Source organism: Thamnophis sirtalis, unplaced genomic scaffold (genome assembly GCF_051295495.1).
Source record: "Thamnophis sirtalis isolate CommonGarterSnake01/CBP01778 unplaced genomic scaffold, rThaSir2_p1.2 scaffold_2, whole genome shotgun sequence".
Taxonomy (NCBI): Eukaryota; Metazoa; Chordata; class Lepidosauria; order Squamata; family Natricidae; genus Thamnophis; species Thamnophis sirtalis.
In genome coordinates this window covers 24,903,247-25,184,448 of record NW_028261382.1, presented here as the reverse complement: position 1 = coordinate 25,184,448, position 281,202 = coordinate 24,903,247, and the positions used below count along the sequence as shown (strand labels likewise).

Sequence of the window (281,202 nt, the reverse complement as noted above, 5' to 3'; positions counted from 1 at the left end):
CATTCCACATGCTTGTCCCAAAGGTGCTTTTTTCTATGGAGACTGAGAATCTCCATAGACGTTTCACACCCTCCGTTAGTGCAGCTTATGGTTGCATGGCTTCTTTGGCACCTGCTGGCTCCTATTGCAGTGGCTGACGACTAGTAATGCTAGGTCCCTCTCGCAGATGCTGCTGTTGAGCCAGGTACTACCTATTCCATAACTCTGGATTTGGTTTTTCCTGCCTAGGCGCAGGGCCTTCCTTTTCTCACCACAGAGCTGTGCTTGGGTGAATGCTTGAAGACCCCCCCACCTTGGAGATCAGGAAGAATGGACTGCTTGGGAGGGGGTGGGGGGAGGAAAGGAGTGGTAAGAACCCAGCCAAGGCCATTCCTCAGGGGAGCCAGCTGGACAATCAACCACTTCAAGTTTGGAGAAGTTTTGTGGAGACTAATGTCTTCAGATGTGCCAAGTTCCTGCAACTGCTCTCTAGACAATAGATAGAAGAAATGCACAATACTCAAAACTATAAGGCCAGTTGCTTCTTTCTAGAGTGGGTTCCGACCAGACCATCCATCCCAGCCTCCCTTTCAGGGCCACCATTTGCCATGTTAGGGAAGTCTCTTCCTCCTCCACCTCACTATAAGAACAACTTGGACAAAAAACACCCATAATTCAGTAATACAGTGCAAAAGTTTCCCCAAAACCGTACAGAAGGTCCCCATGATGCTGGTGAATGGATCCCTCTGGGCAGCACGTTCTGCAAGAGACCCTCACAGTGGTCTCATTCTGATGGGGCAAAGGTGGCATGGATTTCTGGCTGCCAGGCAGTTGGAGTTCCAGAAAGCTTCTCCCCCTTGCTGAAACTTGACCTGGTTTTTCACTCCAGTTTGAAAGGACCAGAAGCATCTCCTCCCCCCCATAAGGATTACGGCCAAGACTGGTCTCTGCCACCTGGTCTCTGCCACAGGGAGTCTCCGGGGTCTGTGAGGGGAAATGCCAGTCTTGCAGCCCCCAGAAGGAGACGTTGCAGGACTGGCTGGGGGCTTCGGTGGGGCTGGTCTTCTTGGGCACAGACAACGGGAGCCTGGGGTGGCGCAAAAAAGGAGCCCCTGTCCAGGACCCTCCGGCCACTCGCCAGAGAGACTTTCCCCGCCAAGTTTCTTCTGGGAGGCGGCGGTAGCCCGGGACGACCAGGAGGAAGATTGCTCGATTCGATTATCTCGGGCCGGCTGAGGGAGGCTGCTGGCTTTCCCCGGGTCAGCCGACCTCTCCCGGTCCGAGATCTTAGCGCGGCCGCGGGAAGCTGCAGAGTCGAGGCAGGAGGGGGGCGTGGGTGGGAAAAGGCCACGGGGAAAAAGTGAGCCCCACTCCAAGAAAAGACCCAACTTGTGGAGGGAGGGAAGACTCTGGAGCGTGAGGAGAGGGGGGCTCGAAAGAGGGAGCCCCAGAAAAGGCTCTGCGGGGTCGCCGCAGGTGGGAGGGAGCTTCGCCTTATGTAATTCCAGATCAGGTGATTCTCCGCAGATGCCTCCGAAGGTGGCGAGGACCGGGCCGGGCAGCGGAGCCCACCCGCCCGACTTGATGGAAGGGACCAACCCACACAGCACTTACTGGTAGCCAGCAAGAAAGATCCGGCCAGGAGGCGGAGGGTCCTGCCGGCAGCCAAGCCAGCCACGCCGAACCCAGCCATTGGGGGTCCCACCGTCCGAGGTGAACTCAAAACCCGCGAAGACGCATCTCAAGGGAAGAGCGGCCGGGCTGGATTCCCACGCGAGGCGCTGCTCTGTCACTCCACCCAGGATCAGAGCCTCCCTCCCCCCATTCCAGACGCTGGGAAGCCCACGCGGGGAAAACAGGGAGAGGTTTCTGTTGGCTCTTTGATCCCGGCCGTGTGTGTGTGTGTGTGTGTCTGCGTGCGTGTGTGTGTCAGGCGGCGCTTCAGCCCCCCTTTCCCCCCAACCCAGCATTTCCTGCCCCCTTTCGCCTTCCCGCGATCAGTCTCGGCTAATACAGCTGCAGAGCAGCTGATGGAAAGAAATTCTCTTTAATCAAGGTTTAATTCTAAATCCACTTCGAAATGCCCTAGTTGGATTAGGAGGGAGGAAGCCGCTTCTCTCATTAAGCTCTCCGCTCGCCTTTCACGCACGGGAGAAATTCCCCCCAAGCTGTGGAAGGCCCGACTGAAAGAAGGCGCGTTTTAAGCCTGAAACGGTGACATTGAAAGAAGGAAGGGGGCAGGAAAGGGAGAGGCAACCAGAAGGTCAGATTCGTTTAAATAGGAGGCAGGGATGTTGTTGAAAAGCTCAACAATGTTGGAAAATGATTTATTACCGGAATGAAACAAGGGTTACAAGGGTTTTCTAAGCTGCCATTTTTTGAACTAAACCCAGATTAGGACCAAAATATTGCACCGTGGATAGGTCTAAATCTATCCATCTATCCATCCATCAATCATCAATCATCTATCAATCATCTATTTTTCAATCATCCATCCATCAATTCATCTATCATCTATCTATCTATCTATCTATCTATCTATCTATCTATCTATCTATCTATCTATCTATCTATCATCTATCTATCTATCTATCTATCTATCTATCTATCTATCTATCTATCTATCTATCCATCCATCCATCCATCCATCCATCCATCCATCCATCCATCCATCCATCCATCCATCCATCCACTATTTGTCATCCATCCATCCATCCTCCATCCACCTGCCTGCCTGCCTGCCTGCGTGGTTTAGAATGCCAGCAGTTCGATCCTGACCGGCTCAAGGTTGACTCAGCCTTCCCTCCTTCCCAGATTGTTGGCGGCCGCTTGCTGACTCTGTAAACAGCTTAGAGGGGGCTGTAAAAAGCACCATGAAGCGGTATATAAGTCAAAGAGTGCTATTGCTAAATGTTCCTCAGCGGCCGCAAGGTCCTTCAATGGATGGGCAGGGGGCAGGAAAGCAGCCCCAGTCCAGCTACGGCCAGGAGGCCTCGGGTGACCTTGGGCCCTCAGGCCTGGCCTGGGGCTGAAACGAAGCGGAGCCCAGAAGGAGAAGGAGCCGCGGCAGCTGAAGGGTCCCACTGGGGAGGCAAGGCCGTCTCGGTTTCTTATGGGTGGAAAACGGGCGGAGCTTTGCTCTCCCCATAGTGAGCCCCGTCTTGATCTCTTGGGGGAGAGGGGCGTGGACGCCCCTGAACATCCCGGGCGGGAGCTCCGGAGGGGACGGGAGCCAGGAGCGGGGTGCGGAGCTGCTAAAAAGGCAAGCCCCATCTCGGGGTGCATTTTCCGGAGTCCAGCCGACGGGAGGACTCCCTTGCCCCCTGCTCGCACCTTGGCCGAGGTTGGGTCCGCTTGGATCAAATTGGGTGGGTGAGTGGGGGGTTTGAGGGGCTCTGCCCAGCCCCCTCCGGCACACAAAGCCGAAGCCAACCCGAAAGAGCTGGGGAGGTTGGGGGTCGGTAAGCAGGACCCCCCCGTCCTTTGGCGAGGTGTAACCGGGCCCCTCCAGTGGGGCAGTGCCGTTCCGAGAGCTGCCGCACCCGCCCGATAGACCCTGGGGATCGCTTCGCCCTCGCCCGCCTGGCATCCTCCCCGAGGCAGTCAGCGACCCCAGACCCCCTTCAGGAACCACGTCGGACTGGATGTAGGCCCATCTCCCACCCCCTTGCCTGGACCCCCCCCCGCAGGGCCCCCGACCCTTTCCAGAGAAGCCCCCCGGGGTCGAAGCGACCGAGGGCGCAGGGGTCAGAAAAAGGAAGGAGCGCGACAGGGATTCGAACTCGGAATTCCTGGCGCTTTAGCTTCTCCTCGGCCGCCATCTTGGAGGCGGGCAGGTGAAGCCGACGCCCCGGGCCCGAAGACTCTTCTCACGTCTTTTCTCTCGGCGGTGATTTCTCTTATCGCGAGGCTTCCTCCCTGAGTCAATAAACATCTTGCTCGTTTTGCAAAGAGACAAAGCGGAGACGCGCTTTGCATCCCGATTGGATAGACTCGTGCATATATTATCGCGGGCTTCATGGGAAATTGGCCACTGATGGGAACATAATCCAATTACCTTAGAATTATTAGCCATATTACACAGAAGATATGCTCTAGATTAACCACATAGTATTAGGAAATGTCTGAAAAAGTCTGAATCTTCTTGCCTGCATCCCATTTTTATAACCATAACCTGAAGACTTAGCTATCTCGGAGCTTTAAGTGGCCCTGGCGTGTTCCTTCTATTCGTGTTGTATGAAAGGAGAGAAGGTTAGCACTCCCCTTGATAAGGATGGAAGAGGCCCTTGTGGTCTTTGCAACACGCATATGGTTAAGGCGCTGCCACTTACGTCGTGGCATCTAACCAGTTTTGGGGCGGAGGCCTGCAAGAGTTTTCCTGGCTGCTTCCAACAACGCGCCCTCGCTCCCTTTTGCCACATCAGCACCGGCAGCCCTGCGGCTCTTTTTAAGCAGCACCCGCACCAGGCTCCCTCCTGCTCTCATGCAGCGAAGCCATACCAGCCACGGAGGACTCCAAAAGGAAATCGGGGTGACCCACTATAGTGGCATCTGTGAATCTCTGGCAGCTGAAGTCTTCACTCTTTCTCTCCATCCCCATTTCCTTCATCAGAAGCAGCTCTGGAGTAGTTTTAAAAAGATCTACAAAAGTTGGCTTGGTTAGAGATGGGCAGGGAGCATGGTGGATTGGCATCCTGCCAATTCCTTCACCTTCCTTTTCTCCCTCAGGCCCCTAGGCTCAGCCTGGCCGAAGCCATCCCCCCAGCTTTTGGTCACCCTTCTGCCTTCCCCAAATGCAAGGGGCAGCTCGCCTCTTCTTGTGGCGTTAAAAAGCCCAATGCTCTTCCCACAGGAGGAAACAAAGCCCCTGCCTCAGCACTTGGGCTCAATTGGGGGTGGGGGCAGGCCAGGCTACTGGTACTCCAAGCAGGGCAGCTGCTTTGAGTTGTCACCCACCACAGCCTTCTTGGCCAAAATTCTCAGGGTGAGGGGCTTTCTGTAGGGGGGTGGGAGCACGGAGATTAATCCCCTGGGTGCCCCCCACTGGGCCCTGAGCCCTCCTTGGGTGCCTTAGAATAGAATACAGCTGAAAGGAACCTTGGAGGTCTTCTAGTCCAGCCACCTGCTCAAGCAGGAGCACCTATACAAAGACTGTCAAACCCTGGGCCACAGGCTGGAGGACAATGTGCCAGCCATACCCATGTCCGATTTAGCAAAAAAAAGGGGGGGGGGTGTCCTGAAGTTTGACACCCATCTGATACTATCTCAGACAAGCGACTGTCCTGTCTCTTCTTAAAATCTTCCAGCGATGGAGCACCCATGATTTCTGGAGACCAACTGTTCCACTGGTTCATTGTCCTCACTGTTAGGAAGTTTCTCCTGAATTCCAAGTTGCTTCTCTCTTTGGTTGGTTTCCATCCATGGTTTCCAGTCCTGCCTTCTACTGCTTTGGAGAATGGCTTCATCCCTCCCCTTCTTTGTGGCAGCCCCTCAAATACTGGGAGGCTGCTATCACGTCACCCCCTAGTCCTTCTTTTCTCTAGGCCAGCCGGACCCAAAACCTGCAGCCGTTCTTCATACGGTTTAGCTTCCAGCCTTATTCACCCGAGCCAGGTTACGGGCGTCCCAGGGAAAGCTGCTTGGATGCCCCCCTGAAAGCATTCACGCCAGGCAGCCGATCCTGCCGTCAACCACTTGAAATCCCACTTTTTATTCTGCCGAACGTACGATGACTGTCCGGGATGCGCAGGACACCAAGAGTACCACCGAGAGAGAGGAAGAAGAGGAAGAAGGGTCGACGCCAGAAAAGATACAGTCATACTATTAAGCAATACAAGTCCATACAGACATTTTTCCAGATAAAAAAATTCTTTACACTTAGGTAACTGTACACATATTGTGAAATTTGCCAGAATGGTTTTAAAAAGTAAAAAGAAAACAAAAAAGGGGTCACAAGAGTTGGTTCTTTTGGGTTTTTTTTGGCGGGAGGGGGCAAGGGGGGGGAAGCCTTGGAAGATTTTCACCGCAATAGCATCCACCAGAGCCCACAGCAGGAGGGGAGACTCTGGGAAACCAGGCAGGGAAAGGGCCACATGGGGCACATTGATTTGGTCGCACTGAAAATATTCTTCCGTCTTCACTGAGGAGGCCTATCGGGGCCCCTGAGCTCCTTCGCTGAAGGGGGCCTGAGGTGGTCTTAAATCAGAACTTTAAAAAGATTCTTTCTGGGGGGAGACAGGACTGAACAGCCCCCACTCCGTGGGGGGGGGCTCCCCACACAAGGGTCAGGCCAAGGAAAAGGGCGCTTCGGTTCTCCGTAGGCCAAGCCTTAACATCGCTCCGGATTTCCTGCTAATGCGGCTGAAATGTGGGTTGGTTTTTTTTCCTTTCTTTTTTAAAAAACACAAACACAAAATACCCTTCGATTTTATGGACACCACCCCAACAGTCTCTGTGTGATGCCGGTGCCCAGGGCACTTAACAGTCACTCTTCCAAAGTTTAATCGTTTTGTCGTTCTCTAGGGCTGCGGAGGCAATGATGTTCTCGGTTGGATGGCAAGCCGTGGAGATCACAACGTCTGTTGGGAAAGAGGGACCAAGATGCCTGTCGTTACCAGCCAGCACCACCTGCCTCCTTGTGGGAAGCCAGAGCTGCCCCCCCCCGGGGGGGGGAAAGAACCACAGCATGTGGACACCACATGGCAGCTTTGCATGCATCCTGCAGGCACTTCTCCCCAGTCTCCCCCAGGCCAGGAAAGGGGAGGGGGGCTGGACAGCCACCAAGGAGCAGATCTGGCTAAGACCAGCAGTTGCAACTGGAGAGTCGCAGGTGGGTTGTTTTGTGGCCAGAGGGCTTGTGTTCCTATGTTCCTAGTCAAGAAACCCCAATGGCACCATCTCATTCTTTAGTAGCAATGACTCTAAACTCCACCATGTGCCAACAGTCCTGGATCCGGGGGCGGGAGGAGGCACAACTACTTCAAGCAGAAGTCCCCAACATTCCCACCCAGCGCCAGGATCAATACCCCCCCCCCTTGGTTGTTTGCAGCTCTATGGCAGGGAGAAGCCAAGTCCATTGAGGCCCTGCATCCTCTCCCTCTAGGGTTAAAGGCAGATCCCTGCTGGTGGGAGGGAATCAGGGGTGGGGAGATAGTGGGAGCGGCCGGATTGCAGGGTTGGGCTCCCAAAGTTCCAGGTCCAAAGGGAAGGAAGTTTGTGCTTGACACAAAGCTGAACCGTCCCCCCACCCCAAAGCCGTAGCTGTTTCAGGCCAGGTGCTGACAGCCGGGGGCGGGGGGGGCTTGGGCAGCCCCATCGCATCAGGAGGAAGCCGGCTTCTCAGCCACTTTGCAGGCAGCCCGAGGGTTCCTACCTGTGTGCCCTTGCAGCTTCTGTACAATCTCCTTCGTTTGGAGATTCCAAATGTACACCAAGTTGTCCTCCGAACCGGACACGATCCACTGGAGGGAGGAAAGGCGTTCAGAAGGACTGAGCCCGGCTGGGCCCAGGTGAGGATCCCGACAGGTGGGCCGCTTCTCGCTCTCTTCCCTCCTCCCAGCTACAGGGGCCCCTGACACAAGGGACGAGCTGGCCACGCCCACCCGGCCCCTCTGAGGTCAAACAGAACCCTGATGCAGCCCTGAGTGAAATCGAGTTTGATACCCCTGCCTTGGATCCCGTTCCCAGGACAGGCGCCGCTGCTGCCGCCTTACCTGACCTTGTCCCCTCACCCAGGCCCTGCCCCTGAATTCGAATGCTGCCGGTTCAGTTTCAATTCAGATGGCATTTGCACCGAGGTGGGAGACACGGGTCCCCCCCCCACCTGTATCTCAGAAAAGAGATGCTCACCTTTCCACCAGTAACTGAAAAGTTGGCAAAGATGCAATACTTCTCATTCTTGTGGCCTGTGTAGGTCTTGAGGCACTGGAAAACAGAAAGGTCATAGAGCCACCTATCACACCTCAGCAGGAGGGTCCAGGCAGGGGAGACCCCTGCCGTCCGTCCATCCTCCCTCTTACCTGCAAAGCCAGACTTTCCCTCTGGACAAAGAGGAAACTTCTCCCCAGATATCATGTCTGCACCCTCCTCAACTCTGCACCCTCCTGAATTTTAGTGGTCTGGGAATATTCAGAAACTGGAGGCTATTTGCCAAACTGCAAATTTCAAATTACTGTTTGAATGAAGCTTCTGCTGCAGGAGGACAGCAAGGAATGAAGCCAGCAGCCGGTTTGGTTAGTCTGAGACTGCTTAATGAATCCCTCAGGCTGAAGGGAGAGCCGCTCTCCTCTGCCTAAACCTTCCAGGGATTAATGGGAGCATCTTCGGGGTTAAACACAGGCACTCACCTTTCCTTTGCTGTAGTCCCAAAGTTTGAGAGTGCTGGAGGGATGGAAACACTCTGGTTAGAAAGACCCACAGAATGACCCCCGCCCCAACTGCCCCTCCCCCCTGACCTCCAGCTCTCTTGGGGCCTGTCTTCCTTTGCTCCCCACCAGCCCGGAAGGGAATATTTCTCTTGCTTTCTTCCCTCTATCTACCTGTTTGTTCACATCACCTGTTTTTCCCCTTCTTGAAAGATTTTTAAAACCACACCCAAATATTTAATTTTGGGGGGAGTTTATTTTTTACCTAACCCCTTTCACACTTTGGAGGCTCCTAGGCTGCTACTCTTGAATGGAAGTGGAAGCTAAATAAAGAGCCATTGTAAAAATAAACGGGGAAATGAAGCCGGAGGTCTCGCCAAATTGCCTGAGGCCTCTTTGTGGCCTGCGGGGCAGTTTGGGCAAGGGGCTGCTCCTCAAGGAGGACCAGGCAGCACCAGGGGAAAAAGCTGAAGCTATTTTTAAAAAGATTATTCTCCAGTCATGCATTTAAAATGGTTTCCTTTCTGACACCTTTACAATTAGAGTTTGGCAAAAGATTTTGGAGGTTTCAGGGGCAACTGGGCTTCCTGGTTTTTCACACCCAGCCGAGGAAATCGAAGAGCCTGGCTGGTCCAGAACTCTCCAGGGCTAGAAGCCCAGTGGGACCTTCCTCCCATCGCCTCGGTCAGCCTTTCCCTCCTCTGGCCGTTTTCTTCGGAAAATCAGAATTCTTTGGCTCTTACTTATCCAGAGTGGCTGCTAGAATATATTTGCCGTTGGGAGAGAATTTCACAAATGACACGGGGGGATTGTCGTCATCTGAAAAAGAGAATGAAAGAAAGGCCTATGTCTCAGCCCCACATGGGGAAGTGAGGATTTGCCTGAGCCAATTCCTCTTGGAGGGGAGCCAACTCACCAATCAACGTTTTCAAGCACTGGCCAGAAGCCGTGTCCCAGATCCGGCTGCAATGCCAAGGGAGTCATGTTAGTCAGGCAGAAAGTTGGGGGGGGGGGGGAGGGAGATGGATGGACCACACACACAAACACACAGCACAGCCAGGGCACTCTGAACAGAAATGGAATAGACTCTGGTGGCATCATTTCATTTGGTTCAGCAGGAAATGCAGGCCTCTCCTGCAAGCAACATCTGGATCAGGGGCTGCTCCACAAACTGCTCCTCAGGACTGGCACATTTTAGAGCAAAGGGCTCAGGAATGTCTTTTTTTTTTTAAGAGTAAGCTTTCAGAATTTCCCTCCATAAAAACTTTTATTTTGAAATGGAAACCAGGAGCCATGCAGGTCATAAGGTAGCTAAGCAGAGGGTGGGGAAGTGAAGGGCTGGGGCAATTAGGGTGGGCTGAGCTCAAAGAGAGGGAGGGGAGAGGGCCAGGAACAGGCAGTGCTCCCCTAAGGTTTTTCTCTGATGAAACCAGGAGGCAGTCAAACATTCCAGGCTTCAGTGGGGTCTGACCGCCACTCATCCCACTAGGCATGGAGGAGGAGGAAGAGGAGGCATGGAGTCCATCAGGATGCTCAGTGGCTACAATGATTTCTGGTCATGCCGAGATTCTGATTTTTCAAACTTCCAGCCCAGGATTGGGAATTGGGGGGGGGGGGAGGGACAACAGACACATCATTCGCCAGGGTCCCCTCTTCCCTCCATTTTCCCTTCTCTCCACAGCCCTCAGCCCCACGAGACAGACCAGGCCAGGAAAGGCAGGCCATAGGAAGGCCAGGGCTGCTCGTCTTGGAGCTGGCCCTGAGGAGAGACCCCGGGGGACCTGTCCACATTGCTCGCTGGCTCAAGGGAGACACCTGCCGGAGCCCCTCCTGGATGCTGCCTCGGAACTTTGAAATGTTTTGGCCCCCTGGACCTCGGGAAGGGCCCTTGCCCGCCTCCCCCAAGGTCGTCTCCTTCCTTCCACCACAGACCACTGGCCGTCCACAAGAAAACGGGTGGCCCACTGAACAAGCCATCATACAACCCAGGCTGCTCACCAGCTGCTCCGAGGATGCCCCGACTCTCACCCAGGAAGCTGTGAGAAACAATCCCTCCCACGGCTCTCTATTCCCAGGGCAGGAGGCCCAGCCGCTGCCAGCTTCCCTGGCTTCACAGGGTGCTCCAAGGAACAGGACGGCTCCCCCAATCCATTGGCTTTCATGGAGCAAGGCTGCTCCTTCCATGCTCCTATTAGTTGCAGGGCTTTTGGCTATCACAACATATCCATCTCTGCACCACTCGTCTCTCTTCAGCCTCAGGTGAAGAGACCTTCTCAAATTAAAGTTTTCTCTACAATAATGAATCCCTGGTGCTGTATTTTCCTTTGATGGTCCCCTCCCCACAGGATCTCAGAAAGGAATGAGAAAGGGGGGAAGGAAGGGAAGCCTTGGGGTGCTGAGAGATGCTGGCAAGAGGGTCAGGGCAAGAATAGGCCCCATCCTGTGGGGCCCTAAACATCCTCCCTCCTGCCTGGCCAGCTGCTCTTCAGGGTTTGGGAGGACATACAGCCCCTCTCCCACATCGCCAAGGCTTTGTTTTCCACCAAGGAAACAGCCCAGAGTAGGAGAGCCAAGTGGGAGAAGCCGAGGCTGCATGTGGGGTTCGGGGAAGGCCGGAGCTCTTCAGGTTCCAGTTATCCAAAAGAGCAAAACAGCCTAGTTTGGGTAAGGAAGGATGGGAAAGCTTTTGGATGCACAAATGCACGGCTTGAGTCTTGGCCAAGGCTGGGGGACTCTTGGGCCAAGCCAGGCCCCAAACTTTCTCCTGGCAAGCCATCCTTTTCTACAGGGCCCCAGGCAGGCTCACGTGACCCACTGGGGTGTGGGGCGGGGAGGAGGAAGACAACCCAAAAGCCGAAAGGACTTCCCCTCCCAATAGAAGCTCCCTCCCCAGGTCAGGTCCATGTTAATTCAGGGATCATGCTCCCTCCCTCCCTCCTCCAGCTCTGCCATGCACCGTCCCAGGGAAAGAATGGCTTGCAGGAGCTGCTTTGCCCAGCTAGGCAGCCTTGACTCAGTGCCACGGGCCTTTCTTTGCCCTCTACTCACCACAGACCATCGTAGCTGCTGGACACGATCAGGGAGCCATCGCGGTTAAAATGCACCTGAAGGCAAGACGACTCCCTGTTATTTGGGGGCCAAGGGAAGGGAGGGAACAGGCTCTGGGGCCCTCCCTCTTCCGTCCCACGGAGGAAGGCCCTCCCTTCTTCCCAGCCAAGACTCCCTGGGAAACCTTGGCCCCCTTCCCCTCAAGAGAACTTACAGCAGAAACGGGGTCCGAGTGGGCTGGCAGTGTTTTCAGGCACTTCCCCGTTTTGACATCCCAGATCCTGACGCTTTCGTCAAACTGGAAAAAAAGCAGAGAAGAGAGTCAGAAACATCCCAAGGGCTTCTGCTTCGGCAGGGGAGCATTTCCTGCTCTGAGGGGAAGCCTGTCTCTCCCCCCCCCCCTCCACCACAGAAACAGGCTCCAAATCATCCCTCTTGAGCAGCCACAGAAAAGAACCAGAAACATTCTCCCCTGTGGTGGAGCCCAGCTTCCAGGGGGTCCTTTCCAGTGCCCTGCTTTCATCCTCATTTAACGACCCCATAATCCCTTGAGGGCTGGAGTCTGGGCAACTGAATGGAGCTAGCAGAGTGTTTACTGGCCGGATGCCCTTCCTGTCACCAACGTGGAGTTTTGTTCAGCAAATATATTCTCATTGTTCCCATGCCCTGCTATGGACCCCCCAAAAGCAACTATTTCTGACTCGGGGCGCCCAGGGTGCCTCCATTTCGCACAGACCTTCCCCATGGCTCAAGGGACTGATGGGGCTTCTGAAGCCCTTCCTCATGCCCCCAGGTCACCCTCTGGATCCCTTCCAGTAGCATTCGGGGGGGGGGGAGAGAAACTAATTGAAAATGCCAAAAAAAAACACACACCCTCTGTGGAGGAAGACACTCGCATGGAAACACTTAATTTTTCTGCATGAAATGGCTGCCAGATAAATGGGAGAGGTGGGGCTATAACTAGTGAATATTTGAGCTATAATTTTCAGGAAAATAAAAATCAATCAAAATTCTAGCAGAATAAGACAGAAAATAATGGGAGTATTTAGAAAAAGGTTATTTTGCTGTAAAAATAGCTCATCTAATATCTCCTGCTCTATTTGTTTACATATGATACATCTAATTAATAAGATTTTATCCCCTATGGAGAAAAAAAAGGGAGGAAGAAAGAGAGAAGATGCTAGAACTCCTAGGAGACCCTCATCCTGCAACAGAAGGCCCCCCTGGAGGCTGGAAACCAGGGGTTTTTCGTTGGCCCAGGGGAATCCAGGGGCATGGGGTGGGCAGGGCTACACTTTGGGGCCTCCGAAGGCAGAGCTGCAGCTCTAGAAAGGCAAGGAAGCCCATCTGGCCACAGGTCCCGAGAGCCCCTGGGGCATTTCTGCCTTGCCCAGCCAGATGCTTACCGATCCTGAGACGATGAGGTTTGACTGAGGGTTGAAATTGCAGCAGAAGACATAGTTGCTGTGCCCCTTCAGAGTCTTTAAGCATTTTCCCTACAGTGAGAGAGAGAGAGAGATGCATTTTTAAAAACGTCTCCCACCCACACTTTGCAGAAAGAACCAAAATGGACTCAGATATAATGTGATGCTGAAAGGAGGCTGGCGAAACACTTCACTCTTTTGTCAGAGCTCCGGCGGGGGGGGTGTCCTGCCCAAACTTCACTCCTGAAAAATGGGAGACGGGAAAGGCCTCCATCCATCCGGCCCCCTCTCTACTTTGCAACTGGCACATAAACCTTGACCTTGGCTTTGGACAGGCATCTTTTCTTCACAGAAGTTGGCATTTCTTCTACCCTCAAAACCACGTTCTGCACACCAGAACAACTAGACACAAGGAGAGTTTCCCCCCACATGCCATCACTCTGCTAAACAACTAATACCCACAACACTGTCAAACTATTTAGTAAGGCTGTATTAATATTCTTCTCATCTTTCCTATCGCCCATCTCCTTTTCTACTTATGACTATAACTATATTGTTTCTTTATGATTTATATTGTTTTATTTAGTTTCCTAGTATGATTTATGTTGATTGCTTATTTAGTATCCTATAACTGTCACTAAGTGTTATATCCTATGATTTATGATGTATTTTTATGACGACTATGGTCATGTTTTATCACTTATAGCTTTTATGTACACTGAGAGCTTATGCACCGAAGACGAAGTCCTTGTGTGTCCAATCAGCCTTGGCCAATAAAGAATTCTCTTCTCTTCCTGGAAGGAGGCTGCCCTTCCGGACAAGCCACACAAGGCTGTGCCTGCTCAGAGGTAGCCAGACAGGCTGTTCTAACCAGGCAGCATCAGGACTACAGGCTGGCTGGGCAAGCAAGTAAGCAAGATGTCTACCTCCTGAACACCACCCTGGCATCACCAGTCCACCCCTTTCTTTTCCGCTACCTCTGTCTTGTTTTTCTGTTCACAGGACAAGCATTAGTGCCACATTATGGGAACCCTACCTGGTGTAAGAAACAGAATCACATTCAAAATTTTCAGACAGGGAAGTGATCAAACATCAGCCATGACAATTAAATATCTGCACTAGCTCTGTCCTTTTTACCCAGTAAAAATAAATTCCAAAGGCTTTGTATGTTTCATTTTTGCCAAAATACAGAAAAATAACCGAACAACAGGGTCTTCTAGTCCAAACTGCTGCCAAAGCAGGAGACCTTATCCCATGCCGGACAAATGGTTGCTCAGTCTCCTCTTCAAAGCTTCCAGTGATGGAGCACCCACAACTTCTGAGGATGAGTTGTCCCCCTGATTTTAACCATCACTCCCTCTGCCTCTGCTCATCCAGAGTGATGTCAAAACAAGACATTTTCTCCTTGCTGCATAACTCTGGTCAAGTGCTGAAAAACAATTCAAGTGATGTGAACCGAGCTGGACTGCCCTGAGGTGACTGCACAGCTGGCAGCACCATCACATCCCACAAAAGCCTTTCAAAAGCTGCTTCTGGTGGGAGGAATGGGGCACGCTCAGGAGGGAGTGGGGAAGGGCAGGACGTCCCTCCAGGGCCTGCGTGTCCAACCGACTTACAAATTACTTCCTTGAGAGTTCACCAAATATCCTTGGACGGTAGCACTCTTCCAGAAGAACGGGACAAGTGGTAATAAGTGACGGAGACGTCATAAGTTTGGGGGGGGGGGGGGAGAAATCAAAGGCCCAGAGACAGAGAACCATTCTGGGCCACTGAATGGACAAAAAGGATCTGGGTTTCTTGGTGGGTGACAACCTGAGCCAAAAGCCAATGCAATCAGAGGCCACATTAACAGAAGCCAAGCTAAGCCTCAAGATCAAGGGGAGTCACCATTCCTCTCTGCTCTCTGCTCCGGTGGGCAGCCCATGCCAAGAATACTGCATCCAGCTCAGAGGATTTTAAGATGGACACTGACAGAAGGGAAGGTGTCCAGAGGTGACGAAGTAAGGCAGCAAGGAAAAACTTATGAGGGGTAATTGGAATTCTTAAAGAGGTTTAATTGGAAAAGAGAAACTCTACAGGAAAACATAACAGCTGTGCCAAAGTACAGCCAAAGGGTCATCATTTCGAACATAAATAAAAATGGCTGGAGGCTGCCCCAGAAGGCAGGAGCAAAAAACAACCCGTTTAAATGGTAAGGAAATTGATTTGGAAACATCAGCAAAAAACTCCAGAATTACGGGCTGCTCCTCAATGGAAGAGGCCATAGCTGTTTAAGCAGAGGCTGAAGGGCCTCCTAGGAGAAGGCTGCAGTAGGAGATTCCTCCACTGGTGAAGGGTCAGACTGGTTTCTTTCCAATCTTTACATTCCAGAAGAATGGGACGGAATCCCTTTTCTATTGGACAGATGCTACTTTAGAACTGCCAAAAGGACAGGATCCATTTGCATCTCTAAACTCTTCTGCCAGCATCCAAATCTTCTCCAGCTGACATACAATCTGAACTGCCTGTCTCTCCCTCCATGGGAATAAAAGCTGTCCTGGACAACATAGAATCATAAGGCTGGAAGGGACCTCAACAAAATGCCCTGCCCAAGGCAAGAAACCTTGTTTTTCTTTTTCTCTTTCTTTGTTTTCCTTCTTTCTCTTTTCCTTCTCTTTCCTTTCTTTTCCTTTTCTTTCTCTTTTCCTTCTTTCCTTTCTTTCCCTTCTTTTTCTCTTTCTCTCTTCCTTCCTTCCATCTTTTCCTTCTCCTTTTACAACTTCAGGTGTCAGGGGAGATACAAAGTTCTAGCTCTTGTTCTTCTGGTGGCTCCAACCTTGGTTAACTGCTGCTGTTGTGGTGTGTCTTGGATGTTGTCTCCCCAACTTCTTTGGGGTCTGCCTTTGACCTTCTCCCATTTTATATAGGCTTTGTATGGTGTGGAATCCCAAGACATCCTCTCCAGGTCAGCAAATCACTTTATTTGCTGTTTTGTATAGACTGTATTTTTCAGAGTATAAGAAACACCTTTTTCCCTCAAAAGAGGCTGAAAATCTGGGTGCGTCTTATACACTGAATATAGCATTTTTTGCCTCCTGAAACCCCCCTTCACCAAAATGGCTGTTCAGAGCCTGTAGAAGGCTTTTAGAGAGCTCCTGAGGGCTGGGGAGGGCAGAAATGAATGAAAAATGGGCCGTTTTTTGCTCAATTCCCCCACCCCCAGGAGTACTCTATAAGCCTCCTAAAGGTTATACATGCAAATCTTTTGACAAAAATGGGCCTGTTTTTGCGAAAAACGGGCTGTTTTTGCTTTGGGGGGAGGGCACTCCCAGGCGCACTCTGCAAGCCCCCTAAAGCCTATTTGGGAAAAAACAGGCCTGTTTTGGGGAGGTTTGCAGAGTACAAAAACTTTTTTTTTAAAAAATTGCCTCTTCAAAACCTTGGTGCGTCTTACACTCCGAAAATTATGGTAATTTAAGATTTGGCCCTCTGCCAATTCTTATTGTCTCATTTCTGATTTTCTCTCTTCTGGTCACTCCAGCAGTTTTCTTCAAACATCCCAGACAAATGGTTCATAAAAGCCTCCAGCAATGAAGCACCTACAACTCCAGAAGTTGTTCCATGGATTAATTATCCTGTTAGGACATTTCTCCTTAGTTCCAGGTTTGTCTCTAGCTTCTTGCTCTGCCCTCAGGTGCTTTGCAGAATAAGTCAATCCCCTCTTCTCTGTGAAAGCCCTTCAAATATTGGAAGGCATCTATCATGTCGCCCTAATCCTTCTCAACAGGCTAGATATACCTAGTTCCTTTCACCATTCATCGTATGGTTTAGCCTCCAGAACCCTAATGCTCTTTATTGCTCTTCTCTGCACTTTCTAGGGTCCCAACACCTTTTTTTTAATTGTGACGACCAGAATTGGATCAGTGCAGTATAAAGCGGTGCTAATCGTGTCCTGTGATCTTGATTGTCCCCCTCTGTTGATACAATCTAGGACTGCACTGGCTTTTTTGGCAGCTGCTGCACACTAATTCATACTTAAGGTTTACTAGATCCTTCTCACAGTTAATTGAGCCAGGTACCTACTATTGTGTATCTGTGCACCTGATCATTCCTAAGTCCTTATTTTTCTTGCCAGTGAAGAACTGAATCTTTTGAATCAGGCGCAACCCTTAATTCTGTCAAAATCATTCTGAACCTTGACTTCCAAAGTGTTAGCAAATCCCCTCAACTTGCTATCGCCTGCAAATCGGATGAGCCACCCCATCTATCCCTTCATCTAGAAGTTGAAGAGTCCTGGGCACAGGACAGAATCTTGAGGTAACCCACTGCCCACTTCCATCCATGTAGATGTAGTCTCATTAAGGACTATGCACCGAGTGTGGTTAGTCAGCCAGTTATGAATTTAGCTTGTGGTCATGTTTTCTATCCCACATTTTCCTATCTTGCCAAGGAATAGGTTGTGATCTCCTTTGTCAAAGGCTTCACTGAAATCCAAATGTACTATGTTTACAGCATTTCTTGGGTTCTCTAATTTAGTCACTTTGTCAAAGAAGAATGTAAGGTTTGTTGAGCACGATCTGTTTTTAACAAATCCATGCTGACTTCATTACTGATTTCTAGGTGCTCACAAATTCGCTAATTGATTATCTTTTTTAGGATTTTCCCAGGTATTGATGTTGTTTCATAACTCTCTTTCTCTTAGTAAAGTTTAACTGATCCTGGAACTGCCACAAAAAACTCCCTTCAGGAGTTTCAACTCCCTTAAGGCAGAGAAGAGAAAATTAGGGACTGCAATTAAGCCCGATTGGAAAAAAAGAGGGACTTTTTGGCTCAGGGCATATGTCAGACTTGATATGAAGTGTCTCTCGAAAGGTAAAGTTTTGGGGCATTGAAATCACACAATCAGTAACCTTACCGAGCTGACGTCCCAAATTTTGAGAGTCTTGTCATCGGAGGCAGAGACAAGAAGATTAGAATCAGATGACCAAGCAACATCAGAGATCCCCTGCAAAACAGAAAAAAATGCCTCTGCAATGATTTCTTCTTCACCCAAAGTTTGGGAAACCTCATCCCTCCCCAGCAACTGGCATTGCCAACTGCCTTGGGTGATCAGGAGACGCTCATGAAAAGTCAGACTGCTAGGAAGTCTCAGGGCTGCAAATGACATTTGAAAGCTTAAAACAAAATTGCAGAAAGAGCAATAATCATCTCTTTTATAACACCTACATGGACATCACAAAGAATTGGCCTGGAAAAGCCCTCGTTTAGGATGCACAGGTGTCTCTTGAATGAATGAGCCGAGGTGGCGCAGTGGTTAAATGCAGCACTGCAGGCTACTCCAGCTGACTGCAGTCCTGCAGTTCGGCTGTTCAAATCTCACCGGCTCAAGGTTGACTCAGCCTTCCATCCCTCCGAGGTGGGTAAAATGAGGACCCGGATTGTTGGGGGCAATATGCTGACTCTGTAAACCGCTTAGAGAGGGCTGAAAGTCCTATGAAGCGGTAGATAAGTCTAACTGCTATTGCTATTGCTATACCCAGAAGGATGACAGCAGACTCCTCCAGCAAATGCTTCACTTGATACAACTCCTGATGTGCCCAACTACTCCTCAGTAGTGGTTTAGGAAGTGCTTTCAAAATCTGTCTCCCCATTTGTGGTCAAACATTGTTTAGTCTAGAAATCTCTCTTCCCTTTATGCTTTTTGTCCCCAAAGTATGATCTGTCATACTTACGACTGAGAGGCCACCTCAGTGACGCCAGACCGTAACTTCCTTCTCATGGCTTATTACAAGGCCTCCTTGGGAAGGATTCTGCTAAGGAAGGGGATCCTGTCTCTTGGGACCATCTCAGTTAAATTTGCAAGGAGCATCAAACTCCCATTCTGTGTATCATACTTACCAGTTTATGTCCAGACATGGTTTTTTCAAACTTGCCATCGTAAGCACCCCAAATTTTAATCAGCTTATCAGCCGCTGAAAAAAAAAGAAAGGATAAAAAGTGAAAATGATTATAAAAGTCAGTTTGCCACCCATAATTTTGTTTGCTGCAAAAGCAAGTAGATCTCATTTAATGCTGTTTAATCATCTGAAGTTAAGATGGTGCTGAAAAGAGCAGTGGCCCTCAGAGTGTTCCGTGCAGTCGCGTGATTGACATGTGGGTTCTTGGCAACTGGCAGACAATTAACCCAGTGAGAGTTGGAGAAGGCCGGGCAACAGCAGGAGCTGCTTTCCCCTGGGATGACGAGGGAGGCTGTGCCCTGCAAGGGAGTCCAACCAGCAGGGCCAGCCATAAAGTATTGTGAACACAAACACTTCCATCTTTACAAATGTCCAGCCAACAAATCCATTCAGAGTGAGCTGTGATAAAAAATTCCAAAGCTCCGGGGCTTCCACTCGCCTCTGCCTAGTCTAGAGGATGGAAAACCAGAGTATATTGTGCAAAATTATAAATGTTTACACCAATCATAAACATAGCTTTCCCTGATACAACCCCGAGCATATAGACAGCCTTAAGAAATCCTAATTCTGCCAGTTTTACAGATGTTCAGAAATGATGTGATCGCCCCCTGTATCAAGAACAATTTTTCTTAAGTTACAGTGGCAAGTATAGGTCAAAAGAAAGCACAGATGACAAATGAGGTTACCAGCTGCTTCAATGGCAGTGAAAATCACAAACGGTCTGATGAGGACACAACAGGAACCGATAGTCTGTAGAGATTCTCAGTCCTCCAGGTCATGGTTGTCCCAGAGGTGCTTTTCTAGGCAACTGGACTTTGTTGTTTTTTCTTTTGAAGACATTTCGCTTCTCATCCAAGAAGCTTCTTCATCTCTGACAGGTGCTTCATTCCCCCCTATCCTATCAGAGCTGAAGAAGCTTCTTGAGTGAGAAGTGAAACGTCTTCAAAAGAAAAAAACAACTGCCTCCTGAAAAAGCACCTTTGGGACAACCAGGAACAAAGGCAAACGGCCTTCTCTGGAGCCATCCCAGTCAAAAGTCCTGTCCTTCCAAGCCCATCTCAAGGACACTGGGGGGCTTCTGAATAACAACCTGCTCAGAAGGAAGCCTCCACTCTGTGACACAAATATCCATACATGTAAAAAAACCAAACCCCACCCATTTGGCTTCCACTTTAAAATAACCATTTTAATTTTAGTTCCTTTAACTGGGATTACATGCTGTAGAAAGAAAAGAAGAGAACCACAGGATACTTACAAGAACTAGCCAGCCACTCCCCATTGGGACTGAATTTTACGGAGGAGACGGCTTTGGTGTGTCCTGCCAATGTGAACTTCAGGGCATAGTTGGGTTTCACAGGTGCAGGCTGGCAAAATAAAGTCATGTTAGATCATGAAACAACTTGTCCACATGGCCAAGCAGGGGCTACGCAGTTCTTTAGCCACCACTTGCCAGGATTCTCCCAAGCCCTTTGTACCTCCCTCCAGGCAGCAGAGGAACTGGGGCTTGGCAGAGAGCTCTGCAGGAAGGCTGCCTTGGCTTCATGGAGGCCAAACAATCCCAATAAAACAATAATTGGGAGATCTATTATTTCATGGCCCATCGCATCAGCCTTGTGACCACAAAGACAAGTCCCTGAAGTTTTACTGCAATGCTTTCAAATGGCTTGCCAGTGCTTTTTTCCCCCCGAGGGTTGAGAGAAAACAACTGGCCTCAAGTCATCCAGGCAGGTCCCACACCCAAGGGGAGATTAGAACTCGGTCTGGCTTCTAATTCAGCCCTTTAAATGCTACGACAAACTGGTTTTCAGGATCCTTTTATTAGGATTGACCAAATTAACAGAGAAGCATGTGAAAACAAGATGGTGCAAATGCAGGTACCGAGTCACTTTTGAAATCTGCTCCTTCACCAATTAGAAGACAGTTTTAATAAATATCTAAAAATTCATTTTTCGAAGAGAGTTCTCCATTTGGAGAACTAAATGGAGATTTTTGGGCAGAAGCCATGTATCTGCAAATGCCAATGGCTGCCTAGCAGGGAGGCAGTGACATTTGTACCCTCCCAGCACAGCAATTGGAAGGCACAGCTGGACTAACCGGAACTAAGTCCGAGCCGAGACAGAAGTTCTTTTGCAACAGTATGTTCTGATCAACTGGCAAAGCTGTTGACTGTCACAAATCCAAAACTGTGTGGTTTCCTCTTTAACATCTTACTGTCCTGATGAAGATAAATTTATTAGGCTATTCAGATATAGTTTGCATTTTTCCAAGAACTTTTTAAGAAAAATACTAGAGTCAGTCACACTTGAGAATGTTGGAGGTGGAGATCGGGGCTCAGTTCTGGAGCACAGACTTAATGCAGAGAATTGAAGAATTCCGAATAAAAGAATTGCAGGCTGAATTGCTAGAAAACATCCATTTGTATCTGGCTCTATTCTCGGTTGTTGACATGTGTTGTTTTATTTAAGTTGTGCTTTGTTCTAATGATTGCAGATACAGATAGTCCTTGGCTTACAACAATTGGGACCAGGACGGCAGTCATTAAGTGACACGGTCATAAAATGTGACATCATGTGACCATATCACTTAGCACTGCCAATTCCAGAAGTCCCAGTTGCACTTGCTAAGTTGCGATTCTGACTTCCTGCCAGTTTCCTTATCGACTTTGCTTGTGGGAAGCCACCAGGGACCCTATAGGAATTGGAACTACAAGGGCCCTTCATAGTTTAAGTACCATTTGCTAAGCAAATGATCATAACTTCAGAACTACCTGTATTTCAAAAGTTTGATCAGTAGTTAAGATAGAAATAAAGGTATATATTTTTTAATATATGGCACATTTTCAGATGCTCAGCATCCATCTCTTTATTTACATTGTAGTAAAACATTTTTTGCATTCCCCATATTTTTATTTGTATCTTGGATTTATTTAACATAAGTTATTTGATGTTGCTCAAATCAATACAGTTCTGGCAAAAAGTTACTAGAATATAAATATGCGAATTCAATGATTGCAAACCTATCCTGTGCTGGAACAGATGGCACAATAGCCTGCTTCTCCTGTCACAAATTTAGTTTATGCTTCGATGTGATGGTTCTGTGAGCAACTAAATTCTACAAGCAAGAAGAGAGGTAAGATATTCTCTCAGCAAAATGCAGATTTTGATGCTCCTCGGGCTCTCCCGAGGAATTCTCCTTGGACTTCCAGCCAGAAGGATGGGCCAGAAGCTTTCCACTCACCTTGCTCTGATTGGTTGAGGAGGAAGGAGCCGACTGCGGTTTGGCTGACTCCGCATCAGGTTTCTTCTCTTCCGTAGCCATGATGGTGGGAAGCACAAGCCAGGATTAGTCTCAAAGGAAGGTTCACCTCTTTCTGGAGACAGGGAGAGAGAGAAAGAAAGAGCATTTTACTGACACATTGCACCTGAGAGCAGCAACAAGGCCGTGACTGCGCAGTGGGGCATTTCACCCACCTGTGAAATAAAGTGGGAGAGAGGACACATCCCAGGACATTGTGAAGAAGCTGCCCAACAGTAGCTGAGCTTCTGCCAGCCAACCAGAGACCTACAAAGCCCTGGAAGGCAAGTCCCGTCCGGACAAGGCAACCAAGTGCAGGGCCGGGCTTTTCCCCCCCTGCGTGGCCATTGACTCCCCCACCACTGCAACGATAGGAAGGGGAGACGTGGCAGACTTCTGTGGGTCGCTCAGGAGGGACCCAAAGTGAAGCAGGCTGACCAGCTCAGTGTAAACCCCCACCTCCCTCCAACATGGCGCTTGAAGAGGGTGGGCTCCGATTCCCACAATTCCCCAGCCAGAGAGTTGGGAGATTATGGGGGTTGAAGTCCACCCTCTTGGAGTGCCATGGGGGGGGGGAGGACCCTCCCAGGGAAGGGAGCAGCAGCAGCAGAAGGGAGGATCCTGAGGACAGAACCGGGGGGAGGGGTCTCTCTTGGGGGGGGATTCCCCTCCACGGTCACCGGAACAGGAAAGCCTTGCAGGGTCCTGCCGGCGGGGCCCCGCAGCGTCATCGGGGGTGGGGCGGAGGGCCAAAGAGGCCTCCTGGGGAGGAGCAGAGGCCGCAGCGGCGCGAGGAGAGGCCTCCCCAGGCCCCAAACGGACCGCCCGCCCAGTGCCGCCGCGTGGGATTGAGGGCCCGGAGGCTGCGGCCGGCCCACCACGCCCGTCCGCTCGCTCGCCAGCACGGCTCACTCACCGTGCCACCTTCTTCGCGGCGGGTCTCGCGGGCTCCTCGGGCTCCGCCGCCGCCGCCTCCCTGCGGGCCGCCCGGCGGGAGGGAGGGAGGAGGGAAGAGGGAGGGGAAGCCGCGCGAGGCCTCGCGCAGGCGCACTGCGGGCGGTCAGGCGAGGCAGGCGCGACGCCGCTCTTTGCGTTTGCCTTGCTCGCGCAAGCGCAGAGGCTCCCGGCAAGACGTGCCAGGACACGCCGGGCGGAAGCGTCTCTCGCGGCTACGGCGGGCCTAAAGGGTCAAGAGACGCAGGCGCGTAGCGAAGGAGGGGAGGGGTTCCTGCTGCTGCTCGGTTTCTTTCGCAGGCGGAGGAAGGGGCGGGGGGCGGCGGCTTCAGGCCTCCTTCGCTCCCGGAATCGTTACGGCCGGAGCTTGCAGGCCGGGATTTTTGCAAAGGGATTCTTGCCCCACGCACGGCAGGAGCAGTTCCCGCTGAAACTGAATCGCGCGCAAGTAGCCCTGAGGATCGCGGGCAGAGACCGGCAGCGTTCAGAAGAAGCGGGTTCACAGGAGTGCAGACTGGCAAGCTTCTCTTCACACACACGCGCGCGTTTATTAATGCGCCTCGCTCCATTGTGGATCCTGCTGAAGTGTCGCTTGACTCCAGAGCGACTCCGCACCGTTTCAGCTCACGGTCTGAAACAGTGGATCTCATACTCACAGGGGACCCCAAACGTGGCAACTTTAAGACTTATGGACTTCAACTCCCAGAATTCCTCAGGCTGGAGAATTCTGTGAGTTGAAGTCCACAAGTCTTAAAGTTGCCAAGTTTGGGGATCTGTCATAGAGCAACAGGAGAATCCATCCAACAGTGCGGAAGACGCTGCCTGGATCTTCAGGGAATCCTCTTCCAGGCGCTGCAGCGGAGATGGCGCCTTAGTGCTTAGTGGGTCCCTAGAGATGAAGGTGCTTAATCCAAAGTACCTGGAGTCTGCAAACTCTGCCCAAACAGATCAGCAGGTGGTCTCTCAAGTAACCAGGCACTGTGTGAAGTAAGGCTGTAGAGGTCACAACCAACACTTGAAACACACTCAGAAGAAAACTGGCCACCGGTGTAGTTCACAAAGCAGAAGTGCCCACAGCTGCCTGCTCTGCTGAATTCTAGGTCGGAGGAAGCTTCTCATTCATTGGGCTCCAAGGGCAGCTTGAAGCGCAGGTAGTCCTTGACTTACAAACGCTTTGAAAGTACAGTGGTGTTGAATGAAGGGACTGCCAGGGAAGGTCACAAGCCATTTCCTTTCTCCTGCCCACTCTGCCTCTTCCCCTCCCTGGGCCAGAAAGTTAAAAAGACTTTCCGGCCCAGGGAGGGCAGGCGTGATTGTGCCCCCTCCCCAGGGGCACAAGTTGAAGAAAGGAAGAAGCTGTATGCCACCACTACCAGGGCCTGGAAAATTAGGCCCCTGTGGTGGTGGGGAGGGGACCTGGTGCACTGGGCAGGAGAAGGAAGCATGGATCCTCAGGATCCGAGCTTCCTTTCTCTGGCCCAAATGCTGGTTCTGCACAGGGAGAGGAGCTGCCAGCCTTTTACTCATTTTGCTTAGCATCTGGGAATGCTGTGACAGTGTCGTTGAGTGAGGCTACCAGGCAGGCAATTCACTTAACAACCACAGCAACTTACGATTGTAGTGGGGAGGTTTCCTTACAGTCCTAAGTGAAGGATGATCTATATAGCATTCTGCAATCATGGGTTGTCTAGGGCAGGAGCAATCAGGCTACTAGGGGCCGATTCTATCTCAGATCCTGTTCAGCTGGTGCTGTGGGGCTTCCTTGGGTTTCCCTGACTCATCAAGAGTATTCAAGTATTCAAAAGTATTCAATTTTAAGCCACTTGTCAACCTCAAATGATTACACTTAATGTAATAATTCTGCATGTACTCAATCATTTTCTCCTCTTATGAATAATCCTACACTGAATGAGTAAACAATATTTTGATTTTATTGCTTTACAGTGACTGAGTGTTCCCAAGAAGAAATTGCCATTATGGAAATAAATCAGTGCTGGGTAGACCCGAATGGTTGAACAGCAATAATATGTACCATGTACAATAATGATAATTTATTAAAATTGTAAGCCACTTAATAACGCAGGGCAATTCATAGCAAAGTAATTACTATTACAATAAAAGATAAAAACGAAAATGTAATGAAGCCAAGGGTGTGAAAGGCGTGTGAAAGTAACTATGGGTGACTGGAAGAGCCACAGCCTAGACAAAGATCTGATGAATGAAATACAAGTCCAAAGGAGGGGAGGGTGTCAGAAGGGACCCTCCCTACTTCAGTGAAAAGTGGGGTGGAGGGGAACAGTCCTTTCAGACTTGCAAGGTTATTTTAACCTTATAGCTAAGGTATTACAGTCATTGAAGAAGTCCTTGGTTAACAATAACGATTCTGAGGAATTTGTCCTTAAGCGGTACATTCGTAAAGTGTGATGTCACATCACTTACCAAAGCAAGCCAGACACCCGTTACCATTGTTAAGCAAGGACGGTGAGTTCCAGGTATTTCACAAGTAGGCTGGCAGGTAGGTAAGTGGCTGCTACCCTATGGGAAGGGCATGCGGGTGGCCAGCATGGCATGAGCACAATGAGTGTGAGGGAGGGGGGGGAGAGTAACTACCATGACTTTCCACCTTCCCCATTGACTTTGCTTGTGGGAAGCTGGCAGGAAAGATGCCAAATATCTATCACCTGACTTCAAGATGCTGCCAACTGTTGTTTGTCTAAGTCAGCTGCCAGGTGCCCAGATTGCAGCCATGTGGCATTTAAGGGCTGTTGGGACAGCCAGAACTTTCAGGACCCATCCTAAGTACCACCCAGGACCCCTGTAACTTTGAATGGTCACAGGACAAGTGGTCAATATATGAGAACTACCTGAATTTACGGTTCTGGAGCCAGGTTTTCACAGTTCTAAACAACAGCACATCCAGATCTCTGGGGGAACCACAGAGCAGGGGCTGCTGCAGAGAAGGCTCGCTTCCGAGGCCCGTGGGAACATGGAGCTGCCAGTCTTGCAGGGACAATTTGGCTGAGCAGATGCGGTGGGAGGCAGCGGGTCCCTCAAGGAACCCTGCGCTACGGCGTGTAGAGTTTGGAGGCACACAATGAAACCAGCGACTGTAGCCCTCAGAAGGCAGGAGCGTTGAAAGGGTAAACGGAGGCAGGCCCCTCCAGGGCTGTGGGAGACGCCGCGTTCTGCACCAGTCCTCCTAACGGGGAGCCCCACGTGGAGCAGGTTACAGTAGTCAAGCCGGGGACCACCTGAAGGGCCCCAGGGACCCGTGCAGAGTGCCTCCCACCGAGGCTGCGGACGGGAGGGGCCATGACAAAGAGGGGCCCGAGGAGAGGCGCTTCGGGTGGCTCCGCCAGGCCTTTCTCGGCCTGCACCGCGGAGGCTCCCATGGCACCAACGGAGCCGGCGTGTGCCTGGGCGGGCTTGCGCGACGGGGACGCCTCGGTCGCTGGGACGGAGCCTACACGGAGGTTCTCCCGATGGGTCCCACCGAGAGGAGGCCGACCTGGCCGGGCCGCCGCCGCCGCCGAGCGCTTTGTTGGCGGCGCGGCGAAGAAAGGGGGCGCACGCAGGCTGGGGCTTGTAGTCCCCGCCGGGCGGAGCGCCGCGCCAGGCCGCTCCAGTGAACTACGCTTCCCGGCGGCCCCCGCGGCCGGCGCATGAGCGCAGCGCTGCGCCCCGTCCGAGCATCAGCCCGACTGGCCTCGGCGGGCGGCAGCGGACCGGAGCGGCGGCGGCGGCGGCAGGAGCGGCTCGGTACGCAGCGCCAGCCAGCAGCCGGCCAGCCTGCCCGCCCGCCGGCCTGGCCAGGCGGCGGCGGGGGCGGCGGCGGGCCCAAGTAAGCGGGCGGGCGGGCGGGCGGGAGGGCCCAGGCCGGGAGGGGAGGGAGGGGCGCTGGGGGGGGCGCCAACCGCCGCGCGGGGGGAGGGGCGCCGCAGCGACAAAGGCGGGGGGGAGGCGGGGGGCGGGTGCGACTCCCCCTCCGCGCCATCTTCGCCGGCGGCAGCGGTGGCCACACAAAGGCCGTCGGCGCCATTCGGTGGGCCCGACGAAGTGGCTTCTCCGGGGACGGCCGAAGCCTGCCCGGGCCCCCGCGGATCCTTTCCTCCCCCGGGGCCGGCGAGTGTCGGTGCCCGGTGTGTCCGAAGGGGCCTCGTCCTTCCCGCCAAACGGGCCCCTTTGGAGTCGGGAACGGGGCGCCCTCGCGGTCTTCGCGCCGCGCTTCCCCCGAAGTTGAGGCGGCCTCCCCGGTGGGCTCCCACGCGGCCCCGGAGGGCGGTTGCCGGCTCTTCCCTGCAGCGGAGGGAGAAGCGGGGCGCCGGGCCTTGGGGCTCCCGGCCTCCTCCGTCCCCTGGGGCTGCGGAGTCGGGGCGCCCCCGGTCCAAGCTGAGCTCTGCCGGGCCGGTGGCAGCCGGCGGCCGCCACAGTTCCCCACCGGACTGGGCGAGACAGGCAGCCATTCATCGCTGGTGCTTGCCCGGCTCGCTCCCTTCTCGTGCTCGGAAACTCCCAACTGCCGAAGTCCTGGGTCCCTTCTTAGCCCGGATGAAAGGAGAGCGGCCTTGGCAGCCTGGAAGAGCCGGCGAAGAAAGTTAATGACACCTGTCAAAACTTCGGAGTCGGTGGAGGAAGAAGCTTTGAAGGACTGGCAGGGATCCCATTGGGCTGCTGCGGAGCCAGCTCTCCAGCTGGACTGGGAAGGCTGGGTGCAAACGGGAGAGGCCTGAGTGAAAGTTATGCTAAGTCAAACATGGCTAAAGATGCTGTAATTGATTGGGGGGGGGGGACCATGAAACCAGCTTTGGGCCCAATTGCCCAGATTGGAGGTGTCCTTTGCCCCGTCCTTTAAGAAAACTGTCAAATGTATTTCTTTCATCAGGATTTGAACTTTTGGTTGGTTTTAGTTTTTTTGTGTTTTTTTAAATGTTGCAAGCCAACTTGAGTGCTTTATATTAGTAGAAGGGCAGGTGCAAATTTCATCATAAATGCCACGTTTGTAAATTCTGGCATATTTAGTGAGCAGTAACAAAGCTATTCTATGGCTGAATGCAGAGTGTGGTTGCAGCCACTGTTTCTCCTGGTATTGCTTGGTGCTGGTGGACTTTGACCCAGGGCAGAAAAGCACATACACAGCCAGTGCAGTGTTGAAGTCCCCCCCCCCCTTTCAGCCTCTTAAAGAGCAGGTGGGAACTTCCTTTCTCTCTCTTCCCCACCAGACCTAAGGAACCCACTTCTCAGGAGGTGACATGAGGCTTTTCGGTTGCATAGAAGAGGTAAAATGCTTCAAGTCACTTTGCTCAATTCTGGGTCTGAAGTTTGGTTTATAACCTGTAACTCTCTGGAAAGTCCTACTTTCTAATATTTATTTTAAACTCCTGGAGAATAAATAGCCTTTGGATTGCAATAGCAATTGATTGGAGCTCAGGAAAAGCAGAAATTCAATAACTAACTGGGGGGAGGTGCATATCAATACCAGAGGTGGGTTCCTACCAGTTCGCACCTATTCGGTAGAACTGGTTCGTCAAATCTACCGAACCAGTTAGAAGAGGTTCCACCACTGGACCCGGAAAGCAGGCCACACCTACAGAAGAGGTTCCAAAAAAATTTGAAACCCAGCACTGATCAGGACACACACTTAGGAATATTTTGCCTATAATCGGCCCTACATTGGCCCTACAATCGCACATGTTTTGGTTGCCTTTCCTGTTCCTGCCCAGAGGATACTATCCTGCTAAGCCCATCCGGCACAGACCTTGTTGAAGTTAGGGAGATGCTTGTGCTCCCTCTCCCAGCCCTGCCTGGGGAAGATAGGGGAAAGAAAGAAGGCCTCTCGTAAGTTGAGGATGAACTTTGGAAACTGAATGTGTGCTTTGTTAGCCTAGTTCGGCACTTGAGTTGTGTGCCCCCGTCCTGAGTGGATTTACTCAGCAGTGAGTCTGACAGAATAGCCTCATTTCAGAGTGCGAGCTTCATCAGTAACCTTTGAGACGTTCATACACTACCTAACACATTGTTTTCTTAAGCATGGCCCATTGAATGAGCCCTGATTGGTTAAAGTTTGCACATCAAGCTCTCTGAGCTTTACCAACTGGAATACAGTAGCCGTTTCATAGAAAGCAGCTGAAATTGCTTTGCGTGCAGTGAGGCAGTCAGTCCGACTTCAGCCATCTCTTCTTCGTGGGCTTTTGAGTGTAATAGAAACAGTGTTGCCTAGGAATTGAGGTTTCTGGCATCCTTGGCGCTGTGTGAGCTGGATTTTTTTCTTTCAGACATTTTATTACCCAACTAGGTAACATCATCTGTGTGTAGGGCAGGTGCGTTCAAACTTTATGGCTTGCATTGAGTGAAGAGGACTACATATAAAATAAGGGGGGTCCTTGGTGCTCTCTGAGCTTGCTTGTTTTCTTGCAGATGTTTCATTACCCAACTAGGCAACATCATCAGTGCTAGTAAGGAGTGCTGTTTGCTGTCAGTTTATATTCTGGTGTCTTGCCTGTCTGTGTGGGTGTGGGTGGTCTTAGGGATTCTTTGGTTGGGCTGTTTACTGATGGCTCTTTGCCAATTTCTTGCTTGGGGTATTGTTTACTTGATTGTTAGTCTGAAGTTAACCTTGGAGTTAATCTATGTTGTTTCCTGGTGGAGAAGTGCTGGAATCTTTTTCTCTTTTGGGCTGGTTGATGGCCTCTTTTGCATAGTCTATAGGTGTTGTTAATGTCTATGTGTCTATTGACGGCTGATTTGTCAGAGTGCCAGGCTTCTAGAAGTTCCCTGGCATTTTTGGACTTGGTCTGGTCTAGGATGGTCACATTTTCCCAATTGAAACTATGGTTAAATCTGTCTCTATGTTGAGTAATTAAAGAATTTTGGTCATGTCTTCTGACTGCCAGTTGGTGTTCATGGATGCCTTCTGCCAGTCTTTTGCCTGTTGTAACTGTATATAATATAGTTAATTTGTATGCAGGTATAAATGTTAAAAGTTTACGATCTTGTGGGACTGCTGCATCACTAGCTTTCCAGGGCTGCGGCTTGGGCATGCCTGGTGAGAGGAGACGGGTTGGCTCTCATTTTATAAACCCGTGGCTGCCCTCTCAGTCTTGACGGTTCTTTGTTGTTAGCTTGTTTGTCCGAGTGGGGGTTCCCTTGCAGGGTATTGAATTTAATGCTTCCCTCCTATGAATAAGCCGGAGGTGCAGTGGAGGCTTTGTGTCTCTGGAGGTCTCTGCTACGCTGTTTTGTAGAAGAGAGTTTTGGTTTTTGAACAGCCCGCTCGGCCTAAATCACAGGAAAACAGAAGAGCTACGCTGGGACTTGTGCTTCTTCATGAGGCTGTCTAAGCTTATTCAGTGGAAGGGTGAAAAAAATTCCCACTACGAAGAAAACCACCACTTTGGCTTCAAAACAAAACAAAACCAAAAACAGCTCAGCCGGCTGAATGGCTTTCTAAAATCACAGTCTTTGTAATTACTTGCCTTTCCCAGCAACAGGTTGTGGAAGGCATTCAGGATAAATCACCTGATTCCCTACGGTTGTTTTCAACTACAGCTCCCATAAACCCTAGTCACAAGGGTCAGAGATGATGAAAACTCAGCTGATAAGCAGCGTGCCAGAGAGTGGCAGAGGGAAGTGGTCGGATTGGCCAACTGCCAAGGTAGAAGGAACCCCTGGATCAGTGTTTCTCTACGTTGGAGACTTTAAGTCCCCTAGCAGGCTGGAGAATTCTGGGAGTTGAAGTCCACAGGACTTAAAGTCGCCAAGGTTGAGAAACACTGCCCTAGATGGAGGAGAGCCATGGGGGGGCGGGGTGGACGTGGGCACAGCAGTGCCGCCCGCAGGATTAAAGTGCTGCCTTATAATAGAGAAGCTTCTGGAATCCAGGACTCAGCCGCCTCTGAAAGTTTCATTGAGGAGTCGGAATAAAATGGTGCTTTGTGCCTGCTAGACCCCTCCCCCTCATTATTTGGAGGCTGCTTGACCTTTATGCTTTATCTCTTGCTTGATTTATTTACAGCAGTAAAAAAATTCTGGGGAGCATTGCAGCAATTTTTCTGTCATTCAGGCTTATTGTTTCTGACAAATACGAAAACTGGATGCCCAAAAACTTGTGTGTGTGTGTGTGTGTGTGCATGCCATTCTTGGAAAAAGTTAGCTTTTTCTTTCTTTCTGTGTATGGGACTCCAAAGTTCCCCTCCCCTTTTTTTTTCTTGGCAAAGTAATTGGTGAGAGCCAATTTGATGTAGCAGTTAAAAGAAACCAGAGGAATGCAAATTGTCGCCTTCCCTTAGGGATGAAAGCCAGATGGGTGACTTTGGGGCAGGTGTTGTCTCTCCCTCTTCCTCTATCTTCCCTCTCCCCAACCCACCTCACAGGAGTGTTGTGGAGAAAACAGGAGGCATTAAGCTACGTATGCTGCCTTCAATTAAAAGAAATCAAAGTGGGATAAAAAACTAGGCAACACAATTGCCAGGACCTGAGAAAGGTTTGCAGTGGCCCCCCAGGTGTTTGCTGCCTTCCAGGGCCTCTTTTGTGACCTGCCACAGATGTCCCTCCTCTGCAGGGGGAGCTGGGCAGGCTGGAGGACTGGAGTTCCTCTGCTCCTCTGCCTCCTAGGCTCAATGCAGGGGCTTCTCCTGGTACTTTTCAGCCCTGGTTGGCAGCCAGCCAGCCCCCTGGGACTTCAGCAGGGCTGTTGGAATCCCCAGGGCAGAGAGAGGGCCTGGGGGAGGAGCAGCCGCGCATGGAGCATGGAGCATGGAGCATGGACCGCCTGCCCTTTATGAGGGTCTTAGCACTCCAGCTTCGATCCGAGGACAGCCTTAGCATCTGGGCCCCACCTGATGACTGAAGGAAGCCAGTGCCTGGCTTTGCTTTGAAGCAGAGGCCTGGATAATGAGAGGTGGTGGTGCCCAGAAGGCACCCTGGGAAAGGTAGGAAGTGGCTCCATGAGTTCTGCATTACTCATGTCATTATTGAGCTTGCATATAACATTTGCAGGGAGGCCGCTGGAAAGAGCTTTCCAGAGCCCTTTCTCCCCCCCCCCCCATTATCTTGCATCTGTTCAGGAGGGGAGGAACAAGAAAAAACAACATACTTTTTGGTTGTTAACACACAGGTAGTTGTAGTTGTGTGCAATCTGGAGAACTTACTGGATAGTTTCCCATCATTTATAGCCAGAAGTAACTTTGTAAATTCTAGCCTGTGGAAACTATTGTTTTAATCTATACCAAAGTTTTGGGGATTGATACGAAAGTATAAACTGCTATTAAGGTGATGAAAAACTGCTTCAGAATATCAGAAAAAGATGGAATTGGTAAGTGCCTATGAGGGGAAAGGGGGCAGTTTTGTAAACTGTCCCCATTCAGGGGGATCCAAAGTGGTGGGGCTCCCTGAAGACTAGAAGGCCAGTTACAGAGAGCCACTGCCTGGGCCCTCCCTGCTCTTTGCCTTCTCTTCTGGCCCCATGGATTGGCCCATGACAGGCAGAAATGTTTGAGGAAGCCCTTGGTTCTTTGTTTGGAAGTTTTTATTTTACTGAAACTCCACCCTGAAGAAAAGCTTTACTCTTAGGTGATTCATCTCTTCAGATGGGGAGTTCTGTGACTATTCCACCCTTTTCTCCAGTGATGGGAGGCATTTGGTGGAGCTTGCAGTTTTCACTGGGGAAAAAAGAGAGTCACTCCTGGAATAGACTAATCTGTTGCCTTCTTTGGGACATCTCCCATTTTGAAACAAATTACACTTTTGTTTATTTTGTGAATCCTTGAAAAGATCAAATCTTTATTCACTTGAAATGACTTGATGGAATAGAAATTGAATTTTGCTCTTTGTGTGTCATTTTATTTTATTGTCAGAATGAAAATGCCTCATGGTTAATAGTTTTAAATTAATATAGTCCCTTTGCTAGTATTTTGCCTAATGTAAAAAAATAATGTTTAGCTATTTTGAACAAACTTTTTGTTGCTTAGTTTCCTTATGCGTGTTAAATGAGAACCAAGTGGTCGTATGGCTTGCCACATGTATGGATCGAGCCACTGTCTTTGAACCCCATTGCGTGCGCCAGGGGCAAAGAGGGGAACAAAAGCAGTTATGAACCTTGGCATCCATAAAGTAACTACCAGCAAAGACTTTTTAGGACCAGAAAAAAATATGGGATCCTATTTGCCATTTTGTACTTGGGGAAGGCAAATGCTGACCGGCTTCAATTTCCCAAAGAAGAAAAGTCCCTTGTAGGTAGGGAGGTCCTTGGTGCTTTCTGAGCTTAGCTGTTTCCTTGCAGACATTCCTTTATCTGCCTTGATGATTGTAGGATTATCACTCTTCCTTGAAGAGGCATCGGCAGGGCTCCAGTTCATATTTCGCCCTAGGTTTTGTGTAACACACTAGATGCAGCCAACACAAAATGCTTCAGTAGATTGTGGGAATCCAACCCTCGTTAAACCATAAAGGCACCTCTTCTTTGGGGTTGTTATTTAGGCATAGTTGTTGATATATTGAGTTTGAGACTTCAGAGTGTGTACTATGTCTCCCTCTGCCCGATGGGAAGAACTAGCCCTGGCCTAAGAAAGAAGGGATGCGATGGAAGACTCCCCCCCTTTTCCCTGATGTTTGTAGTTCTCACTGTGGCACTACTGAGCTTGTCGGTTGTTCCCAAAAGCCCTCTCTCTCTGCAAGTCACCAGTGGTGGATAGGTGGCAGTTTACCGTACTTAATAAGCATATGACCGATGGGGCCTCTCAAGAGCTCTGGGAATGTTCTGTTCTGCATGTGGTTTCTTCTTTGATGTCAGACTCTTCATTTGAGCCATACACCTGGATGGCCTCTGACCCCAGAGTTGGTTGCCTCTTCCACTGCTCTGGGGTGAGTGATGGGGATGACAGTTAGGAGACTAAAACTCTTCACATGGATTCCTTTCTATGGGGGGTGCCAAGTAACCATGGGATCTGGGAAAAGAGGATGGCTGCTTTGTCCACCAAACGTTTTGCTTTCCATAATGCCACCTTTTTCCCACTGAAGAAACCGACATGCTTTTTCTCCTTGCCTTTTCCAGGCTGCATAGCTGGTCCCTGGAAATGGGATGCCCATCCCACGCGGGGAGCATAACAGGCGGCTCTCCTCCTCCTCCTCCTCCCTTTTGCTCCTGCTGCTGCTGCCGCCGCCCTCAGTGAAACCAGGAGGCAGGGAATTATGTCTGCCCTTACATCAGCCATCCAGGCCCCCCAGGGGCCAGTCAACCCTCCTCCCCCAGAGGTCACCAACCCCACCAAGCCTGGGAGGAAGACGAACCAACTGCAGTACATGCAGAATGTGGTGGTGAAGACCCTGTGGAAGCACCAATTTGCCTGGCCCTTCTATCAGCCAGTTGACGCCATTAAATTAAACTTACCGGTGAGTGATAATTTCTCTCTTTTTTTAATGTCTCTGTCAAGACATTTTATTTATTTATTTATTTATCTATTTATTTATCATTAAATGTATGTTGCCGCCTATTCGTTCATGGCAACTCAAGGCGGCTTATGGAATATAAAAAACCACATCTAAAAACAGTAAAACTAATAAAAAATCAAATCATGTAATAAAATTATCTCCCACTTCCCGCCCCAGCGACAGCCGATCACACAAGCCATTTAATGGGCTCCATCCCTCTCTGGGTTCCCCGAGCTCACTGGCAGAACCAGGTCTTCAGCGCCTTCCAGAAGAGTATTAGAGTGGGAGCCATTCTAATCTCTGGGGAAATGATGTTCCAGAGAAAGGGAGGCACCACAGAGAAGGCTCTTCTTCTGGGTCCCACCAGGTGTATCTCCCTCAGGGATGGGACCCAAAACATTCCCTGCCTCTCTGCTCTGATGGAGTTAAACTTAACATTTAACTTCTGCTCTATGGTTAAATTAAAAATCAGAACATGCTGTAGACCAGGGGTGTCAAACTCAAGTCCTGTGGGTTGCTTAAATTCGCCCGTGGGGCCGGCCTGGAAATATGAAAGGACCAGCCCATGGTGGCTCTGCTGGCCCGTTTTTGGCCGGCAAAGTGCTGCAAGAGGTTTCTGTCCTATCTCCTCCCACTGCCCCCACTTCTCCCCCCCCCCCCCCGAGAACTACAATGCTGATCCGACCCTCGAAGAAATCCTGTTTGACACCCCTGCTATAGATGATATTGTGTGAAGGTGTCTTTTTAAGCTGTCTGCAAACAGAGTTTAAATTGTCACTTGGGGTGAAAAGTGAGATTCGGGAGGTTTTCTTGGCTCTTTGGTTCCAACTGAAGACCATGTTTGATAGACAGGTGCTGCTGAAGATGGAACAATCGGCCCATAGGACAGCCACGGTTTCCCTATGCGTGTGGAGTTTGGGTTTTGAGGGGGCAGTCAGAATCTTGCCTCCTAGGAGAATTCTCTAGCCACTCTCTCTGTGCTTGTGTTGCTAAATGGTGAGATTCCCACTCCATCCTTGGAGAGTAAACATTGCATCACCTTCACCATAACAGCAAAAATAACAGCTTTCTGATGTCTTGCAGTAAGCTTATTGGCTCTGTTAAGTCACTCAGATTCTGCAGGATTTTGCCTTAACTTTCCAGATTCCCAAAGCAAAATATCTGGTCAGCCTAATTTCTCTCTCTTTCCACTTAATTATCTTATTTATTTATTTGAAAATGAGAAGAAAATAATCCCCCCCCAAAAAATGTTGAATTTTAGCTGAGGCTCACGTGGAATGATGGCACTTTGACACTCCATCTGAAATGAAACAAAGCCAAGGAGAACAAAAGTAACTACCAGAAAACACAAAATGGCTGCAGCACTTATATCCCACTTCACAGTGCTTTCCAGCCCCCTCTAAGCAGTTTACAGATTCAGCCTCTTGCCCCCAACAATCTGGGTCCTCATTTTACCCACCTCGGAAGGATGGAAGGCTGAATCTCCCATTACTTCTGCTGTGTGTTTCCTACATACATTTGTTAATTGTTTAGCAAAGTCCATCTATTTCTTCTGCTATAGCAATGTCATTCTTTTCTCCTTTTATATTGACCCATATGGATTCTAGGAGGTCTTCATCCTTGCTTGTTACCATATAATATGGTATGGTAATAGTGGTTACCATATTTTGTACAAGAATATTCAGTATATTTATGCATTATGCAAAGACAAATATATAATATTTATGAGAGGAAACGAATACCCAGATATTTTGTGTTTATTGTCAAGTTTGGAAATTTATTGACATTTGTATGCCGCCCACTCCCTAGGGACTCAGGGCATCAAAACTGCCCATCAGATTTATCTGGGGTTAATGATGCTTTTGATTGATTATTAAGAGTGTCTTTCTGTCTTGATGGTTTTCACTGTGTTGTGAATGTTATTGTTTTCCTTGCACTACACTTAAGAATAAGATTCGTTGATGCACTTAATTACATGCTACCAGCCCTGCTATCATTACTGCAGGAATTGGGTACGGATAGTCCAGCGCTAGAGAAAGGAGGACTAGGGGAGACATTATAGTCTTCCAGTATTGCAGGGGCTGCCACAAAGAAGAGGGGGGTGGGTTTCAACCTATTCTCCAAAGCACCAGAAGGCAGGACAAGAAACAACAGGTGGAAACTGATCACAGAGAGAAGCAATCTGGAATTAAGGAGAAACCTCCTAACAGCAAGGACAATTAACCAGTGCAACCGCTTGTCACCAGACGTCGTGGGAGCTTCATCACTGGAGGTTTTTAAAGAAAGACTGGCAGCCACCCATCTGAAATGGGAGAGGGCAGTGGTGGCTAACCTTTTTGGCACCAAGTGCTGAAGCAGGAGTGCGCATGCGCACTGGAGCACCAAAACACGGAAGAGAGCAGCTGCACCTCCAGGTTCGTCGCACGCATGCATGCCGGCCAGCCAGCCACTCTCTTCTGGGTTCCGTAATGTACATGCGCGCCAGCCAGCTGGTCTTCATGCATGTGCACTACAGAACCTAGAAGAGAGCAGGTGGTCTTCATGTGTGTTCTCGACGGAAACCGGAAGTGCAGCTGGAAATGGCATGTGTGCCCATAGAGAGGGCTCTCCGTGCCACCTCTATCACGCATGCCATAGGTTGGCCATCACGGGTCTAGGGTCTCCTGCTTGAGCCGGGGGTTGAAGGCCTTCAAGGTCCCTTCCAGCTCTATTCTGATTGCTTGCTTGCTTGCTCCCTCTATCCCCCTCCACTGTCAGGATTTAGGGCTTCCCTTGACATGGCCTCTCTTGCCAGCCCTCTTCTCAGGTCATCTAAGGTGCTAGTGAAAGATTGAGTGCTTCCTCTCCCCAACAGGACTACCACAAAATCATCAAGAACCCGATGGACATGGGCACCATCAAGAAGCGCCTGGAGCACAACTACTACTGGAGCGCCAGTGAATGCATGCAGGATTTCAATACCATGTTTACCAATTGTTACATTTACAACAAGGTAAAGGATCTAGCCCACTCTTTTCTGGGGAAGCCTCGTGGCATTTATAGGCTATGTTTGGCTACTACCAAGAGGGGGTGTTGGCTCTGAATTTTCTCCCTTGGGCCCAGACCCTTTGAGGGCAAATGGCCTCGGTCCCCCAAGAGTTAGCAATGAACGTGTGGGCCTTTGGATTTCAGTTTGCCCTCTGTGCTACTCTGTGTTTCCTTCTCTTTCCGTGCCTCTCTGCCAGCCAACGGATGATATCGTCCTCATGGCACAAGCCTTGGAAAAGATCTTCCTGCAGAAAGTGGCCCAGATGCCTCAGGAGGAAGTGGAGCTGCTGCCCCCTGTGCCTAAAGGCAAAGCTCGGAAGATAGCAGCTGGGACCCCCAACCCAGGTCAGAGATGAAGGCTGCGCTTCCCTTGCACTGGAAGACGCATGCGGGCCTGATTGCCATAACAGATATACATGGAAAGGGACGAGGTGGTGAAGTGGAGAAACATTCTGGGAGTTTTATTTTATTTATTATTACATTTATTTGCTGCCCATTGTTCAACATGATTTTAAGTGGCTTACAGTATAATAAAATACATAGATTTTGTGCTGATGCCAGGAGCCAGTCTCAGAAGTAGGATCTCATATTTGGAAACTCGGGGACATGGCCCCCAAAAGCCAAGAGACATTCTCAGATGCCCTCTGCCATCTCACCTTCCCTGCCTTGGGGTCTCAGCTGGTGCCCAACTCAGAGGACACGCGCGCGCACACACACACACACACATACACACACGCTGTTAGCCAGGTCTCAGTAATGCGTGCCACATTGGAATCTTGCTCGTCCCCTTCAGAGACATGGTATAGCTTGATTTATCAGAAAAAAAGTACGACGATACCCCAAGCTAGTAAGAAATGGGTTGGATAGCACAGGGGTGAAATGGAGACATTGTGGGCTGTTTGTGCATGGCTGCTCCTCAAATGGGAGAGGAGAGCACCAGATTCAGTCTAGAGGGTGAAATCCGTTGTGTCCCCCTGGCCCCCCTCCTTATTTTCATTCTGGTCTGGATGGAGAGGTGGAAGGAAAGCCCATCTTTTACAGGCCATACAGAATTGGGCCACACAACTTGCTTACTTGCTCATTTGTTGATTTGTTTGCTTGTTTAATACACTTGATGACAGAAATAAAATGCAAAATAGTCTCGACCAATTACACAGCTGTAATTGAGCGAGTAACAAAATGAGTTGTAACAGGGAAAGGTGGAAAGTTCCTCACTTGAGAAACAAAAATCAAATTCTCTGGGCCTGGATGGGAAAAGCCTGTTTAAGGGAAACTGTCTTGGGGGACTGGTGGTTTTCCCCCCCAGTTGCCAAGGCCTCATTCCTGGGTCTCTAAATGGCTCCATCATCTCTCTTATACTGTCCTCTTTTGCTCCCTCCCTCATCTGCTCATTCCTCTAGTGCAGGGTGTCAAACTCGCGGCGTCACATTCTCACATGACGTATTGCGACTTTTTGACGCAGTGGTTAGAATGGTGATGCAGTGGTTAGAGTGCAGTACTGCAGGCTCCTTCTGCTGACTGCCAGCTGACTGCAATTTGGCAGTTCGAATTTCTCCAGGCTCAAGGTTGACTCAGCCTTCTGTCCTTTTGAGGTGGGTAAAATGACGACCCAGATTGTTTTTTTTTTAACAAAGTTTTTTAATTTTTTGTTTGGATCCAGATTGTTGGGGCAAGAGGCCGACTCTGAAAAATGCTTAGAGAAGGCCAGAAAGCACCGTGATGCGGCATAGAAGTCTAAGTGCTATTGCTATTTTCCCCCTTTGCTAAACCAGGGGTGGGGGTGGTTGGCGCATGACACATCTGGCCTGTGGGCTGTGAGTTTGAGACCCCGGATCTAGTGGAGTAGGGTCTTTCCTGTGATGGCATTCATTCAGTGGCTCCAGCAGCTTTTTTTCTAGAATTGATTGCAGCTTCTTTTGCTGTGGCCATTCAGCATAGTGTAACCCACCACTGGTGCATCACCAACTGCTTTTGTCTGCAGTCAGAACAACTTTGATGACGCCAATTCCTACTTCGGAGGTTCATTGTGGCTCCGTTGTTCATGATTAAACCTTAATTTCACCTGTGCACTTTCCTTATCTCCACAAGATCAAACCGTCTTAATTCATGTCTGTTATCCTTCCCTTCCTCTTTGTTTGAAAGGCACATGTAATAGCTAGATTCCCCCCCCCCCAATTAATCTTCTTTATAGTTTTTTCATTTATTCTTCATGTTTGTCATAGTGGTGCAGTGGCCTCTCACAATCAGGAGACTGTGAGTTAGATCCTAGGTAGTGGCAGATATTTCTCCCTCAGGGCACACTGAGTAAATATCTGTTGCAAACTCTGCATTGGAGACAGGAAGGGCATCTGGCCAGTAAAAACAGCTCCATTCCATGCAGTGGTGGTGGTGGGAGTGGCATGGAGATGGTATTGTGCTTGCCTGCTGCTTGCATTGCCCAGTTCCCACCGGTTACAGACCAATACCGGTCCACAGCCCAAGGGCTGGGGAGCTGTGACTTTAAGGCGACATCGCATTGTTCTGTGTAAATTGGGATCTCTTAATAGCAACCCAAGAGGTGCAGCATAATGACATACACTCAGATTTTGGCAATACAGTAAGATTATTGTTGCTGACCAATTACATTTGAATTAAACAGTGTGTAAGTATATTACATTTCAAATACTGATGCTAAAGATTGTTACAGCCATATTACCTAGAGGGAAATATTTTCTGCCCATTAAAATGCATTTGATTCTGTAGAATAAAAATTTATATTCAGTACAATTTAATTACTTTGTAATATACACAAAATCTGTGTAGCTCTGTTAACTTTATCCATTTATTAAAATATTTACAAAAAGCAATCATAAAATTATCAGAATATATATGTGTGTGTGTGTGTGTGTGTGTGTGTGTGTGTGTGTGTACCCTGTTTCCCTGACAATAAAACCTCCCTGGATAATAAGCCCAATCAGGCTTTTGAGTGCATGCGCTAAAATAAGCCCTCCCCCCAAAAAATAAGCCCTCCCAAAAAAGCCCTCCCCCCAAAATAAGGCCTCCCCCCAGAAAAAAACGATTGCAACACAGCAGCAGCCGTGTGTGTGTGTGTGTGTGTGTGTGTGTGTGTGTGTGTGTGTGTGTATGTATGTATGTTGTATTTGTGCTGATAAATAAAGGGAGACTAGTATAGATCTATTTCAAGCTATTTAGCTCTCATCAGCTAGCCATACCCTTACTGGGATTCGAACCTGTGTTGTATTGCATCTTAGGCAGATGTCTTAACCATTAAGCCACAGGTCCTCCTCCTTATCAGCTGAAGCCAGGAAGGTAGGTATATATTTAGTGTCATTTGATAGTAGAGTACAAACCGAAAAAAACTTAATGTATGCATGTATGTATGTATTATGTACGTATATATGTATACATGCCAGCCATACATAATACATACATACATAAAGTTTTTTTCGGTTTGTACTCTACTATCAACAGCAATAGCGCTTAGACTTATATACCACATCACATTGCTTCACAGTCCTGCCTAAGCGGTTTTCAGGGTCAGCCCTTTTCCCCCAATCATCTGCATCCTTGTTTTACCCACCCCGGAAGGATGGAAGTCTGAGTCAACCTTGAGCTGGTCAAAATCGAGTGGCTGGCAGTCAGCAGAATTAGCCTGCAATACTTCATTCTAACCACTCCACCAGACAGCTCCTAGTAGAGCCCATTAATCTTAAGATTGTGGTATATGTTCATTATTGCATTATGAAAAGGAAATAGAACGTACTGCCTGCTATATAGTCATTAATTTTGAAAGAAATATGTAGAAGGAGAGCAGGTAGAGCTGGGAGGCAAAGTTAAGCGGATTGATGTCCTGTTCAAAGAATCAGGACCATTCAGTAAGGTTGCAGCATAGAAGATTTATTCAGGCCCATAGACAAGATCAGCTAAAATTCAACACTAAATTGGCACTAGATAAGAGTCAGTGGAATCCAGGAGGAGTACTTGTGGGAACACAGCGACTCTAAGCTGATGATGTACTTAATTCCACCTGCCTGAACTTTTACAAAATACTTGGAAAATAAAGTACAATAATTAAGACAAAGTTTGATCATTACTAGTTAATAGCATGGTTATAAAAGCAGACTTTATCTACAAAATGCTGTAGTCATATGCATAACTCCAAGTTACCCATCACATTTCTTAAAAAAATTAGATGTAGTAATCTACTTTTCATAAAGATATTAAAAGAATCCTAAAAATTTAGAACATTTTCTCTGATGAATATAAATAGTTTTGGGTGTTAGTGATAAGTTGTATTAATGTAAAATGAGGAACTATCTACTTATCAAGAATGTGAGTAATGTAGAGACAGATTAATTAAAAAGAGATGAAATTAGTTAACTATAATAAAAAAAATTATGATGTTTAATATTAAATAGTACAAGTAAAATTTTCTAATGCTTGGTATTAAATATTAAAACTAGAGCATAAATGTTAGTTCTGTATATGCTCACAGATAAACTCCCAAATTTTTAACGAAAATACTGTAAAAAATGTGCTACCTCCAGATAAACCGTTCCTTAGAATTTGTTGTTTTCAATGCATTCTGAAGAACTTCAATTGTTTTCATATTTTGTATCAGTAAATGTTGTTTTACAGAACAGATTCCATTTTAAATTTTTACCCGGGGGCATATCCATGGGGTGGCACATTGCTTATGGCATTTTGGTTCAACTTATCCATATGTGTGGCTATTTTTAAAAGAGTATCCCAATTTTGGGAGTGTATTTTTGAGCCTAAACTTGTTGGCTTCCGCATCAGCTGGTGAGTCATTGAATTCTTCATGGCGTTTTTACCATTGCTTTACTTTTCATTCCACTTTTTGTATTGGTATTTTTCTGTTTTTAATTTTTTTAAGCATACAGAATATAACACAATTTTACAGAATTTGGGTGGGGGGGATTCCCATGCTATGATTTCTTCAGCAAAGGAAAAGCTGGAACTGCTCAGCCTTCCTCTCGACGTCCTTGCTTTCCTTCCGGCAGGAACCCAGCACCCAGCAGCCACGGCCGTCTCCTCCGCATCCTCCCCGGCGCCTTTCCAGAGCGTCCCTCCGTCGGTATCTCAGACGCCTGTAATTGCCGTCACCCCTGTGCCAACCATCACTGCGAATGTCACCCCCATCACTGCCCCCCCTGCGACACCCGTGCTTCCTCCCCCGCCTCCTGCCGCCCCAATCATGGCAGTCGTTCCCCCAACACCGCCCATCGTCAAGGTAATGGGGGCCTCCCCTCTCTGCACATGCGCTTCTCCCCCAGGGAAGGGGCGGGGCTGGGGGCCCGCTCCCGGTACCCCTGCCTTGCAGAGGTTGGCCTGTTTCTGGTCTCAGGCCAGAGAAACGCTGCCATCTTTCTGCCCCCCCCCCAAGTTCCTCCTCACCCACCTTCTGGGGGGGGGGGGCTCCTCTCCACCTGCCCCTTCCTTATGGGCTGTGCTTTAATTTCAGAAAAAGGGGGTGAAGCGGAAAGCAGACACCACCACGCCCACCACGTCAGCCATCACAGCCAGCCGGAGTGAATCCCCTCCGCAGCTGTTGGACTCCAAGCAGGCCAAAGTGGTGGCTCGGCGGGAGAGCGGTGGCCGGCCCATCAAACCGCCAAAGAAGGACCTGGAAGACGGGGAGGTGCCCCAGCACGCGGGCAAGAAGGGCAAGCTCTCGGAGCACCTCAAGTACTGCGACAGCATCCTGAAGGAGATGCTGTCCAAGAAGCACGCGGCCTACGCCTGGCCCTTCTACAAGCCGGTGGACGCCGAAGCCCTGGAGTTGCACGACTACCACGACATCATCAAGCACCCCATGGACCTCAGCACCGTCAAAGTAGGTCCCCTCTTGGCTTCCCCCCTGCTTGACCCACAGGTGGAGCCTGGCCCAGCAGGGGATCCCCCTTCCTACCTGTGGTAGGTGCTGCTGCTGGAGCCCTGGTCCCTGCCCACAGGACTAGCCGGATACAGTAGTCCTCTACTTACGATCGCAGTTGGGACTGGAAATTCTGTCACTAAGTGAGACAGTCTTCAAGTATGTCCAATTTTACAACCTTTTTGCCTTGGCCATTAAGCAAATGATTGTTAGGTAAACCATGCGACCATTAAGCCATTCTGGCTTCCCCCGTTGACATTTCTGCTTGGAAGTCAGTCACATGATCCCAGGAGTCTTACAACCACTTATAAGTCCTTGTTAGTGGCCAAGAGGCTGAATTGGGACACGTGACTCCAAGGAAGGTTGGGAGTGTGAGGAGCTGGTGAGTGGCTCTTTTCAGACTTTGAAGAGCCATGAGAGAAATGGTTACAAGGGGAGAATCTCCTGGCCTAGTTGCCTTCTCCCACTCTTTCCTTCCCCGGAGCTGAGAACCTGCACAAGCCCTCCTCAATCCCTGCTTCTTCCAGTCTCAGACCAACCAGGAGGAAGACCAATAAGTTCCCTCTTGAGTCCTCTGGGTTGACTGGCCCCTACCTCCCTGCAGGGGGCGGGGGGGGGGACAGCCCCAGAGGCCTCCAGGGCTACCAGGACATGATCCGTCCGTGGCACTGGAGGGATGGTAACGTCCCCCAGCTCCAGGTGACCGCCCGAGAGAAAAAACAGAAGCAATGTGGGACCCCAGCTAGTTGGATCAGCCCATCTGGCCAGGGAGCCGTAGCGGCTTCCAAGCAGCCTCCGCTCTGTCCCTCTGCGGAGGAGACCCCAAAACCCTGGAGGCAACAGCGGCTGGGTAAAGGCCCAGAAGAGGGAAGGAGCCCTGCTCTGACCTGCCAGCCCTGAGACCAGGGCTGCCCTCGCAGCCCCTCGGCAGCTCCTCTCTGCCCCCCCCTTCCTCCAGGGCCAGGAGAGCGTGGAAGTGGGGCTGCCTTACCTACCCTGGCAGCTTGGGAGGAAACCCCCCAGTTGGGCTATCTGCTGTGGCTTTCTTTATTGATCTGAATTTATACGCCCAACTCACCCATAGGACAAAAGGAAACCACAGGAAACAAGGTTGCGTAAGCAAAGTGGAAAACAATTGAAGACAAAGTCGTAGTGAGGGAGAGCACCAGCAGCAGCAGCTCCTGGGGCTCCGCGCCTCCCCAAAAGGCCAGTGGGGATGGGCCCAGCCTCACTTCCTGGGGGTCTCTGCTGTAGCAGACAAAGCTCTTCTCCGGGGTCCTGCCTGATGGGGCCCCTCTTGGGCTGACGGGGTGGGGAGGCCTCAGCCGCCCCTCAGATCGCCTGGCCCAGCACAGGGGGCGCTTCGGAGGTCATGCCCAGCGCCCTGCATTGAACCCAGAAGCCAACTGGCAACCAAGGTAGTTTGAGGAACAGAAGGGCAGCATGTGCTGATCTTGGGGTGCACGTAACTGCGCTCACCCCCCATTTTGCACCAGCTGCATCCCGGATGCTTCTCAGTGGCAGCCCTGCCAGGTGTGACAGTAATCCATCCTGAGGAGGCGACCAGGGTGCAGGTGGCAGAGTTGAGCCCTTTGTGGCTCTTGTCTCACAGGACTTCCCAAGGCAGTCCCCGCTTGCTCCCGCCCGAGTGGAAAATGCCAGCGGGGTCTTCTGCCTGCAGGGAAGGCGGAACATCCCCCCCCCCTACGACCTGCCCTCTTTCAGGATGAGTCTCTTCTCTCCAAAGGGACACCTTCCCCCCCAACCCCCCACTGGCTGAGTTCAGTCATTAATCACTTTGCACCCCCAAATCCAGCTGCTCTGCCTGTGGCTTCTGAAGGGGCTTTAAGGGTAGGAAGGGGGGCAGGTGACCAGCAGGGCTTCAGGGGCATTTTTCTGCTCACTGCGGGAGGGGTTTCCCCCTCTAATCCTGTCCCCTTTCTGGGCTCCCCTGCAGAAAAAAATGGACAGTCGGGAATATCAAGACGCCCAAGGCTTTGCAGCGGACATCCGGTTAATGTTCTCCAATTGTTACAAGTACAATCCGCCTGACCATGAGGTGGTGGCCATGGCTAGGAAGCTGCAGGTAAGGGGGGGGGGGGCCTGCCAGGATGAAAAAAAGAGGGGGGGGCTAGATTGAAGCAGAACATCCTCCGTCAGCTGCAGTGGGTCTGTGGGCTCAGTGAAGGGCTTGTGTGGTCCGATTTGGACGGTTGTGGTGCCGTTTGCAAGGAGGCTGGTCCAGAGCCGGTGGGACTTCAGCAGAGATGCAGCAGGCCACCTCCTTCTTGGCTTTAAGTCTCCAGGCCTCTCCTGCCGCCTTAGGGTTGCCCCTGGTTGCCCCTGCTTGAGTCTGGGATGGGTGCTCGGCCTCTGACGGCTATGGCCACCTCTTGCTCCTTGCATCCCAGAGGCTCATAACAAGGCTTGTTGTTGTGTTGCACAACATCACAGAACATTCACAATGCCCGACAGGCAGTTCTCACAAGGGAGACTAGCTGCTCTTTCCCTCCACCCTGGAGTAAATCATCACCGGGGCTGGTCTTCAGTGTGAGGAGACGTGGGTGGGGGCTGCATCTCCCAGGGGTTCCTGCCCACCTCTCATTTCCGAGGCTAGATGGCAGTTCTGATGGGGGTTATGGCATCTGAAGAGCCCCCATCTGCCCTTCGGCCTCTTCCTCCTCCAGTCAGCCCCACTGTGGGGCGGGGCGGGGGTGCCTCTTTTGGGGCAGCTGCCTGCTCTGGGGGCATCTTTGCCCTCCTCTCCAAAGTGGCTCTTCCCGCAGGACGTCTTTGAGATGCGATTTGCCAAGATGCCGGACGAGCCCGCCGACCCCCCACCTCCCCCTCTGCCCACCGCCCCCGTGGTCAGCAAGAGCACGGAGAGCAGCCACAGCAGCGGGGGGAGCTCCTCAGACAGCTCGGATAGCTCGGACTCGGAGGAGGAGCGGGCCACACGGCTGGCAGAGCTGCAGGAGCAGGTGAGTGGCAGTTTGGGGAGCGGTTCGGGGCTCGGCCGCTCGCGAAGGGGCCTCGTCTGGTCCCGGAAGCCACCGGAGGTGCGGGGAGCCTCGACGGGAGCCCTGCAGAGACTCGAGGGTTCTCTGGGCTGCTCAGAAAGACCCGCTTCCTTTATCAAACCCCCGGTCGCTAAGAAGGACGTTGAGGCAGTCGGAAAAGGCAGGGCCCAAAATGTGAGCATAGAGAAATAGAGGCCACAGCGCCTCCCAGAGGTCCACCGGGCGCCTTGGTGGTGGTGCACAAGAACTCCGTGCCTGCTCTGTGACCGGTGGTAGAAAAGGAACCGCCCTCCTTTTTCATACATCGGTCACAGCAGTGAGGTCTAGAAACTTGGCCCTTGAGACCAAGGGCCCAAAGTGACCCAGGCCTCCGCAAGAACCAGAGTGTGGTTCTGGGGCTCTCCTCCCCCCTCCCCCCGACTCAGGGTGCGGTGTGGACACCCGATTTGCTTCCCTGCCTGTCTTCTTGTTCACACAGGACTGTTCCCGATCATTGAGGCAGTGCTACAAGGTCATTGACTCCCGAGACTGGAATGGATGGAATGTATTTGTTTATTTTTTTCCCCCTTTCCCCCCCCCCCCACTTTTATAAAGTGCTTCCCCCTTTCCTGTATTGTGTGTGGATACGTACAGTCCTCGAGGCCTGTTCAGAAACGCTTCCTCCCAGCAGGCAGTCGCTGCCTTGAGGGGGCTGCCCAGGAGGGCTTGGGGGGCAGATGGAAGGCAAGCGGGGGGGGGAGGGGCGGTCCCATGCCTATTCACTTCCTGCCCTGCCAGCTGCTCCTTGTGGAATCCCGCCGGGATGCCCCTGCAGGGCTGTGCCTTGGAAGTGCCCCCACGGGATGGGCCAGCTGTGGGGTCTGTAAAAACTGCCAGACCAGGGAAGTCTCTCGTGGGCTGCTCAGGGCAGCTGGGGTTCTTCTTTGCCCCGCAGGAGAGCAAACAATCCCTGGACCTTCCGGGAAGGGGTCACGAAGACAGACCCTCCATAGTTGCAGCCTTCCTTTGGGTGGTGGTGGCTGGGATTGGCCCCACCAGTCGCGCCCCCCTTCCCCATGGGTGAATGCTGCTTTTGCCCTTCAGGTTGCACCAGATTTTCTGAGAATTTGCTTTAGTTTTCAGTGAACAAGTGTCTAGTCCTCATGAATATGGGGAATAAACTTAGTGACACTTTTCTCCCTGGTGCCTCAGAACTGCCTTGTCTTTGTTTGAACCATTCATATGCAGCAGGCGTGTCAAACTCTATTTCATTCAGGGCTGCATCAGGGTTGCGTTTGACCTCGAAGGGGGGCGGGCTGGGTGTGTGTGTGTGGCCAAAGTGGGGATGGTCAGCTCAATGTGACTTGTGTCAGGGGCACATGTGGTGGCCCATGTGACCTTCACTCCCTTCCTTCCCTCTTCATCCTCCTTCCTTCTTCCTTCCCCTCTTTCTCATCTTCCTTTCTTCGTCTTCCCTCTTTCCCTTTCTCCTTTCCTGTCCCTTCTTGCCTGCTCAAATGCAAAAGGGAAACATTTCTCCTTTTGTTTTATTTTCAGTTTGTTTTGATAGCCCCCCAGACTCCACTTTTGGCTCCTCTGCCAGAGAAAAGGAGCTCTGGGGATGCTGCAGCCCTCCCCCCCCCCTCCAGCTACTTTTGTGCTGGCAGAGGGCCATCGGAGGCTGTCGCTGTCAAAAACGGTCCAGGAGGACCACAGGCTTTCACTGGCAGGGGCACCACAGGCCCATCTTCCGCAGTTGACAGGCAGCCCTGTGGACCAGATTTAAGCACACACACACACACACACACACACACACACACACACACACACACACCGCCTTGAGTTTGACACCCCTGATATACGGTTTGTAGCAGCCCGTTTCATTCCTCGGCTTCTCTTCCATCCTGACTTTAGAGTTGGGCTGAATTCGAAGCAAAGCAAAGGAATAGAGGACTCTAACAGAGACGGTGCCTGCCAATTTTGAGGCTGGATTTTTATTGAGGTTTTGGGGTGTGTGTGCTGAAGAGCTGTTGCTGGGGGTGGGGGGGAAGGGCAGAAGCCCCAAGAGGGTTTGCAAGTACTGTGGCATCTGCATGTAGCCCAGTCAGGTAGAGCAAAGCTGCTGGGGAGAATCCCTGCTAAACAAGGATCTGAACCTGGGTCCCTTTAATCACAGATGCCGAGCACAGGGGCCCACGCTGGATCCTCTGCCCCAGATGGTGGGGTCGGTGGCCCTGCGCTCCCTTGGAAGGCCAGGTCCCTCCTCCCAGACGGAGGCCTCTCCCTCCCCATGGCCTCTGCCTTTCCCCTTCCTCTCTGGGTGAAGGAGGAGGAGGAGGCTCCAGGGAGCAAAGGCCTTCTGCTCTCTGCCAGCTGTGAAGTGGGCATCTCCTGGGGGGAGGGGTTGCCTCTGTGTGCTGCAGGCATCCTGGGCCAGCCATGGCCGGAGGATCCTTTTCAGATAGATTGGATTTTAATTTGCTTAAATTTATTGATTTAAGATTTGATTTTGTATGGCCGCCTATATCGCCTAAGTGACTCTGGGCGTCTCACAACAGCTCAAAAACAGCAAATCTAGGTACAAGCTGTCAAGAACCTCTTGAAAATAAAGGAAAGGAAACCAACTTTTCTGGGCCTCCCGCTTGCCTCTTGGCTCACATCCTGTGGGGTTAGTCCAACTCAGGTTTACAAAAGGTGCCACTGTAGCGTCCGCCTCCCATGCGATGCTCCAGCAAGTGGGCCACGCTGTGACCCAGCAGGAAAGCCTTATGCACGCAGCGTGTTAAGGGAGCTGCTTGTGCCTGCCCCTGGCAGCCTGGTCTGGGGATGAGGTGAGGCACCAGGCCTGGAAGGCTGGGAGCTGCTGCTCCCACGAACCTTCCAGGGCCCTGAGTGGGCTGGCCTGCTTTCCCCATCCTCTTGCCAGGTTCCAGACTTTGGCCCGGGTTGAGAGGGTCGGAGGGCGCCAGTGGTCGGCTGAGCTTTTCTCCTTGGCTTCTCTCTCAGCTGAAGGCCGTCCACGAGCAGCTGGCTGCCCTCTCGCAAGCACCAGTCAACAAGCCAAAGAAGAAGAAGGAGAAAAAAGAGAAGGAGAAGAAAAAAAAGGAGAAGGAGAAAGAGAAGCACAAGGCAAAAGCCGAGGAGGAGAAGAAAGCCAAGGTGCCCCCCCCAGCAAAAGCCCCCCAGCAGAAGAAAGCCCCCGCCAAGAAGGCCAACAGCACAGTTCCCGTTAACAGGTGGGGACGTCCTCTGGGACGGGGGGAGGCTGGTGGGGGCTCGAGTGGTAGGCGGGCGAGGGGGGAGGGCCCAGCCAAAGAAGTTACGTGACTGGCCAACCCAAAGCAGGGGGGAGCAAAAGGAGAGGGGCACTTTGGGCAAGGCTGCCCGGGGGCCATCAGGGAGAAGAACGCCGATGGGGCCCGTGGGTGCCTGGAGCCCATTTGCCCACTTCTCTCTTTGGACCCCACCAGAGGGGGCTTGCAGGCCCTGACCGCTCCTCTCCCACCCACAGGCAGCCCAAGAAGGCCGGGAAGCAGGCCTCGGCCACCTTCGACTCAGAGGAGGAGGAGGAGGGCATCCCCATGACCTACGATGAGAAGCGCCAGCTCAGCCTGGACATCAACCGCCTGCCAGGGGAGAAGCTGGGCCGGGTGGTGCACATCATCCAGTCGCGAGAGCCCTCCCTCAGGGACTCCAATCCCGACGAGATCGAGATCGACTTTGAAACTTTGAAGCCCACCACGCTGCGAGAACTCGAGAGATACGTCAAGTCCTGCTTGCAGAAAAAGCAGCGGAAACCATTTTGTAAGTGGGATTCCCCTAGGCCCTGGAATCAATGGGTGGAGTGGGGGGGGGGCTGCAGGAGCTTGGAGGGGGGCTGTCTAATCCATGCTGAGCTCTCCCCCCCCCCTCCATTCCACCTGTATCCCCCCCTCCCCGTCTGCTTGGAAATGTGAAAACCCCTCTGCTCTCCGCCTTCAGATGACTCTCCTGCCTCCACAGGCAGCCCCAGGCAGCCCCAACCTTTGGAGCCCTCCTGTGGTCTCCCCTCTGCTGAGGGGGCTTTGGTCCCTTCCCTGGCCCAGGGGGAGGGTCCTTTGTGAAAGCATAGGGGGTGGAGGGAATGATGTACTTTTGACCCCCATTTCCCTCTCCCCCGTGTTCCTTGCTGCTGCCCCACTGAAGGGAAGGGTCTTGCGAAGAAGGCAAAGACAGCCTTCCTGATCTCAGCCGCCCTGGAGCCCCCCCCCCCCCATTTCCTTTCGGTGCTGGGTGTCTTCTCAGGTAGACGAGATGGGGAACGTCAGCAGCTGAGCAGATTCTGCTTCAGTGTAAGGCTGCCTTAAGGGAGCCTTGGGAGTCTGAAAGTGCAAGTTACCCGCTGTCTCCTTTTACATCCTGATAATTAGGCAGAATCCTTTCTAAGCTTCATTCTCTGTCCGCTGTGTAGCTGTGGGCTCCCCCCACCTCCTTCTCTGGTTGTTTCCTAGTCACCGTCTCCCCCCTCCCCACCCAGGTCTCTCCCTCACACCAGATTGCTCCTCCTCCTCCCACGATTAAACTAGAGATAAAGGCCTCTTTTTCTGAAGACCAGGAAGGTCCTGGCCTTTGCCTGGGATTCAGCAGGAGCCCTTAAAGAAACATTCCCTGTAGCAGAACCCTGTAGGTTTGGCAGGAGGCTTCAGCGCCTGAAATGTCAGCCGCAGGAGATGCAACCGTTTCTCTTGGAGCATGAAGACGGCCGTGGTGCTCTGTGTCCGTGGCCTGCAGGGCTTGTGGGCTGGAGCTGTCCCTGTTTGCAGCAAGGCGAGGGCCAGCTGAGGCCGTCGCTTGGGAAGGAAGCCGAGGAGCCCAGAGGACCCTCATAGGGAACCGGCCCGGGAAGAAAGTGCAAAGGTTTCTGGATGAAAGAAGGAAAGGGCTGCAGCAGGAACTTGAGGCCACTCCAGTCTTTCTCCAGGAGGAAAACCTTAAGCAAACCAGCCCAGCCCCGGAGCCAGAAAAGAGATTCGGCAGTGCCAGAGCTCAGGAGCCGCTTCCAGGGGGCCACGGAAGAGGAAGAGGGCAGGATGAGTTCTCCTCGAAGGGCGGAAGGGAGGCTGAGCAGACGGGAGGCAGACGGCCTCCCCCTTTGCAAAGCCGGTCTGACCGGAGTCGTCTGTAGGAGAGAGCTGGCGCCAGGGATGGGGCCGGACATCCCTCCAGCCTTTGCCAGCTGTCGTGGCCGCCCCCAAAGGCCCAGGAAGCAGCCAAGAGCCAAGTGGGATTCTGGCCCACTATTTTCCTTCCGCCCTGAAAGAGGACTCCAAAGAGAAAGGGGGAATGAAGGGCTATTCTGGGACAACACCCCCCCCCCCATGGGGCAAGGTCCAGAAGAAGAGTATGCCAGGGCAGCTGACGTCCACACCTAAGACTGAAATGACCACAAGCATCCCTGGTCAGTTAGCAGCAAATTGGTTTGTAACCGTGAAGGAGACCCCCTGGGGCTGTGGCCTTTCTCTCTGCTGGCTAAGCATGTGCAGGAAGTTTTGAAGTGTGTACAACAATAGGAATACTGGTTGTCGTACACACTTTGTTGCCTTCACACATCACTGTTCTGTTATCATGCTCAGCAACCAGCCATCCATTCTGGGTTTGTACAACCTATATTGTAATTCAGCCCTGGCTGCCTTTGCATTCCCTTTCCCTGCATCCGGGATCCCCCTGGGCATGGAGGCTGAAGGGGTGCTGAGGCTGGGGGGCCAGGACCCTTTTGAGGAGAAGGAAGGAGCCTCTCCATGGTGGGCGTGGAAGAAGAGAGGAGGGAGCAGCTGCCGCATCAGATGTTAGGAACATTGTTTTCCAGGAGGGGCAAATCATAAAGGAAAGGGGGGGGGCTTCCCTTTTTTACTGGATGGGTTATGTGTGTGTGTGTGTGTGTCCGTGTCCGTCTGTCTGTCTTGTCATTTGTATTCCTTCGTGGAGGGGAGGGTACTGCAGGCCTCTTCCCTCCCATGAGCTCCCGTGGGAGGAGAGGGGATCTGGCCCCAGCCATTCCTCATTTCCTTCTGGCTGCTCAGGCTGGGCCCCCTGCAAGGCCCCATCCCCTCTGCTGCAGAGCCTGAGGGAGCCCCTGTGGCTTGGTGAGCCTCACCTTGCCCTGCTCAATACAATCCTGGGGCCCAGAGCTGCCCCCCTGCCCTTTGTGGTCCCCCACTTACGAGCCTGCCTGTCCCCCTCGTCGCCCTGGCCTGGTCTCAGAGGGCAGCTGCCCCGCCCTGGACATCTGGACCACTGTCCAGAATCGCCTTCCGTCCAAGGCCTGCAATGGGCACTGGCCTTTCGTTTCTGCTGGTTCTTGCCTCCTGGGAAGGTGGGGGCCCTGACCCCCCCCCCTTGAGCCCTTCCGCTTCCTCCCCACAGCCGCAAGTGGGAAGAAGCAGGCGGCCAAGTCAAAGGAGGAGATGGCCCAGGAGAAGAAGAAGGAGCTGGAGAAGCGCCTGCAGGATGTCAGTGGGCAGCTGAGCAACAACAAGAAGCCGGCCAGGAAAGGTGAGCAGAGGCCGCCTCTCTCCCCACCTCTGCCTCAGCAGGCTGCGGCCCCCAGGCCCCTTCCCGGGAGGGCCCGTGCTGTGCAATCTGCAGCAGGGCTTTCCAACCGGCTCCCTCTAGAGGCAGAAGGGCCCCAGGTGGCTCCTGCTGCTTCACGATGGAGGTTTTATTCATTCTTTTAGGCTTCCATTCCACCCATCCCTTGCAGGGGAGGACTCAGCAGTGCCCACCAAGGCCAAAGTCCCTTGGCTCGACCTACCTGGGGTCTCGGGGGGGTGTGTGTCTCCAAAGAGGGCAAAGCAGCCCTTCCGTGTCCAGCCACACTAGGCAATCTTGGCTGCCTGGCGGTGCCCTAAAGAGCCACATGGCCCGGGTATTGACAGCCGGAGCACCAGGATGCTTCCCTTGGCATGGGGACAGAGAGGTCAAAGAGGGCCACAAGCAGAGCCCCCAGCCCTTCCGTCTGCCCTTCACAGTGGAGGTGGGGGTGGGGAGACAGGGGGTCCCACCTGAGGGGTCCCCAGGGAGAGGCTCAGGGCCAGTAAAGGGAGGGGGAGATGCAAGGATCCTCATCTAGGGAGGGGCTGTCCCTCAGACGCTCTGAATGGACATTTTGGGCCAAAACCTCCCCCCCCCCTCCCGGCTCCATTGGGAAATTGGCTGCCTTCTTCCTGTGGCTGCTCCCCCGTGGTCCACCTCCCAATTCCCTCTCAGCCTCACACTCCCCCCCCCCCCCCCGTCTCTTCCCCGCCTCCCACATGGCAGCTGCATCCTGGCTGTTCCACTTGGACTCTCTCTGGACCTATGAGCTACACTGTGGAAACAACCTCCCCACCTCAATCCCAGCCTATTGTGTTCGCCATGGGGCAGGGCTGGTTTTACCTGCCATTTAGGCCCAACTATAAGTCTAAGGGCTGTTGCTATCAAGCAGGACCCCCTCCTCCCCCCACCCAAGGCCAGACTCCTGGGCTGCTTCCTGCAGGGGCTGAGAGCCGAAGCAGGGGGATGCTGCCCAAAGGAAGGCAGGGAGACCCGCGAGGGGAGGTAGGGAGGCTGGGGAGGGAGCTGCCCTGCCAAAGCTGAGCTCAGCTGACCACTCGTTTCTGCTCCTTTTCTGGCTAGACAAATCGGGCTCCTCGGCGCCATCCGGCGGTCCGTCTCACCTGAGCAGCAGCAGCAGCTCCGAGTCAGGGAGCTCCAGCTCCAGCGGCTCCAGCTCGGACAGCAGCGACTCCGAATGAGCAGGGGGGACCGAGCGCCTGTCCGGACTGGCATCTCATTCCCCGGCTGTGTCTTTTCAGCGGTTCCTCTCTTCCATCGTGACCAAGTCTGCGTCCTCCAGTCTTTTGCAGCCATTTTGAAGGACTCCTCTGAAGTGTTTCCTCCTCCTGCTTTTATTAGGTCAAACGCCTGACTAGACTCAGAGGCAAAAGAATTTGCCTCTCTTAACGTCTCTAAACCCCCCCTTTTTAAACCCGAGATGCCGAAATGCTGAAGGAGGACTCAACAGAGACACTGTGGCCCCCTCCCGCTGTGGCCGAAGCCCGGTGGGGGAGCAACTCTGCCCTTCCTGGGGGCTCCCTTGGCCAGGCCAGAGGGACGGTCCTCTCTGAAGGCAGGGGGGGGGAGGAGATGTGGGGGTTGCACCTCGGTGAATGGTACTGCAGTGGGAGGGGCCAGAGCTCCCAAGGCCGGCCGGCCGGCGTGAATGTTCTAATCTTCTGCTGGTCTGCCGCCCCCCCCTCCAGCCTGGCAGCAGCTTCCCCCCCCCCTCCATTGAGATGAAGATCCTAATCTTTTTTTATAGATAAGAGGGAAAAAGCTCATGTACTGTGGATTGTTTTTTAAAGCGTACCTTTTTAGATATTTCTTTTACCTTTTTTTAATCAATATATAGATTCATGTTCCGGTTGCAAAAACTTCTCCAGAGGTGGCCGCCTGTTGAGGGCAGTGGGTGCAGCCTGGGCCCAGCAAGGGGTTGCCCAACCCCCCTTGGCAAGGTTGCGTGTCTGCCTGTGCAGGATGGCGTCGCCCCTTGGGGGGGTGGGCAGGCCTGGGCCTTTGGGCAGAGGGAGCCTGTTAAGCCCCGTTGCTCGGGGTCTCCCAATACCCAGTGGGACCTGGGCTTCCATTCTGATCCTGGCATCGGGCAGCTTCTCTGAGAGCGAAGGGGTTGCCAGATCCATGGCGAGGCGACCCCAGAGAGCAGGCACCCCGAGGCAGTGGCCCCAGCCAAACTGCAGTATGGGCTTCCCCCTTGCCAGAAGGTGTGTGTCGTGCGAGTGCAGGTTTCCAAATAATCAAAACTTTTACCTCAAGGCATGGTGGGAGAATATGCTTTGGGGAAGGGGAGGGGTGGGCAAGCGATGTTTTTGTAAGGTTCATCCCTTTTTTAGAAGCTTTTTTTTCCCTCCAGCCTGCCCTGGAGACCTGCACTCTGCCCACGACGCACCCGGAATCGAGTTACCCTTTTTCATGTACATAGAAATACTTTATTTATTAACTCCAGTGGTCACTTAAAAAAAATGTATCCTGCGTTTTGAAGAGCAGCAGCAGACAAAATGTAGGTTTGTGTTGTTTTTAAAACTAAGCTCTGACAAAGAAAATTGGGAATCCTTTTAATTTAAATGTATTTTGACTTTTTAACCAACAGGTGCTATGGACCTTTGATAGTTTCCTGTTCTGGTGCTTATTCCTTGTATGTGGATTCAGTTTGGGGGAATGGGATTGTTTGGGATTCTTTGGGTTTCTTTTTGTATAGACTTTGGACTTACAGGTATTGGTAACTTCCAGATAAAGCATGTTTTATTTGTATATTCCTAGTCTTCTCCCATGTCCGTCTTTTTCTCTGTATCTTGTTTTAAAGTAGAACAGTTTGGAAAAAAAAATAAAGCAACAAAGACCCATTTCAGAGCAGATGCCACTTCTGTACTTGACACCATAACAGCCCTGGGAGCAGAAGTGTTTGCCGAGTTAGACTTTATTGATTGATGCAATTTAAAAGGAAACATACTTAATGTTGTCTGGTGCACTTTTAAAATTCGCTCCTTCGGGGTCTTCGCTGGCATCACACAAGGAAGGGGAAAGGGCGGACCACTGTGTACCAACGGTAAAATACGCATGAAGAGCAGTGGCTGAGGTTGGCCAAAGAAGCCCGGCTGCCCATATTTGCAAGGGCTGCTTCCCAGAACTGGAGGGATTCAAACTTGATTCTCCCATCAGATGCAGGGAGCTGTACAGTGACGGCACAGAGCAGAGGCTGAGGATCCCTGAGCATCATAATGGTGTCTGCGCCAGTGCCAAGGAAATGCGCCCAGAACATGGAAATGGTGCTTAAAGGGGCTCCTGGACAGCCCAGCCAATTACGTCACCCGGAAAATAGTTTGGCCTCCCGGTGCCACCTGCCTCAATTCATGGGACCGAGAGCTCCCCGTCAAGCGTCTCCTTTTCTCTGTGGCTTCTCCCAGCTGGTCAATACGAACACGGCATCGAAGGCCCGCTGGCTTCTTTGCCACAGTCCTGAGCTAGGCAAAAGTCTGCTTGAGATTTGGACCAGCAACCCGGGGCTTGGTCAATGGGGCACACTGTGGCCAAAGCCAAGAATGTGGAGGAGATGTTGCTACTGAAACCCTTGGAGGGATCCTGGCAGGCCTTGGGGTGAACAACCCTCCCTCCCCAGGCTCCAGGCCAGATTTCAGCAAGCGGGTTTTGCCCACCCCCAGCAGAGAAGCCAGCCCAGTGTTCAAGAAGCACAAGGGGGAGGAGGGCTTCCATCAGAGCCTCCCAGAATCAACACCATGCTGGACCCCAGAAGGAAGCTGGGGAGGGGGCTCTGGAGTAGCTCCATCCTGCCCAGTGGAGGAAGCCAGGGGAGCCTCCTCCCCCAAGTCGTGTAGAATCTGCTTGTCACCCCCCCTCCCCCCAGAAGCAACACCACCCAGCTTGTCCTGGGTTCAAAAAAAACTTCAGAGCAAGGCTTTGGGCAGAGGATTGGGCCCAAATTGATTGGCCTAGTGGTCCAAGAGGAAACTTTCAGCCTCAGGTCCGCAGGAAAGTGGGTTAAGTTTCTATCTCTGCTTCACCCAATCTGGGTGGACTACAGCTCCCATCAGTCTCAGCCATCCCATTAGGGAGGTCAGGAAGGGCCTCTGGGGAATGGGGAAGGGTGGCTTCTTTCTTCCAATTTTCTGGAAAGATCCAGGCACAAAGGGGGGGGCTGGGAGTCACTTCAGGGGGCTCTTTGTAAAATAGAGGAGGAACCTGAGCTGCCCAATGGGCTCCCTCTTTCCTTCAGCAGCCGACCTCCCCTCAGCTCACCCATAGCCTTGACTCCATCAGGACAGCAGAACCGGCCCCCTCCAAAGGCTTCAAGTGATAGGTCAGGAGGAGCTTCTGCTACCGCACGCCGTCAGCCGGTGGAACAGCCGGCCACTTGAAGCCGAGGCCAAAGGCATGAAGAGTCGTCCAAATGACCTCCAGGTGTTTCCTTGGCTCCAGAGGCCGCGTTCCGGGCCGAGGGTCATCCGGAGAGACGCCGGGTCACATCAGGGCGCAGAAGCGGGACTGGCCGGTGTCGCGGGCGCCCTCCAGCTTGCTCCGGTCGCGTACCAGGATGGCCTGGTTGCCGTACTGGGCGTACCAGGCGCTGCGACTGCGGCTCAGATAGGTGGCGGGCGGGCGGCTCTCCAGTTGCCGCTGCTGCTGCTGCCAGATGAGCAACGAGGCGTCCCGGTAGCGCAGGCGGCCGTAACCCTCGGACAGCGCCTTCTCGGCCAGCGGCGGCCGCGCCGACATAGCCCTCCGCCCGCGCGGCTCGCTGGCTCCCCTGGGCGGCGGGAAGAAGCCCCTTGACGGCCGCCTGGAAGGAAGGAAAGGGTGGCGGAGGTCCCGGAGCAGACCCGCAGCCCAGCCAGCATCGGGCTCCCGGAGCAGCCAAGCCGCGGCCAGCTGCAGCTCTCCTCCCCCGGACCCGCCCGCGACCCTGCCCGCCCTACCTGGCCTCCGGCAAGCAGCGGCCGGCGGGCGATCGGCGCGGCTCCCGCAGAGGCTGCCCCCCCGGCCTCCTTCGGCGTCGGCGCGTCTCCTCGCTACGCAGGGCGGAGAAGGGCGGGAAGGGCGGCGCTCCGGCCGTTGCCGCCCCCGCCTCGCCGCCGGGCAGCGCGCGGGAGAGGAGGCGGCTCTGCCCAGGGTTCCGCGGGCGGAGAGGGAAGACGGCGCTGCAGTCCAGAAAGCCCAAAGCTTCCTCCAAATGGGGCAATCGTATCAATGGGACACCAGGAATTCTGCAACCAAGGAGGATCCGAGGGGGGAGGGGGAGGAGGCATCGCGTTAGGAGCTGCAGGCATTGGCTTTTCGGAATGTTGGGCATCAATGCGGAGTTTTCAATGCCTAAGTTGGAATAGAAATGGAAAATGCTCTTCAAGAAAAGAAGACAATCTTTTCGCTGTTTGAAGAAAAAAAATGATGAGTTTATTTCAATAGGAACCAAAAAGAGAAATGGAGTTCTTTCATTGGGAGCATCTGAGAAGATGGAACTTTTCAGTGCACCATCATATATCCTGCCAGAAAAGTCTACACCAAATGAGTATTAAATTCGGTGGCTTTCCTTTATAATTGCTTGAACTGTTTCCTTTCCTTAAAATAATGTTTTGGTCAAGATATAGAATCTAGATACAGAAAAATGCAGATAACAGCTACATAAAACACCGTGATATGTTTGAAAACGAACACAGCTCATTTTGTTAATTGCCTATGAAACCTTTGGTTAGATGGGATCCTGTTGTTTGCTCCTTCCCTTGGTTGATAAGTGGCCAATTTGGGGGCCGTTTTCAGGCAGCTGGCTTGTTTTGGCCTTTTTCTGTTCCCAAGAATGCATTTTTTGCGGGAATCCAAGCATGGGAGATCCAGAGTTCTTCATAAATAGATACATTGTAAATTCTAGGAATATCATTTCACAACATATAGTACTAACCTCTTTAAATCATAACTTCCTTACTGAAACCATATTAACAGTATTAAGAATATTCAAGCAGTATAGAACAGAGAGTATAATATCAAATGGTATACCGTATATTAAGGTACCTTCAGATTTCTTGATCTCCGGCATAAAAAGGTAGATAGGGCAGCCTTTTAAAGAAAATGCATCTTTCACGAATTAGTTTCATCTTAAGCATATATATATCTATCCCATTGTGTAAAGGGAGACTAGTATAGATCTATTTCAAGCTATTTAGCTTTATTTATCAGCACAAATACAACACATATGTAACAAAAAGGCAACAGTAAAAATATTGGGTTTCTGTCTGGATGGTCTCTTGTGACGAGCCGATGGACAGAGAATAGAAGTAGTGAACTTCCTCCCATATACCCAAATATGGGAGGAAGTTCACTACTTCCATTCTCTGTCCATCGGCTCGTCACAAGAGACCATCCAGACAGAAACCCAATATTTTTACTGTTGCCTTTTTGTTACATATGTGTTGTATACACATACATATATATACATATACATATACATATACATATACATATACATATACATATACATATACATATACATATACATATATATATATATATATATATATATATACACACATATATATATACATATATATATATACATATATATATATATACATATATATATATATATATATATATATATATATATATATATATATATATATATATACATATATATACATACATACATACATACATACATACATACATACAGTTGCAAGAAAAAGTATGTGAACCCCTTGGGATTACATGGAGTTTTGCATGAATTGGTCATAAAATGTGCTCTGAACTTCATCTAAGTCACAACAATAGACCAACACAGTCTGCTGAAAATAATACTACACAAACATTAGATCTTGCCATGGTTTAATTGCACATAACATGTAAACATTCACATATACATATACATATACATATAATCCCAATTTACTGCCGTTGGTGATTTATAACAATGATAAAATACAACAGTAAAGTGTTACAGTAAATTAAAGTTACATTAAGAGAAGAAACAAGCTTTCCGTAAGATGCTTCATTGCTAGGCCCTCCAAGAATAACTAGGTGGAGGCTGCCTCAGGAGAATCAGTCCCACCCTTGGGGAGGGGAGATTCCAGAGGAGAAATACCTATATTTTGGGCCCCTTCATTTCCCCCAAACAAACTCTTGAATCTGGCTGGGAGAGGCAGAGCTGAAAGTGCCAAAGTGCCAAGCCATTTGGGCTTTATAGGTTTAAGCCAAGAGCTCAGAGTCACCTCCCATCAGCTGGTGCAGAGCTGAATATCGTCTGAAGATTGATGGCTCTTCATCAAATGGCATGATGGATCCACAATTGGCTGACCAACCACACTCAGCATATCCCCAATAGGACTACATCTACTGGGTGGGTGAAGCCTTCAGTGGGGCAGACCAAGGTTCTGTCTTAGGTCCAGTCCAGTACACTTCAAAATTTCCATCAGTGATTTGGGCAAGGGAAATAGATGGGGAACTCAACAAATTTGCAATGACATAGACTGGGGAGAATAGCCAATGCAGAGTTTAGCATTGGGCCCGGTCCAACAAGATGCAGGTCAATGGTGTCAAGATAAGACTGGCTGGACATGGGTGCCTGTGAGGAGGATCTGCATGTCCCGATAGACCATCACTTAAGTATGCAGCTGCTCAAAAAGCCAGTGCAGGCTGGGGCGCATCCACAGAGGGAGGGCATCACGATCACAAGAAGTGATAATACGGCTCTACACGGCCCAGTGTGTTGTTCTTCTCACCAAGATACAAGAGAAGATGCTGAGGCCCTAGAAAGAGAGCAGAGAAGAGCCACAAAAGTGATTAGGAGTCTGGAGGATGAAAGGTACGATGGACAGTTCAGGGAACTTGGGATGCCTATCCTATAAAAGAGAAGGATGGTGGGGGGGACATGATAACTCTCTGCCAATACTTGAGGGCCTGTCGGATAGTTGAGTGAGCTTTGCCCCATTTTACAGCCTTTCTTACCACATTTGTTAACTGAATTGCTGCTATTTTGAAGTTATAAATACGGTTGTTAAGTGAACCTGGCTTTCCCACTAACTTTGCTTGTCAAGTCTCAAAAAGTGACCCCACACCTGCAACCATCATCAATAGGAAGCAAGTGCCAAGCGCCTGAATTTTGATCCTGTGACTGCAACAGTCATGTGAAAAACAGTCATGAGTCACTTTCTTCAGTGCCCCTGTCACTCTGAGCAGTTACTAGATGAACTGTTGTAAGTCAAGGAATACCTGTATTTCCTTCTCATGTTCTCTCGTGTCCAATGTTTAAAGATCTTTAGTCAGTTTCCAGATATAAACATATAAGATACATTTATCACGGAAAGGATCAATTTGATTTCAACGTTAATTCCTTATAGCCAATTTCAGAGTTGTAATTCATGTCTATTTGAATGCTTAATTTTTTTAAAATTAAATTTATATGCTGCCCAATTCTGGGCAGCTTAATCCATTTAAAACTTTATAAAAATCAGCACTATAATTAAGTCAACGCAATCCTAAATTGCATTAACAGAGGGATAGAATCAAAATCAAGGGAGGTGCTACTACCACTCTACAAAGCCTTAATAAGGTTACACCTAGAGTACTGCATCCAGTTTTGGTCACCAGACTGTAAAAAAGATGTTGAGACTCTAGAAAAAGTGCAGAGAAGAGCAACCAAGAGGATTAGGGGACTGGAGGCTAAAACATACGATGAACGGTTGCAGGAACTGGGCATGGCTAGTCTAACGAAGAGAAGGATCATATTTGAGCAACTGCACAGAGTATGTGGGGGGGGGGAAACAAGCTATTTTCCAAAATGCCTTAAGGCCAAACAAGGAATAATGGATGGAAACTGACCCAGGAGAGATTCAACCTTTCCAGGAGGAAGTGGAACTTTCTGACAGTGAGAACAATTTGCAATTAAAAAAAACAACTCACCCAATAAATATGACCTGATTTAAAGTTCTTAATCTTTAAAAAGCAATAGGAAAAAGTAAGCTTCAAATAATTTAATAGCGAGGTACGGCCAAACCGTTAGGCCCATAAAGAGACTACATTAGTGGCACTGAGCTTGATGGAATCTCACAACTCTCAGCTGTTTGTAAAGGACCACAAAAGCACAGTTTCTGCTGTCTGTTCACACAAAAACAACTGTCTGGAGTATGTATGGCTGAACCAATATCTCTCTTTTCTCCAGAGATTTTGGTAGTCCAGATCAAGCATCCAGTTGTTATTTTCAGCTGAAATGTCTCCGACTGTCTGTCCCAAAGGTGCTTTTTTCAGGAGGCAACAGGATTTCTTCATGCTTTACAGGAATTCAACCAGATCCTTAATGTGTTATGTGAACCAGACTAATTGGTTGTTAATAAGGTTTTATCTGGGTATTTTTTGTCAAACTACCAATTTATTTTTGTGAATTGGGATTGAAGTTTCACTCAGTGTTGAGTGTCCTATCACTGTTGATCCAAGTGGCACAGGAAATACACAGTGCCTAAAAGAGATGGCTAGGTAGATGACAGCCCCCCTCAAAGTGCAGCCCCAGCATTTCCCCTCCCAGGAGGTTAGCTGCAGAGGAAGCTCTAATGCACCAGAATGCTGAAAGTTGCAAAAAAAAGTCATTAATGGGCACCAAGAGATGAGGTACAATGACTAGATGTCCCCAGCAGGGGGAGGCAGATTTGAGACAGTACAATATTGAAAAATATCTGCACAGATGAATATATAAAAATGAAGCTAAATGTGTTAGACCCAGGGTGGATAAAAATTGAAGATTTTTTTTAAATAAAAAAATCAAATTTGTAAAATTTAAATTGATTTTTTTTATTTTTATCAAATTTATTTTAATAAAATGCTTTTGGAGTAAAAATCTATCTAAAGATAGTTTTTTAAAATTTAAGATACATTAATAATTTACAGTAGTTTATTCAGCATGAAATGGAATGAACTTAGTGATGTAGCATGAGGCCGTATATTCTGCAATATTTACATTTTTTGTAAACATTCAATGAATTCAAGCTCTGCAAGCTAAAGAGGAAACCTTCATTTTGTTGGCAAATAATAATATTTAAAATTCTACCAGCAAGAATGAATCCTTACATTTAAAGAGCACTTGACATTTCAGATCCATCATGGCAGTGCCTGATAATGGGCATCCACTTACCTGCTGCTCACCGCGTCCCTCACCCTGTTGTGTTCCTGCCGCATTACCAGCCGTCCTGTTAAAGTGAATGGGACGGTCGGTGAGTCAACAGCAGGTCAGGAGGAGCTGCTGCGGGACAGAGATGGCAGTTGCTCTTTAAAAAACGAGTTGATTTAAATCAAGTCTTGTTACTAGTGATTTAAATCAACTTGATTTAAATCAAATCCAGTCTGGTTAGATCCTTAAACAAATAAGATATGAACTTTCACAAACCAATTGTGTCTTTATTAGGACCAGCCTGTGCCCCAAGGTAGGAATCTAGAATTTGAGATTGCAGACAAAGATCGTATGGCATCAAGCCATGGCATTTGACAGTTGAAGCCACAACTTATTCAGAAGGGGTGCCACTCTGCCTGGAGCTGCCCTTGCCCTGCTGCAGGATGGGTGACACGCGCAGAGAGCGGTCCTTGGCCCCCGCCATGTCGCACCTGGTGGGAAGGACTGCCAAGCCCAGCGTTGGCCTGGAGCACGACAGATGCCAAGGTCCCAAGGCACCGCTGGTGTGGTTGCATATCAGAGGTGGGTTCCTGCCAGTTCGCACCTCTTCGGGCGTACTGGTTCCAGAAATTTGTCATACTTTTGTGTACCCATTCCCCAGAGGCATGGCCATGCCCCCATACCAGTACGCTCCCTTGCCCTGCAGCCCATTTGCAAGACATTTCTCAAAGAGAAGGAAGCGAGGATGGGGCTTCTTCAGAGGACCAGAGGCAAGAGCAGCGTTGAAGCCCTTTCTGAAGCAGCTGGAAAAGGTACGTGCGGTCGGAGGGAGGGGGAGGAATTCAAACTTCATCCTCCTGGTGCTGTACGGGGCTTTGGGCAAAGGCTGGAGGGAAGGACCCTGGCTCGCTTGTGCTCTCCCTCCCCAAGTGGCGGAGCCACGTTGCCTTTTCAAACCTGCAATCAGTGAAGCTGGGCTGGATTTTTACATAGTGGATCCGAGCCTTCCGGGGCTGGGGGAAAGTGTGTGTGCTACAGCATGGCTCTTTGCCTGGCTTCCTGCGTCCTCCTCAGTGCTCGCTCGTGCTCTCCCTCCCCAAATGTAGTGACTTCCTCCCCAGGCCCCCATCCATTTCTCTCTCTCACACACACAGCTGGATAAAACTATATAAAAATCTAGCCCAGCTTCACTGATTACAACTTTGAAAAGGCAACGTGGCTCCGCCTGCAATCAAACTACACTTGAAGAGGGAAAGCACAAGCAAGCACTAAGGAGACCACAGTGGGAGGCAGGAAGCCAGGCAAAGAGCCATGCTGTAGCACACACACTTTCCCCCAGCCTCTTACTTTTGGAAGGCTCGGGATCGCCTCCCCTCTGGCTTCTCTGCCTCTCCTCTCACCCCAGCCTGCCAGCAGAAGATGAATGAGTGGACTTTATTGCATTTCCCACCCAGACAGCAGGCTGCATTTGCAATGGGGGAGGTGTTTGAGGAAGGCAGCGTGGGAATTGGGGTGGGATGGCAGAGGAGGTGCTTTCAAGCCATTAGAAAAGATATCCAATCCAACTTTTTTTTGTGTGTGTGTGTTTGTTTGAGAGAGTGAGAGAGGAAAGGGGGTAGGAGAGATAGTCCAATCCAACTTATCTCTCTCTGTGTGTGTGTGTGTGTGTGTGTGTGTGTGTGTGTGTTGAGAGAGGGGGAGAGGGAGGGAGAGAGGGAGGAAAGAGGGGAAGGGAGAAGAAAAAGAAAGAAAAAGCTGTTGCTTTAAATTGGAACTGAGCATGCCGGGCTGTGGAATTCTGGGAGTTGAAGTCCACAAGTCTTAATAATTTTAAATTGAAAAGGTGCAGGATAGAACAAATTGGTTATATGGTTATATGTTATATGGTTTTATATTTTTGAAGTTTTGGGGTTTGTGCAATATGAGCATTGTGTTTCTAAAAGGCTTGAGAATGGAGCCAAACTTTCTCTAGGGTCATTATTTCATTATCTTTATCTGGTGGCAGGCATGTGGAATGACCCTCGGGCAGGTTTCTTTGTTAGCAGAAAGAAAAACAGCACAGCAATTTAGGGCTAGAAGGCTACTAGGAGGTCATCTAGTCCAACCCCCTGCTGCAGCAGGAAACCTTACATTGTATGGATTATTTTGGTGCCTGTAACAGAGAGGAAAATTGCCAGAAAGGAGAAATAGTTTACTAGGACAAGGTTGCCATGCAGAGGAAGGCAGAGATAGTCCTTGACTTATGACTACAATTGAGACAAAAATTTTGGTTGCTAAACAAGAGCGTTGTTAAGTGAGCTTCACCACATTTTACCCAATCCATGACATCTCCTGGTGAGTGACATCAAGTTGACTACTCCCACCCAGTCACATGACTGCCAAGCCACTCCCACAAAACAGGCCACACCTACAGAATAGATTCTAAAAAAAATTAAAACCCACCACTGTTGCACATAGATCTGTGAAGTTCTGGACAGAGACCGTGGTGCCCTGGGCACCTCTTGATTTCTGGCATCCACATTGAAAGGGGGATTCCCTTACACAGACCTCTGTTCATGATTAGATTATTTTAATGGCTAAAAGCAGATGATTAAAGGTTCAGTTCCCATTTTAGCCAAGAAAGCCAGCTGGGAGGCTTTGGGCCAGTCCTCCTCTCTCTTCACCCCTCTCCTAGCCCCACTGGTGTATTATGGGGGAAATGTGAGAAGAAAAGTGTTGGATACATTTGCCGATTATTTGTAAAAATAACAAAAGTGGGATACAAATAGATTTTAAAAAAGCTTTTATGCACTTCGGTGCTGTCTCGCATTATAATTCTGAATTGGCGTCTGAGGAAAACTTGCAGCTACTGAAGATGATGCTCATAAAGGTCAGGATTTGCAGGCAGTGGGCGGGGCATCACAATCCAGGCCCGCCCACCTCGCGCCTGCATGAGACCGACGGACGGCCTCCTTCGCCCAAAGTTTGGGAAACTTTTCTAGGCGACTCTGAAGGCCCTTAAGAGACGTCGAATGCCCGCTTCCCTTTTCCTCCCGTCGTCACGTCTCTTCCTGCGCTGCTTTCTTCATAAACACCTAACCATCTCTCCCCCCGCCCCAACTGCCCCTCTCCAAGTCCCAAGAAACTCGGGGCTGCTTTGCACAAAAAGCGGCCGAAGCGCCGCTTGAACGCACGGCAGGCAGAGCAGCGCCATCACGCGCGGCCTCCCCTTCCAGGCGGACCCCGAGGCTGACCCTCGTCTTCGGGCTCCAGAGCCCCGGGGGGGGGGGCGAATGGGGCAGCGGGTGGTCTCGGCGAGACGGGGCTACCGCTATTCCCGGGGCTTCTTGGGCAGCCGGAGGCTTCCCCTGCCGGCCCCGCCGCTTCCTCTCGCCAGGCCGGACCCCGCGGCGTCGCCGGACCCTGCACGGCTTGCAGCTCGCCACCTCCGCTGGAAAGGCGGCGCTCCGGAGCCTGGGAGGAACCGGCGCCGCCCCTCGCTCGCCCCGCCGCTCTTCTCCAGCCGGCCAGCCAGGAGCCGCCGCGGCCGCGCCCTCCACGCCGACGGCCGGCTCGCGGGGGCGGAGAGAAGGGGCGGGGAGGGAGGGGAGGGGACCCCGCCGCGCCGCCTCTTCACAAAAGAGCCCAGGCCCGGCCCGGCGGCTTGGAGCGCTGGCGGCCCGGCAGGGGCTCTTTGTTCGCCGGTGGGGCGGCCCGGGAGCAGCAGGCGGAGGGACAGGCGGGCTGGAGTGCGGCGGAGCCGTGGGCGGCGCAGAGCAGGAGAGCGCCGCGGCCGGCGGGCATGAAGGGGCGGCGGGGCGCCGTGCCCCGCTCCGCCGTCCTCCTCCAGCAGCGCCCTCCGCAGTGAGGCTGGGCGTGGGCCGGCGGCGCCTCTTCCTCCTGCTACCGCCGCTGCTGCGGTCTATGGCGGAGGCCCCTGGGCGAGGATGGCGGGGCCGGCGGGCGTAGGGAGCCCCCCGGGCGCCATGGCGGAGTGGCGGCAGTGCGGGCGCTGGCTGATCGACTGCAAGGTGCTGCCCGCCAACCACCGCGTGGTCTGGCCATCGGCCGTGGTCTTCGAGCTGGCGCAGGCGCTGCGGGACGGCGTGCTCCTCTGCCAGCTGCTGCACAACCTCTCGCCCGGCTCCGTCGACCTCAAGGACATCAACTTCCGTCCGCAGATGTCGCAGGTAGGGCGCGCTCCGGGGCGTCGCCCCCCCCCCAGGCACGGGCGAGGGGCTCGGGCCGCCGTCGCCCTCCCCGCCCCTGCCCGCCGCTGCCGTCCCTCCCGCGCGGGTCGAGCGAGGGGAGCGCCGGGGACGCCGACCTCTGCCCCGCAGGCGCCTCCGCGCGGGCTCCGGGAAGCGGGTCCCGAGGGCGAGTGGCACCTGCCGGGGCTGCAGATCGGGGAGGCGCGGATGGAGGGCGCCGGCGGCTCCTGCCTTGGCGGCTGCTTCGAAATCGGGCCTCGAGTGAGCCGGCTTCGTCGCCAGTCGTCCGTTGCTCTCCCCGCAGGGCCCGGGTCCGCCGGCCGAAAGCGGCTGGGCGGCTCGCTGGCTCTGCTGCCCAGCCAGGCCGGCCCTTTGGCTTGGCGGCGGGGGAGTCTCCCGTAGGGGAAGGAGGGCCCGTTGCTGAAGGCTCCCATCGCCCCTGGCCTCCTGCTCGGGGTTTGGAGAGGGTCGCCTCTCCGCTAGAGACGCAGAGTCCGGGTGCCTTTAAACGGGAGGGGGCTGCCTTCCGGCCCGAGAGGAGTTGCAGCCCCTGGGCTTTTCCACCCCGGATACTTTCACCGGACTCCAGGGAGGTGCTGGGCGGATGGGCTGTGTAGTCCTGGTTGGGAGGAGGATTCCGCTTGAATGTTGAGGAGGAAGGGGCGCTGCTCCCAAGACTAATCTGAACCTTCTCAAGGTTTAATGAAGTGGATTTTGCCAGGATTTCTTGCAGGACTGGCAGCGATGGGGAAGGCCCTTGTGAGCCTGGGGGGGGGGGGGGCTCTGAGGGAGGGAGCTCTGCTGTGGATCTAGGAGCAGCTGCAGAGCTTCACTGCCTGCATTTGTGTCCTGGACTGTGGACTGGCAAGGGGGAAGGGAAGGTCACCCTGTGCTTTAAAAGTGTTTGTGTGTCTTTGTGTGTTGTGCAGATAAATTCTGCCATTCATTCACTTTGCTTCTGAAATTGGTCCAATTGCTGGAAAAGACCTTCAGCCTGGCAGAAAGGAAGGCGGGGAGTGGTCACTCTCACCTCTCCATCGGTCCTGAGGGGGAGGAGTCCTGCTTTTGGGGAGGAACTAGCCCTTCTTGTCTAGGGAGGCCCTTTCAGGAACACGCAGGGTTGAAGTGGGGTGCTGCTGACCTAGCCTTTGCTCTCCAGGAGCCCACTTAACCATGCGCTGGCCACGTTGCTCCCCACACATGTCTGGTGGGTTAATGGCCTCCATTTGCATCCCTTGTGTGCAAAAATCAAGGAAAACACAAGAGGGGCAATTCAGGGAACCAAAATACCGAAAGCCAGGAATCTGGGTTAGTGTTCAGTATTAAGATGGTCAGCTTCTCTCCTCCGGGCTTCCTACAGGCAGCCAAGCCTTGAGAGAGACTGTCTGAAACCACTCTAGACCAGGCAGTCCAAGCAGAGGAGGGACTGAACAAAAAACAGCCCATCATGGGAGGCTGAAGGCTGAAAGAAGCAGGGGCGGAGAGGGGAGCATGGAGAGGATGGGGGTCTGGACTGCCCCCCTGTGAGCTACCCAGAGAGGCAGGGATGGTGAGCGAGCCCTTGGCAATCGGATCTCCTGGGCAGCAGCTGATGGACTCTGCCTACTTTGTGTGGTGGTGTCATATTTGAGCTAGCCTTGCCAATTGACAGCTGCCTTAGACCCAAAGGTGGGGGCAGAATGGCCCGAGGGGGGTGGCAGCCCTGGAAGGATGGAACTGCTGCTTGGAAGGCCAAGGTGCCTCCTGTGTGTGTTTGTGGTGCTTCTTGGGCATCGGTTGGCTTCAAGCTCTTTTTCGCAGTCACGTCCTTCAACCCAAGGGATGGTGCCCTGCAGCCTTGGCCCCTCAAACCCAGGTTTTACACACACAACCTCCCCCCCCCCAAACCTTTCCACTCCACTTACTGACAAGACTCAACTTCTTGGCCATCCAGTCTGTTAAAGCTTCTGGGTTCTCAGCCACCAAAATGGTGAAATCTGGCTGACCACCTCCTTTTTTCTCTTTGCGGGCTCCTTGCCGTTTCCACAATTGTCTGTTCTTTTCCTTCAAAAGAGCTGCAGAGCACAATCCTGTTGCACAAGGTATTCTTGCTGCCCACCAGGTTTCCTGAAATCAAAAGAATGCCGGGGGGGGGAGTTGGAGATGGGGGGGAGGGTCTGCAGGAGTTCCACAGAAAAAGGCCATGAACTTCTCCCTTTGTGACAGGCTGGGAGTCCCAAGATGTCCTGGAAGCATTTGGGGCCCCTCCTGTCTCCCTAAGTCTGGCTGTTTCTTGTGAGGGGAACCTTCTGCCTCATTTCCCAGCCTGACTGCTGCCCACCTTCCTTTCTAGCTGTGGCACTTGGCTGGTGTGTGTGCGTGTGTCTATGTCCCAGAGCAGCCCCTGCCCTTTCCATGCCGTCTGTCAAAAATGGTGTAGCGTTTGCTTGGGTGGGGGTGGGGTGGGGGTTGGACTAGATGACCTACAAGGTCCCTTCCAACTCTGTTCATCTGTACCTGTGCAACTAAGCGAACCCTTTAGCCTCTTTATCCCTTGCCCAGGGAGAGCCTTTGCTGTTGTGCGCAGCCAGGTCTTTGCTGGAACCCATGGAAGCCTTTTCATGAATGCAGATACTCTTCTGTGTGTGTGTGTAGAACCACATTCCTTTGAACTCCTTGTAGGTTGGGCTGAGTCACTGATCTTGTAGGTCACAATATCAAAATTTGGAGCAAAAAGCTAAATTTTAATAGCACGACCTCGGTGCCTTTTCTCCTGTTCAGTTAAGCTTGAACGTTTAATGCACAATAAATTCCATGTGGAGCCCTTTCCTCCCCCTGCCAACCCAGATTCTGCATTCCTTGCACTTCTCTGGCTGGAAGTAGTAATGAGGATGACAACTACCATCACAATGACAGTGTTTGTATAAGTGCAGCACACAGCTGAAAAGTGCCGTGTGCCCTCAGAACTGAGCCCCCAGGAGCGAAGGAGCTCCTCAGAAGATTTTCCCTTCCTGCTCGGGATTAAGCCAGGAGGACGGCTGTTTCCATGCCCCCCCTCCCCGGCTGGCCGGGCCTGGAAACCGTCTGCTGCCCTGATTAAAACGTCATAAATAAATAATGGCTGGGCTGTAAGAACCTTTGATTTGTCCTGCTTCCCGGCTCCAGATCCCTCCTGACTGGCTGAGAACTCTCCTAATCCCCACAGGGCTGGGGGGCAGAGCTGGGCAGAGGGGGGATCCCTCCTTGGAGGAGGCTGCTGAATGCTGCCCTCAAAGCTAATGGGCTTCCAGGAAGGCAGTGAACATCTCTGGCCCGGAAGCTCCTTTTAGACTCCCAAGTTCTCCTTGGCTTTTGGCAACTGGCTGGGGCTCCACGCCCTGCTGCAGACTCACAGATCGGCCTTTCTTCTCTCTTAGCCAGGACTTGGTGACCCAAAGGAAGAGCTAACCAAGCCCAGTCTCAAAAATGTGTGACTCCATCACTGCATTGATAAACTTAAAACATTGAGAAAGGTCTGCATATTTTACGCGTGCCAGGCTCTTGACACCGAAAGAGAAGCGAGTACCAGAAGATCTGCAGATGCCTTGAAAAAGAAGGTGGAATTATTACGTTTTGGGGAGTCAAAAACCCTTGGAGACTGACTTTAATTATCCTAGAAGTCTTCTTTAAACCTCCCTTTGTTTGGCTCTGCCCTCCCTCCCTATTATGTGCTTGGCGTCCTTCCCTCTCCTCCTAACTCCTCCCTCCTCTTTCTCCACCCAATCCATCTTCTCTTTGTTGAAGTTTAGATTTGACAGCCCTATTCTGACTCTGCCGGGGCACTGCGCATAGCCCCTCCTCGGTGGGATTTCGACAACTGTCGGTTGACTGGACAGGTAGTTTCCAGAGAGCTTTGCACAGAAGGATGAGCTGTCCCTGTTCCAAAATGGGCTGGTTTTGCATTCACACCATTTGCACCCAATGCAGCACGTGGCAGGGACGCCACTAAGGCTTATTGCCTCATTTGCACCTTCTGCATATTACCGTACTAAAAGTGTTCTGGGAAAAGCAGTGGAGGCCAATATCCGGTGGTGTCCTTGGCACAGGAAAGATTGCCGCTTGGGGTGTAAGAGGAGGAAATGATAATTAGCATGAATTCATGAGCGAAATAAAGAAACTCTGCTACAGTGTGTGTTATTGTGAAACGAAGAATAAGATGGAGGCTGCAAGGGCCGGGAACCAAACGGGTGTCATGTTGTAAGTGAGGAGATGAACGTCTGCCTGGAGGGGAAGGACCAGGTTTAATTGTGCATGAAATAGGAGGAATTGGGTGAATGGGGGCTTTTGGGGGGCTTGCAAAAAGCAAGAATTCATACTTAGGAATTCTATATTTTGGTGAATATAGTGACCACGGGAGGATTGAATTCCACTTTTGGAAACCTCTATAAAAAGCTCTGAAAGAATGACATGGATGGACGAGAATGAGAGGAAGGAGGACAGAAAAACAATTTAAGAATGAAAGAGAGTGGGGGGACTCTGCTGAGGGAAGAAAGCCCAACCTGATTTACTTCAGATGCATAAATAAGCCTCTTGGTTAAGCATAAATCTGTGCCTGCGTTTACCTGCAGGCCATGCTTTGAACAGCATGAATGGATTGCTGATGTGGAAGGTCACGGATTAACAGAGTTGGAAGAGACCTTGGAGGTCAACTAGTCCACATTCCCCCGCCCAAGCAGGAGACCCTGTACGATTTCTGACAGATGGCTGTCCAGTCTTTAATTGAAAGCTCCCAGGGATGAAGCTCCCACAACGTCCGAAGGCAACTTCTGTTGCACTGGTTGATTGTTCTCACTATCAGGAAATTTTTCCTTATTTCCAGGTTGAATCTTTCCCTGTTCAGTTTCTCTCCGTTCTTCCTTGTCCTGCCCTCAAGTGCTTTGGAAAACAGCTTGACACCCCCCTTCCTCTTTGTGGCAGCCCCACAAATATTGGAAGACTTCTATCCTGCCTCTCCTGGTTCTTCTCTTCACTAGACCAGCCATGCCCGGTTCCTGCAACTGTTCATTGCCTGTTTCAGCCTCCAGTCCCCTCATCATCCTGGTTGCTCTTCTCTGGACTCTTTCTAGTCTCAACATCTTTTTTTTTAGTGTGATGACCAAAACTGGATGCAGTATTCCAGGTGTGGCCTTACTAAGGCTTATCCTGGTTTGTGAATCTTGGGAAGTGCCTGGGATGCAGGACTGTAGGAAGTAGATTAATCTCCCAGCAGGAGAAATGGAAAGTGGAGGTAAGGAAAGAGAATGGGGAAGCAGCAAGGAAAATGGTGAAAAAGATTTGTGTTACCAAATGTGAGCAGAGGGTGTGGAGTTCTGGGGATGGAGAGATGAAGGAGAAGGCAGGAGGTAGGGAAAGGGGCATATCAGTAGAACGGATAAGGCCTCCCTCAACTCACAACCACAATTGAGCTCAGTGAAAGCTGAGTGAATGGAGCTTAGTTGCTAAGTGAAACATTTCTTAAGTGTGTTTTGCTCCATTATACGACCTTTCTTGTTAACATTGTTAAGAGAACAACTGCAGTTAAGTTCGTCACACGGTTGTTAAGTGAATCTGGCTTCCCCATTGACTTCACTTGTCAGAAGGTCACAAAAGGGGACCATGGGACACTGGGACTGTTATAACTGTGAGTCAGTTGTCAGAATTTTGATCACGTGGCCATGGGGATGCTGCAATAGTCGTAAGCATGAAAAACGGTCGTACGTCCCCTTTTTTCAGTGCCACTGTAACTTTGAACGGTCACTAAATGAATTGTTGTAAGTTGAGGGCTACCTTTATTTGTAAAATCAGAGCGGGAGAGAGAAGAGGACTAACGGAGCCTCCTGAAGAGGGAAGGGATTACTAATCCTGGAGCCAGAAGGGGGGGTCTGGGGACAGCTTGGCCAGAGGACAGAGGGGAAAGGAACGCCCTGAGGGTCCAGGGAGAAAGGCGGAACTGCGGCCACCAGGGCAAGGGGGTTGGGCAAGGGAAGGCTGCAGGTGCAGGCAGGGAAACTAGAAGGACCTTCATATAATGAGGCAGTTGACAGATGGCTAAATTTTGGAATTAATGTGCTTATATCGAGGACTAGAAAAGTGAAATTATGTTATCTTCCACAGAAGGCAGATTGAAGGCACTGCAAGGAGGGCTAGAACGGAATTTGAAAAATAATTAAAAGAGCCTAAGGAGAGACCCAGAGCAAGGCCTGCGCAGCTTTTCTGTGAAGACCAGATAAAGGCAGGTTACAGAAAAACGTGCGACTGGGAGAAAGTCAGCTTAGCACACCTTTGTTTAGTAAATGTATGATGGCAATCAGGCTGGCATAATGATGGCTGGTGTGTCTGGCAGTGGAGCTGAAGGTGGATTGCTGAACCTGGCCACGTGGGAAGCTTAAGAGACGCTCCCAGACTAAGGCGGAAGTGCCTATGGCTGTCCTCTCATGTGCGCCCCGGTAAAAGCTTTGGAAGGCCAGTGTGACACAAAGTGTGCCTTCCTTTGCATGCCAGAGATGCCATCCTGTTGGCTGAGACCCCTGACCAGTTTCCCCAAGGTCAGGCGGATGAATCTGGATGTGATTGGACCGATGACCGAGATGTCATTCCCGATGGGGAAAAGAACACAAACGATCGCATGTGACACACAAACAGTGGAAAGTAGTACAAAATGCTACATCTTCTTATTTTGGTAAAATATTTACTAATGATGAGGAAATGATAAATTCTGGTAGAAAAGTAGCATCTGGTGTGTGTATCTGCTGTGAGGAACGTTGGTCTCTCGAAGGAAGTGAGAATGGCTGTGTGTTGGTGTGCCCAGTTGGCCCTGTTGAAATTGGAGTTGTGCACATCTGGAGGGTGAGGGTTGTGGGTTATGCGTAGTGAAGGACTGCAACCTCCGTTCTCCACCTGGCTTCCCTGCATAAGCCAAGAAAAACCTCTTACTCCTCAGGGGAAGATATGAAATTTGGTTGGTATAAATTGATCAGTGAAATAAATATCTGAGAAGACTGCATTCCGTTTTGGTCACCACGATGTAAAAAAAAATGTTGAGACTCTAGAACGTGGGTATTAAACCCAAGGTCTGGGACCCGGATCCAGCCCGCGGGGCTGCCCTGGAAACCGTGAAGGACTGGCCTATGGTGCTTATGCCAGCAAAATAGAGCTCTGGAGGACCGCATGTGCCTCCCCCCGGCCCAGCTCTGTTTTTGCTGGCAGAAGGTTGCAAGAGCCCATCACAGGTGAAAACGGAGCTCAGGAGCTCCTGACAGGTGCCCCCAACATGAGTGATGATGAGCTGGCCATGCCCACTCTGGCCACACCTACCCCGCCCCGCTGAGGTCAAACACAGCCCTGATGCAGCCTTCAATCAAATCGAGTTTGATACCCCTGCTCTAGAAAGAGTACAGAGAGGAGCAACCAAGATGATGAGGGGACTGGAGGCTGAAACATATGATAAACGGTTGCAGGAACTGGGCATGGCTAGTCTAGGGAAGAGAAGGACCAGGGGAGACAGGATAGCAGTCTTCCAATATCTCAGGAGCTGCCCCACAAAAGAGGGAGTCAAGCTATTCTCCAAAGCACCTGAAGGCAGGACAAGAAGCAATGAATGGAAACTAATCAAGGAGAGAAGCAACTTAGAACTAAGGAGAAATTTCCTGATAGATTAACCAGTGGAACAACTTTCCTCCAGAAGTTTGAATGCCCCAACACTGGAAGTTTTTAAGAAGATGTTGGACAGCCATTTGTCTGAAGTGGTAAAGGGTTTCCTGTCTAGGCAAGGGGGTTGGACTAGAAGATCCCCAGGGTCCCTTCCGACTCTGTTATTCTATGTTCTATCCTGTGCCCCTTTGCACATCAAGCCCATCCATGTTACATCATTATTTGCTCCACTGTGTCCAAACTCCAGTCAAGGGCAGCCCACACTCACCAAAAGCTGCCCCCCCCTTTTCTGCCAGGGCTGATTCATGAGGACCGGGGTAAGGACAAAGCGACAAGCTGAGCTGTGAAAATCTGGAGAAGGCTGGAATGCTCTCTGCACACGCACCTGGCATGTCTTGCCAGAAGAATTTTATGGACTCAGAATCACCCTGTCCCTCCCCCACTTTTTTCTCATATTTTTTTTAATTTTTTCCCCTTCTACAACACCTTACAGTCATTATATCAACATTATTATGTCATCATACCTGTACATGTATATATTATTTCGCTTCTGACCCTAACCCCTCCCCCTTTTGAATTCCTGACAACTTTCATAGCTTTGGCTGAAGAGAGGCACCTTTATTTGAAAGGCCCTAAGCAGATTTTGGCATTAATTCCTGCAGATTTTTGGCTGCTTCTGTTGGGCACAACCAGCTGTTAAATATTGGTTAATTGTTCTGACTGTCAGTAACATCCTCTGAGCTCTCTGATTGGCTGAGAGCTCCAGAGGGTGTTGCCGACGCACTGTTATTGTTGATTGGCCGAGGGACTGACGTCAGCAGTTGCTGTCGTGTCCCCGGCCAGTGATTGGTTAAACAAGAATATAAATACCTTGGCGGGAGTTCTCCGTCCCTTGAATCGCCTTCAACCGAATAAAGAGTTCTTCTTGTTTGAAACCCTGGCTGTGCGTTGTCCCTCCGTCAATACTTAAAACTGGCGACGAGGATGGGATTCGGCGATTCCACGCAAGCCTAGGTTTAAAGACAGAGAGTTTATTCCAGCTAGCTGCTGTAAGTCGCTGTCCGCGCCAGCACCGAACGCTGAGGAAAATTTTTCCTGTCACGACTTTCAGTCCATCCGCTCCTCACAAGTCAGTTTAGCCAGTATGAATTCATTGCCGCCTTTCGCTCCTTTCGGCTCCGCCGGCGAATCCTGGGAAGGATTCATGGAGCGCTTTGAAACATATTTAATCGCAACTAAAAATCAGGCTCAAACGGATGAGGAGAAGTGCAGCTTTTTCTTATCATGCTGCGAACCCTCAATGTTTGCCTCAGCCAGAGCCATGGCTGCTCCCAGACCCGCATACAAATTGGGCTGGGACAACTTGATGGCCAAATTAAAGGGGCACTATGCCCCAACGCCATCCAAAATTGCCCGCAGTTTCGCATTCAGGAGGCGGGTACAGAAGCCGGGGGAGACGATCAGTCAATTTTTGGAAGCCCTGCGCACTGTGGCGGCCCAGTGCGATTTTTCGAACCTAGAAGAAAACCTAGTCGAACAGTTTGTGTGCGGTGTGCGGGATGTACACTTAAGAAGCCGCATGTTCCGCCACCATGACATTACGCTGCTCCAAGCAGTCGAGATCGCCAGAGCAGCTGAGCTCTCGGAGCAATCGACCGCCGATTTGGAACGGCTACAGCTGTCAACTAACCCGGCACCGGCCTCACAAGTGCATGACATTGACTATGATGATATAATCCCTTGTGAGGACCGGGAGCCAGACAACATCGATCAAGTCCGCGCACAACCACGGCGGAAGCCACCTGCTCAAGCCACAGCCGCACCGCAAAACGCCAGGGTGCCTTGCCTCAGCTGCGGAGGCCGCCACGACCGCCAAACGTGCCAATTCAAAAATGCAATCTGCCGCCGCTGTCAGAGGCAGGGGCACCTCGCCCAAGTGTGCCGAGCCTCCTTGCCGGCCCCTGCCTTCTTCCAAACTTCTGAGAGGACCAAGCAGCAACAGCGCCGCCAGCAGAGACCAGCTCGCAGAGGAGATGACTGCCACACTGTTTCCGAGCCGCAGGAAGTGGAGACTTCCATCAACCAGGCCTCCTCAGGCAACCGTAAAATCACGGCCAATGTCCACCTGGCAGGTCAGCCTTGCCAGATGGAGGTGGACTCCGGCTCCTCCCGATCGTTATTATCTTGGGACATGTTCTCAAACCTCTGCCCTACAGTTCCCCAGAATAAGTTAGCCCCATCCCGGGTACTCTTAAGGGACTACCAAGGGAAGTTGATCCCTGTTCTGGGATCCTTTCCTATCCCTGTTAGATATGGCAATTTCAAGGGAGAGCTGCCAATCATAATTGTAAAACACAATTTGCCGGCTCTTCTTGGCCTTGATTGGTTTAAGACACTGGGACTGTCCATCGGGGGGGTCCACCAAGTGAAAACTGCGACAATTGAGGACGTCCTGCAGGAGTTCTCTGATGTGTTTGATGGACAGCTGGGGTGTTATAAGGGAACCCCCATCTCCCTTAGCTTAGATCCTCAGATTGCTCCTATTAGGCTGAAAGCCCGCAGGGTGCCTTTTGCCTTAAGGGCCAAGGTTGACGCCGAACTTGACAAATTATTGGCGCAGGGTGTCATCGAGCCAGTCGATCATGCTCCATGGGAGACTCCCATAGTTCTTCCGGTCAAGCCGGATGGCTCGGTGAGAATCTGCGCCGACTACAAGTCGACGATCAACTTGGCCCTTCAGGCAAACCCCTATCCAGTCCCTGTGGTGCAACACCTGCTCCATTCCCTGGGGCAGGGTTGCATATTTGCCAAACTGGATATGGCGCAAGCCTATCAACAGCTCCCGGTGGATGACGATGCGGCGGCTGCCCAGACCATCGTCACTCATCGTGGGGCTTTTCGTTGTCGCCGCCTACAATTCGGCGTATCCGTGGCCCCGGGGATCTTCCAAAGTCTCATGGAGCGCCTGCTCCATGGACTTCCGGGGGTAGTGCCATATTTCGATGACGTTCTGATCGCTGCTACAAGCCGCTCAGAACTCATCGAAGTATTAAGGAAGGTCCTCTGTCGTTTCAGGGGCGCGGGATTAAAATTAAAAAGCAGCAAATGCTCATTTGCTGTCCCTAGGGTAGAATTCTTGGGCTTCTTAATAGATGCCCAAGGCATTCACCCTACACCCTCTAAGATTGCCGCCATTAGGAACGCCCCTGCTCCCACCTCCAGGGCGGAGCTACAGGCGTTCCTAGGGCTGCTCAATTTTTACGCCCCCTTTATTCCTCACAAGGCGTCACTAGCCGAGCCGCTGCATCGGTTGCTCGACCGATCCGCGGCCTGGCACTGGGGAAGCCGCGAAGCGCATGCGTTCGCGGCTGTCAAAGAGACGCTGACGTCATCGGCAGTCCTCATTCAATATCATGATGGGTTGCCTCTGACGTTGGCGTGTGACGCCTCCCCATTTGGAGTAGGGGCTGTCCTGAGCCATATCCTCCCTAATGGCTCAGAAGCCCCTGTGGCCTTTTATTCTCGGACACTCTCCTCGGCGGAGCGCAATTACAGCCAGATCGACAAGGAGGCTCTGGCTGCAGTGTCCGGGATTAAGAGGTTCCACGATTACCTCTATGGTCGGCACTTTACCCTTGTCACCGACCATAAGCCACTCCTTGGGCTTTTGGCGGGGGACAAGCCGACCCCCTCCATCCCTTGGCAGAGCGGAGACCTTGGGGGTTCCTGCAGCCAGGGCTAGAAACCATCCAGAGTAGGGGTCTCCAACCTTGGCAACTTTAAAACTTGTGGACTTCAACTCCCAGAGTTCTCCAACCAGCATAGCTCAGCATAAGTCCACAAGTCTTACAGTTGCCAAGGTTGGAGACCCCTGGTCCAGAGCACTGGGCAGTGGTCCGCTTGCTTGACCGGTGGTGGGATGGTCCAATTCAAAGACTCGGTGGGTGATAAGCAGCAAGCGTCTCTGATGGCTGAGTGGTCAGGAGGAGAGCACAGGCTGGTTTTTTTCAACGGTCTGGTTGAACACATATCGCCTTGTTGATTGAAGCAGGAAGTTCCTTCTGGCCAGTCACTCTCTGCCTGATTGATATTTTCCAGATAGAGAATCTGAGTATGATGCTGTGTAATGTGTAAAATGCAGCCAATATTACAGAAAGGCAGTTGGAAAGTGAGGGCCAAAGGAGCCCCCCCCCCCTGTCCAAAGATTCTAATCCTGCCCCAGGCATTCTGCTGCCCTCTCTGTCCAGACAACAAGGTGGGCTTGGGTCCTGCCAGGCCCCCTGAAAGCCAATTCAGAATGGAAAAGGGAGCCTTTGAGGGTCTCCCTTGGGGATTCCTTCCTAAAAAGCCCCTGAGGAAGAACTGGCTTTGGCAGCCCCTTCCCCTCTTCCACTGCCAGCTGCTGCCCTGAGATTGGGGTGTGGGTATGGGGGGAGGGCTTCTGCTGGGCAGGTTCTGCCCCAACTGCCCCACCTGGCCTGGCGGTGCAGATGCCTGCAATGAAGGCCAGAGGCCGAGGGCGGCTTCTGCAGGGTGGCAGGAGAAGCCGGGTGGCTTCATTTAATGTGGCTGCCTGAGGAGGGAATAATGTCCATTGGAGGATACCTCCAAGGAGGAGGATTTGGTTGTGTGCCAGTGGCATGAAAAGCCATCTGAGGAACGGGGGGGGGGGGTTCCCTCCCAGCCTTCATGCGATGATGATGATGATGTGAATGTGGCCTCTCAGGCTCCACTGGGGCCACATGCTGGGCCCTTGGCCATTCCCTCCAGCTTCCCCTTGTGGGGCAGGTGGGGGTTTGGTTTTTGCTGTCCCTGTGGCCTCTCGGGATTCAGAGTTGGCAGCACAGAGTTTTTCTCCTCTGCAGCCACAAGAAGAGCCACCACATCCGATATTTCAGTAGAGGCCTTGCCCTTTTCTTCAGAAGGGGGGCTCCAGACTCCTCCTGGTGCCCCCCCCCATCATTAGATCCTCACCTGCAGTTGGGGCTGCTCTAGTCCAGGGCCTGCAACTGGGTGCTGCGTCTGCCTCGCTTCCCTGGGAGAGCTGCCCTCCTGGCGGATGGGGCAGAAGGGCCTGTTCCTCAGACAGGTGGGCAGCATCGCTCAACGTCTCCTGTCTGCTGGCATTGTGGACCCAACGGGCACTTTGCTCCCTCTGCCAGGAACTTTGCTCCAGTGCAAAAGAGAATGGGTGGCATGGTGGGGGGGGGGAGTTAGAGCTCTGCAAACGCCCAGAAGCTCTCATGCCCCCCCCCTCTCACCACCCCTTGCTTGGTCCTTCCTCTTCCCAGCTGGGCAAAGAGCTCCAAAGTTCCTGGCAGAGAATTTTCCAGGAATGAGAGGGAAGCCTCCAAAGTCTGGGGAGGTTTGCCCTCAATCGGCCAGACCCTTCCTCTCAGCCCAGCCTACTTCACAGGGTGGTTGTGGGGAAAACAGGAGGAGGAGGAAGGAGGAGGAGGTGGCATGTTCTCTGACTTAAGTTGTTTGTGAAAATAATGAAGGCTGAGCTGACATTTCAGACCATCCATCACTAATCGGCAGCTAACAAATGTCAGAAGAGATGGGGATTGGCCTGTGAGGGGAGATCCCCACTTCTCCCCTCCCCCTTAGGATGGAGGATTTAAGCCACCCAGCAAAGCCTGGGGATTTGTGACAAATCTGCAACTGCCCCTGAATGCAATCTACGCCTGGCAGTTGGCATCGTCTGTGGGATATCAGGGCTCAGGATGTGAATAAAGCCATTCAGTGAAATTCATTAAAATCCTTTTATTCATGAGGCTCCTCGTTGGTTCTGCCCTCTCGGTACAATGGGAGGCCCTTTTCTCCAGGGCTAGGCAATGTACGTCAGAAAGGTCTCGGTTTTTAAAATAGATACGTTTTATTGATCCTTTTTTTAATAAACATAAAAAGTTCCATATCTATCTGAACAGCATGTTGTCTGGGCACAGTTGGTTTTAAATAGAGATGCAGCAATACTCATAATCATAATAAACATGTCAATATTAATCACAAAGTAATAATACAATCAGTTTTAATGTTGCTCCCCCTTGTTATAAGTAATGCAGTTGTGATATTTCCCTCCACCTCACTTTTTGGATCAAGTCGGTACTGTGTGTGTGCTTGTGTCAAAATCCTGGGGCAACTGTGAACAACACACACACACACACACACACACACACACACACACACACACACTCCAATTCTAGATTCATACAGCCAAGCCTGAAGTCAGATTAAGAGTTTGCAGAGCAGCCGAGACACCCAGCTCCTCTAAGAGGGTCACCATGTTAGGACTTAGATTAGGCTTGGAGGTAGTACCCCCCCCCTGATCCTCAGGGGGTTCGTCAACTGCCTCGTGGTGGGGGAGGGAGGAAAAGAAAAAGGAAGGAAAGAAAGAAGAAAAGAAAAGAAAGAAATAAGAGGGGGTCAACTTGTTCTCCAACGCACCTGAAGATAAGAAACAATGGAAGGAAACTGAAGAAGGAGAAATCCAGCCTAGAACTAAGGAGAACAATTAACCAGTGGAATGGCTGGCCTTCAGAGGTTGTGGGTGCTCCAACACTGGAAGATTTTAAGAAGAGATTGGACAAGCATTTGCCTTAAATAGTACAGGGTTTTTTGCAGGGGGTTAGACTAGAAGACCTCCAAGGTCCCTTCCGACTCCAACTATTCTGCATTCTGGGACTTCTCTCCACTGCATTTCAGGGGATTCCTGCTAGACGTCCCTGTGTCCATGTGGTCACCCATAGGGTGCAAAGGAGTGTTTCGCCCAGACTCTGCACAAGCACAGCATTCTTAGTTGGCTCTTTGGAGTTGAAAAACCCAAAAGTGTTTGGGTGTTTCCTTCACCCCCCTCCCCCTTTTTTCTTTTTACAAAAATATCTGCTTTTGCGTTTTCTCCTTTCCCAGAACTCTTGCCTTTTCAGCCTGAGTTTGTGGTCCTCAGAATGAGGGATGTCATGTGTGAAGGGAGGGGCAGCTGGACTCTCTGTGATATTCAGGGTTGTTGGCTCTTCAAGGCTCCTGAGGGTGCGGGGGTGGGGGAGAATTTGGGGCCTCTGGAAGGGTGCTGTTCCGAGGGGATGAGTGGGAAGGGGTCACTGGGGGATTGGCCAGCTGCCCCTGCTCCAGGCCTTGTAGCCCCTTCCCCAGGTTGGCTGGCATGGGTCTCTAGGTGTGTGCTGTGCTCTGGCAACCATATGGGGCTGCAGGTGGAAGGGAAAGAGGCTTCAAAGCGGTTCCTAAGCCTTGTGGAGACCCCCTTGGCTGAGAAGGCTTCCTTCTCTGCTGTTGTCTCGTCCTGACTGGACAAGGGGGTGGTGGGTGCCCCTTACTCCCTCGGCTCCAGGCTTGAGAGGTGCCCAGGTGGAGACTCTGCAGGTATGCCAGAGAGGAAGAGGCCCCTTTCATTCCTGGTATGGGGAAGGGAGGCTGTGCAGTTGGGGGTTGGCATTGGGCAGCCCAGAGAGCTGCATAGAGCGGGAGGGGGCTTTTGCTTTTAAAGAGAAAAGCTCAGCGTTTCTCCTCTGCTGAAAAGCCTGGACCCTTTTCTTCCTAGTTGTGCAAAACAGCCACACTGGCCGAAGGCGCCTCGTTGTGGAGGGAGAGGCCGAAGCTCCCTGCTAGTTATCCCCCCATCTCACTCCCCCCCTGCAGGGTCAGGGGCTCAGATTTCCATGATTTCTGCCTTATAGTTTGGTTCATAGGTGAACTTTTGTGGCCTGGGACTGCCTTTGCCATGAAGGGTGGAGGAGCCTCCTCATTACCCTCTGATTTAGATGGCGGCCTGGGAGTGTCCCAGACACCCGCCCCGGGGCTGACACCACTCCTCCTCCTCCTCCTCCTCCTCCTCCTCCTCCTCCTCCTCCTCCTCCTCTTCCTCCTCCTCCATCTCTGGCAGACCGTTGCTATTCATGCCCAATCTTCCTGCTGGGCTCAATTCCATTGGCAGGAGAAATGTGCTTCACTGCTTGAATCTGGCGGGGGCTGCAACCCAGAAGAGACCCAGAAGAAGAGCAGCCTGAGGGGGGCGGCATCCAAGGCTTCTCCAGCCCCAAAGCCCTGGGCCAGCTCTGGGAGGAGGAGGGGCTGTGGGATGCACTGAGAGCCACGGGGAGCATCTCAACCTTAAGAAAACCAGGAGTGACGTGTGCTTTGGGCTTCTGACCGTGTTCTTGCCCCTCTCTGAAGGTTTGAACATGGCAGCTGTGCCTGGCACATGGGCCCTGCCTTCTGTCCTCTCGCCTGGCACACGGGCCCTGCCTGCTCTCTACCTCTGTTTTCCGAATGCTGTGAAGCTGCTTGCAGCTGCTCTGTGGGGTTTGCACACATCTGGCTCCAGAGTGACCCCCAAAAGCAGATCTTCCAGATCTCTGCCTGGTGTGCAGAATAACTGAGCTGTTCTGAGTTGGGAGTAGAGTCTCATGCAGAGACGCTGTGGGCACCCTCTTTACTGACACGGCAGCCGCCCCAGCTCACCGCCCATGTCCCCAGGCCACGTTTCTCCCCCATCATCAACTTGGAGGCTTTGGACAATGCCTGCTGGGGCATTCCTAAGTTTGACAGAGAGAGGCTGGCCCAAGGGCTGCCTGGTGCATTGGGCAGCAAGGCTGAGGCCCAATCAACCGGGAGCAAGTCCAGCTGCTGGAGACTCTTGGGGGGGGGGTCTCCCCTATGGGAGGGGAGGGCAGAGTCCTTTCTGGCTGAAATTGAGCAGCTGGGATTGGGTGACGGGTGGGGGGCAGCTTGTGCACTAACAGAGTTGAATTACTTAGAAACGGGGGTGGGGTGGGGGTGTTAGGAAAAGTGCCTGCTGGGGAGTGACACAAATTCCAGAGGAGTTTCCTCAGAAAATACTTTGGGGGGGGGTGTAACTGGGACTCTGCTCTCCCTCTTTACTAAGCATTGGGGCTTCAGATGGAGGCTTGCAGGAAAAGCCTCCTCCCCATAGGGTTGATTTTGGAGGGGAAAATTTGTGGCCTGGGGGAGAAGAGCCGGTTTGGGTCTTGAACTGATTTCGGATCCTTTCCCTTGAGGAAAGGGGGACAGGAGGGGTCTCCCCAGGAAGCAGCTTCTGGCTGAGATCAACTGGGAGGGGGGGTGGGCGGTGGGGGGGCTTCAGGACAGTGTGAGCTCCTGCTTGCATAAGCCCTGGCAACTTTCACACAAGCTTTTCCGGAAGCCATTGTGTCTTTCCTAGGGCTCTGAAGGAGGGACTGGCCCACAGTTGGCCTGCTGGCTTCCTGCCTAGAGCGGGATTAGAACTCGGCTCCTCCCAGTTTCTAGCCTGATAAATTTACAAAGGATGGAATGAATGCAGCCATTTTTTTTCCATTTCCAAGACTGCCTCTTAGTCCTGCTAAGGGCCTCAGGGGGAGAAAGCAGGCGAGGCAGCAGTCGGGCGTTTTGTGTTGGTGTGAAGAAGGGGCAGAGATATCGGCTCATCTTTGGGAATTGGGTGGCTGGGCTCACCACCTTGTTGCCAGGAGTCTTCCCCTCCCCCATGCCCTGCCATAATCCTGCTATGGTTCTTGTGGTGGGGAGTTCCACAAGTAATGTAGCGAGGTGTCTGTAACTTCCCACTAGTGAAAACTGTAGTTTAGAGATCTCATCGATCTGTCTTTGCTTTCGGTTTTTGGTTGTCCTCGTGAAGAAAACTTGCGCTTGGCACCAGCCTCAGCCATGGCCTCCTGTTGGCAGAGGCTTTGGCGGGGGGCAGGGTGCCACCCTCCTCCACCAGGGAGGGGGCAGGCACAGGAGGAGCCCACAGTGGGGCTGCCTTGCGAGAGGGGGAGGGTCTCCCTGCCCAGCTTTCTCCACAGACCCCTGCCTCATACAGAGCAGCACCCATCAGTGGCCGGGGGGGGGGCGTGCGATCCCCTGGCAAAGAGCTCTCCTCATCAGCAGAGACGGAAGCAAAATCTAATTCCTCTCGCTAGGATTTAATTCATTTTCTGCCCAGCCTGATAAGAGAGGACCTGCCTCCCCCAATCGCCTCTCCTCCAGGCCAAACATACTCCAGGCCTCCCTCCAGACGTTCCACCCTTTGCCTCCTGCTGCAGTTGTGTCGGTTGTGATAGCGGGAGGGGGGGAGAAGGAGCAGCCACTTCTTAAGGGCCTGATCTGGGACCCCAATGACCTGGCCAGGAAGGGGCTCATCGACCAGGCTGCCTCCTCCCCAACTACCTTCAGGGCTGCTTTGGGTGAGCCCAGCTTTGCAAGGAAGGGAAAAGTTGAAGGTGGCAGGTCCCTAGGAAAGGGGGGGGGGGTTGGGGAAGGGCCAGTGGAGCCAGGAGGGGTGGGAGATGGTCAGGAAACAGAATTTCAGCTTTGCAAAGATGCTCCTTTTTTCTGTGAGAAACGTTCAGGACCTTTTGCTCATCCGCTGCGGAGAACAACCTGTCTCTGTCTTTTTTTGGAGGGGACGGACACTCTCTTTTGAATGGGGCGGCCTCCTCTCTCCTCTCCTGCAAGGAAAAGGCAGCCATTCAGAGGGGAAAAGCAGAGCAAGACCCACAGGCAATGGGGTGGGGCTGCCTCTGGGGCCTTGGAGCGAGGCGTGGGGGAGTATCATCTGGGGCTTCACCCTTTACTCTGTCCCCCTACCTCCACAGCTGCAGTAGCAATTCTTTAACACCACCACCCCCTCAACACACCCAAGCAGATCCCCCCTCCCAAGAGAGGCATTTTTCCTTAGCTCAGTGACTTCTTGGCTCTGCTTGCAGCAAGATAAGCAGCGGCCCAGAAAGGGCTCCAGGGAGGGTCTTTGGGCCTCTCTTGCCCAGAAAAAGCTTGCAGCTTCCCAGGAACCCCTGGCTTGGGCAGTGGCCCACCTGGCAACAGAGCCTCTGAGCAGACGGGCAGGGACTGTCCTGGTGTGCCCGGCAGGACGGGTAGCCCCAAGAGGGTCTCCTCAATTCTGAACCGGAGCTCTGAGGAGACCTCAGTCCGTGGTTCTCCCTGCTGCCCCTGCTCCTTCTGCGTTTGGACCCTCGTGGGGCTGAGGGGGCAGTAAAGCCCTGGAAGGAAGCCCCCTCCCCATCCCTCTCTGCAGCTGTAGGCCAGGGAAGTGAAGGAAGCTCACCTGACTCTATGCAGAAGTGCCCCCTCCACCCCCAGTGGGGCCTTGCTTGAATTGGAGGCTGGCAGGGTCAAGGGCATCAGAGCTTCACCAGCATCTGGGGGCTTTTTTTGTCATTTAAAGATCCCATAATCCCTTGCATTGGGGTGGTCGGGGCAACCAAAGGGAGCTGAGTGTTTCTGGCCGGATGCCCTTCCTATCGCCAGTGCGGAGTTCGCAGGAAGATATATTCTCAGTGCCCCCAGGGAGAGAAATACCTACCTCTACCTACGATCGAACTCACAGCCTCCTGATTGTGAGGTGAAAGCTGCAACTTTAGGCCACTGCACCAATCTGTGCCCTTCCAAATTCAATATTGCAGCTAAAAAATAACACAAAAATAATCCAGGCCCTGATTTTTAACAACCTTGTTTCAAAACCCCTTTGCAGGGTTTCCTCTTCTGCTTCCATCCAAGGCTGAGAAGATGTTAGTTCTCAGGACACACAGGGGGATTTGAGCAGAGGGGTGTGTGCGCGTGCGCAAAATGCAAAAGTGGGCTGGTTCATGGGGAGGCCGAGCTCCCACTGGTGCATCTGATGAGACCACAGAGCCCTCGACTCCCAGCCCCTTGGCTGCCCGGTCTGAGTTAGAGGGGCCCGGGGTCTCTCTGGCTTCCTTGGGCCTCCTTTTGGCCCTGAGCCTGTGGAGACCAGCCTGTCCAGCTGGATGGTCCCGACTTGGGTGAGTCCCAGAGGCCGTGTGGAGGCAGGACGAGGGGTGTGGGGCATCTCCCCCTTGGGGAGTGAACTGTGTGGAGGGAGGGAGGCAGGGGGCTTTCTCTGAGGGAAAGGCTCTGAAGGCTCCCCTTCTCTTGCAGTTCCTCTGCCTGAAGAACATCCGCACTTTCCTCAAAGTCTGCCACGACAAGTTCGGCCTCCGGAACAGCGAGCTCTTCGACCCCTTCGACCTCTTTGACGTCAGAGACTTCGGAAAAGTAAGTGGGGTTTGGGGGAGGGGGAGGGGGAAGTGGCTTTTTCCCGGTTTCTGAACACCCCCCCCCCCGAGGAAAATGCCTCTGAAGAAGGGCTGGAGAGATGAGGAGAAGCACCTTGCCCCCACTGCCCAGGAGACCCCTGGGGTGTTGGCAGCCCCTTCCAGCTACACCCGCTGTCGTTCATGCAGCTGTTGGCAACGCGGCCCCAAGCAGGCCTTCGGAGAGGGGCCTCCAAGTTAGGTGCAGCGCTTGGGGTGTCTCGCACAGAGCAGAATCCTCCCCCCACCCTGCTGCTGATGCTTGAACCTGGGTCTGGCTGCAGCCTCCGTGTCCTGTGAAGGCCGCTGTTGGCGCTTGGAGAGACCCTGTTAATATGGAGGATCAAAGCTGTTGTGTTGCCTTCACCCTTCAAAGCAAAATCACAGAAAGTTGCATTGTTGAGTGAACGGAATTCATTTTGCAACTCATAGTAGAACAGCTGCAGTTATTCTACCTGTTGAGAAGGCTGGACGGCTATGGGGGAAGAAGTAAATCGTTGCCAAAGTAGCTTTTTCATGAAGGACCTTCCAAAAATTACAACTCTGTTAGGCGGGGAAGGAATATTTTGTGGTGGAAGGGAAGGGTGAAACGAAATGTGGCTGCGTGGAAAGATTGCAGGCTCCCTCTCTGCCCATTGAGCTCCCCATTTCAGTGTGCAGCATTTTGGCCTGAGCTCTTTCCCCCGACGGCAGTGGAGACATTAGAGCTGCTGCATTGCAGGCTTTTTAATTTCTCAGGGGGGCCGTAGATGTAAATATATTTGCTGCGCTGGGATTTTTATGGTGGTGGTGGTGGGGCTAGCGAGGAAAAGAAGCTCAGCCTCGGTCTGAGTTTTCTTGTTGGGCAACTCGAACTGGGAGGGGTCTTTGTGTAGCCCACCCTCATTTCTCTTCTGCCGGACTCCCTGTCAGAACTCGCCTGGAGTTTTTTTCAGGGGAAAGCAGATGGGGGATCTGGCAATTGCAAGCGATGGGTGGAGGAGCTCACATGGGAAGAAGAATGAAGAGGTTCCATGGCTGACTGCAGAGCGCTCAGGCTGTGTGGCTGTGGCTTTGCTGCTTCCAGCTCTGTAATAATGCTGGAAATACTTTCTCTCTATATTTTGTCTCTTGATTTCTATATGCCGGCGATGCATAGACTGAGTTCCCTGAACCACCATTTCACATGAGCTGGGCTGAGCATGTTGCACAACACAAAGTCACTCTGTCCCCAAAATGCTTGGAGTTCCCCATTCTTTTAAAAAAGGAAGATTATATTTATTTTCATTTGCTTCATGCCTCGACCAGAGAGTTTATATTTTCACAGAAATGTAGGTGCGGGTGTGAGTCCATTAAGCATGAAAAGGCGTTTCAGTTTCTAGGCTGGTAATGATGGGTCTTAAGCTGTTGTGCAGCTGACTGCAGTTTTCCAGGGCTGCTCACATCTGGTGTGTTTGCTTGGGCCTGGCAGGGCTCCCAATGGCTTCGCTGAATGAAGGGCTCATGGGGTGCACATTTAGCAGCTGATCCAGGATTTGAGGTCAGAGTCTGGGAGGCTGGGTAAAAGTCACACTTGACTTTCCGGTGGGTGAACATACCTGTAGCCGGGAGTCAAAGTGCCTTTGCCTGCCAACTAGTGGGCATTTAGAAAGGACCAGGTCAGTTCCTGCCAATGAGGGAAAGCAGAACTTGGCCCGCCACGGAGGCCCCGATCCCTTTGCCGAGGTGGCCTTCATGAGAAGATCTTCTCCTTAGACTGGGAGGTTTGTGCCCTGTGTAGTTGCACCAGGCTGGGGTGGGCGAGAGCACCTTCCCTGAGGCTGAAGGCTCCTGTTCAGCCGTATCTGTCACCCTTTCATTCAGCGGCCTCCATTTGGTCTTTAATGACTGGGATAGACTTGTTTTGAATTAGAACGGGGACAAGGCTTCACTCCTACGGCCGTTGTGGGAGTCCCGTTGCTTTCTCTGGAAGTCCCTGGAAATGAAAGGAGGTCCTATTCCAAAGCTGGTGAAATATGATGGATTAGATTTGAAAACACGAGAATGATATATTATTCCCCACAGCAAAGGGAAGAAGCAGAGATGGTTAAACTGCTTCTTTTATCCAAATAAGAGATTGCATTTAATTTTGTCTCTATTTTGAAATTGCTTCCGGATTTTGTGTTTGCGATGAGGAAAAAATAATAATGAAACTTTGATTCTGTTTTTGTAAACAAGACAGGCTTATTGTTATAGAAATGGCTTGTACATAACTGTTGTGGGTTTTTTTATATTTTTTTGCAAAAAGTTGTAGCTATGCTGCTGTTGCCTTCTGCTGTGCTAAAGAGAGTCGGACGTTGGTGCTTTCTTCTTTTTTCTTTTCTCCCGCTAACTACACCCTCTCTTTTCCCCTCTCTCTCATCTTTCTTTTCCATGTTTTTTTCCCCTTTGTATTTTATACTTCGATAAATTAATAAAAACGTTAAGAGGGGAAAAAATGAAATGAGGTCAGGCAGAGAATAATTCTATTGGATTTCTCTGCCACCCTAAACTGCTTAGGTGGGGGGCTCTTGCAGAGTGCCCCCAATCATGGTTAAGTCCCAAGACAAGAAGGTCCTGCTGGGAGGGGCCTCTGGCTGGGGTATTCTTCCTGGCCCACCTTGGCAGCTTTGATGCCCTTGATCCTGATGTCTATGGAGACTCCCAGTCATCCATGATTGTCACCATCGTCACCCTGGTGCTGTGGTGTCTGTGGGATCCTCCTGGAGTCCAGGACTTTCCATCTTTACTCCTGGGTGGGTGGCCTCCTTCAGCCAGAACGGGGGGCTGGGGGGCTGCATCGTGTCCCTTGCCCTTTCAGCTCCTGCTTGGAGAGCTGGGCACGAATCCCTCGGGATCCCAGTTGCTACCATTCACAGTCACCCTGCCTCTGTTGGAGAGAAAATCGCAATGGGGAAGGAGGAGGAGGAGGAGGAGGGCCTTACGCCTAGGCAGGCCTTCCCTTGGAGTGGGGCTGAAATTGGGAGCCCCTCACTGAGGGGGCTGGTGTGGGAATCCCTCCCCCTCCCCCGTGCAAGGTCTCCTGTTTGCAGCCCTGAGACTGCAGCCCCAGGCTATAAATACTACGAGACAATCTCCTCCCCATGGAAGCCTTGCCTGGCCTGGGGTGAAACATCTGCAGGGCCAGGGACACGGCTGAAGCAGGGAGAGAGCCACGGAGGCCCTCCCAGGCAGACCTCCACTCTTGCACAGTTGAGCAAGCAGGGACTCTGAATTGAGTCATGCTTCTCTAAGGGGGATTTTTTGCATCTGAAAATGGAAACATCTGCTTGGAGACTGATGCACCTGCTGGCCAAATTTGGCTGCTCAAAATGGAGGCAAAAAGATAAACCAGCTTCCCTCCCTGTGTTCTCTTTCTCTTAATACCAGTCTTTAAAGCCCTAGTGAGGCCACACCTAGTTCTGCATCCAGTTTTGATCACCACACTATAAAAAAGATGTTGAGATTCTAGAAAAAGTGTATAGAAGAGCAACCAGAATGATGAGGGGACTGGAGGCTGAAACATACAATGAACGGTTGCAGGAACTGGGCATGGCTGGTCTAATGAAAATAAGGACCAGGGGAGATATAAGAGCAGTCTTCCAATATTTGAGAGGCTGCCCCAGAGTGGAGAGGGTCAAGCTATTCTCCAAAGCATCTGAAGGCCAGTCAAGGAATAATGGATGGAAACTGACCAAGGAGAGATTCAACCTGGAAATAAGGAGGAATTTCCTGATAGGGAGAACAATCAACCAATGGAACAGAAGTTGCCTTCGGAAGTTGTGGGAGCTTCATCCCTGGAGGCTTTCAAGAAGAGACTGGGCTGCCCTCTATCACAAATAGTGTACGGTCTCCTGTTTGGGTGTGGGGTTGGACTAGATGACCTACAAGGTCCCCTCCAACTCTGGTATTCTATATTTAATGGAACAGAAGTTGCCTTTGGAATCTCTGACCTTCCACACCAGCAATCTGTTAATCTTTCAAGACTATGAGATTATGATTTCACTGTTGAATACTTCATAACCCTGACATTTGCCAGACAGTGTCAGTTGCAGCCCCCCATCTGCGGAGCTGCATTGAGGAAAGGAAGAAGGAAAGATGGGAGAGGTTTGTTCAGCCTTGAGAGGCAGGGAGATCCTTGGGCTGCCTGGCACAACGGTCGGTCCGCCATCTCCAGCCCTGGAAGGCAAGAGACCTGCCGGGAGGAAGACAGGCAGGCGGGGGAACTGGCTGATTCCCCTCTTTGAGGGACTGGTGGGGGGACCGAGCCAAGGCAGAGGCAGGGGTGGCAGTCGTGGCACCTGGAGGGCTTTGGGTCTGCAGCTCCACCAGTCCTGCGGAGTTGACTGAAGGGCTCTGTGAAGGTGGCAGCTGTGTTCTCCCCTGCGGGTGGGAGGAGGAGGACGACTGGCGACTGAAGTCCTGCCCCAGGAGCCTTGGACCAGGCAGGGTCTCTGCGTTTCTGACAGTGAAGCGATTCTCTAGCAGCTTCTGCGAATCTTCTGCTGACGTCTGCTTTTCACAGCCGTGATTGAGTTTCCAGTAGAAAGGAGGAGGAGGGTGGGAGGACGTCTGGGTCTGCCCCAGACCTGGACCCTAAGGCAGGACTTCCCTCGGGCAAGAGAACTGGAAGGAGAACTGGAGGACAGGAAAAGTCCAGGATCTGCCACTGGCTGCCATCAGAACGTTTGGCCTGTTTATTGGGGGTGAGGTGGGTGGGGTGAGAGAGAGGGAGGGAGGGGCTGGCTGTGGATGATTGTCTGGATGATCCTTTCCCTGAGTGGCCCTGGAATTCCTGGGTGCGGCTGGCCCAGCAGCGACTGGCAGGCCTTTCGCTCATGGAGGCTCCCAGAGTTAAACTGCTCTTTCGTTGCTCTGAAAGGGGATATTTGGAGACTGAATGTGTGGTTTCCCCTTTTTTCCTTTTCTTTCTCGAGTCTTGAGTCTCGCAGTTCCCTTCTTTAACACGACTTCTGTGGGAGGGGTCTGCAGGATGGCCACCAATGCCACACAGAAGAGGATGGTGCAGGAAAACTTCAGGAGTCACAGATGAAACAAGGGAGGCTTGGAGGCTCCTAGTTTGGGGGAGGGGCAATTAGCATCCAGGGGCTGGAAGCCATGTTTCCAGGGGAGGAGGGGGGCTCCAGGGGGATAGGGGAGGGGCTGGGATGCTGCCAATGGCATGCGGTGCCCCGGGTGCCGCAGCAACAGAGCCCGGTGCCTGGAGTGTGCCAGGGCAGGATTGGGGCAGGTGCAGCCTGCCTGCTCTGGTGCGTTCTTCAGCACAGAAACCTCCGGAAGGAGCTCGCTCTGGCTGGTGCAATCTGTGGTGGTTGTGGGAGCCGCAGCCGCAGAGAATAGCCACTCCGGCATTCAGGAAGCCCCTAGGGTGGTGGGGTGGGGTGGGGGGAAGGACACCGGAGTTATCTGAAACCGGCTTCCATCTTTCATATGTCCTTGGCTTTTTAAACACGGTCCTCAGTTTTAAAAAGTGGATTTTTGCAAACTGATTCTCGGATTCCGTTCCTCATCTCCATTTTGCAACGCTGATGAGAGCCTTCCTTCCCCTTTGACCCCACCATGGATCCCAGAAGCCCAGTGTTGACTTCTGAGCAGACCCCCTTCAGGAGGACAAATGGGGCGGGGGGCAGAACCCTGCTCTGGCGGGGGAGGGCTCTGCAGCTCTCAGCAGAACTGGACCAGAGCAGTTACCAGCTTCTCCGCCCCCTCATCCCCCCCAAAAAGTCTAGGTCTGGCTGTGAGGTAAAGAAGGAAGTTGGTGGTCTGCTTCGTTTCTTCTTGGGGAATTTTGAGGGGGGGAGAGGATGAGGTGTGTCTCTCCTGCATCATGCAGTCTTTAAGATATCCCCGGTCGGAGGAGCTAAGTTCAATGTAAAGATGTTATCAATTTTTTATTCTTTTTTCCAATATATTTTAGACTGTTTTTGTTAAAAATCTATACCGTGTATGGGTTCTGGGAAGTTGGGGGGGGGAAGGTTGGGGGGGGTAGTTGGGGGGAGGGGGGGAGGGATATATATCAGGTTTGACGAGATGTGTTAGATTTTAATGTAATTTGACTCCATAAATTGGCTCCAATACATTTATATATCTCTTTCAATTTATTATTTTTTCTCTTTTCTCCCTTTTTTATTTTTTCCTTTTTTAAGATTTATAGTAGTATTTATGTTTTAAAAGCTGCTGCTAACAAAAGAATTGACAGGGCAGATATCAAAGTGGTGGGTAGCCTTTTAGGCTCAGCTCCCCTGAGGACCAGCCCTGGGCAGAGCAGCCATGGAAATCCAGTTCAGTTCACTTTATTTGTATGCCGCCCTTTTCCCTGGGGGGACTCAGGGCGGCTCACAGTTCAAAAGGGGTGGGGGAAGGACAGACAATTTACAACATAAAAGATTACATGATGTCTCTGTATATACAAAGATCGCCATCCCTCAAGAGGGCTTCTCATTCAAGAGAGTTGGGAAGTCGCACACTCCCCAGGTGAAGAACTGGGGAGTGTGCAACCCATGTGCATCAGAGAGAGAGAGGAGGAGGAGGCTCCCTTTGGCCTCCAGGACAAGGACACCAGGAGAACGAGGAGGAGGAGGAAGGAAGGAAGGATGTAAGAAACCCAGCTTCTCTTAGCAGTGGGGGGGGAGGGAACCGAGTGCCCTGCATTCATGCCAACGGCTGCCACTTGCCCCCATGGAGAAACAGAAAAGGAGGGCCTGCTTGAGGGTGGGGAAGCCAGAAGCACAGGGTGGGTGGGTCACCCCTCCCTCTCCTGGGGCTCCTTTTGCAGACCCTTCATTTATTCTCTCTCCTAATCATGGACATTTGCTGGCATCTCTTCTTCCTCAGGCAGCCATGTTGTTTCTATAGAGAGAGCTCCAACCTCCCTCCCAAAGACCCAGCTGCAAAACGCAGGGGAAGCTGCATCTCCCTGTGAGAAGTTGAAGTGGGGGGCTGGGGGGGGGAGCCAGTCCTTTGCAGCTCAAGAGAGAGCCTGGTGGAGAACCTGCCAGCTGGGGCTGCTCCCAATTTGGATGTGCACAAGCTCTGCCTGCCACTAACACTGTCACCCTCCTGTTGTATAAACAGAAGGGCTGCTGAGAGAGAACAATGGTGTGGCTGCCTCCACAGGTGTGGGGGGGGGGAGAGATTGGGTGTATTTTTGGCAACAACCCCCTCCAGGAGACCAGACACCTCCCCTACTGGGTGAGATGGGGGCTTTCACCCAGGAAGTGCCAAAGAGGAAGGGGGGCTTTCGTCCTCTACCCCAACCCCCAGTCCATGGCACCTGGATGTGGCAGAAACCGGGCCACCCAAACAAGTGGGACCCCATCTGTGGGATGCAGGCAGCATGGAAAGAAGCCCCCTCCGGTCTGCCCTTCTCTGCACGGAACCCCTGGGCCCAAAGGGTTGGCCACAGCTGCTCCGCCCCCTTCTCTAGGGTCAGCAGAACTGGGCACACGTCCTGGAAGAGGCTCCCCAAAAGGTTGGAGTCCCTGAGGAGAGACACCCCCCTCCCCTCTTCCTTAATGGGTGAACAATTGGGAAGAAATGAAGCCACTTGTGCCTGGGCTTCCTCCTGGCCGGTGTCATTAGACATCAGCCTAGCTCAGCTCCCAGAGAGGCTCCTCAGCCAAGAAAAACCAAGACGGGCATTTCTGGCCTTTTCCGTTTCATGCCAGGGAAGAACCTGGCAATCATTTGTGGTTCAGCTGCTCCCGGAGTGGGTGTGCACATGCTGCGTCAGGGAAGAGCCTTCAAGACTTCACACCCACACAGTGCAACTGCCCAGGGTTCAGCTCTGCCTCCCTTCTGCTGAACACCTCCCCAAAGCCCAGAGAGATGACCCACCGGTGGGGGGAATGAGGAACCGGCCACATGTTGGGGACCCTGCACAGGCGAAGGCCTGGCTCGGTCAGACAAGCCTGAGGAAGCCTCTGCCAGACATCTTTGCTGATGTCTTTCCCAGCTGCAGTCTATTGTCTGTGCAGCATCTCCAACATGTGGCCGATTCCTTATCTCCCCCCCGCCACCGGTAAGTCATTTCTCTGGGCTTTGCGGAGGCTTTCAGCAGAATGGAGGCCAGAGCTGAGCCCTGGGCAATTGCCCAGCGTGGGGTTATGAAGGTCTCGAGTTCAGGAGAAGCCTACTAGTGAGAGAGTGACCAGGACGAGTGACCCTTGGCTCAGAGGGTGATTTAGACAGCCAAGAGTCCCTGGCTGGGGAAGAGTTCAGAGATGCAGGAGAGGCCCCCCTCCCACTTGCAGCCCCCCCCCCCCCCCAAGTCCCCCGAGATCACTCAGGACTCTTGCAGGGGAAATGCCCACCATCCCTTCAAGCCTTTGCTTTTCTGGAGCCATCCTGGGGGGAACCTTCTTGAGCAGAGCAGTGGAATTGGGGGTGGGATGGGAGGTCAGGAGGGATGAAAGACAGGTAGCAAAAGAGCTACACTAGATCTCCTTCCACGGCCAAGAAGCCCAGACCCAGGTGGCCCCTGGAGGATCTCAGGGGAGCCCCTGCTTTTCTTGGTGGTCCCTCTGGAGCTCTGCCTACCCAGAGAGGAACCCAGGATTCCCAGCCCCTTCCAGGCTCTCTCCCACCTTCTCAGGAGCTTCAATCTTGCCAGGCTGAGCAACGCAGGGACCCCTCTCTCCCCCTCCTCACTTGGCCCTTTTTAAGAGGAGACTCTTCGACCGGGGATATATATATTTTTTATTTCCATTTTCATAACATACACTCACATGTATACTATACATAGCCCGTATCATATAGTATTAAATAATAATTACATCAGTTCCTCTTGTCAACAATGCCCAGAAAAATAAAAACCCATTATAGCTCTTCTGCTCTCCATACACCTCTTTCTTCTACCTCTCTCCAACTTTCTATCTTCCTTCCATCATCCTTTCCTACTCTACTTCCCCTTCCTTTCTCCTTCTCCTCTCTCTACATTCCACTCCTCCTTATCCTCATCCTCCTCATCTTCCCCCCTTACCCTCTCTTCTATCCCTCTCTTTCCATCTTTCTTCTCCCTTCTGTTTCCCACTCCTCCTCTCATTGGTGTATTTCCGCTTCATGTCAATATGCTTAACATATCCTAGTTTTAAAGAAGAAATAATAATAATAATAATAGTAGTAGTAGTAGTAGTAGTAGTAGTAGTAGTAATGAAAATGGTTCCACCACAAATGCGCGAATGACAAAAGCGCGCCTCACTAAACCGCTGTGACAAAAGCGTGCTGACAAAACCGTGCGACGAAGGAGCGACGAATGAGCCCTGAAGCGCGCCGACAGAAGCGCGCTGTAACCTAACCCAAAACCTAACCCTACACCTAACCCTAAACCTAACCCTAAACCTTACCTTAACTTAAATCGCGCTTCTGTTGGCGCGCTATTGGCGGCGCGCTGTTGTCGACGCGCTTTTGACATCGCGGTTTTAGCGCCGCGGTTTTGTTGGCGCGCTTATGACGTTCGCGCTTTTGTCGGATCACCATTTATTCTAGTGGTTAAGGCTCTGGGCTAGAAAGCGGAGAGCGTGAGTTCAAGTCCTGCCAACTATGAAGAATGTCTGGGTGACGTTGGGCCAGTTGCACTCTCTCTCAGCCTGACCCACTTACAGGGTAGTAGTTGTGTGGAAAATAGAAGGAGGGAGATAAAAATAGTAAAGGTGGGGTACAATAAATAGAAAATGAAATGTACAAAAACCAAATGGCTTTCTCCATCGCAACAAATATTGTATCCCTCATCCTTTTCTAAAAGCAGCTTGAACGTTTGGCATCTCTCTTTCCATGTGGGACTCTCCTCTGAGTTGGATGATCTTCATCATTATTTCACTAACATGCTAAAAGTAAAGGATATTGAACCATCGTTTGCATGTTAAGTCTCCTTTTTAAAAAAAATTGGAATGTTGATGGACCTTTCCAATCCTCTTAATTTCTTGGCATAGCTTGGTTAAACTCTTCAAATTCCCTCTTCTGTTGCTTGCAGTCCCTGAAGCTTTTTAACTTGGCAGCGTCCAGAGTGCTGATTTAACTTCTAGCACCTGAGGTTCTTATAATAGGGAATATCTTCTGAGTCATGGTGGTGGTGCAGTGGTTAGAATGCAGTCCTGCAGGCTCCTTCTGCTGACTGGTAGTTTGAATCTCACCAGGCTCAAGGTTGACTCAGCCTTCCATCCTGCGGAGGTGGGTAAATGAGGACCCGGATTGTTCCCCCAAGAGGCTGACTGTAAACTGCTTAGAGAGGGCTGTTAAGGTTTAAGGTTTAAGGTTTATTAACATTTGTATGCTGCCCACTCCCTAGAGACTCTGGGCGGCTTACAGATAAAACAGGGGACATATATAAAAAATTAAAAAGAAAACAATCATTAAAATTACACAACATGCATACAGCTTAGAGTGGGGCTGGATAAAATCAACAGCCCCAGGCCTGCCGGAACAGCCAGGTCTTAGTAGCTTTACGGAAGGCCGGAAGAGTAGTAAGGGTCCGGATCTCTACAGGGAGATCGTTCCATAGAGCCGGAGCAGCTACAGAGAAGGCCCTCCCCCAGGGAGCCGCCAACCGACATTGACTGGCCGATGGTACCCGGAAGAGGCCCAATCTGTGTGATCTTATTGGTCTCTGGGAGGTAAATGGTAGGAGGCGGTCTCTCAGGTAGCCAGGTCCTAAACCATGTAGGGCTTTAAAAGTAACGACTAGCACCTTGAAGCGTGTCCGGAGACCAATGGGGAGCCAGTGCAGCTCGCGGAGGATAGATGTAACGTGGGTGTACCTAGGCACCCCCACAATCGCTCGCGCAGCTGCATTCTGGACCAACTGCAGTCTTCGAACACTGTTCAAGGGCAACCCCATGTAGAGCGTGTTATAGTAATCCAGTCTTGAGGTGACGAGGGTGTGAGTGACCATCCAAAGGGCCTCCCGGTCCAGATAGGGTCGCAACTGGTGCACCAGGAGAACCTGGGCAAAGGCCCCCCTCATCACAGCCGACAGCTGATGTTCTAACGTCAGCTGTGGATCCAGGAGGACACCCAAATTGCGAACCCTCTCTGAGGGGTGTATAATTTCACCCCCCCAGGCTAAGAGATGGAATGTCTAGACCATCCTTGGGAAGGAGCATCAATAGCCACTCAGTCTTGTCGGGATTGAGTGCAAGCCTGTTCGCTCCCATCCAGACCCTGACAGCCTCCAGGCACTGGCACATCACTTCAACTGCTTCGCTGAGTTGGCACGGGGCGGACAGATACAGTTGAGTATCATCCGCGTATTGATGGTATTTAATCCTGTGCCGGCGTATGATCTCACCCAGCGGCTTCATGTAGAAGTTAAATAGGAGGGGGGACAGGACCGAGCCCTGCGGCACCCCATAATTGAGGGGCCTAGGGGTCGATCTCTGCTCTCCAACCAACACCGACTGCAACCTGTCCGAGAGGTAGGAGGAGAACCACCGAAGAATGGTGCCTCCCACTCCCACCTCCTGTAACCGTCGCAGAAGGATACCATCGTCGATGGTATCGAGGGCTGCTGAGAGGTCAAGAAGCACTAGGATAGAGGAATATTCTTTATCCCTGGCTCGCCAGAGATCATCGATCAGCGCGACCAAAGCAGTTTCCGTGCCATAATCAGGCCTGAAACCCGACTGAAAGGGATCCAGATAATCTGCTTCATCCAAGGTCCGTTGGAGTTGAAAGGCCACCACCTTCTCGACAACCTTCCCAACAAAGGGGAGGTTGGAGACTGGACGATAGTTGCTCAAAATGGCTGGATCCAGAGAAGGCTTTTTCAGGAGGGGTCTCACCACCGCATTCTTTAGTGGGTGCGGGAAGGATCCCTCCCAAAGAGAGGTGTTAACAATCCTCTGGAACCAGCCACATGTCACCTCCCTGCTGGTTGAGACCAGCACGGGTCCAGTATACAGGTGGAGGCACTCACCGCTCCCATGGCCTTGTCCACTTCCTCAGGAGTGACAAGTTGAAACTCGCTCCATAAAATCCGCTCAAGACCTTCCCCCGGTGCCTTGGCTGGTACCGTCCAAGTGGAGTCTAGGTCCGTCCGAATCCGAGCGATTTTATCCAACAGAAACTGGACAAATTCCTCAGCTCTGCCCTGTAAAGGGTCGTCCGCATCCCTCCCTTTCAAGAGGGAGCGGGCTGTAAAACACTGTCAAGTGGTATATAAGTCTTAAGTGCTATTGCTATCCTCCATGTTGGCGTCTCTACTCTGTCCCCTTTCTTTGATCTCCTCTTACTGGAGGGGAAAGCCAATGCCTGCCCTGAATCAATAGAAGGATGGTATCAAGGTCACGTGAAAGCACTTAGTACCACTTTTTATACTGCTTTGGTAAAACCAGACTTGGAATGCTGTGCCCAGTTTTGTTGACCATGATACAAAAACATGATGAGAATACAGAGAAGATTAATGAAGATGATTAGGGGACTGGAGGCTAAAACATGACGGCCGGTAAGATCCCACAGGGTGGGCCTCCTTCAGATGCCATCAGCCAGACAATGTCGGCTGGCGGCTCCTCGGAGGAGAGCCTTCTCTGTGGCTGCTCCGACTCTTTGGAATGAACTACCTTCAGAAATCTGGACCTTACCCACTCTCATGGCCTTCAGAAAGGCTGTCAAGACCTGGCTATTCTGCCAGGCTGGGGCTGTTGACCTCATTGTTGAGGTCCAGCCCCAACCGAAACGAATGTATCTGTGTTGTTTTAATTTTGCCTTTTTTAATTCTTATTTTTTATTATTTTCCTTCCCTCTCTATAAGCCGCCCGGAGTCCTCTGGGATTGGGCGGCCTATAAATAAAATTAAACTCAAACTCAAACTCAAACATGAAGAACGGTTGCAGGGACTGAGTATGTCTAGGTCTAACCAAGAAAGGGACTAAGGATGACAGGATAGCAGTCTTACAATATTTAAGGAGCACTCATGGAGAAGATGGGGGGGGGGTGTCAACCTGTTCTCCAAAGCACCTGAAGGCAAGAGAAGAAGTAACAAAGATCATTAAAGAGAGATTCAACCTGGAACTAAAGAGGAAGTTCCTGACAGTGAGAACAATCCATCAGTGGAATGGCTTCCCTCCTGAATTTGTGGGTCTCCAACACTGGAGGTTTTTAAGAAGAGATTGAACAGCCATTTGTCCAAAGTGATTCAGGATGTCCTGCTTTGAGCAGCAGCTTGGACTAGAAGACCTCCAACATCCCTTCCAAAACTGTTATTCTGTGTTCTGTAAGAATAAGGTCTAGGAAATAGGAATGAATTTCCAGAGGAGAAGATTGCAGACTACTGGAACCATTTGCACCACTCAGGTGACCCTCCTGAGGACACAGATAAGCCTCCAGGTGGCCTCAATGACTCTCTCAAAGGATGCCAAGGGCCAGCTGTCTGCAAGGAATATAAATCCTTCCATTCCGCACCATCCAGTCAGAGCTGAAGAAGCTTATTGGATGAGAAGCGAAACGTCTTCAAAAGAAAAAACAAGTCAGCCCACTTGCCTCCTGAAAAAAGCACCTTTGGGACAACCATGACCTGGAGGACGGAGAATCTCTACAGACATCTAGGAAATCGATTTCATCCAGGAATGCTTGATTTTTATGCTACCCTATTTGTGGAAATGAAAAATAGAATGCCCATAGTTGGAAATAAGAGGTTATAGTTTGGAGAAGGCGAGCACTTTGCTATTCCTTCAAGGCATCTTCCCCACTGTGGAGGGAAGCACTAATTATTGCAATCAGCATCTCTGTTAATTGATCCCTCCTGGCCAGGGTTAGCCCAAAGAGGGCTGGTTTTAGATTACTGGGAGAGCCTCATCTTGTACTGGCACCCTCTTGGCAGCCCCAGGGATACAAGTTGAAACGGATCAAGCAAAGGCATAGTAAGCTGCCTTGCGCTTGCCTGGTGTGCTAAAAGAGTCATTAGTCTGGAAATGGATTTGAGGAACGAATCTGAAAAAACCACAAAGTCTTCACAATTCCCCACAAATGAGTCAAGGCAGCCTCTGCAGCCCTGCTGGTCTGAAGCAGCTCCCGCATCAGACAAAACATCACCCACAGGCAAGTTCCAGCAAGTTCAAGGGAGGCAGGGACCCTCCCCGCTTTTTTTCTTCCACTGTCACAACAAAAGATTTCCAGTCAACTTAAGCTGTGCTTGGCCATGTTTGCTGCTCAGCTTTTGCTCCTGTCACGCCCAGACGCCTGCTGAAATCCTGCGTAACCCAGGAAAGGTGTAGGTGGCTGAGCAGGCTGAGGCTCTCCGGAGTTATGAGATGATGAGTTGGGAAAGCCCGTAATTCTACTTTGCCCCCAGTGCCGTCTCTGGGGTAACTTGGCTCCTTGGTTAAAATGAGCACTGGGATGTTACGGAGCCCCCAGGATTGGCCTTGGAGCCCTGAGATGGTAACTGGAGCCACTCCTGCCCTGAAATTCCTCAGGAGACCTTCTGAATCTTTAACAGGTTAATAAGAGTTGAAAGGGACCTTGTAGGTCATCTAGTCCAACCCCCTGCCTAAACAGGAGACCTTACTGCATTTCTGACAGATGGCAGTCCAGTCTGTTCTTGAAAGCCTTGGTGATGAAGCTCCCACAACTTCTGTTCCATGGGTTGATTGTTCTCAGTGTCAGAAAATTTCTCCTTATTTCCAGGTTGAAACTCTCCTTGATCAGTTTCCACCCATTGTTCCTTGTCTGACCTTCGTGTGCTTTGGAAAATAGCTTGACCCCCTCCCTTCCTCTCTGTGGCAGCCCCTCAAATATTGGAAGATGCTATCCTGTCTCCCCTGGTCCTTCTCTTGCCCAGTTCCTGCAACCGTTCATTGTATGTTTGAGCTTCCAACACCCTAATCATCCAGGTTGCTCTTCTCTGCACTCTTTCTAGAGTCTCAACATCTTTTTTATAGTCTGGTGACCAAAACTGGATAGAGTATTTTAGCTGTGGTCTTACTAAGGTGTTATAGAGTGGTAGCAGCACCTCCCTTGACCTTGATTGTATCCCTCTGTTAATGCAGCTAAGGATTGCATTGGCTTTTTTGGAGAAGCCCTCCAATTCTGGTAATCCTCAGGTAACGTCAAAGCCTGCTGTGAGCTGTGTGTTATGTTTGTGTGTGTGACTGGAAGCTTGCACATTGCTTTAAACAGGGGGAGGTGTGCTGCCTCCTGCATTGCTCGCTCAGGTGATACATGTTGTTTGTCTGGTAAATGGATTTGATCATCAGTCATCATCTTATCCCAGAACATGGCACTGATGTGCCTGCTCTTCCTCCTGCTCAGCGCAATCCACTCATGCAAACATCAGAATGTGCCCCGTTCCAAAGGCCTCGGCAGAGGAAGTCGCAGTGTTGGAACTCAAGGCACACACAACGCCCACCCAATGCAAGAGTTTAAAAAAGGTCTGAAGAACGGTTGACTGCTTATTGCAGACCTTTTAGGAGGCCTCAAGAGAGGCTGCAGCTGCACCACACTTGGCCCTCCCCTTTCCAGGTTTCAGAACCTTCGGGGGAAAATCTTCAGGCCACGGCTTGGCACGCTTGCTGAGATCGGAGTCTGCAAAGCATCATTTGGGTGACGATAACATGAGCTGACCCTGCAGAGGTCTTACATGCCAAAGGAAGCATTGTAGAGCCTGAAAGGATTAACCTTGGTTGTTCCAAACCACTTCCAAGCCCTCCCCGCTGCCTGGAAGGAGCCAAGAGCCTTATTCTCTGGAGGGAAGCCCTCCTCCTGTCCATGGTTGCCATAGTCTCCAGTGGGCCCTGCGGGTGCCAAAACAACTGGTCCCAGGGGCGGAGGAGAGCGCCCAGAGTCTTCCTGGGGCTCCCTGACAGATTATTGTGGCTGGACGTTGTGTTCTCTTCCAAGACAAAGGTGGCATTTTTGCTCTAGAAAGTCAAAGCACGAAAATGCTGGGAGCCCTTCTGGGACATCCCTGTTTTCTCTTCTGTAACGGAGGAGGAGCGTGAGAGAGGGTGCTCACCTCTTCCCCAAGTGCATTAGAGTCCCACGGCCTCTTTTATCTTTCAAGTGGGAAGGGTCGGGCCCTGGGGCTGAAGGAGGCACTTAGGGCAGCGTTTCCACACTTGGCAGCAGGCCCATATTGTCAATCTCATCCCGCCCCCTCTTTCTCTCTGTGTGTGTGTGTATGTGTGTGTGTGTGTGTGTGTGTGTGTGTGTATGGTCGCTTTTTTCTTCTTTGTAGGCATGGAGCTCTTGACATTGCTGCCGCTGTCCTCCTGATTGCAGGGTTGAGTTTCCGGGGCAGCAAAATATCACAGTTGATCCTGGCTGGAGGTCTGAGGTCAAGAGCCTTTTCTTCCCAGAAGCCCCCCTGGGATGAAGAGCTCCCTTGCTTGCTGGAGCTCCTGGAGACAATTCTCAGCCTTTCCAGTGAGAGTCTCTGGGGACGCCCTTGGCAGTCGCCTCCCTCTGATGTCTTCTCCTCCTGTAACTCTCAGCTCTGCCCCTTTCTCTAGCCCAGCACTCTGAACGGCTACCACGTTTGGCATTCGGTCAGTTTTATGAGTGGTCGACCCTCCTTCCTTGGTGTAAAGAGTTTACTCCATGTATTATGGAGACCATGAGGAAGAACAGCTCACGTCCCTTGAATGTTCATACAATGCCTCTGCCTATTCCCCTTGATCTCATTCTTTTGTGAAGTTGATTTTATCTCTTGTTAGATTTTTATCCCACCTTTATTACTTTATAAGTAACTCAGGGCAGCAAACATGCCTAATACTCCTTCCTCCCTTATTTTCCACACAACAACGATCCTGTGAGATGGGTTGGGCAGAAAGAGAGGACCGGTCCGAAGTCACCCAGCCAGCTTTCAGGCGTAAGGCAGGACTAGAACTCCCTGTCTGCTGATTTCTTCACCACCAGGCCAAACTGGTTCTTCCCGGAGACCCTTCTATCATCTCCCCCCCTTCTCCTCCCCGTCTCCTCCTCCTCGTAGTCAGATCTTTTGCAAGGAATTGAGGTGTGTCTAGGCTGACACCCAAAGCATTGTTTGGCCATCCCAGCCATCACCCAGAGTGAAAAGAGAGCCCAGAAGGGGGAGGGGATGATCTCATAGAGAAGGATCCACCGCTGGCAGCATTCCTGATCTTCTAGGAACCATTGAATTGCTCTCTGGATCCATCATGACTCTTACTCTGGAAAGCCCTTTCCAAGAAGAGGAGGAGGAGGAGGAGGAGACTTCTCTCCCGCAACCGGCTCCACCTTTAGACAAGGTTGCTGCCTGTGGGGGCTGCTTGGCAGACATTCTTCTTGAGGGGGGTTTACTGAAAGCCAGGAAAAGAGGGAGGAAGCTGGGTTGACTCAGCCGTCGCCCTCAGTTACCTCTCAGCCTTCGCTTAAGGACTCCAGCCCCACATCTGGGGCTTGGCCAGTTCCAGGGACCTGCAGCTCTGGCTGGACACAGCCCCTTCCTGCCAGCTGTTGGCATCCAAATGAGGAAGGGGCCATGTTGCCCCCTCGGTTGCAGGAGGGAGAAAGGGGATGGGGAGGGGAGGCATGTTCTCTGCTCCAGAGCCATCTTAAAACTTCTGCCATTTGGATTTGCCTCCAAGCGCTCTTGATTTTCCTGTCGTCGTCATTTCCAGGAGAATCGGTTCAAAACTCATTATTGCTTTGGCATTTATTTACAAAGGCTGAAAGCAGCTGGAGCTGACTGTGGATAAATGAAAATGGATCTTCGGGGAGGGGGGAGAAGGGGGAGCTGAGTCTCTAGAAAGTCCCTTTTCTCTCCCAGAACCTATTAACTCCTTGTGGCTCCAAAGAAACAAGCAGGCCGGGCTTTGGAAGAAAAGGAGACAAAGGGCCCTGCCAGAGATTTAAACTGGAGGGTGCCCAGGGAAGCCAGGCTCTCTAGGAGAGGCCTGGAATTGCAGAACAAAGTGGGGGGGGGCAGGCCCACCCACCGGAAGGACGGGTGTGTCACTCGAAAGCCCACTCCTGGAGGGAGAAAGTGGGCTCTGTTGCAGAGCTGGGGGAGGAGCCCTCAGGAGGGGGGGCAGAGGGGATTGACTGGGGCAGGCTGCCTTGGAAAGCCCTGGCTCTGGAGTGGGGGCACCCCCTTTGAGGGATGGCTAAGCAGACTGCTCTGAAAGGGAATGGAGCCTAAGGTGTCTGGAGGTTCCTGGGGGCCCAGAGGGAAGCTCTGCCTGCCAGCCTTGGGGCAACCTCTGGGTTCCAGAATCAGAGACCCTGGGGGGGGGCTCAGAAGAAGGTTGTGGGGGACCCACTGTTGCTACTCTGCCCTGAGGGCTGGGCTTGTGGGCAGAGCTGCTTGCGGGGGGGGGGGGACATGCCGCTCAGAAGGGCCAACTGGGTTCTCCTCACAGCCCCTCCTGGCTCAGGTTCATCGGCCTCAATGGACTTTTGTCCTCCTCGTTTTCTGCTTTGTATGTTTAGATATCGCTTTCAATCAAAAGTTCCCCAATAGCGGGAAAATAGTTAATAAAACGTGGGAAAACTGTAGTCCTCATTAGTGCCCCCCCAATTGAGGAGCCCCCCGTCTGCTTCTGCTCTTTTATGCCAGCAGTCTTTCTGAGACGATCCTTGGGTTCTATGGCTGCTTTTTCTTCTTCATTCTTCAGCTGCTCCTTCTGGATCTGCTCCCCCCAGCCTCTCTTTAGATGCCCTTTTTCTCCTCCTCCTCCTTGGTATTGTGGTTGTTCCTTATTTCCCTGGACCTCTTGTCCTCCCTGCTCCGTCTTCTCTTTCAGGATTTGATGCCAGTGGAGGATCTGCCCACCTTCCCTCTTTTGATGATGAAACTATGCTCCTCTCTTCCCTGCCTCTCCTCCGCCCCTCCTTCCCTTGATAGCACTTCCCTTCCGGTGGGATTGGGTCCAGGGAAACAGGTCACCTTCCTCCTCCTCCCCCTCCTCTTTCCCTTCTCCGCCCCTCCCCCTCCTAACAAACAACCTTGTCAGCAAGAGGGGAAGGGAGCAGGTTGGCCCGTGGAGCAAATGTCAGGGTAGTTGGACTCTTCTGTAAGCATGACTTGTGAAAACACGACAAGGTTGTCATAAGGATCAGCCGTAACATACCAGGGAACAGTCGGTGGGAAGCGATGCGTGTCCCGCTTGGATGGCTTCCCTGCCACTCGCCCACCTGCCTGTCCAAAGGCATCTGTGTCTTGCGCAGAAAAGTCGTGGTCTGAGGAAGGGGACAGGCGGGAACCGAGGCCAGGGGAAAGGCACACATGTTGGGCGTGCAAAAGGGCTGCCAGAGTTTTGGGGAGGCGGTGTGTGTAAGGGCCCAACTCACGCGTGGCCTTCCTGGTCAGGGCTCCCAGGCAGAGGGTCGTGGAGGGCCATTCCTTCCAGATGCTTTCCTTCCTTTCCTTCAGCTGTTGCACGACTGCTGCAAGCAGAGGAGGTTGTGCTTGGGATGGGCTCTGCCTGTTGTGCTTACACAGCAACTTGGCTCCTGTCACATTCGCCTAATTCATTCTCTCGGCTGCTCAGACCTCTCCTTCAGCCCTGGGGAAGAAGAGCCAGGTGGGCACACGTGAGCTTCCCTCCTGCTCTGGCAGTCGGTAGGGACTGCGTGGCCCGAGGGCTCCGTGGCCAGGCGAGGGCTGTCCCTTCCTTCCAGGCTAATGTGGGACCAGTTTAGGAAAGCGGCTTACAATAAAAGGGGAAGGGGGATATAAAAAAATAAAAACAACAGTTTAAAATTGCGACAACATTCATAACTTAGAATGGGGCTGGATAATTCAACAGTCCCAGGCCGGAACAGCCAGGTCTTAGTTGCTTTGCGGAAGGCTGGAAGGGTAGTAAGGGTCTGGATCTCAACGGGGAGATCGTTCCAGAGGGCCGGAACAGCTACAGAGAAGGTCCTCCCCCGGAGGGGTCGCCAGCCGATATTGACCAGCCGATGGAATCCGGAGGAGGCCTAACTTGTGCGATCTAATAGGTCTGTGGGAAGTAATTGGCAGGAGGCGGTCTCTCAGGTAGCCACTTACCTCGAGGGCATCTTTGGGGGCCATTGGAAGCAAGTGTGGGGCGTCTGAGGTGGCCAGAGTCACCCTGCAATTCCCCTTGTCCACCTTCCTAGGCAGATTCTTGGGCTTTTCCTCTTTCCCCATGAAGAGACGGTGCTGGCTTCATTCGGTTGGGCCTCCCTTGTCTGGGTCCAGTGCAATGTCGGCTGGCCTTCTGCAAGGCCGGAAGTGGAGGGCCAGCTGAAATAAGCCTGCGTGAAAGACTCCTCCCCCCCCCCCCGTCCAGTATGGGAGTCCAGGTGACCTGCAGAAATCCACGGGAGGCTGGAGAAGGCCTGTTGGGTGCCGCAGCCACTGAAAGCAGGGTCTGAGGACCAGGAAATGGGGTCCTCTGCGGGGCTGCACTTTTCAACTCACAGGATGCTTAGTGTGGGGAGAGGGGCTGTTGGCAGAGCAGGCCGGCCGACAAACATCTGTGAAATTGGGCTGTTTTAGCCCACCTTGATAAGCGATCCCTGGAATGGCTGGTGGCCAGATGGGAGGAGGCAATGACCCATAACTTCACTCCTATCTTCACTCGGGTCAGGGGGATTTTCTGACCCCTCCCCTCTTCGTTGCCTTCTTAAATCCCCTCTCAAGATCTCTGTTGGCAAAACAGACCTGCTCCGGGGGAGGCTCTCCACCTGGGGCCCCCAGAAGCAATCTGGCCTGTCCCTGTGCTGGCCAGGAGGAAGGTCACGTTGTGCCACATGCCAGGGGTTCCAGGCGAAGCTGCCTCAGCCGAAGCCCCTCCTCTGGCCAGGGGTGGATGGAGGAGAACTTGGGCCTTTCGCTACAGTAGAAGTGACACATCCCCCCTCCCCCCCAATGGACAGGAGGAAGGGGTTCCTTCGGCCTCTGCCTTCCTTGTTCGGACTTCTTGCAGAGGGGGCTACAGCACAATGCAAGTGGCATCTGCCTGCCACCCTCCTCCTCCTGCAGGGGAAATGCCCATCGATCACTGCCCCTGGCAGGCTGAGCAGGGCCTGCTCCCTCCTTTGCTGCCCTTCTGCCCCACCCTGTCCTGACCCACGTGCATTTTGGTCCTCTCGTCTTCCTCTGTTGCCATGCGGGCATGCAGACTCCCCCCGTGCTTTGCATTCCCTCTTGGACTGCTTCAGCCTCCCACACCATTTCACCATTCGGGCTGTTGCTGCTTTGGCCTTGTGCCAAACAGGAAGGGCCACAGAGCTACGGCCAAGGAGCAGCTTTGCACAGTCAGACTCCTGGCACAAGGCAGCCAAGGAGGTGGGGGAGGCCATGCCGGCACCCGCCTGAAATGGCCCCCTTCCAGTCCCTCCCGCTGCTGGCCACTTGGCCTGGCTTGGTGGGAATGGGTCGTAACAGAGTCTTCTGCTTTATGGTGTTGGCCATTGTTGCCGATGGTCTAAGGGGGAAGCTACATCTTAAGGGCAAGCAGCATTGGGCTCTCTGGTCAGCTGGGTAGCCTTTGCAAGAGCAGGAGGGGAGGCCAAAGGCCCCCAAGGCAGGTGGATGGGGTTGGTCATTGCTAAGGGCAGCAGTCTTGTTTAGCCCTTTTGGAGAGGCAGTTGTGTTTTTAAAACCATATTGTACCTAGTTTAGAGGGGGGTTACACTAAACGCTTGTTGGGCACATTTCAAAAACGTTGGGAAAAGATAGTGTTGACCTCTGAAACTGGCTGGAAAAACTTGGGCTATTTTGTCAAAATAGGCTAAGAGATTCCTTTGCAGCACATGGTTTGAGTTTGAGTTTATTATTATTTATAGGCCGCCCTTTTCCCTGAGGGGACTCAGGGCGGCTTACAATTTATAGGGAAGGGCCTCCTATCCTCCACTCTTTGTGGGACTCGGGGTCTTTTCATGATGCCTGAGGGGCCCTACCCAGGACCTGTTCTTGTGGTCTCGGGAGGACCACCAACCGGGGGCCCCGGGGGTTTCGTTCAGGCCTTTAGGGGGTCGAGTAGGAATGGCTTGTAACTTGGAGGTCCTTTTGGACAAGCCATTCCTACTGCTGCCTCTGCAGGTGGAGATTGTAGCTACAACAGCCTTTGTCCAGCTTCAGCTGGTGCACCAGTTGGGTGCTTTCCCTGAAGCTGGACTGCTACAATGGGTTTTATGTGGAGCTCCCTTTGAAGCCAACTCAGAAGTTGCCTTGATGCGGTTAGCAGGTTCTGGTTCTGCAGGCAGTTCCTGGCTTGCACCGAGCTTTTGGATGGAGGTCTGAGTGCTGGGCCTGGGTGTCTTCATGGATCTCCACTGCCATTTCCTTCCAGAAGTTTCCTCTGGTCCATTCACTCCTCTGGCAGGGAGAAGCTCTGGGACAGGCAGCAGTTCTTTTCCAGAATGGGAGGAGGGAATGGTCACACGTGGGTTTTATCACAACCTGATTGGTCCAAGGCTGAGAGGAAATCTATAAATACCGGTGCCTGTCCATTGCTAGCCCAGATTCTCTCAGCCTGGTCCAAGCTGTAGAGTAGTTGGATAGGTTCTGTTTGTTTTCTCCTTTTGGGTGAGTTCTATTCAGTCTGCTTCCTATTTGGCTAATTGGGCACTTTAAATTTAAATTCTAAATTGATCTGCTGCGGCCCCAAGGGACAGATCTCTGCCTCGGGCGGCTGGGGGAGGGCCCAGTGGGGCACTAGTCTCCCCCCCGCAGGCCAGGAACCTTTGCCCGTCCCCGGGTGCGGGGGTGCGGTTCCATTCAAACTGCTTCGTTCAAACTACTTGAAGGGGCTGTTTTTTTGCAGCATTCAAACTGCTTCGTTCAAACTACTTGAAGAGGCTGTGTTTTTGCAGCATTCTAACTGCTTCGTTCAAACTACTTGAACAGGCTGTGTTTTTGCAGCAGGAAAGTGAAAGAGAAACTTAAGCCTCGAGGCTCCAGCGTGCAGATCGCTCCAAAGGGGGCCCCTCGCTGCAGGCTTCCTTTGTTTGTGTTGCCGGGGAGACAGAGCAGGGGGGGGAGAGCGGCTCTCCCTGCTCAATTTAAAGTGAAGCCGGCTAGAAAAGGCCTGGCTGGGCTGCTGGTGATTATTTCCAGCCCTTTCTCCCGCGCACGGAGTTCCGGTGGCCATTTTGGAGGCTGCCACGTGCGTGAGGCCTTGCCTTTATTGACGGGCCTAGTGCGGCCTAGTGAGAGGTCTTGAGCCTAGGTCTCCCCACAGGCTTCAGGCCCTGGTCTCAGGTGGGACTTTGGAGGCCGATTCCTGCTCCTTCGTCAGACACGTGAGTGGGGCATGGACGAGGGAGCGGAGATTCCCCAGGGGCAAGGGGCAGGCCCTACTGGGAGTGAGGAGGCCCTGGATCAGGAGGTGGGGAGGGGGGCTCCCCCTCAGAGATCCCTTTCTTCAAGGCGCCCCTCCAGTTCTGTCTCTAGGGATGAGGCAGCTCGCCATAGGGCGCTGGAAAGGACCTTTGCCAGGGCAGAAAGGCAGGCCCAGTCCTCCAAGCCTTTATCTAGGGACAGATCCAGGTCCCCTGTTAGGCCCATTTCAGAAAGGTCTCTACTTAGAGGTTTTAGCCCGGCTTCTTCATGCAGCTCCCCTGGTAGGTCGCAGGCCTTCTCCAGGAGGGGGCGTTCTCCATCCCCCATAGATGATCCTCTGGAGGGCACGTCCAGAGGCCCCTGTTCCCCCCAAAGGTTGGCTCCTCAGGGCCCTGCTTCTACTTATGGGGATGTGGAGGATCTGGATAATCTCCCTGAAGGGATTAAGAGGCTTATTTCGGCAGCCATCACTCGGGGCATTGCCCAGCGGGACAAAGGCTCCCTTTACTCTAGGCATGGGGGGCTGAACAGGGCTCAGTTTCGGGCTTCCTCCCCTTCCATGATCAGTGAGGCTTCCTTCCTGGGTGGGGGGGAGTTACCCCAGGAGATGGGATTCTCAGATGATGAGAATACCACTGTTTCGGAGGAACCTTCTTCTAAGGTCCTATTTATGCCCGCCTTGTTTAAAGTTCTCTTGGATAAGGCGAGGCACACCACCAAGGTCGGAACTGGGGATCCCTCTGTGCCCCCCCCAAGGGATCCCGACATGGTCATGTTCTCTGCCACGGCCACCAACAAGGAAGAGATCCCTGCCCCTCCCTTGTTCCTAGAGGTCCTGACCGACCAGTGGGCTAAACCTTCCACTTTCTCTTCTCCAGGTAGTACCGACCGTCGGCATTATAACATGGAGCAAACCTTTGCTCAGGCCGTTCAGCTCCCGACGGTTGACACCCCTGTGGCCGCATTGGTGTCCTCCTCCCCGGTGGTGTCGGGCGATGCGGCAGATAAGATGAAGCCGGAGGATAAGCACGCAGAGCTTACTTTGCGGAAGAACTTCAATGCCACAGCGTGGGCCATTAAGGCGGCGGCCTCGGCTTCCTACTTTAATCGTGCCACGGTCATGTGGCTCAAGAAGCTGCAGGCACGCATTCCCATACAGGAGGACCGGATCCATCAGGATCTGGTCAAGATTCTGGCGGCGTGTCAGTTCTCAGCTGACGCGACCTTGGACACGGTCAAGTTTGCTTCTAGCGCCCTGGCCACCTCGGTCACCTCCCGTAGGCTCCTGTGGTTGCGCCATTGGCAAATGGACAACAAAGCCAAATGGGATTTGGCGGCTGCCCCCTTCAAGGGGCCCGATCTCTTCGGGGAGGCCCTTACTCGCATCCTCGTGGAGGATAAGGACAAGAAGAAGGTCCTACCCTCCACGGCTAAGAAGGCCGAGAACAAGTCACGTCCCTTCCGTAGGCAACGGTATAGGGCCCCTAACTTCGGCTATAACCAGCGCTTCTCTTCTTTCTCTTCTGACAGGCATTTCTTGGGGCAGCCCTTCCAGGACAGGAGCCGTTTCCAGGGCCAGGCTCGGCGGCCCTTTCGGGGGGGAGGCGGCCGTCCCTTCCGCAGGGGGAAGTGACTCGAACCCGAGTCATCCCATCGGCGGCCGCCTCGCTCTTTATGCGGACCGGTGGGACGACATCACGTCGGACGCCTGGGTTCGAGCCACGGTTCGTTACGGGCTCAGGTTAGAATTTCTCTCCACTCCTCCAAATCTCTTTCGGTCGTTCCCTCCATCCCGGAGTCGAGAGCGCCGCCGCCTGATGAGTCAGGCGATCGCCCACCTCCTCGAAATCCATGCGGTGGAGGCGGTTCCCGCAGGGGAACGGGGCCGGGGCCACTACTCAAATCTCTTCGTGGTCCCGAAGAGCACGGGGGGTTGGAGAGCAATTCTAGACCTCAAGCGCCTGAACAGGTTTCTGGTCTACAGGCGGTTCAAAATGTCATCGCTCAAGTCCATCCTTCAGGGCATCAGGAAAGGCGATTTCCTGGCCTCCGTGGATCTCACGGAGGCCTATCTTCATATCCCCATCCTGCCCGCTCATCGCCGGTTCTTGAGGTTCTCCCACGGGCCCCACCATTACCAGTACAGGGCTCTTCCCTTCGGCCTGGCCTCGGCCCCGAGGACCTTCACAAAGGTCCTGGCGGCTCTGGCGGCCCATCTGAGATCGGTCCCGGTCCGCCTCCAATGTTATTTAGACGATGTCTTGCTTCAGGCGGGCTCCCTGTCTCAGGCCGTTTCAGATCTTCAGATTACCATTCGAAGCCTCCAGGCCCTGGGGTTCTCGGTAAACTTCGAAAAGAGCCATCTCACTCCCTCCACTCGCATTCTGCATCTGGGGACAGTCATAGATTCCAAGTTGGGGGAGGTGCGTCTGTCTCAGGAGAGGCAGGTCAGCCTTCGTCGGCTGGCAGAGAGCGTTCGCACAAAGCGCTCCGTTTCCATCCTCTCTCTGTCGCAGTTATTGGGCAAGATGGTCTCTTGCATAGGGATTGTCCCGTGGGCCAGACTCCATCTTCGGCCCCTTCAATGGGAGCTTATCCCCTATCAGAGGGGACGAATGAGCAATTCCCTTCGGACTCTCCGCATCTCGACGGGAGTCCGTGCATCCCTGGTGTGGTGGCTCTCCCCGGCCATCCAGCGGGGGTGTCTGTTCTGGGAGCCGAACAGGGTGACCGTCACCACGGACGCGAGCCTGTTCGGGTGGGGGGCCCCGGTGGGCTCTCGGATGGCTCAGGGCAGATGGACGGCCTCGGACCTCCGTCACAACATCAATTGGCTGGAACTGAAGGCCGCGCGTCTGGCTCTGAGTCACTTTCGCTCCTCGGTGGAAGGGAGCCACGTTCTCCTCCTGACGGACAATGTGGCCACCAAGGCGCACATCAATCGTCAGGGCGGGACCCACTCGAGAGCCCTCTGGCTGGAGGCTCTGCGATTGGGGTCGTGGGCGGAGAAACACTTACAATCCCTGGTGGCGGAGCACATCTCGGGTCTCTCCAACGTCCAGGCGGACTGGCTCAGTCGAGCAACTCTGGACAACGGCGAGTGGCAACTCCACCCGTCGCTGTTCCGGGAGATCTGTCGTCGGTTCGGGTCCCCCCGGGTGGACCTGTTTGCGTCTCCCGAGAACACACAACTCCCGCGTTTCTTCACCCGTTTCCAATCCAGCTCGGCAGAGGGCACGGATGCCCTCAGGAGCCGGTGGCCCCCGGGCCTTCTCTATGCCTTTCCCCCCATTCCACTCATCCCGGGGACCGTCAGGAAGGTGGTGACGGAAAGGGCCCTGGTCATTCTGGTGGCCCCGTTTTGGCCCAGGAGACCCTGGTTTGCAGACCTGGTTCAGCTGTCAGTGACTTCCCCGTGGAGGATTCCGCAGGGGGAGGTGGTCTTACGGCAGGGGGCCCTGATTCACCCAGAGCCTCAGTGGCTTCAGCTGACCGTTTGGCTCTTGAACGGCGGCTTCTAAGGGGGGCTCATCTGTCTTCCGGGGTCATTCGCACCATCGAGGCGGCCCGTCGTCCCTCAACGACCCGCATTTATAACTCCACCTGGGCAGCGTTCGTCCGCTGGTGCTCCCCCAAGGGCATCTCTCCCGTCAGAGCCACCATCCCCAACGTCTTGGATTTCCTTCAGAAGGGCCTGGAGGACGGGCTATCGCAAAACACCTTGCGTCGCCAAGTGGCGGCTCTGTCCTCGGTCTTGGGGGGGGCGGGATCTTCTTCTCTTTCCCAGTCTCCTCTGGTCAAGCTGTTCCTCAAGGGGGCGGCAAATCTCAGGCCTCCCCCCGTTCATAGGTTCCCCACGTGGGATCTGCCGCTTGTCCTCAAGGCCTTAACGGGAGCTCCGTTTGAACCTCTCCGCTCGGTGCACTTGCGCTTCTTATCGCTGAAGGTGGTCTTCCTGGTGGCCATCACTTCCGCCCGGCGTATATCCGAGCTGGGCGCCCTGTCTTGTAAGGACGACCTCTGTCATTTTCACCAGGACAGAGTGGTCCTTCGCCTTGACCCGGCATTCGTCCCCAAAGTAAATACCCCCTTTCACAGGGCTCAGGAGATCGTCCTGCCTGACTTCTGCCCGAGTCCGTCTACTGACAGGGAGCGTCTTTGGCATCGTCTGGATGTCCGCCGTGCCTTGCGGATCTACCTCCGGCGGACCAAGGATTTCCGCAAGTCGGAGGCCTTGTTCGTCTCCTTCCTACCTGGGGCTCTGGGTTCGAGGGTGTCCTCGGCTACCATCGGCCGTTGGCTGCGTCAGGCCATCTCGGAGGCCTACGTGGCCTCAGGGCGGCCGGTTCCATCAGGTGTCACGGCGCACTCTACAAGGAGCGCGGCAACCTCGGCAGCGTGGGCCACGAGGGCCCCGTTTGAAGACATCTGCCGGGCGGCTACCTGGGCCACTCCAACCTCGTTCATCCATCATTATCGTCTGGATGCTTTCGCGTCAGCGGACGCATCCTTCGGTCGTAGGGTCCTACAGGGGGTGGCAGCTGAGGCTCCCCTTGGTTCCTAGAGTTCCTGTTCTCCCTCCCTGGGACTTTAGCTTGGGTATGTCCCACGTGTGACCATTCCCTCCTCCCATTCTGGAAAAAGGACGTTGGTCTTACCTGAACGTCTATTTTCTGATGGGAGGAGGGAATGGTCACAACCCGCCCTGAGTTCTGTCTGTTGGGGCCAAGGGGAGGGCCCGGGGGGTGTTTCCCGGGGTTTGTTGTGTTGTTTCTTGTTTTTCAGTTGTACCGTTCATGTTCGAGAATCTGGGCTAGCAATGGACAGGCACCGGTATTTATAGATTTCCTCTCAGCCTTGGACCAATCAGGTTGTGATAAAACCCACGTGTGACCATTCCCTCCTCCCATCAGAAAATAGACGTTCAGGTAAGACCAACGTCCTTTCTCCGGTGGCTTCATGCTGTTATTTAAGGAAGATTGTGAGGAGAATATTTTACCCTGGTTGGACCGGAAGTGCACTTTATTTCTTTATTTTTTTGCACATTTTCTGCTTTTGAAAGGAATTACAATCCGTGAGGGTTGTTTTTTCTCCATAGTGAGGGGGGAGGAGTATCCAGGATGGGTGTTGACTTTGTCCTCTCATGATTGGATGAGTCAGATAAGCTCTTTGGGTAACGCCCCCTGGCCAGCAGGACTACCCATTCTTCTGACTCATCTCCTCAAGGAAAAGTTGCACTACTCAGTAGCTCCAGTAATTTACAAAGGAGTAAGGAAAATAAACTTGGATCCGGCGAATCCTGTCTCCCTTCATCGAACACAGCCTCCTCCTGCAAGGACTGGACTGCCACAAGCCCCCTGGGGCGGCACGCTGCCCTGGCCACTGAGTGAGACGGAGTCACTCAGGGAGGACAATTGCCGGGCAGGCAGGAGGAGAGGGCAATATGCTTCCTAGAAGCAGCCCTTGATGCAGAGGCTAATCAGGAGCAGAAGCGCTCCTCTGCTCCCCTCGGGTTGAGCCACGAAGCTGGCTAAAATACCCTGGAACACCTGTGCTGGCAGCCGACAAGGTGAGAGCCGGAAAGGCTTAGAGCTGCGGAAGACAGGGGAGAGAGCTGCAACCATGGCAAGCCTGCAAAGGCAAAAGCCATTTCCATGTGCTCCAGCAAGGAGGAGCCGTTTGAATTTGGAGCCGGGGCCATCTTGAAACCACATGGTCCAAAATGGCTGCCCCCAGCAGCTCAGAGCCTCAAATCTCAGCCCTCCAGCCACAACCGGAGGCTTGTGGAGCCCTTGAAAGGTGAGAAACCATCGCAGAGGCATTAGCCAAGGGCGGGGGATGCAGCAAAGGGCCAACAGGAGGCTTGTTAAGGGAGTTAGAGGCAGGCGGTGGATCTCCCCCCCCCTACTTCCTAGATGAATCAAGACTGCACGAACCCCCCCCCCCCAACCTGAGAACTCCTCACCTCCCAGAGGAGGATTCCCTTCGGCTTGGTGCTTCATAAATCCTGCCTAAAAGCCCGTTCTCTCCCTTTCTAACTGCATAGTAACAGGAAAAGCCCCCACCCCCACCCTTAAGGACACTCTCCTTTAAGGAGGAGAAAGAGGCTTGGCGAGAATGCCATCAGAAAAAGGCTTCCAGCAAGAGCAGCGTTTTTTGGGGGGGGCTAAGTCTCCTTCACCCTTAAGAAAATTCTCCTTGAGTAGGAGAAGGAGGGGGGAGGGGCGGGAAGTCCCTGAGTAGGAGGCAAAACAAAAGCTGTTTTTTGTGGCTAAGTTCTGAGGGCGGGGCGATGGCAATTGCCTTGCAAAACCATTTGGAAAGAAGGGGGGAGGGGCCCCACGTGGCCAAGCCGAGGAAGAGTATTCAGCCCCCAGGGAGAGACAGAAGAACCTCCAATCAGGTTAGAGATTACCCCCCTCCCCCAAGGCTTTCCAAGGGTGGGGGTGAATAGGCAAAGAGCAAATGCTATACAATACAATACTATGCAATACAATAGCAGAGGGGGCAGGAACCTTGTAGGTCTTCTAGCCCAACCCCTCGCCTAAGCAGAAATTCCTACACCATTTCAGACAAATGGCTATCATTACTAGTCAGCCCTGTAGCTCAATGGTTAACAGCTGACTCTGTAAACCACTTAGGGCTGAAAGCCCTATGAAGCAGTATATAATTCTAACTGCTATTGCTATTACCATCCAACAGCTGCTTAAAAAATCTTCCACTGTTGGGGCATTCACAACGTCCGGAGGCAGGTTGTTCCACTGATTAATTGTCTAACTGTCAGGAAATTTCTCCCCAGTTCTAAGTTGCTTCTCTCCTTATTAGATTCCACCCAGTACTTCTAATTCTGCACTCAGATGCCTTGGAGGATAATCAGGTTGCCTCTTCCCTGTGGCAACCCCTGAGATATTGGAACACTGCTATCACGTCTCCACTAGTCTTTCCTTCAGTAAACTAGACCTGCCCAATTCCTGCAACCGTTCTTCATAGGCTTTAGCCTCCAGCCTGATCCCTCTGTTGCTCTTCTCTGCACTCTCCCTAGAACCCCCACATCCTTTCTACATCATGGTGACCAAATTGAATGCAGAATTCCAATCTGGCCTTTCCAAGGCCTTATAAGGTGGAATGAACACTTCACGGGAGCTTGATTCTATTCCTCTGTTTATGCAGCCAAAAACTGTGTTAGGTTTTCTGGCAGCTATTGCACACCGCTGGCTCATATTAAAGGGTGGTCCACCAGGACTCCAAGATCCCCTTCACAGTTACTACTGTGGAGCAAGGTATTCTGTACCTGTGCACTTCACCTTCGTTGCCTAAAGGTAGAACCTTACCTCTTTGAATCCCATTTCCCTAGGTAGTGCCCAATGTTCAAGGGTACCAAGATCCTTCTGTATCTTTAGCCTGTATTCTGAAGTGTTGGCTATTCCTGCCAGCTTGGGGTCACCTGCTAACCTGATGACCCCCCCCCCATCAGCATTTAACAAACAGAGAGCTAACAGTCATTCTGGCTCCTTCTCATGACCGCTTAAAGAAACAGTACTACTATCATGGCATTTATTTTGCTATCCCAAATGTTAGCTTACACACCTAACACCCTCATTCAAATCACTGATGAAGATGTTGAAGAGTACTGGGCTCAACACTCAGCCTTGGGGGACTCACTGCACTCTTCCTTCCATGAAGAGGCAGTCCCATTGAGGAGTACAGGTGTGTACACCAGTTACCAAGGCACCTGGTGTGACTAGGTCTAATCCTCAGTCTTCTACTTTATCTAGTAGTAGATAAAGTAGTAGTAGGTTATGGTCTACCTTATCAGGACTTGCTGAAGTCCAAGTTAACTATATCAATGGCATTCCTATGGTCCACTAGGGTTGCCACCGTAATCTAAGAAGATTTGTAGATTTAGATTTATTGAACATTTATAGACCGCCCTTTTCCCTGAGGGGACTCAGGGCGGCTTACAACAATGGGGGAAGGGAGTGCAAAACAAGACATAAAAGAAACGTGAATAAAAAATTAACTATAAAACACAACATTCACTATGGCTAATCTAGTATGATCTGTTTTTGACAAACCCATGTTGGCTTTGGGCTCTCGAGCCGGTTTTCTCACTTTCTGAAGGGGGGGAATCACATCAGCAATTCTATAGTGGTTCTCCGGTACTCCAGGAGCTCTGATAGATATAGTTTCAGTTGTTTGGAGATCTCATCCGCCAGCTCCTTCAGATCCCTGGGGTGTAACCCGGTCCTGGGAATTGGACCTTGCCTAAGATAGACAGGCTACCATTTCTTCCCTATCTCATCTTGGGTCCCTAATCTGAATTTGGGGTGCTGTTTTTGATAGGTTGGATAGTTTATCCCTGCTGGTAAAGACAGTTGCCAAGCACGAGTTAAATAGTTCAGCTCTACCCCTGCTGCCTGTCACCTTCGGGCCACTTTCTCCCAGCAAGGGACCAATTGTTTCCTTAAGCAAGCAATTGTTTCTTGGTTTTATCAGGCGGGAAGATGCCCCCCTTTTTGTATTTTATTTTATTATTATTATTGTTGTTGTGATTCTTGTTATTATTATTATTTTACCTTTGTGGCAGGCCTTTATTGTGAGCCTTAGCTTCCCTCTCTTCATCGTTACACACACTCTAGTGGCCGCCCATTAAACTCCATCGGTGTTTACATTCAGAATATCTCTGCGCTAATCCTAGCCATAGAATCATAGCACCCTTATGGCCGGGGGGAAAAAAGGGTCAGATAGGCTGGTCCCCATGCCAGAACCCACCACAAACTCAGAATGGGATGCCCGACTATGAGAGATCGCAGAAGCACCTCAGATAGCCTATGAATTTAGACAACTTTCGCTGAGGGCAGAACATATAGCAGGGGTGGGATACATCAGAGCCGACTGGCTCAGCCGGACCAAGGGGACAGTTTGGAGCGGAAGCTGCAGCCAGCAATCTTCAAGGAAATGGCAGAGTGCTTCGGACACCCGGAGATCGACTTATCCGCCACGCCCTCAACGCTCAGCTCCTGAGGGTCATCTCCAGGTACCAGACATGGGGGGGGGGCAGAAGGGGCGGACGATCTGCGAAGCCCCTGGACCAGGGGTTGTCGGTATGCCTTCCGCCCTTACCCCTGATCCCCAGGGTCATATGGGAAACCCTTCGGGAGGGGGCAGAAGGGGTTCTCTTGGCGCCTCTCTGGCCCCGGAGACTGTGGTTGCAGAGCTCCAGTCGCCTTCAACGGAGAGGCCATGGAGATTCCCCCTGGAGGGAATATCCCTTAACCAGGGGTCGCTGGAGCACCCAGACCGTCAATGGCTCCAGCTGACCGCTTAGCTCTGGGAACGGAGCATCCTGGGGAAAGACCCTCCCCCCCCCCAGGGTGATGCAGACTATCCAGACTGCCCGCACACCTTCCACAGAGCGTATATATGGCTCCATGTGGCAGGCCTCTGCCTCATGGTGTAATTCCCTGGGGCACAATCCTAGCCAGGCCTCGGTGCCTCAGATTCTGGACCTCTTCCAGGCAGGCCGGGACAGAGGGTTAGCTTCTAACACAATTAGGAGACAGGTCCCAGACTTCTCGCCAGTTGTCCTGCGTGGCAGGAACCAGAGCTTGACTCACCTTCCTGTGGTCAGACAATTCCTCAAGGGGGCTTCCAACCCCAAACCGCACGCAGCGTTCAAGTACCATTCCCGGGACTTACACAGGGTAGGGGACGCTCCAATAGGTGCTCCATCTGAGCCTTTACGAACAGCTTCCCTTAAGTTCCTGATTCTCACGGTGGCCTTTCTGGTGGCCATCCCCCCCGCCAGGCAGATATATGAACTGCAAGCTCTCCACCGGGGAGGGTCTCTGCTTCCCCCACTAAGACAGAGTGGGGTTACGCCCTTCATCCCAAGGTGGGCTTCTGCTTCCATCAAACCCAGGAACTGATTTGCCCAACTTCTGTCCAGACGGGGGGAAAGAAGGGGCTCACTCTGGGCATAAGGAGGGCCCTGAGGATTCTCTCAGGAGAACCAGGCCAGTCAGGAAATCCGAAGCTCTGTTTGTTTCCTTCCAAATAGGGGCCTGGGTAACAGGGTGACTTCCACCACAATAGGTAGGTGGTTGCAAACCTGCGTTGCCACTGCATACCAATCACAGGGCTTACAGACACCAATCATATCACAGCTCACTCCACGCGGAGCGCAGCCACATCCAGGGCCTGGGCCACGCAGACAGCCCTGGCCGGAATCTGCAGGGCAGCCACGTGGGCTTCCCCCTCTCCCTTTGCTAGGAACCATAAACTGGACTCTTTTACCCCGCAGGGCAAAAGCCTCTTGGACGCAGGGCCTCTTGGACGCAGGGCGTTGCAGGTGGTTCACAGGGCGGAGCCCACGCCTCACTGGCACAAGCGGGGGACATGGGGCCTCTGGGGTCTCCCTCCCTAGGGACGTGCAGGCTTTGGTACGTCCCATCCTGGATACTCCTCCCCCCTCACTATGGAGAAAGGGCGTTGGTACTTACCTGATACGCCTCTTCTCATAGTGGGGGGAGGAGTATCCAGTCCCTCCCTGACTATGTTTGTATGACTAAGTTTTATGTTCACAGTTTTATGAAGTTATATAAATATTGATGTTGAAGACGATAAAAGCTAAGAACTGAATTAAGAGTCTGGAGTGAATGGTGCAACGAGTCGGATGGAGCTCTTCGTCAAAAGAATGGGTAGTCCTGCTGGCCAGGGGGCGTTACCCAAAGAGCTTATCTGACTCATCCAATCATGAGAGGACAAAGTCAACACCCATCCTGGATACTCCTCCCCCCACTATGAGAAGAGGCGTATCAGGTAAGTACCAACGCCCTTTTTTAATTGTCACAAACGGCAGGAAGTTGTTTGGGTGGGAATGCAGCAGCGTAAACATGCGGAGAAATAAATGGATGAGGAAATGGGCTGTGTCATTTTGAATAAGTTGGCGAGGTTTTGCCCAGAAAGACGATCGAGGCAGGTTGGCTCTGCCACCTTCAATCATAGGTTGATGATGCCAGCAGACAGGCCTGGGTGGATTGAAGGCGGGGCTGGGGGTTGCTGGCGTTTAGAAATTACTCTCTTTGGCTTCTATTTATGGTACATTAAGTCAGTCTGATCTCCTTGTCTCCTTGAGGTTATTTCTTGCTTGTTCGGTTACAGTAAATACATAAATTGCAGAATATGCTTCATAGACTTGACCCAGCTCAATTTGGCAAAATGAAAAGGGCTGAATAAAATGAACACATAAAATATTTATGATGTTAGGCAGCTTTACAAATAGTGATTTTTATTTATTTATGTATTCTCTTCCCTGTCAAGATGGGCCTCTTTTAAGAACCCTGGTTAACATTTTCAGATATCTAGCCAAGATCCAGCCTACTTTGGTCTCAGAATAACAGGGTTGGAAGGGACCTCGGAGGCCTTCTAGTCCAGTCCTCTGCTCAAGCAGGAGACCCTAGACCATTCTGGACAAATGGCTCTCCAGTCTCTTATTAAAAACCTCCAGTGATGGAGCACCCCAACTTCTGGAGGGAAACCATTCACTGGTTAATTGTTCTCACAGGAAATTTCTTCTTAGTTCTAGATTGAATCTCTCTTTGTTCTTGTCCTGCCCTCAGGGGCTCTGGAGACCCTCTTCTCTGTGACAGCCCCTTAGATACTGGAAGTCTGCTATCATGCCATCCCTGGTCCTTCTCTTCCTTAGACTAGACATACCTCGTTCCCTCCATCGTTCATCATGTGGTTTAGACAGCAGAACCCTTATCACTTCTGTTGCTCTTTCCTGCATTCTTTCTAGGGTCTCAACATATATTTTTTTGTATTGTGGTGATCGGAATTGGATGCAATATTCGAAATGTGGCTCACCAGTGCAATATAAAGTGGTGCTATCACTTCATGTGACCTTGACTTTATCACTCCGTGAATGCAACCCAGGACTGCATTGGCTCTTTTGGCAGCTTTAGCACACCTGGAGTTTTCTCACCTCCCAGCAGATCTTTCTTCCCTTCTTTCCTGAACCAGTCATGCAATCCCCCCGAGGATCCAGGCTGGAGGGTCTGTTGTAAGGGGAAAGAAGCTGCCCCAGAAGATGGCACGTCTTCTAGATTGGGAAAAGGGAGTTAGGCAAAGCTGGAGAACCACTGGGTGGGAGGGTTTGTCCTCCATGGGCTATGTGAGCCGGACTAAAAAGATTGCAGCCAAGTCTAGAGTTTTATAATTACGTGAAACCTCAAAGCTATGCCAAAGAATGAGAGAAATCTCAAGGCTTACTGTGCAGTTGAACGAATCTCAACAATGTTCTTGGCTTATCTGATTGTTTTCAAGGGCAGGACAAGGTGGCTGGTTGTAGCTTAGCCCTGATTGCTGGATTCTTGTACTTTCTGCCTTCCTGGTTTTTGCATTCAATAACTTTCTGGCCTCCCCCCTTCTCTCACAGCAGGCCCTGATGGCCAGGCTCAGAGGGAGGGAGGGGACCTGTCTTCCTGGCAAGGCTTCAGACATGGCTGAGCTTCAGTTGGAGGGGAGGAAAGGGGGGGTCGAGCATGAGGGAGGGGCTAGGGGGAGCCCTGTCTCTGGAGGTCACTCAAGGTTGTGTTATTGGAGCAAAAGCTTTAAGAAGGGGGAGGGGAGGGAGGGGATTTATCCCTTTGGAATCCAGGAACATCATTCTCCCTCTCCCTGTGGGAAGGGTCGTGCCTTGATACGGTTGTGTGTCTGCAGAGAGCCGGAGAGAAAAGCGGAGTCGAAGTAGAGCCTCTCTGTGAAAGAGCAGCCCAGCCTCCATTTCCACAATCGGGCATTCTCTGGGTGGGTCACTGACTCCTCTATCCCACTGAAATCATCTGCCCACCTCTGCCTCCCTTCTTGGGCTCAGCCGCCTTCAAAGGATGCAGCTTCTAGATTGGCCCCCAATTCATCCCTTGTTCTTCCTCCTCCTCACCTTCAAACAGAGGGTGTATTCAGCCGGTTCGAACCAGTAGTGGAAATTGCAGGTGGGCCTGCCCACCTGCCCTGGCTCTATGCCATCCTATTTAGGTATCTTTTCAAGGCATGTGCATACTTGCAAGTCGCATGTGTGATCAAAGTGCATCCGCGGAAGGCTGAGCACATGTATGGATGGGATGTGCACGAGTGAAGTCCGCATACCCACATTTGCAAACTGGTAGGGAAAGTAAGTGAATACCATTCCTGCCTTCAAGCATATACTTTGCCCATTGATGGCGTAGTCATGATTTTTTTAATAGATTTTTTTTTACCCAGCCATTATTCTTTTTATAAATAACTCAAAGCAGCCTACGTACCTAACGTTCCTCCTAGTTTCCCCAAAGCAGCAACCCTGTGAGTAGACTGGGTGGAGAGAAAATGCAGACACAAAATTCCAGTCACCTTTCATGCTTATTCAGGTGGGACTAGAACTTCCTGTCTCCTGGTTTCCAGCCTGGGACCTTAACACCAGACCAAAGTAGTACATCTTACAGACCAAGGGCCTCTCAAGTTCACATGTTTGTGAATCTGGCAAATTTAGTGGGCTGAATTTGAAATATTTTTAAAGTTTTTGCTAATATTTGAATTTTGATGCACATTTCTCTGAATATATTTTTGTTGACAATGTTGCTTTATGTACATAATTTTGCAAATAATGTTTTAAATATAATGCTTTCCATTTTCATCAGTTTATTTCTTTTTTTCAGCTGCTCTCACACTGGCAAACCCAGTTGCAAATGCGGACCACTGTGAATTTTGAACAATGACGGGCCTTCTGCGGATGGCTTCATTTGTTTATTGTTCCAAAAATGCAAAATTAGGTATTTTCTCATTCAGAAGTTTGTGCTGGGCCTCAGTGTCCGGTTTGCTTCCAAGGGGAAGGAAGTACTTTGACTTTAGCTAATCAAAAGCAACTCGGAGGAATGCTCTGAATGTTGAATGGGGCAAAAGGGATCCTTGGGAAGAATTTAAATTGGTTGGTCAGTTCTTGGGGGGGGGAGACGTTCCCCACCCCCCTCGCCCATCCCCTTTCCCTCTGCCTGCCAGGCACAGTGCCTGTTCTTCTGCCAGGCCTGGAAGTGTCTTTGTCTAAAATCTGGAACTGCCACCTCCTCCTCCTCCTCTTCTTCCTCTTCCTCCTGCTTCAGATTGATGTGTTTATTTCATAGGCTTATGGATGTCATATTTAAGAAACAAACCAAAAGCAAAATATTTAAAAAGCGCAATGCTGTTTCTACAGGAATTTTTAATATAGAAAATGTTTTCTGATAGCCAAAAGCCCTAAAACTGGAATAGAGCAAAAATGAATGTGGAACTTCTCATGTAATTTCAGGGTCATTTTCAATAAAATGGAAAGTTTATTGACTGAAACATTTCACTGAAATAAATGAAAATTTAAGAAAGTGAATGCAGCATTAAGCTTAAGGGGAGAGACTAGAAACAGAGTCCCATAGCAAGACTAGGGCGGGCAGGGGGGAGAAATCTAATGTAGGGTCTGTTCTCTAGCCTTAAGGGTCTCTCCCCTAGTCCTAATCCTATCCCAGTTTGGCTTGCATTGGGCACATTTCTGCTCTTGAAAATTGTAGGAGTTGCTTGCAGCAAGGGGGCAACTCACCAAGTAGTTTTACACTCCTCAGATCTGAGCCCACTTCTTAGTGTCCACAGTCATAGGGATGTTGCCCTTACTCCCAAGGGGCAGCCCTGAAAAGTGGTGAGGCAGGTCACTCAGCATGGGGTTGATCTGCCAGGCTGGTTCAGGGCTCAGCAGGTGCTGGTGGTTGGGCTCAGGCTGGGCAGAAGGGGCCCAAGGGTCTGGATCCTCCTTCAAGGGCAGAACAATAGAAGTTCTCCAAGGTTCTGCTTGTTTGGCAGTGGGCAGCCCACTTTCCCTGGGTGTAACAGCAGAAGCTGTGTTTGAAGCAGAGTGCCATGGAAATAAGTCCATTCCTTCAAGACCCCTCCCCCCCAAGATTAGTCCACCTGAAGTAAGAACTCTTCTAGCAGAATTGTTCTGGATGTCCACTTCAAAGTAATGTTTATGAACCACAAATCCCCATGACTCGGCCCAGCTCATCTCTGAGTGGTCCCTGCCTCCTGTGTCCAGTTTGAGGGGAAGGGAAAACCTAGGGGTGGGAGCAGGCAAGCAAGGCTGGCCAACAGGGTCACCCCACCTGAGACTCAGATGGCCTCCCTCTCAGCCCATGGCTCCTCTTGACCCTCTCATTTTGCATTCTTAATTAATCCTAATTTATAAGCATCCCCAGATAAATATCTTTTTAGCGTTTGCCATCTGGAGTCTTAGAATTAACACCACTTTTGCTCAGAGCCCTGCTGACTCCCAGCCTTCCCTGAGACCGGCATGTGAAGTCAAAAGAGGCAGAGATGTGGGGGTGGGGGTGGGGGGCTTCTGGATCAGGCAGTCCCTCCCCATAATTAAGCAGAAAACCAGCACCCATAAGCTTAAAGCAAACCATTTCAAGGCTTGCATTTTATGCCCTTTTATTTTACTCCTGTGCAAAAGTAATGATGGTATTGAAGAGCCAGATGTTTCCCAGTGGGGAAGCCACTTGACACCTGGGCCTTGTTGTTATGATGGACTTGTTTGCTCTTGGGCTCTTTGATCACACAAATTGACCCTTCTCAGTTTCTCCCTTAGTTTAAGGCAGGGGTCTCTAACCTTTGCTGACTGGGGAATTCTGGGAGTTCTTTAAGTCCGCCAAGCTTAAAGTCGCCAAGGTTGGAGACTCCTGATTTAAGGAATGAAAGGCAATGTATGAAATAATACATGGTCACGCTGGAGACAGAGAGGCTGTGGGATATGCAGGGGTGCAGAAAGCAGTGGAATTAAACTGAAATTTGATTTGTTTTCCTTTTTTCCTGGGCCATTTAAGTTCTGTGGACAGCTCTTTTTTCAAAATTTTCTGCCCTTGGCCTAAAATTGCCTGATGATGGACATGAATGGATGGGAAATTAGTTCATGGGCTGGATTCACACAACCAACTAGCACTTGTTCAGAGCACAAAGCAGCCACACGCTTCAGCCTGACCTGCTATTCCAACCCTGCCGTGAAGGTTGGGTTCGACAGGTGGGGTTGAAGGAGACCTTTGGCTGAATTGGCTGCAGGCAATCACCAAGCAATCTAGCCCTCATTATGCAAAGAAAAACTGGGATCCAACTCAGAAAATGCCACAGGATTATATGGTGAAGGTAAAGAATGGATTTGAGGGATTAGAATTGATAAATAGGGTGGCGAAAGAACTTTGGACTTAAATTTGTGACATTGCTGAAGATAGCAGTAGCACTTAGACTTCTATATCGCTTCACAGTGCTTTTACAGCCGTCTCTGATTTACAGAGTCAGCCTCTTGGCCCCAACAATCTGGGTCCTCATTTAACCCACCTCAGAAGGATGGGAGGGAGTCGACCTTGAGCCTGGTGAGATTTGAACTGCCAATTGCAATCAGCTGGCAGTCATCAGAAGTAGCCTGTCGTACTGCACTCTGACCACTGTGCCACAAAAAGCCCAAATACAGAAAATTGTGTGAGGATGAAATGCGTATCTGCTGGTTAATTAAAACTGCTAAAGAGAACATGAAAGGCAAGAGAGGAGGGGAAAATGCATCTGCTTAAATTTCTGATTTCTAGAGAAAAGCAAGTGCTGCTTGGTATTGGGGAAGTATGGAACAGTGGCCTAAGGATCGGAAAAGACGAATTCATAATTCAATACTCCAAAGGGCTAAAGAGTCCTGGAGCTGCCCAACAAAGCTCTCGTCTCATGCGCGAGGAAGAGAAAGGTCTGGATTCAGCCAGGCTGACGTTAGCAATTCAGGGACGGAGGACTTGTGACTTGTCTTCTCATGGCCATTGGGAAAGGCGAGAAGGTTCCCCGGAAGCAGCCACCTTCTGGGGCTTTGGGCTACACAAACGTTAAGCAGCCCTTAAAAATGTGGACAAGCAAGGCTGCCTCTTGAAGAATTGGTAGGAGGAAGAGCAGTTTCGTGCAATGTGGAGCAACTTAGTGGTCCAGAATTGGAAAGAGAGGGCGCTAAGATTGTATCCTGGCATCGGGACAGGAGCCTGGTAGTTGTGCGTTTTGTGCATTGCAGAGTGATGATTTAGGGCACAAATTGGGGATTATGGCTTTTATTGTTAGTTTTTTTAAAGGATCTTAACACTGTTGCTAGGAGCCAACCAGAATTGAGGCTCATGAGATAAGCAACCATATAAGCCACATACTGTACATTCATTCATGCATGTTTGCATGCACGCATGCATGCGCGTGCGCGCACACACACACACACACACACACACACACACACACACCTTACTGGCTTTAACTTGTCAACAGAAATAATGGACGAGAAGAAATAGAAACTGAAATTAAACCTCTGAGGACAAATTTCAAGAGCCTTAAATATTTATCTGATCCTGCTTAGGTAGCTGGAGGTGAGGAAGAACTTCAGGAATGTCTTGATGACGGTGAAAGAAAAAGCTTTTTTGGCGATGTCATTTCTATCAGTGCCCTGGATAGGACATGAGGGGGTACTTAGCAGGTTCGTAGATGACAGAAAGCTCCTCTCTCTCTCTCTCTCTCTCTCTCTCTCTCTCTCTCTCTCTCTCTCTCTCTCTCTCTCTCGCTCTCTCTCGCTCTCCCTCCCTCCCTCCCTCCCTCCCTCCCTCCCCGTGTGTGTGTGTGTGTGTGTGTGTGTGTGTGTGTGTGTCTAAAGCATTAGAAGAAGCTTCCAGTTCTTAAGAGATCCAGACTTAGGGGAGCAATGGATGGGCTGAAAGAAACAAGATAGTATTTGCCAGGCAGAAATGCCAACATACAACCTGCAGGGGTACGAACCTATAATGCTCAATAAAGGTTGGGTGAGGTCTGTTTGGGCAGCAGCATGTGTGAAAGGGACTTGGGTCTCCTTGTCAGCCACAAGTTAAATGCGAGCCGGTGGCGCCATGAAGCTACTAAAAAATGAATGAGTGGAAATAGGAGTCTTCAAATATCTCAGGTGTGGATTCACCCCAAAGAGGGCGGGCCTGTTCTGTTTGCCTGGGCATCAATCATCTGGGGCTCTTCTGAGCCTGCTAACTTGGAGGATGTGTTCAGTGTTCGTCACCGGTTGGATTCTACCCCCTGTGGACCCAACAGCTCAGTCAAAGGCGGGGAGAGGAAATGCTGAAGGCCTTCCTGGGAAGGAGGGAGGCAGGAGCAGTTGCCACTTTGAAGAAGTAGTTGAAGAGCCATCTCTGGACTCCACACTTGTAGGGAACCTCACCCAGTTCCCAGGAGGATCTTGGAGACCTGCCAACTACAAAGGATCCTGCATGGAGGTGATTATGTGGATCCCCTTCAGTTAGGATTCAGACCAGGCAGTGGGTCAAGAATGACACGGTCACTTTTACAGGTAAATGTTTAGGATTTGTAAGCCACCCTGAGCTATTCTGTGGGTGGCCGATACATTTGATTGTTTGATAAATGTATTTATTTATTTGAAAAGTGGGGGTGCAGTGATCCCTGCCCCTCTCGGATCCTGCGACAATTGAGCATGGCATTCTCCTGGGGAAATTGAAAGCTTAGCTGGGATGGGCACAATGGTTCTCCTCCATGCTATTGATCAGAGATTCGATATTGATATGGAATGCTCTCCTCCACACTAACATCATCATCCCTAGTGCCAGGTGAGGTAATATCATAATCTTATTATACAGCACCTTCCAGAGGTGAAGAGGAGATGTAGTGGGGGACCATGCCCCTATCGGGAGGCTTTAAGAGCCAGGAAGGACTGTTCATGCCAAGGACCTGTGTGGCTCTGGAAAGCAGTCACTTTTTAAGATGTTCTTACAGAAAACAAAATGCAGAATCTCCTCGCCTGCCATTGTCAAGAAGGCCAAAAGGCAGTCTTCGCTCTCACCAATGACCAGCCTCTACCCTCAGGGAGAAGATGACTCTGTCAGCCAGCGCCTTCCATTCCTCCAATGCCCTGAGAGAGGAAGGTGCTGAGCAGAACCTGTCTCTTTGTCCATTTTAATTAGATTAACAGAGTTGGAAGGGACCTTGGAGGTCATCTAGTCCAACCCCCCCACCCAAGCAGGAGAACCTACACCATTTCTGACAGAGGGCAGTCCAGTCCCTTCTTGGAAGCTCCCAGGAATGGATCTCCCACAACTTCTGAAGGCAACTTCTGTTCCATTGGTTGGATGTTCTCACTGTCAGAAAAAATTCCTCCTCATTTCCAGGTTGAATCTCTCCTTGGTCAATTTCCATCCATTGTTCCTTGTATGGCGTTTAGGTGCTTTGGAGAATATCTTGACCCCCTCCTCTCTGTGGCAGCCCCTCAAATATTGGAAAATTACTATGATGTCTCCCCTGGTCCTTCTCTTCCCTAGACCAGCCATGCACAGTTCCTACAACCGTTATTTGTATGTTTTGGCCTCCAGTCCCCTCATCACCCTGGTTGCTCTTCTCTGCACTCTTTCTAGGGGTGTCCAAAACTGTGGCCTCCTCTGCACTGGCAGACCCTGGAGGCTGCCCTTGTTCTGCAGAGGTGGGTAGGAAGTCAGCTGTGGGGTGCTGAGAAAACAGCCCTTGCTCATCCCAGGGCCTTTTTCTTCCATTCTTCTCTTCGATTCATTGGGGGGCCTAGCACGCTTCCCGGAGAGCCTCCCTCGCACCCACCACTCCATAGACTTTATATTTGGATATGTATTATTCATTAGAAATAATTAATATTCTGCTGTGCAAATTGTATGGAGAAGCAAGGTGCCAAGAATAATTGGAGCATGCCGGTGACAATAAACGTATCAGCAACAATTGTTCATTGGAATTCCTTTGTCCAGAAAGTTTATTGTCTTTGTACTTCATAGATGTAAAATCATTTGTCATTTTTATCACCACGTTTGGGCATTCTGGCCATGATGAGAAGGGGAAGGAGAGCTTGCCAGCATTTTTCAAACATTTGTGGAAGTAGAATTTGGCATTTGGTTTCCAAATGAGCAGCACTGAGAAGGCAGAGTGAGGCTTTCCTTTCCTTGTGGAAATGTGTTGCAAAAGGCTCGGCATCTCTCAAAGACTCCTTCGAAACGGAGGGATGCTCGATCTGCCATTCCCTCAGTGCATCTCCTGTAGTAGCCCCTGCATGGCCTCGGAGGCTCCCCTTGGTCTGAAGTCCAGCTGTCTGGCCTGCCCTTCCCCACCCCGTCCTGGAAACTCTTCGCTCACAGCTGACCTTTGTCAAAACCAAATTCTTATTACAGAGAAACGTCTATTTTAGCAGATTTCGTTCTGTTCCCTTCCAAAATAAACTTCTCCCTCCCTGTTTTGTAACTGCCCCATGAATGAGGGCAGTGGGCTTGTTCAGCGTTTGTGTGACTGGCCAAGTCCTGCCCACGCCAGAGCAGTCTTCATTTGCTGCCTCTTGCTGTTATCTCTCTCTTTTTTTTTAATTAAAAATTTTAAATTTTAAATTTAAAACAAATACAACATCCTTCTTTACATGCTATAGAAAGTGTATCAGTTGGTTACAAATAGACTTTTGTGCATCTCTTCCACAGTCAACAAACATAATTCATGTTAACTCGAGCGTTTCAACTCAAATATTCATACACGTCACCATCATCATATATCCATTTTCATTTGACTATAATTGTTATTAAAATAATAATAATAATAATAATAATAATAATAATAATAATAATAAATGTAAGCACTGGAATTACATTTAAAACAGTTAAAAATTGACAAAATCACCATCAGTCAAATGCAAAAAGCCGCACTGCTTGGATCTGCACGCATATTACGAAAATACGTTACGACGTCCTAGTCCCCTGGATGATGGGGCCCGACTAGTAACCAACGCCAAATCCGGCGAAACAACTGGCCGCTGTGATACAGTTGTACAATAATAATAATTTTTGTTACTTTAACAACACATGCCCACACCAGTGGGAAAAGAAAAAAAAATAAAAAAAAAGAAGACAAAAAGAACAAAAAACAAGGCAGGGGAAAAAAAAAAGAAAAACAAAAGAAACCCCCCCCCAAAAAACAAAACAAAACACAGGTATATATTATAAAAAAAATAATCAGCTGGTTACAACATGTTTTGGTGCATCTCTTCCATTAATTCATATTAATTCAAATATCTTAACTCAAATGTTTACCATATTGACATCATTATACCTCCACTTTTAGTTAACTACAGTTATTTAAACATCCTTCATCCTTAACTATGCCAAAGAATTAATCCATAACCACATGCTGACATTTCATTTACTTGTTTGTAAAATCCTCTATTAACATCAAATCCTCATATCCTGTTTTAGCTGAACATCCATAATATTTAATACCAAAAAATTCCATCTTCCATGCAGTATAGTTTATTATCATTCTCCCTTCTTTATGTAATTATATCGTATATCGTAACATTTTCCCCATATTAATTAACATTTAACTGTATATATTTTATTTTATTTTTTAATAGTGATAATTATTGTGATTAATAACCTTTGTATATGGTCCAAAAATATTTCCAACCGTCCCTTCTCATATCCAATTATTATTTATCATATCAACTCCACATTATATACATTACTATCAATATCAATTATTATTCAGCTATATCTATTACAAATAAGAGTAATTAGTTTTAGCTAATTTTCAATTGTATTCTTCCATCTATCAGCCTATGTCTCTCCAATAACAAAACCTCCTTAGTCCTATTGCCATTCTTGGAACAAGTTCACCAAACGTTTTTATAAGGAAGTCTAAACAGGAATATCTTCGCACCTTTTTGCTTGGGATGCTTCTGATGTAATAACATTGTCCTAGGCTTGTTGCACTTTTCAGCTTGTCTTCAATTTTCAAGGGTGGTATCGAAAATTCTGCAAATAATGTTTCATAAAGTATAGATTCTTTAATGCTTCTCATTCCTCCTGCGCTCTGTCTTTTGAAATAAATCTTCTGTATGGCTGCCCCCCTTTCAAGCGTTGCATCTCTTTCTCCCTCCGAAGTAAACCAGACGCCCGGCGTGTCAGCAAGTTGAGAAACTTCATTTCTGACATTCTTCATTTGTATTTCAGGAGCATTCAAACATTCAACGTTCTCACTTTTTTCTTCATGTTTTAATGTTAAAAACAACAAATAGTCCAGTTTTTTTTCCAGATCTTTCATATGTGTCAAACAACTTTTGAAATGCGGAGAAAATCATTTGAAACAAATCATTTGAAGTATGTATAGACGCCATGTTGTGACGCAGCTAGAAGCTTTAAGATATCTGCAAGTAAGAACACGCTGGGAGCTGTGCAATCTTATCTGATCTTAGACCAACACAGCCAAGCAGTAAAAGTGTCAAGTTGTAAGAAGCCAAATTATAGTAAATTGGTTTACAGCCCACTTAAGGAGAGTCAGAGGGAATGTTGGAGTAAAGTAATCTTTCCTTTATCCACATAAATAGCATTCAAAACATTTAAGAAATAGGGTAACCACTGGCCATAAACCCATTAAAAAAAACCAGTTCGCCGCTAGATTCTTCTGTTCTTTGGTTTTAATTAGCTTGAATTTTAATGCGGACTGTATCTCTTTGAGTAATAAAATCAGCTTACCAGTTGAAAACACTTCCACCATTCTTAGGGGCAACCTGCAGTTTCGGTTAGCTTACAGCTAATCCAGAAGGAACTGGCAATGGAGGTTAAATTCCAAGCCCCCAGGGACCTTACGAACGTCTCTGGGGTCACTGGATCTCCTCCAACCTTTCACTGTCTCTCCGGGACAGCTTGGGTTCAAAAATGAACCGTCCAATTCCTTTGGAATAGAGGAATTTCAGGAGTAGCCTGAAAATCCTCTTCTCACTGCTAAGCCCCGCCTTCTTCCCCCTGCTTGCTGTTATCTCTGTGTGACCCGTTCAGGCTTTAAATCCCCCCCCCATACGTTGATCTAGAGCTCCTTGGACGATGGAGGGAGCTGATGAATTGAAGAAATGTCTGCTGAGTCAAAAGCTTTTGGAGCTCTGGTCTCTCTTGGGGGAACCTCCAGCCTTGTGCAGGCAGAGAAGCCTGGCTGGTCTTGGGCACTCGGACATCCTCTTAAAGGCACCTCGGCCTGCGGCTGCTGCCAATGCCAGCAGCTGACTGAGCCCCAGACTCTCCTGCGGTTCCATTCACCGGATGGGCAAACCAGCAAATCTAGATTGTCTGAAGAAACAAGCCACTTTTAGGAAGCATGGCATGCTAAACAAACCCCAGAAAGTTGGTTTTTTTGTGCCAGGAGTTGAGTGAGGGAGCATGTTTTTTAATGATTCTGAAAACCGTCTCACCACCTTGGGCAAAGCTGTTTCCTACCCATGTGTGTAGCCCAGACCCAGGGCAGGAAGGCGGAGGACTTCCCACGGCTACTGAACAAATGCCGAGAGCCTCTGTCCCCCTCCCCAAGGAAATTCAGTTTGGTTTCATGTCATTTAAATCTAAGCCTAATTGCCATGAAATGCAATGAACTAAAAAGGAATGTCTGCCATTATTCCCTACATGTGGACTATGCCTTTCATGTCCCGTTAACTATTCTGGGAATTCAGGGGTCCGGGGCATCTCTACCAGAGGAGACCCCAGGAATGTCTGTCGATGTGACTCCAGAGGCTGAAGTGATTGATCTCATGAGCAGGAAGCCTTTTTCTAGGCAGACTTTTATCTGGTGAAATGAGAGCTTTCAACCTGAGAAGGAGGATCGATTGTGCTCAGGGCTACACAGGATATATTTGGGAGTTGCCTCCTCGGACAGCATCACTTCTCCCTTTTCTTTCCTGGGTACTTCTTACACTCCACGTAATGGAAAGACTAGCGACCTGCAACCTTTTGGACACCAGGGACTGTCCGTGGGGAGTCGTCTTTCTGCAGGCTGGAGGGGACGTGGTTTCGTGTCCTTGCCCAGACCCCTGATCTAGCTCAGCTGGGGGACCTGGTGGAGAAGCTGGACTGTGACTTAGTCAGGGAGAAGGATTCAGACCGTCTTGCTTTCTGTGGGTCTGAAGAACCGCTCAGGCAGATGGGAACAATTATTATCTTACCAGCCATCTCCATCATTCTGGAGACTCCAAGTGATTTTATTCCTTGGATTTGCCTGCCTGAAGAGGACCTCACCCTCTGCTGCCCTTAATGTCCCTGTGAAGGCCAGGGAGCAGCATTGGGGAGAGCCCTACTCCTGGGTCAATGTTTAACAGAGTTGGAAGGGACCTTGTAGGTCATCTAGTCCAACCCCCTGCCCAAGCAGGAGAACCTACACCATTTCTGAGAGATGGCAGCCCAGTCTCTTCTTGAAAGCTCCCAGTGATGAAGCTCCCAACTTCTGAAGGCAACTAAATAGCTTTTTTTGGGGGGGGAAACCATGCAAGCCTTAGACCAACTTGGGACTTTCTAGCAGCTCCACTCAATGGAGGCACCTTGTTTCTCTATAAGAGTTGTATTTGTTCCATGGGTGATTGAGGGAGTCCATTTCCTGCTCAGTCACCCTGTGGGCAATGCGGTGGTAGGAAACCCACCAAAGAGTGGCCATTGTAGTGGGGTGTTGTGTCCTTAGACATTTTCAGTCTCCAAGCAAAGCTCCAAGGCCTGCTTAGCAGCAGCTGAAGACAGAGGCAGGGCCTGGGCTCTCCATGCAGAATTCTTGGGCTGCTCTGCTGCACCATTCCCATAATGCGGATAGTATCGCTTGTTCTCCATATCCATCCAAGCCTGCCGTTGAAGAAGGAGGATTGTCCTGCTGAACAAGAACCGTCTGTTCACCAAAGGCCCGAACTCTCCCTCTGAATCTTTCCTACCACAGAGGCATCTCACGCCACACAAAGCAGGGTCTGTGTCCTGGAAAGCTTCCTTCTGAGAGGGCCTGGGGGGTTCCCTGGGGCATCTGAGCGGATGGGGAGTGTCCCAGCATCTCACCAAGGCTGCGCTAACTCCTTCCCATTTCAGGAATCTTTTCCAAGCTGCTGGAAAAGCGACTCTTGGGGTCTTTTCTGCCCAGCAGCTAATTTTGGGATGGAGCCTCAGTTTTTCCTTTATTTTTAATGTAGTTGCGTCTCGTGTTAACACAGCCAGGATATGCACCACGTCTTCTCCTGCTTAGAGAAATGGATGCTCAAACTCCTCCCCGGAGTGACGCTGGTGAAAAGCAAATGGGCACCGCCGAGCTCTGACCAGGGTAGCGGCCAAGTCTCGATCTGCATGGTGGGTCCCACCTCGGACCATTTTAGGGGAAAAGGGCAGATGCCCAGGATGGTTTTGCTGGGGTGGACGGTCAACTCAAGACCCCTCCAGGCTGGATGTGAGTTGGACTGACTCCATCATCTTGAGCAAATTTGGGATTAGAGCCACTCTCTGGGATTCTCTTGAGATTAGGACTTCTGAGGAAGGAAGAGGCTCCCAAGGTTTGAGTGGCTGCCTGCTTTGAAGTTGTGTGTTGTGAGTCCTTGATGGAAGAGGCTCTCCCTGGATCTAGCCACTCACTTTTGCCCTTTGGGTGTTGGGGACGTGGGGCTGACTCAGCTTCGGAGAATCCTAGAAGAAACAGTTTTTCCAGACTCCGCCAAGCTGTGACTCAGATCCTCATGGGTGTGGCCATTCTGTCAAAGGACCTTTGTGACCTGCTCTGCCTGGCCATTCAGACTCTCGCTGACCTTCAAAGCCGTCCACTGACTGGGATCTCATGGCGGGGGTGACAGTGCTTGAGTTACTCCAGTGTGGTGCCTCCCCCTCTTGCTTGGCCTTTAGCAAATCAGCCTCTTGCCCTTTGCTGACCTTCAGCTGCCCTTTGCCCTCAAAGCTGGGCCAGGAGCACTGCAGGAAGCTTGACTGAACTTCTGGTGGGGCTGCAGACTCAGAGGAGATGTCTCCGAGGCTGAACTGCTTCCAGATCTCCTGGCTTAGGAGTGGTGGCAGCTGAGGAAGCTTTAAAGGTCCCCAGAGGCCGAATGAAAGTGTCAGCTTGGTGGCTGCAGGAAAGGGAACAAGGGAAGACCATGGCAGGGAAGATGTCGTGGCTCATCTCTGGACTGTTTGTGTATTTATTCCTGCTAAGAGCTGCAAGTGCCAACTTCCATCAGGACCTCCCTCAATTTAGTACCCCCCCCAATGTAGGAAGTGCTGGGGCTCAGAAAGCAGTGTGGCTGTGTGTGTGGGAACCCATCATCCCCTGTCCGCATGTGGCCCCTTCACCACTTTGCAGAGGAAGCAACTGCAAATTAGTGATTCTGTTCTCAGGGAAATGGCAAAGGGTAGATGGGGGGCAGGCCATGGGGCAGCGTGGTTTGGGTTACGGTTAGGGGTTGGGACTGCTCCCTTTTATCCCTGCAGCTGCAGTTGTGCTGGATCGACGTGAGTCTCAGTGTTGTATTGCAGCACATGATTTGCTGGGCATGTAAATGCCTGTCACGGCGTGGGAAGCCGCCTGAGCCAGCAGAAACAGTGCGAGGGTCAGGTTCCACACAGTTCTCCATTTCCCCTGGGGTAGCCTCATAATCATTGCAGGTTAAATGGCTACTTTGGGAGGGGGGCTCTGGAGAGCACCCCAACGAGAGCTACATCCAGCCCTGGCCTAAGGCTGCATAATCTGCTTGAAGTCTTGGTCTCTGTAGTGCAGCAATTCTGGGAGTTGAGGTCCACAAGTCTTAAAGTTGCCAAGGTTGGAGACCCCCGCTGAAGTGGGAAGAGAAATGCTGGCATCAGATGCACAACCTGTTATTCAGACTTGGGGCCTGGTGAGCTTGTGATCTTCTGGCCACTGTCCGTGGGGGATCTGGCCAGGCAGAACCAAGTTGCAGTTGGAATCATCTCCAACCGTCTGCAAGGGGCAAGAAACCCAGAGGGACAATCCAGGAGCTGTGGCTGTCCAGCCTCTTCTTAAAGGCCTCCAGGGACACCCTCTTCCATCCATCGCTCAGGTGGATCACCTTTGTCAAGGAAAGAAATGAGATTTCTGTCACCTGATGTTGTTTTCCTGGTGCTTACAAATGCTTCTCATTATTCATTTCTGAGATTTGGACATCACACTTCCAGTCATGCAGCCTAAAATTGAATTTGCCTGTTTCACATCCGCATTTTAATCTTGATTCATCTTTGGTCTGCAATTGGTCTGTAGCTCCAAATTCTGTCTTACAAATACTGTCACTAGTTACCCTCCTTCACCCAGTATGGGTGCATTTCTATTTTCATTTCCTTACTTAAGAATGTTGCCTTTGCCTTTGTGAATATTATTTTCAGCCATTTCTCTTCTCCAAAATCATTTGAATTTTCTTTCTGTAATCTAAGCTGTCTCATCTAATTTTATGCCATCTATAAATTTGACACAAGTTCCTTCCACTTGCTCATCTGAACACTATCAAAGAGGTTGAAGAGTAGAAGTCTCAAGTGGTGAACCTTGTACCCCTTATCCCCAGGGCCCCTGGCCGTTTGATGGGAAGCTCTTGACAAAGCCCCTTGCATCCAAATTTTGAGGCAACTGGATCTCCTTTAATTGTCATCCTGCCTACAGCTGACCGACCATATGACAAACATTTATTGAAGTCAAGATTATTTATCTGTTTAGATCAGGGCTTCTCAAACTTTGGGCTGCAGTGTTTGCAACTGGGCCGCAGAAACAGCGGGCAAGTTTGTGTGCACGCACAGTGCCATTTGTGTGAGCAGTGGGTGAGCACATACACATCTGTTCCATTTGAGTGAGTGGCAGGCGCTTGTGCAACTGCACGCACGCTTTCTCTCACACAGAATTGCCCCCCTCTCCCCCCGCTGGTCCAGAAAGGTTGAGGGGATTTTGATTTAGATGGTTTTATGCCACATCAGTTTTTAAAAAAAACATCTGGCTTACAAAAATGTATACAATTAATCTATTTTAATAAATCAACCAATAATAAAATCTCACCTGTCTTTTATATAAGTTCCATTATATCACATATGCAGCGTTCCCAAACACCTGATGAGATGGGTCTAACATTTGAAGTAAAATGAAGTCCATGGAACATTTGTTGAGGATAGGACCCCGTTTCCTTCCTGCCCTGAAGGGGGAAACTGAGGCTGTTCCATTTGAAATCCAGCTTTGGCTACTAAGGAGAGGAGGTTTTGAAAGAGATGCTGTGATAGAAACATGCAGGAAATGTGTGTAGGTGTATCTTTGTCTTGATGTGTAGACAAAGTCCCTTGCCATCTGTTACATCTTGAGAAAGACACACCTTATTCACAATTATGTAGATTTTTTTAAACCCCACAGAGTTGGGGGAATTTTGTTAGAGAAGCACTTTGGGGAGCAATAGCTGGCACCCAAAGAGCATTCTAGCAGTGAGCTAATGGCAGGTCCAGGAAGAAGAGATCTGTCATGGCTCCATTGGAGCCTGAGTCAGTGGAGGACGAGCCAAAGCTGGAACTGACAGAGGTCAAGGGGGTGGCCTCATTGGCTTCGGAGGAGGAGGAGCAGGACGAGGCAGCCCCCAGTCCCTTGGGCTTGGGATGGCTTGCAGGGAACAAGGGAGGCAGGAGGACCGAGGGGGCCGGGGGGGGGAGAGAGCGAGCAGTGGAGATGAGGAGCAATGGAGCTCAGGTGATGAGCAAGTACTGCCCCCTCCTGATCCCTGAGCACGGAGAGTGGAGAGAAGGCAGGAACAGCGCAGGCTGACACCCTGTCCCTCTTTGCAAGGCACATCTGGGGAATGAGACTTAAAGAGGTGCTTGTCGGGAACAAGTACTGAATTCGTGGCGTTTTGTCTACTGTTGCTGATGTCTGGAGTTTGCTGGACTTCTTGCCTAGTTCCTTCGCTTCGTGGACTACTTGCCTTGTTCCCTTGCCTGGCTGGACTACTTGCCTTGAAGCCATTGTACTAACAGCGTCTTGCTGGACTAACTCGCAGCCAGAGGCTGCTGGAGGTGTGTGTGTGCGTGAGAGAGAGAGAGCGTGTGTTTTACTACGGGGGACTTGCCATAAAGGTGGGAGCGTTTGGGGGAAAGTTGGAGCAATAAAGGGGAGTTTGAACTATCAGCTGACTGTGTTGCCCCCATGCCTTGTCTCGGGTCCTCAAAGGATCCTGTCCTGCCCCCATTCCTTCTCAGCTGGAGAAATCTATGCTGGGTGGTTCTTACAAGGACAGGGAATATCTCCAGAAGGTGATGAGGAGGGATAAAAATGTATAAACTAGTGCAATCAAATACCAGATCTCAGGATCAGGTTCACTGTTTGTCTTCCTGGAGAAAAAGTGACAGATTAAAAAAAAAAAGAAAAGGCAAGAGATGGGACAGAACAGAGAGAGAGGGAGAGGGGGAGGGAGAGAGAGAAGCAGATGTTAGTTAGAAAGAGGGGAGTGATTTAAAATTGTAACACATCACTTTTTTTAATCTGAAAGGAATGAAGTCAGGTTTTGGTTATTGTCATGTGGAGATCAAGAAGCAATAAAGCTGGAGTGCAGAGGACCAAACGTAGAAATGCACCAGACAGTCACACCCTTGTACAATTGGTAATCTGCCAGTCACGTGCCTGCTGGTGAAGAAGCAGGAAAGGATTTACCCATCCCAGGTGGTCCGGAAATGCCCTCCGGTCCTGCCTCTGTGTTCTCCTTGCACAACAGGAGAAGAGAGGCTTTCCTCCAGAAAATGCTCTGCAGGCAAAAGCCAGGCCTCTTAAAAAGGACTTTGGGGGGTGGGTGGGTGGGTTATAGTTCAGCCTTTTCCCTTAGGTTAAAATCTGGGCCCACTTTCAAGCTGTCTAGCATCCTCTCTCTCTCTCTCTTTCCTCTCTCCTTCCCTCATCTATCCATCCATCCATCCACCCATCATCTATCCATCCATCCATCCTTCCATCCATCCTTCCATCCATCCTTCCATCCATCCATCTCTATCCATCCATCTGTCAGTCCATCCATCTATCCATCCATCCATCCATCCATCGATCATTTATCGATCCCTCCATCATCTATCCACCCATCCCCCTTTTCTTTCTCCATCCATCCATCTGTCCATCCATCCATCCTCTATCCATCCATCCATCATCCATCCATCCATCCATCCATCCATCCATCCATCCATCCATCCATCCATCCATCCATTGGTCCATTCATCTACCTATCCATTTCTATCATCTGTCTGTCTGTCTATCTTACTCCCCCCTCTTTGTCTGTCTGTCTGTTTCTATCGCATTTCTTGATAGCCCATCTTCTTCCCTATCAGACAGCACGCAATAAAAATGTTAAAATTAATAACGTCTTTGAATTGAGCGTAGCTCCTCCTTGCTAGGCTAACTATAAACAATTTGTATCATTTCTAATCTTAATCATAAGATATCTGAAATTTCCTAGACCCATATTTATTTTGAATATAGTCAATCCATTTTTTCCAGTCTCGTTTATATCTCTCGTTTGAATAGTCCTTAAAATATGCAGATATTTTAGCCATCTCTGCAAAGTTTGTGACTTTCAATGTTCATTCTTGGACAATAGGCAAAACTTTCTTCTTCCAGTATTGCGCCACCAACAATCTAGCTGCAGTTATCAAGTGCAAAATCAAGTTAATCGCTACTGCTGTACAGTCAGTAATTATACCTAACAAAAATAGCTGGGGGGTAAACTTTATCCTTTTTTTGAGAACATTTTGCGTAATCCATCATATTTTTATCCAGAATGCCTTAACCTTTTTGCAAGTCCACCATATATGAAAATATGTAGCGTCCATACAATCACATCTCCAGCATTTAGGTTGTAAATTCAAATACATAGAAGCCATTTTATTGGGATCTAGATGCCATCTGTATAACATCTTATAAAAATTTTCTCTCAAGTTTTGGGCCTGTGTAAATTTTACATTTCTCACCCATATCTTCTCCCATGTATCCAACATTATTGGTTCTTCAACATTTTGAGCCCATTTAATCATACAGTCTTTAATTAGCTCTGTTTCAGAGTCAATTTCTATTATTACATTATATAATCTTCTTATATGTGGCCCCTGGATGGCGTTCCCGTGTCTCCACTGGCTGGCGGCGGCGGCGGCACCATTCTACGCACGGCGGCGGCGGTGTCGTTTGGGCGGCGAGTGCCTGGGGGGTCACGTTCGGGCGGCCCCTGGACAGCATTCTCATGTTCTCTACATACCCTGACTGGCTGATGGCATCGTTGTTCCATGGGCGGCGGCGGCGGCACCGCTTAGACAGCGGGCGTCCTTTAGCTGTGCTGTTGGAGAGAGGTCTCTCTTTTGATTTATACTGGGACTGCTGGACTTGTTGGACTTGAGCTGGACGTTGTGGAGTGGTGGTCTGCGCCTTGCCCCGCCCCGAGGAGAGGGTGGTGAGGCGCTGTAGCTATGTGGGCCGGGACTGGGATGCTGGGCCTTGATATCTCCACAGTTCTTCCAGGCCTCCCCCCCTTCTTTCTTGCTGCGGCCTCCTTTTCTGGGTTGTTGCCGCTGCGGGGCTTGCACGCTGCTCTTCCTTGACTGCGCCTCTTTTGGACTAACAACGAGAAGCGGGGGGGGGACGAGGCTACGAACTTGCCTCCGTTTCAAACGGGTGCTTATGCCCCCCCTCCCATCTGCAACTACCCCAGCCATTATAAACTCTGGGCCTCTGGCCCCTCTTGGCTTCTTCCGGACTCACAGGAAGGGAGAGGAACGGAGAAACTCTCCCCCCTTTACTATCACTGATCCTCACCTCCTATCTGCACAAACCCACTTGATTGGACTTTCAAGACCTGCACAATTTTATGGATGGAGTGTGTATGGTATGATTGTTGATGCATGAACCCACTTACTTTTAACTAATTTATATTACCTATTGCATTGTGTACTTTTTTAACTGATCATAGTAGGGAATGTATGAGTGAGTAACTGCGGGTATGTATGAGAGGACTGAGAGTGCAGCCTGGTATCTCCTCTACTGAGTGCAGCAGCAGAAGTGGTAGGGGACCCAGGCCTACCTCTCGTCCCAGAATGAATGAATGGCCTGCCGGGGAGAACAGAGGCCACGCGAGGGGAAGTGGGGTCTACGGGTGTGGGGATGGGCCAGTGCATCCTGGTCATAGTTAGGAGAGGCAGGTTTGACGGGAGTTATAGGGCTAGCCATTACCGGGGAAGGAGGGTTTGCTACATCACAGCGATCCCCCCTTCCGGCCCTGTTAGCTCCACTCCAGGACCAGATGACGAGAGTTGTCAGGGCCCTGGTCTCAGGCTGCTGTTGCTAAATGCCAGGTCTGTGGTTCACAAAGCTCCCCTCGTCTGGGACCTAATATTAGAAGAGGGGGCAGACCTGGCATGTATTACTGAAACCTGGCTGGGCCATGAGGGAGGAGTCCCCCTCACTGAAATCTGCCTAGAAGGGTTTCAGGTGCTCCACCAGCCGCGACACCAGAAAAGGGGTGGGGGAGTGGCAGTCATCATCCGAGAGTCACTAGTTCCTCATAGGATCCCTGCTCCGGAGATTGTCGGATGTGAGTCCCTGCTGGTGAAGTTGGACCTTGGGGGTCAAGTGGGTTTGTTTCTAACGTACCTACCTCCCAACAGCATTACAACAGCCCTGCCTGTCTTCCTCGAGTCAGTAGCCGAGCTGGCGGTTGAGTTTCCCCAGGCTTATAGTGCTGGGGGATTTCAATCTGCTGTCGCTCGGCGAACACTCTGATGGAGCACAGGAGTTCATGGCTTCCATGACAGCCATGGACTTGACCCAGGCATTTCAGGGTCCGACTCATACAGCGGGTCACACGCTCGACCTCGTGTTCCTCTCGGAGCAGTGGAGACGTGATCTAGATTTGAAGGGCATTAAGATCTTGCCCTTGTCGGCTTCCAGGAATTGTAAACATTGGGGATTGTAAATGTATTGACAGAACATGTTTCCGGAATTGAGGATAGACTAGATGATCTTAATGATGCCAATATTAATTTGACATCAAAAACAGAGGACAAGCAGGAAAATTTGAAACAGATTTTTTCAGAAGCGTTTGACAGTCTGTTGGGAAGACCAGGGGGTAATTTTGACTGGCAAATTGACAAAGTTTATCGCGTTAATTCTTGGTTGGCAAAGCAGAAGCAGCTCCCTCGGGACATTGTTATATATTTTACCACAAGAGAGATTAGAAATATGATACTACAAGAGTCCTATAAAACTAAGCTTCAAATTGGGGGTCAGGAATTGACTGTATTGAAAGAGATACCACCTCAAATGTTAAGATCCAGGAAAGACTATGCTTTTTTAATTGAAGAGCTTAGAAATCGTCAGTTCAGATGGGACGCACCATTTGGTCTAGCACTCACATTTGACAGGCAAAGATACCGCCTCAATTCAGTATGGAAAGCCCGAGATTTTTACCACAATATTTTGATGGCTGGACATCCCGCACCATCCGGACCTAGAGAAAGAGCACAAGAAGGACAAGATAGACAGCAAACCACACAATTACCAGATAAGATGGATCATCTCTCTCTCTTAGAAGCACAAGGAGCTATGGAACAAAGACCAATCCGTATGATTACCAGACAAATGGAGCAACAATCCAAAATGCAACAATCCCAACAATCACCTGCTATTGGTCAAGAAGCTACAGTAACCAGTTTAGAAGCAGTGGGAGGAGCCAGGCCAAAGGTTAAACAGGCTGTCCAGGAGGCTCTAAAAAAGCTTCAGGAAACCAAAAAATGGCAATTAAGCTTCTAACATGGAATGTCAACGGATTAAACTCTCCACAGAAGAGAAAGAAAATATTTCACTATCTTAAACAGTTCAAGAATGATATAATTTGTTTGCAAGAAACTCATATTAAATCAACCGATCAAAAATATATGATTAATCCAAGACTTGGCCAATATTTTATAGCTTCTGCTATGGAAAAAAAAAAGGCATAGTTATATACTTAAGAAAAGACATGAAAGCTGAACTAATCGAAGCAGATCCCCATGGAAGATACAGCGCGTTAGATTTGGTTTTAGAAGGGAAAAAGACATTGATTTTGGGAATTTATGCTCCTAATCAACAACAAGATGGAATCTATAGAAATCTTCATGCTAAATTAGTACAGTGGGATTATAGGTCTTGCATACTACTGGGTGACTGGAATGGTGTTATAGATACTAAGAAAGACAAGAAAGTTTCTCGCCCAAACACTCAGATGTGAGCAAAGTTACCTAAATCCTTTTTCGATATGATGGATGACTTTGAATTGAGAGATATTTGGCGAGAAAGAAATGCAGAAGTACATGATTTTACCTTCTTTTCTGATAGGCATCAATCTTTTTCTAGGATTGGTTTTATATTAATTACTAATGATTTGCTTTCCAGGGTGAAGTAGACAAAGATTTCGGCTGGAGTTTTTTCAGATCATAACCCTGTTTGGATGGAGTTGGGAGGGGTGGCACAGGCAAAAAGGTCTTGGAGATTGAATGAAAATTTATTTAGATATGAAAAGTATATTAATGATTGTAAAAAATTGTTAACAGAATATTTTGTTTTTAATATGAATAAGGGTACACCTATGGAAATTGTATGGGATGCAAGTAAAGTGTATATGAGAGGAGTTTTGATAAATATAAATAAATCACATAGATATAAACAAGGGGTAAAACGAACAGAATTGGAAGATGAAATTAGGAAGAAAGAGCTGGAGTTAACATTAAATCCAGGAGACACAAAGATTAAGGAAGCAATTATTATATTAAAGTCTCAATTTAATATGTTGATTTCTGATCAGGTAGCTACTAGTTTGTCATATGCAAAACAAAATACCTTCTGCTATGCAAACAAACCTGGCAGATGGTTAGCTTATCAGACTAGGAAAAAAAGGAAAACTCGAAATATATCTAAACTGATTTACAGAGGGAAGGAGGTGTTTCAACAGGAAGAGATTCAAAAGGCATTTCGGGAATTTTTTACATAATTGTATAAAGGGGATAAAATTAATGGTTTAGATATAGACAAATATGTAGATAAAGAGAAAATACCCTCAGTTAGAGAAGAGCACAGGCAAAAATTGAATCAACCAATAACCTCGGGGGAAATTTTGCAGGTAATTAAGCAATTAAAGTTAGGGAAAGCACCAGGTACAGACGGTTTGACAGCGGTTTACTATAAAAATTTACAGTTAGAAATGGTAGAACCTCTTAGAGAATTATTTAATAAGATTTAAACGGAAGGTAAAGTGCCTTCATCTTGGAAGACAGCGTTTATATCTTTGATACCCAAAGAGGATATATAATGTATTAATACAGATGGATTCGGAAACAGAATTAGTTAAAGATTGTATGATAAAGTGGGCTCAAAACATTGAAGAACCAATAATGCTGGATACATGGGAAAGAATCTGGGTAAGAAATGTGAAATTTACACAAGCTCAAAACCTGAGAGAAAATTTTTATAAGATGTTCTATAGATGACATTTAGATCCTAAAAAGCTGGCTTCTATGTATCCGAATTTACAGCCTAAATGTTGGAGATGTGGCTCTCTCGATGCTACATATTTTCATATATGGTGGACCTGCCAAAAGGTTAAGGCATTTTGGATAAAAATATGGTGGATTATGCAAAATATCTTTAAAAGAAGGATAAAGTTTACTCCTCAGTTATTTTTACTAGGTATAAGTATTGACTTTACAGTGGTAGAGACTAACTTGATTCTGCACCTAATAACGGCAGCAAGACTGTTGGTGGCACAATACTGGAAGGAAGACTTGCCTACAATTCAAGAATGGACATTGAAAGTTACAAACTTAGCCGAGATGGCTAAAATATTGGCATATCTTAAAGATCACTCAAATGAGAGATATAAACGAGACTGGAAAAAATGGATTGACTATATACAAAATAAATACGGGACCAAGAAATTCCTGTTAGCCTATGCTTAAGATCAGAAATGATTTAAATTGTTTAAAGTTAGCTCAGCAAGAAGAAGCTAAGATCAATGTAGAGATGTCATTAATTTCTTTATTTCTTTTTTCTCAATAGATTTTAGACTGTGTTTGTTAAAAATCCATACCGTGTACGGGTTCTGGGAAGTCGGGGGGGGGAGGAGAAGGGGGTTGGGGGGAGGGAGGGAGAGGTATACATTAGGCTAGACAAGAATTTGGTGGTAAACTAGAACTATTTTGACACACACAAAAATTGTACTCCGATGTCTCACTGATTGAGGAATGATGAAATGTTTGTTTTAAAAGAAAATAAAACTTTTGAAACACAAATTTATTAATACCCTTCTGCCATTCTAAGAGATTCGCATCTTTTTTAAGTATAGGTAACATTTGAAAAAGAAATAAAAATTTGGGTAAGATATTCATTTTCACTGCCGCTATTCTTCCCAACAAAGGTAACTGCAGCTTATCCCATTTTTTCATCTCTATCTGTATACTATGCCAAAGTGATTCATAATTATACTTATATAATTTCCCATTTGCGATTAAGATATTAACTCCGAGATATTTGACCTTTTTGACTATTTCACATCCCAACATTCCTAGTTCTTCCTTTTGTTTAGTATTCATATTTATAGCTAGTATTTTTGTTTTCCCTAAATTTATTTTAAAACCAGACACTTGACCATATTGATTAATCGTATTCATTAAGATCATACTAGATTCCTGCGGTTGATCCAATATTATAACCAAATCATCTGCGAAAGCACGCACTCTGTATTCTTGCTGCCTAATCTTAATTCCTTTTAGACCGTCCAAGCCTCGTATTTTGTTCAGCAATACTTCCCAAGTTATAATAAACAATAGGAAGAAGGCGGGGCTTAGCAGTGAGAAGACGGAGTTTCAGGCTATTCCTGAAATTCCCCTATTCCGAAGGAATTTTTGGACGGGTCGAAGACCCTAGCTGTCCCGTAGAGACAGTGAAAGGTGAGGGGAGATCCAGTGACCTCAGAGACGATAGCAAAGTCTCTGGAGGGCGTGGAATTAACCCCCCCTGCCAACTCCTTTTTGGATTAGCTGTATGCTAACCAAAACTGCAGGTTTCCCCTAAGAATGGTATGAGTGGATTCAACTGGTAAGCTGATTTTATTACTCAGAGACGGTCCGCACTAAAATTTAAGCTAATTGGAACCAAAGAACAGAAGAATCTAGCGGCGAATTGGTTTTTTTTTAAATGGATTTATGGCAGGTGGTTATCCTATTTCTTAAACGCTTTAAGGAATTCTTCAACATTTCCCCCTGATTCTTTCTAAGTGGGTTGTAAAACTAACGATCTGACACTTTTATTGCTTGGCTGTGTTGGTCTAAGATCAGATAAGATCGCACAACTCCCAGCATGTTTTTACTTGCAACTATCTTAGAGTCTCTAACTACGACACAACATGGCGTCGAATTTTATTCCCAAGGGCTCGCTTCATACACTTTTTTCTGCATTTCGAAAACTGTTTGATTCTTATCAAAGATTTGAAAAAAAAATTGGATTATTTGACATTAAAACTTGAAGGAAAAGGTGAGAATGCTGAATGTTTGAATGTTCCTGAAATACAAATGAAAAATGTGAGAAATGACGTCTGTTCTATCTCGGAGGAAGGAAGAAATGCTATGCTGGAAAGGGGGGGGAGCTAAAGAAACTACACTTTATGAAACATCATTGGCAGATTCCATAATTCCACCTTCGAGAATTAAAGTCAATTTGAAAAGTTTAACAAGCCTGGGACAACATTATTATCTCATCAGAGACATTCTGAGCAAAAAGGTGCAAAGATATCCCTGTTTGGACTTGCTTATAAAAACATTTGGTAAATCTATTCAACGAATGGCAATAGGACTGAGAAGGTTTTGTTATTGGAGAGACATAGGCTGACAGATGGAAGAATACAACTTAAAATTAGCTAAATCTAATTACTCTTATTTGTAATAGATATAGCTGAATAATAACTGATATTGATAGTAATGTATATAATGTGGAGTTGATATGATAAATAATAATTGGATATGAGAAAGGAAGGTTAGAAATACTTTTGGACTATATATAAAGGTTATTAATTACAATAATTACCACTATTAAAAAATAAAATATATACAGTCAAATATTAATTAATATGGGGAAAATGTTATGATATATGATATAACTACATAAAGAAGGGAGAATGATAATAAACTATACTGCATAGAAGATGGACTTTTTGGTATTAAATATTATGGATGCTCAGCTAAAATAGAATATGAGGATTTGATGTTAATAGAGGATTTTACAAATAAGTAAATGAAATGTCAGCATGTGGTTATGGACTAAATCTTTGGCATAGTTAAGGTTGAAGCATGTTTGAATAACTATAGTTAACTAAAAGTGGAGGTACAATGATGGCAATATGGTAAATATTTGAGTTAAGATATTTGAATTAATATGAATTAATGGAAGAGATGCACCAAAACATGTTGTAACCAGCTGATATACTTTTTAAAAATATAATATATACCTGTGTTTTTTCGTTTTTTCTTTTTTCTTTTTTCTTTTTTCTTCCCTGCCTTGTCCTTTGTTCTTTTTGTCTTTTTTGTTTTCTTTTTTGTTGTTGTTGTTGGGTTTTTTTTATTTTTTCTTTGTTTTCTCTTTTTTTTTCCTATTTCAAATGTTTTATTCATTTTCATTTTCAATTTTGTACATTCACTTATATACTGAATATTTGCAATAATAATAATATAATAAAAAAATAAAAAAACCCAACCTAAACACAACTCATCATAAACCCAACCTGTCGCTTTCATACACCCCTTCTTCTCCCCCTCCAACTTTCCTTTCTCCCTCCAACAATCACCCCTCCTACTTCCCTTCCTCCTATCTTCCTTTCTCACCTTCCTCACCCTCCTTCCCCTCTCATCCTCCTTTCATTCCCCTCTTCCTCCCTCCTTACTTCTCCCTCTTCTTTTCCTCTACTTCTCACTTTGGTGCATTTCTCTATTCATTAATCTATTCAGTTACTAAAAATTGCGCTAAAAAAAAAAGAGAAGGAAAAAAAAAGAAAAAGAAAAAGAAAAAAAAAGAGAAAAAGAAAAAGAAAAGATAAGGAACAACAGTATACAAGTGTATTCTTCTTATTCTATATATTGAGACTATATCTCCACCCACCCACCCACCCACAATGAACCCCCCTCCCTAATCCCCTCCGACTTCCCAGGTCCCACACCCGGCACAGTTCAGTACCATTCACCTTCTAGAATATCTTATTAACAATAATAGTGAAAATAAAATAAAAAGAACACTCCGAAAAAGAAAAAAAACGAAAAAATAAATTTTAAAAAAAATCTTTTGCATTATGCTCAGCCTCCCATCATTCTTAAAATTTAAACAGTATAGATCATTCCATTTATATTTTGTCTTCGTCCCTTGCTTCTTTGATATTTACCCCCATCTTCCTGTAGACTCTCCAGATAGCCTTTCTTAACCTTATATTCAAATAATAGTTTATACAAAAATCAATTTACCTTCAAATACAGAGCAGTCTAATCATACTTTCGCTACTCATCTTCCTACCCCTCATTTCTCATCTCCATTCCTCCCAAGCCCAAATTCCATAAAGTTAGGATCTCGCTCTTCACTTTAAAATCCTGAGCTTTTTATGTTATACTTCAAGCATGTAAATCCGTAAAATGTGTGCCCAAAATCCATACCACTTCATTCAGTCCCAAGATCCCTTCATCGATATCCCGCTCCACCTTCCCTTCTGCCCCACTCCTCCCGACTCCATTCATCCCAAACCGCAATTCAAATAAATCTTAGTCCCCGCTTTCCTCACACCAGAAAACAATTCATGCGCAGTTTGGATTAAAATAAAGATCCCATACAATATCTGTCCAAAATAAGCAATGCTTCTTTCCATTCCTCATCGGTACGCAGCTTTACCATTTCGTACCAAACAGGAATCCTAAAATTTTAATCAGTCCAAGAGCTTAAAAAGTATTTTAAAGACATCGCTGGATCTTTATTCTTTACTCTTCTGCCCTTCCGGAAAGAGAAGGCAACCCTCTGCCTTATAACCACGTGTCCCGCTGCTTTAAAAATATGGCTAAATCCTCAGTTTCCGCTCTTCTGCCTCTCCGGTAGGGGGAGAACAACTCCCTCCATCTTGTAACCAAGTGAGTTGCTGCTTGTCTTTCCTTCACCTTGTCTTTCCGCGTTTCCGAGTGAGTCAAGAAGCCCCGCCTTCAGAGTTTTATAATAAAAGTCCCGAGCTTCCGAAACAGAATTGAGACGAAATCTTTGATTCTCGAGTGTAACTGTGATTCCAACTGGAGCTTCCCATTTATACTGTATTTGACGATTTCTAAGCTCTTGAGTTAAAAAAGTATAGTCTCTTCTTGCTTGCAGCATCTGGAGTGGTATTTCTTTAAAGACAAACAAATCTCGCCCATCGATTCGCAGCCTGTTGTTGTAAAACTTTTGGATGATCGCATTTCTGGATTCTCTTGTGAAAAAGTATATAATTATGTCTCTTGGAAGCTGTCGTTGTTCTGCTACACACGAATTCTGGCGATAGATTTTTCGAATATTCCAATCAAAATTGAATCCCGAACTTCCCACCGCTTGGCTAAAAGCCTCTACAAATGTCTGTTTCAAGTTCTCTCCTTTCTTTTCGGGCAGTCCTCTGACTCTTATTGCAAACACCTTTCTGTTATAATTTATCATTATAAGTTGTGTTTGAGTATCTCTAATCTCTTGTTGTAATGCTTGGATGTTGGAAGTCAAATTAGAATTAGCCTCCTCCAAAGTTTCCAGTTTAGTCTCCATTTCTTCGATATAATCTGTCAAAGTAGACATAGCTTCAAACATAACCACCTTTATTTGGGCAATCTTAGTTTGTATTTTGTCGCATAAATCCAGCACAAATTCTTTGATTTCTTGTTTAAAATCATTGAGTATTTGAAAAAGAAGCTCCTGTGTTAAGGAATCTCCAGTAGGGGGTGTAGGAGGCAAGGGCAGCGATTCTCTAACAAGTTCTTTAAGCACATGCGGGGGGGGAGCGTTTTGCCTGCTTAGACCTGGGAGGCATTATAGATAAGAGCTGAGAATAAACAGATAAACAGTGTCTTCACCAGCTCAGTTCTCAATAAGTTATTTGTAGATTTTGCTTGTTAATGAGTAGCAGTCTCCGGGGAGATAAAGCCGGTTAATTACGTCATCAATCACCAACACAGTAAAAACGCCATTTTCTAGCACGGTTGAACAAAGAAGTTCCAAAGGAAAACGAGGCTGGTGTTTAGATAGTTATAAAAAAAGGAACATCACAGGAGTAAAACCCGCTCGTGTTAGTCTTAAATTGCTTTAAGCAGTTTATCATTGTCCTGAGGGGGGGGATCGCCTGTCTAGGGCTGCAAAAAAAAAAAAGCAGCTGCAAAGAACTGGCTGGAGATAAGAGCTCAGTTACGCTGGATCTTTTCTCCGTTCGCAGCCCCCCCCAAAAAAAAAGAAAAGGGGCTGTGAACTACGAATAAATCCTAGCACCTGAGCTTCTGCCTGCCCCTTTCTGCCAAAAAGGGGTGATATCTATTGATCTTAATTAGATATACAGACCAGAACTCTGAGAGGAGCTCCGTTGAGCTCCTTCGGCGACAGGCTCCGCCCCCAGGAAGCCTTTTTTGATTTTTTCTTTTTCCCACTGGTGTGGGCATGTATTGTTTAAGAGTATTATTATTATTATTAATATTTTAAAATAATAATTACAGTCAAATGAAAATGGATATATGACGATGGTGATATGTATGAATATCTGAGTTAAAACACTTGAGTTAACATGAGTTATGTTTGTTGACTGTAGAGGAGATGTACGAAAGTTTATTTGTGACCGACTGATACACTTTCTATAGCATGTAAAGAAGGATGTTGTACTTGTTTTAAATTAAAAATTTTAAAAAATTAATTAATTAAAGTTATAATAAACAATAGTGGGGACAAGGGACAACCCTGTCTTGTACCTTTTCCAATTTGAAAAGAATCTGTTAAACTTCCATTGATTATAATTTGAGCCGTTTGCTGTTGATTTATTGCTTTAATTGATTGTAAAAAACTTTCTATTTGTATTTTTTGCAATGTTTTCAACAGGAATTGCCAGTTAACTCAATCAAAGGCTTTCTCAGCATCCAAAAATATGAATGCAGCAGGAATTTGATTGTTCTTTCCCAAGTATTTTAATGCATTAATAATTAGTCTTACATTACTTTTCATTTGTCTCCCTTGAATAAAACCTGTTTGGTCACTGTGTATCAATTGTTGAATAACCAACATTAACCTGTTTGCTAGGATTTTGGTAAAGATTTTATAATATATGTTAAGTAATGAGATAGGTCTATAGTTTTTTGGTTGAGTAGTATCTTGATCTTCTTTGGGTATCAGGTATATAAAAGCTGTCTTCCAAGATGGGGGCACCTTACCTTCCGTTTGAATCTTATTAAATAATTCTTTAAGAGGTTCTACCATTTCTAACTGTAGATTTTTATAATAAACCACTGTCAAGCCATCTGTACCTGGTTGTTAGTATAAAATCGATCCTAGAAAAGGATTGATGTCTATTAGAGAAAAAGGAAAAGTCATATTCTTCTGCATTCCTTTCTCGCCAGATATCTCTCAATTCAAAATTCTCTTATCATATCAAAAAAGGATTTAAGTAATTTAGCTCGCTTTTGGATATTTTGGCAGAGAGCCTTCTTGTCTTTCTTGGTATCCATGACGCCATTCCAGTCACCCATTAATATGCAGGATCTAAAGTCCCAATGTACTAACTTAGCAGAAAGCATTTTGTAAAATTTATCTTGTTGTTGATTGGGGGCATATATTCCCAATAGTAGAGTCTTTTTCCCTTCTAAAACCAAATCTATTGCAACATATCTTCCATGGGGATCTGCTTCAATTAATTCAGCTTTCAAATCCTTCCTTAAGTATATAACAATACCATTTTTCTTCTCAGTGGCAGAAGCTATGAAGTGTTGTCCAAGTCTTGTATTAATCAGGTATTTTTGATCAGTTGATCTAATATGGGTTTCTTGCAAACAAATTATGTCATTCTTAAATTGTTTAAGATAGTGGTTAATTTTCTTCCTTTTCTGTGGGGAATTTAAACCACTGACATTCCAAGTTAGAAACTTAGTTGCCATCATTAGCCCCCTGAAGCTTTTTAAGAGCCATCTGAACATCTTGGAATTTAACCTTGGGCCTGGCTCCTCCCACTGCTTCTGATGTAATGCCTATAGGCTCCTGAACAGTGGCTTGTGTTCGTTCTTTTTTAATTCCTGTTCCATTCGTCTAGTAACCACACGGTCTTGTCTTTGTTCCTTAGCTTTTTGTACCTCTGAGAGAACAAGTTAATACTTGAGTGGTTTGCTTTCCATCATGTCCTTCTTGTTCTCTTTCTCTAAATCTAGAAGGAGGGGGTTGTCCAGCCTTCAATATGTTGCTGTAGAAATCTTGGGCCTTCCATACTGTATTGAGGCGATGTCTTTTTCCAAGGTAGCTAAATGTAATGTCGGCTGGCGCGTCCCATCTAAACAGTATTTTGCGATTTTTAAGCTCTTCAACTAAAAAGGCATAGTCTTTCCTAGATCTCAGCATTTTAGGTGGTATCTCCTTCAAGACAGTCACCTCCTGACCCCCGATTTGTAGGACTTGTAATATCGTGTTCCTCATGTCTGTAGTGGCAAAATACACCACTATATCTCTTGGTAATTGCTTTTGTTAATGCAGTAAACCTTTTCGATTTGCCAATCAAGATTCCCTCCTGACCTTCCCACCATCAGGTCGAAGGCTTCAGAGAGAATCTGTTTCAGGTTCTCTTGTGTATTTTCAGGGAGGCCCCTTATCCTTAAAGCAAATTCCATTTGTCTATACTGTAACATTATGATTTCATTTTCTGCATCGATGACCTTTTGCTGGACCGCATCCATCTTCATTACCAGGTTCGTATTAGAGTCACTAAGATCTTCTAACTTTTCTCAAGTCCATATACATAGCCAGATAGAGAATTCAGAGCCATCAGAAAGTCCCCTCTAATCATTTGGTTACATGTCATAAGTTCTTCAGACATTTGTTTGTTAGAAGCAGCTATCTCTTCCTTAAGTTTTGCTTCCATCGTATCAGCATGATTTTTTAATGCATCAATTAATTCTTTCTGTAGAATTTCCCTTGTCAAGGGGTCCCCTACAGAAGTAGAAGGAAGTAATGACTGTAATTTAATAGAAGGCGCTGGGGAATTTCCGGCACTTTTCGATGCGGAGGGAGGAGGAGGGGGAAAATTTTGCTTAGAAGCCATCTCAAGTTTAATTTTCTTTAGTCAGTTAAAAAGTCCAGGCAGTCCAATTATACAGCAATTGCTATTTGGTTTGATAATAAATCACTTCTTGGTAATAAATCACTTTTAGGCTTCACAAAAATTCGATCCGAGTCTCGCCCCTCCTACACAGTTCGGCGCCATTTTTTATAGAACTTTCAGCAAGTAATTAGAAGGAATTCTTTGCAACTGGAGCTAAGGATTTATACATACAATTAGATGTTCACAGATATTGGTTCAGCTCGGCTTGAAGTCCACAGTAAATCATTTGTGCTGAGGATGAGCGAAAACCTTCATTCTGCAACAAAAGGCAGAATGAGCCCTGGCTCGGAGCTGCTATGCTGCTGCCGGTGCCCTCCCCCTTCCTCCCAGAGTTTAGGCTGAGAGGGTTAGTTAGACGGCTTCCAATGCATAGCTTCTCACCTCTCTCTTCTAGGCCCGAAGAGAGGGTAAATGAACTGCTAGATAGCTTGATGGATTGCTGTTTAAACAGTTTAATGACGCCAAGATTCCAGAGCTGTTAAGAATAACAACTCCCTGTCAGACTCCGCCCACCGGAAGCTTTTGCACATCCTTTTCGGAAGAGATGGGTGGTGTCCTAAGGATGCTCCAAACCAAACTTGGGGTTGGGTGTGGTTTCCTTTGGGTTGTTTCACGTTTTGACTCTGTTGTTGCAGGAGACTTAGGGATTTGTGAACATGTGACAGTAGTTTGCAACCTGACAAGACAGTGGGATGCTGTCAAGGTTGGAAGGACATGTCTTCATGAATTATGCAGCGGTCCAAAGCGCCTGTCTTTTCTGTCTTTCAAACACGCTTCCGTCTGTAGAAAGATTGTTTAGACTGTGCAAAGAGGTCCTGTTATTCATTTCATAAATGCTAATAATTTAATGAGGTGAGTTTTGTAGCTTTTCTTGTTGCTGTACTCAGAAGCGAAGGAAATGCCCGCCTCTTCTGGTTCTTCGGAGGCCCAGAACAGCAGAGGAATAACCCAGGTGGGTGAGGGCACCTTCAGCTCATCCTCCCCAGTTTCTTCAGTTCAGATCGCCTTCCTAGCTGCCCCCCAGCCCCAGCCTTCAAAGGGCCCTGGTGATAAGCAGGACCAGACCAGGTGTCCAGCCCACCCATGACCAACAACACCACTTTCCTGCTGAGGCAACAGCCTGATGGTTGGGGGGGAGGGCAACCCAATTGTCCCTCAGTCTTGTCTTGGCTTAGGGCGGCCAAGCCCTCTTGGCTTGACAAGGTTTGGGGGTTGATCCAAGATAATCTCTGACTACATGGGGAAACCAAACCAGAAACACATCCTCACTCATTATCACTTGTAATGTGCAGAGAGAGGTGTTCTGGGTATCCTCCTCCTCTCCACACAACCCATTCCCTTCTGGCATTGATGATGAAATGTCTGCAAGAATAATAACCAAGATCAGAGAGCAGCAAGGACTACACAGTTCTCTCCTCCTCCTCCTCCTCCTCCCATTGTATATTTGCGAGCATCTACCCTGTTTCCCTGAAAGTAAGACCTCCCTGGATAATAAGCCCAATTGGGCTTTTGAGAGCATGTGCTAAAATAAGCCCTCCCCTAAACTATTTAAAAACATGTGCAGCCAGTCCCTGCAATTTCCTGGGAGAGGAAGGAGGGGAGACACCCCCCCCACACCCCACATGCACCTGCCACCCACACAGAACAGCCTCACAGAGGCCGCTCCCGCAACCCTAGCTACCATGCCCCTTCTCTTAGTGTCAGCCGCAAAAAGAGCGAGCGGCCCAGCCACGCTAGGGCGGGCAAGAGTATTCCAGAAGCAGACAGAACTTCTGTCCCTCTCTGGATCAGCTGATCCACAGGCCATGGGCCAAGGTTAAGGGGCCTCCTGCACCTCCAGAATAATAAGACTTCCCCCAAGATAAGGCCAAGCGCTTATTTTGGGGGTCAAAAGAAAATAGGAGCCTGTCTTATTTTCGGGGAAACGCGATATGTATTTTTCAGCCAATACATATATCTTCTCACACTTCTCCCTTGGACCTTTCTTTATGTAAGTCTTTTGAAGTACTTAATGTTTCTCATTATTTACAACTTACTTTAATTTTCTAATTTTGTTTTCTTGAAGTATTCCCCATGTAATCTCCTTTGCCTGTTCCCTGAAGGGTGGTATCATTTTCTGCGCAGTCAGCACAGGGTGTTTTAAGGCATCCTATGTAAATCTGCCTGTCAAAGCCTCCTGATTGTCACTGGGGCCTTTGTCCCTTCTTCTGCTGCTGCTGTTGCTCCTTGAAAAGAGTCCCAATGAAACACAAGGGCACAGAAGTTTCCTTATATTTTGAAACATTTTGTAATGGTGTTAGAATATATATTATTATTAATACGCCGCCTTGTTGCATTCAGCATAATATTAGAAAGGGTTTTGTCATTTTTCCTCCTCTAGCATGTGCTTCTTCAGTATAATTTCACAAACACGCTATATCTCTGTCCTTCAACTGAATGATTTTCAATATAGAGCAGCCTTGCAAATCTTCCTAGACCAGGTGCTTTTCCAAAATGTGGATAAATGTCCACCTCCCTCATATCCCAATCCTCTCAGATTTGGGATATGAAAAAGAGCAACTCTTGTATCTGAATCCAGATTAGATTTAGAACAACTTCACATTTCTGACTTGTCTTTCTGGGTACTTTTTAAAGATTTATTAGAAATTATTTGATGCACTTTTTGCTTTAGTTTTAGATTGGAGTGGAGTGGAATGGAATAGAATAGAGCAGAGCTGGAGGAGACCTTGGAGGTCTTCTAGTCCAGCCCCCTGCTCAAACAGGAGAATCCATACCATCTCAGACAAGTGACTCTCCAGTCTCTTCTATGTGGTAATAATCCATGTCAGCCCAACATTTGGAATAATTCTTGCAGTATAGATTATATTGGAGAATGTTTGTTCAGTGCCAGTTTTGTCCATTTGTTTTAATAATTCTGCAGAAATGCCATGAGCTCCCAGCATTCTGTACTTTCTGTACTTTAAAGTTTGGCTTACTCATGTTTTTCATTTGACAGTGTCTTTGTACTAGCTCTAAAACTTTGTCTTGTATGGATTTAAGTTTGAGTTTTTTCCTGCTGGTAACTTGTATCAGTGATTCATTAACTGTTTTCTGGCTTTCATTCGTAGAATTTTTGTTAAAATTTTACTCCACTGGTTTGGTTTTCCTCCTTTGATCTCTTTTGGATCCTGTAGCTTATTCTTTTGATTCTGGGGTTTCTGTTTGGAGTCTGAATCTGAATCTCAGGATCATGGCTAGAACCTAGAAAACAAGCTCACGAGTTTATCTGTATCCCCAATATACTATTTCTAACATTTATATCAGTAAAATATATATTTGATTTCTGTTTCTTCCATGTTTTAAAAAGTTTTTGATATAAAAAGTTCCATTTTTAAATAAACAGTGTGTTGTCTGAGTACAATTAATTTTTAGAAACAGCAATCATAATGATAATAATATTTATAGCATTAATATTGATCTACTACTACTACTACTACTACTACTACTACTACTACTACTACTACCACCACTAATAATAATAATAATAATAAACCTGGAAAGGACCAATTACATGGTTTCTGGCTCAAATATATGTCCAGTTTACATGCAATATTGGCCAGGCAACTGAATGAAATTTTACAAAAGGGCCAAATTGATGAATGGTTGACAACTGGAAAAACATACTTGATTCAGAAAGATGCAACTAAAGGAACAACATCTGAAAACTACAGACCAATAACATGCTTGCCAACAACCTTCAAATTACTCATAGGCATTATTGCAGATAACATGATGGATTATTTGGAAACAAACAACATCTTGCCAGTAGAGCAAAAAGGCAACAAAAGAAGGAGTAGGGGCACAAAAGATCAGCTTCTAATTGATAAAATGATATTAGAAAATTGTAAGAACAGAAAAACAAACTTGAATATGGTCTGGATTGATTACAAAAAGGCATTTGACTCACTGCCACATAGTTGGATCATAAAATGCTTAGAAACAACTGGCATTAGCAAAAATATTACATCCTTTACTGAAAAGGCGATGAAACAATGGAGAACTGAGTTAGCAGTAGGGAATGAGATCTACGGAATGGTTAATATCAAGCGAGGAATTTTCCAGGGTGATTCACTTTCACCTCTTCTCTTCATCATCGCAATGATCCTATCAGTAATCTTTAAAAAAAATGAAATTAGCTACCAAACAGCCAAAGAAGCTGAAAAAATTTCGCATTTACTATATATGGATGATTTGAAACTCTATGGAAAGTCAGAAATAGAAAGCCAATCATTGACAAACACAGTCCGAGTATTCAGCACCGATATTTCAATGCAGTTTGGCATGGAAAAATGCGCCACTGTATCCATAAAAAGGGGCAAAATCACTGCATGTGAGGGAATTGAAATGCCCAATGGCCAATTAATTAAATGCAAAGAAAATGAAGCCTACAAATACTTAGGCATTCTGCAGTTGGATAACATCAAGCATGGAAAAGTAAAAACTATTGTCAGGCAAGAGTACACCAACAGAGTTAGGGAAATTTTGAAATCTAAATTGAATGGTGGAAATACAATCAAGGCCATAAATACCTGGGCAATACCAGTTATAAGATACACAGCTGGTATAGTTAACTTGACACAAGCTGATTTGGACCTTTTGGACCGAAAAACCAGGAAACTAATGACAATGCACTACAGTTTACATCCACGTGGTGATACTGATAGACTCTACCTGCCCCGAAAATCAGGTGGCAGAGGATTATTACAAGTGAAGCAAACAGTTGAAGAAGAAAAACATGCACTGGCTGATTATTTAAAAGAAAGTCAAGAACATCTATTAATCGAAGTAAAGAACAAAAATCTACTGAAGGCCCAACAGACGAAACAAGAATACAGAAAAGATGTGATAAAATCAAGAATGGAGAGTTGGCGGAACAAAGCAATGCATGGCCAATTTCTGGAAAAAATAAAAGATAAAGTGGACAGTGAACAAACTTGGTTATGGTTAACAACAGGTACATTAAAGAAAGAAACAGAGTCACTAATCCTGGCTGCGCAAGAACAAGCTATCCGCACAAATGCCATCAAGGCCAAAATCGAAAAATCCTCTGATGATGCCAAATGCAGACTTTGCAAAGAAGCTGATGAAACTGTTGATCACATACTCAGCTGCTGTAAAAAAATCGCGCAGACTGATTATAAATTGCGGCACAATTCAGTAGCACAAATGATCCATTGGAATTTGTGCAAAAATTATAATATTAAAACAGCAACAAACTGGTGGGAACATCAGCCTGAAAAAGTCACCGAAAATCAGATGGTCAAGATCTTGTGGGATTTCCGTATACAAACCGACAAAATACTGGCACATAATACACCAGACATCACACTGGTTGAGAAAAATAAGGTCGCAATCATAGACATCGCAATACCAGGTGATAGCAGAGTCGCCGAGAAGGAACATGAAAAAATCGCAAGATACCAGGACTTAAAAATCAAAATTCAACGACTATGGCACAAACCAGCAGTGATAATTCCAGTGGTAATTGGCACACTGGGTGCTATTCCAAAAGCACTGGAATTACATTTAAAACAGTTAAAAATTGACAAAATCACCATCAGTCAAATGCAAAAAGTCGCACTGCTTGGATCTGCACGCATATTACGAAAATACGTTACAACGTCCTAGGCCCCTGGGTGGGGCCCGACTAGTAACCAATGCCAAATCCGGCGAAACAACTGGCCGCTGTGATACAATATAATAATAATAATAATAATAATAATAATAATAATAATAATAATGCTTGCCAACAACCTTCAAATTACTCACAGGCATTATTGCAGATAACATGATGGATTATTTGGAAACAAACAACATCTTGCCAGTAGAGCAAAAAGGCAACAAAAGAAGGAGCAGGGGCACAAAAGATCAGCTCCTAATTGATAAAATGATATTAGAAAATTGTAAGAACAGAAAAACGAACTTGAATATGGTCTGGATTGATTACAAAAAGGCATTTGACTCACTGCCACATAGTTGGATCATAAAATGCTTAGAAACAACTGGCATTAGCAAAAATATTACATCCTTTACTGAAAAGGTGATGAAACAATGTTGAACTAAGTAGGGAATGAGATCTACGGAATGGTTAATATCAAGTGAGGAATTTTCCAGGGTGATTCACTTTCACCTCTTCTCTTCATCATCGCAATGAGGTTGGTGACCCCTGCTCCAAGGCCCTTTGATGAAGGGTTTCCAGGGCTTGCCTGGCCTTCTGCCAGAGCCTTAGGACTCTGCCAGAGTCATACAAACTAATGTCACTTTCCAGGCTCCACTAGAGACGAATGGTTAATAAATAGATACAGATACAGATTAACAGGGTTGGAAGGGACCCTAGGTCATCTAGCCTGACCCCTTACACCCAAGCAGGAGGCCCTGCACCATTTCTGGCAGAGGGCAGCCCAGTCTCTTCTTGAAAGCCTCCAGTGATGGAGCTCCCACAACTTCTGTTCCACGGGTTCTGTTCCATTGTTCCTTGTCTGGCCTTCAAAGGTGCCTTAGAAAACAGCTTGACCCCTTTCCTCTTTGTGGCAGCCCCTCAAATATTGGAAGATGCTGTTATGTCCCCCCTGATCCTTCTCTTCCCTAGACTAGCTATGCCCAGTTCCTGCAACCATTCATCATATGAATTCAAAGAAATTCAAATAAACAAATAAATATCATCCTTCCCATGTATCTGCCGCTACATACTTTTCAAGATAGGAAACAAAATTCAGTTTATGTAATCAGTGTTAAATATTTGAAGCAGGCGTGGACAATATGGGGCCTGAAGTTCTATCAATGTTATTTTGATTTCATCTTAAAAATGACCTAGAAGCCGGCATACTGGAATCACAGCAACAGCCTCTAGCACCATACTTTTGATGGGGAGGGGGAGGGGGGCTGCAGCAAGTCTCCCTGAGGGACGGCACTTTGTCTTCTGGAAAAGGGTTGTTTTGTTAGCAGCTGTTCCTGCATCGTGGCAGCCATTTTATGAATGCATCAGTCATATTTCAGAGCTTCATGTCTCTCCCAAAAGTCTGTGTTGTATGTTTAAGCATGATTCCCATCAGAGGAAACGGCTCTTTGGAGATGAAAGGGAAATAGGAAGAGCCTGGGAGGGAGAGGTTCCTGCAGAGCCCCCCCCCCCCCCCCCGGTCAGACTCCCAAGTAACCAAAGGGGAGGGGAACGGTTTTCTTCCCCAGGGATGGATTCTCAGGGCGGCCTCCTGAGGGGAGACTGCACGGAGGCTCCTACTCCTCCGGCCAGGCTGCCTTCAGGCCACCTTGTGTCATAGCAATACAGCAACTGGGGGATTCCTGAATGTCATCGGGGTTTTCAACCCTCCTGGATTGCTCAAAAGTTGACCAGTTGTTGCTGCACAGCATGTTTTTAATGTTTCAACACCGTTTTTTGTTGGAAGAACCAATGAAATAAATATATGTTTAATTTTATCGACCATTTACATTTTTATTCCTGTGAGTAGTTGTCGTAGGGGCCCAAGGATACTGCTTTGCCCGGGCCCATAAGGCTGTTAAGACGGCCCTGCCTCTTGCAGCCGTTGGGGGGGGGCACAGATGCATCCCTTGCTCTCAAGGAGGCCCTTCCAATGTTGGAGGGGGTAAGAAATCCTTCCTTCATCCCCTCTCCCTCCCCCCACCTCTTTCCTTCCTTCCTTCTTCCCTCTCTCCTTCCTCCTTTCCTCCCTCTCTCCTTCCTCCCTCCTTCCTTCCTTCTTCCCTCCCACCCTCCTTCCTTCCTTCTTTCCTCTCTCCCACCCTCCTCCTGCTCCCTCCCTCCCTCCTTCCTCCCTCCCACCCTCCTTCCTCCCTCTCTCCTTCCTTCCTCCCTCCCTCCCTTCCTCCCACCCTCCTTCCTTCCTTCTTCCCTCTCTCCCATCCTCCTCCTCTCTCCCTCCATCCTCACTCCCACCCTCCCTCTCTCCTTCCTTCCTTCTTCCCTCTCTCCCACCCTCCTCCTTCCTCCCTCCCTCCCTCCTTCCTTCCTCCCACCCTCATTCCTTCCTCCCTCTCTCCCACTCTCCTTCCCTCTTCCCTCTCTCCCACTCTCCTCCTCCCTCCCTCCTTCCTGGATCTCCTCTGATCTGCTGCTTCTAAACCCCAGAGAGGAGATTCTGACTTTAGGGATCCTCCTGCAGAAGCCACTAGAGGAAGAACTTGGGGATGGGGAGTTAGAGGAACCGGGATTGGCAACACACTTAATGACTTGAGCAGCAAATGCCAGCAGACAGGAGGCCCAGGAGAGCTCAGGAGAAGCGGGATGCCCTCTTCAGCAGCTGGCCTTCTTCACTGGCCACTTAAGCAGCCCTCCTCCTCTTTGTGGAACCTGTTAAGTACGTTGAAATGGATGAGAGCACAAATGCTGTTTTCAGTCTCTGCATATGAGGCACTTTCCTTGGCACGGCTGGCTGGCTGGCTCAGAGATGGGACCCCCAATGGGAACTGCTCTTTGGCTCTCAATGGGGCTCCACCAGGCTCCCTCTTTGGCCAAGCCACAGCCTTGGACTATTTCAGGCGTACTTGATGTTCTCACACACTTTTCTGGTTCTATTAATTCAGAGGAGCCTTGGTGACAGCTGCTGCATGCCGAGCTTGGCCAGCCATGCGTGCCCAGGCCTCCAGCTGCCCTGAGAAGCTGCCAGGCAGGAAGTGGCTGTGGTGGCTGGGTGCCAAGTGCAGATCAGCCTCCGAATATTAATTCTCTCCCTGTGTGTGGAGAGGGGGAAAGCTCTATGGATCCCATAGAAGCAGCCTAGCTTTGAAATGCCTTCTTTCCTTTCCTTTCCCTTCCCTTCCTTCCTTCCTTCCTTCCTTCCTTCCTTCCTTCCTTCCTTCCTTCCCTTTACCTCCCCTCCCCTCCCTTCTTTTCCTCCTTCCTTCCTTTGGATGAATGGAAACTCTTTTGAGAAGGAAACTAGATTCTCCCCTCCAACGCTGTCGCCCATCCTTCTGGGCCTCAATGTCCACAGTTCTCCCTCCTGCCCATCTCATCCAACCCCCTGCTTGAACCTCCCCCTTTTACCTGGGGAGGGGGGCTGGAGTGGGTGAGAGTTGTGCCACCTCTTGAGGTCCAGGCAGTTGGAATTCCTAAAGGAAATAAGGTCCCCCCCCACTGCCCAGTATCAGGGTCATGTGAGCTGTAGGACACATAACCCAGCCAGGGTGAGGGGAGGAGAAGGGAGGAGCAGCCCCCCCCTTGCTCCTGCTCTCTTCCACCTTCTTGGAGAGAGTCTTGCCCAACCAGGTGGGCTTCTCTGCTGGCATTTTTCTGTCTCTGGAAGGGAGTTTGGAGGGAGGCCCTCCTTTTGGTAAATGGAGAAAAAGCAGGAGGAAGACTTGTAGGACTCTGGTGCTGCCTTCCAGATGTGAACAGAAGGCCATGATGACAAATCCTGGCTAAATCCTGGCTAAAGGCTAGAAGTCCCTCAGCCAGCATTCCAGGGAATTATGAGAGTTGGTGTCTGAAAGGCAGCACGAGGCCCTCCATGTCCACAGGGGTCCCTTCTTGGGTGAGGGGCCAGGTGCCCCCGTACGTCCTGTGGTCCATTGCCCTGCAGTCTGTAGCTAGGGAGATTTTGAGCATTACGAACCGACTTCTGTGCAGTGCCCTAGAGGTAATGCTCTCCCTTCCCAATCGGGAGGCTGTGAGTTCGATCCTAGGTAGCGGCAGTTATTTTTCTCTCTGGACACAATGAGTAAATATCAGCTGTGAACTCGGCATTGGTGACAGGAAGGGCATCCGGCCAGTAAACACTCAGCTCCATTCAGTTGCCCCGACTCCACCCCAATGCAAGGGATTACGGGGTCATTAAAAGATCAAGCAATGTCTGCAGTGAGGCAAGCCATGCTTTCCCTGTATAATGCTAATGATGGGGATTGTAGTCCAGCTTCCATGCCACTTGTTAGCCAGACATCTGCTGCATGATAACTGGGGCTGGAGGCTGCCACTATCTCGGTCATGTAGGCTCAGGTCCTGCTCTGTGGTGTGAAAGCTGCTGCAGCCTCAGGCCAGAAGACCATCCGAGCCAGAGATGGTGGTCAGATGAAATGAAGCATCTCAGGCCTCACCTCAGGTGTCTTTTGATAAAGAGCAGGTTGTAAATTCTTGAATTTTCTCTTTTTTCAATCAGGTCATCTCAGCGGTTTCCAGACTTTCTCACCACAGCATTGCTCAGAACAAGGGCATCAGGTAGAATGACTTCTTCTTACTCCACTTTGAGGTTTCTTTTGAATGAAAAGTTGCTTTTTTGCAACAAATAAATTTATGTTTTGCTTTAAATGGAGGCTTATTTGAGGATTGCAAACATCCTTCAAAATGTGTAACAATTGAACTATACAAGCATGAAAACCATGAATGGTGAAGCTGCTGGACTTAGGAGCAGGGAGACCAAGGCTCCTGCCTTTCCTGAGGCCAGGGGAGATTTTGGTCCACCCCCACCCTCATCTCAGCCCTATACAGGAGATCAAAAAACTTTTATGACCCAACCCATGCTGGACCACCATGGAAAGTTACAGGCCATTCCATCAGTGAAGAGACCCTTGTCCTGCATGGATCACGATTCGGGATAACAAAATCTTTAATATGTCATTATTTAATATAAGAGCCGGGGTGGCACAGTTAGAGTTGGAATGCAGTACTGCAGGCTGCTGGCCACCGGCTGCCTGCAATTTGGCAGTTTGACTCTCACCAAGCTCCAGGTTGACTCAGCCTTCTGTCCTTCCAAGGTTGGTGAAATGAGGACCCAGATTGTTGGGGCAAGAGGCTGACTCTCTAAACTGCTTAGAAAGGGCTGTAAAAGCTTATGAAGTGGTTTATAAGTCTAAATACTATTGCTGTTGCTATTATTTATAATTCAATTAATTCAAGAAAATGACATTTCATTTTAACAGGTGTTACAAAATCAATTTTACAAAAATCAAACAGGTGAGAAAGAAATAGAAGTGGTCAGGCATCTGCAATGAGGAAAAAGAAGCATGGGGACTTCCTGAAAAGGGGCTCTCAGTTGGCTGCCTCTGAGAAGGCGTTTATTGTAAGGGAGCCTGAGAGGAACTGAAGAATGGGGTGGGTGGGAGATTGTGTGGAGCCCAAAAGTGGAAAGGCTGAAGGCAGGTGTGGTTGTGTCTTCTGGTCCTTGAAGAGGGGGTGGGCTCTTCTCTGCAGTGCCTGAGAGAGAATAAGAACCAGTTGGGCGGATGCCTTACCTGGGGGAGATCCCAACTCGAGGAGGGGGGCACAGCTGACTCCTGGGCTGGTGGGGTTCCCTTGTCGGCCGGGGCAGCCTGAGGATTCCTGCCCAGGTGGACTGGGGGGGCCTCCCGGATCCCTTCCAACTCTATGAGTTGCGTCTGCTCTTGCAGTAGAGGTGGAAAGCATATAAGGTTATGTTTCTTAAAAAGTTAAACCATCGACCAAAGTTTATTAAACCTGAGACGTTTCGATACTCAACTGAAGTAACTTCTTCAGTCAAATTTTGGGGAGGCAGAGAATCATTGAAGGACTTGCCATGCAGACTGCGGGGAATTTCTTCCCAAAATGAAATACAACATGTAAACTCAATCATCCACCCCAATGAAATAAACTTTAATAAACGTTGGTCCAGTTGCCATGATTTAACCTTTTTAGATACTTTTGGCCTGGACGATACGCTAAGTTTCCTAGATCAGCTGAACATCCATTTCCAACCTAAGTCTCTTAGCCTCTATCTGAGTTGTCAGTCACAGAGGTTCAAAATGACCAGTTGGTTGCTCAGCCTATATACAAAGGAATCTTCTTACACTAAGGGTCGGATTAGATAAGGTTCAAAGCATTGAAAGGAGTGGTGGGCTTTGTTTTCCCCTGACTGGGCAGAGACTAAGCTGATTGCTCTCTTGACTCCCCCTCCCCTCTCTGCCGCTCTGTCTCCTGAAGGGCCCTGCCGGGTTCCTGTCCAGGAAGCTGCTCCTGGGCCTCCTCAAGGTCCTCAGATGAGAGGCTGCTGGAGGGGACAAGGGTAAATCTGGGGAGTGGGATCAGCAACAGCCCTAACGGCTCCCCTTCCCCAAGGCCTCTTTTTAAGTGGCACAATAAAACTCTGGGGAAGGCAGATCAAGGGTGGAGGACTCAGCTCTCTCGGGTTGACCCAAAGGTTTTTTGTTTGTTTGTTTTTTTCCAGAAGAGGGGGAGGGAATGGTCACACGTGGGTTGTTGTCAAAGCCTGATTGGTCCAAAGACTGAGAGAAAACGCTTAAATACTGGTGCCTTCCATTCCTATCCCAGTTCCTCTCAGTCTTTTCTGGTCCAAGATCTGTTGAGAATTACTGGTAGGATTACTTTATTCAATTTGGTCTTATTTGGTTTAATTGGGCATTTAAAAGATTTCTAAATTACTAAATTCAGCAGCTGCGGCCCCAAGGGACAGTTTACTGCCCCGGGCGGTGGGGGAGGGCCCAGTGGGGCATGCTGCCTCCCCCCCGCAGGCCCAGAGTCTCAGCCCGTCCCCGGGTGCGGGGGTGCCAGATCTCCTTTCAGCTGCTGGAGAGGCTGCCTTCTCCTTTAAATAGCCAGGAGAGACAAGAGAATCGGCTCCGACTGCTATGAGCATTCCTGGGGGAGGGGGAGCGTGCCTGAGAGCCGCGTGGCTCCCCCGTCCTTGCCTCCCGTCCTTGCCTGCCTCAGCACGGCCTTTCAATGGGCCATCGGAGCTGCAGATCGAAAATGAAAGTACCGGTGGCCATGTTGGCTCGGTCGCCACGTGTGCGAGGACCGGGCCTCGACCCAGGTCTATTGGCTGGTGCGGTCTCTTCCTTGGCATGGCAGGCAGCAGAGAAAGCAGGCCCAGGTCCCGGTGGGGCCTACAGTGGCTTGGACTCCTCCATTCCTTCCGGCTGGACGCGTAAGTGGGGAAATGGAGGGGGGCTTGGAGTTTCCCCAGGGCCAGGTGGCAGACCTGGCGGCAGGTGAGAAAGCCCTTGCAGGGGGAGGGGGAGGGTGTTCCCCCCCCCATGTCTTCCTCTGCCCTGAAGTCCTTCTCGGGGGAGGAGGTCAGGGGCTGCATTGTGCAGGAACAGTATTGGGCTCGGAGGTTTCACATTGCAATTAACATAAGGTCTAAATAGCTTGAAATAGACCTATACTAGTCTGGATTGTAATAGACTATACGAGCCTCCCTTATTTGTTTATCAGCTCAAATACAAATGTATTTATATATATATACATACATATATGTACAAACGCACTTCACAACTGTGCTTAATTCAATGCCAGTAAGGGATGACTAGCAGATGAGACCTTAAGGGCTTGCAATATTAGTCTTCCCTTTGTTACTGGTGCCCGGGGATTCTACCCGGGCCTACTCTGGGTTGGCTCTCCCTTCCTCCTTCAGAGGTTAGCCATTTGGGAACTGTTGTTCTGTGGGGCCCAACAGAGGGCCGTGCACATTTCTGGGGTCTTGCATCAGATCTACATGTATGAGCCTTTGACCTTATCCCAGGGTCTGGGGTTGGTCCCGCCTCAGGCCTTTTCCCCCCCAAATCACTCCTAGGGGTTGGTTTTCCTGCCCTGGGGTTCCCAGGCAGGTTTCCCCTTCCTTCCAGGTAGAGTGGGGTCCCTCTCTCCCTCCCCCACTCAGGGGGTCCAGGGGGTGGTGGTGAGTCGAGGGTCTTAACCCGTGTGCAGGTAGGCTCTCCCGGGGCCTGGTTTTGCCTATGGTGGTACGGAGGATTAGATGGTTCTCCACCCCTTCCAGACATGGAGGTCTGGGCCGCGCCCATCGTTGGGCTAGGTTCCCCCTTATTTGATCCGCGGTCAATGATGGAATTGGAAATTTGCTAGGAAAATAAGGTAGACTAAAGGTTAATGAATAAATAAATAAATAAATAAATAAATAAATAAAAAAATAATAATAATTAAAAAAAAAAAAAAAAAAACCAAAAACAAAAAACGAAAAACCCATTTCTATTGAGGCCAGGGGTTCTTCCTGGCCTGCTTAGATCTGTAGCATTCCCTTTTGGAGGTTGGGTTCCAAGATGCCAGGTGGTGAGTTTCTGTTGCAGGCTAATCCGATCTTTGTTATGTAGAGTAGACCGGCTCAGGCGTTTTAATCGCAGCTGTGGCCCTGGATGGGCCCATCTCTGGGCGTCTTGGCTCAGACTGTTTGCTGTGCCTGGGGCAGGCTCGGTGCATGGCCAGCTGGTGGGGGGGACCTTGATGCCTCCACCCACTGATCCTGGCAGGACCACGTTCTGCCACGGCCATGGTCTGGAAAGAGATTTCGACTCCTCCCTTGGCACGGAGGCGCTGACCATTCAGTGGACGCATTCCTCCGACTCGTCTGGGGGCCTGGGCCATTGGCTCTAGAGTAACTGGGCCCTTGCCTGGGCGATTCAGTTGCAGTCCGTCACCTTCTAGTGGCTGCCCTGGTTTCATCGGGCGCGCTGAGCTTCTAAGATGTCCTCCCGTTGCCGCGGCGGGGGTCGTCCTCTGCGGACTCAACTCCCGGTAGTTTCGTCAGGCCTCGGTCAGTGACTGGGGCAGCGCCGGGAGCGCTTTCCCGTCCCAGGGAGCCTCGCCGCCTGGGTCTCTTCTGACTCGGGGCAGCCCGTCCTTCCTCCCTGGGGCGACTGGGGCTCGATCAAGTTTGCGTCCAGGATGCTGACCACTTCGCTCACGTCATCCGGGCTTCATTGCCGGCGTCACTGACTGAGGACCGGCTCGGCCCGCTGTCTCTGGTTGACCATGCCTTCGAGAGGCCTGACCCCTTGGGGGGGGGGGCTCTTCCCGGTCCGAGGATGGAGACACGGGACAGTTCGCCCACTTGTGACAGCTGAGCCGGATCTAAATCTTCTTTGTCATGCGCCAGCATGGGTTTCCGATTCTGTCAATATTCTTGCGTTTTTCTCTTCCATTTGTAGGCAGTTCTCCGGCTCATCCCTCAGGAGCGCCTACGGCTCCCTCCTCTGGTCCAGACGGTCCAGCCACAAGGGGGGGGGGCAGCACCCCTTCCGCTCGGGGGGGGGCTTGACCTCGGGTCGTCCCATTGGAGGCCATCAGCCGCTAGGCGTGTTCTCAGAGCGGCCGGCATTGGACGCTTGGGCACGGGCCTCTGCTTGCCTCGCTCCCGCGTTGGTTCTCTCCACCCCGCCGGCTCCTTGGGGGATCCCTCCGTCCGGGAGCCGGGGGGGGGGGCTGCTACCCAGTGGTTCAGGCCATTGCCCTTCTCTTCGGCCTTCGGGGAGTGCAGATGACTCCTCCGGATGACCAGGGCCTGGAGCGCCTCTCGCATCTGTCTGCGGTTCAGACGGGTGGCCGGAAGGCTTAGCGGGCCCTCTCGTTTCTGCACCGCTCTAGTGCACAGGCGGGGAGAGCGTTCTCCCCCCTTTCGGTCCTTCGGGGTTTCAGACAGGAGGCCCCTGGCCTGGTGGCTCTTCGGGGGGCTTATCTTCGTTCCTCGGCTCTGGCCGGTCATCGCGGGTCCCTGGGGTTCCCCCCCGGGGCTTTTCCCTTGGTCTGGTCTCCGTTCTCCGGATTTCACTAAGGCCGGGCGGCCCGGGCGGCCCTGTCCGCGCCCCATACTGGGGGCTCTGATTCCTTGGCGGGCTAGCCTATTCAGGTCTTCGGTTATTAGCGCCTGTTCCAGGAGCTCGGAGCCCCGTCCTGTTCCTCGGCTGGCTTCTCCGGCGTCCACCTCTTCCCTTTCCGCTTGCCTGGTGTCGGTCATAGGCTCCATGTCAGGGGAGGGGGTGAGTCTGTCCAGGAGCTCCACCTCGGCCTATGCCCGCTGGCGTAGGGCCTCAGGGATGTTGTTCGGTTTCAACCTCCCTCTATCAGATCGGGCGAGATGTTTCTTGAGCAGGGATAGTCCCGCCCGCCGGTCCCTTGGACTCTCCTGGGGAGCCTCGTCCTGGTTGGGGGGCTCCCGGTTCGCTCTCGGCAGGTGGTCGCTTTCGGGGCTTACCCTTCGTCACTGGAATGGCACTAGTGCTGTCCCGCTGGGCTCTGCGCTTCCCTTGGGTCCCGTAGCTGGGCATCGCGTGACCTTCCGTTGGCACGGGGACCGCTTAGGCCCTCATCTGTCAGGGGGGGGGTCTTCTCCAGCCCTCGACCGGAATGCTCGGGACTGGACGTCTGGGCGGTGGGGCCTCTGTTGCCCCCAGAGTCGAGAATCTCCCCGGGCTCTCCTGTCTCCGGGCGGCTCGGCAGCGTCGGGCGGCCCTGACCAGGGGAGCGGGCCTACTCCCTCAGTCGTCGGTTCTTCTTTTTTCGACGGATCTGTCGACAGTTCGACACTCCCTTGCTCGCCGCGGGTTCTATTCCTCCCTGGGGTTTCACCCATTTCCTGTCCTGATCTGGGAGGGCGCAAGCGCCCTCAAAAGGAGGTGACCTGCGGTCTCGGTATGGGGCCTCCCGTCCCCCTGGTTTCATGGGGACCCTGACCGTGGGGGTGGGCCATTAGGACCTAGGGGCCTTGGTTCGCGGACCTCGTCCAGCTGTCAGTGGCCCCCCGCGGAGGCGCCCGCGGAAAGGGTTGGCCTGGCAGCGGGGGGTGGTGGTCCTGCTTCGCCTGGTCCCTGGGGTTGCATCCAGCCCATGACTCTTGTCCGGCAGCTGTTGGAGGCTGGTCTAGCCAACGGGGTCACTCTCGACTAGGGATGCCTGGGGGCCTTACGGACCGCGGCTGCGGTTCCACCTGGGTATCGTCCGGCGGTGTTATCCGCCTGGGCTCCCCTGGCCTCGCCTGGCAGGGCACCTGTCTCTCAAACGTCAGGAGTTCCTGCAGGAGGAGCCTGACTTCGGAAACCCACAAGATTGTGCCGCCTGGTGACGGAATTGTTTCAGCCCTGGAGGGGGTGGGGGTTCTCCCTCTCTCAGGTCTCCCTGATCGAGCTTCTCGGTAGGGGGCGGCTTCTGGGTTTCCCTCGGTCCGCGGGTTCCCCGTGTGTTCTTCCCCCTTGTGCTCAGGGGGGGCTTCTTCGAATCTCTTCGGTATGCTCGTCGGCTGGCTCCCTTGTGGCGGTTGTCTCCGCCCGGGTACGTGGAGTTGGGCACCCTGCTCTGAGGTCGTTCCCGTCGCCTCTAAGGGGCGGGGCGAGGCTTCGCCTTGCTCGGGCCTTCTTCCCGTAGGTGGCCACTTCCTTCGCTAAGCTCTGGCATTGGTTGGGCGCGCATCGCGCCCTGCGGCTCCTTCGCCAGCGGACCGAGGGGTCCGTAGGTCGAGCCCTTGTGGACTGATCCTCCAGCCGGGGGTCGCTGGGTTCGAGCGTGTCTTCAGCCACAGTTGGCGTTGGCTGCGCCGGGCCATTGCGGAAGCCCTCGGGGTTTCGGGTCGACGGGCCAGTCCCGTCAGAGTTCACGGCCCAGCCTATTAGGAGCGACACGAGCGTGGCCTCGGGGGCCGCGGGGGGGGCCAGTTGAGGCCGTCTGTCGCGCGGCCTCTGGATTCCCCGGCTTCTTCCTCCGGCGCTATGGTCTGGGAGCTTTGCAGATGCGAGTGTGTCCTTGGTGACAGGACCCTCTGAGGGTGGCGGTTGAGGCTCCCCTTGGGCCCTGGTGATTCTCGTTCTCCCTCCCTGGGACGGTAGCTTGGGTATGTCCCACGTGTGACCATTCCCTCCCCCTCTTCTGGAAAAAGGACGTTGGTCTTACCTGAACGTCTATTTTCAGAAGGGGGAGGGAATGGTCACAACCCGCCCTGAGACCTTTCCGTCGGGGCCAAGGGGAGGGCCCGGGTGGTTCCCGGGGGTTTTGTTGTGTGTTGTTTTTTGTCTTTTCAGTTCTACCGTTCGCCTTCGAGGAAACTGGGATAGGAATGGAAGGCACCAGTATTTAAGCGTTTTCTCTCAGTCTTTGGACCAATCAGGCTTTGACAACAACCCACGTGTGACCATTCCCTCCCCCTTCTGAAAATAGACGTTCAGGTAAGACCAACGTCCTGTTTGTTTGTTTTTACAATTTAGGAGGTTTGGTACTGATGGGTCGGGCTTCTATTGAAGCCGAGTGGCTGTTTTTTCAAACCAGCCTCGTTTGCCCAGGCAGTGATCTTAAGGACCAGCCACCCAGAGAGGCAGGAGACTTGCTGGCACTTGCAAGAACCGCAGGTTGATTCTGTGTGGCGGTGGGGGGGAGCCATCCTGAGGGGCCCTTGGCTGCAACTGAAAGCCAGCAGGTGCTTCAGTAGGACTCAGGCTGTTCTTGCAGAAGCGGGACTAAAGCCACAAAGTCTGTCCGCAACAGAGTCGGGATTGCTGCCCACCAAGCAGGAGACCTGGGGGTCTTGATCCATCTTGCTCTCCGCTGGAGGGAACAGTGGGTGGCCTCTTTCTGCAGCAGGACTGGCCCAGAGTAAGGGGCTGAGAGGCTTCTCAGCAAAGGTGGCTAGGATACGGCCATCAGGACTGAGCATTGAGAGAGGGACCGAACCGCCCTGTTTGCCATCTGTATCCAGGAGAAAGGCATGAATAGGGCTGAGCAACGTCTTCTGCTCTGTCAGCCAAAAGCTGGAGGAGGGTGAAGGGTCACTCGGGATTTTGCAGAGACCAGGACTCCAGAGACCCCCTGAAGACCCCCTGAAGAGTCCGGCTCTGCTCCATCCAGACCCAAGCAAAGCAGCAGCTGCCCAGCCTCCCCGCTCCCCCTGAGGGAAGCTTTGGGTGTGCAGCAAGAAGCAGGCAAGAGGAAGTGAGGAAAGGACTTGTGTGTTTCTGCGTTTTTGTTTGTCCTCCTTGGCATGGAAGAACAGTATGTCTTTGTGTGAACAGAACACAAGTGGAACTCACACCCAGAGGCATCCTGAGCACTTTTGCCATAATTTCTGGAGTGGAGGGAGGGTTGATGCCTTTCTCCATCTGAGGAGCCTCTTTGCAGGGACCTTGGTTGGTTGGTTAGCTGAACCGTTCCTGTAACTGCCCGTCTCACAGCAGAAAGGGGGCAGTGCACTGAGGCTGAAAACTGAAAAGGCCAGGGACATAATCAGCCATAATGAAGCCCACCCACCCCATACTGATGCGACTGACTCACTTATCCTCTTTCCTCCAGGCCCTTCCCTTCAGAGGAGACCACTGAAAATGAGGATGATGTCTACCGTAGCTTGGAGGAACTGGCAGAGTAAGTCTCCTTGTGAGGGTGACCAGAAGGCCCTCAAGCCAAGCCATCTGCTGCACCAGCCATGTCCCTCCCTGGCCGGTTGGGAGTTCATGGCAGGCATCCTTTTGCCAAAGGGGTTGCGTGCTCTCACGAAGCTCAGCCCCTCCCTTGGGAGGTCTCTCTCTCTCTCTCTCTCTCTCTCTCTCTCTCTCTCTCTCTCTCTCTCTCTCTCTCTCCCTCCCTCCCTCCCTCCCTCCCTCCCTCCCTCCCTCCCTCCCTCTCTCTCTCTCTCTCTCTCTCTCTCTCCCTCTCTCTCTCCCTCTCTCTCTCCCTGCCTTGGCAGTGGAAGCCAGCAGCCTCGGGGAGCCTTGCTTGGTCAGCAGCTGGCATTGCCCCTCTTCTCAAGAGAGCAGGCATGTCCCCAGCCCCCTTTCCTGGCTGCCGGAGGGGCAAATGTGGCCCTCAAGGGGCTCCTCTGTCTTTAGTGACTGGGCTGTGATGTCCATCTGGAAGGCAGGTGGACAGTCAATATTAGAAAGGGTACATTATATAATGTAAAAGGATTTTCTCAGGGAGATTTTATTTAATATTTAGATTTGAGTGGTGTGCTGGCCTAGAGGTGAAGCTCTCACCTCACATTCAGGAGGTTGTGAGTTCGATCCTAGGTGGAGGCAGATATTTCTCTCTCTTAGCACAATGAGAATATATCTGCTGAATTCTGCATTGGACAGGAAGGACATCCAGCCAGTAAACACTCAGCTCCCTCCACCCCGCAAGGGATTATGAGGTCATTAAAAGACGATTATGATTTTATTTAATATTTAGACTCCACTACTGCTGTACTCCAAGGAGGTTTATTTTGCGCCAGCATTAAGTTGGCGGTTGGGGGGTCAACGTCTCTGTCCTTTAAAAAATTAGTGCTGATTGCTTTGGTGTGACCATCCCCTGTCAGCAGCCGCTGGACTTTGTCACACCCATTTCTGGCCAAAATAGATGTTTGAGATTTACATTCTGGTTAATATTTTGTTGTCACAGATACACATTTAAAGGTGGCTTGTTCTCTTTCTTTATTGTTCGAGAATGGTCCATAAATCAGGACAGCAGCAAGAAAGAAAAATCACTTTAGTATCTATTAAATATTAATGGAAAATTAATAACAAATCACAGAAAAACAGCAGAAACACATATTAAATACCAGATGGCCATAGATTTAAACCATAATTATGAAGCAGGGTTGAGTAAAAGATAGATCAGAAACTAGTCAAGGCATAATCAGTGGTAAAAGCAGGCAGATGAATTCTTAAATTACCTCTTTCCCACCATAAGAAACTACAGCATTCTAAATAGAAACCCCTTCAGGGGAATAAGGCAGTGGCTGCCCCTTTGGCCCCAGTCTCGGGATTGCAGAAAAAGGAAGCAGAGCCCAAGAATCACAAGCCTCTTTCCCTCAAACAAGAAGGTTACCCACCTAAGTGGCCATCACCCTCTTTGGCCAGAAGCAGAAAGAGTCCATTCTTTAGCCTGGAGGCCTGGCTGGAGCAGCTCCTTTCTGAGACCCCTGATTTTACCCACACACACCCAGCTCCCACCAGGGTTGGAGCCCAGGAGCTAAGGGGCTCCCTCTGCGCCCCTCCCCCAGCCCTGACGTTGAGGCCTCCACCTTCTATTCTAGTGAGCATGATTTGGGAGAGGACATTTACGATTGTGTCCCGTGTGAAGATGAAGGAGACGACATCTACGAAGACATCATCAAAGTGGAGGTGCAGCAGCCCATGGTGAGGAACCTGGGACAGGCTAAAGGGGGAAGGGAAGAGTTGGGCTCCTTCACCCTCCCCTTTGGAGACAACCCCCCCCCAGAAGTTGGGAACAGGCTGGCGAGGGGAGAGGGTCCTTGGGCTTTCTTCAGTCTTGACACCCCATCAAAGAGCTCCATTGGCTATCAAAAGTTCCTGTTCAGAGCCCCTCCCCACCTTCTGAGCAATCCTTGTGGCTGATGGTGCCTTCGAGGAGGTGGAATGACTGTGGCAGAGGGAAAAAAGGTTGTAAGAAGCTGAATTTGTGGAGAAGGCATCAAATAGGAACCAGATCATAGGCGGCTGCTGCTGCTGCGGCTACTTTGATGCATTGTCAAGTTGTCTTCCGGGTAGTGGAGACCACAGGGATCATCAATAGCTCTGTCAACCAAATTTATTTGCAAGAGGTGTAGGATTGATTTTGTTTTATGCACTGGGGACCTCAGATCTGCCAAGAATCAGAGCTCCAAAGCTCTTTTGGCAATCTAAAACTATCTAAAACTGGGGGCAGGAATGGAGCTTCTTGTCTTCATGGCTCTGGAAGAAGCGTCAGGCTCATCAGGGAAGGGAGGGCTTGGAGAAGGAGCATTGCAAAGCCAAAGCCACCCATCGGCCACAAACGGAGCCCTCCCTCCTTCGGGCCACTGTGGGAAATTTGTGCCCGGAAATGGGGGAGAAACAGACTCACCAGATCAGATGAAATGAGATGGCTCTCCCTGTCAGCTCCTGGGCAGGTGGCTCCTCTTCTGAGCAGCTGGAGATTTTCTCTTGGGCTGGGACCTTGCCAGGCTGCAGGGCAGGTGGGCCCAGAAGCAGCACAGAAGAGGCTGCCCTCAACCAGGTCTTTGAGGAGGGCAGGGCCAAGAAGACCCTTTTTCTCCACAACCATTGCTCCTCCCTCAATCTCTGCAGAGATCCTCAGTCCTCCAGATCATGGTTGTCCCAAAGGTGCTTTTTCACCTGAGTGGTGCAAATGGCTGTGGAATCTTCTTGGAACTGCTGAAAGGATCTTGTAGACTGAATTGAATTGAATTTGAATTGAATTTAATGAATTTATAGGCCGCCCAATCCCGAAGGACTCCAGGTGGCTTACAACAATACAATTTTAAAAAGTAAAAAAGTTAAAAAAATGAGGAAACACAGATTAAAAAACCACATCATACACCCAGTCTAATCGGGGCTGGACTTCAGTCATGAGGTCAACAGCCCGAGGCCTGCCGGAATAGCCAGGTTTTAATAGCCTTTCGGAAGGCCGTGAGAGTGGGTAGGGTCCGGATCTCTGGGGGTAGTTCGTTCCATAGGGTCGGAGCGGCTACAGAGAAGGTAGTTGCCAGTCGACATTGTCTGGCTTACGGTACCCGGAGAAGGCCCACCCTGTGCGATCTTATCGGTTGTTGGGAGGTATATGGCAGAAGGCGGTCTCGCAGATATCTGGGTCCTAGGCCATGTAGGGCTTTAAAGGTAATGACCAGCACCTTGAATCGCGCTCGGAGACCAATAGGGAGCCAGGGCAGCTCGCGGAGGATAGGTGTAATATCGCTCGCGCGGCTGCATTCTGGACTAGTTGTAGTCTCTGAACACTTTTCAGGGGCAGCCCCATGTAGATTGCATTACAGTAGTCAAGTCTTGAAGTGTGAAGTGCCTCCCGATCCAAATAGGGCCGCAACTGGTGCACCAGGTGAACCTGGGCAAAGGCCCCCCTGGTCACAGCCGACAGATGATGTTCTAATGTCAGCTGCGTATCCAGGAGGACCCCCAAGTTGCGGGCCCTCTCTGAGGGGTGTAAACTTTCACGCACACCCCAGGCTTAGCGATGAACTATCTGGGCTGTCCTTGGGGGGCAACATTCACAACCACTCGGTCTTGTCAGGATTGAGTGCGAATTTGTTCATTCCCATCCAGACCCTGACAGCTTCCAGGTACTGGCACATCACTTCCACCGCCACGCTGAGCTGTCACGGGGCGGAGAGATACAACTGGGTATCGTCTGCATATTGATGGTATTTAATCCCGTGCCGGCGAATGATCTCACCCAGTGGCTTCATGTAGATGTTAAATAGGAGGGGGGACAAGATCGAGCCCTGCGGCACCCCATATTTAAGGGGCCTGTCGGAGAGGTAAGAGGAGAACCACCGTAGAACGGTGCCTCCCACTCCCAACTCTTCCAGCCATCGCAGAAGGATACGATGGTCGATGGTATCGAAGGCTGCTGAGAGGTCAAGGAGCACAAGGATAGAGGAATGTCCTCTATCCCTGGCCCGCCAGAGATCATCAGTCAGTGCGACCAAGGCGGTTTCGATGGAGTATCCAGGCCTGAATCCAGACTGAAAGGAATCTAGATAATCTGCTTCATCCAAGGTCCGTCGGAGTTGTAGGGCCACCACCTTCTCAACAACCTTCCCTAAGAAAGGGAGGTTGGAGACCGGATGATAGTTTTTAAGAATAGCTGGGTCCAGAGAAGGCTTCTTAAGGAGGGGTCTTACCACCACTTCCTTCAAGGGTTGCGGGAAAGATCCCTCCTGCAAAAACAAGTTCGTGATCCTCTGGAGCCAGCCTCGTGTTACTTCCCTGCTGGTTGAGACCAGCTAGGAGGGACACGAATCCAGCAAACAGGTGGAGGCACTCATCACTCCCATGGCCTTGTCCATTTCCTCAGGGGTGACAAGCTGGAACTCATTCCAGGAAATCTGAGCAAGACCTTCCCTTGGCACCTCCGTTGGTACTGTCCAACTGGAGTCTAGGTCTGTCAGAATCTGAGTGATTTTGTCCAACAAAAACTGAACAAATTCCTCAGCCCCTCCCTGTGTTCCCCCGTGTCATCCCCTTTTAGGAGGGAGCGGGTTATCCTAAACAGGTCAGCTGGGCGGGATTCTGCTGACACAATGAGAGCGGAGCAATGTGCACATTTTGCCACCCGTATTGCCACTAAATAAGTCCTAATGAAGGCTCTTAATAGTGTTCGGTTGGATTCGGAGTTGCTAGCCCTCCAACGTCGCTCTAGGCATCTCTTTTGGCGCTTCATCTCCCAGAGTTCCTCGGTAAACCAAGGAGCCCTCCTGGATCCACTGCTGCGGAGAGGCCGCAAAGGCGCACTCCGATCCAGAGCCTCAGTCACCGCTGTATTCCAGGTGGCGACCAAGGACTCTGTCGGATTGTGGGCAAGAGAGTCAGGTATCTCCCCAAGCTCCATCTGAAATCTCAGTGGGTCCATCAGGCGCCTGGGGCAGAACCATTTAATCGGCTCCACCTCCCTGCGGTGGGGGAGTAGCTTCCGAAAGTCAAGCCTCAGCAGGAAGTGATCTGACCATGACAAGGGCGAGGTCTCTATTCCCCTTAGTTCAAGATCATGTCTCCACTGTCCCGAGAAAAACACAAGGTCGAGCGTGTGTCCCGCTCTATGAGTCGGACCCTGAATTACCTGGGTCAAGTCCATGGTTGTCATGGAAGCCATGAACTCCTGAGACCCATCAGAGCATTCGCCTAGCGATGGCAGGTTGAAGTCCCCCAGTACTGGAGAGAGATAGTGTCATATCCCCCATCCCCTCTGTGGAGAGAGTGCTGTTCAGTTTAGACAGAGATGGCCTCTGTGACCCCTCTTTCAAACCACTTCCCATCGGTCAGAGCTGAAGAAGCTTCTTGGATGAGAAGCGAAACATCTTCAAAGGAAAAGCAGAACGTCCAGTTGCCTCTTGAAAAAAAAGCACCTTTGGGACATTGTTCACCTAGCTTCAAAGGGTAGCTGCAGGGGCTCCTCTGAGGGACAGAATCCTCCAAGATACTTAGTAGTGGAGTAGCACCTTCTAAAGGTCTGGCCAGCAGCTCCTTTGCTTAAGGGGGAATCTGAGGTGCCCCCCAGTCCCTGGGAGATGTGTGGGAAATGAGGCTCCCTTAGCAAGAGCAGGGAGCTTCTCTTGCGTTTCTCAAAGACCTCTTACACCTCCATCAGTTTTGAAAAGAAAAGGGAAGTTATGCGGGCAGTTATGATGTCAAATGTAACCATGCTTCACTTTGCTTGTTATCTATGCATGCTTCAGATCAGGTATATGCAGGTAAGTTTCTCACTGTACGTGAGGAGGGGTCTCTCTCCCCTTCCCGGGTCTTTGGATGCTAGAAAAAGTGCCACTTAGTGGCCCTGGGTCCAACATGGAGTCCCACATGCCCAGTGAGCTCCTGCCTCAAGAATTAAGGGTGCTGGGAGCTGCCAGGGTGTCCTGATCAATTTCAACCCTTTGTTTGAAATCCTTCTCTAGTTGCCCCCCAGATGTTATTGATAGTTGCTGTGAGAACCATTCCCGATGTGCTGAATTGGACTTGGCCTTTGTGGGCCCCTCTTTTGTCCATTCTCCGCCCTTCACACAATCTCATAATTATAGGCGGCAGAGAGAAGGCCAGCAGCAGAAGCATTGGCCTCCACTGAATATTTTGCAGCCTCACTTTGTTCATTGATAAGCCCACCTGTTCTCCAAGGTCCCTCCTTACCTTTGGACGGACGGCCTGGGAGAGTCTGACTGGGAAATAACACAGGGGCGTGGGGTTGGGGGGTGGAAATCGCTCTTCTGGTAGTAGGTGCTGAAAGCTCTGGTGGATGAATAAACACCCGATTCCCCCAAACTCCCTCCTGACAGTTGAGGATGAGTTTGGATCTTTCTCGGCCTCCTTGGCCTTTCATTATGGCTACCCTCAACTCAGGTGTCTTCAGCCCCAGACAAATGGTCCGGCTGAGAGGCCACGGCTGACTCTTTTCCAAGGAAGGACAATATAGCTTGGCCCCCTCGTGGGCACCTCCCCCATCATGAAGGCCACAAGCAGAGAGGCGCAACAGGATGTCAAGCAGGCAGAGGGGGTCTCTCGGGCCTTGCCTGAGTTAGGGGGAGCCCTTCTCCAGCCTGGCCTCATGCTGTCCCACCGTCATTTTTTCCCCTCTTGGGGAATCCCTCCATCTTTCAGTAGAAAATTCTCTGTGAGCTTCCTGGAGATCCATCCGTCCAGATCATCCCTGTCTTGCTGTGTCTTGCTGCTTTAGAAGATGCAGCCCAAGGGTCAGGGAGATCCTTCAACTCGATATCTGCCCCACATCATGACCTGCCCCCCGCCCAATGAGTGTTTCAGTGAGGCAGATGCAGACCAGTGGAGGCCCATGGGAAGGCCTTTCCTCCCCATCCCAGGGCCACATCTGTAGGCGGGGTGGGAACAGTTCCTGCCCACCATCCCAGAGCCAGGTCAAAGCTGGGCATCCATGACGGAAATGCTGGCCCATTCCACCCTGGGCTTTAGGGCGCCAATTTTTTGTGCTGCTTCCTATAGAAAATGGGCATGACAGAAGATGACAAGAGGAACTGCTGCTTGTTAGAAATCCAAGAAACAGAAGCCAAGTACTACAAGACACTGGAAGAGATCGAGAAGGTGAGTGAGGGGCTCTTGAGAAAGGTCAGCCAGCGTCAACTGCTCTTTCTTTGGAGGGAAGACTCCAGCATGCGTCCAGGTTTTTCTTGTCTAAGTGTGAAGTCTTACACTTAGGCAAGAAAAACCAAAAGGACACATGTAGACTGGGTGAAACCAGGCGTAATATCAGTGACTGTGAGAAGGATCTTGAATTCTTATTGGACAACCAGCTAAATAGGAGCCAGCCATGTGCAGTGGCAGCCAAAAAAGCAAACGTAATCCTAAATTGCATGAACAGAGGGATACAATCAAGATCAAGGGAGGTACTACTATCACTCTATAAAACCTTAGTAAGATCCCACCTCGAGTTCTGCATCCAGTTTTGGTCATCAGACTATAAAAAAGATGTTGAGACTAGAAAAAGTGCAGAGAAGAGCAACCAGGATGATGATGGGGCTGGAGGCTCAAACATACAACAAACAGTTGCAGGAACTGGGCATGACTGGTCTAGTGAAGAGAAGGACTAGGGAAGACATGAGAGCAGTCTTCTAGTATTTGAGGGGCTGCCACGGAGAGGAGGGGGGGTCAAGCTAGTTTTCAAAGCACCTGAAGGCCAGACAAGCAATAATGGATGGAAACTGAACAAGGAGAGATTCAAACAGAAACAAGGAGGAATTTTCTGACAGTGAGAACAATCAACCCGTGGAACAGAAGTTGCCTTTGGAAGTTGTGGAAGCTTCAGCACTGGAGGCTTTCAAGAAGAGACTGGGCTGCCCTTTGTCAGAAATGGTGTAGTAGGGTCTCCATTTTGTGGGGGGGGGGGCAGTTGGGCTAAATGACCTACAAGGTCCCTTCCAACTCTGTTAATCTGTGACCTGGAGTGGAATCGCTTCTCAGAATATAAAGGTCAGACTTTCAGATGTAGAAAGGAGCATCATAAGTAGAAGACTGCAGCCACCTTATTTTCTACTTTGCTTTTGTAGAACTACATGAATCCATTAAGGCTGATCTTGACTCCACAAGACATGGGAGCCATATTCATCAACTTGGAGGTAACGTTCCTGTGGTTCTGCTCGATTTTATTATTACCCTGAGCCCTGTAAGGCCGGCAACTTCTGGCTTATAGCAAGCCCTGAAAACCAGTCGCATGCTGGATGCTTCCCCTCGCAACTCAATTTTTAAAATCTGGTCAGTAATGACAAGCCATACTTTCTTTTTAAGTATGTGAGGTTTCAAATTTAAAATAGGTTCCCAATATGTTTTCTTTGTTTCAGGACCTTATTAAAGTGCACTTCAACTTTCTCAGATCCATCGATGTCTCCATGATGGCTGGTGGAAGCACCTTGGCCAAAGTTTTTCTTGAATTCAAAGAAAGGTAAGAAGGGAATTGAGGGGAGCTGGGCCCAGAGGGCTGAGCCCCAGGTGTTTCTAGTGTTCCCTTCTAGTGGGGAAGAGGAGGAAGAGTCATTGTCTCTTTGCTTCTTCTCAGGCTTTTGATCTACGGCGAGTACTGCAGCCGGATGGAGCACGCACAGACTACCCTGAATCATCTCATGGCCAACCGAGAGGATGTACGGCAAAAAGTTGAGGTAATTGAGAGCACTTTTCTTCATTTGTTATATTTCCTTCTTTCTGTAAAACTGCTGAGGCTTTCATAAATAATAATAATAGTAATAGTAATAATAATAAATAATTTATATGCCTCCCATCTCTCCTATAAGGTGACTCTGAAAGCAGCAAGTCCTCTCTATGTTTTGTCTATCTCACGGCTGCCTAACCAATGAAGAAAACCCATTAAAATATTACTAGTTTATGAAAAATAATATATTAAATTATTTTAAAATTTAGAATTTTATAAGAAGAGACAAAGAAAAAAAATGAAAACAAACCATGTGAGGAATTATATAAATTTGATAAATAAGTTGAGGGACTGAAGATATTGCTAGAAGTAAAAGGGATGAATATAAAGTGGATTTATTTGATCAAGATAGCTATGTCTGTCTGTCTGTCTGTCTGTCTGTCTGTCTCTCTCTCTCTCTATCTATCTATCTATCTATCTATCTATCTATCTATCTATCTATCTATCTATCTGTCTATTTATCAGGTTATTGGATTTTTGCTGACATCATGATTGAGATATATTTATTTATTTAATTGTAAAATATATTGACCACCCATCTTTCCCAGGGTAACAATCTTAAAAGATAAAAACAATACATGATGATGCTTTTGAAATTGTTTATAGATAAGAGATGGGAGATGGGAAGGAGAGATCATTAGTTGTATTTTAGGGGAAGGTGATAAATTATTGTGATGAAAGTGGGAAATCTTTACATTTTTCTTTTTTTACCTTATTTTCTTGTCTATGTGTCTTTCTCTTTTTCCCCTTTTTCTTTCTTTTCTGCACCTTTCACTCTTAACTTTTTTCACTTTGTATTTGTTTTGTTTTTTAATCTTACTTTTTCATAAAGTTACTATTAAAAAGGGGCATTGCACTTTGAGCAGAGCTGCTGATGCCTCTCACCTGCCTGGTGCCCATATTTGCAAGGCTGAGGACTAGCAGCAACTCTCTGGCCTTTTCCAAAAGACGGAGGCCCCCATCTCATTCAAAGCAGGGGAATTCTCCCCTTTGTATAAAGCCAGAGGAAAACTCAGGCAGAGGGGGCTCAGCTAAAATCTTTCTCTTGCAGGGCTGTATAGGTTCATGTGCCCAACATGCTGTTCTTTTTCTGAGTAAGCAACTGTCAGAGCTGCCACAGTCCGATCCCTTAGGAAAGAAAAGCCTTCGACTCCATTGGGTTAAAGCAAAAGGTTCTTTTACTAAATCTGTTAGTTGCAGTAAAGTTAGATCTGAAATCTCCATTGCTCAATAGACACACAAAAATAAGATGTAGGTTTCCCCTCCTCGCTCTCCCCATCACCAGTCCGTTTCCAGCCAACCGGAGCTTGCCAAGATGTTTTGAGAACTCTTGAGATGTTTGGGGTAATGTACATATTTCTCAGGGTGCCCTAGCTGCGGGGCTGGTACAAGCAGGCTCCAGCTACTCTGGTCCTTATCACCTCTCATTTCCCCCTCTCAATGTCCTGTTGCGTACACACAAAGCTTTATTGCTCTTTCATATATATTATAATTATAAAATTATAATATAATTATAAAATTATAATATATAATTATAAAATTATAATATATAATTATAAAATTATAATATATAATTATAAAATTATAATACATAATTTTTCAACAAACATAGACAGACAAGACATGTAACGTAACAGTATCTTCCATTACATACAGTGTGTCAATTGGTCACAGAGTTTTTGTGCATTCTTTCCATAGTCATCACTTACATTTTATATAGAATCACTTATTTTCAGTCAAATGTATTTATATACATCATTATTATAATACTGTGTTTGTTTGACTATCACTATTATTGCTTCATCTTAAACAAGATATGCCGAGTATGGGTTCATTTATATTATAATAATTCATTACATCATCTTCAATATATCCAATAATAAAGTATTTTTATGTCTTATTCTAACTCTGATGGTATAACTCCCAGTTCGGTAGACCAAATCCTCCTCTTATTCTAGCATCTTGTAATAATTTTAATTTTATTCTTGCTTTCTTTCCCTGCCAAATATATTTCAACACTATTTTGTTTAGGTCATCAAAGTAGGCTTTTCCTAGTCTAACTGGAATTATCTGGAACAAATATAGAATCCTGGGTAATATATTCATCTTAATTGTAGTTATTCTCCCTATTATTGATAAATGTAGATTTTCCCATTTTGCCAAGTCTATCGCAATCTGCTGTTTACGTTTATGGTAGTTGTTCTCTTTAAGTGTGCTGCATCTTGCTGTCAAGTATATACCCAAATACCTGACCTTATTCGTGATTTGAATCTTCAGAGTTTCTGCCAATTCTTCGTTTTGTCTTTATTGCTCTTTCATCCTTCCCTCTTTCATCCTCCCCCCACTTCATTTGATGGCAGGATGCCTGTGAAGCGCCAGGCCGAAGCAGTCAGAGCTGAGAGCAACTTTATGCAAAACACAGAAGAAAGAATGGGAAGCCCAGAGCAGAAGAAATTAAAGGCAAAAAGAAAGAAAAGAAAATGGAGCTAAAACTATTTTACTCCAACACCATTCACCGTATTCCACCAGCTTTCTTCTATCACGTGGAGACCCCACTTCATGTATGGTCTTCTCTTCAGGATCTCCTCAACTCGTCCCACCATGACTTTGCCACTCTCCTCCTTCCTCTTGGCCCATTCACCCTTCCTTCTACGCCCTCAGATGTGGCATGGCATGATTAGCCTCTTTGTGGCAGAAGGAAGCCATGTAGATACGGAGGTTTTCTCATTGCTACACCCAGAAACGAAATCCATCTATCAGCCAGTGCTCCCAAATTTAAATTCTAGGGTTTTTCTTCTGTCTGCTCTGAGTCAACAGGAGCTGGGCCCTTCCCTTTGGGGCCTTGAAAAGCCCTTGATTGGTGTTGACCCAATGGAACCCTCTTGCTTGTAATTGGTTCCTACCCATCACCTTCATTCTTTCTGCCATCCACGCTTGCTGAGTAGTTCTTGGTGCTCTCCAAGTTTGGTGGTTTTCTCACAGACATTTCATTGTCCAAACTGGGTACCATCATCAGTGCAGCCAAGCTCAGAGATCTCCCAAGAGCCCTCATTTCAACTCTGAGCTACAACTATTCTCCTCTGTCAGTACTTTCTGAGTAGTCCATTTCCACTCCCATGTCAACATCTCTCTCCTTCCTGACAGGTCCCTCACTTCCATACAGCGGAGTCACTTGATTGTGAGATGGGAAGCTATTGAAATAGGACAAATAAATAAACAGGCAGACGTGAGTTCTTGCCCCATTGGTAGCCAATGTTGCTTGTTTCAGCAGTCTCGCACCTTCACCCAGGCCACCCAGGCCTTTCCACTAACACTTATTTCATCATCATCATCATCTTTTAATGACCCCGTGATCCCTTGCATTGGGATGGAGTTTGGGCAACTGAATGGAACTGAGGCCGGATGCCCTTCCTGTCACCAATGCAAAGTTTTATTCAGCAGATATATTCTAGTATGCCCAGAGAGAGAAATACCTGCCTCTACCTACGATTGAACTTATTTTGCCTGCTTTAAAATTGCTTTTCCCAGAGAAACTGAGAAGCCCAATCCCACAAGGCCATGTGCTTCATACTTAGATGTTATTACAACTCTGGGGCTGGCCAATGCCATTTTTGCTCCTGGATTCGCAAGCCATCTGTCCCCCCAGTAGCCTTCTGTCTTCTCTCCTAAACTTGCAGAGAAAAGGGGGATCTCAAGTCTCTTCCCCACCCCCAGGAATTCTGAATCAGCAAAGATCCCCAAAGTGGGGTCATGGCAAAGTCTTTGCATCTCTCCCAGGGCTGGAGGGAGAGCAGAACAGAAGAAGCTGGCTCAGCCTTTGCTGGCTTGTGCTTGCGGGCTCCCCATAGGTCAGCATCTCTGCAGCTCTTTCAAAATTTTATTAGGATTTGCCATGTTAAATCTTCAAGTAATTAAACTTGCGATGCAGCTTGCCTTAATTCCATTCCAGTGCATTTTATGTGATCGCTTTTTCTTACTAAAAGTCATAATTTTTGTTTTATGTCATAATTGATGCTCAGCTGCTTCTTGAAAATGGCCAAGTAAATGCTGCAATCACCTCTGCAAACCAATTTGCACACAAGGAATTAGAAGTGGATAATTAGAGCATAATTATCATGTAGCATGTCAGTTCTCTTCATCCGTCAATGGAAAGTGCCTGCTCTTTTCATATAATTGTGATGCTGCCCAGAGATAGGAAAGAGAAGAGCCAGCCCTCCTGTTCCAAAGCTGACCCGTCTCTGCAGGCACCCAGGGCCCATCTGTGGGGCAGAGCAGGCTGGGGCAACTGCCCTCACTCGCTCGTCAATCTTCAGACTTGAAAATCAGTCCTTGTCTCTGACTACATTCCACTCCAGCCTGCCAGTTAATTTATTTCGTGTCCAGATCAAACCACAAATTGTGAAAATGAGCCCACTTTTCTCATCTTGGCCAGAAAGAAATCACTTTTGGTGCATTCTACTGGTAGTAATTAACAGACCAATACATTGGCCAGACTCTGTGTTTCTCCACATTCGCAAAGCATTTTATTATCCACCAGCAACCTTCACTTGAGCATATTTATACTCACACTTAGGCCCACCCACCCTCGGCCTCTTCCAGGTCCTCTGAGTGACGTAGGTCAGATCCCTCAGCCAGGTTCCCTTCGGGGATTACAGGAACCTGTTGCTGCATTGCATTCTCTGCCGCTCTCCTTTTGGGCCAGGGGTGTGTGTGTGTGTCAGGCTAATGATTTAAGAGCTGACCAGCTGCTATGGTGATGTAATGCTGAGAATGAGTCAGCAAGGTTTTTGGGCTGATATCACTTTAAGAGCCTGTAATAAGAAGAGGCCTCTTTTGGGGCGTGTGTTTCTTCCTGCTGCAATTGTTGATTGCTATTGGTTTGAGGTCTGACTAAAGTACGTGTATGTATATATTCTTTGTAGATAAACCACTATTTAAATATAAACCTCTGTTTAATCAATTTGCTCCTGGGTTGTTTCTCATAGTCATGCTGTGCGCACTCTGACAGGGGGTTTAAAAGAACTTGATCTGTTTCTTTGGAATTCCCTGGCCCTTCTTTCCAAATACCCGGGAGAGAGTGCTGTTGGGCAAATAGAATTTAATGCGAACCAGTTGATTAAATCTCCCTCTTTCTGGAGATAACGAGAAAGGTTTCGAATCTTATCAGAAACATTCATGGCAGAATGCTGCAACTGCTGTCTCTAACAATGTTTCCGTCCCAGTCTCAGAAGAGGAAGTAGGTCTTCTGTCTAAATGTCAAAAGTGTGTCTCCTAAGTTCCCAAGTGTTGCTTTTCCCGACCTGCACTAAAAATGGCAAAGGGAAACAGGAATATTTCCGGGGTGGCCAGGAGCCTGAGGATCTTGTAGGGAGAGCTGTGGGGATGAGAGCAGCTTGGCTGGCAGAAGGCGGGACTGATTCCAGCTGCTCCTGGTTCATCCTGTTTCCACTTTTCTTTGACCATCTAGTGTCCGAGATCTGCTCTGCCCTGCCCTGCAGAAATCCTGCTCATACTTTGCTTCTTCAACAGGATGGTCCTTTCTTCTTAGGCTGGTGAAGCACCTGGTTGAAAATAGTCAATTCCTTTTGCCAAAATTGGGATTTCCAAGCGTCTCTCATGCTTGTTGCTTCCCATGGTGGATGCGCTTCGATAATTTCCAGTGCCATGGATATCGCACTGCAAGGAAGGGCTCCTTGTTTTTCGGTAGTGCAAAGCGGGAGTGGACAACAGCAGGTCTTGGTCCAGAGACCCCTCTGTGCTAGTCCCAGATAAATCTGGCCCAGAATCGAATTGCATTTGACAGACTGCAATTTGGATACCTGGGTTTGTACCAAGTCCTAAATTTGGGCTTCTTTCTACATAAAGCCTTAATGGTTTAGTAGTTCATTAGGACTTCTTAAATTAGAACAGACTTCTAACAGCATGGGAGGAATTTATCACCGTTCTAATTTCATTTTGCGATTCAGGTTGTACCATCTGCTGCTTCTCATATTTGTATTCAGTCTAGAATGAAGAGCCATTTTTAGGGTTCTTTTATAGGCAACATAAAAATATATGCATATAAAAGAATATCTGCAATTATTGAATGAAATATTGAAAATCCAAGAATACTTTAAATTCCTTAAAAGCCCTCCTTTATTCACCTGATTCTACTTTTTTCCCTATTGCTTGGGTTTTGTTCCTTTTCTGTTTATATCTTTTCTCTTATGATGTTCGACAAAATATAGTTTTGAAATTCAGCCAAAGAAAAAGAAAGAGAAAAGGGCAGACCATTTCTCAGGAATTGTGGCCTGCCGGGGCCTGGCTGAGAACCTGGGGGACAGGGTTGGGGGCAGCCAGCAGGCAGACAACGCAAGTCCAAGGGGAACACAGTTAAGACCTTCTGCCCAGGGAGACCCTCATTGCTGCAGGGCCGGACCCAGCACCCCTTTGAGGCAGGTGGGTCCTGGGGGAGGATGACCACATGGACAGCTGGGACAGTCTGTCCTCAGCCAGTATGGAGATGGTTGCTGCTCTTGTCCAGGCCAGAAGTGTCAAACTCAATTTCATTGAGGGCCTCATCAGGGTTGTGTTTGATCTCATGGGGCTGGGGGTGGTCAGGGGCATGGCCAGCTTGACGTCACTCATTGAGGCTCCATTTTTGGCCGTTTTGCCCGCAAAAACGGAGCACACAGCCTCCCTGTGTGTTTTCCTTCCCTTCTGTTTTCACAGGCAGAGAGCTGAGGAGGCTGTCGTGGCCAAAAACGGAGCCCGGGTGGGCCTTGCAGCTCTCTTTTTGTTGGCAGAGGCAGTGTGGGCCAGTCCTTTGTTGTTCCTAGAGCGACCCTGTGGGCCAGATCTAAGCACCGTGCAATCAGATCCGGCCCCCAGGCCTTGAGTTTGACACTCCTGGTCCAGGCAGACTATCATTGGAGACGGTGGGTGGGGGAGACGAAGGTGGGCTTCAGATCTCTCTTTTGTTGCTCTTCTTTCAAGGAATGTACCATGAAGGTCCAGGAGGGGAAGTTCAAGCTCCAGGATCTGCTGGTGGTGCCGATGCAGAGAGTCCTGAAGTATCACCTCCTGCTCAAAGTGAGTCATTCTCCACCTTCCAGGTGGATGGAAAATGCAGGTGGATTTCTGGAGAGGGCAGGTGGGCTTTGTTCGTTCTCAGGTCAGGATTATAGAATTGGAAGGGGTCTTGGAACACACACACACACACACACACACAAACACACACACACCGCTCGAGCAAGGGACCTTATACTATTCCAGCAAATGACTGTTCAATCATCATAATCATTTAACAATGCCATAATCTTTTGCGGGGTGGAGTCTGGGCAACTGAATGGAGCTAGCAGAGTGTTTATTGGCCGGATGCTCTTCCTGTTGCCAATGCGGAGTGTTGTTCAGCAGATAATATATTGTCAGTATGCCTAGAGAGAGAAATATCTGCCTCTACCTAGGATCGAACTCCCAGCCTCCTGATTGTGAGGTGAGAGCTCCACCTCTAGGCCACTGCCCCACTCACAAATGGCTCTTCAATCTTTGCCTAAAAGCCACTAATGATTGAGCACCCACAACACCTGAAAGCCCTTCCTTCCACTGATTGATTGTTCTATTTTTTGCCAAACCTTTTTTTTAACATACATATAATATAATCCAAAGTATACCATTACATCTTAACAAACACTTTTTGAATATTCATTAATATATCAAATCCTCTTGCCATTAAGCTTCTTCAATTTGTATTTGCTCTTCTGCTTCCATACACCATATTATAGTCTATTATACTCTATTTCTCCTCTCCCTCTCTTCTCCTCCCTCCTTTCTTTCCTCTGCCCTCTCTCTCTTCACTACTTCCCCATGCTCTCTCCCTCTCCTCTCCTCCCACACCTTCCCTCTCTCCTACTCCCTTCCTCCCTTCTACTTCCCTCTCTCCTGTCTCCTTTCTCTCTCTTTCTTTCTCTCCCTTCCATTCTCTATTTTACGTGGTGTATTTACGCCTGATCGATTGTTCTTAATGTTAGGAAGGTCTATATTGAATCTCTGTTTGATTAGTTGCCACCCCTTGCTTCTCAACCTGCCTTCAGGTGCTTTGGAGAATAGGTTGACCCTCTCTTCTCTGTGGAAGCCAAATATCAGAAGACTGCTAACATGCCATCCCAGTTCTTCATTAGACTACACAGTTACCACAATTGGCAGTTTTGGGAGCTGCAGCAGACAGCTGGCTCAGAATGTCAGGATTCTAAGTCATCGATCCATTACTTGGATCCATTACGAGATTCTCTGGCTGAAGCCATCCTGGAGCTTCAGCCATGCATACCTAACTGGGTATCTTCCACTAGGACACCTAGATTGCTCTCACAATTATTATTGTTGAGCCAGGTACCACCTATTCTAACCTGTGCATTTGGGGTTTCTTGCCTAAGTGTAAAACCCTTACTTTTCTCACCCCTGAAATGTGTTTTATTAGAGAGGCCCAGTGTTCAAGTCCGTCAAGATCCTTCGTATTTTGAGCCTATCTTCCGGAGTGTTGGCTGTTCCTGCCAGCTTGGAGTTGTCTGCAGATTTAATGAGTTCCTCCATCTATCCCCTTGTCTAAATCATTGATGAAGATATTGAAGAGGACTGGCCTGAGGCAGAACCTTGGGTAGCCCACTGCTTACTTCTCTCCACATAGATAGATGCAGCTCCATTAAGGGCTGCATGCTGAGTGCAATTGGTCTTCCAGTTAAGAATCCATCTGCTGTTGATGCTGTCTATCCCAGTTTTCTACCTTGCCAAGAAGCAGGCTGAGGTCTGCTTTGTCAAATGCCTCACTGAAGTCCAAGTAAACTACATAAACAGCATTTTGCTGGTCACTTAATCATTTTGTCAAAAGAATGTTTGTCCGGCATGATCTGGTTTTGGCTCCTACAACATAACAAATTACCGTGTTTCCCCAAAAATACAACATATCCTGATAATAAGGCCATGCCACATGTAAGCCCTCTCCTGAAAATAAGCCCCCTGGACAACTCCCCCCTCCAGCCAGGCAGAGGGCCACTCAACAACTTAGTGGTATCCCAAAGGCACCAAGCTGCAGGAATAGGGGGGGTGGGGCAAAGACACACATTGCTTGGCACCTTCGGGATACCGCTAGGTCGGTGAGCAGTTCTGTGCCCAACGAGAAGGGGGTTGCCGGGCAGTTGCTCTCTTGCGAGTGGGCTCCTGAAGAGCCAGGCACAGCCTCAGGATCGAATGGCTGTGTTGTGCTGTTGCAGCAGCACTTCATAGCAACCATGAGGTGACCACGCGCACGAGCAGCCGCCCGGCAACCCCCCTTTCCAGCCAGGCACAGCACCATTCACTGACCTAGGGGTATCGCCAAGCCGTGTGAGTGCCTTTTCGCTGCCCTTGGGCTCCCGCGGCTTGGCGCTTTTGGAATGCCTCTAGGTCAGTGAATGGGACTCTGTATGGCTGGAGAGGGGGGTTGCATCAGCGGCTTTTCCACTCCCTGCTTGCGTGCCTCCCAGCCTCACGATACCCTTGCCTAACTCTCCCTGCAGAGCCAGGGCACTTCCGCTGCCGCCGCCGCCTGCCATCACCGCATGGCTTTTTCTGCGGCTTCCAAAGCACAGAGGTAGGATGCCGAGTCTTCCAGAAGTTGCCACTCTGAGAATACACTCTGTGGTTGTATGCTCTGCCTCAGCCCACAACCATAAAGCGTACTCCTAGAGCGGCCGCTGCTGAAAGACTGGACTGCGGATTGCCGGAGTTTGGAAGCCGAAGAATAGGTTATGGTTGGAGCGCGGCAGCAGCGGTGGCACACTGGCCCTACAGGGAGATCTGGGCCAGGGCATGGTGAGGTTGGGAGGCACACCAGCTGCGGATGGAACAGGCACTCGCACAACCTCCCTTTCCAGCCGGGCAGAGCGCATGGACTGACCTGAGGGTATCCCGAATGCGTCAAGACGCGGGAGCTGAGGGGAAGGGCAGAGCACCACGTACGTGGCTTAGCGCCTTTGGGATATTGCTGGGTCCGTAAGTGGCGCTCTGCCTGCCTGGAAAGGGGGGTTGCCGGGTCACCTCATGGCTGGTACGCAACATAGCCGTTTGATTTTGATTTTATTAACATTTGTAGGCCGCCCTTTTCCCTGAGGGGACTCAGGGCGGCTCACATAAAATCAGGGAGGGGAAATACAACAATGACATAGACACATATAATAAAAGTAATAAGCAACATACATTCATCATTCGGGAGGGGCAACTATCCTTGTCCCCAGGCCTGACGGGCTAGCCAGTTCTTCAAGGCTGTGCGGAAGGCCTGGACGGTGGTGAGGGTACGAATCTCCACAGGGAGTTCGTTCCAAAGGGTCGGGGCTACTACCGAGAAGGCCCTCCTCCTTGTAGTTGCCAGCCGGCATTGGCTGGCCGATGGAATACGGAGGAGGCCCAATAGGAGGTTTGCCCCTAAGGCTGTGCCTGGCTCTTCGGGCGCCTGTTTGCAACCTCAAAACAATATCCCCCCCCCCCCCCCCGATAATAAGATCCAAGCAATATTTTGGGGGGTCAAAAGAAAATAAGACCCTGTCTTATTTTCGGGGAAACACGGTAGGACATCTCCAGTTGGGATGGTAGAGCCAAAGGGAGGCAGAGCAGGCAGCCCCCTGGAGCCCAGGTGAGATCCTGAGGCTCTGCATCGGGTGGGGAGAGCTGCGCATAAGGCAAGGGGCAAGTGTCCCAGTTGACCAGGGAGTCTTTCAGGCAACTTCAGCCGGGGTCTCCTCTGGCTCCACTTGTGCCCTCCTTGCCCAGGATACTCCCCTGCGCAAATGCTTTTGGTTCCACACATAAATCAATAGTGCAGTTGTTCCCATAAACCTTAATTAATTCTGGCTTGTTTGTTCAAGCTTGCACCAAATCATCTGATTCTGCATGTCGTCGTCTCGTTCTCCCACCCACCCCCAGCCATTACTCTTGGGACAAGCAACTCCAAACCTTGCCCAAAGGTGCTTTTTTCAAGAGGCAACTGGACTTTCTGTTTTTTTCTTCTGAAGACATTTCGCTTCTCATCCAAGAAGTTTCTTCAGCTCTGGCTGGATGTTGGGGAATAGGAGGATTTATCCTCCTTGCAGACAGCTGGCCATTTGCATCCTTTGAGAGAGTCGTTGAGGCCACCTGGAAGTTTGTCTCTGTCCTCAGGGTCACCTGAGTGGTGCAAATGGGTGTGGAGCCTTCTTGGAACTGCTGAAAGGACTGTGTAGGAGATAGATGGTGTCGTATCCCCCCCCCTCTGTGGAGAGAGGGCTGTTCAGTTTGGACAGAGATGGCCTCTGTGACCCCTCTTTCAAACCACTTCCCATCGGTCAGAGCTGAAGAAGCTTCTTGGATGAGAAGCGAAACGTCTTCCAAGGAAAAACAGCTTCTTGGAAAAAGCACCTTTGGGCCAACCATCACCTGGAGGACTGAGGATCTCCACAGACAACTCCAGCCCTTGTTTCTTGGCAGAGCCTCTCCTGCTACCTTCCCCAGTGGCCTTCAGCCCACCCACCCCCGTATGGTGAGGTGGAGCAGAAAGCAGGCAGGCAGTGAGTGGATGGAGTAACCCAGGATGATGGTTTGTCTTCTAGGAGCTGCTCAGCCACTCGTCTGACCGGCCGGAGAAGCAGCAGCTGAAAGAAGCGTTGGAGGCCATGCAGGTGGGGCCCCATGGGAGGTCTGTTGGGGGGGGGGGTGTCACTGAATAGAGGCAGCGCCTGGTCTCTGGCCAAGGGCTGCTCCCCAAAGCCCACTCCAGATTCTTCTAGCCTGGCTTGGCTGTGCTCTGCTTCTGCCTCAGGGGCCCCTTGAAATTGCACAAGGCCCCTGAGGCTGCTGGGCGTCTTTCTGCTCTCTGAGCTGACCCCTGCCTGGGGCTTTTCGCCTGCGCTGCCACTGATGGGCCCCTCCGCCTTTCAGGACTTGGCCATGTTCATCAATGAAGTCAAACGGGACAAAGAGACCCTGAAGAAAATCAGTGAATTCCAGAGCTCCATAGAAAACCTGGTAAGATCAAAGGATCAAAGCTTTGGCTCTCCTGCCTCCTCCGGAAGCCCCGGGGATTCTGGCCCCTCAGCTGGCCAGGAACAGGCTCCCTGTTCAGGAGGTTGGCATCCCGTAACGGCTGCTGCATGGCAGTGATGGCAAAGGGCCTTAGCCAGCTGAAGGGCACAGACGATGCCAACTGGATGCCAACTGGAGCAGGGTGCAGTCCCCAAACGCTCCCAGCCACTCTAGGCTGTGCAACGAAGGGCCCACACCGCCACACTGAGGAGGGGTCACAACAAGCCTCAGCCCTGGCATTGCAGAAAGGGATAGCTGGGCTCACCCAGGCGGGCATGGGAGGCTGCCTCAGGGGCCTCAACACCCAAGAGGAAAGGAAACCACCCTGCCCCTGCTTTCTGGTCTTCCCCAGTTTGCCTGCTCACTGGTCCCCAGACCTGGATCTCACCCAGGAAGAGGCTTGACTGCCATCTGACTCCCGAAGTGCCCCCCCCCTTTCTCTGACAGCTGAGGTGCCCTTTGGAGCCTTCCAAATTAGGGGGGGGGGAGTTTTGACTGTTGTCCCCTTTGTCCCAGCCGGTGAAGCTGGAAGAATACGGGCGGCCAAAGATCGATGGGGAACTGAAGGTCCGCTCCATCATCAACCACACGAAGCAGGATCGGTGAGTGAGCAGAGCAGCAAAGAAGGAAGGGCCTCTTCCGGGGGTCCTGGCTGAAGGGAACCCCCCAGGGAAACCCTCGTGCAGGCAGCCGAGTTCCCAAGACACGCTGGGTTGAGCAGGTTGGCTTCCAGAGGCAGGAATCCCACCCACAGCCCCCCACTCAGCAAACCAGGGAAGGCTGGCAACATCCTCCCTCCGTCCTTTCCTTCCTTCCTTCCCTCCTTTTCCTTCCTTCTTTTCCTCCTTCCCTCCTCTTCCTTCCTCCCTCCCTCCTTTTCCTTCCTCCCCTCCCTCCTTTTCCTTCCTTCCTTTTCCTTCCTTCCCTCCCTCTCTCCCTCCTTTTCCTTCCTTCCCTCCTCCCTCCTTTTCCTTCCTTCCCTCCCTTTCCCTCTTTTTCCTTCTTTCCCTCCTTTTCCTTCCTTCCCTCCTTTTCCTTCCTTCCCTCCCCCTCCTTCCTTCCCTCCCTCCTTTTCCTTCCTCCCCTCCCTTTCCCTCTTTTTCCTTCTTTCCCTCCTTTTCCTTCTTTCCCTCCTTTTCCTTCCTTCCCTCCCTCTCCTTCCTTCCCTCCCTCCTTTTCCTTCCTCCCCTCCCTCCTTTTCCTTCCTTCCTTCCTTTTCCTTCCTTCCCTCCCTCTCTCCCTCCTTTTCCTTCCTTCCCTTCCTCCCTTCTTTTCCTTCCTTCCCTCCCTTTCCCTCTTTTCCTTCTTTCCCTCCCTTTCCCTCCTTTTCCTTCCTTCCCTCCTTTTCCTTCCTTCTCTCTCTCCCTTCCTTCCCCCTTCCTTCCTTCCCTCCCTCCCTCCTTTTCCTTCCTTCCTCCTCTCCTTTCCCTTCCTTCCCTCCCTCTGCCTCCTCTTCCTTCCTTCCCTCCCTCCCTCCTTTAACTTCCTTTCCTCCCTCTCCCTCCTTTTCCTTCCTTCCTTCCTTCCCCCCTCTCTCCCTCCTTTTCCTTCCTCCCCTCCCTCCTTTCCCTTCTTTCCCTTCCTCTCTCTCCTTTTCCTTCCTTCCCTTCCTCCCTCCTTTTCCTTCCTTCCCTCCCTTTCCCTCTTTTTCCTTCTTTCCCTCCCTTTCCCTCCTTTTCCTTCCTTCCCTCCTTTTCCTTCCTTCTCTCTCTCCCTTCCTTCCCCCCTCCTTTCCCTTCCTTCCCTCCCTCTCTCCCTCCTTTTCCTTCCTTTCTTTCCTCCTTCCCTCCCTTCCTCCTTTTCCTTCTCTCCCTCCCTCCTTTTCCTTCCTTCCCTCCCTCCTTTCCCTTCCTTCCCTCCCTCTCTCCTTTTCCTTCCCTTCCTCCCTCCTTTTCCTTCCCTCCCTCCTTTTCCTTCCTTCCCTCCCTCCTTTCCCTTACTTCCTTCCTTCCCTCCCTCCTTTTCCTTCCTTTCCTCCCTCCTTTCCCTTCCTTCCCTCCCTCTCTCCCTCATTTTCCTTCCTTCCCTCCCTCCAGCTTTCCTCTCCCTTCAGCCCTGGAAGAGGCAGATTCCACTGATGTACCTTTCCCCAGAGCGGGAAGGGTCCTTCTGCCCTTGGGCTAGGCCCTCCTGTCCTCTCCTTCCCCAAGAACCCATTTCCCTGCCTGGAGGTAGCAGCCACAAGGCAAGAGAGCTCGGGAGTGTCCTGCCTGCCACCCCTGCTCTGCCGGATGGGTTGAGCCTACCTGCTGGCCTCTTCCTCCTCCTGGAAGAGGGATGGAGTCAAGGGCTTGAGGAGACGGATCCTTTGCCTCCCCTTCCTGCATTAACAGGAAAGACCCCTGCCTTGGTGCATCTCCCCCCCCCCCAAAGGTGGACTAAGGCAAAAGGCCATTGGTGCCTGGGCTGCCCGTCCTTCTTGGGTGCCACTCAGAGGTTGATGGCTTGCCCTTGGCACCAGCTATGTACCAAGCTCCCCAGGTGCTCCTGGCCCTATGCTGAGCCCCATGGCAGGCTGCAGGAGCTGGCTTTTAACGGGGGGGGGGGCAGGAAGAGACGAGGAGAAGGGCCGGTGGGGGGGGGCATCTGGCCGGGTCTGTTGGAGACGCAGAATCTTCCCTAGGCTGGGACTCCCAGGCAGCCACCTGAAACTTCTTGGGTCCAGAAATTGGCTACACTGGCCAGAGATGATAAATCCTCTTGACCAAGGATTCCACTTGGGACATCAAGGCACAAGTGAGCCCTCTTCAGCTGGCATGGATCTCCTGGTCACTGGAGGAGAGGGTTAGGGTTAAGGTTAGGGTCACTGGAGGAGAGGGGGGACGGTCGGAGCCCCTTCCCCAAAGCCTGGGGGGAGGGCGAACGTGCAGACGCTTGCTGAGTTTCCTCTTCTGATTCTGGGACAGGTATTTGTTTTTGTTTGATAAAGTGGTGATTGTCTGCAAGAGGAAAGGCTACAGCTATGAGCAGAAGGACATCCTGGAGCTGCTCTGTTACAAGATGACCGATGACCCCACCAACAACAAGGACATCAAGAAGGTGGGTGGTGGTGCAGAGTCCCTCCCTCTCTTTTTTCTCCCTTCCCTTCACGGCCAACGTTGGGTACCACAAGTGGGGGAGAGCTCTAACAGCTGGAAGCACAGTTGGTGTCTCTTTGGGGGGCAACCTTGCCTGGTGGTGCTGCAAGGAGCTGGCCTGGGGGCAGGGGGTGTCCTTGTGCTGCTTGGGCCCTTGAGAGGAACCACACTGAGCAACTGCCACTCTCGTGCCACATTGGCCACAAGGAGAAGCCCCTTTTCTGCTCAGCTGCCAACAAGGGCTCCCACATGGACAATTGCTGCTTGAATGGATGTGTGGCAGCAGGAAGGAGATCTCAGGAAATCCACCCCCTTTTGTGCCTCTTTCTTCCCTGCACGAAGGAACCCCTGTTCTTCTAGGGGGCTTAGCAGGTGGAATCCCCCCCCCAAAGCTCTGGAGGGGGCACATCTACAAAGAGACCTCCCCATTCATTCCCTGAACATCTGGCCTACCTGGGACTGGGGCTGTGGTGATGGGGAGAAAGGGCCCCGCTTGTTTTAGAGTCTGAACAGGTGGGATTTGGTAACCAACTGTGTCTCCCCTTCGCTTCCTTTTTGCTTCTCAGTCGCATGGGAAAATGGTAAGCCGTCTCTACTGATTCCCACTCTCTTTGTCTTTTGCTGCTGCTGCTGTAATAATCCTAGGCAGGGCTGGTTGCGCATCGTCCAGGGGGCTGCATGGGGGGCTGCAGTTACTGCAGGGAGGCTTACAAACAGCCCTTTGAGGTGAGCTTCCCCAACGAGGGCAAGTGGAGAGGCAGCCTCTTCCTTGCTGCTGATGAGAAAGAGAAGGAAGCCATGCCAGACTCGGCTTCTGCCCTCCCGGAGCCGGCACTGAATTCCCAGTCCTTGTGGCCGGGAACGGAGGACGGTTGGCCAAGCTTGCTGCCTCTGGTGCTGCGACTCGGCCGCCCAAGGGTGCCTCTTGAGGCCAGCTTTCAGGGTGGTGCAATGGCTGCCCCCAGTCCTCCTGGCCCGCACTGGCCTTGGGCATCTGCTGCCTCTGCTTCCCGCTCAGTCCCCTCCCCCCCTCTCTCCCCCCAGTGGTCTTACGGCTTCTACCTCACCCACCTTCAAGGCAAACAGGGATTCCAGTTTTTCTGCAAGACGGAAGAGATGAAACGGAAGTGGATGGAGCAGTTTGAAATGGCCATGTGAGTGTCCGGCAATTGCGTCCTGGCCGGGCCCAGACTGAAAGGCTGAACGGCCAAGAAGCCAGAAGCTCCAGCTGGCAGTCTTGACCCGGGCATTGGCACATGGGATGTGTGGGCGGGACTAAGTTGTGCCCCATGGCCTGGCCCTGAGCCCTCTTGCCAACCTCCCCAAAGAGGAGCTGCCACTTGCTTTGCCTGAGCTGAGGGGGCACCTTTTCTTTGCCCAGATCCAACATTAAGCCCGAGAAAGCTACAGCGAACAATCACCAGTTCCAGATGTTCACCTTTGACAAGACCACCAACTGCAAAGCCTGCAAGATGTTTCTAAGGTGAGTGTTTTTCCTTCTTCAGGCAGACACAGCACCACCGGCAGCCGTGCAGCTCTGGGGCTTCTTGGCACAGCAAAGCAGGGGAGTCCTTGCCCCAAGCAGCCCCTCAGCTGCACCTGCTTTGGAGCCCACTTTGGAGCCTGGCTGGCCTCAACCGAGGGTTTCCTTGGCTCTGGGCCCCCAGTGCCACAGCTGCTTTCAACAGGGGTGGGCTCAGCCCCAACTCAGCATCTGAGCGGAAGGGCTTCCCTGCATCTGAGGAGAGCCTGGGGATCTGGAGCCTTCCGGTATCGGGGAGCCTCCCCTGCTCCTGCTCCAAGGGGCTCCCTGGGGGTGCAGCCTGCTGTGCGAAGGGTGCCCACCAGGCACTCTGGGCTAGCAGCGTCTCTTTCCACAGGGGGACCTTCTACCAAGGCTACCAGTGCCTGAAGTGCAAGGCGGGCGCCCACAAGGAGTGCCTGGAGGTCATCCCACCCTGCAAGTTCAGTAAGTGATCCACGCCACTTAGAGCAGGAAGGAGGGGGGGAGAGAGAAAAGCCCCTTGCATCAGACCCTGCAGAGCTGCCAACTAGCCCAGAAAACAGGGCAGCTGCGTCTGCAGTCAGGGAATCTGTTGTCCTGGTGCCCCCAGGTGAAGCAGAGAGCCTGGGCTGTCCACTCCTTTGCCCCAGGGAAGACTGGTGGGGACGGCTTGGGCTGGTGCTCTCCAAATCAGCACATGTTTCCCTGTAATAAAAGGGATGATTCATGAGCCGTGGTGGCGCATGGTGGTCAGAGTGCAGTACTGCAGGCTCCTTCTGCTGACTGCCAGCTGCCTGCAATTTGGCAGTTTGGATCTCACCAGCTCAAGTGCCAACCATCAGCCTTCCATCCTTCCGAGGAGGGTAAAATGAGGACCCAGATTGTTGGGGGCAAGAAGCTGACTTTGTAAACGGCTTAGAGAGGACTGCAAACCGGTATGTAAGTCTAAGTGCTATTACTATTCTCTGTAATGGCTGCCTGTTGAGTTTGGTGCCCTGCATCTCTCTCTGGGCTGCTGCGTCCCAAGAACTTGTCTCCGTGGGCTTCTTTCCCAGGGACAGGTAGAAGGGCTGAGCCCTTCCCTGGTCACCTTCCTTGTTGGGGTCCCCGTCAGCCTCTCACTCAGTCCCACAAGGGCAGAGCAGCACATCCCTTCTGCAGCCGTTTAGAGGATTTTGCACATCATAAATCGTTTTGAAAGGGTGTTCTAAGTACTGAAGGTGGGTCAAAGGGAAGAGAATTTGGAATAGCAAGAAATGGGGGGTGGGGGGATCCAGATAGTCCTGAGATCTGCACACACAAACTCGCCAGCTGGGCTGATCCTCCTAGATAGCTTCTCCATTAACCAGCCCCTCTTCAACGTTGCCTTCTAGGTTCTCCTGCTGAGCAGGTAAGCAGTGCGGCTCTTCTTCCCTCCTCTCTGGGGAAGGACTTTGCAGGGAGCAAAGTGCCAGCTGAAGACCCCGGGGAAACCCTTTCTCCAAGGCCCCTTTTCCTAGATGCCAGGCTGGCTCCTTGGTTGGTCCTGAAACGGGGCACCCTTTCCTCTGCGGCGTTTTCTCTCCCGATTTCAATGGGAGAGGGTGGGGGCTGCGGCTCAGAATCCAAACTGTCACGTCTCTGTAAGGCCTTTGCTGGGTGGGGGGGGGGGGACACCGGGGTGTGTGTGTCAGTTTTAAGAGCAAAAGTAGCTCATAGTGTGGACAGAAAGTCTCCAGGAGACTGAGACGTCTTTCTTTTTATTTCTGGACAGGAATCACTGAATCAAGGTAAGCCTTCTCCTCCCCACACCACCCACTTGCCTTTTAGAAAATGTGCCCCTTAAATCAAAAAGCAGAGTGAATACTTTGTGCTGGGGAATTTGTGAGAAGTTCCTGTAAGGGAGGGAGGGAGGGACTAGCACAGCAGATGAAGCCAGCCAGCCCTCCCTTTCCAAATCTCTTCCACATTACATATTTTATTATTTTAATAAACAGTATGGAACGGCAGGCATAAATTTAAAATTAAAGTTCATCGTGTACCTTCTGCAGTCAGCAATTTGTCAATAAGCCGATCTGAGCCCCTCCTCCCCCCGCCCCACAGAAAAAGTCTTTAGTTAATTCTACTCGGGCGCAGGGGGCAGCTGCTCACAGGTGCAAGCTCCCCTTTAAACAACCTTTTGTTCATGGAGCCAAGAAGTCATCACGGAGACCTTGAGCATTTCTTAAGAAAGAGCTGGATCCTGCAGAGTTGGCGGCCTGCCCAGAAATGGGAAATGGCAGCTCAGGGTGAGACAGGCCTTCCTTTTGCCCCGGCAGTGGGCACCTCCTGCAGGGCAGAGCCCAAACCCCTCTGAACAGGACTGAGCAGAACAACACAGTTGGAAGGGAGCTTCAGGGCCCCCCAGGGAGCGGCCTCCTTGGCTGAGAGACCCACCTGAGCCCCTGCTGTTTCTGGCTTCTTCCCAGGCCCTAAAATGGTGGCCCTCCAGAATTACCATGGCAACCCAGCTCCACCAGGGAAACCCGTTTTAACTTTCCAGATGGGCGAAGTGATTGAGCTGCTCCGAGGGGAACCGGATTCCCAGTGGTGGGAGGTGAGTGGATCCTCCAGGAATGTGCAGGAAAGAGGAAAGCTTCCTCAACTCCTTATCCACGGAATTCAGGTTTGGACCTGTCGGGCATTTGAACAAGCCTGAAACCCTTCAACTCTACTTGGGGGAGGAGGAGAGTCTGGCTCCCACGGCTGGGTTTATCCAACAGCACCAGGATTTGGGGCAGGGACTCAGCACCCTCGACCAATCTGGGATCCTGCTCTGCCATCTGTCCAGGGTGACCGCAGGGAGCCTGGCACCCTGGCTTGCGGGGCCATTGAGCCTCAAGTCTCCCTGATTCTCCCTGGGTTGCTGCTGCTGCACCAAACAGGAGGAAGGCTGGGCTGAGCCCCTTCCCCACAGCAGTGGGTCGCCTCCGCTCGACACCTGGGCTGAAAGGGTTCCACATCCCAGGCTGTAGTTGGAAGCAGAGCTGCAAACCAGGTTTCAAAGCCAAGCAAGGTTGTGGGAACTCGGCCCTTTAGCACACTTGCCGAGTCAGCCTGTTGCACAAACATGTTCCCATTACAAAGACGCCATCATTGTGTCTGGTTGACTTGTGTGATGGGTGTTGTGTGAATCTTTGAGAAAGTGAAAACTTCCCCCCATGGGAGAGAAGAAAGAAAACTACACTCAAAGTGGACAAAGGGAATCCATGACGCTGCTTCTCTCTCTCTCTCTCTCTCCCTCCCTCCCTCCCTCTCTCTTTCTCTCTCCCTCCCTCCCTCCCCCCCTCCCTCTCCCTCTCTCTCCCCTCTCTCTCAGCACATTAATAACTTCATCTGGCAGGGAGATGAATAGTTGTCTGCCACACCTATTCATCTCTGCCCCCTGTCTTTTGTCCCCAGAGTTTGGGTGGGGCTTCACTAGCAGTAGTGGCTCGTCTGTCCCAAGGACCGGCCCATAGATTTCCTTTGCTCTCCTCTCCTCTGCCTTCTGCTTATCAGGCACTGGGCACAGCTCCTCCTCCTCTTCCTCTGTGTTGACTCTCCATCTGAGGGCTGACGGATGGCCCAGGCTCCCCTTTGTGTATTTTTGACAGCTCCCTTCCCTCTTCCCCCTCGGAGCTCCCGGGTTGCCTTGATGCCTCCTCCTCCACCTCTGATTTGGCTGCTGGAGGGACCAGCAGCCAACAGGCCACAACAGGGCCCCTTGTGAGGACTCTTCTCTTTCTTCCAGGGGAGGCTTGTCGTGTCCAAGAAATCCGGCTATTTTCCCAGCTCGTTGGTTAAGCCTTGCCCAGTGGACGCCCGGGTAAGAGTCCTGGAGGCAGGAAGCTGCAGGAGCCATAATCAATGCCATGTCCCCCACCCTCACTCCACAATTGAGGCCCCGGACTAATGGCTGCTGGTTTCAGGGGCTGATGCCCTTTCTTTTAGTTTGTGGATCAATTCCCTCCTTCTGGCCCTGGGGGTTTTCTGCCCCACTGTTCAGACCACCCCTGCATGGGGATGCCCTTGGGAAGAATTCATTAGAATCAACCATCCCTTTGTTCTCTGCTGCAGCCTCCCAACAGCCGCCCTCCTTCACGAGAGATGGACTATTCCACATACCCCTGGTGAGTTGGGTGGGTGGGATTGGCTGGGCCTCTCCCCCTAATCTGGAATCTCATCGGTGAGGAAATGGGGGGGGGATTCAAAGCTAGTGGGATGCGGGGGACAGTTTCTTGCCTGCTGGGTGCAACCCACTCTCTGTTCAGCATCTCTCTTCAAAACAACCAGCCCTCTGGCCCTGAGGAATTAAATGGGAGGCCTCAAACGAATCGTTTCTCTCAGAGTCCAGTTGACAGTCCAGTTCCTTGGAAGAGCTGCCAAAATTTGGAGAGTCATATTTGTGGAAGCCTTTCTTGGTTTTCTAAGCCTTTCCCAGTTGCACCTGTGAAAAGGAAGAAAAAGCATCTGAATTTTTTTAAAAAACCCAACCCTCCCTGTCCTGTGGGGCAGAGTTCCCCAGCGGTTCCAACTTTGTGGAGGTGGGGGGGGGATGGTTTTGCATGAGTGGCCAGCAAGCGTGCGTGGGCAGCTCCATTTGCACAAGTGGCTTGCATGCACACCTGCCCCTCATGCAAATGGAGAGTGCGTGCGTTCACTGGTCATTTCCACTGCCCAGTAGCACACAGCCCCCCCCCCCATGGCCCTCTGGTGGTTTTCGATGTGCTGTTGCCTTTTCAGCCAAAGGGTGGTGGGGAATGGGATTATTGCAGTGGGGTTGGTGACGGCAGAGGACCGAAGAATCTTGATCTTGAAGTGGCCTCCTCTTCGATGGGGGTTTTCTGGAAGGTATTTCTTTAAGCCACAACCTGGAGCCACAGAAGAGGGCCTCATTGTCCCCCGAGTTTGTAGAGGTGCACAATTGCAGATGAGGGTAGCTGGAGAAGAATGGGGGGCTGAGGAGACTTGGGATTGGAGCAGCAGGAGGTGCGAAGGAGAAGACCAAGGGGTCCAGGGGGATTCTGGCATGAGATCCAGCTTCTCCCAAGGATGTCTTTGGAGGTTGTGGGATCTTCATCCCTGGAGGCTTTCAAGAAGAGATGGGCTGCCATCTGTCAAAAATGGTGTAGGGTCTCCTGCTTGGGTGCAGGGGTTGGACTAGATGACCTCCAAGGTCCTTTCCAATTCTGTTAATCTGTCCCTTGATGGCCCCTCACCATGTGCAGGGAGGTTCAGCCTATGCCTGCATGGTTCAGACCATCCCACTCACAGCTGATTCAGAATGGGAATAAGATTTAAATTAATTTTGCTAAGTTGAAGAATGGCTGAGATGAAGAACATCTAATGTAACAGGTGGATGCCAAATTACTATAGAGGAAACAAGAATTAAATGGAGAACTATTAGAATAGATGTAGCTGGCTCACTATGTTATTGATGAAGCAGTCCTGGAATAATTGTTTATTAAAATCAAAGAAGAGCCAACCGTGTGACGTGGCTGTAGAAGAAAGGCCAATCCACAGCAGCCCAGATGCCACCAGAGAAGAACTCCAGCCTCCCTTCATTGGGGCTGCCCAGTTCTGCCTGCTGAGCTGGAAGCAGCTCAGAGAATTTAGAAGGGAGTCAAAGAAAGGCATTCAGGGGAGAAGAGAAAAATTAGGGGACGGGGGGGGGGGGAGGAAAGATCAGCTCTCTCTGGTCACCCAGTCAAGCAGGGAGAGCAGAGACTCCTAAGAGCAGCTGGACAGGGGATTTCGTGATCTGGAGAGAGGGGGGGAGGGGGCTGGATTCAGGGATTTCCGTTCCAACCCTGGGATGCTCTGAGCATGGTGGGGCTGTAATACGGAGTCCTGTTGAACCATCAGCTGGGCTTTTTCCATACCTGCCATGGGGGAGGCATCAGGGCTGCCAAGGGCCCCGTTTCCCCAAAGCCCTGCAGGGCCACAAACCCCCAACTGTCGATAGGACTGGCCGGCTGCTTCTGCCCCCAGGCTGTCTCCGATGACCAGGCCCAGCTCCCCAGCTCCTCTCTCTGTGCCAGGGGCTCCCTGCAGACCGCCAGAGGGATGCCAGAGGGATCTAAGGGGATCCCTCCTAACCCAGAGGGTGGATCTTAGGTTTGCAGGCAGCATGGAGAGGCAGCAGACGGACAACCTCCTGAAGCAGCACGCCAGCGGGACCTACCTGATCCGGGAGAGGCCAGCCGAAGCCGAGCGTTTCGCCATCAGCATCAAGTCAGTGGCCTCGAAGGGCAGCTTCTCGCACCCATGGGGGGCAGGCAGGGTCTCCCCCTCCCAAGAACAGGAGCCCGGGTTCATACAGCTTCCAGACCCTTCCTGTCTTCCTGTTCCAAAGAGTTACACAGGGCTTAATAAGGGGCGGTCCTGAGAAAAGCCCCCCGTGGGCCCCTTTTAAACCCCTTTGTACTTGCTGAGGTTTTTAGAGTTCGCTGAAGGTAACTTTTCTGCTTCCAATAATTGGTCCAAAATTAGTCTGGGTGATGGTCCTCCCTGGCAGACCCCATTCACATCTCAAGACCTCAAGGGGAGGGTCTGCTTGGCCTCTCTGGTGGAGCAAGCCTTCAACTGGGCCTCCAGCATTTCAGCACATAAGCCCCCCCTCACCCCCACTGCCAGAAGGGATCTTGGGCTGTTGAAGTCTGGCCAATTTAAGCCCGGCTCTGCCAGGCTTCTCCGTGGGGCAAATCTGGAGGGTGAAGGTCGGTGGGCTTTTGGGTGGGGAACTTCCCTGCCAGACCTCCTGAAACCTCTGCCCTCCCCCTCGCAGGTTTAATGACGAGGTGAAGCACATTAAAGTGGTTGAAAAAGAGAACTGGATCCACATCACAGAAGCCAAAAAGTTTGAAAGCCTCTTGGTAGGTTGGCCTTTGGGGGAAAAGGATCCTTGCCTTGGACAGGTCTTCCTGGAGGCTTCAAGGGGCTTCTTCGTCCTGTCTTCTGCAGGAATTGGTGGAGTACTACCAAGCCCATTCGCTGAAGGAGAGCTTCAAACAGCTGGACACGACCTTAAAGTATCCTTACAAATCCCGGGAACGCTCAGCCTCAAGAACCTTAGCTCGGTCCCCGGGTAAGGACCCTCTGCATCCGGCTGGGGATCACGGAGCAGATGGAGAGCTTGCAAAAGGAGCCCCCTCCCCTTTGCTCCCACCAGCTGAAGCCCTGTGGCTGCATAGCTGCACCCTTCCCCCAGACTGCCTCTTGAAGGCCCAGTCCCCACCAGTGGGTTGCTTTCCGGTTGGCCTGAAGGCCTGGCTGGCCGGCAGTGAAGCCCAGCAGTGGAAAGACTCCAGCCCCATGGCTCTTCACCCACAGCAACCAGCCCAGCAGGGCGAGGGTCCAGTCTAAGCAGGGGTGGTCAGGGGCTGCTTTTCGGTCAATGGATTGGAGGGAGGTGCTTGCAACAAACCTCCAGCTTTACACCCACCTACACGCACCACCCCCCAGCAGCCACCCTCCCCTCAGCAGGGACGTGCTGGGGAAGGGCCTCCCCCTCCCCCTTCTCTTTTCCTCTTTGGAAGCTGGTCTCTTCCTCCCTCCAGAAGGAACTCAGGGCAGCATCTCAAGCGCTCCAAAATCACGGAAATGGCAGAGACATTCTAAAAGGGCCCTGACAAACCATTTTAAAGCCTGAATTTGAGTTTATGAAAAGGCCACTGGAGTTGTTGTGGAAGGGTTTAGGCCAGATATCTCAGCCTGGATGGGGAGAAAGTCAAACACACACACACACACCCGCCAGAGAAAGCAGGAATTCCCTGCCCTCTGCCCGGCTCTCTCAGGAAAGCCCCAAATGTTGCAAATCCCCCCAACTGGCCACAAAGCCCCCCCCCCTCCTCCCATGGGTGAGGGGTCAGTGAGGAAGGGGCTGGTCTGAGGGTGGACAAGCAAGGTGACCGATGGGCTTTGCTTGACCAGAATATAGCAATATAGCAATAGCAGATTTTTATATACCGCTTCATAGGGCTTTCAGCCCTCTCTAAGCGGTTTACAGAGTCAGCATATTGCCCCCAACAACAATCCGGGTCCTCAGAAGGCTCCAGCTGAGTGTTATGGCTCAGGCCGAGATTGCTGGGTGGTCCCTCCGTTGGGATTCTGGCTTCATCCCCAAGACCCATTTCGGAGATGAGGAGGAGAAAGGCTGGGCTGAAGCTGGGGCTGCGTCTGGGCTTTCCAAAGGCCCTCGGTGGCTCCAAGCTGCACTTCACAGTCTGGTTGGCCCTTGCTGGGCAGCTGCAGCTGGGAGTCATTTGGTGCTTTAAGGACAGGGACAAAACCCTTCCCACCGGCTGAGTGAGCCTTCCCTGGCCCTGCAGGCGCCCGGGCCCTTCCCAGGCCGATGCTTTGCTTGACCCCCTCCAGGCAGGAGAGAGCCTGGCTCCCTCTGCAAACATCGGCACTTCCTCTGGGGAGACAGACGGGGTCGAGAGGCTGATCAGCCATGCAGAGCACCTCCCTCTTCCTGTCAGGCCGAAGCATGAAGAGCGGGGGGGGGGGGGGACGACGACTTGGGGGGGGGGCTTTTCCCCTGCCTTGCTGATTTCTCCCATTTCGTAAATGTCCCCCTTTAATACTGTCTCCCCCTCCCTCCCTCTCTCCCTCCCTCCCCTTTCTCCTGCTGCCTCCATTTCCCTCTAACTTCTTTTCTGCAGCTGCCTGCGCTTCCTACAATTTTTCCTTTCTCAGTCCTCAGGGCCACCACCTCACTTCTCAGAATCCCTCCACTCCTTTTTGGTCAGGTAGATATATATAGCTCTCTCTCTCTCTCTCTCTCCTCTCTCTCTCTCTCTATCTCTCTGTCTCTGTGTTTGTGTCTCTGAATACAATAAGTATAGATGATTATATATATCTAGATATGCATGCAGAGGCTCCCATCCATTTGCTGGACAGTGACACATGCTGGTCATCTAAGGAAGGACGGGGTTGACCCTCTGCCCACAGCTGGCAGATCGGCCATCTGCTCCCAGTCCAGCCTTGGCAGGTCAGCCTCACAGCAGCTGAGAAAGACTACTTGTGGCAGAAAGAAAGGAAAATTCAGCCAGAAGCCACAGAACTTGGAAAATGGACAGGCCACGCTGGGGGAAGCCCCTTCACTTTTCTCCTTTTATCTCCCCCGCCCGCCAGTCTTCACCCCTCGGGCCATCGGGACTGCAGTGGCCAGGTACAACTTTGCTGCCCGGGACATGCGGGAGCTCTCCCTGCAGGAAGGGGACGTGGTGAAGATTTACAGTCGGATCGGTGGGGATCAAGGCTGGTGGAAGGGAGAGGCCAACGGCCGAGTAAGTAGCCTCTGGAAGGGGCATGATCCTCTCGCCATTTTCCTTTCCGAATTGGGGAGGGGGCATCCAGCCAAGGAGTAGTGATGCATCCAGCTGGGCACAAGGTCAGTGCCAGACCCTGCCCACTCAAGCCCACTCAGTCATAAAAGCCTCCCCCACCCTCAGGCCTGGCCAGGTCCCATCCTCCTCCATCCTTAGGCTCCCTCCTAATTTCTTGCAGATTGGCTGGTTCCCTTCGACCTATGTGGAGGAAGAGGGGGTGCAGTGATGCCCAGGCTGGCAGGAGCTTCTGTCCCCAAGGGCAGCCCTGGCCCGTCTCTGGGCCTCCGAGGGAAACAGGACTGTTCTTCCAGCACTGAGAAGAGACCCTCCCTGGCCCCCTCCGCAGCCCCTGGGTGGGAGTGCATGAGGGGCATGTGCAGCGGCGGGGCTGGGGGCAGGTGTGCGCACGGGCAAGGCACAGCTGCTTCTCTTCTGCAAATTTCCTGGCACGGAAGAACCAAACACCGTTTGCAGAAAACCACGAAGCCTCTGGGAAAGGAAGGAAGGCAGGCAGGAGCCGATGGCCTGGCCAGAAGGGGCTGCACTACAAAGTCTTCTGAGGTGTGGAAGATGGACTTGGTGGTCTCTGGTGCTTGGGTGGGATACTAGAAGAAATGCTTCTCTAGGGTTTGGGAGGCCCAGGAGGATGTTGCAAAGGGGGCCCTTGGGTTAGGAATTTTGTGAGGGGGGGAGGCTTCTGCAAGTCCCAGCATCCCCTGTGGCTGTGGGCCAACCGAAGGGGCCCTAAATGTGAGTGGGGCCCTTTGTGGTCCAGCAGAAGCCATGTGAGCATCTCCAGACCTGCTGGGGTCCTTGCTGAATCTGTCTTGAATCCGGGGCCGCAGAGCAAACATCTGGCTGGAGAGAAGGAAGTGCAAGAGAGGTTGGCTGCCTCTCCCTCTGTTGTGTGGGTCTTTCCTCCATCAGTCCTGGGAACCTGTCTGAGCTGCTTCCAGGATGGGCACCGTGGCCTCCAGGAGCCTCTGCCAGTCGCACAACCAGCTTGGCCTGGCATCGGTTGGCCTTCTCGGGGCCTGCCGGCTCCCGCTGCCCTCCAAGGGCCCCAGAAAGCCTTTGCATTATTGCTCATCCTGCTGGCCAAACGGTTTCCCTCCATTCAGGGGCCCCAGAGCTGGAGGAGCTTCTGCTGGGAGAAGAGGCTGCCAAAGAGGATTAGCATCAAATAGAAGAGGCACCGTGCTCACAGCTACATGCAGATCCCCCACCTGGGGAGGTGCCGCGAAGGAGGGATCTCTCTGCCTTTCAGACTTTGGGAGAGATCCACTGGCCATGTGCAGGCCTTGAGACGGTTTAGCTCTCCCTTCCAAACAGTCTCCAGGGCGCCCTTGAACCCCGAGCCGCTTCCCTGGCTTCCTCAGCTCTCTTGCAAAAGGCTTTGGTGCCATGGGGCTGCTTGTGGGGCAGGAACTTAGCCTTTCCAGGGAGGCTGCCCCATAGCGCCCTGAGATTGGCACAGCAGCCGCTCTGCCTGCCCACTCCCAGCAGATCTGCACTTGAATGCCCAGGAGCCCACAGTGGATTTGCCTCCTTTCACAGAGCGGTTTGCCTGGAATCAGCCTCAATTTTAAAACCCTTTTGGCTTTTCCAGGCTGCTTCTCCCCTTTCAGACAGCCTGGCAAACTATCATTCCTTGACATGGATGCCCCTCCAGAAATGGGGCTGGCCCTAGGCCAGAGAGATCTTTCCTTCCTTCCTTCCCCTTTTCAGGTAGGGAAATACCTACATATGGCAGAGAGAGGCAGAAAGTCTCTCCTTCCCTCCCCGCTCTTTCTTCTCCCCCCCCCCCTCTCTCTCTCTCACACACACACACACAATCTGATCTCAACAAAGCTGGACGGGATCCCTGTACAACTCTCTGCGTCATCAGGCAAATCTCCCCAGGTGAGAGAGCTCAGCTGCCTAAGGCTCCCCTTAGACCAGTGGTTCTCAACCTGTGGGTCAAGACCCCTTTGGGGGTCGAACAACCCTTTCACAGGGGTCGCCTAAGACCATAGGAAAACACATATTTTCGATGGTCTTAGGAATCGAGACACCAATTTTATGGTTGGGGGTCACCACAACATGAGGAACTGTATTAAAGGGTCACAGCATTGGGAAGGTTGAGAACCATTGCCTTAGACCAGTGATGGCGAACCTATGACACGCGTGTCAGTGCTGACACGCGTAGCCATTTGGGGTGACACGCACAGGATTTCATGCGATTCATCCTCGGCTCCTGCACAGCCGCCGAGGATGAAAGAATCTGTGCTGGAGGAATGGGGGGGCAGGACGTGTGATCTCCCCCGCCCACACTCACTTACTGTATCGCCGCCGCCCATTTCTGAGCGCAGGGGCTGCTGGTAAGGCGTGCGTGCCGTGCGCACACACATCATCAGCGCGGCGAGGGAGGACCCACAGGAGAGGAGCGCGGGAACAGTGCGCGCCTCTCTCCAGTCAGGCCGGCACAGAGAGTCTACTCCTGGGACTGTCGGTTACGACCGCACCACAGCAGGGAACAGCGGAGTGCCAACGGGAACTGTGAGCGCCATTAGCAGCAACTATAAATTGCGCAACATTATGTTTTTGTCGAAGTGACACACAACGCGAGTTATGCTCGATTTTTTGCCGATTTTTGACACACCACGCCAAAAAGGTTGCCCATCACTGCCTTAGACTGAGGCAAGGGGGGTTAGGGAGGAGAAAGGAATGAGGAATCCGTCTGTCTGGCCTGCAAAAACCCCTGTGACCACTAGATGGCACAAGAGGGACTTTGTGTGTTCTCTCTTTGCTGCTCTCTAGCTTTTGTCTGGAGTTCTGCAGCCTGGGATAGGATTCAGTGCTCTGAGCTGGGGCTGAGAGATGCTTTATAGAACCAGAGCAGAGAAATACACTGGCCGTATCTGCCAGGCCACTCGCTGGTTCCTCCTGGATGAGAAAGAGGCATAAGGGAGGGCCCACCGCAGCACACCCAGCAACAGAGGGCAGGGCATGCAGTATGTTCCTAACAGGCCCAGTCATCTGCCCCGCTTCCCCTCTTGGAGACTGCCTCTCTACTGTGCTGCAGGTGGGGCTGAGGCCATCAGGAAAAGTCCAGGCTCTAGGCCTGAGGCACCTGCTCTCCACCTGTTGCATCTTTCCCCTCTTTCTGGATCCCTCCAGAATCCCCCCCCCCCCCCCCCGTCGATGCAGTGGGGGAAGGTGTGAGAGGAAGAGAAGGAACCCCCACCTGTGGAGTAGAAGCAAAAGAAAGCCAACCTGAGTCATCACCACGCCTGCATTTTCTGGGAAGGAGACGAGGGATGAGCTGGCCTGGTGGAGTAGCCAAGGCCAGGGAAGGTTGGGCCGGGACTGGGAGGCTGAGGGGGAGCCCACTCCTCATGGAGACGAGGCCACCTGTGCAGGTTTGTTGTGGAGAAGAGCCGGTGAACCTTTATTGCAGACAACGCTTGTTTGAGCACATGCAGAGATTCAGCCTTTGCAGAAGTCCATCGAAGTTTGGGAAAGGAGGTCAGGCAAGAGGAAGAGTGAAAAGAGGCATTTCTTCTCAAACAAAAACAAGGGAAGACAATGCAATCGAACTGTGAGGTTGCCCTTCTGAAGAAAAAAAAACCCACTTCTTGATTGAAAAAAAGGAAGGCTGTTTTTTGTTTATTGATGTAACATTTCTTTTCTCCCCCAAGGAGGTGCTTGGTTTGTAATTAATTACTCCCCCCAGCCACTCTCCTACTTGTGAATAAGAAAAGGATTTTTTATTAAAAGGCAAAATATTGTACATATATTTTGATTTTGCAAAAACATTTTTAAAGAGAAAAATAATAATGGAACAATAATACGGACAACGTTCTCTGATGTGTTGGTCTCTTTTTTTTACTTTCTTTTTGGCACTGTCCTTAATTGAGGCCAGGAAGGAATGGATGAAAAATGGGTAATATATTTAGATACACAATATCCTCAATTCCCAACACTTAGAGAAATCTCTTAATTTCTCTAGCAAACACTTTTCCTTGGTTGAGAATTTCCCCATGGTTTCCTGGGCCACCTGGCATCTGAGCACAGCAAGCATCTTGCCTATTTTTGACTTTGTGCCATTAAATCATTTTGACTCTTAGAGCCCAGAGGGATAGGTTTTGCCCTTAGTGATCTGTCCCCAACCTTTCTTTCAAGCCTCCCACAGGCACCTGGCTGCCAGTGAAGTCGCATCTGTTGTTCCACCTCAAACTACTTCTATTTTGCTGCTGCAGTGGGAGGCAGCCTTGAAATGAACCAGCTGCAAAGATAAAATATGAAATGTTGATTAAAAATGGTATATTTTAAATCAGTGGTTCTCAACCTGTGGGTCAAGACCCCTTTGGGGGTCGAACGACCCTTTCACAGGGGTCACCTAAGACCATCGGAACACACATATTTTCGATGGTCTCAGGAACCGAGACACCAATTTTATAGTTGGGGGTCACTCCCACATGAGGAACTGTATTAAAGTGTCGCGGCATTGGAAAGGTTGAGAACCACTGTTTTAAATGAATACTTATATGTCTATAGAAATCCTCAATCCTCCAGGTCATGGTGAGCTGAAGAAGCTTCTTGGATGAGAAGCGAACCATTTAAAAAAAACAACCAAAAGCCCAGTTGCTTGTTTTTTTAATTTTTTGAATAACTACAAATAGACAAAACACACACAAAAAAAACCACAGAACCATCTTCCATTACAAATTGTAGAAAGTGTGTAGATTGGTTACAAAAACAGTCCATCACCTACAATTCATATCATATATTTTAAATCAAGTATATTTATATATATTACTATCATCATACCTCAACCTTCATTTGACTATAATTGTTTTTATGTCCTTTTATATAAAATATTCCAAATTTAAAGCAAAACCACACAATGGCATTCCATTAGCTCTTCCTAATATCATCCAGTGACATTACATCTTTATAACATATTCTATATAAAATTGGTTATATTTAATAACAGAGTTTTTAAACCTCCTTTCATAGTCACCATTTGCAATTTATATCAAATTTCCTCTTATCAAACCAATATATATTGTATATGCATTATCATTATCAATCAATTATTTAACTGAATCCATTATCACTTCATTTTATACATAATGCTTTAAATTTAATTAAATTTGACTTAATTTTTCATTATAAGCTTTCATTACATCAACATGTGTCTTTCCAGTAATAGTGCAGTCTTGTGTCTCTTGCCATTTGTGGCATTAGTATTCTATTCTGGTTATTTCCTTAGTAAGTTTTGTATGGACTTCTCTTCGCAACTTATTGCTTTTTGCATATCTTGTATAAGCTCAAAACCCTCCATCTGCTTCTTCAATCAGCTTATCTTTGGTTATCACTAGTACTTCAGACAAAATTTCTCTCCTTAATTCCATCAATTCTCTCTTTTCTTCTATACTTTGAGATCTGGGGTAGAGCTCCAGTCCATTTATCTCGCCTTTCCATATTCCACTCTTTCCATTTCCAACCATGCTCAGTTCACTGTCAGTATCAACAGTTTCTTGTCTGTTTATTTTTTCCTTCAGTTTTTAGAACTCTGACCTCCACTTTCTTCATTTGATGAAAATCCTCAATTTTTTCATCCAATGTTGCTGTTCTAGGATCTATGTCCTCCAATCTCTTCTCAATTCTCTCTGTTACTTCTAATAATTTTTGAATTTCAAACATAATCATTTGCAATGTTAAGGTTTCTTTTTCATGTTGTGCCATTCTTCCAACTTGTAAACACTGCCACTCTGGCATTCAAAACTTTATTAAATTTAAATTTATTAAATTTAGTTTCAATTGTTCCTTCTGGCCTTCAGCATTCTTTGGCAAGAATCTTTCTCTCTGTTGGCCTTCTGTAGTCTTTCATCCTTAATCTTTGTTGAATAGAACTATTCACCTATCTATTAGATTTGCCCTAATCTCCTACCATTCTGGGTGGCTAACAAAAGGCAACAATTAAATTATGATAGGATCAGAAGATAAATTCAACAAACTTACATAAAGCCAAATCACGCAAATTGCTTGGAGAGACAGCCAGGTTTTGAGGGCCAGCCTGGAGCATCCCTATCTTGGAGAAGGATGGTTGCAGGGCAGGTGCCCCGACAGAGATGGCACTCTTTCATTGATTGGGCCCAGAACACGCTGATGATGCTGTCAGACTGCCTGCAGCAGAATAAACTATGAGCTGGATGGTCCTTCAGGGCCAGGCAGTGAAAGGGCTGAACCAAAACACCAAATGCAAGATGACCAAAACATGCGTGGCTACCTAAAAAGCTTCCTAATTACCGGTAGGTGTAGGTGCAACTGTGTGCAGGCATTCCTGATAATTCGCCACTTGTTGCTTGAGCAGAAGCTGCCCCCCTCCCACCCATCAAATCTGAAGAGATTCCTGTAGTCCTATTCAGGATCAAAGATGGAATCATGCTGGATTCAGAAGTGTGCAAACATCCACAGCTCTTTAGTCTTTTCACAATTGAGTTTAAGCCTGCTCACACCACTCAACCATGAGGATGAAACAATAACAGCATGATGTATAATTTGGATTTAGTAAGGGTAAAGAAGCCACCAGTACCACCAAAGCTCCAGCGTCTTCACGTAATTGTATGGAGGAAGCTCAAAGGCAGGGACTAAGCAAAGATGGGAAAGATGAGCTTGGAGCTTCTTCCCTTCCAGCTTCATCCTTTGGTAGGACACCAACATGAAGGATACAGGTCATGCATTCAGAACATTCCATTGGATGGACAACATTCTCCCTCCCCTTCTCCCTCCCTTTCTTCCCCTCTCCCTTCCTCCACAGAGAGAGGGAGAGAGTGGATTATCCTGGCTCCCACTGACTCTCTCAATGAGAGCATCTTAAAATAATTCCGCAGTGACCGCAAGCCATTGGTTTGTCCCCACATCCTGTCTGAGAGGCCTGGAATAAGCCACCCTTTTGCCAACTCAAATGTCCTCAATACAATAACCTAACATAATCCAGCCTAAAAGTTTTTATAACTTCTTAGTTGAAAAAAGCCCCAGGAAAGCTGACAAGAGCTAAATACTTTGAAACCGATCTATATTAGTCTCCCTTTATTTCTTTGTAGGTAAATATAAATTTAATGTCAAAAATAATGCTTAAAGGTTCAATGGGGGGGGAGGGGAGGGGAGGAAAAGGATCCAGGAAATTACAGACCAATCAGCCCAACATCAGAATCTGGAAGATCCTAGAAAAGGTAATCAAGCAATTGATCTGCAAATACCTAGAAGCAAACAAAGCTATAATCGGAAGCCAACATGTATTTGTCAAAGACAGATCATGCCAAACAAATCTCATTTCATTCTTTGATACAGTGACTAGTGATTAGTGGACCAGTGAAATGCTGTGAATACAGTACACTTAGATTTGAATAAGGCATTTGACAAAGTAGACCACAGCCTATTTCTTGGTAGGTTACACAGCATCACCACCAGATGACATTGTAACTGGCTGACTAACCACACTCAATGTGTAGTCCCCAGTAGAATTACACCTACATGGAGGGAAGGATGCAGTCAGGAACTCCAAGATTCTGTCTTAGGACAAGTACTTTTCAACATTTTCATACATGATTTGGATGAAGAGATAGAAAACTCATCAAAATTACAGATAACACTAAGCTGGTGGGAATAGCTAACACTTCAGAAGATAAGACTCAAGATTCAGAAAGATCTTGAGAGACCTGAACACTTGAACGCCAACGTATCTAACAAATTTCAGTGGTGAAAAAAAACACTTGGGCAGGAAAAACCAATGCACAGTTATAGAACAGGGGTCTAAGGATCTGCCTCAACTATCTCCTCAGGAAAGCACGACTCTTGAAACAAGTAGTTATCAAAAGGAACTTTTACTGAGAAAAAGTGATTTCAGAGAAGTTGGGGAGAATCTGATGTTTCCACGCAAAGCGTTAAGCTACTCTTCCCCATTCAAAACCCCACCCGTCTTCACCAGTATCCAATACAGTGTCACAAAGGTGTTTTGAGAACTCTGAGGTGTTAGCTTGATAGCAGTTCATCCCCAGGGCACAGCGACCTTGGTGTCTGGAAATGGTCTGGAAGGAAGTCCATCATGTCTCCTAGATAATGCCCCTCCCTAAATCCCATGCAGTTACAGCAAAAGCTAAAGCATGCAGAGAACGCAACCGTGATAGCCACCTCCTCTCCTCCTTCAGAATGGCAGCATCCCAGAGGGGGACCTGGCTAAACAATAGCAAATGGGAGAGGGAGCAAGCAGTCCTGGTGGACAAGGACTTAGCTATGAACCATCTGTGTGCTGCAGCTTTCAAATAAGCCAACACAGTCCTAAACTGCATCAAGGGAAGTAGCACATCAAGAACATGGGAAGTGATAATGCCGCTTTATACTGCACCAGTGAGGCCAAACTTGGAATATTGCATACAGTTTGAGTCACAATGATTGAAAAAAGAAGCGAAGATCCTTGAAAATATACAGAGTAGAGCAACAAAGATTATAAGAGGTCTGAAAGCTAAATCTTATGATAAATGGTTGAGGGAGCTAGGTACGTCTAGCCCCGTGATGGCGAACTTATGGCACGCAGAGCCATTTGTTAGGGCACGTGAGGCGTTGCCCTGTCAGCTACAGCGCGCATGTGCGCACTGGCCAGCTGACTTTGGCCTTCCTTTAAGGCCTTTAAAAATGGAAGTTCGGGAATGGACTTCAAGTTTGCTTGTAGGGCTGTTTTTCACCCTCTGGAGCCTTCAGGTGGCTTCCCAGAAGGCTCTGGAGGGTGAAAAATGGCCCTACAGCAAAACTAGAAGTCCATTCCTGAGTTTCTGGTTTGCCCGTAGGGCCATTTTTTTGTCCTTCGGAAGAGGGAGATGCTATTTTTGCCCTCCCAGGCTCCTAGAAAGCATCTGGGGCCTGGGGAGGGTGAAATACGGGTCCATTGTGAACCAAAAGCAGAGAGGGTCGTGCATATAGCATTATGGGTGTGGGACACCTGCGCACAACCCCCCTGCGCTCCCCCCGCTTTTGGCACGCGATGGGGAAAAGGTTAGCCATCACTGGTCTAGCTCTAGCCCATCAAATGAAGGATTGAGGGACATGATAGAATTTCCCAATACTTGAGGGGCTGCCACAGAGGATGCGGGATGGACAATTCAAATCCAAAGTATTTGAGGGCAGCATCTGAAGTTATGGATAGAAAGTGCCTATGGACGTGATGACGAACCTATAGCACACATGCCAAAGGTGGCACACAGAGCCCTCCCTGCTGGCATGCCAACCATCACCCCAGCTTGGCTCTACCGCATATGTCTGTGCACCTCCCGCCAGCCAGCTGGTTTTTTGGGGGGTGGAGTGCATTGCTGGAAACTCATATGCAGGGTGGTAGGGTGCATGTTCAGGGGTCATGCATGCATGTGTGGGGGCTGGACACATGGGATGGTAGCGCTTGTATGGGGGGGTCATGTGTGCATGCACAGGGGTGGGGCACATGGGGGAATACATGCAGGTGTGGGGGACAAGCCGTGGGGGGCACAGGCACGAGGGCAGGGTGTGTGCATGCACTGCATTATGGGTGTGCATGCATGCATATGCTTTTGGCATGTGATGACAAAAATGTTAGCGATCACTCGTCTAAGGTGATGGCGCAGTGGTCAGAGTGCAGTACTGCAGTCTCCGCCTGCCGCCTGCCTGCAATTTGGCAGTTCCATCCTGATTGGCTCAAGGTTGACTCGTCCTTTGGTCCTTCCAAGGTGGGTCAAATGAGGGCCAGAGGCTGACTCTGTCAACCCCTTAGAGGGGGCTTTAAAAGACGGTGTAGAAGTCTCTGCTGCTATTGGAGATTCTCAGTCGTCCAGAGGATGCTTGTCCAAAGTTTCCAGAACTGAAGAACTTTCTTGGAGGAGAAACAAAACGTCTCCAAGGAAAACGCAAGAAAGTCCAGTTGCCTTTTGAAAAAGCACCTTTGGCGACGTATCCCAGAGAACCAGGGAGACATTTTCGGAACGTGGAAACCATCCACGGGGCAGCAGCTTCCCTCTCCGAGTGGCTGGGGCTCCGTCCCTGGAGGCCTTCGAGGAAAGGCAGGGGGCCCTTTGGCCGGGATGGCGTCGGAGCTGCGGCTTCAGCAGGGAACCGGGGAAAGGAGTCCTTGGCGGCCCCGTCCAACTCCGCCCTGCGGTTACTGTTCCGGAGCGGAGGCCTCGCGGGAGCCTTTTGGCCGCTTCCCAACAGCAGGGGGAGCGAGGCATCCGCGGCGCTGCGACCATCGCCGTCTCGAAACGGGGCAGAAGCGGCAGCTGCAACAGCAACAGGCGAGCCGGGGCCGCCTCCGCAGCATCCCGCCCGCCCTCCCGGCCAATGAGCGAGCGGCCCAGGCGCCCCGCCGACCTGTTCCCCTTCGCCCTCCTGCCTCGCCAGGCTTCTGTGCTGGCTCTGACCGCCGCTCCGGCCCTGCTCCTGCCCGGCTGGGGCTTTTGGCGCGGGAGCGGCTGGTCGGGCTCCTCCTGCTTGGCGGCTCCGGGCGCGTCGGAGCGGCGTCCACGGGGCACGGGGGAGGGGGGCGCGGAGGAAAAGTTGCCCGAGGCGGCGGCGGCGGCGGCGGCCTGAGTGGAAAGGTAACCGAGCGGCGGGGAGGCGCTTGTGGTGTCCGAGGTCCGCCCTAGCCGGGGGGCTCCAAACTCAGTTCCTCTGCTCTGGCGGGCGGCGGCGGGAGGCTGCTTTCCCGGCTGCGGAAGGCTGCTTTCCCGGCTGCGGGCCGGACCAAAGGCGGCTCTGCTCCGGCGGCCCTACCGCGCGGCCACCTGCTCCAAGGCGGCAACGGGGATCAGGCGCTTTCCGGGCTCTTGCCGAAGAATCCAACTCGCCCCGCGGCCCCTTCGCGGGGGGACTCAGGAAGTGGCCAGGAAGGCTGGGGGGGGCAGCATTCGGGGCCCTGCGAGCCCGGCACTGGGGAGCCTTTCGGTGCCGCTCAAGCAGCGCTTCCCCGGGGCTGGACGGGCATTTCTGGGGAGGAGCCGCAGCTGTTGACCAACAACAGCGGAGTGCAGGGTCCACGTGGAGGGGGGGGCGCGCTGCCTCTTTACCCTCCCCCCTTCCGAGCCAATCTGCGCGGCTTCTGCAGCTCCTCCTTCTGTATCATGGGAGGAGGGGGGTATTCTGCTTTCCCCCATAGTGATGAATAGGCCGGGGAAGGCTGCATCTGTTCAAGAGCCTCTGCTCTGGCGCAGTTTAAGGGGGGCGTGGGAGGTGGGTTTGAGCAGCTCTGCTCCCCAGAAGTCTTCAGGCAGATCCAGGGCTCCCCCTGCAGCCTCTTCCTTCCCTGGGCAGCCTTTGGCATAGCAGAGTTTTGGCACCTTCTCAGCAGCTGCACCCATGGTTTTAATTGCCTCCTACAGCCCGTGGGGTGGGTGTGTGAGTATGTGTGCATCAACTTTTGCCTTCTTTAGAATAATTACAATTCTATGAAAAATCATTCAGGCCTTTTTAGATTTTTCTGAACGTTAGCATATCTTAGATAATGTTCTTGGAGTTTCATTTGTGTCCTGCTTGCAAAAAGAGAGATGAGAATCTGAGTAAGCAGCCAGTACAGAACATGGAATAATAGGGCTAGAAGGGACCTTGGAGGTCTTCTAGTCCAACCCCTTACTCAAGGCAGGAGACCTTGTATCATCATGGTCAAATGGTTGTCCAAACTCATGTTGAAAACCTCCAATGATGGAGCACCCACAACTCCAGGAGGCAAGCTCCCCACTCATTAATTGTTCTCACTGTCAGAAAATTTCTCTACTTCTAGGTTGGCTCTCACCTTCCTCCCAATTCCTCCTGCCCCCTGGTGCTTTGGAGAATAAGTCAATCGCTTCTCTGTGACACAAGCACTGGGGGGGGTAATTACCATACCCCTCCCCCCAGTTCTTTTCAATAGGCTACAGCTAGACACGCCTAGCTCCCTCAACTGCTCATCATATGAATTCAGCCTCAAAGCCTTATCACATTGCCGAGCTTCTCTGCACATTTCCAGGATCTCAGCATCTTTTTTGTATTGTGGTGACCAGAACTACCCAAGAGTTAGCCATCCCCTCCAACTTGGTTTCGTCTGCAGATTTGATGGGTTCGATCCTAGGTAGAGGCAGATATTTTTCTCTCTCTGGGCACAATGAGAATATATCTGCTGAACAAAACTCTGCATTGGCAACAGGAAGGGCATCTGGTCAGTAAACACTCCATTCAGACTCCAGCCCGGAAAAAGATTATGGGGTCATTAAAGGGAGACGATGATTATGGGATGGAGGCTAAAACATATGAAGACCGGTTGCAGGAATTGGGTATGCATACTCTACTGAAAAGAAGGACCAGGGGAGACATGATAGCAGTCTTCCAATATTTGAGGGGCTGCCACAGAGAGGAGCCGGTCAAGCTATTTTCTAAAGCACCTGAAGGCCAGACAGGGAACAATGGATGGAAACCGATCAAGAAGAGATTCAACCTGGAAATAAGGAGAAATTTCCTGACAGTGAGATAAATCAACCCATGGAACAGAAGTTGCCTTCCCATGGAATTTGTAGGAGCTTCATCCCTGGAAGCTTTCAAAAAGAGACTGGCCTGCCCTCGGTCAGAAATGGTGTAGGGTCTCCTGCTTGGGGGGGGGTGGACTAGATAATTTACAAGGTCCCTTCCAAGTGTGTTCATCTGTTAATCTATCTCACCAAGATGAATGCTGTGGTCTCTTTAATCCAATGCCTTGCTGAAGTTTAAAGAAACTATGTCCACATTATTTCCCTGATCCACAAGGCAGTAAGGTTTGTTCGGCATGACCTATTTTTAAGAAACTCATGCTGGCTTCTAGTAATTGCTTTGTTCATTTCTAGGTGCTCACAAATCTGCCTGGTTTTCTAGCATATCACCCAGGTAATCAGTGTCAAACAGATAGGTCTGTAGTTTTTTGGTTCCATTCTTTTTCCTGTTTGAAAGTTGGAAGCACACCTGCTCTTTTCCAGTCCTCTGGCAGTTCCCCAGTGCTCCAGGAGCGTTGATTTTTTTCCCAGTGGTCCAAGCTGATGTCTGCCAGTTCCTTCAGAACCCTGGGATGTAATCCATCTGATCCTGTTGATCTGAACTCATCTAAAGTGAATAGATGATTAAGCACCTACAACTTCTGACGGCACTTTCTGTCCCACTGGTTCATTGTCCTCCCTGTTAGGAAGTTTCTCCTCAATTCCAGGTTGTTTCTCTCCTTGATTAGTTTCCATCCATTGTTTCTTGTCCTGCCCCTCTGGTGCTTTGGAAAATAAGTTGATCCCCTCCTCTTCTTTGTGGCAGCGCCTCAAATATTGGAAGACTGCTATCCTGGTCCTTCTTTTCTCTCAATTATACATACCCAATAACCGCAACCATTCTTCATCTGTTCATAAAGTTTAAGACAATGGATTATATTCTAGTGCTTGTGTTTGCATTGTATTGAATTCCAATATGACATATTGGAATTCAATACGCCCAAGGTTGAACTCCCTCTATCACATCTTCTCTCTTAGCATTAGCAGTTCTACTCCCCTCCCCTGCTCTCCTTCACTATTTTGCCATCCCCCATTAGTAGACCGAAGGTTTCCTTGACTTTGTTCTTGTTTTTTACATATTGAAAAAAAACATTTTATGTTATTTTTGACATTTGTTGTAGTTTTTAGTCCATTCTGAGCCTTAGCTTTCCTGACTCTATCCTTGCACATTCAGGCTATTTTGGGGGGGGGGGTTTGGGGTTCTTCCTTAATTATGTGCCCCTCTTTCATTTTGTATACTTGTTCTTTTTATCAGTTTGTCAAAGAGCTCATTGTGCCAACCATGCTGGCTTCTTCTTGGTCTCTTGTTTTTCTTTTTCTGTGGTACTGTTTTGATTGGGTTTTATAATCTCATTTTTTAGTATCTCCCAGACATCTTGAGTTGTTTCTCCCTTTAGGATTTCTACCCATGGAATCCTAGTCTCTCTCTTAGTATGTTGAAATCACATGTTTGCAGTCTAAAACATTAGTTTGACTATTCAATTACCTGTGCCTGCATTGTTGAATTCTAGTATGATATAGTTACTCTCCCCCACAGTTCTTCAACTTCCATCCTTTCTATAATTTCATCTTTATTAGTAAAAGTAGTAATCCAGTATAGCTGACTCTCTAGTTTTCTCCTCCGTTTTTAAAATGAAAAATAGAATAGAATCAAATCATACTAGGAAACAATCAATATAAATCATAAAGATACAAGCAATAAAGTTGCAGTCCTACAGTCATAAGTGAGAGGAGATGGGTGATAGGAATGATGAGAAGATTAATAGTAATAGCAATGCAGACTTAGTAAATAGTTTGACTGTGTTGAGGGAATTGTTTGTTTAGAAGAGGGATGGCGTTCAGAAAAAAACTGTCCTTGTGTCTAGTTGTCTTGGTGTGCTCTATAACATCATTTTGAGGGGAGAAGTTGAAACAATTTATGTCCAGGATGCGAGGGGTCTGTAGATATTTTTATGCGTGACCCGTCAAAAGCGTGGACGGCAAAAGCGCGATCAACAAAATCGCGCCTTTGACGTCATCACAGCGCGACGAAAAAGATCGAAAAATTCAAATAAAAATTAATAAAAATTAAATTAAAGCAAGCCGATTCACATAAAGGTAAGGGTTAGAGTTAGGGTTAGGGTTAGGGTTAGGTTAAGGGTTAGGGTTAGCTTTAGAGCGTTAGCGTTAGGGTTAGGTTAAGGGTTAGCGTTAGGTTTTTCGTTACTTTAACGGTTAGGTTTAGGGTTAGGTTTAGGGTTAGGTTTGGGGGGTTTAGGGTAAGGTTTTCGTTTTATTTTTACATTTTTTTGAACTTTTTCGTCGCACTGTGATGACGTCACAGCGCGCTTTTGTCGAGCGCGATTTTGTCCTACGCGCTTTTGTGGTGGAACCATTTTTATGGCCCTCTTTTTGACTCGTGCAGTGTGCAGGTCCTCAATGGAAGGCAGGTTGGTAGCCATTGTTTCTTCTGCAGTTCTGATTCTCCTCTGAAGTCTCCATCTGCCTTTGGCAGAGCCAAAGCAGACGGTTATAGAGCTCTCATAGGGGCATCACGGATGCTTGGTTCCCCAGAGGTATTCTTTGTCTTCTGGGTGCCTGGTATGAATGCCCTCCTCTCTCTTCAGATGGCCACGGCCCACCTAAGGTATGTGCTCCAAGCAGCAGCAGCGGCTCGACAATTACCCAGCTCAGGACGAAGGCTCCGCTTCTTCACTAGTGGTGCTGGCCTGACTACGGAGAGGAATGTCCCGTACCAGAAGACGCTGAAGGAAGAGGGCCACTCCTCCCGTGAAGGGCCTACAAAGCCCCTCCCTGCCTCCGCAGATGTGGTGGTGGTGGGTGGGGGTAGCCTCGGATGCCAAACAATCTACCATCTTGCCAAGATGGGCATGACCAATGTGGTCTTGCTTGAAAGGGATCGTTTGACCTCAGGGACCACTTGGCACACTGCAGGTAAAGAAGGGAGCTGCTGGTGGGAGGGTTCTCTTTGGGTGATGATGTGGGTGGCCATCGTGGTCTGTTCATCATCACTTGTGTAATCTAAGCTGTTGGTCAGGATGGGCCAGAAAGCAGCTTCTCTTCCCTCAGCCACTGACTCGACCCTCAAGCTTAAATGTTTTCCTTACAGTGATTAAACTGATAGGTCATCCCTGCAGCTGCTGCCTTTGATCTGGTACCTATGGAAATGCAGTTTACAAAATTGCCAGGACAGAGAGTCCCCCTCAGAAATAAGGACAGATGGATCCCCAGGGGAATCGATTGCCACCAGTGTTCTCAAAGAGGAAATGTTACTCCTTTAAAAAAAAACATTGTTAAATATTATGAGATCCATTTCAACAGGACCCACTTGTGTTATAAAATACAGTCTTTTCAAAAATGGATAAATTGTACATTTCTTAAGCAGACCTTGATGTCCAGAACAGTATTATACTTCAAATTTCTCTGTATTATTCCCTTTGCTAGTCCCATGTCCTGCATAGGTAGAGATCTAAAACAAAGTTCACAATTTGGGGGTTCAAATCAAAATAATAGCATTCTTAACATGAAAACTTCCAGGAATCTATTTATCTGTGAAATAATTTTATTCCAAAAAAGAACCAGAAACTGACAAGACCAAATCCTATGGATTTAATGTATCTCCAGATTTCATACATCATCAAGAAAATCTTTCAGATATGCATTTTTTGGGTTACAATAAAGTCCAGTTAAAATCTTTTGATGCACTAATTTCAAGTCCAAAGAAACAAATTTAACAAATTTAAAGACCTACGTAGTTCCACTATCAAATATTACAATATTCATTATCCCATTCATTGTAAATGTCAGTAATTTCAACTTTAAACATACTTTTAAATTTGCGATACAAAGTAACTTTCCAAAACATGTAACCAAAGTTTCTGTCCATATTGAATTATGAAGCAGGCATGAATTCCTTATATTCCACTGTTGTGCATTAGATAAAAAAATGCTGTCTCTATTGAAATCTCTTAGAATAATTATGGCACAGTAACTGATTCAGAATCCTAGGGCTAGAAGGGACCTTTAAGGTCTTTTAGTCCATCCCACTGCTCAAGGCAGGAGACCGCATCTCATCCTGACTGCCCAATTTTTTCTTGAAAAACTCAAGTGATGGAGCACCGACAACTCTGGGAAATGAGCTTTCCCGTTGATAAATTGTTCTCGTAAAATTTCTCCCCAATTCCCCGCTGCATCACCCTCTGATGACCTTCCATCCTTTACTTCTTCTCCTGCCCTCGGGTTCTTTGGAGAATAACTTGACCTCCTTCTTCCTGTGACAACCTCTCAAATCCTGGAAGACAGCAATCATGTCACCCTTAGTCCTTCTGTTAGTTGGACGAGACATTCCCAATTCCTGCAACCGTTCTTCATATATTTTAGCCTCCAGCCCACTAATCACTTTTGTTGACCTTTCTCTTTTCTAGGGTTTCAGCATATTTTGTGTACCATAGTGGCCAGAAGTAGATGCTGTATTCCAAGTGTGACTTCACTAACACCATATAGAGCAGTACTATTAGTTTTCATGATCTTGAGAACTCTGTGGAAGAATAAAAACCGACTCTGAAGCCTCCCGCGGTTTTCACCTAATTAAAAATAAAAGTTTTTCTACTTTCTCAAAACAATCAGTCACATAGTCCAATCACAGAACGGGCTGGCAACCAGGTAGCATCACTCCGCTTTCCTCTGACCAGGTGTGAGAACATCCTTGGTTCACAAGAGAAAATATTTTGTTTTGGCTACAGAATCCCCTCTGTCTCAAATCCTCCCTCCCTATCCCTCGGCTCCAGTGTGGCAGCACTGAAACAGTGAAACATGGCTTTGGTCAGATCAGCTTCAGGGTTGACATGCAGCAGATCAAAGACATTCCTGGGCTTTCAATCTGATTGTTCTTGGTACCACCAGATCTGAAGGGAAGGATCCTCAGGCTGGACCTGGGAATAACTAGGCCAACAGGGTGGCAGACAAGTCAAACAAACAAACAAATAATCAATCCTGAAGGTGTTTCTGGTAGGAAGACTTTTGCAAATGTGGAAGTCAGAGAATGAGTGTTGGGTATTTCAAGGGGATGCTCCTCCCTTGGGACCCCTTCAGAAAACCCTGCGGGCATGTGGCCCAGTTGTGTCTCATGGCCTTCCGTCCTTGCCTTCCCCTTCCCCAGGGCTCTTGTGGCAGTTGCGCCCAAGTGATGTGGAGGTGGAGCTCTTGACTCACACCCGCAATGTGGTCAGCCGGGAGCTGGAGGAAGAGACGGGCCTTCACACGGGCTGGATCCAAAACGGAGGACTCTTCATTGCTTCCAACAAGCAGAGGCTGGACGAGTACAAGAGACTCATGTCGGTAAGTAGGAAGCCGCCAGCCTGCTGCTCGAGTGTTGGCATCATCTCTCTGGTCCTTTCTGGAGATCCTTCTCCTCAACAGCCTCTTCCTTTTATGTTGGCTTCCCTTAAACCTTCTGAGTGGCTTTGTCCACCTGTCCCTCTGCTTCTTTCTGACTCTTCACGAGCTCTGTGCTTTTGGCCTTAAAAGAGGTTCCGGAGGGCAGATGGAGGTGCCCTCTGTAGGTCACCTGTAAATTCTATGGATCTCTTCATCATGGGGATTTGGAGAAAGTGATAGGATGCAGATCCCTCTGGATCTAGGAGGTTCCCACTTCTGAAAGCACACAGGCACAACAAGGGGGGAGGTAGGACTGGTGTCCACCTTTGTGGGGCAACTGAGGAACAGAAAAATGACTGCTGCCAGGTTTGATTCAAATTTGACAGCTGGTTTATATAACAGAAACCAGAACTGTACTTACAGAAAGGGAGTCCAGTAAATTTTTCCTAGTATATATGAGACTTAACTAACAAAAAGTCCAGGAATCAACTCCACAGAAAGGCTAAAACTCTGTTCACTGAGTTTCTGGCAAACCCAGTTTGTGATGTGCTTCCTCCCCTTCTTAAGGAGAAACTTCCTGACAGTGAGAACAATTAAACAGGGAACGGCTCCCCTGCTGAAGTTGTGGGTGCTCCATCCCAGGGAAGAAGAGACAGGACATCCGTTTGTCCAGAAGAGTAGAGGGTCTCCTGCTTGAGTAGTGGGTTGGGCTGGAGGACCTCCATGGTCCCTTCCAACTCTGTCAGATCGGCTGTTTTTGAATGAGGTTGGGATGTTCTGGATTTAAAACATGTTTAAGTCCTTTTGCTTAGAGAAAGGTTCCTACATGTCTCGTATTGAGGCCATCTTGCTTACTCTCTACAGAATGCATGGCCACCAGATTCTGGATCCTTTTGCAGGAGCTGGCTGAGAGGTTCCCGGAGCATCAGGGTTGACCCTTGTGCAAATAGGCCCGTCTGAGGTGCCACACTCATTCGGCAGCAGGCACTCAGCATGGACCAGGGCCCCATCCAGCTCATTCTTCATTGATGGATAGCCAGGCACATTTGGAGGTTCTTACAGGAAGGAGGCAATACGTAGCCTGCGATTCATGAATGGCTTCATCCTCTGTGCCTCCTGTATCAAGCGGCTTCTTTGGCAGGAAATCCCTTCTGAGGAGTGTAGAGATTCCCTCCCCTCCATCTCTTCTCTTTCTGGGAAAGGAGCTGTAGCCAGCTTGGTTGGCCTGCTTGGCACCTCTTGCAGCCTGGAGCTCCCTTGCCAGCCTCAGCCAAGGCTTGGAGCTCCTGCAGGCCCTCTCTCAGTCTGCTGGGACAGGGGAGATGGCAGTGCCAGAGAGGAAGTGATGCTGCCCCATTTCTCCCAGGGTCTCCCCTGACTGGGAAACTTTGCCTGCAGCCAGTAGTAGCCCATCCGCCTGTGCACCATTGGAGCAGACTTTATCCCGAAGGGCTTTGAGGGTTGCCTGCCCTGTGCCGGGCAAGGCCTCTGTAGCTTTCCTGCCTGTTTGTGTGGGTCCTTGGATTGCTCCCTTTGGAGGCTGCTCTGGAAATTTCGTCTCTTCTTTTGCAGCTGGGCAAAGTTTTTGGCATTGAATCGCATGTCCTGTCTCCGGAGGAGACCAAAGAGCTCTACCCCTTGATGAATGTGGACGACCTCTACGGAACTCTCTACGTCCCGGAGGATGGCACAATGGATCCTGCAGGGACCTGCACGTGTCTCACTCGGGCAGCCAGCAACCGCGGGGCTCTGGTAGGGTCTTTGAGCCATTTAAAACCTTAGTGGAGATAAAACCACTTGCCTGATGGCAGTGAGATAATATGAGCTCCTTAGGGAGAATATCAAGCATGATGATGGAAGAAGGGCCCTCTTCTGTCCTTTTTGCAAGGCAACCTCATGGTGAGGGACACATCCCTGGGGCCCCCTCAACCATACCTAAACCAGGAGCTCTTGCCTATGCAGCCTTTCTAGGAAATACGAGAACATTCAAATGCTGACAGGGACCTAGTTTTGCCAGCAAAGCATTTGGAGAAGCAGCAGAGGGCAAGCGTAACAAACAGTGTAGCAGTTCTTCCTTCCAAGTAATACACTCATAGCAAACAGAACTCCCAGGCAGGTGGAGTCCTCAAAGAATTGATTTATTGGCCATATCATATTGGCACAGACTGGTGAAAACCGACTCTGAACGTTCCCACGGTTTTCACCTAATTAAAAGTAAAAGTTTCTCCCTTGTCCCAGTCAGTCAGTCACATGGTCCAATCAAGGTTCTGTCCAGTTGCCTGGCAACTTCACTCCTCCTCTCTCTGGCCACTTGTGGGAATGTCCTTGGTTCCCGGGAGAAAGTATTTTGTTTTGGCTATTGCCCCCCTCCCTATTCCTCAGCTCCCGTGTGGCAACACTGAAGAGCCAAGGTGGCGCAGTGGTTAAATGCAGCACTGCAGGCTACTGCTAGATCAGCAGTTCAACGGTTCAAATCCCACCGGCTCAGGGTTGACTCAGCCTTCCATCCTTCCGAGGTGGGTAAAATGAGGACCCAGATTGTTGGGGGCAATATGCTGACTCTCTGTAAACCGCTTAGAGAGGGCTGAAAGCCCTATGAAGCGGTATATAAGTCTACTGCTATTGCTATTGCTTCAAAATGGCTTCAGTCAGGTCAGCTTCATGGTCGATATTTCCATTTTCTCCAGCTTAGGTTGGGCAGGCAGAGCTCGTGCCAGCCAGCCCTGAAGTCGAACAAGCAATGATGTCTCTTACTGCCCAGGGACAGAGAGGAGTGGGGAGGGGGGGTGGCCTGGGGGGGGAGGAGTTTCCTTGCTGCCCTTCCAGGTGAGTCACGTGTTCTTCAAGGTCTGGCTTCACAAACACCCCGTCCCTCCCCCCCAAGTCCCCTCCCCCTGTCTTTTGAATTGTTGCCTCTTGCTCCTGTAGAACAATATGCGTCTTTTGATTGGTCCTTGAGTTATGACCATAATTGAGTCTGGAAGTAGGGTTGTAAAGTCTGCTGGTCATTAAGCTTCTCGCCATGTGACCATGCCCGGTTTTGTGATCTTTTTGCGGTGGTTATTAAGCAAATGCTGGGGTGGTTAAGCAAACACCTTACACCAATGAGAGAATTTTAGTGGAAACACTGGTTTTCAGTCAAAAAGAAAAAGGCACACATTGTGGTCAGGTGTCCCTGTGAGCCACTCGCCAAGCACCAAATGCATTTAAATTTATTTTAAATTTATTTTTTCTATACTGTGTTTTTATTGCTTATAAGCCACCTGGAGTTTCTGTGAGCGAGTAAGGCGACTATATACATTTTCTAAATAAAATAAACCATGTCACCGTAGGGGTAGGACAGACATCAGAACTCTGAAACCAGGTCATAAGTAGCTCGGGGTGAGGAAATGTCCACTGCAACTTCTGATGGTCACTGAGCAACCGGTCATGTCAAGGACCACCTGTCAGCGTTCCAAATATCATCCAAAATTAAATCAGAGTCCAAGGCAAAGCTTTCCTCGAACTTCCAATTTATTAAGAGAGACAAGTTGGCACATCTGTGGAAAACCCGAATCTGAAAGCTTCCTGGGATTCCCACCCAGTTGAAAGTTCATGATCTTGTCCCCACACCCACAAGTCCACCCCATGGTCCAATCTCCCACTACCATGCTGACAGCTTCCACCCATCTAGTTCCGGTCGGGTGCAGAGGTGCGGAGACAAAGGATGACCTTGGGCTTCTAGAAAGGAATGTTTTATTTTGACAACAACACATTCTACAATTCTACTCCTTACTATTCCCCCTCCCAACTAATGAAACAGCATAGTAAAGAGAGAGAGAGTGTGTGTTGCAGGCCAAAGATCCTAAAAGGAATATGACTGACACCACCAGTACCCATAGGAGTTACTGGATGGATCATACGATGTGAAGCCCTTTCCGTTACCTCTGAGCAGCAGGGCTGCCCAGGGTTGGATCAGTGCAGGAGGAGAGCCTCGCCAATCTGCGGTGGCAAAACATCTGCAGGATTCTGATAGCAACTTTTCTGAGTTACAAAAGCCATGAGAAGGAGCATTGGAAGCCTTTGTGAGCAGCCGTAAATCCTGTGCCAGATGCCCTCTGAACCATGCAGGGATCATCACAGAAGAGGGATCGCCTGGCTCCTGGTTTAGAAACCGAATCCAGAGCAGAGGAGCAGGCCCTGTTCATACGCCTCTTGTCCGCTTGTTTTTCTAGGTGATTGAAAACTGCCCTGTGACTGGCATTGAAGTCAGGACGGATGACTTTGGGGTCCCACGGGTGGCAGCTGTGCTGACCAAACAGGGAGCCATCCAGACATCCTGCGTGGTCAACTGCTGTGGTAAGGAAGGCACCCATGAAGGAAGGGCTGGCACTCCTGCCCTTTAGCCAGCTTAGGACTGGCATAGGTTGGGTTCCGTGCCAGGATCAGGTAGTGGGGAAAAGGAGTTCCTCAAATTTTAGTTTATGTTTAATCGTGTTGCTGTAGCTGCCCTCTCACAGAGAAATGGTACAACTATTGTAAAACTTAAATATTAAAATAAGTGGAGTAAAAAAACCTAACACTATTAATAATCGCAAGAGAGTGGAGAAAGGCTGCTGGTAAAGACAAGGCAGCCATCTCTGTAAACCACCATCTTTCTGAGATTCTCCCAAATACATTTTGAGAGCCTTCTGGAGGGATGTCAAAGATGGGGCCAATCTCACTGGGGGGGGGGGGGTTTCTACAGAGGAGTCTCCTGGCAGAAACCTCCCGTCTCCTGTCTGCCATCCATGAAATCCTTTTGCACGCAACACACCTTCTCTGCCAGACCTCGGGGGTGGGGGGGGGAGGTATGGACAGGTGTAATTGGTGAGGGTGGTTCCACAAATAATCTTGCTCTTTGAAGAGCTTTAAAGGAGTGGTTTGGGGGCCTAGAGGTGGAGTTCTTGCCTCCCAATCAGGGGGCTGTGAGTTCGATCCTAGATAGAAGCAGTTATTTCTCTCTCTCGGCACAATGAGACTATACCTGCTGAAAAAACCCTCTGGATTGGCAACAGGAAGGGCATCCGGTCAGTAAATACTCATCTCCATTCAGTTCAGTGGTGGGTTGCAGGTGGTACTCCCTGGTATGGGCGTACCAGAGCCTGCCCGGAGCACCGGATACCGTTCCGGTATGGTGCTTCGGAGGGCCCACCCACCTGCCCGAGCTCCTTACTGGTCTTTTAAGTCTTCGGCGTTCCGGCACGGTGTGTACAGCGCCTGCATGACACTCCGCTGAGCAGCTGGAGCGTCGTGGAGGCTTGTGATTCAGTTGCCCCGACTTCACCCCACAGGGGATTATGGGGTCATTCAATGAAGATGAAGGACTTTAAAGGCCAAAATAGCAATAGCAATAGCAATAGCAGTAGACTTATATACCGCTTCATAGGGCTTTCAGCCCTCTCTAAGTGGTTTACAGAGAGTCAGCATATTGCCCCCAACAATCTGGGTCCTCATTTTACCCACCTCGGAAGGATGGAAGGCTGAGTCAACCCTGAGCCGGTGAGATTTGAACCGCTGACCTGCTGATCTAGCAGTAGCCTGCAGTGCTGCATTTAACCACCTCGCCACCTTGGCTCTTCGGTCCCGGATAGAACCGGCCCTTTGAATTGAACGCAGGCACAACCAGTGCCACAAAAACAAAAGCTGTGCCGTCTAGAGCCTCTGCCCCCACTGCATTTTGCAGCTGATACTCTTCCAACAGTCTTCCAAGATTTGGCGGGCTGCCCCAGAGAAGAGGGGGGTCAACCTATTCTCCAAAGCACCTGAAGGCAGGACAAGAAGTAACGGATGGAAGATGATCCAACCTAGAACTAAGGACACATTTCCTAACCGTGAGAACCGTCAGTCAGTGGAAGGGCTTCCCTCCAGGGGTGGTGGGTGCTCCATCCCTGCAGGTTTCCAAGAGGAGACCGGACAGGGTCTCCAGGAAAGAAAAGCTAAGGATCGGTGGAGGAAAGCCAAGGGGGCCAAGCGGAGTCCAGGCCAAGCGGTCAGCATGGGTTATGGATATGGGGGTCCATGATGTGCCTGGCCAGGCAAGGCTGCATAAGTTGCAGCTTGCTTTTCTCTCTATTCAGTTTTCAGTATCAGCCAAATCCCATCGGAGCAGCAGGAAGTTTTACTTCAGCATTGCTGATTGGTTTGCAAGCTTATGTGGGACAGGTTGCCCCCCCCCTTTTCTAAGCAGGCAAAGAGCCCATTTTTTCCTCCAGACCTTTGTTCCTTAAGCAAGAAATCTATCCTGATCTGAGCCTAACAGAGGCATGTTTCCTGCATCTATGCCCTTTCTGTGCTGGTCATTATATGGAAACTCATCAAGGAGAGAAGCAACTTGGAACTAAGGAGAAATTTCCTGACAGTGAGAACAATTAATCAGTGGAACAACTTGCCTCCAGAAGTTGTGAATGCTCCAACACTGTTATTCTGTTAAAAGAATGTCTACTATTCCATTTTAGGTTTAACACTAACTTTACTCTGGGTAGAAACCAAATGGCAGCTATCCTCAGTAGCCACTGGAGATATTTGAGTTGAGTTTATTTATAGGCCGCCCTTTTCCCTGAGGGGACTCAGGGCGGCTAACAACTTGTATGGGAGGGGGAGACATACAATAACATAAAAACACAATATATAATTAAAACCAAGCAACATTCATACAACATTCGGGTGGGGGTGGACTATGGTCTTACCCCCAGGCCTGGCGGGATAGCCAGATCTTGAGGGCTGTGCGGAAGGTCTGAAGGGTGGTGAGGGTACGAATCTCCACGGGGAGATCATTCCAGAGGGTCGGAGCTGCTACTGAAAAGGCTCTCCTCCGCGTAGTTGCCAGCCGGCACTGGCTGGCAGATGGCACTCGGAGGAGGCCTAATCTGTGCAATCTTATGGGTCGAGAGGAGGTGATTGGCAGGAGGCGGTCTCCCAAGTACGCAGATCCACTACCATGAAAGGCTTTGTAGGTAGTAAGAAGCACCTTGAAGCGCACACGGAGATCAACAGGTAGCCAGTGCAGCTCGCGGAGGATAGGTGTTATGTGGGCGAACCGAGGTGCACCCACAATCACTCGCGCGGCCGCATTCTGGACTAGCTGAAGCCGCCGGATGCTCTTCAAGGGCAGCCCCATGTAGAGCACATTGCAGTATTCCAGCCTAGAGGTCACGAGGGCGCGAGTGACTGTTGTGAGAGCCTCCTGATTCAGGTAGGGTCGCAACTGGCGCACCAGGCGAACCTGGGCAAATGCTCCCCTGGTCACAGCCGACAGGTGGTGATCAAAGGTCAGCTGTGGGTCCAGGAGGACTCCCAAGTTGCGAACCCTGTCTGAGGGGTGTAAAATTTGACCCCCCAGCCTGAGTGGTGGAACACTAGCCAAATTTTTGGGAGGGAAACACAACAGCCACTCGGTCTTTTCTGGGTTGAGTACAAGCTTGTTAGCCCTCATCCAGTCCCTAACAGCTTCAAGTCCCTGGTTCATCACATCCACCGCTTCATTGAGTTGGCACGGGGCGGACAGATACAGCTGCGTATCGTCCGCATATTGGTGGTATCTTATCCCGTGCCTCCGAATGATCTCGCCCAGCGGTTTCATGTAGATGTTAAATAGTACGGGGGACAGGACCGACCCCTGCGGCACCCCATATGTTAGGGGCCTCATGGTCGATCTCTGTCCCCCAACCAACACCGACTGCGACCTGTCCGAGAGGTAGGAGGAGAACCACTGCAAAACAGTGCCTCCCACCCCCACCTCCCGCAGTCGTCGCAGAAGGATACCATGGTCGATGGTATCGAAAGCCGCCGAGAGGTCAAGGAGAACCAAGATGGAGGCGTGGCCTCCATCCCTGGCTCTCCAGAGATCATCGGTCAATGCGACCAAAGCGGTTTCTGTGCTGTAACCAGGTCTGAAGCCGGACTGGAAGGGGTCCAGGTAGTCGGCTTCCTTCAAGGACCGCTGGAGCTGGTAGGCCACCACCTTCTCAACAACCTTCCCAATAAAGGGGAGGTTGGAGACTGGACGATAGTTGTTAAGTACAGCTGGATCCAAAGATGGTTTCTTCAGGAGGGGTCTCACCACCGCCGTTTTAAGTGCAGCGGGGAAGTGCCCCTCCCGAAGCGAGGCGGTAATAACCGCTTGGATCCAGCCCCGTGTCACCTCCCTGCTGTTAGCAACCAGCCAGGAGGGACACGGGTCCAGTACACAGGTGGAGGCACTCACAGCCCTCATGGCCTTGTCCACGTCCCCGGGGGTAACATCCTGAAACTCAACCCAGCGATGGCCTACCAAATCGTCCTCTCGTGTCTCGGCTGGCTCTGCAAAGGTGGAGTCCAAATCCGATCGAAACCGAGCAACTTTGTCCGCCAAGAACTGGGCATAGTCTTCAGCCCTACCCTGCAAGGGGTCCCCCGTATCCCTCTTATTTAAGAGGGAACAGGTTATCCTAAACAGGGCGGCTGGACGGGACTCGGCGGACGCAACCAAGGTGGCAATATAAGATCTCTTTGCTGCCCTAAGTGCCCTGATGTACTCCTTGGTGCAGGTTGTTAAGAGTGCTCGGTTCGATTCGGATTTATCGGACCTCCACAGGTGCTCTAGGCGTCTCCTCCGGCGCTTCCTCTCCCGGAGCTCCTCGGTGAACCAAGGAGGCCTCCGGGATCTGCCGCCTCGGAGGGGCCGTAGTGGCGCAATCCGGTCGAGGGTCTCCGATGCTGCCGAATGCCAGGCAGCAACCAGAGTCTCTACCGGACTGTGGGCGAGAGTATCAGGAATAACCCCAAGCTCCGTCTGGAACCTCAAAGGGTCCATAAGTTGCCTGGGGCGGAACCACCTGGTCGGTTCCTCCTCCCTACAGTGGGGGTTTGGTCTTCGGAAGTCAAGCCTCAGTAGGCAGTGCTACTACTCCATGCTAACCATTATAGCCCCTTTAGCTACCAGACAAATCCTTCATTAGTCCTCATCTTTTCCCCAAAATTGATACTTTTTTTTGCTGGAGGTAGACATCTGAAGTCCACACGCAGCTCTCTTTTCCTATAAAAATCTAAGCTAACCCCATCTCTGAGTTCATTATTAAAAAAAGTGAGAATTAACTGTTCAGCTTGGGTTTCTGCATGGAAGCCTTGATCTGTGAAGAACCAGGGAGATTCTGTGGTGGAGACTGGACTTATTATCATTGTTGTCAAAATGAGAAGGGAAAGGAAGAAGATTGAAAGCTGCTTGGTGAGGATGGCAAGATGCCAAGAGGTTGTGAAGAAGCTAGAACACAGCATAACAGGGTTGGAAGGGCCCTTGGAGGTCTTCTACTTCACCGCTCACAGCTCAAACAGGAGATCCTAGGCCATTCTGGGCAAGTGGCTGTCCAGTCTCTTCTTGAGAACCTCCTCCAGTGATGGGGAATCCACAACTTGTAAAGGCAAGCCATTCCACTGACCAATGGTTCTCACTGACATGAAGTTTCTCTGTAGTTCTAGGTTGGATTTCTCTTGAACAATCTTGCACTCTCAGGGACTTTGGCTCAATCTCCTTTTTTCTCTGACAGCCCCTCAAATGCTGTCATGTCACCTCTAGCGCTTCCCTTGGTTAGACGAGACCTATCCAGTCCCTGCAACTGTTCATTGCATGTTTTAACCTCCAGTCTCCTAGTCCTCTTTGTTCTCCCTTCTCTGCATTCTTTCTATAGCGTCAGCATTTATTTATTTTTTGCTGTGACTAGAACTGTTTGCATTACTGTCTTCCAATTGTGGCCTTACCAGTGCAGTATAAAGTGTTACAACACCTGGCCATCCGGGACCTTTTTCCCCCTCCCTGAGGCTTTTCAAGTGGAGCAGCCCTTTTTTCAACTCCTGTCACTTTCTCTTCCAATTGGGAGATGAGTTTGCACCGGTGTAAAATCCTTACCTGCTCCCCTTGTTTACTGGCTCACTGCTGGTGTGGCCACCCTTCCCTGAGTTCATGACCCAGTCAGCAAAGGAGAGAAGATGACAGGTTTGACCTCCCTCTTCTGTGCTCTCATCAGAACATTAACCTAAGTCAATGGAGCTTCCTAATCCACCAGCAGCAATGAGCCTGCAAGGGTTACCCAGCCAGGCCCTTCCTGCCCTGGCTTCCCTTCCTCTGCTTCCTCTTCAAAGCCAAGTCCCCCCCCCCCCAGGCCCTTTGGATGACGGCAGTTGTTTTCCTTCTCCCACAGGTGTGTGGGCCCAAGCCCTGGGGGAAATGGCTGGCGTCCAGGTGCCCCTGGTGGCCATGCACCATGCCTATGTGGTGACAGAGAAGATCGAGGGGATTCAGGTCAGTTCTTGGGGGCGGGGGTTTGCACTCTCAGAGTTTCTGTCCTGGTGGGCAGATCAAACATTAGTAGCAATAGGGGCTGTGAGCTATTCAGGTCCTTCCCTTCATTCTAAGTGTTTTTGCACAGTGGGACATGCAGCTCAGAGGGTCTCCCCTCCTCCTCAGAGTAGGATTGTTACCCTCCCCCCCACCTCCCTGAACTGTAAATGTGACTCCATGAGGCTTCCTGGGGGGAACCTGAATTTTCCTGTCTATTCATCTGGCTTCCTGTCTGCTTCCCACTATTTACTGGGCAGGAGGAAGTTTTTATACTTAATCTTGCTTGCAGGAATATCTATTTTTTTAATGTAAAGCATACCATAACTTTAGCATTTATACGGAATTTTGGAAGCCTAGAAAATCAGAAAGTTTTCCATGAAAACTCTTATGAAATCCAGTTTCTATGAAATTGGATGCGGTATTCCAGATGTGGGTCTCACTAAGGTTTTATAAAGCACTACTAATTCTGCATGAGATCCCGACTCTTACTGAAAAGGTGCAAGGTCTCCTGCTTGAGCAGGGGGTTGGACTAAAAGACTCAAAGGCCCCGTCCAACTCGATTGTTCTGCATTCTGAGAACCTTTTTTCTCCCATGGCTTTTTGTCACCTGGGTTGCTTCCCACTGGGCACATGTCAGTTTGTTAGCATCAAACCCTAAAATGATGTGGTGTGAGCAACACAGGAAGCGGAGATTTGATGATCGCTCTCGATGTTGATGTTTTACTTCAGCCAAAGATCAAATTTGCTTTTTTGCTTTTGCAACTGGATTAAGCTACTGACTCGGCTTGTGATCCACCAAGACATCCAGTTGCTTTTCATGTGCTTCTCATTTTCTATTCAGGCCTCTGAATTCTTTCCACCTAATTGAAGCGTAGGAGAAATAGAAGATGGTGGCAGATTCAGGAGGATTTTGGCCAGCTGGAGCAATGGGCAGATAGCAAATAGGATTAACTTCCAGGGACAATAAATGACTTAGATGACTTTTATAAATGACTTTCATAAATTCATAAATTAGATAAGGGAATGGAAGGGGAACTCATCAAATTTGCAGATGACAATAACCTGGCAGGACTAGCCAACATCCCAGAAGACAAGCTCAGGATCCAAAAAGATCTTGGCAAACTTGAACAATGGGCCCTATCCAACAACATGACATTTAATGTGGAGAAAAGCAAAGTTTTGCACCTGGGCAGGAAAAACCAAAGCTGCAAGTACAGATTAGGCGAGACCTGGCTCAAAAACCGTCACTGTGAGAGGGACCTTGGATGGATGATCATTTAAACATAAGCCAGCGAGTTATAGCAGCAGCCAAAAAAGCTAATACAATCCTTGGTTGTATAAACAGAGCCATAGAAACAAAAACACATTAAGTATTATACTGTTTTATAAAGCCTTGGTAAAGGCCACACCTGGAATAATGCATCCAGTTTTGGTCACCAAATTACAAAAAAGATGTTGAGACTTTGGAAAAAGAGCAAAGAAGAGCAGCTGAGATGATTAAAGGTCTGGAGACAAAAACATATGAAGAAAAGTTGCAGGTATTGGGAATGGCCAGTCTAGAGAAAAGAAGAATTAGGGGGGACATGATAGTAGTATTCCAGTATTTGCCACAAAGAAGAGGAAGGGGTCAACTTATTTTCCAAAGCACCACAAGGCAAGAGAAGAAACAATGGATGGAAACTACTCAAGGAGAGAAGCAACCTGGAACTGAGGAGAAACTTCCTAACAGGGAGTGAGGACAGTTAACAAGTGGAACAAAAGTTGCCTTCAGAGTTGTGGGTGCTTCATCACTTGAGGTTTTTAACAAAAGACTGGATAGCCATTGGTCTGGAATGGTATAGGGCCGTGATGGCAAATCTATGTCGGAGCCATTTCTGAGGGCATGCAAGGCTTTGCCCTGTTAGCTCCAGTGTGCATGCGTGTCCTGGCCAGCTGATTTTTGGCTTTGATTTTCGGAATGATTTTGGGCTGCCAAAAACAGCCCAATGTGCAAACTGGAAGTTTGTTTTCAAACTTCCGTTTTGTGTGTTGGGCCATTGTTCGCCCTCCTCAGGCTCCTAGAAAGCCCCTGGAGCCTAGGGAGGGTGAAAAACGGACCTACCGGGCCCACCGGAAGTCGGAAAATGGTCCATTTCCTGCTTCGGGAGGTGGGGCGGGGGAGGCCTTTTTCGCCCTCCCCAGGCTCCAAGAAAGACGTGTGTGCAGGGCAGCAGGGGGGTCACGAGTGCATGCGCAGTGGGCACGGTGTGTGTGATTAAATTATGGAGGTGAGCATGTGTATGACAGGAAATTGTTTGTTGGGTTACAAGGTTTTCTGTCTTAAGTAACGATATCCCATTGGTGCATGATGAAGAAAAAAAAAGCAAATTAATAAGGGAATAGGAATAGGAGTAGAACAGAATAGAATGAACCATGGAGGTCTTCTAGTCCAGCCCTCTTCTCAAGCAGGAGAACTTATACCATTTCAAACAGTCTCTCTTCTTAAAATCTCCCAGTGATGGAGCACCCACAACTTCTGGTGGCGAGCCGTTCCACTAGTTCGTTGTCTTCACAGTTAGGAAGTTTCTCCTTAATTTCAGGTTGCTTCTCTCTTTGATCAGTTTCCAACCATTATTTAAGATCTAGGTTACCTGAATGTTAGTGTATACTGTGCAAACACCAATATCAAAATACAGAATTTATAATGCATGTTTCACAAGAACACAGTAAGAATATTTGAAAAAAGGCTTAGTGGAAACCATTTTGAAGAGGCCCTGAAGTGCAGGTTGCCCACAGGAGATCCAGGTTCTGCCACTAGAGGTCCCTCCAAGGCTGGTTAAGGATACCCCCACAAAAAGGCATGTGTGTGTGTGTGAAGGGCAGAGAGGGGCGAGCATTCCTAGCCCTGTGGCCTTGGGGGATCATGGGCGGAAGATCGACACAGGAGCTCACCCTCCACTGGGGAAGCTCTGCAAGGCCCCACAGCCCCCCTTCCAGACCGTTCCCTCTTATGAGGGCTGTGTGCAGTGAAATTCAGGGGTGAGACAAACAAGATTTTACACTTGGGCAAGGCAAACCAAATGCACAGGTAGATAATAGGGGGTACCTGGTTCAGTCGCAGCAACTGCCAGAGGGATTTAGGAGTTCCAGTCCACTTAAATATCCGCCAGAGTGTGCTGTAGCCATCCAAAAAAAAAAAAAAAAAAAAAGTCCAGTGAAGTCCTAGGCTGCATTAACAGGGGAATAGAATAAAGATCATGCAAAGTGTTAGTATTGCTTTATACCGCACTGATAAAACCACACTTGGAATATTGTGTCCAGTTTTGGGTGCTGCAATACAGACTCTGGGAAGAGGGCAGAGGAGAGCAACAAAGATAAGAAAGGGGCTGGAGGCTAAAACATAGGAAAACCAGTTGTAGGAGTTGCGTGTGTCTACTCTAGTGAAAAGAAGGACCAGGGGAGACAGTAAATATTTGAAGAGCTGCCACAAAGAAGAGGGAGTCAAGCTTTTTTCCAAAGCACTTGAAGGCAGGGGAAGAAGCAACAGGTGGGAACCAATCAAGAGAGGGACTCTCGCTTGGGCCACTGTTTAAACTTGCCAGACATATTTTGGGAGTTGGACATTCCTGGGAGAGAGATGGAAAAGCAGCCATCTTGCCCAGTGCTGAAAAAAGGGAGACCCTGAAACAGGTTATCAGTTGAAGGCCAGGAATGTCAAATGTGGAGGCACTGGAGGGCTGTGGAGCACCTTCCCCAGCCTGGCCCTTCAGGGTCATCGCCCTGTGGCTCCCACAGTCCCCGGAGAGGATCCTGGCAGCCATTCTGCAGAGGGAGCCCCCCCCCAGCCTTTGGAAGGCAACAGCATTCGTGCTTCTGGAGAGGGGTCCCTTCTTTCCCAGCCATTCCAGAGGAGTGGTCAGAAGGGAAGAAGCCTCAGGGAAGCTCCTGCCTCAGTGGAGGCCACAGGATGGGAGACGGTGAGCCAAACGTGGAAGGGATCCTCTGGGCGACCTGAGATTAGTGGGTCTCTCGGTCTGCAGCCAGCAAGAGGCCGCTCTGTCTTTACCCCCAGGCGCCCTTCACCTCTGGCTTCCTGGGAGTGAGGCGTAGGACAGGAGGCGACCGAGGGAGCTCCCTTCCCAGCGAAAATACTGACCCGGGAGCCTTTTTGAGGCTGAGCACTGATTTTCTCTGGGTTCTATTTTTAGAACATGCCGAATGTTCGAGACCACGATGCCTCCGTGTATTTGCGTCTCCAAGGTGATGCCCTTTCTGTGGGTGGCTATGAGTCAAACCCCGTCTTCTGCGAGGAGGTGTGTTGCGTTTTGAAGGAATTGGAAGGAGGAAGAGCTAACGCTGCAGAAGCTGCCTGGGGGCTCTGTTGGTGGGGCTGGGTGCTAAACCAGGTGTTCAAAAATTCACCAAGATATTTAAGATTTACCCTCTGGTTTTGAAAGCTTTGATCCCTGGCAAGCAGAGGTGCAAAGAGGGTCTCATCTGGACAGCTGCTGGGTGGACCCCTTTGCCTTTATTCATTTGCAGTATATAAATTTAGAGCATAAGAATTAAAATTATATTCTTTTGGAGGGAGGCAAAAATAAATAAGCCCTGTTAAAAATCAACTGAAAAGGTGAAGGGAGGGCTTTCAGGGGATTAAGTGGCCCCTCAGCCCCCTGCTTATCCCCCCGCCCCAAGCAAGGCCAACAGTGGGTGGGGGGTGGGGATCCACCTCACCTCAGGAGGGCGGATATTGTAAGGACTGGGGGGTAATGGCAGAGAAGGCTCTCCCCGGGCCTTCATAACCGTCCCTTCCCTGCCTGACCGGGTGGGAGGGGCTGATGTAACGGGACAAAATCTGTTCCGCAGGTAGCCTGGCCCTGTAGGGCTTTATAGGTCCAATTCCAACACCTGAACCCCCAAGCAGACTGGCACCCAGTGCAGCTCATGCAACAGAGGTGTTACGTGTGCCCTTCTTTGGGTGCCAAAAATTGTTCACCTGCCCCCCTTTTTTACCAGCTGAAGTTTCTGGGCACTTTGCAAGGAAAGCCCCATGTAGAGCATGTAGCAATAGTCCAAACGGGAGATGGCCAGAGCAGGAGTGAAGGAAAAGAGAGCCTTCTTATCCAGGAAAGGGCGTACGTGGCACACAAGGCAGAGGTTTGGCTCCTTCACCTCCTCTTCTGTCCCAAAGGTTTGGAAGAGCTCAGGTTGGGGAACATGGACTGCATTGGGTGGTGTCACGGTGGCTCCAGGTATGTTCCTGTCATGTGCCAGAAAGAACATGGATGTCGGGGTTCCAAAAAGCATCTAAAAATAAATCAGAGTTCAAGGCAAAGTGTTCCTCAAAGTTCCAATTTATGAAGAGAGCCATGTTGGCACATCTGGGAAAACCCGAATCTGAAAGCTTCCCTGTTTTCCCCACCCAGTTGAAAGTTCAAGATCCTCCCCCCACACCCACAAATCCATCACATGGTCCAATCTCCCTCTGCCATGCTGGCAGTTCCTCCCATCCAGTTCTGGTCAGGTGCAGAGGTACAAAGAAAAAGGATGACCTTGGCTTTCTAGGAAGAATTTTGTTATGGCTACATATCATCTAACTCCATACAATCCTCCCTCCCATTTTCTCACAATAGAAAATGCATAGTAGAATTAGAGAAAGTGTGGCAGGCCAAAGATCTAAAAGAAAAGATGGCTGCAGGCCTCACAATGGGTTGCACAACAATAGCAATAGCCATTAGACTTGTACACAGCTTCATAGTGCTTCACAGCCCTCTCTAAGTGGTTTACACAGTCAGCCTCTTACCCCCAACGATCTGGGTCCTCATTTTACCCACCTCAGAAGGACAAAAGGCTGAGTCAACCTTTGAGCTGATGAAATTTGAATGGCCAAATTGCAGGCAGCCAGCAGTCAGCAGAAGTCGCCTGCAGTTCTGCACTCTAACCACTGTGCTGCCCCAGCTCAAACTACCTTTGCTTGCAGTCCTGGCCCACCTTCCTTGCCTCCTTTCCCTAAGATGACGGGCAGCCTTGGCCTGCCATTCAGTGACAATGAAGTGTGGTGACTTGGCCCTGATTTAGAAGACATAGGATAGCTTCTTGCATGAATATTAATGGTGAAAGGTTGATTTAATCACAGAGGAACAGGCCATTGCTTTATCGGATTGATCAGAGCGGCCAGGTTTAATCAGTGAAGCAGAGCCTCCAGCGTTCTCTCCTGTCCTGAAGCTCCGGGCTGACGGCTGAGGGCAAACTGACGAAGGCAAAGCAAGTGAGGAAATCTGCACCGATTGCATAAGAACTGCTGTCCGTACGGAGCCTTTTCCCAGTCTAGGAAACAGGCCTCGATTCTCAGCATCTGGGTCTGCAAAGAGTCTGGGAGAAGGGTGGACATTCAGGATCCTAGGAAGAGCTGATATGGGGCCATACTTGGAATACTACTGCGTCCAGTTCTGGTCACCATGATACCAAAGAGAAGCCAAGACTCTGGAGAGACTTGCTCAAGAAGAGCAAGAAAGAGGGTTAAGGGGGCTGGAGGTTAAATCATATGATGAATGGTTGAGGGAATTAGACGTGTCTAGCATGTCAAAGGGGGAGGACATGATAATGGTCTTCCAATATTGAGGGACTGTCAGAGAGATGAGGACGTTGACTTGTTCCCCAAAGCCCCCGAGGGCGAAACAAGTAATGGGTGGGAGCTTCTTAAAGAAAGATCCAACCTAGAACTAAGGAAAAAAATTCTGACATTGAGAGCAATTAATCAATATGACACTTTGCCTCTCAAAGTTGTGAGTTCTCCATCACTGGAGGTTTTTAAGTAGAGGTTAGAGAGCAATGGGACAAATGTATCTGAGTTGGTACAAGGACTCCTGCCTGTGGCAGCAGGTTGGACTAGAAGACCTCCAAGGTCCCTCCCAGCCCTCTGTCAGGGTTCCAAATAACATACTGTACCTGTAGCAAACAAAACTCTTGAGGCAGGCAGGTTCCTCAAAATATAGGTTTGTTGCAGGGGTGGGTTTCTCGCCCCGTTCCAACCGGTTCGGTTGGAACGGGGCTGGCGGCGTCCTCGTGCACGCGCGTGGTGCACGCATGCGTACTAGCATCTGCGTGACGCTCCAGCTGCTCCTGGACGATCGCGCAGGCGCTGCATGCGTCCTGCGCATGCGTGGAAGCGCAGAACTCATCAAAACCGGGTAAGGACCACGGGCGGGCGGGCGCGCCCTTCGCCGTTCCCGGAAGTTACTTACTTCCGGGTTCGGCGACCAACCGGTTCGCAGGGACCACCGCGAACCGGTTGAAACCCACCCCTGGTTTGTTGTATATGTCATATTGGCACAGGTGAAAAACAACTCTGATGGTTTCTGTGATTTTCATCTAATTAAAAGTAAACATTTTTCACTTTCTCAAAATAATCAGTCACATGGTCGAATCAGGATACTGTCCAGTTGCTAGGTGACTCCAGTCCCCTCCTTCCGAGCACCTGCAGGAATGTCTTGGATCCCAAGAGAAAGTATTTTGTTTTGACTACAACACCCCAGCTATCTCTATTCCCTACCCACCACATCCCTCTTCTCCAGTGTGTCAGTGCTGGAGCTTCAGGGTAGACAGTGTGATGCTATGACTTATTCCACCAGCAAAGTTCCTGGTGGACAGAGGTGGTCTCAATAATGGTGCTGAGTTCAGGGAACAAGAAACAGTTTGGAAAAGAAAGTGTGTCTCAAAAGCCGGGAGGGAGCAGGGATGGGATCTGATCTGTGATTTGCCACCATATCTATGGTGTCCGTCTCCTGGCGGCTGACATGTTGCAATTGGTGCCTAATGTCTGCAATGTGTATTTTGCTCTTCCAGGTGTTGGACGATTTTGCTTTTGGTCTCTTCAATCTGGACTGGGATATATTTACACAGCATATTGATGGTGCTATCAACCGAGTCCCAGTCCTAGAGCAAACTGGCATTAAATCAACTGTCTGTGGACCAGGTAAGGAAAGGATCCACAATATTAAGAACTTCCTTGAAAGAGGAGGGGAAGCATAGCAAACATCTCCATCAATGTGATTTTTTTTTACTCTTCACAATCTCATTTACGGTTGGGAGCTTTGGTAAACACAGGTTGTTTTGGTAATTCTTCACTGCTGTCACAAAATTATGGAATTAAGCTGCACAGAAGGTTGGGCACTGTACCTTTCAGCTCCGTTTCCAATAACCCACCTTTTAGGAAATCATCTCCTTGGCTGATGTTACTGGTGGGCTTTCAGTTCTCATCCGTGTATCTCTACATTGCTTCGAACAAGAGAGAAAGAAAGAACAGAAGGTTGTTAGTTGCTGAGTTGCTTGTGCGTTGACCAGTGGGAAACCCAACTATCGGCTGTGCAGCCAGATCCTCCTCCAGGCACTTGTTTTGGGACTGGGGAAGAAATCCACTTCGCCAGAAAGTGGCACCAAAGAGGCAGAGGCCCTGATGCCTTGAAGAAAGGGCATAGGAGAAGCTCAGGAGAGAGAATGAGGAGCCCACTACTGGGACGTTCCCCCCACATCTGTCCTTCTGCTTTGGCAGTCCTCACATTTTCTGTGGGGTGAAAGCTGAAATGGACATTGCGGGAACCCCCCAAGCCCAGCCATCTCAACTCAACCCAGCCAGGAGTGTGGGAGGGGTCTCAGTGGCTTTCACAGGGCCAGGCCTTTCTCCTTGCCAGCTGAACGTCCTTAGCGAGTTTGCTTCTCCTTCATTCATAATTCCACTTTATAAGCTAAATGATGGGATCGGAAACCCCCTCCCCTTTCATCAGAAGAGAATGCCTGTAGTGGTTATGGGATTCTGGCTGAAAGAAATTCCTTCCAGGTCTCCAGTGGGAGCACTCTGTGCATCTCTGACTGATAATGGAAGCAATTAACATATTTTGTCAGCGTGTTGATTGTTTTTGCTTCCCTGTAAATTTCCTGTAAATTCCACTGAGCGGCTCTGGAAGAGGTGAAGGCCTCAGCAGGAGATACGGCTGATGGGTTGACTGATGTGGGGTTTGACAGTTGCCCTGAAAGACAGCTTGGTAAAAAGACATTGGGGGGAGGGGGAATTGCCTCCCCAGATCCAGACTCAGTAGAGTGCAGCACAGATCTGAGGTTTTTGGGGGTGTAGCACGCAAATCAAGGGCGGCTTCGTGCTGAACCCCTTCCGCTTGTTTCAACCCCTACCCAGGTCTCTGAGGGCCTTCTTATGAGATGGCAACACTTCCTTACTATCACTAGTAGTCCTCGACTTACAACAGTTCATTTAGTGACTTGCAGTTTGCCGGCCGTCAGCAGAAGGAGCTTGCAGTGCTGCACTCTAACCACTGCGTCAACACTGCTCATAGATGCTAGGCAACTGATTCCTATTTATGATGGATGCCCGGGGAGCATGCGCGGAACTGGGGGGAAGGGGTATTGAATATTCAAAGGTTCATTAATATGTATAAGCCATGCAAATGGCCTCGCTGTTTCTAGTACTTCAGCACCTTTGTGCTGGTCAGCAACAGCCTCCTCCGTCCGGATTGGTTGGGACGCGAGGGAGGCTATTGCCGGCTGAAAGTCTGTTCCTATTGGTTGAAGCCCCAGTATATAAGGTTTGGCGGGCTAGTTTTCTGACTGAATCGCTGTCATACTTAACTTAGTAATAAAGTCTGTTCTTCGTTCACCCTGTGGTCGCGTCCCTCCTTGCGAACCTCAAAAGTTGCAGTGTTCCAGGGTCACATGATCATCTTTTATAACCTTCTGACAAGGAAATGAAAGGGGCCCCAGCCAAGAGAATTGGCAGACAAGAGGCCACTTGGCCTGCAAAAGGAGTGTGGAATGGGGCAAGTGTGTCTCCCTCGTATCTCCAGTTCCATGGAGGAACAGGCGAGCCCCCTGTTGCTGAGCTGTCATGGGTTGAAGCAAATAACAACTTCCCAGTGCTTTCCAGCCCTCTCTAAGCGGCTTTCAGAGTCAGCCTCTGGCCTCAACAATCTGGATCATCATTTTATGGACCTTGGAAGGATGGAAAACTGAGTCAGCCCTGAGCCTGTGAGAATCGAACTGCTGGCAGTTGGCTGAATTAGCCTGCACTGCGCCACTGTGGCTCTTGTGTCCCGTCTTGGCTGTCGCATTAGTCGCCGCACGGCGTTCTTCAGATTATTCCCTTGGGCATCAACCTGACGCTGGTTTTGCCTTTACAAGAAGCGTCAGTTTCCGAAGTGAGGTGTGAGAGGAGTAACAGATGGGTATTAACCCAGCCCTTTTGCCTAGGAGACTGAGGTAATCTTTTTTTTTCATTTTTTTTTTTTAAATATATTTTATTCATTTTCACATTCCATTTTGCAATCACTTATATACAGGGTATTTGCTATAAGAAAAGAAAAAAAAATGAAATAAAACAAAATAAAAAGAAAACACAACTCATCATTCACAACCCCACCTAACACTTCCATCCTCCATACACCCCATCTACCCCCTCCAACTTTCCTTTCTCCCTCTAACACTCCCCTCCTACTTCCCTTTCCCCTCAAACCTTCCTTCTCCCCTTACTCCCCACACGCCCTCCTTACATTCCCCTTACTCCTTCCTTACTCCTCCCTCTTCTTTCCCTCTACCTCCCTCCTTGGTGTATGCCTTTATTCGAGTGTTGTTTAATCTGATAAAAGTAAAATAAACCAAGGGGGAAAAAAATATAAAGAAAGAAAAAAGAGAGAAAAGAAAAAAAAACAACAACCGTATATAAGTACATTCTTGTTCTTATTGAGACTATGTTAACACCCACAAGTAAGGTAATCTTTTGAGGCCACACCTACGTTCCTCCTCCTGACCTCCCCAGATTAACCTCAGTCTCCGGCCTAAAAGGAGTGTTTCTCTGACTCTCCCTTTGCTTCGAGAATTTAGGTTTTTTTCTACAGGCTTTTTTTTTCTTGCAAGTGGATTTTTACCTTCCGTCCATCGACTGCATCGCTGCACCCCTCCTCTGCCGTGCTCAGCACTGCTAGAACCCAAGCCTCGCTGCTTGCTAGCGTGCCCTCGCGCCCCAAGCGACCGGATGGTCGTGTAAGAGGGGGAGGAAAGCCTCTGCATTGCGGGGGCCATCTTGCTGCCGCCATCTTGAGCACATGAGTGAGCGCGTGATCGGCGTTCTCCTAAGGACGCCGAAAGTGCTCAAAAAGCACCAGCGAAGCCAGAAGAGGCTTCTTTAAGGACCAACTCCGCCGGTGATCCGGGGAGGGCTCCAGAGCGGTGCCTGCCGGTGGCTCGGGCCGCAGATCAGCGGCAGAAAGAGGAACAGCGTGGATTCAAGGACAGAAGACTGAATCCACCAGATTGAAACCGGCTGAAAGAGAGAAGAGGTTGGTGGTCAGCACAACTGTAAGTACTATGGCGGAGGCGGCAAGGAGCAGGTATGCTAGTCCCAGATCCCCAGGGGGTGTGGATCCGGATGAAGGGACCTCCAGGGGGGCTCCCCCAGTTCCCAGAGGGAGGTCTCCAACCAAGAGGGGCAACTCCAGGGCCCCTAGGAAGGCAACCTCTGAGAAGGAGGTTAGGATGACCAGGGCCTCTGCTAGAAGATTTAGGGCTACCATTAGCCCCTCCCCCTCCAGGTCCTGATCCCCCCGCAGGCTTCCAACTCTGGATGAGGCCTGGGCAGCATCCCCAGGCTCCCCAAGGGGCTCAGGCAGAGGGCACAGTTCCCTATCACCCCCCTTATCTCCTGCACTTCCGTCTGAGTCTAGGGGTGACCACTTTGGACGCAGGGCACTCAGCCCAGCTAGGCATCGGTTGGCACCGCAATCCCCTGAACCCAGGGAATATTCACAGCCTCCAGAGCTCCATCCTGCCTTACCTGAGCTTCCCATCAGCTTTCAGGAGATGTTAGCCCAAGTGATGGCTTCTGGGATAAATCAGCAGCCCCAGAGTTCCATGAGTAGGCCTACCCAGGCCCAGCCCAGGGGTCACCAGGATCGCCCCAGTGTATCTGCTGCCAGAGGGGCCAGGTCTCCCTCCCTCTCTACTGCCAGTGAGGCCTCGGAGTTAGAGGAGGGAGAGTTGAAGGAGGTGGGGTTTTCTGAAGATGAGGAGGCCCAGGAAGAAGAGGCCTCAACCATCGCTGGCCTTTTCCCTCTCTCCTTATTTAGCTCCTTGCTTCGTAAGGCAAGGGTCACAGCAGACCTGGACCCACCCACCCACCTTCGTCTGACATGCCTAGCACTAGCAAGGGTAAGAAGAAGGGGCCCTTCCATAGACCACTGGTGGAAAAGGAGGAGATTCCTATTCCAGATATGTTTCTAGAGGTGCTTAAATCCCAGTGGGTTAAGCCAGGTTCTTTTCCCAATCCAGGGGGAAATCAGAGGAGATTCTATAATCTTAACTCTACCTTTGCCCAAACTCTCCAGGTTCCTGAGGTGGACACCCCGGTTGCCACCTTAGCTTCGGCATCAACTGTGGTCACAGGAGACATCGCCAACTGCCTTAAGGCAGAGGATAAGAAGGCGGACATCGTACTACGTAAGACCTTTTAAGCAATAACCTGGGCCATTAGGGCAGCCGCTTCGGTCAGTTTCAGTGCCGTCAACTTCTTTCTTCTTTCGACTTCTTTCAAAAAGCACAGGTACAGTGTAGGGGGTGCCTCGCTCAATAAGAGTAACTGTGAGAGGAATCTTGTCATCCTAATGGACAACCATTTAAATAGGAGCCAGCCGTGTGCAGCAGCTGCCAAAAACCCCAACACAGTTCTAGGCTGCGTAAACAGAGGGACAGAATCAAGATCATCTGAAGTGTTAATACCACTTCATAATGTCTTGGTAAGGCCACACTTGGAATACGGCATCCAGTTTTGGTTGCCACAATGTAAAAAAGATGTTTGAGACTCTAGAAAGAGTGCAGAGAAGAGCAACAAAGATGATGAGGGGGCTGGAGGCTAAAACATATAAAGAATGGTTGCAGGAACTGGGTATGTCTAGTTTAATGAAGAGAAGGAGTAGGGCAGACACAATAGCAATATCTCAGGGGCTTCCACAAAGAAGAGGGAGTCAAGCTATTCTCCAAAGCACCTGAGGGCAGGACAAGAAGCAATAGGTGGAAACTAATCAATGAGAGAAGCAACTTAGAACTAAGGAGAAATTTCCTGACAGTGAGAACAATTAATCAGTGGAACAACTTGCCTCCAGAGGTTGTGAATGCTCCAACACTGGAAGTCTTTAAGAAGATGTTGGACAGCCATTTGTATGAAGCGGTGTAGGGTTTCCTGCCTAAGCAGGGGTTTGACTAGAAGATCTCCAAGGTCCCTTCCAACCCTGTTATTCTGTTAAGGTCTGCATTGCGCCTTTCAGTTGGACTCTCTTTTTACTTGAGGAATTCTGCCCCCAATGATGGCGCAGAAAACCTATCGGACGTGGACAGGAACTGCATCTTGTGGGCCTTCGCCATGCCAGCTCTTCCATTTGTATGATGAGTTGCCTCATTTTTTGTGGGAGAAGATATCTCTGTTCATATATGCCAAAGGACAAATGTTCCAAGTTCTTCAGATGGAACGTCTTGTTTTGTCAAGCAGGAACTAAAGATGGTTCACAGCTGATTCATTGATCTCTTGATATGCTCCATGCTAGTCTTGGCTACATAGCTTATGTGGGAGGCAAGAAGGAAGCACCTGGATTCTGGTTGTGCAGTACAGTTTGGACAGTTATGCGCATGCAGGCAATATGCCCGTGTGCTATATGTGGTGATGCAGCGTGTAGCTTGTTTACTACCACAAGGGGAGCAACAAATCTACCTCGTAAAAGGAGCAGATGGACCAGAACTGCTACAATAATAACTGGATCACTGCAATAATATCATTGAGCCTCTTATATTTAGCTCCTGGTAGGCATGTATGGGAAGAATTTCCTATTTTCCAGACTCTCTGGGAAGAAGGGCCAGAGGTCAGGATCCTTGGAGGACTCTGAGGAGGGCAAAGGGCCTGGGAACCTGGGCCCCTCAAAGGTCTGGACTCAGGAGCTGCTCTGAGCCTTTTGAGCTGCTCAGTCTGGTCCAGTCCCAGTTCACGCTTGTCTCAGCTACCCACCCATCTTACAGGAAAGCTATCCAAGAGCATGAAAAGACAGAAGAAATCTCTGAACTGCAGCAATAAAATATTATTATTATCACAACAACAGAATTGTATCACAGCAGCCAGTTGTTTCGCTGGATTTGGCATAGATTATTACTCGGGCCCCACCCAGGGGCCTAGGACATTGTAACATATTTCCGTAATATGCATGCGGATCCAAGCAGTGCGGCTTTTTGCATTTGACTGATGGTGATTTTGTCAATTTTTAATTGTTTTAAATGTAATCCCAGTGCTTTTGGAATAACACCCAGTGTGGCGATTACCACTGGAATTACCACTGCTGGTTTGTGCCATAATCGTTGAATTTCGATTTTTAAGTCTGGATATTTCGTGATTTTTTCATGGACAATGTGGCGGCCAAAGCCCATGTGAACAGGCAGGACAGCACCCATTCCAAGGCTCTTCGCGATGAGGCCCTACGACTGGGGAACTGGGCAGAGAGACACCTGCAGTCCATCAGAGCGGAGCACATCACCAGAACAGAGAACCAGCAGGCAGATTGGCTCAGCAGGGAGATGATCAACAATGGGGAGTGGCAGCTTCATCCCTCAATCTTCCGGCAGATCTGCGAGAGGTTCGGACACCCGACGGTGGATCACTTTGCGACCCCAGAGAACGCCCAGCTGCCGGGATTCATATCGAGGTTCCCGGCCAAGGGAGCCATCGACACGGATGCCCTTTGATGCAGATGGCCACCAGGTCTTCTCGATGCCTTTCCCCCGCTTCCCCTCATCCCTGGGGTCCTGAGGGGGTGGGGTGGCAGAGGGAGCGGAGGTCATTCTGGTGGCTCCCTTCTGGTCTCGCCACCCCTGGCTGGCAGATTTAGTGGATCTGTCCTTAGCCCCCACTGGTGGATCCCAGTGGGGGAGGTGTCCCTGCACCAGGGGTCCCTGGAGCATCCGGATCCGGAGTGGCTTCATCTGACCGTCTGGTGATTGAGCGGGAACAGCTGAGAGAGGCTCATTTTTCCGAGAGCGTCATCAAGACAGTGGAGGCGTGCAGGAAACAGTCCACCACTCGTATTTACAACGCCTCCTGGGTGGCCTTCTCTGTGGCTGCTCCGGCCCTCTGGAACGATCTCCCCGTGGAGATTCGGACCCTCATCACCTTCAGGCTTTCCGCAAAGCCGTTAAGACCTGGCTGTTCCGGCAAGCCTGGGGCTGATGAGTTCCCAGCTCCACTCGAATTGTTGCGGCTGTTGATAAGTTTTTTAATCTGTTTTTTGTATTTTGTTTTGCCTTGTTTGTTTTCTTTGTATTGCTCCCCTTCCCTATTTGGTTTGTTAGCCGCCCTGAGTCCCTTCGGGAATAGGGCGGCATACAAGTTTAATAAACTGAAACTGAACTGAACTAAGGGTCTCCGTCCAGCTTCGGCGTCTGTCCCACAGGTTCTGGATTTCCTCCAGGAGGGACTAGAGAAGGGTCTGGCCACTAGCACTCTTAGAAGACAAGTCTCCGCCCTCTCTACGGTCCTGGTGTGTGTGTGTGAATGCTCCTCCCTTGTCCCAATACCTGGTCCTAAGCGCTTCCTTAAAGGAGCGGCGAATCTGAAACCCCCAGTGATCCATCGATTCCCCACCTGGGACCTACCCAGGGTCTTCCAGGCCTTGACGGCCTTGACCATTTGAACCTTTGAGGGAGGTTTCCCTTCAACTTCTGACCCTTAAGGTCATCTTCCTGGTTGCCATCACCTCAGCCAGGAGAGTGTCTGAGATCAACGCTCTCTCCAGCAGAGCGGACCTCTGCACCTTTCTAGAGAACCGGGTCATCCTCAGGCTGGACCCCGCGTTCATGCCCAAGGTCAACTCCCCGTTCCACAGGGCCCTAGAGATAGTTCTGCCAGATTTCTGTCCCCAACCCTCCAGGGAGAGGGAGAGATCCTGGCACAAATTGGACGTCAGAAGGGCCTTGCGCATTTACCTGAAGCGCATGGCCCCTTTAGGAGTTCAGAAGCCCTCTTTGTATCCTATAAGCCATCCACCTCCATCAGCAGGTGGATTAGAGTGGCCATATCTCTGGCCTACGGGGCACGGGGACTCCAGGTCCCAGAGGGCATCACAGTGCACTACACCAGAAGTGCGGCCACTTCAGCAGCCTGGTCCACCCAGGCACCCATAGAGGAGATCTGCTGGGCTGCCGCCTGGTCTTCTCCCTCGCCTTTCATTAGGCATTACTGGCTAGACGCTTACGCCTCCGCGGAGGCTGCCTTCGGCAGGAGGGTATTGCAGGGAGTCCTTGACTCTCCGGGTGGCTCAGGCCGATCTAATCCCTCCCAGGACATAGCTTTGGTATATCCCATTGGTTACTCCTCCCACACCTTCACTTCGGAAATTGGCAGTTGGACTTACCTGAACTGCATGTTTCGAATAAAGGTGTGGGAGGAGTCACTCCCCCCCCGGTATAGGGCGCCCAGTGCCAAGGGGGCCAGAGTTAGCTCAAAGGTCAAGCAGAAGCAGACTGGAAGGATGTGTGTTGTGCTGTTCTTTGTCCTTCCTTTCAGGTGTTCTGCTACGATCCATCGATTAATCTGGAGAGGTCAGAGGAGGAACGTAGGTGTGGCCTCAAAAGATTACCTCAGTCTCCTAGGCAAGAGGGCTGGGTTAATACCCATTGGTTACTCCTCCCACACCTTTCTTCGAAACATGCAGTTCAGATAAGTCCACTGCCATTTTCCCATGGTGGGAAGTGGTCGCCAAGAGGAGGGAAGGTCTGGGAAGCCCCCCACCCACAGCTAGATTCCTGTTCCGTCTCCTCGCTGCCTGCTTCTTCCAAGTTGCTGCTTTCGGTAACTGACAGCTGCCCTTCCAGATGTCAACAAATTATCTGGCAAGGTGAGGGAAGAAAGTCTCCTGCGCTGAATGGAGCTGAGCTTCAGCCAGAGAAGTTTGATGTAGTCAGAATATTTATAGCTCACCTTTTCTCATAGTTCAATCCCCAAACTAATAAGTCTTTACCGGCAGAAACTGAATCAGCTTTTTTAAGCCTCTTACTTTCCTCTATTAGTCATAATTAAATAAATATTCAGCTGAAGGGGAAAAATGCAAAATGGTACTTTCTTTGAATTAAGTAGGGATTAAATAAGAAGAAGAAGACTTTTTGGGGGAGACAGTTTTTAAAAATATGAAGTCAAGTATTTTCAGCTCAATTAGGGAAGGCTTTTGCCAAGGACTCTCAAGGAGACGTATTTTTTTTAAGCTCTAAAATAATAAGACTTTCCCTGAGGAAGAGGCAGAGACCAGGGGGAGGCTCAGGACATTTGGGGTGCTTTTGTCTGCAGCCCCACGGCCAGCGGGAGCTGCAAGTGGACTAGTGCTTTTCTCTCTTCTGTACCTCCCCACCTCTCCCTCCCTCCCTTCCTCCTTCTTTCTCTGCTCTCTCTTCAGTCTTTTCTCCCTCCCTCTCCATTCTCCCCCCCCCGTCTCCTTCAACTCCCCTCTCTCCTCTCACTTCTCTCTCTTTCTCTAATGTCTCTCTCATTCTCTCTCTCTCTCTCTCTCTCTCTCTCTCTCTCTCTCTCTCTCTCTCTCTCTCACTCACTCACACACACACACACACAAACACACACACACACAAATACATACCTTCCCCCATCCCCACCCCACTATTTCCTCTTCTGCACTTTAGTTGTGCACTGGTCTATGGTGTTCCAAGCATGATCTTTCCACAGAGAAATCCATATCCATATCTGTATGTGTTGTCTGTGTGTGTGTGTGTGAGAGAGAGAATTTTCATTCCCAGGAATTAGAGATTTCTGACTCTTGATGCACATACCATATCTAAAGTTGCAGCATTAGCACTCAGGATTAAAGCCGGAATTGCTGCGCCACATTTAATCCCCCCCCTCTCTTTCTCCCTGCCCCAGAATCCTTCACTGCAGACCATAAACCTCTCTTAGGGGAAGCGCCAGAAGTCCGCGGCTTTTTCCTGGGATGTGGCTTCAACAGTGCCGGTAAGGAGGAAGCCCTAAAGTAACCCTGGCAGCTTTCCCAGCAGGTAGGACGGTTGGGGAAATGTGCCCTTGCCTGGCTCTGGGAAAGTGCTCAGCCCAAGTCCGTAAGAAGAGAGGCTGCCAGTGGTTGCCCAGGACACTCTGGTTGGGGAAACCGGAGACTGAGAGGGGAACGAGGTTCCAAAGGAGCCCCAAAAGCACAAGCCCAGCGTCATCCGGTGGGGTGGGGGTGGCTGTTGGGCCCTAGTGAGATTGGCTGGGTGTGTTTGGAGAGGAGGCGGAAGAGTCTTTTGCTGGTGGTTTTCACACCCTAGAAGAGCCTAGTAGGCGAGAGAGAGAGAGAGCTCCATAAATACAGCAGCAGAGAAACACACCCCCCCTTAAATAAATGTGCTTGGCATAGTGGCTCAATGGTTCCCCATTGGGCACCCCACCCCACTCCACAGAGGCCAGAGCTGCTCCTGATGCAAAAATGTCACCCAACCCGGCACCCTCACCTTGCCAGAGAATTTGGGAGAGCCCCCTGACACCACCCCCCATTCCCAAAGGTCTTGCTGTGCAGAAGCAGCACCCGCCCTTGGCCATTTGGCCTGCCTCTCCAAGCTGCTCCTACCCTAATTGCTTCCTGCCCCAGACTCGAGGGGGTGAAGGGCTGAGTTGGAGATGGGTTTTCCCTGGCATTGAGAAGTGTTTCTTGGTGTTTATCCATCAGGTGGGGCCTCCTCCGCTTTCCTCAGCCCTTATTGAGCTTTGTGTTAATTTTATCTCCTGCAGCTTCTCATTCTTCAGGTGGCCACGTGGCCTTGAGTGAAAAGCTGCTGCCTGTAAAGGTCACATTTAAATACATTTGCAAGCTGGAACGGTCTTCCGAGCCAATAAGCGAGTGAGAACCCTGCAAGATTTGTCAGAAAATAGCTTTCTTCCACGTGGAGGAAAGCAGAAATTTGGTTGTCTAGGGCAGCCAGAGTTGTCCAGCAAAAGAAGCAGCCTTGAATTGAACAGCAAAGAATTGGCAGGAGGTGCGCCCTCTGACCTCTGGCCCTCCCTTTCCACAGGAATGATGCTCGGAGGAGGCTGTGGGAAGGAACTGGCCCACTGGATTGTCCACGGACATCCGGAGATGGACATGTTCAGCTATGACATTAGGTGAGCAGCAGCTCCTCGCTGTTCTCCTGCCAAGCAAATTCATGGTTGGTCTCTAATCCGGTGGAGGGATAAATGCTGTTGCTGCACTGGGGCTGTGGGGGGGCTCTTCCTTACAGTTTGTGTGCAGCCCCCCTCCTCCCAGGCCTTGAGTGGACCACTTCCCCTGCTGCCCCAGCAGGTGGTGGGAGAGAAAACCAAGCCCTTGATGTGTGGGGTGGAAATGGGCACTTTAGCCACACACCCCAGTCACAGGGTGCTGCCCCGAGGTGTTGATTGCCTGCAGTCTGTCCTTCTGAACATGGGACCTGCTGGTCTTCGGGGAGATGGGTTGGCAGGATGAACCCCAAGTGGCTCTTGCTCCACTCCTGCTCAGAGATGCAGTGCCCCAAGAGGGTGGTGGGAGCTGAGGAAAATCCAGATCGGCTTTTCCAAAGGCCACCAGATTTCATAGAGCAGCCCCCCTTCTCTCCAGCCTCTCCAAAACTGCTGGGGATAAAGGAGGGATGGGGCTCCAGGCTCAGTGGGGTCTTCCTTGAACTTTCCCAGTTCCCTTTGTGGTGGTATCAAAAGCTGTTAGTTCTTCCAGCTCAGCAGGGGCAGCTGGTGTTCATTAAGCCATTCAAATCTGTTCCTGCCAGATCCCCCCCTAAGGTCTGCCTTCCTTCCGGCCCCTGATAAGCTCCCCCCACTCTCCCCAGAGTTTCAGCTGTCAGAGGGTCCTGTGTGATGGATCTGTGGATGTCATCCTTGGTCCACAAGGGCCACCTGGGTCCAGCTGCTTTCCTTGGGGGCTCCCAGGTGCTGGTTGTCCCAGACCTCCCCCCTCCAACTGTGATAATGAAGTCCACCTGGCTTTTCAGGAGGTTTCACCGGTTCCTTACCGGCAACAGCCGCTGGATCCGAGAGAGGAGCCATGAGTCCTACGCCAAGAACTACTCCATCGTGTTCCCCTACGATGAGCCTCTGGCCGGGCGGAACTTGAGGAAGGACCCTCTGTATGAGGTGAGGCCAGAGTTGCTGGGTGCATCACATGCCTCAGGCAGAGATATAGTGGCCAGTTGGCCTGATATCACTGCTAACCACAGAGCCCTGAGGCACTCTTACCACGCCTAGAGACACTCTTGTCTGGCAGCCCAGGCCCTTAGGCCCCTTCCCCTCTCTGGTCCTGGCCTTTGATCTGGAGAGCCTGGGTTAATTGAAGCCAAGGGGCATTGGGGGTGAGGGTGGGGCTCCGTTTCTGGGCTGCCAGAGCAAAATGTGGGGCAGCAGAAGAATGTGGAGCTCTTCTGGACAGGATCAGCTGAGCCACAGCAAGGAGACCAGCCCTCCATAAGCATTTCTACCCCTCCCAATCAAACGGTCCTTCCCTTCCCCCCTTCATAGTTGCTCCTAGCTTTTTGCAGAAGGGGGAAATCCCATTGCCAAGGCAACCAGACCTGGCACTACCCCAGGTGCCAACAACTTACTGCTTGTGGGAGGTTGGCGAATGAAGGACTTTGCATTTGGGTCCCCTCCATGATGCCCCTTTGCATCCCGGTTCATTTTCTTTACCCCAAAGCAACCTGTTCCTGCCCCTCTGTTTCTCTTGCACATCCCTCAGGGCACAAACTTTGCAGGAGACGCGCCAGAGTCCAGTCTCCTTTGTCTATGGCTCAGTTCTGGGCAGAGGAACTGGGCATTTCTGCTTTCACCAGCCTAGGAGGGCCAAGCAGAGGGAGCCATTTTGGTTCTGTCTCTGGGAGACAAGGCGGGCTCATCTTCCCCAGCCAGGCGCCTGGGACACTCTAGGTGCAGCTCTCGGGTCTCCCAGGGAATGGAACAGCAGAGAGATGGGGAATGGCAAGGGGTGGGCATGGAGAGACCCACATGGCCTGATCCTCCTGCTGCAGCCTGAGCCCCATGGGCAATTGAAGCCTGGGAGCTGTCTGGGTGCGAGAGGCAACCTGGCAGTTTCTCCCCAGATAATCCTCCACTGCAAAGGGGGGAGCCAGTGACCGAGGCCAAGGATGCCCCCCACAAGGGCTGGAGGAGTGGAGGAGCTTAGCCCCAAGTCCTAGAGAGTCCTCCTTCAGAGAAAGGGTCCCTGGCTCTGTCTTGGGGCCAGACCTCCAACCGGCTGCAACCAAAGTGTGGGATGGAGCAGAGGGTTGAAGCCAGGGCCGGGGAGAGGGGCTGTTTGTGGGGCAGGAGATTGAGGCTTCGGGTGAGGAGTGGGGAGGGGCTTCCCCAGGCGCTCACCCCGCTTTCTCCTCTGCCCGCAGGAGCTGCTGCTTCAGGGCTGCGTCTTCCAGGAGCGACACGGCTGGGAGAGGCCAGGCTGGTTCAACCCGGTGGGCACAGCGCCGGTAAGCCTCCGGTGGGGAGGGGGGGAAGGTCTCTTCCAAGGCTGGAGAGGGAGGGTCCTTTGGGGTCTTCGGAAGCCCCCGTTCACCTCTCCCCGTGAATGGCCCAAGGACGGAGAAGGCAGCTCTGCTCTGGCCCAGCAGCGGGGAGAGCCGGAGGCTGAGCAAGGCAGGTGGCCCATCAAGGGAGCCGCCCGGAGGGCCTGCTCAAGCCTCCTGGGCCAAGGTTGTCCTCTTCTGGCCTGGGCCTTGTTGGGCCATTTCGGAGAAACCCGCCCAGCGGTTGGCAGCCCTGCTTCCTGCATCTGCTGTGGGGCCTTAGAGGAAGGAAGGGCTGAGGTGACCTTCCCTCATCACAGCCACAGGTGGCACCTTTGCCAATCTCTATGCTGAGCCAGGCCTGATCAGAACTTGGATGGGAGACCCCATGGAAACCCCAGGAGTGCAGGCTAGAGCGGAAGCCACGTGGTCAGGCTAGATCCCACCCAGGAGGTCCTGGATGTGGCCCTCCCTCCTTCCATGGCTCAGTCAGGCTCAGCTCCCCCTCCCCAACACTTGACTTCCCTGCAGCCCCAGCCCCACTCGCAGCACGATATGCCCAGCTCTGAGCACCTGCCTCTGCAGGGGGGAAAGGCTGAGGCCCGCTGTCCATGTGCCAATCCAGGTGGCAGACTACAACTATTACGGGGCTTATGGCCACCCGCCCTGTGAGGAGGATGCCTACCGCCGGCTGCTCTCCGAGGAGTACACCTTCGACTTCCCTCCTCATCACAGCACTGTGAGTAGAAGGAGGGCTCAGGGATTCACCAGGTGGGCAGACTCAGGACATGAAGGCCCCCTGCCGCCCTCCTCTCCCTCCCAGGGTGCCCAGTCAGGACCCTGGTTGGCTGCTGCCAGAGAGAGGGTCCCCTCAGGCCCCTGCAGACCCTTCCTCACCCAGCGGTTTTCCCGCAGAGCCGGACGTGGCTGGAAGGGGGTGAATGGCTCCCCGTGAGGAGCTGGGGGTTTGGGGAAGGGTGCAGAACAGAGGAGCCTCGAGGAAGATGGGCAGAGGGTATCACAAAGGGACTTTGCTCGGACTGTTGCCCACCCTGGCGGTGCCTGCATTTTCAGATCCGGAAGGAATGCTTGAGCTGCCGAAATGCTCTGGCAGTCTTTGACATGTCTTACTTTGGCAAATTCTACCTGCTGGGTCCGGATGCCAGGAAGGCTGCCGATTGGCTCTTCACGGCCGATGTTCGCAAGCCCCCAGGTAGGGCCTCTTCCTCCAGTGCCTTGGGCTCAGTCTTCCATGGAGGAGGGCTGGTGGTTCTTCTCCTGTGCTCCCCCCTCCCCCAGCTCCTGTGCGGGTCTCTCTTCCAGCTCTCTGCATCCTCTGCTTGAGCTCAGCCAGGCAGGGGATGCCAGGGCCGCCCATTCCAGCGCCAGCAGGGCCAGTTTTCGAAGGGGTCCTGGACACAGGCCAAGGATTGTCTGGAGTCAGCTGGACTAGCCTGCCCCAGCTCAGTTTGGCCCCTAAGGAATGGGCCGTCTCCACCAATGCTGCTCCAATGCTGCTCCTTCAGTACCCCTGGGAAGGGCTGCAGACTCACCCCCAAGTCCCTGATGAGGGGAGGGGGGATTGGCAGCCTTTGCAAACCCTTTTACAGTCGGAGGAAGGAGCAACCGGGGAGCTTCTATGCCCTCAAGTGGACTCAAACCCTGCCATTTCCAGTCCCAGGGTGACGCTTTCGCCATGACACGCATAGGATTCAACCACCTGGGTTGCAGCTATTCAGGAGGGGCATCTTCATAGGTGTTTCCAGCAGGCTGGCAAAGTTTTGAAGATGGCAGATCTTGGCTGAACAAGTTTGGCATGTCGAGGGGGCTTCTAAACGGAGCCGGTGTGTCTTGCCTGCAGGAGGGGGCAGCTTTTACAGCCTGGCCCTTCCTTGGTTCTTCCTGGGAGGCCGGGAGGATGAGGTGGCCTCAGAGCCTGGTGCCAGAGACCCGAGAGGACTCACCGCTTGCCACCTAACTGCACCCCCCCAATGGCCCAGCCGGCCCAGAGGGACCTTGAGATCCCCACAGTTGCTGCTGGCAGGAAGAGGGGACAAGTCTTTAATCCAGGCATGAGTCCCACTTCAATGCTGCCAGGAAGTCATTGGGGAAGGTTGCAGCCTGATGGGATGCAAGGGCAGGAAAAGGGCTGGGGGGATCCGGGCAGTTTCCTCCACCCACCCAAGCAGGAAGGGGGACCAATTCTCTTTCCACAGGAACCACCGTTTACACCTGCATGCTGAACAAAAACGGGGGAGTGGAAAGCGATTTGACCGTGAGTCCGATCGACCCTGGGCCCGAAGACTCAGCACTGGCTCCTGCCTTTGAAGGTGACGCACCCCTGCATCCCCCCTGAACTGTGTTTGCTGGGCTGACAGAGTCTGTAGAACAGATGCCCCGGTTGGGAAGGAAGCAGCCGGTTCCTTCCTCTGGTGACCTTTCTGGGATGGGCCCCTTCCTCAGGGTCTCTCCCCAAACAGGCAGCTCTAGGGGTGCTAAGGGGGCCAGCCCCTGCTCCTCTCTGGCCCAGGTCAAGGAGGAAGGCTCCCTTTGTGCTTTCTGCCCCCTAAGGCTTGGCATCTCTGGGGTCAAGATCCTCGCTGGTCTGATAACAACTGCATTTACCTTTCCAAAGACAGGGACCCCCCCCCCCCCCAAGATGCTCCCATCTCTACGCACACCTGGAATCAGAGAAACCAAGTAGCAGGAAAGGAAAAAGCAGTGAAGAGAAGCCACAAAATTACTGTCTTTTTTTCAGCTGGGCAAAAAGGCCCCCTGCTCTTTTGAAAGGCCTTTGTTGTGGACCTTTGACTGTTGCGGTGGCCTAGAATTGGACCTCTCGCCTCAAATCGGCAGGCTGTGAGTTCGATCCTAGGTAGAGGCTGATCTTTGTCTGGGCACCATGAGAATATATCTGTTGCAAAAACTCCACATTGGCGACAGGAAGGGCATCTGGCCAGTAAGCTCTCGGCTCCAGTCAATTGCCCTGACTCCAACCCGTAAGGGATTACGGGGTCATTAAATGATGAACAACAACTACAACAACTTGTTGTGGATCTTTAAAGCTGCTGAAAATGCTTTCTGATGCACTGAGCTTATGATGGAGCTTGGAGAGATGGAAGGGAATAGAGGGCCTGGCAGAAGGGAGCCTGGTGAATTGAAGGACTCCAGAGAGGGGCTCCAACAGGCTGTCAAGGTTCGGTTACAGTTTCTGCTGCCCCACAAAGGGTTTTTACAGACTCCTAGGGACCCCTGAGCTTGCCTACCTCACAGGAGAGAACAGGCAGACGAGGGACGCTGCTGGTGGGGAGAAGAAGGGCGTCCTCTCGTCCTTTTCCCCGGAGCCCCCAATTTGCCCTGACAGAGACTTCCAGCTGTTTTCTTCTGTTTTGTTTTTGCAGCTTCTGCCTGTTCTGCTCCTAGCAGGTTCTGCAAGGTTTGAACCAGGGAATCTGACAATCTCCGCCTGAGATTGACATGTGGAAGAAAGGGAGCTGATTAGCGCTCCAGAGCCAGATCCCGCCAAGCCATTATTATTTTGGGTGCAGGAGCTGCCAGCCCAGAGAGGCTTCCGCTTGACAGGCAATTAGAGCAGCACCTATGTTTTTCGAGTTTTATTAGGGCCAATTATCAGGTGAAGCACAAGAGAAGAGATGCTGCTGAGACCCTCCTCCCAGCACTTGAGAGGGTGGGTGTGGCAAGTGAGAAGCAGCATTTGGGCCTGAGGCTGGCCATGCTGAGGAAGAGGAAGAGGAGGGGGCTGGGCCATGAACTGCCTTCAGGGCCCCAGCCTGTGCTTCCCCCTTGTGCCCATACTGAAAGAGCTCCTCAAGGGAGAGGCCACATAACATCTGGCTTCCACTTCTGGTTTTGGACATATTGCCCTTTTTTGTGGCAACACTGAGTCACTTTGGGTTGATTGGAAAAGCTGAAGGGCTTGAGGTGGGTGCTCAGTTATTTATTTTTCAATTCAATTGATATAACAATAGCACTTAGACTTCTATACCGCTGTGCAGTGCTTTCCAGCCCTCTCTAAGCACTATTGCCCCTAAGAATTGAACTGCTGACAGTCAGCAGAGTTAGCCTGCAATGCTGCATTCTAACCACTGCAACACCACAGCTGCTGATGGATGGATAGATGATAGGCTGACAGATAGACATAGCAATAGCCCTTAGACTTATATGCCACTTTACAGTGCTTCCCAGCCCCCTCTAAGCGCTTTACAGAGTCACCCTCTAGCCCGCAACAATCTGGGTCCTCATTTTACCCTCACTCAGAAGGATGGAAGGGCGAGTCAACCTGGAGCCTGGTGAGATTTGAACTGCCAAATTGCAGACAGCCAGCAATCAGCAGAAGTAACCTGCAGTACTGTACTCTGACCACTGTGCCACCACAGTGATAATATAGTCACCAAAGACAACCCTGGGTGGCAAGAATCAGTAACATTACTACATAGAAAACAGTATAGAAAATGTAGAAATAATTATCACAAAAGCAAAAACGCAAACCTCAGGATAAAAATGGTCCCTCAACAAGGTCGCCTGGCAGCCCCAGGCCAGAACCTGATGGAGACACTGAAAAGAGCCGGTCTGGTTTTGGAGGAGCCGTGCCTGATGGCCTCTGTAGCTCTGCCTGATCCAGCAGGTGGGCGAATGCGACCAGGCAGAGGGAGCCCGGTCCCCTGCGGTACAAAGCTTTGAAGGCCAGACCAGCAGCTTGAATTTGACCAGAAGCAAACCGCTTGCCAAGGCCACTTGCGAAGCGGAGGTATAACGTGTGCTGCTTGCTCCCCTGCATTCTCCATTCTCTCCCAGCTGAAGTTTCTGGATCTTTTCAAGGGCAGCCCCACGGAGATGCATATTGCAGTAGTCCAATTTCTGGCAGGTGGAAGGTCAGCAGGGTGAACTCTTGGTCAAAGGAAGGTGACTTTATTTATGACACGTCATTAAATGCAGAATTTGGATTGTCTGTCTGGTTGGGAAAGAGTGTGTTTTGCTTTTGGCAGCTCTGCAGAGGATCTGCCTCCCTCCCCAATCTAAAAGTGGACAGCCAGGATTTAAGGATGTTGTGCAGTTGTCAGCAGAACATCACTTGTAAACTGCCAAGTCTCCTGAGTTGTGGTGGGGATGAATTCAGCCGATCAATCGATCAGCCAGCAACAGAGCAGGAGCAGCAACCTGGAGGGCTCTGTGAGCCCCGCTTCCTTGGCCTAAGTGGCACCGCAGCCCACAGCTTCCAGGGCCTGCTGCACTTGCCAACGTGACTCTCATCCTTTTTAGGGGATGGCTACTATCTGGCTATTGGGGGCGCTGCTGCCCAGTACAACTGGTCACATATCAGGACGGTGCTGCAGGAGAAACACTTTCAGTGCCAGTTGATCGACCGGTCGGAAGAGCTGGGCATGATCAGCATTCAAGGCCCTGCCAGGTGAGTCTCGGAGTTTGGTCCAATGCGGATGGGACCACAGTCCCTCTGTCATAGTGTTCAGTAAGACCAATGCCCAGGGGTGCCAAGGGGGCAGCCTTTCCTCCTCCTCCTGGCCCACCTGGCAGAATGCCTAGGCTGGCCATTCCAGGGTGAGCATTGCTTGCTACAGAGATCACCCAAGGTAGCAGCTTCCTTCTGCCAGTTGACCTCCAGTCCCTCCCAGATAGGCCCGGGTGTGGTGAGCAGGGAATCCAGTCCCGGCCTCAGCTCCTTCTGAGTCCAGATTGGCTCCTCCTGGGCTGGTGGACTCTTTGCTTCCTGGCTTTGAGGGCTGCCTTGGAGGGCTCCCTTTGGCACCTTTGCTTGTCAACCTGAGGAGATTTGCACAGCTGCCTCCCAGACCATTGGTGCAACGCTCCTTGTGGAAAAGGGAAGAGACTCACCAACTTGCCAGGTTTGTGTCTTTGCACATGGGACGTTGGGGGTTCACATATCTGAGTCCAGGGAACAAAAACAGCAAATCACCAGTTTCTCTTCGTTTCCCTGCTGGCCTTTTCATAATATCAAATATTTTGCTTTCACAGCCATCTTAAACTTAAGTGGAATGTCAGCCTCTCCCCAAAGCAATCAGAGCTCACAGTCGATCCATGTTTTCATCTCGCGCTGTTTGCTACACATTGATTAGAAGTTTGGGAGGCTTTGAAATGTAATGTGTGATTGTCAAATCAGCTTTGTCTTCCAGTGCTGCCCCCCTCCCCCAACTATAGATATTCTGGGTAAATTTTGTCAGGTGAAGGTGTGGAGAGGGAGAGCCGAGATTTTGAGAAAGCTGCTCAAAGAGACGGAGCATTTGGCCTGAGACTTTCCTCCTAAGGCTCACCTCATGCAGGATCTGACAGCTGCCTGGGGAGAAAAAAATAAGAAAGGTGTTAGTCCCTTGGAAGTTAATAGGTTGATCAAAGTTTGTAGCAATGCATGTATGAAGGCAGAAAGGACACCATTTTAAAGGCAAATATTGGAAGACCTTATGCAGTGATTTCTCCATCTGGAAATTAAGGAAGTCGGTCTGCAGTTGTTTCTGATAACTGTGCCCAACCTGATATAAAGCGTGTTAGCAATCTAACCTTCTACCAAACCTGAAACAGGGAGAGAACTGAGCTCCCTCTGCTTAAGGCTGTTGTTGGTCCATGCAAGAACCCCACTTCTGCCTTATCCCAGATCTGAGGGCTGTGGCTGGGGTCCCAGGACGTCTGAATGGTCTATGCTGGCTGAGCCGAGCCGAGGCTTTGCGGGATTAAGGAGTTGGTGCTGCAGCTGCCTTGGCGACTCTTGGTGCTCTGGTTGAGGGGGCCTCTGGCATGGGGCAGCTGTGATGCTCTGAGGGAGCCAGGCCCTCTTGGGAGGCTCAGAGCTGGCAGTGAGGGTCATTCATTGGGGTCTTCTTCTCTGTTCAGCCGAACTGTCCTGCAGGAAGTTCTCAATGTGGACCTGAGCAATGAGGCCTTCCCATTCTCCACCCATCAGCTGGCCAAGGCTGCTGGCTGCCTGGTAAGACCTCCACTTGTCTTCCCAGGGCTAGGGCAGGGCCTGGAGGGGGCAGGGGATGCTTTCTTTGGGACTCCCTCTGGGGTGGGGTGGGGGAGCAGGGGGTGAAAGCAAGAAAGTGCCACTTTTCTTTTCTATCCTCTGCTGGAGCATCAAGGATTTTGCAAAACGTGGACCCCTTTTTGCTGAGCTTTGGCCTGGCATTAAGGCACACACTCCAAAGGAATACAAACCAGAGCAAAATTACTGGTTGGCAGGAGCAGTGGAAAAGTACAGGGATAAGTGTGTGTGTGTGTGTGTGTGTAAAAAAAATTCATTACATGGTATTGGATGATTCTACCTAGTGCAGAAAAGGATGGGAAATGAACCAGGAGAAAAGGGGCAGGGGCCAGGGTACTCTTACATTTAGCACCCCTGCAAGGGGACTCTGCCAGCAGGGTACAAGGTAGGGACGGAAGCCCATTGTCCAGGGTAAATGGCTGGGAGGGGCAGCAGAGGAGGAAAGTGGGAAGTAAATGGGCAGAGGCGGAAGCCTGGAGGAGAAGGAGCGGGGGTGGGGGCCAGGGTAGAAGCCAGAAGGTCCCATTCCGACCATCAAAGTGGTTGAGTGGGGCAGAGCAGGCTAAGAGGTCTGACTCATACAGCGGGACACACGCTCGACCTCATGTTTCTCTCGGGGCAGTGGAGACTTGATCTGGAATTGAAGGGCATTGAGATCTTGCCCCTGTCATGGTCAGATCACTTCCTACTGAGGCTGGACTTTCGGAAACTACTCCCCCACTGCAGGGAGGTGGAGCCGATTAAATGGTTCCGCCCCAGGCGGGACCCATCGGGATTTCTAACGTGGCTTGGGGAGATACCTGACTCCCTTGCCTGCAGTCTGACAGAGTCCTTGGTTGCTGCCTGGAATATAGCGGCGGCTGGGGCTCTTGACCAGATTGCGCCTTTGCGGCCTCTCCGCAGCAGTGGATCCAGGAGGGCTCCTTGGTTTACTGAGGAACTCTGGGAGATGAAGCGCCAAAAGAGACGCCTAGAGCGACGCTGGAGGGCTAGTAACTCCGAATCTGACCGAACACTGCTAAGAGCCTTTATTAGGACTTATCTCATGGCGATACAGGCGGCAAAATGTGCACATTTTTCCGCTCTTATTGAGTCCACAGAATCTCGCCCAGCCGCCCTGTTTAGGATTACTCGCTCCCTCCTGAAAGGGAGGGATGCGGAGGAACCCTTGCAGGGAAGAGCTGAGGAATTTGTTCAGTTTCTATCGGACAAAGTCACCCAGATTCAGACGGACCTGGACTCCACTTGGGCAGTTCCTGCCAAGATGCTGGGGGTGGGCCTTGATAGGATTTCTTGGAGCGAGTTCCAGCCTGTTACTCCTGAGGAAGTGGACAAGGCCATCGGAGCGGTAAGTGCCTCCACCTGCTTACTGGACCCGTGTCCCTCCTGGCTGGTCTCGGCCAGCAGGGAGGTTACACGAGGCTGGTTCCAGAGAATTATTAACACCTCTTTACAGGAGGGATCTTTCCCGCAGCCCTTTAAGGATGCAGTGGTGAGACCCCTCCTTAAGAAACCTTCTCTGGATCCAGCTATCCTTAAAATCTACCGTCCAGTCTTCAACCTCCCCCCGCTGGGTGAGATCATTCGCCGGCACGGGATTAAACACCACCAGTATGTGGACGATACTCAACTGTATCTGTCCGCCCTGTGCCAACTCAGCAAAGCAGTGGAACTGATGTGCCAGTGCCTGGAGGCTGTTAGGGTGTGGATGGGAGTGAACAAGCTGGCACTCAACCCAGACAAGACCAAGTGGCTATTGATGTTTCCTTCCAAGGATAGTCCAGATTCTCCATCTATTAGCCTGGGGGGTGAAAGTTTACACCCCTCAGAGAGGGCCCGCAACTTGGGTATCCTCCTGGATCTGCAGCTGCCGTTAGAACATCATTTGTCGGCTGTGACCAGGGGGGCTTTTGCCAAGGTCCACCTGGTGCACCAGTTGCGGCCCTATCTGGACCGGGAGTCACTCATGCCCTCGTCACCTCAAGGCTCGATTAGTGCTACACACACTACATGGGGCTGCCCCTGAAGAGTGTTCGGAGACTACAGTTGGTCCAGAATGCAGCCGCGTGAGCGATTTCAGGAGTACCTCGGTACACCCATGTTACACCTATCCTCCGCGAGCTGCACTGGCTCCCTATTGGTCTCCAGACGCGCTACAAGGTGCTGGTGATTACCTTTAAAGCCCTACATGGCCTTGGACCTGGATATCTGAGAGACCGCCTCCTGCTGCATACCTCCCAACGGCCGATAAGAACTCACAGGCTAGGCCTCCTCCGGGTGCCGTCGACCGGACAATGCCGGCTGGCGACCACTCGGGGAAGAGCCTTTTCTGTAGCTGCTCCGGCTCTGTGGAACGATCTGCCCGCAGAGATCCGGACCGTCCCCACTCTCACGGCCTTCCAAAAAGCCACCAAAACCTGGCTGTTCCGGCAGGCCTGGGGCTGTTGATCTATAAATTAGGTCCAGCCCCTAGCTAAGCCGAATGTATGTTGTGTTTTTTAAACTGTTTTTCGTTTTTTATCCCCTATTTGTTATTTTTATTTTATCTCATATTTGTAAGTCGCCCAGAGTCCTACGGGATTGGGCGGCATATAAGATCATTAAATTACAAATTACGAATTAATTCTCCCTGGGTCGTTTTTGGAAGAGCCAGATGAAGGGAGGGGGAAATCTTTGGGCCCCCTTTGACAACTGACTTTTGCTGGAAAGCACTTCAGAAGGCCAGATCTTAAACGTCACAGCCACTTTAGGTTCAGCAACCAGAGCCCCCCCCCCCCCGTCTGAAATAGCACCTGGGCTGCCTGGGGGTGACAAAAACTCCATGGAGCTTTCAATGCATGGAGCCTCCTCAGAGCCCCCGAGACTCCGGGACCAGTGCTGGTGGAGGAAGAGGCGGAGGACCAGTTGTGGCCAGGAGGCTCACCAAGCTGAGCTCTGCTGCGGGAATGGAGCTTTGAGCTGACTGACGGCATTAACGAGGACAGATTTAGTCCTATGCATCAGGCAGAGCCCAGATGAGCCTCAGGGAATTAGGCAAAATCATTTGAATGTGCAAAGCTGGGACAAGCAACCCGTCGGGACCTCTCTCTCCCCAGCTCAAAGGCAGCTGAGAGGACCTCAAGGCGGGCAATGAAACGGTTCCTCCCTGCCCCCCCCTGAGGCTTCTGGCTACCGTTGCACTCAGTCTTCTTGGAAGAACTGTGACCCAGCCCTCCCATGGCTCCACAGTGGGCAAGGTAGGGAGGAGGCCAGTCTCCCTGGTGGTTATCACTAAGGGGACCCAGTGGACAGGTCAGCTGAGGTGTGGCCATAGGTCAATGGCCACATCTTAAGTTAACATGCCCTGGCCAGGATCAACAGCCCAAATGCTGGTGTGCAGGAGATGGGAGGGCTCTTGCGTGGGGTTCCTGGCTGCTCCCTGTCAGGCTGTGGGTGACACCATCCATGGAGGAGCCTACAAAGGCTGGGGTGGTGGTGGAATCTCGGAGTCTTTTGAGCAGGAGAATGTGGTCAGGACTTGTTAGGAAGATCAAGGCCTGGTTCACTCAGGTTTCAGTTCAAGCTCAGCACTTGTGATCCGAGACTTCATCCAAAGGAGTTAGGATCGGGAGCAGGGCAGCGAGAGGGGCATTCCCAGGAGGGCAGGCTCAGAGCCAGCTAACCTGGGCCACATGGACAGGGCCCCCTGGAGGAGCAGGGGGGTCTGCATCAAGCGGGCCAAGAAGGGGGGGCCATCCCAGGGTCTCTCCAAAGCCTCCCCTCTCCGCGCAGTGTGTATGCTGATGCTGTATCCGGGAATGTGGGGGCAGGGTGTGGCCTGAAAGGGAAGTGGGGGCCTGGAGCAAGGCAGAGGCCATCTCATTGGGGAGCAGGGAATGGCTGAGAGTGGCTGAGAGACTCCCCTCCCCCCATCCCAGTTGCTTCTCCTTGAAGAGCCTCCAGAAGCAGTTGGGGAGGGGAAGGAGGACAGGTGCCGAGGGATTATTATGGGTCAGGGGACAATGGAGGCCGGTGAGGTGCTTTTCACCCTCCTGGCAGCCTTCACAAGAGAGGTGCAGGTGCTGAATGTCTTGTGCAAGGAGCTGCTTTCAGCCGCTCCCAGGGAAGAAGGTGGGGCCATCACAGCCCAGAGCAAGTCCAGGCAGTGATGTGCGGTGAGGTTTATAGCTGGTGAGGCACTGACACAGGGGTTTCAAATTTTTTTAGACTTGTGGACTTCAACTCCCAGAATTCCACAGCCAGGCATGCTCAGTTCCGATTTAAAGCGACAGCATTTCCCCCCTTGCAAATTAAGCTTTCCTTCATTCTTTTTCTTCTCCCTCCCTCTCCTTCCTTCCTCTCTCCCTCCTTCCCCCCTCTCTCAAACAGACACACACAGAGAGAAGTTGGATCCCTGTCTCACTCTCTTTCAAACACAAACACAGAAGTTGGATTGGATATATTTTCCAATGGCTTAAAAGCAGCACCTCTGCCATACCCCCCCTTCCCCTGCTGCCTTCCGATCTGAGCCTTTGATTGCAGGTGAAGCCACGTTGCCTTTTCAAGCTTGTAATCAGTGAAGCTGGGCTTATATACTTTTATCCAGCTGTGTGTGTGTGTGTGTGTGTTTGTTTGAAAAGGCAACGTGGCTCTGCATGCAATCAAATTTTTTGAATTCCTCCCCCTTCCCCACACACAGACCTTTTCCAGCTGTTTCAGAGAGGATTTCAACTCTGCTTTTGCCTGCCCTCATGAAAAGAAAAAAAATGTAGAAGGAGAAAGACATGAGCTCTGAGATCAGACTGAGCTAGTTGATCCCAGAGCCTCTAAAAAGCCTCTAAAAACGCCCTCTACAAGAGGCGAGAGAACCACATGCCTCATCTACATAAGGAATTTTTCACCTTTTAACCCTTGCTTAGCTCTGCTCGAGTGATCATAAAGTCAGACTAAATGAGGCACCTCGTTCTCCTGCCGCCCCCTGTAGAGAGCACTTTTTAGAGGCTTTTTTACACAGTTAAGCACTAAGCAGAGTCATCCACTGTGACTCTGGCAGCAACTACCTCAGCCTTTTTCCTTTTCCTTTTCTTTTCATGATGACAATGATGAGGCTCTGCCTCCCCTTCCTCCCCTGACTGCACGGCCCTGAGTACAGGCCATGGCGGGGCAGCTCCCAGAAGCCCCCCACCCCCGGCAGGCCTCCGTCCTCCCCTGTCAGAGAGCAGAGGAGCCACAGCCCAACCTCTGGTGATGGCTGGACTGAGGCCCCACGGCCAGCTAGCAAGCACAAAAGCCCTGGAAGAATGGAGAAGCCAAACACTTCACGCAAGACGCCCAGGGGAGTCACTCTGAGCAGAGCTGAGCAGCTCTCTGCAAATGAGGAGGGGGCTTACACTGAAGAAAGTGGGGTGGGTAAAAGAGGTTTCTGGAAGTGGTGGCAGGCAGGCAGGGAGTTAGCCCAGGGCTTCCCCTGCTACCCTCCCCTCACCACCTCCTCTTCCCCGTCTCCAGGTGCGGGCCATGAGGCTGTCGTTCGTGGGCGAGATGGGCTGGGAGCTGCATGTGCCCCGGGAGCACTGCCTGAGAGTCTACCAGGCAGTCATGGAAGCCGGGGCCAAGCACGGCATTGCCAACGCCGGATACAGAGCCATCGACTCCCTCAGCATCGAGAAAGGTTTGGGGAAGACCCCCCCCCTGAATATCCCTGTTTATCCAAAGACCCCATTCATGAGCAGTGGGGCCCAGGCTGATGGGAAGAAGAGGCTTGTCTGCCTTCCTGCACCAGGACTCCAGGAACCCCACATGCTTGGCCCACACGCATGGGCCTCAGTCCTCCAGGTGATGGTTGGCCCAAAGGTGCTTTTTCCAAGAGGCTGCTTTTCCTTTGAAGACATTTTGCTTCTCATCCAAGAAGCTTCTTCAGCTCTGACCGATGGGAAGTGGTTTGAAAGCGGGGTCACAGAGGCCATCTCTGTCCAAACTGAACAGCCCTCTCTCCACCGAGGGGGAGGGATATGACATCATCTCTCTCCAATCTACAACACGGTCCTTTCAGCAGTTCCAAGAAGGCTCCACAGCCATTTGCACCACTCAGGTGACCCTGAGGACAGAGATAAGCCTCCAGGTGGTCTCAACGACTCTCTCAAAGGATGCAAATGGCCAGCTGTCTGCAAGGAGGATAAATCCTCCCATTCCCCAACATCCAGCCAGAGCTGAAGAAGCTTCTTGGATGAGAAGCAAAACGTCTTCAGAAGGAAAAACAAAGTCCATTTGTCTCTTGAAAAAAGGACCTTCAGGGCAGAGTCAGTTCTCTCCCGCCAGTCAGACCAGCCTCTCTAGGTCTAGTGAGGGAATCTGAGAGGTGGAGATGACCAGCAAGGGCCCAGCTGCTTCCTTGGGTAGCCTTGCTCCCCAGAAATCTCTTGTCCAGGTACACTAAGAGTGGCCCCAGCAAGATCTTCGGGTTAGGTTGGGACTTTGGGCAGGAAGAAGGCCTCGGGCCTGGCAGAAATAGATGCCAGGAGGGCAGGTGAGGCAGAAATGGGGAAGGGGACTTTATGGAGGACTGGCAAATCCAACCTCTTAAAGTTTTGGTGTCTTCTTTTAAAAATATACTTGAATTTTTAGACACTTTTTCAAGTTCTGCTTGCATTTCTCTCTCCTGCCTCTATATTTCCTAATTATGCTCTACTCACAGGCCTGAGTTCTGCTTCCTTGGGGTCCACTAAGTTGTCTTAATAAATTCATTCCAACTGGACCCCAAATCCCAGCAGTCTGCAATTAGGCTAGCAATTAGCAGTACAAGAAAAAGGATACAAACTGCTGATTTAATTTGTTGCCATGGTTTTGTTCCATTAATAGAGGAGAGAGCAAGGAGGTGCTTCAGGCCAGCTGTCTGGCCTCCTTTCACATCAGGGCCTGAATTGTGGAGATCCCTCCCTCCCTCCCTTCCTTCCTTCCTTCCTTCCTTCCTTCCTTCCTTCCCTCCCTCCCTCCCTCCCTCCCTCCCTCCTCCATCCCTCCCTCCTCCATCCCTCCTTCCATCTCTTTCAAGGGTTTCAACATCTCATAGTATTTTCTATGAAGATGGGGCGGGGAGTCAAGAATTCAGAGCCTCCAGCTTCCTTTGCAAGGACCCCCTTCCTTCTTTGGCCCATTAAATCTGCTGCTCTCTTGGCCAAGTCAAGGAGGCTGTGGAGGAGGCCTAGACACTTTGGTTGACTCCTCTTTGCCCAGGGGCCTGGGTGGGACAGGGGATGAGCTCTGTGCCCCCCCTCCCCCCGTTTCCTTTAAGCTGCCCATAAAAGCATCAAAATAAATCCTGACTTTTGCCTAGGGACTCCCTACGTGGGCAGAAAGATGAAGATATTTCAGGTCCCTCTAGGAACAGAGTAGCGAATAGAGTAGCGAACACAAAACAAGGAGACACTCTCAGGAGAATTGAATTCCCAAAAGTAAAGCTTTACTGGATATACCATGTACTGAAGAAATAAAACCACCTCTGGTTTTCCTGCACAAATGCTTGCCCAGTTAAAAATATCTTCCCCTTCATCCCTGGGTGATCACATTGTCCAATTATGAGACATCCTCTTGTTATGGGAAACAGTCTATCTCTCTCGCAAGCACCTGCAGTGGGGACCTTGATGGTTTCCATGCTCTCAGCATACATTCTTGGCATTCCCTTTCTCCCTTCCCTCATCCCAGTTCATTGGCAAGTTGAAAAGCATTAAGGTTTGAAAGAAGCACAGCGATCCGATTTTGACATGCTGGCCCCTTGAAGGAAAAAGTCACCTGGAAAAGATTATAGATTAATTATTGTTATTTAGGTGGTCTTAGCCTTCACTAATCTCTTCAACCACTGAAGGTATTTTTCATGGAACCTTTTTACTAACCTGTCTGCACTAACCTTGTAAGCACCTACCAACTCGGCATCAATTGAGAGATATCCTTCCCATTGCACTAAGTATTGTAATTCCCCCTTAAATCCAGTATCTTTATCTCATAATGTTCCCCCCTCCCCACCAACACGGGAGTAGGAGGCTTCCCCTCAACTGGCCTTAACTTGGAGCCTCAGAAGGGTCTCAACAAGCTAGTGGAACACCTGGTGAACTCATTACCGTAATTCCACTGTAACTGGGTTTATAATTCAAACAATTGGGAGCAGGACTCCATGCAGCTGGTAAATGTACTTGGGACCCAGTTTCTTACAAGGTTGGTTCCGCTTCAGGTATTTAGTAGACAGGTATACTGTCTCCCCAATCCTGAATTCTCCCCAATCCTGAATTCCTTCTGGGGGGCAATTTTCTGCTCTGCCTGCTTCTTTTGTGATTCCCTACTTTTATTCAGGGCTTTCTGCAGAGTCTCCATCCTAACGTTACTGAGGGCAGGGGTTCCCTTGGAAATTCTGGCATTGGCACAAACTCAACTCTCACGGTCACTTTAAAGGGGTTGAATGCAGGGCAGCTATGCACAGAGTTATTATAAGCCACCTCTACAAAAGGTAGGAGCTCCGTCCAGTTGGTTTGCTCATAGTTTACACAGCAACAGCAGAAATATTGCTCCACTATTGCATTAGTTCATACTGCCACCCCATTGATACTCAGATGGAATCCCAAACTTAAGTCCCTGAGCTGACCCTGTTTGCTTTATAAATTCCCACCAAAACTTTTCTGTAAACTGCACCCCTGAAATAATGCATCTTGGGACCATGCAGCTGGTAAATGTGCTGCATGAACATTTTCTCCAGATTTTGAGCTGAGGGAAGCTTTGAACACTCAATGAGGTGTGCTTGGTTGGAGAACAGGTCAACCACAGTCCAAATTATGGTGCTCTCATTACACTCAGGAAATTCCATATAAAGTCCATGGTGTTTTCCTCTCATGGTCTGCTGGGCTTGGCCACCAGTTGTAGCAACCCAGGACACTTCCCTGGCAATTTCTTCATGGATGCACACCAGGCAGCTGATCACCTAGTTTTCTATGTCTTTCTTCACCTTAGACCACCAGAACTGTTTTTTTAACCAAGTGAAGGTTCTTCACAAACCCAAAGTGACCAGCCAGCTTTATGACATGGTTTCTTTTTGGAGCTGGATCCTCTGGCTGGCCAGGACATACAGTTTGTCTGCCTTCCACACCAGTCCTCCCTCATTGTCAGATCGATTTTGTGAGTTTTGAACCAACTTCCCTCAGAGCTTCCTTTAGTCATTGGGTCAGTGCACTGTCAGCTGGCAGAGTAGCTAGAGGCGACTGCCTCACTGAGAGCTCTGCTTCCAGTTGCTGGGAGAGGACAATGGAGTTAACATAAAAGCATCCTCTCAGGTGCTTTTGTATTGGGGCATCCGAGAGAGCGCATCAGCAAGGAAATCCCCCCCCCCCCCCCGGCAGGTACCAAAGGGTGAATTTGAACCGATTAAAGTACTGAGCCTATCACACTTGTTTAGGGGACAACTTCCTTGGAGTCTTTAAGGCTTCTAAGTTCTTCACTACGTAATATCATTGCCTTCTAGAAATTGTCTCCAAGTCAGCAGAACTATCAAACGACATATGCCTCCTTTTCCCACACCGCCCAACACCTTTCAGTGTCAGTCAGTTTCCAGGTAGGCACAGGGTTGTAGCAACCCCTCTGCGTTTCTTTGGAACAGGATGGCCCCCACTGCCACATCGCTAGCACCCAGCTTGTATTTACAAGCGGCTCCTCCGGGTTTGGGTGTTTAAGTGTTGGCTCTGCCGCCCAAAGCCGCTTGAGCTTCTCGAAAGCCACTTGGCATTCCATACTCCATTTAAGCGGCTGGATCGATTTGGGTGTCAGGGCTCCAAATAATAGATCCATAGCCATCAAAACTCCGAGGCAGGTAGATTACTCAAAGAATAGATTAATTGGAAATATCATATTGGCACAAACTGACTCTGAAAGGTCCCTCAATTTAAATTAAAGTTTTTCTCTCAAACCCAAACAATCTGTCACATGGTCCAATCAAGGCAGCAGCTGCTGGTGTGGTGACATCACTCCTCCTTCCTCCAGCTAGGTGTGAGAACGTCTTTGGTTCCCAAGAGAAAATATTTTATTTTGACCACACAATCCCAGCTATCTCTAATCCCCCCTCCCTGTCCCTCAGCTCCAGTGTGGTAGCACTGAAGCTCCAAGATGGCTTTGGACAGGCCAGCTTCAGGATCGACATTGGGTTTCATTCCCCCTCCATCTATTCAAGGATAGGCAGGGCTATGTCCATGAACGAGGGGATGAATTGGCGTAGAAGCGATTCATCTTGACATGGAGCCTCTTTTGGGCCCACCAGGTTATCGGCACTGGCATGCAGATCTCCGCTCAGACGATAGTCCCCTGGAAGCCGGCCTGGCCTTCACCTGCAAGCTGAAGTCGGAGGTGGCTTTCCTGGGACGGGAGGCAGTTGAGGCTCAGAAGGGTGCTGGTCTCTTCCGTCGCCTGGCCTGTTTCACCATCGACGAGTGAGTAGCTGGTGGCAGGCATGGCCGCCACCTCACCCACCCCAGTCTGTCCAGGGCCCCTTTCTGGATAATCAGTTTTGAAATTTCAAAACTTGCCACTCAGAGATACTTGATCTTTCATAACAGATTTTATTTAAAGTTTGCTGAGCTGCGGTATTTATCTTCTGACAGTGTTCACTACTGACTCTGTCGTGTTATTCCTACTCCCTTCCAGACTCCTGGGGTTGGAAGCACCTTGGAGGTCTTCTAGTCCCATCCTGCCCATAGTCATGTCTATCAGGTCCATCCTGAAGATGTTCAGATTCAAGTAAGGTTAAAATTATCCTGAAAATTAGAAGAATTAGATTGGGTAATGTGGTTACAAGCAGTGGCAGCAGCAGCTGAAATGGCAACCAGTTTTGGGCTGGTTCAGATCTGTGGCAATGGTTTCCTTGTGCATCGTTAGATGCTTCGTTAGAATTGGTGTCCTGTGCTGGGACTTTTAAAAGTCCTGGAGAAGCTTGAATGGACTCAGAATAGAGCTACAGATAGTCCTTGAATTACAATCATAATTGTAATTCCACAGGAGTGGAATTTCTGCTGCTGAGTAATGTGGTTGTAAAGCTAAAGGTCATGTCAGAGTGCTCCCAGCTTTACTACGTGAGACAACCCAGAAGGGCCAGTCTGACTAAGGCAGTCTGTGCTAAATTCAGCCTGGCTACCCAGGCTGACAGGTTGCTGCATAGGCAGTGACTGTGGTGTGGAGCAGCCTCTGCTCGGCCTTTCTTGAGGCAGCAGTTTCGTCTGTGTTGCAGGAAAGTCCCCCTCTTTGGCTTGGAGGCCATTTGGCGCTGCGGCCAGGTTGTGGGGCACATCCGAAGGGCAGACTTTGGACACGCTATCAACAAAACGATTGCCTATGGCTACATCCGAGATCCTGAAGGAGGGCCGGTGAGTAGCAAGACCCTCATTTGGTTCTGGTTGGCAATGTGCAGGAGCCACCCCCAAAGGCTACTGTGGGTGCTGAGGGCTCCTTTCTTGATCCGGATTGGCGAAAATGAGCTGCTGAGGAAAAGCGGATTGGACCCTTTGCATTTCCTTTGCCCAGATAATGCCGCTATTGACAGAGTCCAAACCTCCCCAAAGCATGAATCTAGAGGTTCTCCCAGAGGACTCGATGTCCCTGGGCCCATCCAGTTGGGAGGGTGGGGGCAGCAATGTCCTGTGCCCCCCTTGATCTTCTGGGGAGAAAGCAAGAGCTGCTCTGTCTGTGCAAAGCACCCCTGACCCGTGACCCGTCAAAACCGCGTTCCACAAAAGCGCGGTCGACGAAAGCACATATGTGACGTCATCAGCGCGACGAAAAAGATCGAAAAATTGAAAAAAAAATTAAATTACAGCAAGCCGATTCACATAAAGGTAAGGGTTAGGGTTAGGGTTAGGGTTAGGTTTAAGGGTTAGGGTTAGGGTTAGGTTAAGGGTTAGGTTTAGAGCGTTAGTGTTACGTTTAGCGTTAGGTTAAGGGTTAGCGTTAGGTTTTTCGTTAGGTTAAGGGTTAGGTTTAGGGTTAGGTTAAGGGTTAGGTTTAGGGTTAGGTTTGGGGGGGTTAGGGTAAGGTTTTTGCTTTATTTTTACATTTTTCGATCTTTTTCGTCGCGCTGTGATGACATCACATACGCGCTTTCGTCGACCGCGCTTTTGTCTACTGCGCTTTTGTGGTGGAACCCCCCTGACCACTAGGTGGCCCCAACAGATTGAGAAGGGGGCCTGAGGGTCAGCTCTTCACCTGCATTCTGCTTTTTGGGTAATCCCATTTTGAGATAACGGTTTGCGGTGAGGTGGGTGTTTAACCTAAGCCCACGTCCATCACCCTCCCTGGTCCCATCTGGAAGGAGAGCCAGCGGGATGCAGATGACAGCTTCAGGGCCTCAGACCCTCAGTGGCCTGGACCCACTTCTGCCTTGAAGGTGGGCCTCAGACTCCTGCGAGGGAAGGGAATACACGGAGCCAAAAGAACAGCTGGCTGGGGCTGGGGCCCCTCCCCAGCAAAGAGCCACCTCTGAATTGGGGCATGGTGCTCCCTCCCCCAGCCTACCTCCTGTTTGCAACTGGCTGTTCTCAAAGTGAGACCTCTGCAGGTGAGCAAATCCCTCAAAAGCCCCCCACCCCCATTGGTTGAGGCCGAATCCCTTACGGTCAGTAACGGGCGCATTGATGTACAGTCAAAAGATTGCATGGACCTTTAAGGCAGCTTCGTGAGTCCCAGGTCCTGAATGCCCTGGCAGCTGATCTGGAAGCTGCCTCCCCCTCAGTTTGGTTTCCAAGGAGCAGCCTCCAAACTCTCCCCCCTTCTCCAATTTCTGATACCCCACAAAACTCACCCTGACAATGATCTGCCAGGAGGGGTCCTGCCCCCAGAGACCTATTCAAGTATCTGCCCAGGCAATGCTAAACCCCAATTAAACTGTCATTAAGTGGCACCGTGCTGGGGCCATTTCTTCAAAAGAGAAGCAGCACTTCCCCCTCTCTCCCTCCATGGTGCTTTTCTGCCTCCCCCAGAGCCCCAGTGGTCCTGGCAGAAGCACAGAGTCCATCCGGTGGGGTTGTGTGTGTGGGTTGCCGTTTGCAGTAATTGCAGTCAGGGAACAAAGAGGAGATTGGGGGGGTGGGGAGCCTGCTGAATATTGATGGAGACTGTAGGGAGGGAGACTCTTAAGGAGGAGAGGAGAGATCAGCCAGGCAGACTTTGGGGAGAGGGGATGGGGAAGGGGGGGTGTCCGTGGCTTGGACTTTGGGGCTCTTTGGAGCCAGCAGAAGAACCTGGGGCTCTGAGCAGCGCCCCCTCCCCCCTCTCATAGGAAAGAAGACAAAGCCCCCCAAGCAGAGACCCTTCCTCTGAGAGGTCTCACCTTCTTGCCTCCTACAGGAAATGTACATTTTGCAGTTGGAATAAATAACATGACACTATTTATCGCAGATATTTTTTTAAGGATTTTTCTTGATATAAGAAAATACCAGAGGAAGCCCGGTGTGGTAGAGACGGGGTGGTGGTGGGGATTCTCTCTCTTTTCTCAGGGGAGCAAGAGTGACAGGCCAGGCTTCCCTTTGTCTCCCCCTCCTCAGGTCTCCCTTGAGTATATAAAAAGCGGGGACTACATTTTGGAGAGGATGGGAGTTCCTTTTCCAGCCCAAGTCCACACCAAATCGCCTTTTGATCCAGAGAACAAGAGAGTGAAGGGGATCTACTGAATTTGTTGAACGGACGGGCATCCAACGTTAATGGCTCAAGGCAACGTTAATGGCTCAAGAAAAGTCCTGGGGCGGAGCGTGTGGGAAAAATGAATTTCCTCTTTGGGAGACTTAACCAGGAAGTCCAGTTAACCAGGAAGGGCAACATGCTTTATTAACCGTCTTGCCTCCATTTTAGGCCACTTGGTCCTTCTGACATAATTATAATAAAAAGGACAAATCATCACAGTTTTTTAAAATTCAGAAACTGATTGTTAGCATCTAGCTTTAAATAAAATAAATATTTCCCATGGTAATGTGTTTTCTTTGCTGATTATATTGTCACAAGTAGAGCATGACTTAGCTTTTCTCTGAGTCCATGTTGGCACTTTCCTTAAGCATCTTATCAAACGTAAGTTTTCTTTTCAGTCCAGCTCACTTCAGTCCACTTCATGTTAGGTTCCTTGACAAGAAGATGTTGTTACCTCTTTGGGGCTGTTGGTATTTCCTGGGGTCTTCCTCCTGAGTGCCTGAAGAACCCAGAGAAGGTCAGCCTCCACCTTCAAAGCTTCCGACCGAAGCGGGATATTATTGCTGATCTGAATCTTTTCCAAAATCCACCCATATCTTATTCCCTGCAAATGCTTCAGTACCTTTCCCTGACAAGGGGAAAGTAGAAGGTATTTTATGAGCCAGAACCCAAAATGCAGCCAATGCTTTTCCAGTCTGATTCTCGCCCTTCCACCCTGTCTTGCATTTTGGGGTGTGTATATGTGTGTATCTTCTTTGGGCCAACCCACAAGCCCAGCTAATTCCAAGGGCAGATCCCATGAAGGCCGGTGTGGAAGCGGCACACCTTGTGGAAACAGTGAACGACCGGCCTACGGTGCCTCTGCCAGCGAAAACAGAGCTCGGGGTGCGGGGTTTGCAGGAGACCGTTGCAGCCGGAAACAGAGCTCAGGAGCCCATTTTCATTGGCAGAGTGCTCAGGCCTCCACAGGCACCTTTGACACGAGTGACGTTGAGCTGGCTATGCCCCCCTCCACATCAAACACAACTCTGATGCGGCCCTCAATGAAATCGAGTTGGACACCCCTGGTCTAAATCATTCTCATAACTAAGGTCACTGAGCAGCAAATTGAAATGGGGACACCTTAAAAGAATAAAAAACAAAGTACAGGAAGCCACAACAGAAAGGATAGACATAATCTAGAAACAACAATAAAATACACTAAGACCAAAACATGCACCAGACAATTGGGTGTTAAACAGCAAAATCGGCATCTTTATTCTAATAATGGAAAGGCTCCCGATAGTTGAATTAATACCTGAAGAGGTACACAAAGATTTGATTTTATCCAGAAATAATGAAAAACAAGCTGCACAGGTGCTATTAGTTGCAGGGAAGTTAACAAAGGACTTTAGCATATTAGGTTTCAAAATTAATAACCAGAAGACAAAAACGTTAGAAAATATGAAACTGGAAGATCAAATAGAATTGATGGAGAAAATTGATTTTAAGATTGAGAACAAAGTAAAATACTTGGGTGTTACTATCACAAATGTGAATTGTAATTGTGTGATACATGGACTGAAATTTAAAAGGACATGTTAAGATGGGAGAAATTAAATTTTTCACTGTTGGGGAGAATTTCGGTGATAAAAATGAACGTTTTGTCTAAACGAATTCTTTTGTTTCAGACAATAAGTCATAGCTGACTCGCTACGCACTCCTGCTTGCAACCAGACAACAGTGATGGGGAGGGAAAGTATTGGAAAGGGAGGCTTGGGAAGGAATTGAGGAATGCAACGGAGTCGACATAGCCAATACCCCAAGATGCTCAGAATGTTCCCAAAACAAAATGAATGCAAATGATTGCTGGATAGTAAACCGTGAGGAAATCCAGGGGGAAAAGGGGATTTCACTTATGCTGGTTTTCATGCAAAACTTTAGAACTGGTTTTTCCTATGTGGAATTATCAGTAAAGTTACACTCTTGTTAAATAATGTCCCAAGAGTTTCTTTTGCCTCATTTACCAATGGGACGGTTGACATTAAGTCAGCTCTCATAATAATAACCTACCTGGATCCCATCAGGTGGTCAACAACCCTGAGATGTTGACAGCAAAAAAGTTTCAAAGGAGGAGAGGCTCCGATGCTGCCTCAAGATGGAGCAGGGATGCAGCCAGCCAGCACACCCCACAAACTGGGAGATCTGAGCAACAACCCACGCCCATGAGAGAGAGGGCAAGGGATGCTCCACACCAGGGACCGAAGACCTGCTGGGCAATGAACCCGGGCAAGGCAGCATAGGCCAAAGACCCCTCATCCCTCTGGGGGATGTGGTCCAGGGAGACAAGTGGAAAGTGAGAAGACTGGCTGAGTGGGAGGACCTTGCCAAGTGG

General features: G+C 50.3%; 5 protein-coding genes, 1 long non-coding RNA gene and 1 other non-coding gene across 27 annotated transcripts in view; 4 read left to right on the top strand and 3 right to left on the bottom strand.

Annotated features, from left to right (window-relative positions):
- The window catches only part of LOC148048507 (uncharacterized), a 4,638-nt gene extending 2,726 nt beyond the window's left edge, over window positions 1–1,912 (bottom strand). The window contains exon 1 of the long non-coding RNA XR_015695457.1: window positions 1,594–1,912. This is a non-coding gene — a long non-coding RNA (uncharacterized LOC148048507). The remainder of the gene's footprint in view (window positions 1–1,593) is intronic.
- Window positions 1,913–4,208: 2,296 nt separating this feature from the next.
- On the top strand, window positions 4,209–4,333 carry LOC148048506 (U6atac minor spliceosomal RNA). The gene has a single exon (XR_015695719.1). It is a non-coding gene; the product is annotated as a U6atac minor spliceosomal RNA (small nuclear RNA).
- A 1,337-nt stretch (window positions 4,334–5,670) lies between these two features.
- Window positions 5,671–23,102, bottom strand: WDR5 (WD repeat domain 5). Its single transcript, XM_014065721.2, has 14 exons — window positions 22,961–23,102; window positions 21,988–22,120; window positions 20,006–20,114; window positions 18,692–18,765; window positions 17,709–17,798; window positions 12,797–12,886; window positions 11,605–11,688; window positions 11,391–11,446; window positions 9,259–9,305; window positions 9,086–9,161; window positions 8,325–8,358; window positions 7,828–7,902; window positions 7,352–7,439; window positions 5,671–6,557 (listed from the first exon to the last, which is right to left on the bottom strand). Exons 2-14 carry the CDS (start codon window positions 22,066–22,068, stop codon window positions 6,457–6,459), a joined length of 1,005 nt encoding a protein of 334 aa, XP_013921196.1. The 5' UTR covers window positions 22,069–22,120; window positions 22,961–23,102; the 3' UTR covers window positions 5,671–6,456.
- A 3,550-nt stretch (window positions 23,103–26,652) lies between these two features.
- BRD3 (bromodomain containing 3) lies at window positions 26,653–55,781 on the top strand. 5 transcript variants are annotated; one of them, XM_014065717.2, is made up of 13 exons: window positions 26,653–26,757; window positions 34,046–34,383; window positions 37,277–37,414; window positions 37,647–37,794; window positions 42,474–42,703; window positions 42,935–43,306; window positions 45,303–45,431; window positions 46,132–46,326; window positions 46,844–46,909; window positions 49,351–49,580; window positions 49,856–50,148; window positions 52,747–52,875; window positions 53,998–55,781. In XM_014065717.2, exons 2-13 carry the CDS (start codon window positions 34,183–34,185, stop codon window positions 54,114–54,116), a joined length of 2,250 nt encoding a protein of 749 aa, XP_013921192.1. In that variant the 5' UTR covers window positions 26,653–26,757; window positions 34,046–34,182; the 3' UTR covers window positions 54,117–55,781. The 5 variants fall into 5 exon arrangements, with proteins under 5 accessions (XP_013921192.1, XP_087560618.1, XP_087560617.1 ...); XM_087704492.1 differs by having other exon boundaries at window positions 26,676–26,839; window positions 46,844–46,876; XM_087704491.1 differs by having other exon boundaries at window positions 26,676–26,839.
- A 56-nt stretch (window positions 55,782–55,837) lies between these two features.
- BRD3OS (BRD3 opposite strand) lies at window positions 55,838–57,971 on the bottom strand. The gene is made up of 2 exons (XM_087704495.1): window positions 57,870–57,971; window positions 55,838–57,733 (listed from the first exon to the last, which is right to left on the bottom strand). The coding sequence occupies exon 2, from the start codon at window positions 57,667–57,669 to the stop codon at window positions 57,415–57,417; it is 255 nt and encodes an 84-aa protein (XP_087560621.1). The 5' UTR covers window positions 57,670–57,733; window positions 57,870–57,971; the 3' UTR covers window positions 55,838–57,414.
- Window positions 57,972–66,646: 8,675 nt separating this feature from the next.
- On the top strand, window positions 66,647–210,449 carry VAV2 (vav guanine nucleotide exchange factor 2). 13 transcript variants are annotated; one of them, XM_087704480.1, is made up of 31 exons: window positions 66,647–67,206; window positions 86,812–86,928; window positions 164,593–164,651; window positions 173,472–173,540; window positions 175,192–175,294; window positions 179,347–179,361; window positions 180,617–180,715; window positions 181,678–181,746; window positions 181,969–182,069; window positions 182,184–182,283; window positions 189,309–189,404; window positions 193,928–193,996; window positions 194,256–194,342; window positions 194,916–195,001; window positions 197,306–197,438; window positions 198,043–198,057; window positions 198,521–198,630; window positions 198,858–198,959; window positions 199,357–199,445; window positions 200,354–200,370; window positions 200,734–200,749; window positions 201,428–201,555; window positions 202,732–202,806; window positions 203,058–203,110; window positions 205,098–205,214; window positions 205,768–205,855; window positions 205,944–206,067; window positions 207,681–207,733; window positions 207,848–207,975; window positions 208,119–208,273; window positions 208,494–210,449. In XM_087704480.1, exons 1-31 carry the CDS (start codon window positions 66,964–66,966, stop codon window positions 208,922–208,924), a joined length of 3,147 nt encoding a protein of 1,048 aa, XP_087560606.1. In that variant the 5' UTR covers window positions 66,647–66,963; the 3' UTR covers window positions 208,925–210,449. The 13 variants fall into 13 exon arrangements, 10 of the variants coding, with proteins under 10 accessions (XP_087560606.1, XP_087560608.1, XP_087560609.1 ...); XR_015695455.1 differs by lacking the exon at window positions 207,848–207,975 and having other exon boundaries at window positions 66,648–67,206; window positions 208,494–208,635; XR_015695454.1 differs by lacking the exon at window positions 208,494–210,449 and having other exon boundaries at window positions 66,648–67,206; window positions 207,647–207,733; window positions 208,119–208,248.
- Window positions 210,450–218,716: 8,267 nt separating this feature from the next.
- SARDH (sarcosine dehydrogenase) lies at window positions 218,717–280,941 on the top strand. 5 transcript variants are annotated; one of them, XM_087704476.1, is made up of 21 exons: window positions 218,717–218,922; window positions 223,464–223,791; window positions 226,016–226,194; window positions 227,806–227,985; window positions 230,448–230,571; window positions 236,427–236,527; window positions 240,754–240,858; window positions 244,391–244,520; window positions 254,505–254,591; window positions 255,647–255,737; window positions 256,598–256,739; window positions 257,999–258,082; window positions 258,744–258,857; window positions 259,193–259,331; window positions 260,335–260,448; window positions 263,399–263,546; window positions 265,001–265,094; window positions 270,639–270,801; window positions 275,422–275,590; window positions 276,385–276,520; window positions 278,693–279,110. In XM_087704476.1, the coding sequence occupies exons 2-21, from the start codon at window positions 223,464–223,466 to the stop codon at window positions 278,816–278,818; spliced, it is 2,754 nt and encodes a 917-aa protein (XP_087560602.1). In that variant the 5' UTR covers window positions 218,717–218,922; the 3' UTR covers window positions 278,819–279,110. The 5 variants fall into 5 exon arrangements, with proteins under 5 accessions (XP_087560602.1, XP_087560605.1, XP_087560604.1 ...); XM_087704477.1 differs by lacking the exons at window positions 218,717–218,922; window positions 278,693–279,110 and adding an exon at window positions 280,499–280,941 and having other exon boundaries at window positions 223,240–223,791; XM_087704475.1 differs by lacking the exon at window positions 218,717–218,922 and having other exon boundaries at window positions 223,243–223,791.
- Window positions 280,942–281,202: the final 261 nt, after the last annotated feature.

Excerpts from the sequence above, each read along its gene's own strand:
- WDR5 (XM_014065721.2), bottom strand. The coding sequence starts at position 22,068 with ATGGCTACGGAAGAGAAGAAACCTGATGCGGAGTCAGCCAAACCGCAG. Across the intron at positions 17,799-18,691 it reads CCATGTCTGGACATAAACTG|GGGATCTCTGATGTTGCTTG; the intron begins GTAAGTATGATA and ends TCTGTTTTGCAG. Across the intron at positions 9,162-9,258 it reads GTGCTTGAAAACGTTGATTG|ATGACGACAATCCCCCCGTG; the intron begins GTGAGTTGGCTC and ends TCTCTTTTTCAG.
- BRD3 (XM_014065717.2), top strand. The coding sequence starts at position 34,183 with ATGTCTGCCCTTACATCAGCCATCCAGGCCCCCCAGGGGCCAGTCAAC. Across the intron at positions 43,307-45,302 it reads TGGACCTCAGCACCGTCAAA|AAAAAAATGGACAGTCGGGA; the intron begins GTAGGTCCCCTC and ends GCTCCCCTGCAG. Across the intron at positions 50,149-52,746 it reads AAAGCAGCGGAAACCATTTT|CCGCAAGTGGGAAGAAGCAG; the intron begins GTAAGTGGGATT and ends TCCTCCCCACAG.
- BRD3OS (XM_087704495.1), bottom strand. The coding sequence starts at position 57,669 with ATGTCGGCGCGGCCGCCGCTGGCCGAGAAGGCGCTGTCCGAGGGTTAC.
- VAV2 (XM_087704480.1), top strand. The coding sequence starts at position 66,964 with ATGGCGGGGCCGGCGGGCGTAGGGAGCCCCCCGGGCGCCATGGCGGAG. Across the intron at positions 180,716-181,677 it reads CACTGGAAGAGATCGAGAAG|AACTACATGAATCCATTAAG; the intron begins GTGAGTGAGGGG and ends TTGCTTTTGTAG. Across the intron at positions 195,002-197,305 it reads AACCACACGAAGCAGGATCG|GTATTTGTTTTTGTTTGATA; the intron begins GTGAGTGAGCAG and ends ATTCTGGGACAG.
- SARDH (XM_087704475.1), top strand. The coding sequence starts at position 223,395 with ATGCTTGGTTCCCCAGAGGTATTCTTTGTCTTCTGGGTGCCTGGTATG. Across the intron at positions 265,095-270,638 it reads CCAAGGCTGCTGGCTGCCTG|GTGCGGGCCATGAGGCTGTC; the intron begins GTAAGACCTCCA and ends CCCCGTCTCCAG. Across the intron at positions 275,591-276,384 it reads GCCTGTTTCACCATCGACGA|GAAAGTCCCCCTCTTTGGCT; the intron begins GTGAGTAGCTGG and ends TCTGTGTTGCAG.